Genomic DNA, 288,358 nt, shown 5'->3' on the forward strand with positions numbered 1-288,358 from the left:
AAAAACAAAAACAAAAACAAAAAAAACAAAAACAAAACAAAAACTTTCTAGGCTGTAAATTATCGTGCGAGTGATAGTTGGGAGGAACAGTATAGTATACAGTTGCAGCTTTTCTCCCTGATAATCCGTGAAAACCAATGGCGCTATGCGGAGGGCAACGCAGCTCCCTTCCCAGTTGAGACAGCGCCTCCAACGTGATATAAGCCACTTCCGGGGACTTTCAGTCATTTCGCTGGAACACTGAATATTGCGTGGGAAGCCAGTCGGTTGTGTGTGTTTCGTGCTGTTTAGCCGGAGTATTGCGGTTTGTAGGTTCTTCGAATCACAGAAGTAAAAGACGAAATCATGTAGAAGTAGCTACAGGTCAGGAAAACGTAGATTTGATAGGAAGCAACATAGACAGGTAGGTAGAATGGCTTGAATTTACCAGAACTGAACTTAGCCACCCATTTTCGATTGACAAATGCGGAGAAACCGAGTTTTAGGGCATTTTTCTGATTTTTACGTAAACTGTCACGCCCAAATATTGACTTGTAAGATCGATATCACCAATATTGATAGTAGACTTGCACTATTTACACAGGTCATTGCCAACGTCTCCCGAAAATCAAATTTTTGTTTTGACATTTGTGTACACACGCACACCTGGTTGTACAGTTGCCATCCGGTCAATCAAAGTTGGGTGTACGGTACGTGTGAATGTTTTGTGTCTGTCTGCGGTACGGCCAGCCTAAACGCTCCGCTCTGACGTTCATCCATAGCTTGTCTCATTCATAAAAAGGTAAATGCGTAATTACGGCCGCGGTGACTGGCGGTGAATGAGTAAAACCGCTGCGTCGGTTCATTACGTTCGGCATGAGTTTATATTGACGTGCGTACGTATATGTCCACATTCGCGGAACGAAAACAATAAGCCTGAAGTCCTGGGGCCGGGCCAAAACACGAACATTATTCTTATGCTAATATGAAATGAACGGAAAAGGGATTAGTGGATTGTGACACCGTTGTTGACGCGGCTTGGTCTTATCAAAACAAGCAGATAGGAAAGTTCGACTTGGATAGGCAAATATTTAAAAAAGAGTTTCATATTTTTTACCATGTTAAACAGTTGTGTGTGTGTTTAGATTACGTGTAATCTAATATTACATGCATGAATGTTACACACAGCTGAATCCATCTCGATGGAAATCTATAAATGGTGTGTAGATTACCTTGACCAAACAATAATTTATTCAGCAAAAAAATCAGCAACTTTTCACATAATCAGTGTTCTAATTTGCCATGATAATATATGTTCATTGCATAATCTATCTCGATAAATTTTGACCGTACTCCTTCGTATGATACAGGTTCATGCAAGTTCATTTTTTCTGCTGTGGCCAATTGTAGATACTTTTATTTGTACTGCATGTGTCTGATCACTGTTGTGTGCACGGATAAATAATAGCTTACCATGGCACAGAAGAAGATTTGTATTGAAAGATAATAGTTCCCCACAAAAAGTTCTGGTGTAGAGCTATACTTTGAAGGTCGTATAAATAATTACTTAAGTACAGCTGGGACCATGGTGATTGATTATGTAAAATTTCGCTGACAGGGACAAATTCAATTGGCATAAATTGTATATATGTAATTGTGTTGCTTTGCCAATATTTAATCGTGGTGATTTTCTGGTAGTTTGAACAGTTCAACACCATTCATTATCAGCACAACGAATAATTATGTTGATACTGTATTATTTAAATGATGTGTTCACTATAATAATACCAAAATAGAACTGTTCTGTGACGGACAGCCCAGAATTGTTCATTTTTATGAAGAAAGGCCCAAAGATTCCATCTTTCATGGATTGAATCGCAGTCATGGCAACAAAGAATTGAACGACTTTTTTAAATGATCCATGAGATGACACATAGATGAGATCTCATGTAGAATTCCATCAGCTGCAAAGATGAGACTTGAGATTTGCAACTTTCACCTGGTGATGTCAGATACTGCTGCATCAGTGTCAACAGATATTATTGTATGAGAATGATATTTATCAGATTTGAAACAAAATACAGTCTCCTTCAAATCAAATTAAATTGTGTTGTCTTCATGTACGCATCATTTACTTTGAGAGGATTGTTTTCAAACAGCCAAATAGCTGGGCCTTTGATTGACCTTGAATATTTTCAATCACAGCTTTTGATTTTCCTGATAGTTATCATGTCTTATGTCTGTTGAATGAAACAGCTGCTCTGTCTACTTCTGTTATGGAAGCAGACATCTTGGCAACACGTTGCTATGGTACTTCCTCCTTAGTAAAGCGGCGTTCAAATCAATGCCTTACTATACATGAACACTGTATTTGACTGACATGTATCAGGCATATGTACCGGCCATCAAAGACCTAATACATACCATGGTAAGCACAGGACACGTATGATGCATAGGAGTGGTATGTGGTTTTCAAATTAGTATTTAAAATTTATCTTGAACTCATTTTTGTTTGAGTTTTTTGCATATATCTACTTGTCCATATCAATGATAATTAGCTGCAATTCATTTTATGTTTTTTTGTTCAATCTGTAATTTCATATGAAGATGACAATATTCACTGAATAATTCTGCTGTTGTACCCCCTGTAATTGCAAATTTATTGTTACATTTGCATTTTAATAGACATTATGCATACATACTTTGAACCACTAAAAGGAATATTGGGTCCTTAAACTCTTTTCAGTCACTGTTACATGCAAATACCCTGCTCTAATGAACACAGTCAAGTGTTTTGAAAAAGATTTTTGTCATGTTAAATTGACCTTTCTTTTGAAGAGGGTGAATTTCCAAAGCCTTGATTCAGATTACATAACAGCCTTGACTGTTCAGCCACCATACAATTTGTAAATGTCTTGGGGCAAGTTTTTGCATTTGTATGAGGAAGCATGCAGTTCCAGTCTACAATGTCTTGATAAAGGAAACAATTTATTTGCAGACAGGGACTGGCTGATGAGATCTTTTAGCAGAGCAAATATCCCCAGGTGAGAGTTGTAAATCATTTGCTTTATGTGAGGAACAGTTTTCAAATTCTGTTAAAAGGGCAAACTATACCTGAAATCGCCATGATTTGTAAATTTATGGTAGTGAGTTTTGGCATGCATGCAGAGGCTTGTGAAAAGAATGACCAAAGTAAAGTCTACAAGTTTGTCTTATTCTTCTGGGTTTATCATCGACTGTAGTAAAATTAATTCAATTGTCTATGCTAGTGGAGTTTTCAAGTCAAGTGAATTCGTCATCATTGATTAATAACGTCAGACTGACAAGGGATGGCTATGTAATTTCACTCTTGACTACATAAAAAGAACAATTTCCAAATATGATCACTCATGCCAATATTACTGGATAGATTTTTGTTCAATTGCAAAATGGGACACTGAAGGCCAAAATAAAAAATATGTTTATTTTTGTTGTCACATGATTCAGCAAAATAGGATACAGTAGGTTGATTTAAAACTATTTTTAGGTTTTCTCATTATTTTGCTATCTGTCTACCAATGAACACTGACAAAATTTATTTATCTACAAGTTATTTTAGAATTTATAGAAAATGTTAAAAAAATTGGTATTGGAGAATACAGTAGGTCAGATCAGTTTACCTGAAGTAAAAAATTTTCTTTGGCAGGCAATTGGAATTGATCAATGAGTAGTAAGTTTTCTTATGGCACACATATATTATAAGCATAGTCATAATGTCAGTCTTGCACAGGCGGCCATATTAATTGCTGATTATAGTGAAAGGTATGATTGCTTTGATAAGACAATGTAAATATTTTATAATAGGTATGCATCATTGAATTTGAGTAATTTACTGAAACAGGAGAGAAAATATGCTTGTCTGTCTGGGACAATCAAATTTTGGGCTAAGCAGGTGAAATTTTACAGTCTGTCACATGCCCATTGGATATGTGGAAGTTACTGTAGTGTACCGGTACATTTATGATTTGCTGAGATCAGAGCTGCGGTAATGCCTGAGTACCAGGAATAGAGTACCAGGATGTGAGACATTACATGTACTGTGTCAGGGTAGTTGCTACTTTGGTTGGGCAAGCACATGACATGTACATGTATAAGAGAGTTACCTGTTGGTGTATCTGATTACAACGTTTCATGAATTTCCAACGCTGAATCTGTCCCTCATCAAAACACATTGATGAGAACATTCAGAGAGGCAATCATATTTTAGAAATGCATTTTTTGCCAAACTTTCAGTTCAAGACACCTACATTTATGTAATGGAATTTTGATATTTCAAAAGTAAACATCCATGCTGAGTCTGACTATTAATTTTCGCTGAATAGATGATCTCCAAGCATCTTGAACTTATGGTTGATAATTTTGAATTGCAAGTAATTCATTGCATATTTGTCTCCCTGTTTAAGGTAGAATGCGCCTCGGGGACAGAAATTGGGGCTTTCAAATTTTATCAATTCTCTTCTGATTTACCACTTGTGGGGCTCATTTAAAACTCTTGATGAAAGAAAAGTTTTCACTATCTTAGTTTCTTGAAAATCGAAAATTTTATTTTTGCCCCTTAGAGTTAACACAGGGATGCGGTGGCCATTTTGAATTTCAAATACAGTATCGGGAAATCTTAAGTACCTAGTCTCTTTAGTAAAAATTTGTGCACAGTGACTCCTGATTTTATTCTTGTTTTGGTGAGAGAATGGTTGAAAGTTTCATTGAGGAAAGTTTGAGCAAAAGTTTAAATCTTTACTTCTGAGGCACATACTGCCTTAAAATTCCGAGACAAGAAATTGACCTTTTTAAGCTAACAATTCTCTAGTGGTTTTTAAGCTCAGAACCCCTGTAAATTATATATTTTCTGAAAGCCTAGATATAGGAACATTTTGGTTACCATAATGTCACCATTGTTTACATAACTATCATGTGACAGGTAATTTGCATAACCTTTCAAAAATCGGTTTTCCCTCTTTTTTTTCAATGCTTTGAGATATGTGGCTGAAATTTGTGTGAGTGCAAGCTGTCCCAAGGATCTCTCAGAATTTTTTTTAAACCTTCTCAAACAAATTTTATGCCAGAAAAACTTCAAGAGCGGTGAATTTAACCCCAGTTGATTTCTTTAAAATTGTGCTCCAAAAAAACTGAGCAAGATATAAAAAATCTGAGACTCGCTTTGAAGGAGCGTTGTGACAGCTTGTACTCCAGCAAGTTAGAGTCAAATATTTGTAAGTATTGAGACAAAACATAGGTAAAACCGATTTTTGAAAGGTTATGCAAATTACCTGTCACGTGATAGTTATGTAAACAATGGTGACACTGTGGTTACCAAAATGTTCCCATATATCTATGCTTTCAGAAAATGTATCATTTACGAGGGTTCTGAGCTTATTAATCACCAGAGAATTGTTAGATTAAAAAGGTCAATTTCTTGTCTGGAACCTTAACTGATCTCTGTAATATTTATAGTAATAATACTATTTCCTCAGTCTCCATGTATTCTCTTCTATCAATTGATCAAGAGTGTGATATATTGGGAGGGGGTGATTTCAATGCAGGAGGTGAAATTCAAGTGTTTGTGTAACATGTAATACTGTAGTATGTGTATACCAGTACATGCAGCACTGTGGGTATGGCAGGTATAGTAGTAATGAAATGTAAAACTAGTAATCTAGGTAATGTGTTGCAGAAGAACACACCTACATATGTACTGATATATTTATATTGATTTTCTTTACTCAACAACCCAAATATGACATTTGGGGCACCTAGCCATGAATGAATATAAGTATATATATGTTTGTATGATACTTTTTATTTATTGAAATATGGTTGAATTTTGAATGAAGACAAGTTTTGATAAGGGCTCTTCTGATAACTTAAGTCTCCCCTAAGATTACCCAGAGCGGACCGTCTGTGACAAGCATGATCAATACTTAATTTACGAAGTTTGCTTATCTTTCAACTTTTACGAGATTGTGTCACAAAGTCTTAGTGAACTACAGTGCAGATCGAATATTACTGTAAGTTAGGGGACGATGTAATGTGTGTTAATATTCTGAAATCAATATTGTGCAGTAACTGTTAGTCTAAGATGACATTTGTAGAGAGAGAGAGAGACAGAGTGGTGAAGTACAGGGCTGAAATGAGAACACTTCGAATCTTTATTTAACATGAGTTGGATATTGCATTTGACTTGTCTTTTCAAGGTGATGAAGCTGAATTCTCAGAAACAGAATTTACCAGTATTGAGGTTTTTGTACATTTCTGAAGTCAAAGAAGACGTAGATGATTAGTTTGTGCTTGATGGTTCTGACTGCCCCAGAATGAGCTAATATCAATAGAATATTGCTTTTTATTCTTACGCAAAAAACTGTAATTATGCTAACATTTTGCTTTTCTAAGGACAGACTTCTGAACAATCCTTTCCATCAGCAGAAATACTGGCTCCGGCTTTAGTTTTAATATTGTGCCAGGATATTTGAAGATACTTTACTTAAAGAGAGTCTGTACGTCTGCATTCCATGTAAAGAAGAGAAATTACTTATAGCTCTTCATTTTTTCGTTGTGAATAAAACTGTTAGTCTGAGCTTTACGTGTATCAACTAGAAATATTATTGAACAGCAAGGAATGCATTATTGAAAACTGATCTGATTACATCCCTATGTCTATTGTGTAGAGTCAGCTTTGCCTCTCTAAACACTGGGTTATACCACACTTACATGTTGCAAAGGCTGATTTACGGTGCTTTCTTATAGTATGCATAGCAATCAGCTGTCATTGACGTAATGACTCTTGTTCAAAAATATTAGCAGTCTTGAGAATAAATTTTCCAATGAATGCAGAAATTGGAAGTTTTTGTCAAACTTTGAAAAGAAAAAAGGAAGTAGATAATGATATAATGTTTTATATGTACCGTGTGTTATTAAAAGGATAAAATGTAAATAATGTCATGGTAATGGTGCTAAACTGGGGGAACTGTTAACAGGATGGCAGTGAAAGCTCAGTGTCAATGTGAGCAGAAGTATTGTAGAAGTTACAGGTGTTTGAAATATAGCGTTGTTGAATCAACCCAATGTGTAGTACAGGTACACTGTACTCCCCTGGGAATTACGTTATAATATTGCCAATACATTTGAGGTATGAGTTGTACGTACAACAGCATGTTACAATTTTGTATTAAATTCTCTGCTTTTCAAGTTGTAGCAATGACAAGTAACAAGTCAGTTTTCTGGATGTTCTGTAGTCATTTCACTTTACATCCTGTCTGATGTCAAATGAACAACTATTTACAGTATCTATGTTAATAAAATCCTAAACCATGGCAACAATACGGGTTGACATTGTGATGACATCAGACGCTCTGTCACAAAAGTTGTTTCAGATCCTGTGCACTGGCTGAACACCTCAGACGTAATTACATTCCCATAACACAGTGTAGCACAATCCCATATATAGCTGTTTTACCATCTTTATGCTTACACCTGCATAATATTTAACATGGAATATCCTGATTTGATATGAGGAACGGCTATCCATGTATGCTTTTGAAATTCAACCAAGACTGCAATAAAAACGCACCTGTTTGCTGTCTTTTTCACAACTGAAAAAAGTCGGCTGAAAAACATAAGATTGATGGAATATGAAAATGGAAAATGAAAGCAGAGTCTTTCTAGCTAACTTTTGAATGAAATGATGGAGTAGAAGTTGTGAATATTACCTTCTTTTACTGTGGATTGTCAGGGGTATTTTAACCCTTCCAATAATTTGCATATTTAAGTCTACACAAAATGTACAGGTGTAATTTGGGATAGTTCACCTATAGATCTGAGTGTCTCATCAGCAGTAGTCTTTAGCAGTAGCTCATACAAAATTGAAACATTTTAATTTCAATGTCATTTGAGCATTTCATTTCCAATAATCTGCATTAAAAATTAAATGTTTGATTGTATTAAATTGAAATGCTTAGTTGGAATTTTAAAAATTACAGTGTTCATAAAAATTCAATTATTTTTTTTTAGTTTACATGTATTTTGTGTGCACAAAATGTGTTCACATTTTATAATAACTGTGTGATACCTCTATATACTGTACACGAACCCTACATATTATCTATAAGACATGTACTGTAAACAAGTTACCGTATAAATATCTGTAGACAATTACCCAACATCTGCTAATCAATTTGCCACAAAGCATTTTATAAATATCCAACTTGTTTATGGGTATGATTGATATATTTTGAGCCCATACCGTATCATAGCAGCATAACTTCAAGCTCTTTACTTTAAATTCTCAGTTGAAAGAGAGTGTCCAGACTGACAAATTATATGTGTAAGATTTACGAGTATGCTGAGTTCACCCGGCATTCTGGATCATTCCAATGTCAACTAACTACCTAGTATTGCTGTGAAATTGAGAGTCAATCTTTCCCCAAGCCAGTCATATTAATCTCAATAAGAATTCAACAGTCACTTGTGCTGAATCATCAAATTTCAAGTTTAGAGCAAAGAACCCTTTCACCACCATGGTTTGTCCCAAATCCATTGTTTTCTATGGTAAAGTTGGACCTGTATACAGGGAACTGGGGGTGAAAGGGTAAATCAAAGATCACTTGTCCTGCACTTTGAACTAGATTTCAAAATTTGAGTATGATGTTGTTTTTTTTTTAAAGTATCAGTATATTAATTCCCACACTGTGACGTTACGGTGTTTTATTAATAAGAAAGCACAATGTAGCAGTATTGTGGCTATTGTCTTAAAATCTGATAATATTGTTTCATGATCATTTCATCTGTAAAATGTCCATTCATTTCAGTGTTTACTGTGTTACAGAATACCGTATATGTAGTTTATTGCTCTTTAACGTTCGAACTTGACTCACCGTGACTCACTGAAACTTGAATTGAGTATTTGCCTTCTAATCAATACCGGTAAATTTATATGTCTACATTGTGCCAGAAGAATACATCATAATATAAAGGACAAGTTAACCCTTTGAGTGCTGTAATTTTTCCCACCAAAATTTTAGTGCAACATTTTACCAATTTTGTGAATTTTTCCAAAATTGTTGTGATAATTTTGTAGTGAATGGGCATTACATTTCATGGGCTACAGTTTTTTATCAAAATTTTGGCAAATATCTGAAAAAATTGACTAGGGTATATTTTATAAAGGTGACAAAAATTGACTTTGGCGCTCAATGGGTTAAACAGAATCATCACCAAGAATTCTGTATATGTAATTAATAGCAGACGAGTTTTTCAGTGTCAGGTGAAAATCTTTTAATCTGATGAGAGTAAAGGACTGGTATTGTACATAATTTAAGATGCATGAACATTACAACCTAGGAGGAATATCTTAATGTATTTAGTCTTGTTTCAAAATCATGTGTATTTAAGAGGAACCTTGACAAAATCAGTGAACATGAAAATAGTCTAAGAAAACATCCCCATGAGAAAACTGTAAAATAATATTATGCATCCTTCAAACCATCCATTTTAGTCTTGGGTTTCTTATTTTACTGGTCACAATTTTACTTTGATATTTTAGATGAGTACAGTCTAAATTGCCAATCAGATAATTTCTTTACACCTCAGATACATGTATACTGGGTGTATTGTGTTTACTATCAGTAAAGTGACAGTAGTTATAATGCTTCACAATGAATATTTTCATTAGTATCAATAATTCATTGGTTGCCAGTTTCAGTACAGCCACCATTTTAAAATTTTAGATATGAACAAGGGGTGTCGTGATACGTTGTGTATAGCAACAGACCCATTGTATGGGTCCTGTAAATGAGCTGCAAACAAGACAACCCCCCTCCCTTTAAATGCAAAAAATTAGTCTGGTCAACACAACATACACGTATTTACTACAAAGTGTAAGATTATTCACTAATGAATTCTAGTTTGGAGTAAAATTCAGTTGTCAACAATAACACACAACATTACTGAGATACCAAGATCTGTATTGACTAGTCAAATACACATGTCATTTCAACGTGATTTGTGATTAGAACTAGAAATTGTATTTTATTATGAACACAAAAATAACTGATAAATAATTCCAAAGTTGTAGCTCATGGTGCTTATAATTAACTGTTCCTGTAAACATTTTGTTGCAGTATTGCCAACTACAACAACAGATATCTTGAAAGTCAAGAATTTGGCAAAATATAATTTTACAGCAGTACAACATAGGTTTAAAGTACTAATGCTACATGTTTAAATAGGAAAGTTCAAGCTGTGGAGAAAGACGGTGATTTTTTTGGAATTACATGGTGCATTATTAAAACCAATCTCAACATAAATGTTAATGAAGTGATCAAACACAATATTCCCTGTGTAATAATATGGTATACCGGTACCTGTACGGTATGTGTGTGTGTGGTAATGTTTATCTGGCGGAACAAATGTTCACAATTTTGTGTAAAAGTCATATGTGATGTGTACGTCATTTGTCACCATACACATGTGCATTACAGATATACTGTCTTAATTCAATTAAGTTACCTGTACACAACAGAAGATACATGTATGATGTGTAAGATTTCAGCCGCAAAAAAAAAATGATGCTGAACAAATTATAAGTCAAGCAAGCAGTGTATAAATGCACAAACAGGAAACTGTGGCCTGTCGATGAAACCCCTGAAGACATGAAAAGGTGATGCCATTTGTCAGAAAATGAGTCATTTTGAAGTGATCTCTCTTGAGACAAGAAAGAACTGAATATTGAAATATTGATTAGCATGGTATGAAATTTTTGAATCTCAAAGTCCGCTCTTGTGTATTAGTCATCTGTTTACAAATTGAAGGACTAAAATTTGCTTAGTCATCAAAATGTATCACCGTTCTCCCATCAGATTTGTTAAAGGACACTTTATGTGAAGTAGATTGAGATAAGTATTAATATGCGCATATTTCATTAAACTTGCAGTGGCTTGACCAATCAGAATGTTTCCTTTTTATATCTGATTAAGCACTTGGGAACCAATCAAATTGATTGTCTTGAGCAGCAACAAGATATATTCTTGTAATTAGGTCAATGGTTGTTTATATTCCTGATGTGAAATTTGTTCACTTTCCAAATATCAGGAATATTTGTAATTCTTGGACCTCATATACCGGTAGTTTATGTGAAAGTTATACAGTAATGCCTGAGTATACAGTTGGAACAGTTGGATGGTGTTTGTGCCAACAATTGTAACTGTTAAATCATTTCATGGATGAATAAATGAAAATTGTACATGCATTTGTTTAAAAGCATGGATGTTCAAACACCAAAGCCTGTAGAATGGAGTGTTGATGCATGTACATCTGTGGATTTAAATTGGAAACTGCTATTTTTATAAATTGTTACGCTTCACTGCTGTTTCCCAAACATGGTCATGCATGGTGTACAAAAGAAGAGTTGTGACACGATATCCCCAAAGAGATAAATATTGTGTTGTATTCAAAAGTAATCATGAATAAATTTCTGAATAGCTGAATCAAGCCATTTCAAGATGGATTGTGGCTTTCAGCTTTTCTGAAATTTTTGTGTCGTATCCTTAGCTGTGGTTGTGTCAGTGAAATGAGGGATTAAGTGTATTTTATAATAACATCACACATTTTTGTCAAAATATGCCGGTAGTATATGATGTATACAGGATCATGCTGTTCAATGTGTTGTGAAATATATTATTGCCTGGTGCACACATACATGCAAACCTAGTGTTAGATTTTCTCGTCAACAATAACAAAATACTAGTAGTTATTTCAGTGTGTCAGTTGTACCAATGCGTCATTCTGATTGGATGAGAGCTCATTCCGACCATGGTGAACAACTGTTATACCAGTGCTAAAACAGGCCCCTGAACTAGCATAGCAGAGTAGTGTGGAGACATAGATCATTTTGACAGCAAGAAATATCTGCGTTAAATTGCAAGAGCAGTGTAAACATTTAGAATGTTGCTCTTAGAACTGCTGTTTGAGAGCAGTAGCCGTGCCCTTTGCCAAATCAGTGCTGTCACTTTTTGTTCTCAGCGTCACTTTCACTGCCACAGTCAAGTACATATGCTCAATATCCTTCTCATCAACAATGCTCAGTCCTGGGCCCGTAATTTCCATTTAATGACAATCACCACATCAGATTCTGCTTTCTCAATTTTTTACCAAGGAAACAGCTTTTAATGCCATAAACACAAATGTTGATATAATATGATAGCAATAGCCCCCTTCGCAGGTGAGTAAGCGCTTGTTTTGGGTGCAATTCACTCCATATAGCACCTGTCTAATGGCGCACACTGTATGCTGCACATTATACCCAAATCTCAAGTATACCTATCTGTTACAAGGGTTATTGCTGAATTATATAACTTTCAGCAATCCATATTGACAGCATTATGTTGACAAATTTGGAAACTGTCCTTTTTGTGTGCTGCATGGAAAAAAACAAGAAACCAAGACAAAAGTTGACTCAGAAAACAATTTTTAAGCAAAAGAAATACTGAAAGTTGCGGTCACTGTCCCTAAGAGAGATCATAGTAGCTATAAAGCATTGATGTGCCTGCAGGGCTGAAAACGATTGTTATAGCTAATTACCAAATGTAACTAGGACACACAATAACATGAGTAATTTCACAGCATATAGTCACCATGACATGGTGTTGGTGACAAATCAAGATAGTGACACTGTTGTCTGTATATGCACATGATATATTTATCTGTCAAAACATTTGCTGAACATGCAGAGGTCAGTAAAGGATGCATTTTAATGCTCATGAGAAGCAATTCAGTGATTTTCATTGATACTTTCAAAAGTTGATGAAGATAAAATACGTGTATACATCCATTGTCCATTTCTGCAGAAGCTATACAGCATAGGAAAATAAAAATAGCAAAATTAATTACAAAAGTCAGAGGAATTCGGTCCCAGACATCAATCAGTATAAAACAATTTGCCAATAAACCTAAGCTGTGAAATGTCACTACATAAAATGTGGAGTGACTTAGTGATGTATAACTTTACACTTCATACATGATTCAGAGGCAATACTGATATCTCATTCATGATAACAGTCACAGCCATGAATAATTTCTCAGTCCTAGCATGGGAAAGAACTCACTCTAACAATTTGCTGACTTCTGCTGGAAAAGTCATCGGGAATGATGGAACGGGAAAACATCCATGAGAGGAAACCTTCCGGCAAATTGCATGTAAAATGTATGCACTCTGAAATACAAATGGTGTACGTAGAGTAACAAACAAGCATTCACCGTTCTCAGTTGCTGAAAACCAAGTCATTGACTTTGTCTATATATTTTATTTTCTTATTGTAAGAATCCATTCCAGCAATCATATATATACTTGAGGAGCTGTTTTCATAATCAAAAAATTGCAGTTTATAGATGTTCAGGTTTCTTTATAAATTTTCAAAATATTATGATGAGTAGAATTCAGACAAATAAAATTGTTTTGTGTTTAATACACCCTCTTTGGATAGGTGGTGTAGTGATCAGCGGTATGTCGTACTCAATGTGTGGCATTGAGGGTGAAGGTTATTCAACCATACATATACTGGTATTATAGATGAAGGCGTTTCTTATCTGTTCACCAGACCATATAATTTGCTATCCTTAAAAAACCCGCATTGGATACAATTTTCAGACTGGCCTTAAAACCCGCATTGGATACAATTTTCAGACTGGCCTTAAAACCTGCATTGGATACAATTTTCAGACTGTCCTTAAAACCAGCATTGCATACAGTTTTCAGACTGGCCTTATAATCTGCATTGCATACAATATTCAGACTGGCCTAGGTGTTCCCCATCAAAAGGTCATTTGAACAGATCACTTACAGTCAGATAACTAGTCAGCTGTTCTTTAAATAGAGCTTTATTTTTCCCATAATTCTTTATACAGTGCTACAAATAGTTGGTGCATATTTAAATTTCAGCAGTGATGATTGTAGTTTGGTGAAGATGATGTTTTGTAATCACTTTGACAAGTTTCAATCTTGAAGTTTTGCAAAAATAATTGTTGAAAATATAATGGAAAATTTACAATTGTGCCACTAGGGATTCATTCATTTAGTTTAATTAAAGTCAGTAATTTACCGGTGTAAAAGGATTATTTTTGTATGTTGTATCAAAATGCTAAATTATTTTAAAAATAATATGTGTAGTGAACACCTCCTGAAATTTTGATAATTTGAAAACACTTTAATATGCTGATGATAAATATGATAACGACAACCAACTAGCTGCGAAATAATTCCTGACGAATATACAAATTATCAGATTGTAATTCATAAAGAATAAAATTCATGATAAATACTGATACAGAACATGTCCTAAATTACAGAGATTGAAATTTCACAGTTTTCTCGATTTTGACATTAGAATATTCTACTGTTGCTGCTTTTACATGTTGTAAATTTCTTTACTGTTTATCCAATTCAATAAGGTCATTTTTCCTGTCAAAATTCATAAAGTAATGTGTTTTCAGCTCTTGTGTTCATTTACAGGAGCTGCTGTCCATATTTCTCTGTATGTGTGTGTGTGTGTGTGTGTCTGTCTGTAAACAATTTTTCAACAACTGCTGACCATATTCAACCACAATTCATGAATAAATTCCCTGCAGGACTTTGATGGGCAAGGCACACAACATTAATTTACATATTTATTGATTATTTAGTTTTGTAGAAATGACAAAGGCCGTCCTATTCTCTGTAAGTTTTCAAATTTTTGTATGTTGCTAATACCCTACTCAGATGTGTATACCAAATGGTAAAATATGTACATGTATATGGAAATGTTTTGGACTTGTTTTAAGCATTGGTCTGATAGTTTTTAGCTTGGTGTGTTGGTGTCTAGGGATGACCCCACCCAATTAAAATGATAATAAAATTTACACATGGGATATTTTAGGCCAGTCCAGGACCTGTCATTTTTTGTCAAAATGTCATTTTCTCTAAAACTGATTGTGAGAAACATAGGAGCATATTCAGTTCACATCAATTTGTCAGTTAAGTTCTGGTCCAGATGTAATTTTCACACCATGGTCACTTTAGTCTGTCCGATTTTACTGAGCACCTGCTTTTGAAAAAAAACTGCTTTACAGGTTACAAGGACACCCTTACACGTGTCTCACTGTCTGCCATAAATGAATGTATTTACCTGTTCCATCAAATGTATTTGCTGCGTATACAAGGTCTTGGACAAAGCCAACTCTATCATGTACACGACTTAGGTATATCAGTGTACATGTAGATATATTAAATATATCACTGAGGATCTGTATGTAAATGAATTTAGCCTTGTCATTCAAGTTCCATTGTTGATTAGTTGCCTTTACTTTTTATTACATATTGATTGAATCTTGAATATCAAGATACAAGATGTAACTCCAGAGGATTTGTGGAAAAAATGATATCTTAATATTGGAATTAAGTTGTTTGTACCATACATAAATTTGTACCAGAACTTATACTATACACACTGTTGTTAATGTGGCTAGTCACTTCATTTGTTCATTTCTGTAGCTGAGTAAAAAAAAATTCTTCTGTGCAGTCTCTTATTCAGAGAGGTAAATTCTCTTAAAATGAGTCTCTTTCAAGTTAGATGATTTTTATGTTTCAGCCAACACTGTGTTTTTCTTTGATTTGCAGATAGCAATTATCATTTATGATATGAAATACAGAGATGTTCTTGTTAGAGGGATTTGTAAAAGATTCTTTATCAGCCATAAAACCTTAAAATATTTCTTTTATCTGATGTATCCTTTGTCGCTTGTCAACAGCTGAAAAAAAATCTATGTAGAATATCTTACCACCCCCTGATATTTGCTGTATTTCTATTTCCTAGCTACATGACTGATTGGAATATTCTATATGACATTTAGGAGTGTAACAGCCTTGAGGAATTTCAGATAATAAATCGGAATACCAGTCAATCACCGTCTAAGTATAATTTATACATTCAGTGCATTAGAAGTTTTACGATTATACTTTTATGATGGTCAGTCAAACTTGCCCAGTAGTCCCATAAGACTGCCCAAAAATACTTGCGGCTGTGTGCATTAGGGCAAATTAAGTGTCTTGATACAAATGGGATTGTTAAATTAAATTACAATAAATGAAATCACAGTACCAGCATGGGTAGTCTATCTTTCGTTTGTGTGTCAGTGGCCTTTCTCTGAGTTGGCTAGACAGTTACAGATCATGTCTGAAGAATATTGGACCCAACCTTCAATGTGGAAACAGTCAGGTTTTCTTAGGGGGTCTCCCTAGCCTTATGAAGCAACCTGACCCCCTATTATTATGGTGATTTGTAATATTGATCTGTGTTGGTCCAGTACTATTCAGTGGCCTTTCTCTGAGTTGGCTAGACAGTTACAGGTCATGTCTGAAGAATACCGTACTGGACCCAACCTTCAATGTGGAAACAGTCAGGTTTTCTTAGGGGGTCTCCCTAGCCTTATGAAGCAACCTGACCCCCTATTATTATGGTGATTTGTAATATTGATCTGTGTTGGTCCAGTACTATTCAGTATTGCCAGTTTAATGTACTGTATGTAGAGGTTAGGATATTATAATTATAATAATTGAATGATCAATATTTATAGATCTATATTCTTATTAGTTTTATAAAGTTGAACGGCTACATATATTAGTCTGCTATAATTCCATATGTTTGAATAAAATTTGAATATTATCTCATTCTGAATAATTATACAGTTGGTAAATAAATAAAAATGACAGATTAAATCACAAATTTTTTAACATCGTTGGTCCTGACAATTCCTGCTGTTTTGTACCATTACGGGAAGGCTCCATTAACTTAGGAATACCCTACTTCCCTAGAGGATCAATTTCACAGACCTGCCTTTCCTACAATGGCACTACAATGGCACCAGCTGGATTAGATAAACATAACAATGGAACATTCACACCTTTGGGGATTAAAAGTCTTCTGTTTGTCACCCGAGTTGGTCAGGCAAGGACTCGGGTTTCAGGTACCATGCAAGTTAATGCAGTCTTCCCCTAATGTTTTTGCGTGAAGTTGACGTGAGATGATTTTTCTACATTTTGTTGAAGAAGTTGTTACTTATGATTTATATATGTACCGGTATATCACGTCACGGACATATTATGCATTTTATTTAGGATAGTAAAAATGGTACATACATCCATCACTTATGTTCTTGCTGTCATTTTAAGCAGCCTTGCCCTTGGCTTATCAGTGCAAGTCATGACAGCACACAGCAGAAACATAACCACAGTTCCTCAACCATTTAATTGTGTTCCTAAATCTTGGTAAACACAGCATGTATATGAATGATTACCTGATATCAAAGCGCTACAGGTCAATTGTGGATTGAAAATGAAACAACACCCAGTGAATTAGTGTTCACAGTTCAGTAATCTGATTTTCATTGAGTGTTGATGCCATATGCATTGGTTTTAAAGTCACCTTGAAAATCAGTAATAAGTTTATTGGTCCATCAAACGTAGGAACTCTGTGCCAGGAAATATTAGCGTCAATAGTTGTGTATACTTACCAGACAAGATGTTTCACATTTAAACCTGAGTTTTCTGATAATTGGCCCAGGGCGTTTATTCAAAAATGGGTAAATTGTCAGGGGCATACCTGGAACTTAATAAACGCCCAGAGCATTAATTTGGTAGAGTAACCAACACCATAAAGTACTCACAAAAGCTTGTATTTGAGTTGCAGCTCATACAGTGACAAATAAAGAGTAAGATGTTGCAGAACACCTTTTCATGATGGTTCTTTTTATTTTTTGATCTTTTCCTCAGCAAATTCTGACAAATCCATCTGTGCCTCAGAAGGAAACAATGTTACACTTTCTGTTATTTATGAATGACATAGAAAACACACAGACATACACATACATGATACAATACAAAAAGACGTCTACATATAAAGTGCCACAATGTATCAATGTCTATCCCGGGATCATTCCATTTGCAGTTATTTTCAGTACAATAGGGGTGTCTGATGTAAATGGCTGCAGTCGGGAAGCCAGAAACCTCAATGTTTTTATTTTGTTTGCCACATATTACAGTCATTTTATGATAGCTTGTTCGTAAATGAGGCAAATTGAGATGTCACTGGTAAAGATCAAGCAAAACTAAAATCAAAAAGCTCCCATCCCCAAATAATATATGTGGATTGGCCTATTATCAGAAAACTCTAAGGCAAAGACAATAGCTTCAACTCAAAAAGCAGGCTGTGTATGTAAATGTATACGTATGGAGATGAGAGCTGTCACAGTGCATGGAGGAATTGAGTCAAACTGTAGATCAGTGGATCACATAAAGTCTTCTAGAATGAAGACTTCATACTAAGAAATGTTTCCTTGACTGAATGAAAATTATCAAGTTTATATTCTTAAAGTTGCAATGACTATATGTATGTATCGTTGTTGAAGATATGTAATTATATTTTTAATGAAGATGCAGATAATGTTCTAGCAATATCAACAAAATTATCAAAGAAAGATGGAGAACTTGAAAATTAACCTTAATTTTGACATTGTCATCAATGTTAAAATATCAATATGATGAAATCCCAATCTTACGAGCACAAGTTAATACTGCAAATGAAAGAATCTTAAAATAAGGCATTCTCCTACATGTAAGAAAACCTTTCAATTCTCATAAATTTTGTTATCTTGCAACTGATATGGCCATGCCTCTACCCTTTGCGTTACACTTTGGGATCAGAAAACTGAATTAATTAAACCATGATCTTGTACGTTTAGTTTAAAAAAATCAAATGCCTACAAAAAACATGAATGTTCATGTACTTCCATTTTAGTTTGACATAAGATATACAATTTGTTTCTTTTTTTGTTCACTTTCCAAAAATATTTCATCATTCTACAGCAAAGAATAGAAGAATTTGAAGGAAGGTCAGTTTTTATCAAACTATCCCTGAGGCACGTTCAACCTTAAAATGATAATGGAATTGTGACTTTTTTCCCTCTTGACCTGAAGATGTTATCATTTCCCTCGAGCCTTAAACTGTATCAGCCATGAACAGCCATGGTGTAAGTGAATTCAAACCAACCTGTCATTGCAAACATTATGCATTTTGAAATGATTGATTGCAAGTTTCTTTTCAGATTCAGATTGCGAGGGTCTAAGGTTCCTCAATTGCAGCTCTGTATGTATCAAGAGTGTGATTATTCTCTTCGTGAATATGATTTTTCACTTCTTGGTTTCACTGCACAAGCAGTGCTATTTCCATTGACAGGGAGTTCAACATATCCTGACATTACGGCATCTAGATGGTAAGAACTAACAGCTCATGCCAGTTAGAATTTTCATCAAGAATTTTTCAATTTTGCATATACCCTGTAGCTACATGTGTTACAAAACTGATTAGAAACCATGTCAGTTGTAATCTGAACTGGTGAAAATTAATCCAAAACATAAAATAAACACTTTTTTATTGAAATTTGGTGACCTTTATCTTCGCCTGACAGAAAGATGTTTGCAAATTTTCCATCATACACATATGCAAATACAGGCTCATTGATTTGAGTTTAAATTAATATTTTGTCCAAAACCAATGTCCTAGGAATTTTTATATTGAACATTACCATACATGCATTTTAAAAAAGATTAGTGTTGTTATTTACAATTGCTCATAATGTTTCTGTATGAGCAATAATTGTGGATGTAGAAATAATTTTTTCCATATTGTCTTTTTTAACATGTGGAAAATTTATTTTGTATTGCATAGCATTAATATGCAGAATGAAAATCATTTGAATTTTAAATTCTGTAAAGTTGAAGTAATTCTCTTAACTCTAATTCAAAAATTTGCATGGTGATCCTTGATTTCTATTGGTGGCAGTCACAGTGAATATTATACATTGTGTAATGTTCAAGTTTCTCTGACATGGTCCGTCAGTACTAGTTTTGGTTTTAGCACTTTCATTTCGAAGGTTCAATATCATGTTCAGTAATTCACCATGCATTTAGTGACATTACAGTAGTTTTCATGGTGTTCCCAAGGGCCAGTAATGCTAACTTTGGTGATTTTTTCACTATTTTTTTAATGTCAACCATAATTTCTTGTTCTACTCCCCAAAGCATGCTGATAGACACAGTATTCAGCTTGTCAACTCAGCCTGTACATGTGTAAACTGCATTGTTATTGTTGACAAGTGAATTCTGGTCCAGACTAGAATTCAAATGTAAACAATAATAGTGCATTTGACACATGTAGACGCTTTGTTTACTAGCTAAATACTGGGTGTTTCAACATTCCTTAGAGAGTAGAATAAGACATTGCTATTGACATACAAAATAAAAATAATGAAAAAAAATCATCGAAAGTTAGCATTACTGGCCCTTTAATTAGGGCATTTCATTGTATGTAATTACTCTGATAAGTCATGTACTGTGGGCTGTGTTGCAATCAATATCTTGCCGATTGCTGTATGTGTAATTGTTATTAATGGACAGCGGTAATGCATTTCTGATGGGTTACAGTAAATATTCATGTAATCTTAAAGCTTTATATTCAGCTTGCAGTATTATAATGTACTTGCCAATTGACCCTGTGAGACACTTAGATTCTGTCAGTCTGTGTAAGTTTTCTCCAAAGCAAGGATGTGTCCTGTACACATCTTCTATTCCTGTTTAAACAACATCAACTTCAAACTTTACAAAGAGTTTTCTTAGTCCTGCAAGCCAACAAGTACTTACAGTAATGCGATCCCCTAAATGATTTCTTTATTGGTCATGTTCATTGAATCTGAGACCAGGTGTACCCATAGGGCAAGTGTTCCAATGGCCTCCATTATCAGCAACATTGCTGGTTATAATAGATACACTGGGTATCAGGGCATTACTCAGGGTTACCTCACTCTATTAAACAAAATTGAAATTAAATCCATCTGGACTCTTAGAAATTGGCTGCAGGCTGCACAGCTTTAATACATCCAATAAATGATGATATGGTGTGTTCTTGCCGTAGCCACAACATCCACCATACGTGTTGCTGAGGCACAGTACATAGCACATCTCACAGGCAGGCACATCTCACAGGCAGGCATTTATGCACAGAGTACTGTAACTTACAAAGCAGAGCAAGATTGCAGACAATAGATTGTCATGTTTGTCTTTGTGAATTGTAGCATATTCATAATTATTTGTGAATTTATTAAATAGATGAAAATTGTTTTTTTTAATAAATGCACAATGACAATATTGAGGGTATTTTAGTACTTAACATTGATTTTATTACACTGTGGGTATAATTGGTTTCATTTTACACGTCTGAAGCAAACTGATCATTCATCATAAATATTGGCAATCCTCTTTATCATCACAATTAATATATGATCATACATGTAATGCTACACATTGACCTTTGACCCCGATGTTAACAAGAGTACATGTAGCTAAAACTGCAACAGAAAATGTATAATTTAGCACAGTGCGGGTAGCAAGTGAAATTTCTACACGTAGTGGACATACTGGTAAGAAAGAAAACAGTAATATCAGGAATGAGAGCTTTGGATCTCCAGCACCATTACTGAACACACTCAGATGGTACAAACAAAAAGAAACTGAGCCTCATCCCCATCCCTAAAAGGAAATCCCTACAGATGATTTGAATTACATAGTACATCCATGGCCTTGCTTACTTCTCCATTATTTAGATATGTGAGTTCTTTGAATCCCCTGACCTTGTTTAGAAGCTTCTACAAGCAAGTAAGTAGAATTCTGTACATGTATCTCAGCCACCACAAGCTGCTACAATCTGATATTCCATTGTCCACTAATGAAAATTTGTAGAATAATTTATAATCATGCAATTTCTACATAAAATAGATGAATTAATAACTATTTACTGATTTGGTCGCTTTCACACGGCGCTCTTTCAGTTTTTGTCTTTATGAATAAAATTTGCCTGAGTACATGTACATCAAATATATAAAAAACAAGCTTCTTAAGTTTATGGCACACTGTAATGTCTTCAGATATTACTTGTATTCTTTTATACACCAATATGAAGGAATATATTTATAGTATATGTGTAATCTAAATCACTGGTCAGTCTTCATTTGTATGTACATATCCAAAATTCTATAATTTCAAGTCTATCGGGAAGAGACCTTCCGGGCAGGATGGCTAACATCTTGATGGTTGATGCTCTTATTGTGGATTTAAACAGAGTTAATCATATACTAATGGATGCTTGAATGCTAGGTTGCAGTCATCCCATTCAATTCATTCAACCTCTGGAAAGGATTGCGTGACCTTTTTAAGTTACACCCACGCTTTGATTCGTCCGACCATTGTGCTCACAGTAACATCTTAAACCTTTGAACATCAGTTTTCTTTTTCTCAACTCTCAAGAGAAGCACTCATCAACAACAAGATAACAGAGTGGTAATTTGAGTTGCATTCATGAAGACTAAACAGCCAGACACTCTACCCCGGTAGTCTCAAAAACTACTAGGTGACGAGTAAATTTCATGGTCCATAGTTACCATCGCAAAGTGGCATCAACTTTTAAAGTTAAACTCATGGACAATTGACCGCAACAATTGATCTGAGCTGAATAAGGCTAAACAAGCTGTCATGTGGAATCTTTTATCATTTGTCAAAGCTTCAGAAAATAAGAAATGTACAGGCTGATTAACTTCATTAGGCCAAGCTGAATGTCCTCCAAAAATACTACGATATACAAAACGAGTAATTTATTTGCAAGTTGTAATGTTAATATCAAGTTATTAAACTTACATATAGCGTACAAAAGGTATAAACATGGACGAAACTTTCATTTTAGCAGCCCTCTATACGGTTTTTTTATATTGACACTTGAATACTGAGCAAGGTCCCTCACCTTGGTCTGTGTCTCAAGTTATAAATTTTGCCCATTGCCAATGTATTTGCAGAAAAGTTTGAAGATGAGTCACAGAATATTGTGGTGTAATTTGTATATTACTGCTTTTTAAAGGGACTAGAACATTTTCCTGTTAGAGTGTTTCTTGGAACACAGGATCAATATCTGTCTTTGATCACCAGTTTTAACTTACACTTGAACTCTTAGTCATCAAACTGCCACATAGCTTTTCATTCTGTATTCAAATTATCCCAGAAAGTATATGACATGAGTGCCACACATAATAATTTTAAGACACATTGATTTGAGTATTTCTGCTAAACTGAAAAAATACCACTATTAGCTCTGTTGTATCAACGCTGAAGGATGTATGTGTGTGAATCAAATACATGTATGTTTGTATTTTTACCATTTGTCAAGCTGCTTGTCTTCGATAAAATGGAAAATTTGGACATTTTGTCAACAAATCGGGGTCTTCCTTAATCTGATGGCATTCTGAACCATTGCTTTGGGTTCTTCTGAAGTTAGTAGTAATATCCCGTATTAGCGTATGTGATCCATAAGGACATTATACATGCATGGTGTCAGTGGTATTATCACCTTCCAAAGACACAGAAATATCCGTGGCAGGTGCGATACTGGAAATAGTATGATTTCCTGCGGAAGTATAAGAAGTGAAGAAATCAAAGATTGCACAGAATACACAGAACAAGTGAAGTCAATGTTTGAAATTCTTGAAACCTGCCTGACTATATTGTTAATATACAAGAAGGTGCAGACAGATGGTGATCAAATAGCAGTACAGGAGATAGTGACAATATTTCAAGCTATTGACTTGTTTATTAAGGCGTTGACTTTCACTTCAGAATGTTGGTTGGCCGACATCATACATGTAAGTTTTACTGTTTTAGAAAAAGTTTTGCTTAAAATTATTTTTCATTTGAAGATTTCTTAAATCTTGAATCATGTTAAGAGGCAGACATTTTTGATAAATCTAGCGCTAGGATTTGTGTATTCAATTACTACATGCTACATACTTGAACCCAAGTTGTTGATAATTTTTAACTAATCCGTACATGATTTTATTTTTTCTATTTTAATTACATAATGCGCAGCCATTTAAAGTCCAACGATTAATGTAGGATGGTGAGTTTTAGAGTCAAGACTGATGGTTGTGCCTTTTTCTCCTCATTGCTTTATTGGGTACATGTAGTTACAATGTAGTGATGGGTAACTTACCCTGTAAATGGGCATTTAGAAATAAGATGACTTAGTAAATGAAAACAAAGAAATAAGATTCAAAACATTTAATAAAAATAAGATTTACCAAATACCAGTACGTATATTATGGATCTTGTACCAGTATGGATCTGAGAATATTGAACTATAAGTTAACAATCAATTGAAATGAACAAAAATATGAAAGGTTAGTACAGTTACACCATGATTGTGATACATGTAAAGCTACCTCATTTTCAAACAGCTGCCACATATTAGGACACAGCTGTGATAAAGAAAGATGCAGTACATCACACATGCACTGGTATTCATAATGCTGAATTGTCATTAACCCTTTGAGCGCCAAAGTCAATTTTTGTTGCCTTTATAAAATTTACCCCAATCAATTTTTTTCAGATTTTTTGCCAAAATCTTGATGAAAATGAAGCTAATGAAATTTGATGCCAACTTGGTCAAAAATTATCAAAAAAATTTCAGAAAAATTCATGTTAATTAGTAGAACGTTGCACTGAAATTTTGATGGGAAAATTACAGTACTCAAAGGGTTAAAGAAATTTGACATGAAGTTTGATTGTCCACAGAATACTGTTACATGTAGCTGATACATGAAACTATTGCTACGCTAGCATGAAGGGGATTTGTGTGAGTGTATTTTTTTCTGTAATAACATGATCTATCAGAATATCGAAGAACTTTGTACGATGCAATGGTGACATCAGCACTTATGTCATGACAGTTACATTGGTAAAAGTAAAGCGAATAGTTTTGTGAACGAATCAACTCGGGAAATTGATCTTTGAATACAAATGTTCAAAACATGCCTTTCACATTCAGGGTTGCTTTGATGTTGTACGTAGGTCAAATCCATTAAACAGAATGGAAACCCATATGCACATTTATTGAGTTAAACCGTAAGTATGGTTTACATCAGAAATCAGAATCGCTTGATCAGCAATCCTCTACATGTACCAATTCTATCTTTGCAGTGCGTTTTCCAGCACAGAAGCCGCATTGCTTGCTAAGCCGGTGCATCAGTAAACAGTAATGCGTCTCAGACACTTTGGAACCGGTTGTGTTACAGAGCATGTATCCAAATATTAGGGCTTCCGAGAATGGTTGCACGGTGGCATTGTGATGCTGATTTCTTGGCGGAAAGCATCAATCAACTGTCATATGCTAATCTTCATTAAGATATTAATCACTCACCGTTTCTGGTGTGATTTATTATTTCCCTTCTTAGCGTGTTCTGGGTGAACAAGGCTTAGTACCAGAATCTTTTGGCGGACTTACCAGTCTACTGTAGTTGCCAGCTAGACTTTTAATCCACTGTGGGGCCAGTTGTTTTTTTGTTTGACATTCAGCCAGATCAGGGCAAGAAAGTTCTCTATCCAACCTGCCACAACTTTTAATCCCCATGTCCCGTTTCAATTGGTAGCATTCAGAGTCAAGATCAAAATTTGACAGGTATCACACTGTATTTATGTTACTCATGTTTCTGTACTTTATCATTGATGCAGTGCCTCAACCTATATTGTGCCTCCAAATATTGCTACTCAAGTACACTGTACGGTATGTTAGGGCAGTATCACGGAAGCCAACCGTATTTATAAGTTAAAAGGGTGGTATTCATTTACTGGGTAAAGTATAAAGAGGCAAGTTTCATATTATGTAAGATTGCATCTGAATATAAAAACAATGAAATTTTACACCTATTTACATTTATTTGCAATATCCAACCTTAGTGAATCTAATAAGTTGTTGTTGTTGTTGTTGTTGTTGTTGTTGTTGTTGTTGTTTATTGCATCAACAAACTGAATCACTGAACTCAGCACACAGTCAGTACATGAACACCCGACCCATGGTATTGGCAGGAACTTGAGTGTTCTTAACTTTGGCATCCACATTGTACTTTACCCTTCCACAAACCTAAGGCCAAGGTCCCAAGTGTATTGGTATCATGGAATTCAATAGAGCTGTACTAAGAAACTGTGATGGGAAGGTCATATGTCAACTGTGAAATCAGTATATTTGAACGTCATGGTGAAAAGTCAACTTAGTATGTGGGCAGCTTATTTATTAAATGGTCACTTAGGGAGCTGCTCTGGTTATTTGCTAATTGTGAATATGAATATTCTGATATGTGCAGGAATCTATGAAGTAATAGACAGAATCATAAAGGTATATCTTGTATGCTTTTTCTATGTCATCCTGACAAGACAATCAATCTGGTTCCTTTCTGCTGCTGGCTGTGCTTTGCTTGAAATATGTCAAGGATCCAGAATACTGCAGCCATATTTGTTGAGATACACTATACATGTATATGGCAGACATATTTGTCAAGATTCTTGTTCTCTGATGTTACAAGTCTATTGTGTATTAATCAAAATGGCTGCCCTTGAGACAATAATATGCTGAAATCAACTACAGGGGCATGTTTTGTTTGTGGAGAGTGTAAAAAGTAAACAATGTCCACAGTGAAGTAGGCAAAGACAGAAAACAAGAGTTATCAGCTTGTGATATGGAAATAGGGAGGAATAACTATCACAGAAGGATTTCACTGCACATGTATATTGTATAAGAAACTATTCACCAATCAGGTTGCTTGATAAAACTGGCCAATCACAGCCATGGAGAGAAAGAAGGGCACATGCCAGATCCTTTCCAGGAGCAAAGCATAGCCAATAGCAGAAATGAGTCAAGAAACTAGACTCGACACACTCTGCTTATAAGTTATAATGGCCTATATATATTAATATGCATGTCCTCTCCTCTCTATGACTCAAGAGGGTGCTCTGTTATGTTGAATTGTGACCAGTTATCAAGATGATACAAGCCCCAATTTCTGGTTACACACAGATCATGCCAGATAGAGCTGAAATCTCACTGTTCTCATACACGTATAAGAGAAAGAGAGATTAAATTTTTATGGTTATTATCACTCGAAATTTTAAATTATTTACAAGAACTCTGCCCCTAGAGTCTCATATTCTGCAGTGTACCTGTAATAGAAGAAACCTCTGTGGGGTTTGTTCTTAACTTGTATGATTCACACCTGAGCAGTATTTTTCACAAGTTATAGGGTTTGTAGTTCTAAGTAGCAGCATCTCTGTTTTGGAATTGTAGAGATGTATGTTGAGGGTTTCAGGGTTCTGCATGAGGGGATTTTGAAGGGTGGCCCACCTCTCTGTTTTAGAGCAAGCTGTTCATATGTTGATAGCCATACAAAAGAATATATTTTTACAAAAAAAAGAATATGCAAATCATGCATTGTTATGTAAATTGATCATCCCTCTGCCTTTCCAAGCTATGGAGAATACTGTCATACAGCATGACGATGTGACTTGGGATCTCATTCTCGTCCACTTCACATTCCACCTAATGCAGTTCTTTAATCAGAGCATCATAAACATTCACCATTGAAAATAAGTAATAATTATTAGACTTGAACATTGAAATAATGTTCATCAATATGCTTTACATAATTACCTGGTAATATGTACCAGCTAATATGAGGTTATTACGAACATACCACAAAGGATGCACAAGGACATTGGTACAGCGTATTGCCTGATGCGAAGTGGAGGGTAATGTGCGGCACCAAAGTTTGAATGCATCCTTTGTGGTATTTTCGTGATAACCTTATTATTATTAATTATATTATTATTATTAATTATTATCTTGCATTTGTGACTGGGGCATCAAATTATTTAACATTTTCGTGCAATGTCAACAATTTTTCCTCTGATTTATAGCGCATTGTGGAACACTATCTTTGATGTACTTCTGGGTAGACTCTGTACTACACATACAAGGCATGAGATATCTGATACTCGTCCAGTGGGTCCCACGAAACTATTTATCAGTGAATGAACAGATGCAGCCGCGGGGGGTGGGGGGGGGGGGGGGGTATCAGGAAACAGTAAATGGTGCAAAACAGGTGTTCAGTACTGCTTTTTCAGTTCATGCAAAATTCTACCAGTATTGTTCTCAATGGTAGATGTATAATAATACATAATACTTGTATGTCACACTCTAACCATGAAATCTTCTTGTCAAAAGTGTGGAGACTTGTACCTCTATAGATGCCTAGGACACTCTGATTTAGGTAACGTGTAATCCATTTCATGTCAAGTAAGAGACAAAGTGACAAATTGCGGTTCTTTAATCAGCAAGCAACAATTAACATTGTATCAGTAATATTTAAGATGCTTGCCTCTCTTTGTGTGTAATGAGGGAAAAAAGTGAATTGATTCCAAAATGTGAATTGTTCATATTCATACTGAATCTATGAACAAGCATGAATAGATTCCAAAATGTCTACACATAGGCCATCATAAGAAGTCGAAGACTTTCAGAATATAATTTTTTCTGAAATTTTCTAAAAGTGAAAAGCAATCAGTCAAGACTTTCAGAATTTCTTTTCAAGATGTCATGATAAATGTTGAAATATAAGTGGCCAGTAGACCTCAGCAAGTGTTATCACTTATTTCTGTACTCTCCTTTGATGCAACAGCACTGGGTATACGTCATGATACATCATGACTGTCATACTGTCTGTGTAGAGCACCAATACATGTACTTCACAACACTGATCCTGTTAAACTGTGTTCATTGAAAGTCAACTCTACCATGTAGCAGCTGTTCCCTTCATGTCAATTCGGAAATTTCATTGCGATTTCAAACCAGCTGTGCAGATGGTACAGTTTCTTTTATACAGAAACCTCTTTGTACTTACAATTGCAGTATGACCTATTCACTGTAGGTTTCCTTTAAAGGTTTGCTAAATACTCAACGTGGACTCTTTCATCAGCGGTAGGGAAACTTCCATGAAAATGCCATTTTGTTAAATTTACATCTCTATAGATGGTGTGTAAAATAAATCTGAAGAACCGTGTCAACATCCAGGTTTTGAGTAAAATACATACATTTCATGAAGTTGTTCATGCAAGACACAATTTATATTCCAAAATCTAATGTGAATTGTTGTTTAAAACCTGTACAAGCCCCTTCATTTGTGTTTTTCCATGCACAACTAACCTGAACAAGTTCCGGAAAAGTGTCTGCAACTATATGCAAATTTCAAACATTCAAATAACATGTAAAATTTTTCATGCAATAGTGTGGTCTTTCAAGGTTGTTTGTGATAAGTCCATTTCTTTGTGAGGTCAATGTGAATTTCTACAACAGGTGTGTAAATGATACACATGTAACTAATGACACTGTACCTTTTAAAATGCCACAGGTCAGTACTGGAGATGTGACTGTTACAATTGTTAATGTGTGTGGAATATAGCAGCATTTAACACAAGTGGTGAATTGATTGACTTGCCTTGTTGCACTTTGCAGCTCAAGAGGGACGGATTGATCCATCTCTTACGTACTTACTTCGTAGAACATACACTTTTCATCTGTTGCTACTTCATTGTATTGGCTCAGATGATTGAGATAAGCCCTATTCATTCACTGGCGATTATCTGTACAAAGCTTTACATTCTAAGAAATCTAGACCAAAGTAAACATTTGATTAGGGGAACAAGATCCTTCTTTGGAAGAGGAGGTGATGCATTATTGAGTAGTTGTACAGTCTGAAATGTAGCATTAGGCTGGGTGCATGATATCACTTACAGCAATTTGAACTTTTATGTTTGATACTTTGATTTCCAGTGCTTCAAATATTTGCAGAACTAAAACATGGAAATGCCTGACCTTTCATAACCTTTGAATTGTAAGCTACCCAACCTGAATAGAAAATTCACGGACTTGCAGTGCAAACATTACATTTCTGCAAATGATAATCCATTGAGTGGACATTTGACATGGAAGGTAAAGTGTCTGGTTCATTTTCAATTGGAAAAAGTATAACTACAGTGAAAATGTTAAATGTTCAAATTCTAAAAGTGCAATGAGCTTAGCATTTGAGTGGACAGGACTATATGTGTAATTTGCATGTCAGTATGATGTGAAATCATATACATTCTCCTTTGTACTTGTGTCGCAGATCCTATGCATGTAAAAAAGAAATCTTCTATATTACTAATTACAGAATGTCTTTTAGCTTGGCTGCCAGTGACTATGAGGGACCACATAGTGCCACAGGGCTTTTCATATAGGTGACTGACTGGCAGTGTCTGCTGTGTATTGTCCTGCATCCTTCATTGGTCAACATTTTGATTTCTGTGTAACTTCTCAAAAACCCTGTCCAATTACACATATAAGTTTTACTAGACCGTTTAATTTAGCATAAAAGTTTGCTAGATTGAATTTTCAAGATTTTCCCTGCAAAAATATTTTCTCTTGAACTATTCATGCAATAGCTTTAACTTGTAATTATTAGAATTATTTCTTTGCTTTGATTAAAACATTTCCTTCTCAGAAAGTGATCTCCGATAGATGTTAAACTGTAGATGCACATCGCTTACCTTTTTCAGTTTTTAACAAATGATTAGGAAATTTACAATGTTATTCTTTGGGCCAATTTTCATGATTTTTTGACAAAACATCTTGTCCCCTGGAACTGCCATTTCAATTGCCGTCAATTACGGTACATTAATTCCATGTGGTAACCATGTCTTTGATTTGAACAAATATTAGATAATTTACGTTAGGTCAATTTTCAGGATAGTTCTTTTCATTCTTGGTCAAAATGTCTGTTTCTATAGTAAACAAAAATATCACCCTGCATATAACAAGAATATACTACTGTCAATTGCAATAGATGAAGAAACAGTGGTGTGTTTTCTCATACAGCAGATATTTTACTAGCCCAAGTATATTGTGACATTTTCAGATGGCCAATCTGTTCTGAGCATCATCTGCCCATGCCAAACTTCACCATAATAAGCTGGATTAAGATTTGATATTGAGTGGACTTATTTCAAAACTTCTGGAAATTACAAGGCTATTTTGAACTGCTTAGTATAATGTAATATCAGTGACCAGTACTGCACAGCAGTGGACACATAAATTGCTCCATGAAGATCTACATTATCTGCACTCTCTGTCGGGCAGAATAAAAGTGAAATTTATAGGCATCGTTTACGTTTACGATTGGGAAACCGATGTGTATGATGTTAGCAGAGGTCGTTGACATTTTTCATCGCTGCATTTTGGAAAGAATACTGTCTTCATAAAATGTAGAATGCCTTTCTGTGTAGGATTTTTTCAAAAGAGTTAGGGAGTATCATACTGTACTTTTTACCTGTGGCTTTGGGTGGGTTTTCTCTTATGGAAAGAGTTGGTATGATTTGTCAGAAAGCATTTCTGGTAAGAATGGTGTTAGAAAGGCTTACAAGTCTTGTATTGGAGGTCCTTTCTGGGCTGCAGCTAACTCAAGTACCCTGTATCTTTCCACTCTTTTTCAGGCTCAGTAATTTGCTTTGCTCGCCATGAATGGATATTCAGCGAATGGATTTGAGGGAGGGGGCATGGGGGATGGGCACGGAAACGGAACCAATGGAAGTATAGCCGTAGAAGCACCCATCAACGGTAACTACGTACTGAACACCAGTACCAACACTACCCTGGAAAAACCGGACTACAACAACCTGAGGAAAGAACGACATGATAGGACAAGGGCAGTCATGCAGGTACTGTATCTTATACACATGTATCTTTGATGTCTTAAGGACATACCCTTGATGTTGTCGTACTTATCACATTGTTGCTTTGACTGAGTTAGTGTCTCCAATATCTACTGCTACTGACTATCGGTAATGAAAAACTAATGTGCTGTTGCCATAGGAACAGTCTGTTATTACTTTACATGTGTAAATTATGTCACAGTGAACAGTAAGCAGTGTCTGGTAACTTTCACGATTTACCAAAGTCAGTTTATTATCTGTAATTACCAAAGAAGACATGATATATTTCTTTCATAATGCCCTTATCAATGTTTGTCTGAGTTCAAGTCCACCTTTAAATTCACTCATGATTATAAGTAATAACATACAGCCACAGAGTCTACAAATTGCAGTGTTTCTTTTATGTTTCCCTTGTTGGTGATAAATAGATCATAAAATACTGCTGTATATCTCGTATTACACATAAATGTCTGATAAAGATTCCAGGAAAGTTGTCACTGATATCTACTGCATATTGCCGTTAAAGTATATGAAGATATATGTGTTCAAAGTTTGATGGCAGAAGCTTGTAGCAGTACAAACGTGAATTGAACTTTGAATAGCAAAATTTCCAAATATATACTGGTGACATATTTTACCTAGAATGCATAGAATCCAAATACGTACCGGTCCAAGTGACATTTTTACCCAGAGTGCACAGAGGAGATTAAATCCTGCTAATGCTAGCTGTTCATGAAGAATGTAGATCTATACTTTTGTTAGTAGATGGAACACACGTACCAGCACTCAATGTGATCAAAAGCGAGTGCATGTAAATTGATCACAGACTTCAGAGACCAAAGGTGTTGATAAAATTTACTGCACCTTAATTCTTACAAATGTCTTGTGAATACATAGAAAGACCTGCAGGCATCGCAGTCTTAGAAAGGTGAAGATACACAGTGTGAGCAAAATGTCAGTTTATGTTTATCTTATATCCTTGAGTCAATATAATAGAGGAATAGGATCTTTATAAGTAAATCCTTGTTGGCAAGATTCAGATGAATGGAAGTTTGAAAGAAATGTTACTGAACTTTTCTTACTGAGCAATAATATTTTCAGATAGTGTATATATTTTCTGGACATTAATAATATTCTTCCTACTTAATTATGTGATGAAATTATGTTAATGTCTGACAAAGGCATCTGTTTTACAAAACTGAAAGCCTGGGTTAAGAGAATAATCATATATGCACTGATGTGTAATCCTGACTTAATGGCCATACACATTCATATGGTTAAGATATCACAAAATTAGACAACTGATAAACAAAGCATAAGACAGACAAAGGCATAAAGATAGATACACTGGCAGGGATATCTTGCTGTACTGTCATCAAGTGATGTCAGATGTTTTGAAAGAAGTGAGCACATACAGTTTCTTCATTGTGGCATATTCAGTGCTAGGGTCCATGGTTCTTTCCCCGGTGCCATGATGCAGTGTGTGCCTTGGTATAACATGTGTATGTTACACATAGAAATTTTTAGCCGGAGGGTGCACGCAGGGTATGTTACTCATAGAACTCTGTGGCAGATTTCACCCTGACCTATATTTTCGTCGCTGATAGATAGTATATACCGTACACAGGGCATTATTTGGCATTGCAAATTTGTGTCATTCTTGTGTAACAGTCCATTGTACAACACAAAATCAGTATGTCTTTGTTGTTTTGGGTGTGTATACAGCGTTTAATGTAGCCATAGCAATGCATTGTGGGATAACCAGAAAAATGTCTATTCAGTGGATACCCCAAGTGAAGAGGTTGATGTAGTCAGAGAAATTGATGGGGGTAAAGTTAAATGTTTGAAAGGGTCGGTTCATTTGTCAGTCTGGACATGAAGCAGGAGAAGAACATTGCTCTATGTAAATGTAGTTTGTTTTACATTATTTGCTCAGGTGGAGAATTCATGGCAAAATTGTTCATGATTCGTAGTAAGTGATGTGTTTCTACATTTTCCAAGCGCTCTGTAGCAGAAAAAAAATTGACTGAAATGTAAATTATACTTGAGTTCCGTATAAAGTTGCCTTTGTGATCATATGAATTCTGAAAGTGAAACCATTAGGAAATTAAAAAGAAGAAAAAACGTTGTGTTTCTTGATGTTGTTGTTCACGTTCTCAAAAGTATGCAATGGTGACCTGAATTTGAGGATAGTGACTGTTCTGTTACAGTTATAATGTATGGTGTCTGCAATAAGAAAATCCAGTGTTCCCCGGAGAGTACGGCAATTTACAAGTCTAAGCTCCTGAGCTTTTTTATTGTAGAATCATGCCCTGTGTTCTGATGGAACACCTAGTTGTTCATTGTCTCCAAGTGTTAATGCAACACATCAGTCCAGGCTTGTTATTCATTCCATGCTCTTTGCAGACTTTAATGACAATATTCAAATTCAAGCTATGCCCTGACCTAGTTTACAAAGTACTTTCTCTCCACTAGCCTTAACTCCCTTATGTAGGCATTTTTTATGAAAAATGCACACATAGTATGCTTCAGTGCACATGTTTATGATTGAAATATGGACGGTCCAGGCAGCTTTCCAATGTGCTATGTGATGTGTGCCTTATCTTGTGTATCTGACTGGCTTATGATTAATGGGCCCTGAGTGAAACAGCTGATGAGAATATCATACTGTCCTCTGTCTATGGAAATTGTCAAAACTTTCTCCAAATAATTGGTTGATTTCTCTACTGCGTCAAAGTACATTTATACAAAAGATATATATGGTAATATACATGTAATGTGCATGTCAATAGAAAAGGTCAAAAGAACATAGTTGAACCTACACTGAAAGTGCTGGTCAGATTCTGATATGATACAGATACCTTCATGCAACTATCAGACCATACAATTAGATGTACATTGCAGAATGTGTTTGAAAAGAAATTAAATAAAGAAAATTGATATTGCATAATGGATATCAGAAAATGTCAGTGTCTGTCATATCAAACACATGTCGACTGTACACTTCTCAACACTGAACACAACATTGTCATCTGCTAAATGTCAGGTTATTGCTGCCTTCAAAAATTCCTGTTCTGTGTATTTTTTTATAGTGTGTATACATCTCTAGTCTTAAGCTCCAAAAAGGCACTGCTACATCATTTGTGTAAGAGATTTGAGGATGAAATGGACCCTTAATTATTTGGCACGGAAATTAGAGGATTGGACAAAATTTTGTATTTATTGATTGACATTCTGTTATCAGCAGAAAGGGTTGGCCATTGCTGTTAGCAATAATAACAGCGGAAAGTATTAACCACTTCTGGAAACATTTTCAAACTTGTACATGTAAATTCATTGAGAAGTGGTGAAAAGCCAGGAAGGAAGTGTGCCTACTCCACACTGTTGCACTTTATCCTAATTGGGTGTTCAGACAGGAGGCAGAAAGTGTCCTGCCAATCAAATGATGACACATGCCTTTCATACACAAAACCCGTTTAATGTGTTTTTGTACATTGCCAGACACAACTTGTCTGGGTTCTCCACTTTGGAACAAATCGCTTGAGATACTTGAGAGATCCAGTGGACAGAAAAAAATTGAATGTTTTAAGATTCTGGCATTCTTAGAATCCATTTTAAGTATTGTTCACACCTGCACGGCATTTAAAATATTGATGTAACCATGGTGATAGCCCATTGTTACCGCGTACGGAGATATTACTGAAGGCCTGTCAGTCAACTATTCTGTGCCTTTGGCATTTTGATTCCGTGCAATTCTGGCCGCTTTCATTTCCCTTATCAAATAATAAGCATTGATTATCCAGGCAGATTTTTTATGCACTCACAGTCTCAGGTTCAGATTTGATTCAGGGTAGTTTTTCAAAGAATCATCTTCCCAAAGGATCCTAAGTTGTTATTGAACCTGCATGTAATTGCCTGTATACAGGCACAACTATCAGTGAGGTAAACAGACTGAATTCAGGACAATGTCCAAAAAAGTTTAGATTATCAACTTCCGTCATCCCAGAAAATAATTATGTAAACAGTGTAGAAAGAACTTGTCTATGTACATGTATGTTGCAGCTGTTGGTATTGCCTATCCTACCCAGTATATATAAATACACTTCAACAAAATAGAGAGACTATTCAATATAGACATTTGTGTTTGTATGTGTATTTATTTACCTATTTAGAGTTTTCTGTGGCTTTCAGCCCAAAATCCAAATTTCTGATACTGCACTTGTTTGCACGCAGAGAAAGCCGTTAAAAAAATTCTGTTTGTTCACAAAGTCCCCAACTTCCCCCCCCCCAAAAAAAAAAACCAAAAAAAAACCAAAACAACAACAACAAACAAAACAGAATGCTGTGACGGACTTACGACTGTAGATGAAACTTTAGAATACAATAAATCAAGGAAAAGAATGTTTGACAAGATTTTAATTTGGTGAAAACATACAGTCCAAATTTAGACGCATGATTTTCTACCTTATTGAATGATGAATAAGGTATCTAAATACTATAGCGCTGATCACAATTGTAGGTAAACTAAATATAGCAACGAACGCATAAAATTTGCTACTGCCGACAGAAATTCAGACAAATTTTGTCTTTTCACACCTGGCTTCACTACCGCTTGTGTTTGTATCCTTTGCCATATAATTCTTATAGTTTGATTCAAAACATCAGTGGTGTCATTGTATCAGTATAACCCTTATCCTGCCATGTTCATATTTCACCAACATCTCACAGTGGTTAAAATTTGTGTGTTAACATGTGGTTACAATTTGTGTAGCAAAACCTATCCAATATGGTGCATTTTAGCATAACATTGAACATTTGAAGGCCCCTGAAAACATATAAACATGATTTTTGCAGACTAAAGCTGTATCAGTTTTAAGAACTCCTGTATTGATTCCAAATCCTCATCATAACTTTCTATAGAAATAATTATTTTTGTATATTAATGATGGGACTCTTGCATCATGATGAATCAGCACCATTACTACCTGGAGATTGCAGTCTCGTGATGAAAACTTGTACAACTTCAAATAAAGTGTATGCACTTGAAGGGGCCATATTTAACCTAATTCCATACCCACATGGCACAATAGTGTGCCAATGTCGTGATGGATGAAAGCAATAACAAAATCCATGTGCTCTCTGGATACCTAATTGACGGAAAGATCACCAAGGAAATTAATGTTTTAAAGCATGGAATAATTGCGTGAGTGAGCTGTGACAATATTGTGTTACAGCGTTGTGCATCACTGAACTAAGTAGCTCATATATCTGAATTTGTAGCGCTTGGCAAATCTTGTGTACCGTACCCTCCAGGGTGATCCCATTCTCATTGACATGTGGTATCAAAACACTGCAGTCTTGCTGAAGGTTACACACCTCAAAATTACTTTGGAAGTCTGTAAAATAGCAATATTTTTTACAAGTTCATTTTGTATTCCATCTCATAAATGTTGTTTCAAAATGATTTTTTGTAAACACATACATGTACGTGCATATAAAGTCATGGTTGTTTAACGCTATCAAGCTTGGCAATATGACTGTCCTATCTGCTGAGTCAGCAAAAAGTGGTGTTTGAGCCAAAACCTGTCTACTTGGCATTGCATGTCATAGCAGGTTTAGTCAATAGAAATCGTGTTTACAGTATTTACACTTTCAGGCACCTTCAAATGTTCAAGTCTTTGTTAAAATGCAACGTGTGCAACAATTTTATGCCTCACTGGTTGTAACTGACCTGATGGTGAAATTGAACTTGGCAGGATAAATGATAAATGAAAACTAAGCATTGGAAAATGTGACTTTTTCAGAAAGTGTGCATTCTGTTTTGATTGTTGGTAAGGTAGATGTTCTTTGCTTCTTAGCCTTTTCCTTTACTTGTTTCCATAACAACAAGTGTGATAAAATCTAAATGCCCTGTAATGCAGCCACAAAGTACATGCAATAGAGTGAGTTGTATATTTTACTATTTGTGGTAATACCTGGCTGTAAACACCTGCTACATGTATTGAGAATTCTAATGGTCTTACATCATATCTGTGAAGTTCAGTTTACTGCTAGACGCAATCACACTGTACTGTACTAGGCAGACAGAGTGTATACATTACCAGTATTTGCCAATGAAGTGCAGGCATAATATCTGGCAAACAGCTGCAGTGCTTTCTTATAGAGCTTTCCCTGTAGTGGTTTAGGCAGCAAAGACTTATTTGAGGATGCAAATGTTTCCATGTCATCAGTCCCCTTCCATTCAGGAAGTCTTGAAAGTCAGATGTCAATCAAGCTTAATATCCGTTCATAAGCTACAATTTTAAAATTGCATAGTTGAAATTAGAATATTTGTTTCCATTGTTGTTATTTTATTTTGTAAATCAATTTTCTCAATTTATTGAGATAAAAGAGCCCATTTTCTCATTAAATACTAGTATGCAGTGGGTATATTGTTGTCTTGTAAAGGTGTAAAGTTTCATGAGAGATTGCAAAATTTAAATATTGTAAGCTGTTAGCTTTTATTTTTCATGCCAGACAGTGTCATTTCCCCATCTGCCAAGTCAGTAAAAAGTGGTATTGAGTCAAAACCATACATATTTTCACCCACTGAACTTGGTATGTTATAGCAGCTTTAGTCCGTAAAAATCATGTTTACAGTATCTCTGTCTTCAGAGACCTTCAAATCTTCAAGTCTTTGTTAAAATGTGTCATAGGACATGTTTTGCTTTACTAGTTTAACCAAGTTGACTTGATGGTGAAATATGAACTTGGCAAGAACTGAAATATATCAAGTTTGAACCAGGTACAAAGAGGTAAATATACTTTGCTCAGTAAGATTTCTCATTTGTAAAACTGAATTGTTACTGTGAGGTGCCCTATCAAGGTGTCATATTTGATTTGAACAAAACTTGCATTGTACACTTGGTTCATTTCTACACAGCACTTTGGTTTCCCAAAACCAAAAGAAAATTCATCTTCAACAATTTTAAAACTGTTATTTCAATGTGAAGTGTCCTGTTGAAAAACAGCACATGACTGAAGAGAATTTCCACGCATCTTTGATAACGATATGGGTCAAAATATAAATTTGATTTGCTGATAGTACGGAATACTGGATATGTGAAGCATCTTAAATCTGTAGGATTCAACCCAGCCAGTGAAGGTCACCTGACTGTCATAATATTATCACTTTCATTGGATGTAATATCCAGTATATTGGCATTGGCATGAAAAATTTACAAGTTCTGTGAAGATCAAACCAAGCATGATGTTTCCGAGAGCTGTAACATTCTAGTTTCCATCATCCATGCAACAAACACATTTTCCTGATGTCATCAGTTTTAAATTTCCTGCAGTGTTTAGCCTGAAAGTTATTCCATCACATCGCATAGAAAGTTAATTTCGTAGGAGGGATGAGATACAATGTATGTGCAAAATTGAAGCCATCGAAAAGGAACGGTTACTGTAATGCTGTGTTATGTTGTTGTAACCTTTCGACTGGAGTCTTGACGTTACACATGGAAGACATGACTATGAGATGAGATACAATGTATGTGCAAAATTGACTGTGTTTCTATGTTATAGTTTTCATCAAAGCCATCAAAAAGGAACAGTTATTGTAATGCTGTGTTATGTTGTTGTAACCTTTCGACTGGAGTCTTGACGTTACACATGCAAGACATGACTATCAGGAACAGTAGAAAATAAGATTCATTTAGAAAGGAAAGTGGGATTAGCATAGGGACTCAGTTTATCCATTATTAGATCATAGTCATCTAACTCATCACATATTAGAAGCAAAGATTAAATTAATTCTCCACACATAGGACTCCATCCAATAATTCTGTGAATCTTTTCTTCCCAGTCAATGCACCAGGGTACTAGCTTTAATTATAAAAAGTATTTGCCTAGTTCTATGAAAGGACAAATTTAGACTGAAATTTGTAAAAAGTAATCAATTCTCCTGGAATTTTTCTCTCTGACTGTCGTAGATACTGTAAATCAGAAAATAAAGTAGATTAAAGGCTTATTTGGTCACTCCTTTGTTGATTTAATTGACCTATTAAGTGAAAAGTAGACTGGATTAAGTGTACCGTACATTTGATAGGGCAAATGTTTTAAAAATGGCGTGTTATTTCTTCTGAAAAAGTTCTTTCTTATGATTTTAGGATTAAACGATTGATTCCATATGCCGTACAAATTACTGGTAATAAATCTTGCCTTGGCCATACGGTTTTATCATTTTCTCCGTGTTTGGTCATAGTAACTAACAATTCAGTATTCAGAACATCTTTTTTCGCCTTCGTGATCATGAGCCAGCTAATCCCAGAAGCAGTTGCTGTGGCGCCATGCTATTCCCATGGCCCTAGCCTGCTTTGCTGCGTCGAAAAGCTAATAATTATTTGCAAACGCCATGTTGATGGAGCAGAAAGTCAAATTTCAGAGTTATGAGCATCATTTCCAGCAATCGACTGTATTAAATTACGTTCAATCTCAAATTTAACCAAACGATACTTATTTAATTAGACCATCTTCTTATATAATCGCATTGCTGATTTCGCTGCTTTAGCATGTCTGAAAGCAAAAAAACAGATGTAAGCCTTTTAGTGAGTCAAGCTGGTAGGTGTTATCAATGTGTACCATGGAAGTTAACCAAGAGCCTTCAGCATTAGATGAAAAAGCAGGGATACTATCCTGATACAGAATGTATCATCAACTCTATATGAAGGGTTTGTTCTACAATTTAAGTATGTCTAAGAGCAATATGCAGTTGATCTCATCTGAAGAACACAGATTTACTATGAATGATTCAAAGCAAGGGGTTTATCCTTCCAATTTATTTGTGCCGAGTGTATCCAGTAGACACACTGGCTTACACAGCAATGTTTTCCTTTTCTCTTTGCTATTCAGTTCATGTACAGAAACTTTCCTACAAAGTTTTTATCAGTTGAAAGTCATTTTCAGATGAATAAATAATATGCAAATTGGATGAGGCATGACAAATATATTCTATCACTGAAAGTAGATGAAGAATTGTCATTTACAGTATCTGATAAAAAGTCATCTTCTCGTAAGATGTCATGTTATTATGGTAATTATTAGTCCCCACGGAAATTGTAAGTTTGTACAAAAAACAACGGCTCTTGATGTTAACATTTCTTACTGTAATTTTTTCAAGATGTGGAAAGGACTGACAAGATTTTTCAATCATAATTATCAAACAATTTTCTAAAACTGGAGAAGATTTAAGAAGTCTGAGAACTTCAGAAAATAAATTGGAATCTAAGTCCATTTGTCTATGTGAATTTCAACTTTGACCTGAGAAAAATAATGAAATGACACGTAGATGTTAGCAGGTAATGCATCACAGTGATAAGTGACTCAATAAATTACATTTATGAATGATCCATCATCCTGTATGAACTGATATCCTTTTCTTTTTTGTGTTATCTCACTTTGTGATAATATTGTCATATATGGGAAATATGATAACTTACACAATATGTAGCCTAGTTGCATTGACTGAAAGGAAATATGGACCAGTATTTACTGATTGATAAGCATTAATATTACAGTGAAAAACTAATATAACTTTAATGTATTTCTAGTAATATTATCACTTTAGTAAGCATTTTTTGTCAAATTTTACCTCTTAGGAAACATTCAAAACGTGTACATATTATAAAGAAAAATGATCTACTGATATTTAGTAAATATTGAATTGGTAATCTATCAATAAATGACCACATTTTTGGCATTTATTATGATAATCATAATAACTATCATAATTGTTTGATGTATATTATTCCAGAATGACTGTAAAATATTTTATATTATACCGTAATATAAATGAAATACCGGTAATACATGGCAATACATTGAAAAATCTGTTGTTATTCCAATAATTCCATACTTTTAAAGAAATTTTCTAGCAAAAAATGTCCAACTTTACTGTACTTTCCTTGAAGGAGAGCCATACTTTCAGTGAACTGTAAGGGAATTGTCAATGGATTTACAACTGAAAAGAAAACTGGCTTGCATTCAGTATGGATTAGATTGGCACCCATTGAGAAAATCAATTAATGTGTCTGTGTATTAAATCATTATACCGGTACTATTTGTCTCTGTAATAAATTAAATAGGGTACCGGTATATGTGAGATAAAATATTATCTTCAGAGTGTTGACAAACTATATTTTGGTAATCACTTCTCCTGAGAGATGGTTTTCATTTGTATAAAGTGACATCTGGTCTTAGGGCAAAAAGATGCAAGATGTTAAATATATTAATCATCTCCATATCAATGTTATGTCAAGCAAATGTAATTTAATACTTTGAAATATCCTGACTGCTCTAGATTATCAGTTTATAGATAGTAAGAAGATTACTTCCAGAATTACTTCTGAAGTGCTCCTTGAAAAAATTACTTTGTCTTTTAAAGTTTTCATCTTTCAATCAGTTTATAGCAGAATGGAATACCGTAGTCAGCTCTGCGTAGATTTATTTACATTGTTTGTCAGCTAGATTTTAGTTGTACCGGTAGCTGGTAACAGTTAAACAACACAAGGTAATTTTACATTGCTCACCCTAAATGCCGCATGAAAATTATGAAAATTATCTGCTGCATAACTAAGCAGCCTCCGTCCGAATTCTTATATCATACAGTTTTGATCACAATTATGCACCAATCTATGTAACCACAGAGTTGTACTTTATATATAATAAGATAATTATACCTACATATAAGTCAATGACTCAGTAACCATCCAATTTTAAAGTAAGTACATGTAAGATTTTACTCTGTTATATGGAGACACTCAGGGTTATCATAACATGTTCTGTATACTACCTCTATGTATTCATTTCCATGGTAACATTGAAAATTTTCCATAGACAACTTCTTATCTTCTCATGAACTGTAATAGGAATTTTGGAATTAGTGTATTATAGGGTCATATAAACATACAGCATCCTTTTTGAACAATTCATTTAAATTGAATTTTCTTGATTTTTGGCAGGCATTTTGTCTGTCCAAATTTCCAAACCTTTGTTCAGTATATCCCAAAATTAAAGTCTCATATAAATTAACCTGTTCACCCTCCTGCCAAGTAAACAGGTCCACACTCACCGTTGATAACAATGGTTTGGGCCAAACCATGGTGGTGAAAGGGTTACATGTGCAGTGTTCCATAAAGTTAAAGTTGTTGAATCAATGAAGGTAATGATACTGTAGAACTTAACTTCTGTGTACCAACAATTCATTGACTCTGTAGCTGTAACTTCTGATGGTATTATTTTTATTCTATTTGTTCCAAAAGCAAGTAGATTTCCTTCTTCTATTCCCTGTATATTGTTGAAGAGCAGAGTATTACTCTATGAGGCTTGTAAAAGAAGCATTGTGTACACAATATGCGATATAATTATTGACAAGTGAATTCCTGTCTGGACTAGAATGTAGTTGTTAACAATAAAACTGGACATAATTCACACAGAGACGGTGTTGACAACTTGAATACAGGGTATTTCAACTTGGTTTGAGAGCAGAACAAGAAATTTTTTATTAGCAGAAGAAAAAAAGTTGGAATAACGTAAAAAGTTCAAGCCAATGATGCTTTGATTAAAGATGTCAGATTCATAGTTTCAACATTCAATGCCCTTGAGAGTGGAGGTCTAAATTCTACTTGTTTGTAAGCAAGCTATAAATTTCTCACAATGGTCATTCTTCATTTGAACAGAGAATGTTATTAGTACCGTTAGATTAATGTTCAAACTCTACATATACTGTACATTTACAAATTACACACGTACGGTATACAATTTAAATTGCTGTTGTTATACAGAAAATTCATCATGGACAACCCGCTCACCTTTGTATGCTGGTCATCCCTGTGTTTAATCAACATAATGGAATGTTCCTCGTGGCGTGTTTGCACTCTGACCTTTGCCTGCGTGTTTGGTAATTGAGTTTAGTCAATGATGAATAATCTATCTAGTCTGTGGCATCATCTATTGATTTGAGGTCTGTTACACCTGCCAAGTTCAACAATGAGCAGTTTGATGGATGGCCTCTTGACACAACAATCTGTCTATTATGTACCATAGTTCTAACAGTATTCAAATTGAAAGTTATAGTGTTTATGCACACAATGGCACAAATTATGTTTGATGGAATGACATTTCTGTTTCATGATCATGAACTTTCCTTCTCAGACCAAATGCGATATTGCACAAACAATAATCGTTATGGTAGTCTAGAGATATATTACATATCACAGATTGAAATTCCTCTTCAAAATCACATCAAAAATCCAACATTAATATGCAAAATATCAGTAAAAAGAAGTGAAAGTAATTATTATATTATTTGTTTCAAAGTGGTTTTGTATAAAGACAGCAAATATTCTTTCTGGATACAAAATATGCATAAATTTGTTATCATGTTTTTTATATCCCCCTCTTTAAACGCCTTGTACCATACAGAAGGCATAATTCAATCATAGCAAAGAAGCCTTGAATGGTTTGCTGAATATGTACATTTAGAAAATCAAATAATGCTGAATGTCAAAACCAATCTCTTCTAAACATATCCATAGAACTATTCCCTTTTATCTGTCTCCTCTTTCTTTACATTTTTGAGCTATGTTTTATCTGTTCAAAACTGCAGACATTGCTTTTGTGTCACTTTCATGGACCATCAGAAATCAGTGTGACAGATTTACTAGAATTCTAATCTGGCTAAGGTTGTATTCACAAGGACACACACTGGAAGGAGCTTTAATATGTCATGGATAATTTCATTCGGCTCACTGTGTTCAGGAAAGTTGTCGTGTCTGATTGAAAGTTCTTTCCAGATTGAGAAAGTGATGCTGACATCCAGATTAATGAATGAAAGGAATGGTGTCAGATCCATAGGTACATGATTTGTGTATATTTTTCATATTTACCCTTTAATCATAAAAGTTTTGATGAGTCCCGATTATTTAAATTATATAGTTTGATCTTTATACTTGCTATTAGGGGTGAAAGGTTGGAAAAAGGCAACATGAAAATTCGACACTCTTCATGTATACTCATTTATGTATGTAGCATATAGCACATACTGGCCATGATAATTCAGGATTACAGGTAACAGATGTTACAAAGCCAATATGACCAGACACTCAAGGCTAAGGTATTTCATCTCGGTACAGTGATTTCATTAATAGCATCTCTTTGCCAACGTTTAACTTAAATCGCATACGTCCTTCACAAGGCTATATATCTTATAGGATAGGGTTTACACGGTATTTCATCCATGCCATCAAACGTAACTTAGTGCAGATGAAATCTGTGTGCTGTTGTAACTGTAATGAATCGTGCCTGTTTTCATCTACAATTATTCTTGTATTACACTGAACTGCTCTGTTTTCATGACAAGCAGTTTCCAAATTTTGGAAATTTCAGATACTAAAATACTGATTAAATGTCATATGTATCTATGTATGTTTATCAAGGAAAGCGAAGTCACATATTAAGGTAGTTCAGTCACCTTTATGTACCGGTACACTAGCCAATCATTGATTTTCACATGGAGCCATGTGAAAAAGTGCGCCACCACAGTCGTATATTGCAAGTCAAGATCTATTTGTAGATATTGCTCACATACCTCCTTTGCATTTAAAACTCAGAATTGCAACGTTGGGATGACTGATTTTGTAATTTTCTTTCATGAGTATTTTCTTTATTATTTGATACACAAATGGATAATTTGATTCGACTTACTGTACCAGTACGTGAAAAGTCTTGTATGTGATTAAAAATATGTTGAACGCTACCTTGTTTTAAATATATTATATCTTTTGTTTTCATTTTAATATGTTGATATGATGCAACAAAATTTCAACAAAATTGACATTGATGATGTGTAGTGTGAAGCTATTAATGTTTTAATATCGTGAGAATGAAACTTTTTTTATGTTGGAATTTTTCTTCTTAGGTTTGTTGAAATTAAATCTTGTGTATTACCAGTATTTATCAAAATAGTGTGTATTTTGGGATTAAATTGTTTTTGTTAATGTGGATAAAAAATTACTTATAATGTTTGTGATTCATTTTAAATTTGTACCACAGATATAATGACAATCCCACAAGAATCCTTGTAAACATAATAAGAAACTCTTGTATATTTTTTAATAAGAAACTCTCGTATATTTTCAAAAAGACTGCATGTTAACCTAAACGTTATTTTCAGTTTTGCTATATGTTTGTACAGCAGCTCTATGATCCAAAATTTGTTGATGTATGAGAAAATATTTTCTAGTATTGCTACTTAGACTTTTAAAATCTATGTCAAAGTACTTAACATAGTGAAATATTCACATGGCAGATGTAGAATTGATTCTCTGGAATTTCAAACAGTCACTAGAGGCAATACCTGTTAATTGTACGGAATGCTTAAATTGAAAATTTATATTCAAGAACTTTTTGCAAAACGGTGTGCCTTACTGACCCCATATCCCAATTTTAGCATTAGCAGAAGGCCTTTATGATAGAGTGGCAGGGAAAGTTCATGAGGACGTGCAGTGCGAGTCGTATATTCACCCTCAGTATTTAATTGAAAAAGGATTAGTCATTTTAAGACTGCAGGGCTTTTATAAGTTTTATGTTCGGAGGCAAACACGGGAACAGTAAATCACAGAATTAACGGTTGATATGCTGATGACATTTCAAAGGTAGCTGTAGAATTGAATATAAAAACACCCTGTATCATTTTATTATGGCATGAAATTTTATCAGCCTCTTGTTTGCTCGTAGCCAGGATTTTGTTAATGAAGTCAGATACATATGGAATTTAAGTGGGAAAGAAATTATGCTTTTAATGATATGATATGCGTTATGGGAATTAGTTTTTTGCAGCTGGTGGATACTAAAATTGAGTATAAAAATACATAACCTTTTAACTGTTATGATCAGTCTGTTGAATTCTTAAATATGAATGAGAGAAGCGTTTGCTCTGGCATATTTGATTTGCTTTTGATATAAAATTCTTTCATACCTATGAACCTCAAGTTGTCAAGTCATACCTTATAATGAATGATGTTTATCATGCCTGCTCTGTTCTGATGCTTTCATAGTGTGGGTTTAATGTCTATTGGTAAACTTTTCAGGTTTTACGTTTTGTGATACAATGATCATTGTGTTATTGGCCTACAGTATCAGTCATCAAGGTAGTCACAAAAAAGTGTTATCACTTTTTTCTTTGTAATGGCCATTTTACAATGTTTATTTTATAGTTTTGCTGACTCAGAAATGTAACAAGTTCTGCTAAATATTGAAAAGTTTTGTTTTAGCATACATGTACCATACGTTTACCATACATGTACCATACGTTTACCATATTTATATCAGACATTTTAAGGTATCGGTAGTATGCGTCTTGAAAGTGGAAGACTTAAATTTTGCTCAAATTTTCCTGTGTGACACTATCAACCATTCTCTTACCAAATCAAGAATAAAAATCAGGGCTCACTGTACAAAGTTTTATGCTAGAGAAACAAATTACCAAACATTTACTGATATTTGAAATTCAAAATGGCCGCCATCTCTGTGACAATTCTCGTGGGAAAATGAAATTTTCGATTTTCAAAAACAGAAAGTGAACATTTTTAGCTCCCATAGCCATATGTATATATGGCAATGGAAGCTATTCTTATAGGCTAGGGAAATGTCTGTATGTATGTATGTCTGTATGTCTGTATGTCTGTACGTCTGTATGTCTGTATGTCTGTATGTCTGTATGTCTGTATGTCTGTCCGTCAACATCAAAAACTCCAAAACCGCTGTACATTTCATCTTGATATTTGGTGTGTACATGGATGATGGGCTGTAGATGAGATTTTGTTCAAATGAAGTTGTCATTGCCAAAAATATGCAAATTAAGTGAAAAAATGTTAAAACAGTCAAAATTGAAAAAACTCAATAACCACTGAGCAGATTACATGAAAAATTAGCATGTAAGTACTTTGGGCTGACATGAAATGATTGTGCACATCTTGGGTCAGTATCTTGGACTTGCTATTTTTCATGAATTTTTTTGTAATTTTCTCCCATTTTTGGTCAAAAAATCTCCTGCTCTGAAACCACAAGTCCGATTGATTTGAAACTTGGTATGGAAGTGCATAGGAGTGACCTTTGCCCAAATTTGGGCAAATCGTGGTGAAATTTGCATATTTTTAGTTTACACGTCCATAGACTCCCATGTATAAGGCAGATCTCCATAGACTCCCATGTGTAAGGCCACAAAAAATAAAAATTTAGTTTCTCATCGTATTCATATTGCAAAAAGGATGCAGTGACACAATTTTAGTCCCCACAGATGAAGTCCAGTGAGCTTATAGATTGGGTCATGTCCGTCTGTTCGTCCATCCGTAAGTCCATCCGTTCACGCATATATCTCGGATATTTTGACAAAATGTCATGTGACCTTGATGACCTTTGATCTCAAATATACATATTTGTCCATAACTCAGTAACCACAAGTGCTACAGCCTTCATGTATGGTATGATGGGACACCTTATGACGCAACATATTGTACCTCATTAATTATGTGCATATCTAATTTTGAGCGAGCCAATAGAGCTAGAGGTCTGATTTTTGGTATATAGGGATAACTTAGCAAAACAATTTTTTGACAAAATGTCACGTGACCTCGGTGACCTTTGACCTCAAATATACATATTTGTCCATAACTCAGTAACCACAAGTGCTACAGCCTTCATGTATGGTATGATGGGACACCTTATGACGCCACATATTGTACCTCATTAATTATGCACATATCTAATTTTGAGCGAGCCAATAGAGCTAGAGGTCTGATTTTTGGTATATAGGGATAACTTAGCAATACAATTTTTTTGACAAAGTGTCACGTGACCTCGGTGACCTTTGACCTCAAATATACATATTTGTCCATAACTCAGTAACCACAAGTGCTACAGCCTTCATGTATTGTATGATGGGACACCTTATGACGCCACATATTGTACCTCATTAATTATGCGCATATCTAATTTTGAGCGAGCCAATAGAGCTAGAGGTCTGATTTTTGGTATATAGGGATAACTTAGCAAAACAATTTTTTTGACAAAATGTCACGTGACCTCGGTGACCTTTGACCTCAAATATACATATTTTCATAACTCAGTAACCACAAGTGCTACACCCTTCATGTTTGGTATGATTGGACACCTTATGACGCAACATACTGTACCTTAATAATTATGCGCATATCTCATTCTGAGCGAGCCAATAGAGCTGGATGCTGATTTTTGGTATATAGGGATAACTATAGGAGAGAAATTATTGACCAAATGTCATGCGACCTCGATGACCTTTTACCTAAAATATATGTTTATGTCAATAAATAAGTAACCACAAGTGCTATGTCCTTTGTATTTAGTAGGATGGGAGACCTTATGACAACACACGCTTTACCTCATTAATTATGTACACATCTAATTCTGGGCAAGCGAATAGAGCTAAGAGTAGATCTGATTTTTTGGCATATAGGGATTAATTAGCAATATAATTTTTTTTTTCAAAATGTCATGTGACCTCGATGACCTTTGACCTTGATTATACATATATATGCATATTTCAGTAACCACAAGTTCTATACCCTCCAATTTTGATAGGATATTAGACCTTAAGATGTCACATCTTGTACCTCATTTATAATGCGCATATGTATTTCTTGGCTGGCCAATACTGCTAGAGGTCTGATCTTTTTTCCCGATTTAGAACCATAACTTAGACATGCCTCATGTGTTTCAAATTGTGCCCATAGATCTCAACATATACACTCCAGTGATACTTCTTAATGACCATATTTTCCTGCCCCATCAAGACTAATACTCCTATTACAAGTGGGGACTATGTCATTGTAAATGACTTGTTGAGTTAATGGTTGTATCACAGTATTCGATATATCTCATTCTGTATTTTTTCCATTTTATATTCTGAATAATTACATTAAACATATTTCACTGTCTCCAGTACATTTCATTTAAGTATTTTCACTTCATGCACTTTATCCCTTTCACACATGTTCAAATATCTGACCAGAGAACAAACACTAAATAGTCCAGGATGGGAGCTACAGTGTCATTGACGCTATTTTTCCTACCCCAATAGCTTTAAAATGAGCTGCCACAAGTGGTAGATCAGAAAAGAATTGTAGAAATTTGAGAACAAATATCTGTCCTTGAGGCACATTTTAAATACAGTGAGCACCAGGATCCATGCTATGCTACTGATTTATTGAACCTGAGTTGTATCCTTTATGCATTTATATGAGAGTTATGGCTGTCTTCAAATATCATGACCTGCACAGGAGAAAATTCTTTGACTTTCTAAAGCCGAGATTCAGCTTTTCCAATAATTATCACAAGCTTACAAGATAATAGATCACATTTTAAGGTTACCATAGTGATATGAATAATCTTTCAGTTTATTAGGTCACTTTCTAACAAATATGATATGATTTATATCTTTTCAAGTTTTTTCACCTCTCTGTTATTCAACCTTCATACATACATGTATACATCTGTTCCAATGTAAACTACAGGGAGAACCCAAAACAGTGCCCTGGTGACCAAAAATCCAGTATTATCACTTTGGTTGATAACCAGATTGATTATGTAGTGATTTGATCGTTTGCTAAAACAACAATTACCTATCATTTGCCATGTGTGCTTCGATGGCCATGTATCGTTTATTGCCTTCACAATTTGCTCTTAACAACTTGACTGTTTTCAATTTATTGATTACTATAAGTGTGTTCAATAATTAATCATTAACTTATTGACTTATTCTTTTGTTCATTTGCTTTATTGATCGTCTTTTTGTGTGATTGTGATTGAATTTAAGTGATTATGTTTTAAAATATGTGGTTATGAATTTTAGTTTTGTCCGTTTTTACATTTACCCAATGTAATGTGATAACTGGTGAATTCCTTTAGAATGCTGGAAGGATACTGCCCATTAAAACACAATAACAAACATACATGTTCCACTCAGACACTATTGAAAAACATTTGAACAGGCTATTATAGCCATGTACCGTATGTACATGAACACATATGTTTGCCCTTCCATGGTTCCAGACAGCTAGCTTTCTATTTAGGGCCAGTCTGCATCGTGTCCAGCTGACCGTAACGGTCTCCAGATGAAATTAAAGAGAGAAAATACGGCAATTACTGGTACATTGACTTCAAGGGTTGCTCATACTGTATCGAATTCGATGCTATACAAAGTGTGGTTCTACGTTGTATGCATGTTCCATATTTGGCAGAATTGATTAAACTACATAACAGTTGCTATTTTCACGTTTGGTTCACTTTTTAATACGACTGTTAAAGACAGGAGAAATGTCAGATTTCATTCATATTAATGTTTTTTATACATAAAATCCTAAAGCTGTCACATGTACATTTTTTAGCACATCATCAGAAATTGATTCCCGACAAAGGTCTCTTGAGTAGAGGAGAATTAAGAAATGTTGACATTAAAAATGATTCATTCAATCTTGAATAAAACTCTGTTTCGTTCTCACAATGAATTTTCACAAAGAAGGCAACTTGTGATATCAACAAAATTATCTACCTCGAAACACGGGTAATACAAAAAATGATACATGTATATTGTATTATAGTCTTAATTATCAAATCATTTTCACAATCCTGATGTTTAGTATCTTTCTATGTTTCTTGAATGGAATTATGACATATGCAGAGGAATATCAGGGGATATCCAGACTAGTGCAACTGTATACATGTATGCTGATCTCAGAATTCATAAACATACTCATGGCTTTGTTTCACTTTTATCCATATATTCCACACCTGGTGCTTTTCACAGAATATCGCACATACAAGTAAAACTCCTTCTCTGACTTGGGTCATGTTCAGAACCACCACACAAAAATTCCTCCACTGATTTTGTTCACACATGGTACAAGTACATTGTATGCTGTGCAATAACAAGAATATGCATGTTTACTTTTATGATCCAATATGGCTGTCTTGTGGGCATTTTGTCAGGAGTGTTTTCATGTCAGTCACTATACTACACATACACGTACTGGTACAAGGTGCATGTGCTGTACAAGTATGCAGTTACTGTACCCCATGTAACATAATGTATGGAGAACAGAATTCGCTCAAACTGTCACTGTATGTACATGTACGAGGACAATTTGCTATGTTGTACCGGTTTATACACACTTCAGTTTGTTTCCTGATATGATAGTACCGGTATATGCTTGCCTGGTGGCTATTTTGTTAGAAATCCTTTTTTGGATTCGTTTTTTTTTGGCCATCGCCTGTTTTTGCCCTCCCTGACATTTGAGCCTTTTTTTTTGAATTTTTAACTTATACTTGTACTGGTACATGTAGCTGCACTCTTGTCTGGTACTGTTGCAAAAAAATGCAATGAGAGTTGTTCATGCTCATCTGATATGGTTTTTATTGCATGATTTATGAAGAAGCTCATCGCTTCTGATTTCAAATTGTCCAGTTCTATTAGATGTGTTATACTGCCCTCTCTGGTGGGAATTACAACTGCATGATTAAATGATAAAAGAGAATTGTGGGCTTGCTGAGTGTCGGTGAACCGTTCAGTTTTATGCATACCCTCAGGGGCAACGTCCTGGTTTCTGTCGGCTTGCTAATTCTACCATCGTTCTTTCTGTGAGAATATAGAGCTCTCTCATTACTAGTTGAGTTGTGCTTCCACACAGAGGAGGTGCAGGAATTATCTGTCATTTTTTCCGGGGATGTCATCGAGGTACGCATGTAACATGTTTACTAAATCCTTGGGAAAGTCTATGATGGCTGCAGCAGCAGCTGTCCTGGTGAGTTTGGATTCTTCCTTCTTTCAGTCAATTAATTTACAAACCAACCAATCAATCAGGCTAACAATCAGTCATATCAAAAAGCAGGAAAAAACTGCCTGCTTTTATCCAGTTAATCTGATGTGCTTGGAAACAACACCACAGCTGATGGAAGAAAACACAGGAAATGTAACATTTGATGATCACAATTCTGAGCTGAAGTGTGTGTAAAGACCCTCAGAGAATTCAATAACTGTAGCATCGTATCTTCTTAGAATTCTGATCAGGTCCCTGCTTGTTGGCCAGTTAATACAAAATGTAACAGTCTCAAATATGCAGAGATCACAGTGAACTAATGCACTATTGGAAAATTGAAGCACAGAATTCATTGAGACACTGGGAATCAATTTCTTGTAATTTCTCAAACCCAGTACATCACATTTTAAACAAAAATCAATTTATCATAGTGTACCCTTCCTACGTTATATTTTGCACGAAAAGAAATTTTGCTCTCTCTTTTGCTAGAGTTTAACCATATCTGTCAAAACATGCATATGGATAGACGTCATGCTCTGTTATGAATGTGCAAGCTCCTCTCTGAATCATTAATCCAATTTGTCTGGGAACGATTGCTAACAGACATTCATTATACCGTATTGGAGCACTCTCCATTCAGAAATATAATATCGATAGTAGATCACCCAAGGCGCCATTCATGTTGTGTCGTCTGCACTGCGCTTTGTTGGATTTTCCATTCATAATATTGAGATTCCACACATGAGCTTCACTGTACCGTACTTCTAACAGATTCTCCATACAAAACTCATCAGTGCTTTGTTCTGCTCTCTCATATTGCCATGTTTTTGATCAATGTAACAGTATCTTTCATATGTTAGTGAAGACATCTTTGTATTACACTGGGATTGAAATGAGAACCTTGGTTTATAAAAATTCCATACTCCAATTCTTTATTCTGACTGTCATTCTAAAATTGAAGCAAAGGCATACATACTGTGCACAGCGTTATATTGTCACTGGAAAGTCTTCCATTAATGAAAGCTTATTTTTTCATGGCTTCTGTCCATGTGATTACCACTTGAGGCAAAATCTAGCACACATAAGTATATCGTACCAAAATTAGACTACAGTGTCCGAAATCCTAAATATTAAATTGTATAAACTTTTTCGATATGCTGTAATACTGAAAAGTGATTGAGGGTCTAACTGTGTTACACCATGTATTTTACATAAAACACAGCTATCAGATTCTCAAATGAACATTGTACTTCGTTCCATCTACTGTAAGAGGATACCTTGAAGAATTCATCATTTTGAAATTAGTTGTCTCATGAAACTTTTATGTAGAATACGTTATGGAAATCTGTATTTTATAAATTGGTTCTTCAGGTACAACACACATGTATTTGCCAGCAAGTCTGTTCAAATTAATCCTCAGGCCATCATTTACCCAGTGCCTGTGTGTCTGCCATAAAGAGGGTACCAGACCTCATGAAACAGTCAGTGACCCCCTATTAGCAAGCACACATCTTGCTGTGATGCTAAGTAGAGTATGTGTAGGCTTGTTGTACCGGTATCACTTCAAGATGTATACTGTAAACCTACTGTACAAAATACCCAGTATTCCATGGAAGACTTTGCTATTGGGCAGTTATTGTTGTCTATGTTGTTATTTGCTACTAAAATTGCATAGCAAATTATTTGTTGTCATGGTTTCCATCTTATTGATGCTGTTGCTAATTTGTCTTTCTTAGCTGGTAATACCAGGCAGGTATTCAGTACTGGGGCAAATGTTATCCCTCCTTCTATGTTTATCCAAGGGATGCAAGGTATGCCAGTTTTCTGCTCATACATCAAACTTTCAAGTCGGGAAAATTATGACCTGTTACGACCTTTTGAGAACTGTTCAATTGAAAAGTGGTACGACAAGAACTGGCACTGACATTATCAAAATTACTACAATTTAGTGTTCTTCAATTTTATTAGCAAATAACAAAATAGACTACAAAACTACTGTTGTGTTTCTTCTATCAAATGAAATACATCTCACAATCTTTGGAAACAACCCCTTCGAAAATAAAATGAAATTCTTTTCATTACAATAGTCAGGACAAATGAACAGAAAGACATCTTAGATTACCCTCGAATAATGTATCAGTGATGAAGATAGTCATTGGCTACATGTGGTACCTAGTACCTCACCTCCTTGTGAATTCACCTCATCTTCTCAAAGCTTTCAGGAAGATTTACAAGCAGGGTAATTGATACATAAATTTTGTTTTAAGTCAACCTTTAGATAATCAATGGAAAATTACAGCCATTAGAAGGTACAGTCAATTGAGATCAGACTGATATGCTCCGATGTGTCCTACTTTTTGACATTTTTTATGTCAATATGTCACAAGGTTTTTGTAGAGGCTGATTAAAACTATTCGCCATCAAGCCCAAGTGCAGTGTTTGATTAATAACAGACTTCCAGCTAACGGAATTTGTAGAATTTCATATCCAGGTATAGGATACTAATGACGGTATGGTGTTCAAATTTGATAACAAGCTTAATATATTTAAAAGTACAAGTATTGGGTGTATTGAGGTACAGACAGGACATAAATTTCAGGTTCTCATTTTTACAGGAAAGGGAAATTGTTTACAAGTACTCTGACATATCAGCAGAAGTAATATCATGTGAACGTTTGTCTTATCCTTATTATTATGATAACAAAGATGATGAAACATCACTCCTTGCAGTGTGTGAGACTAATTCAATAGACTTTTCAATCGGGTTAGAACTCACAATGTACGGCACCCAGTCACCTAGCGAAGAGATCACAGTCAAAACCACTCAGCCAAATCCCCATCCTTAAAAAGAGTGGTTCAATAACCGAGCTAAGTTACAATTTTTCTCATACTCCCTATCACACATCACACACAAACTTTATCAGAGCAATAAATTATATGTCTACATCTTAATAACACAATTATGAAATAGTTTCAGAGAAAAATGTTAATGCAATTGTTTAATGTTAATATGATGGCTAACTAGATTTCAATCAAACTACACTGGTAAGTGTTACATGGGAGAAAGCATATGTGAAAAATTGTGAAAATCCATAAAAGACAACAAATCATTTATATGCAAAAACCAAAACATAAAAATGCAGAAACATTTTAAGTGTTTATCATAGAGGATGTGTTCACATACTCAGCACAGGTACATAATTTTAAAACCGTGACTTTTTAAAATTGGACAGGGAATTTAAAAATGTAAAACAACAGTCACATCTCCAGTTACTGTGAGATATCAAGGACATTGAGAATACAAGATGCAGTACTCCCACATCAAGTTAATATTAGCAACTAAGAAATGTAAAACAACAGTCACATCTCCAGTTACTGTGAGATTTCAAGGACATTGAGAATACAAGATGCAGTACTCCCACATTAAGTTAATATTAGCAACTAAGAAATGTAAAACAACAGTCACATCTCCAGTGACTGTGAGATTTCAAGGACATTGAGAATACAAGATGCAGTACTCCCACATCAAGTTAATATTAGCAACTAAGAAATGTAAAACAACAGTCACATCTCCAGTTACTGTGAGATTTCAAGGACATTGAGAATACAAGATGCAGTACTCCCACATTAAGTTAATATTAGCAACTAAGAAATGTAAAACAAGTCACATCTCCAGTTACTGTGAGATTTCAAGGACATTGAGAATACAAGATGCAGTACTCCCACATTAAGTTAATATTAGCAACTAAGAAATGTAAAACAACAGTCATATCTCCAGTTACTGTGAGATTTCAAGGACATTGAGAATACAAGATGCAGTACTCCCACATTAAGTTAATATTAGCAACTAAGAAATGTAAAACAACAGTCACATCTCCAGTTACTGTGAGATATCAAGGACATTGAGAATACAAGATGCAGTACTCCCACATCAAGTTAATATTAGCGTAGTGTTCTTGATGTGTTTTGTATTGATGTTTCTCCATAATTGTCACTAAGTGGGTGGCTTAATTTACTGCATGGTTAGTTCCAACGGTGTCCGTCATCAGATGAGAGCTTGTCATTTGCAAGTTTCAAAAGGTGTTATTTACATCTTGCTGGTGTGTCACATGTTGTGAGGTGTCAGAGAATAAAGCTATCAGTTGTTTGTGACAAGCGCATTACAGCTGAAAATGGAAATATTTTGATTTACAAATTAATGTTTTTGAATTTCTCACCTATTCGGCAAATTTCGTTTATTTGGAAAAACACAAAAGTGTTTGTGTTCTTTATGGTCTTACAGTACAAAACACATCTGCCAGTAAAAATATGTGGTTAATTTGTGCAAAAATCTTACATCCCAGTAGGAACGGATTTGTCTGAGACATGTTTCAGATCTAATTAAACTCTGCGAACTCAACGTATGTGTAGGGTTGTCAGTGAGATAGTTTCCTTGTATTCGGACACCTGAACAAGAAATATGAATGACTATAGTACACGTACATCAGATAATGAGTCCTTTGGAGATATAGGTTCAGTTCACCTTTGAAAATTAGCATTAGTTAGTGGTGTATCTCACTTCTCACTGATGCTCACATGAGAATGATATAGTACCATGTACCTGTCATTCCAAATCAAACTTTGAAATATCCTGAAGAGCCATGCATCAGTGGAATATGCAAATTAGTATGGTATGTGAGGGAAAATTAATGTGTCATTTGAACTTATAGATATCTGAGACTAACAATGTGTGTCAAGTTCAGGGCAGTATTGAGATGTTTGATGGTATGTACACTTTAGCAATTATGTAAAATATATGCTGACATTGAGTAAACTACAGTATATGTCAGTGTATGTAAATGAAGTGAGTGTGGAATGTAATTCCCATGAGCTTGTGATCATAATGATAGTGTGGTAGAATATAAATTGTTTATGGTGAGATATCTGATACCTGATGATATATTTGATTGTGAATATATAAATTCATAGGTTCTAGTCGTCTCCGTGTCAAGAATAGCAATTCCCAATCATAAATGGATCATCAGTGTGGCACAGCGTACATATAACCTTGGACAAAAGTGCAAATCATCTTTGGAAGCCTAGTGATTTTCAACTCACATGATAAATAATGGGCTACCTAGCCCAAAGCTGATGGATAAAAAAATATGTATGAGCAGTGGAGGGGCTGTTCACAAATACATCCAGTTAAGTTGACATATTATATTGTGTTTTAAACCCTGGAACTTTCAATAGTCATTTTGAAAATTTTAACAAAATTTTGTATTCTGTACCTCGTCTGTCAATTTTATGAATTTTCGAATAGCATGGTCTTGATGAAGATTTTCTTTTTTTGGATCTGTGTGTTTGCTGCGCTTGTTTTCCATTTTGACTACAGCCAAAGAAAATGCTATCACTTGACCTTTGATTTCCATACCGTCAGTAGAGATCATGACATGAGGTTGCATTGTCAATTTGTTATCCTGGCTAGACCTGCCTTATTTTATGCAGTCGTCAAGAACAAAATCCATTTGTAGTGATTTGATATTGCAGTTTTTATATTTAGTCATACTACATGTAGTTACTGAAAAAGGAAGGGGAAGAAAGAATATTTTAATTTCACATAATCTTGAATTTGAAGTTTATGGCTGTGAAACAAGATTCATAAATACACGTAGAAGCATTGTTTTCATTCCAAGTGTTGTCCACAGTTTTGTCATACCTTGGTGTTGTAGATTATTTTGTTGTGTGTGAACTTAAGTACATCAGATGCCAATATGCAGAGACCTTCTGTGTATAATATATCATGGAATACAAATATGGAATTCATAATAAATTATATTTTACGCATTTGTAAGAATCCTTTGGTCTACCGTACTTGTACGGTATGTCGAATAATTTTTCAGAATTTTATGTCCATGTTGTGGTTTTACAATGTTGATGAATCTTCAGTTCTGAATATAAGAGATAACCAGGGGAAGTATTTTCTATTTGAATCAAGGGATTTGGGAAAAGAATTTGCCTTGTGTGCTTTCCATTGAAGCATCGCATATGGGTCATGGAAAGTGCACTAAATCTTTTAATGCTTTGAATACCGAGTGTGAGTAAAGCTCAATAAACAAATGATTCATAAGATTGAGTCATGCAGTAGTAGTTCAGGGATATGATTAAATCTGAGTCAGTGCGTTGCCAAGCATTAGTAGAAAATTGGAAACATTCGTCTCTCAGCTTAAGTCGAAAGAATGACCACTGCCCTCAATGGTAAGACTGAGAAATGTTTCTGCCACAGACGTCCTTGCTTGCTGCCCTCAAACAGGAACTACTCAGAATCTTTCAGTCCATTTACTTGTAACAGTGAGAAATAGTGCGCATCTCCCAGCTGTCAAAAATAGATTGTCAAATCAATCAATCCAAAAAATATGGCACAGAAAATTTTCACCGTATGGTGGTTGTAATTCTGGCTTTGCCAAGCCCCAAGACAATTGGAAAACTCTTGCGTCAGTATGTGCATATGTTTGGATAACATACACCTCGGACTGTTTCAAATCTCCATCTGAAAATGAATCGGAATTGTTTTCACCAGGTTTTTACCCTACAGGTAAATTTTTTATCCTGTGTAAATGAATGATCTATGGAAAAATGCAGTGTAGAACAGGATCGATTGCCTGTACACCGATCAATTTCATGGTGTGTTATTCTTGGATTATTCATTTCAGACTTTGCGGCGCCAGATCTCATTAAGTATGCTGAAACAGACAGGCTTTACAATCAGATAAATGTTTTATACCACCCATGAACCCTAGTTCAGTAACCACTGGGTGATTTTACAATCCATAAGGGGATGCCAATGACTTCCTTAGTGCAAAGCTTTGTGTGTTCCGCTGATGTTTCCAATAATTATGTATCATCAAGAGGTTTCAGAAATGTGAAAAATACTTTTCAGCTTGCCTTGTCTGGTGTAAAAAGAGATAAAATAGTGATGATTTTTATTCGGTCAATGAATATAAAGTAGATCATAAGAGCGATAGCATCTTTCTTCCAAAATAAAATTCTCCTGTGCAAAATCAATCAAGAAAGAAAAGAACCATTAACCGTGTGATTTGTTTGATAAGGAAGTCCCTGGTGTATGAAAAGACTGGAACTTCAGTGAGCCATTGCGCTGAAAATAAAAACATAAAAATGCTGTTTTTCTCTGCTTGCAGTGATATTTTACATAGTCCTAGGGGGTCAAGTTGCAATCCTATGGCACGTTGGGTGCAAGTCAACTGTTACTGGAGGAAAGAAATATAGTTGTATACTTTAAATGAAAACTGTGTCAATAATCTGCGTTTGAAGTTGATGTTTTGACAGCCTATAAAAACATAAAAGAAGGATTCTGATCTTCTCAATGTATTTCCCTGTTTAAGTTGAAAAAATGTTTATTGTCCCTATGAGTTTTGAGTACTCAGCTAAAAATGTAAGTTTTAGAAATAGTTAATAACTGCACTAGGCAACTGAGTTGGTGGTTATTACTTACTCCCCTCTGTCAACCACGTTTTGATGTTATATCGATATCATAGGTTTCAATGTGATCATGTGAAGCAGTCTTTAAGTTGAAGATTACATCAGATACAAGCTTCGAACTGCACATGGTCTATACATCCAATCAGAAATATTATGCAGTATTAGCTTTGAGCGTAAATGTGAAATCTGAAATGGTATTATGCAATCTTCATTCATTCCTCTCAAATTGTTCTGGAAAATTATGGTAGTCATACATACTTAATGGGATTCCTCTAGGCATCGCTCATTATCCCTGTTGAGGCATACTATGAAGGCTGGTTTACAATGGCAGAAACTGTGAAGCGCCATCTAGAGTTGAGGCTGACTTTTGCAGATCGATTCACAGTGGCAGAAAACTCACCAGTGTACCGTATTTGTAATGTATTCTCATGATCATCATTAAAAGCAACTCATCAGTACGAAACCATTGCTCTCTGTGCTTTTAATAAAACTATAATGATAAGGTTTGAATATCAAGTTTTTAATTTTCACCTTGACTGTAAATAAGGCTCAAGATTTTTTTTTGAAAATATTACTTTGTTGTTTAATACACGTATTAATATTTTTTATCACATTTTCACCCAGATTATAAACTTAATATAAATGTATAATCCATTGATATGCATTTATGAATTTTCTGTGATTACAATAACATTTTAAACCATGAAAGTTGTAAGTATAGCCTTTCTTTCTAATTCAGGGTGGGCTTGCATTCTGTGAAAGTGCCTTCTGTATGTTCAATATTCAGTGTTATTTGTTTTTCAGGTGCATATTTTTGTGAATGATACGTATATAGGGCATCTGTGCAGCATTGTGATAATTTCATTTTGTACTGTAGAGTGTCATTGTCATGTGTATCTTAGTTTAATCTCAGAATACTTGCAAATTTACAAATGTAGTCTAACAAATATCATTGAGAAATCATGGTAAAGCATTAACATACTGTAAGTCAAAGTTGGATGTCTGAGATGGAAGTTACCGGTAGATCGTATATCCCAATATTATACAAGCATAATATATATTAATGTGATGTTGATGAGATTCACATATCACATTTTATACTAGTATTGAAAGTGAGTATGTACATTACAAACATGGAATTTCAGTTTTAAGTTATATTCTCTGTCATAACATTTGGACTGTTTATTTGTTGAAGATTGGATCTTGATGAATCAATCCATTTTATCTCGCCATACAAAGAGATGTTTTATCAATGATGTAGCTGGAGAGATGCCAAATGTACAGATGTCTAAACCATCAATGCTAAATTAACAGTGCTCCTCCTTTGAAGTGCAATACAGAATGCCTGTCATTACTGAAAAACGGATTCTATGAGACTGTATCAGATAAAGCTTCTGTTTACAAGTTCAAGTTCAAATGGATGTTGATACTGATTTTCAAAGAATTGCAACTCTAAACTCAAGGAAATCCATTATTGTCCACACACTTTATGGTGTATCTAATTTCCATTTGGTAATAGCTCACTCAAGGTCACATTGAAAGGTTCTACCTTTTTATGTGTACTGCTTGTCAATTTGATTGCCTGTAGCTGGCTACAGAAATCACTTGTCATTTGCAGTCAGTTCAAGTTTGTTTTCAAGGTCTTCTTGTACTGTTGTACTGAATACAACGTGTATAAGTTATGGTCTCAATTTTTATTATTCTAAAGCAGTTTAAACTGGGACAACCCAAAAATTCTTTGTCTGAAGGTTTGAAATCTGAGAGAGTCTACCTTTATGCGATATCAGGGCTCAAAATTAGCGGTAGTCCCGCGTCCACAGACTACCAACTTTTCTCTGGGGCTACCAAAATCCATGAAAGGGTGGCCCATACGGACTACCAAAGCCTGAGACGTCAAATTCAGACAGTACTCGGCATGCCATGCCACGTTTGTCACTTTTGGACGAGCTATTAAAATGCAGTCAAACCCAGCTGGACACAGAAAGGCCAGACTATCAGTTTGTTATGCAAATTACTATTAAAGACGACCAGTTGTGCGGTGGAACTTTTCAAAATGACAGGCAAAGGAAATGATGGCCAATGAAAAAGCATTTTTGTTACATTTTGATCATAATGTATCAATCACTATTACACAGAAATTATGCCTCCTCCCAACAGAAAGCCCCATGGTCTATTTTTAGCCCTGCCACAGTATTTCTCAGTGCTGAGATGGTCATGTCATTGTCATGACAACTGTCAAAATTTGCATACAACTCTGAGAGCAAAACGGACTGTCAATAGGTCACCAAACTTGAGTATCACTATCGTCCATTATACCTGATTCCTTGGGTATTAAAGGTGTGCAATATTCACATCAAATCACTACAAAATTTACTTTATGGGCAGAATCTAGAAAATAGCCTTTTCTTGTCTGAGTAATGAAAAAAGATATCCCTGAACTAAAAAATATGCATGGGTTACCAGCCCATTGTCATTGGGCGACCAGAAAATGGTAGCCTAAGTGGACTACCAGGGAAAAAAGTTAATTTCTAGCCCTGGATATTGTTTGTAATTTTAATGTGTACAATATGTTAGTGATCAGGCATTCATAACGTGTGTAGGTTTTAATCGAAAAATATTCCAAGATATTACAAGTATGGAATAAGGAACATTGGGCACACCTAAATTCTTGCCATCCTCAAATGACAAAACAGTACATGCAGAGACATTTGTCCTCTGCAGTCCCATACATTTGCTCAGATCAAAAGTACCGTAATCAATATAATTTTATTTCACAATTGATATTGAAAAACAGACCATCTTTAACATTATATTATTATCAAAAGATTGTTCAGAACATGAAAAATTTTGCAATACAGGGAAAAGTATGTTTCAGCAATGAGAATGTTGATTTAATATGATATTGCCGTTTCCCTTCAGCTGTATTTGCAAAAATATGGAAATCAGTTATCCCTGTGACTGAATAGCAGTGCAGTTCTAGGAGGTTTATGCATACATGGTGAGCCTCGTCCATACTTGTTATTGAAATCATTCCTTGAAGGAGAAAATCCAGATAACAAATGTATTCAGTCAGGGCTTGTCCACACTATCATCAATTGCACCATCAGCAGAGTACCGTGCATTAATAATGTTCACTCCAGGCAAGAAATAAATTGACGTCAATATAATAAATCCCATAGCATTCTGAAAGGTAATTCAGGTAATCTGCCTGTTGACTGCATAATGTGAGTCTGATGAGTAATGCTACAGGTTTTGAAAGTGGGTCACATTCTTACCTGTAATTAACATATCAATTTTCAATCAAAATTGCAGACCACAAAGAGTTCTATTCAGAGGGACGTTCTTGTTTCATTCAACAAAACACATCTAGGTTCACTTTCGGAAAGGATGCAACATTAACCATGATATGTATTTGCTGGACAAACTTGGAATTTGTCCCCTTATTATAGTAAAAGATATCAGCATCAGAGAGTTTCATGGCAATAGTATTGTTGATGGCTACTGATTGGCAGATATGACACACAAGGAATGCATCACATACTGGTACACATGCACATATCATGTTTAATAAATGATGAATAGAGATTGAATGATCTAGTCAGCTCACCGTGCAACTACAAATATTTTTGAAGATTCCATATTATCAGTAGACTTTGAGCTTAGCCTACACCCTAAAACTGGATTTTAGCTGCTCTACCAGAAATATAACCAGTTTAACGAAGGAAATTGTTGAAGGAAATCTACCAAGTAATTTGTACATTTTAAAACTTCTTAACCCCCTCCCCCCAAAAAAAAATTCCAAGAAAAATATTGTCTCACAATGAAGCATAAGTCAAACAATATGCCTATCACCCCTTCTTTCTATAAATGGAATCTTCTCAATAGCAATAACATAGTATTGTACAATTTGTCCAATGATGTAACAAAAAAATGTCTGCTAGTCCTGCCCAGACAGGTATGCTTGGATGCCATCTGATTGCTTTCTATATCTGAGTGCAGATATAGTACTTACAATCAATAATTCATCAGATTGGCTTAATTAGATTGCTACGTCATCACTGGACAAGCCAATAGAATTGAAGAGGACAATAGGGAACTCCAAAAATTTCACCCATATGCTTTCAATTTAATCAGCTATGAATTTCAGTTGTTCAATATCATAGAATAATATGAATGTTGATGACTGCATTTCTGATTAATAAAATTGGATAGTTTCTTCCCATTTATTGGTAAACTTGGGGACTTCTAATTTTATTGGCATTTGCAAGTTTAAGAGCTGTCAGCAGGACTGAGCCCCTTAAGATCTTGTTCTATCTGCTCCCTCTCACGTATACATACATCTCTCTCACCTTGATTTGCGAGTCCATCAGGGCTGCATGGGAAAATCCTTTATCCTGAATACACTTTGCAGCAGTTAGGCTGAGAGGGAAATTTCTACCACATAGTAACTATTGTTACCCAGTTATGCCAGAAAACCGCAACCACACCTTGTCTGCCGAAGACATCATGAATGTGAATTTTTTCTTGTATTTCCAGGCTCTGGACCCCACTTTGACCCAAGCAGTCCTGCCGTCTCAGGTAAGCAATTGTTTCTTCATCCTGAGAAAAACTGTTTGCTTTCTGTGGAATTATATGCGCTTTAATTGCCTATCATTGACACCTAGATCATGTTTTTCTATCTCTCTGTGTTCATCTTTGAATTATGAAAATTGTTACTGCAGAGTAAATTGCTATTAGGAACATTGCAGATGGGATGCAAATTCATTGAAACTTTGTTTCCATCAGAAACGAGCTCATTTAGACGATTAAAGCCAGGATTAACAAATTTTTTGAAACAGTTGACCAGGATTCTAAAATCTAGGGGTGTCATTGTGAAGGATTATACTGTCTACTGTTAATTATGATCCTGGAACGAGCTTTGCAAAAATGTCATGGTTAGCTAAATAGTAAAAGACAAATTATTGATACATACCGGTATAACTGAACTTTGCAATCAATGGTAAAACTTGACTTGTTTGAAGGGAACTGCAGGGGAAAGGGATTCAACGTTTAAGTTCTGTTGAAGTTCCAATATCTGTTCCTGAAGAGATATACATATTCATGCCAAAGAAAAGAGACTAGGAATATGAGAGATGTTTGTAGACTAGATTTTTTATTAATCTGTTGGTCTCACATTTGAGATTCTTAACGACTTTGGTTCTGAACTTTGGTTGCCAAATGTGTAGCTTATGCTTATGTTTTTTGTTATTTAGATAGGGCTTTTGTTTTGGCCAAAAATTTTAAGTCTGATAGGATGAGGAATTTTGCATAAATCATCCAAATGCACTTATAAAGTCTCGCTTGGTACACTATGCATCTGATACTAATCAATATTGGGATGCTAATATCTACCCACACAACTTCTCACTTATGAATATTGACGCAAAGAATCTGGCAATGATATTTGCAATTATAACATGGTATTATGATAGGAACATCCAATTCTTTTTTCTCTGATGATTTTCATTGTTTTTTCCGGCTGTAAAATATACTTATGGTCAAGATTTGTCATAAATATGTGCAAAATACTCCAAAGAATTTTGTAATAACTAATTCTGAGTTTTTATGAAGAACAAAAATAATACTTCAATTGTTAAGCATGTTGCTGTTTAGACTAACTTAGCTGCCATTGTGAAATACGATTTTTATTCAGAGATTACAGTTTGGTAGACTTGAGTCATCAGCTGTTCTCAATTTTCTTAGCTCAGAGATTGTATACCAAGATGTACTGATGTCCTTGTACTGTAATGGAAGCAGGCTTCTCAATTTCCAGGCTACAGATCTTCCATCTGGTTTGTAAAAATATTACCTGTCATACTTTGGGGAATGGATTTTGACACAAAATCCATAAATCTATGCTATGTTGTATTCATGACACATCCAGCTGTACAACAACCCCAATCTACAAAACATTTCAAATATTCTACCATAACTCACAGACCACGACCTGTTCAGTTTGCTTTTTGCATGATTTGACGACACTGAAACCAAACACATTTTTAATAAAAAAGGAAAAATTCTTTTTGACACAAATAACCAGGAAACTTTTGATAAGGATAATTTAATAAAAATTCTCAGAAAGCTTGATTCAGTATTTTGTGATTGTTACTATCGGTACTTTAGCATGATTTTGACCTTTTGTATTTTCACACTGACAAATCACAGTGCCTTTAGCATAGTTATTAATTTGGATCCTTCTCGGATTACCTCTCTCTTTAGAAGGATAAGTTCACACACCCTAAGGCTTCCAAAGATCTGTATTCATCCTGTATTCAAGCCACTGTCAATCAGCCATTTGTGTGAAAGCTAATGTTCATTGATATCATAGTGCAGTGGTACATGTAAAAAGCTGCATTTCATCCAAGCCATCTCAATGGTTGGATGCCCCATTATCTCATGCAATTTACTCAGCTTCTCTTTGTGGTTGCCTAGCAAAGTCTCAAGACATTTTAAGTGTACAAAATGCTTCTATGAGTCGCATACAAGTAATCTGTGGCTTTGAGGAATTTGTGATACTTCTTGACAGCCTGTGTTGTGAAGGCAGACTTACCCTCTCATTGAATGAAAATTACATACGTCTCTCTGGACATCTGCTTCTTTGACAAGACCATTTAGCGTGCTTTCATGTGTAGATATTCGCGTGTTGATATATTATTGTTGCATAGACCAATACATGACTGTAACTTTGGTCATCAGTAAAAGTGTAAACAGAAAATGTCAGTGCCTGAAGAGGATTCGTCACCCAGTTGATGCTGCTAGCATCAATTGGTATTTCAAGTTGTATTTTCAAATTGTGTGCATACCGGTATGTGAGACTATTTAGGTTTTCAACTAATATATGCACAGTGTCCATGAAGTATTCAAAGTGTGTATGAAATGGTGAAATGTTCAAAAACTGTAAAATTTAACTCTTAAAAGTTTGCATATTATAAAATAGCCAGATGGATATGTATTTGCAATGCAGAGTTTGGCAATACAAGTAATAAATGAAATAGAAAATGCCAAATGAAATTTTCATTTTACACTTCATGTACCATAAATTGATGAATTTGCTATTATGAGATTTAATCACAGGTTCTCATATGTGCAGTGTCAGTAAACTGTGCAAAATTATGGCATTGATATGCAAGACCATGAAAGACTTTCCATCTAAGATGCATTTAATCATTTTCTTGAAATTAGTGTGTGTTCATATCACAGTAATTGTTATAATCCAATGTGACCACCAGTTTCATTTCCATGTACCGGGTATACTATTCCTCATTGAAAAGCGTATACAGGAAGTCTTTGTTTTCAGAATTGGCTCGGTATTGGGAATAACGCCACATGTTATTATAAATAACATTTTTCTTTTGAGATTAAAATTATTAAATTTGTATGGAATAATTGATAGTGATTACCTAGCTTGATGAAATCATATTTTCAATTGATCCTTGATTATAGATCATGTTTCAAGCACACAATATTCCCTTTTACCAGTTACCTAACCATGGTATGTAATCAAGGTATTTATTGCATTTCTGTCGCAGATTTTGATAGACTACCTCTTCATTTTTTCCTGTGATTAAATCTCAAGTCTCTGTCTAGATTACTTGCTCCCATTTTAGTGATACGTTAAAGGTGTCAGTCTGCTTATTAACAGAACAACTGACTGTGACGTAGTTTGATTTAGGAGAGTTCGGTATTTGGTGTTACAAGTCAAACGATTTTCAAATGCATGCATTTACAGCAAGGGAAGCTTTTTTCTAGTACCTGTACATGTGTAGTGTATATTTGTAATTTGCCTTTGTCATTACTGACTTTCCAACAAAAACAAAAGCATCATAATAGCAAAGTCCAGAATATTGATATATATACTTTTTGTATTACTGTTACATAATAAACATAATGGATAATGATGGGTTTGAAATTCTTCTTTCCAATTCAGTTTTCATAGTAATTGCATATACCTTTAATTGAAATTCACACAGTTTACTTTGGCATGATAGTCATGTACGGTATGTTTCATTGAGACTGCCAATGCTGGTTGCCCATACACTGATAAATTTCAATTGATATTAAAGTCCCATTTTGTGCATGTGAACATTATCATATCCGTCCAATTTTGTTTCATTTTTTCATGCATTACAAGATGTATTACTAGATTAGTCCAGTCGGGAGAGGGGTTTAAAACAAAGTAAAAATATATAATTTTTCAAGTAGTTACTAATTTGATGAAATTGATTTATAGCAATGCAGTATACTGAAACACATACAGGTGTACTTTAAAACAGACTGACAGTTGGTAATGCTTTGGTAAATGTAATGCCGTCCTTGCTGCAGACCAACAGCTCAGCAGTGTCGCTATTATGCAAATGCTTTTTTGGCAAGAATAAATGTGTACTGAGGCTTATCTTGTGATTGACGGCACTGAAAATCTCTAGTATTTGTATCCATTTGAACATCAGAATGGAGTCGGTTTATCGTGAGGAACAAGGCAAAAAAAGCCATTGCCAATTCACGTACATGTACATGTACAATATGATTATATAAAAGTAACAGATAGGAATTTTACATGAAAAAGAAACAACGATATTCCAGTGACATCAAATTTTACTGTCCCTGACCGTAAGTGACCTTCTATCTCATTTGGACTGGATGTAGTGTGCCAGTAGGAAAGAGTGATAATGAGAAAACATGGTGATAGTCCTTCATGTTTTATAAGAATTACAATTTGGAAATCAAAGCCAAGGATCTATTACAGTCGCAGATGGATTCGCTCTCTGTGGTATCATGGTTTCTGCAATCATCTCTATAATCTGATGAGCTAATTTTCACTTTCTGCAAAATGCATGTTGTGTACATGTTCTCTCATGAGCACCTATATGTATTAACTAAAACAGTTACGTATGGCCTGATTCACATGGAAAATTCTGACTTTGTTTTATCCAATCTTGCACTATCAAGTTAATTTAATGAGACATATCATTATGGTTTTCATGAAAGGAAACAATTGCTTGCCTCTCAGCAAGTTGAATTGCAAATTTTTTTCAGTCATGTGAAAATTACACTCTAATAGCAGTGTACTTTGATAGATAAAACTATCAATGGGAAAAACTATGCAGAGTAATTTTACCTATTTGATCGTCACTTCAAGTTTTGTTGACCACTACCGGTATATGGTGAGTCAATGATATAAAAGTTATCATATCATACCAGTATATTGATGGCGCAAATACTGGTACAGCAACCTGATTGGTCGAGACGTGGAAAAAACTGTGGTATGTTCACGATCTACCATGGCTGGTACACGCGTTAGCTCTCAGCTAGAGCAAAAATCCTTTTTTTAATGTTCCATGCCAGAATTTCAATATACTGTTATGATGTAATAGCAATAAATCACACCCAGCGATTGTATACCATTTAGGTTTGACCAGCACTCGCTGTCACTCTTGCATACCGGTATATGTCGTGAACAGGTAAAAAATTTCCTGGTATATCGTCACTGGATGTGCTTTATTGCTAAGTCTACAGCATATCTTAATACGGCAATTGCGGTACATAGAAGGTTGGTCATTTTTTACCTTTCATGCCATCAATTTTTGAAAACCTGCGTAACAATAAATCAATGTTTGAAATATGTATGGTTATAAGGATTACCATGGATGTATTTGATTGTTGTTATGCAAGTCATGAAATATGGATATTATCAAACTTTGTGTTAGAATTCCAAATAGCAGTTTTTTTGCGATGGTAATTTACTGGGAACACATCTGACTAAGAGCTTTTAATACTCAAAAATTGATGATTTCCTGTGTTTTTGTATGCAATTATGATATACATCATAAATTTAAGTTAAACATTTATTGTGAAACATAGGCCAAAGCTAAAATCAAATCCCTATAATAAATTTTCAATGACACCATTGAAACGATAAGTACCGGTATGTTATCATACGCCTACCATACATGTAAGGTAGATGTATTTTGTGTACTGATAACAGAGCATGCAAAATGATGCATAGAACAGAATACCTTACTGTCCTGATGAAGCTCTCCTGAGATAGCAATCTGCTATTGTTTGTTCTTGAAAATTTTAGGATGCCATGTTTTTTCTAATCTCCATCTTTGAGACACACTTTTGGAGAAAATCAAAATGGAAAAAAAAATCTATGAATTTCAACATATACGAGAACATTGCTATCATATCTGTACAGGTAATTTTCACAAGATGAGTGTATTTTAAAGATGATATGAAGATAAAAATCTCCCCTTTCTGTACCTAAATGATGAACAAAAAGACCCTTAATTCCCAGAAAACAAAACTTGCACAGTCATTACCCACAAACAGTACCAGTACTAAACATGCTATTTAAGGTAGTATGCACCTCGAAAGTGAAAGACTTCAACTTTTGCTTAAACTTTCCTGATTGAAACTTTCAACCATTCTGTTACCAAATCAACAATAAAAATCAAAGGTTACTGTGCAAAGTTTGGAACTAACGACACAAAGTACCCGACATTTTGTGATATTGAAAACTCAAAATGGCCGCTATTCCTGGGTTAACTCCATGGGGGAAATTAAATTTTGGATTTTCGAAAAGCTAAGACAGTGAAAGTTTTTCTTTCTCCAAGAGGTTTAAAATGAGCCCACGCAAGTGGTAGATCAGAACAGAATTGTAGAAATTTGAGTTTGACTATCTGTCCCCAGAAGTGCATTCTACCTAAGTAAATATATTGGCAAGAATTGACATTTTGAAAAAGATAAAAGTACAGTAGGTTCTTCAGAATTGAAATTTTGTGGTTTGATGTTTAAAACCATTCAACTCAAGTGTGTGTGAGGTGATGGAGTAAGACAGGTATGACTTTAAAATGAAATCCAATGTGATTCATTGTTTTGTGTCAGTCTTGGGAATGGCCAATTTTCATAATCCTTGCATGGCCCTATGTCCTGGAACTTTTGAAGTTTTTAGAATTCAAAGAAGAGCATTATGCGTTTAGAAAAATATTTTATTCACTTTAACAGAAGTGACAATGACAAGTCAGCTCAGCAAGCAATAAATATGGTTGGCTATTACAAGGAGGTTCAGTGAACATGGCAGTTTCTTACCAATGAAATACCAGGATTCAAGGTTGTTCAGGGGTCATGAAAATGACCAATTTCATACATGCCGTAATCAGTGTAATGAAGTGAGGACTGCATTGCCAGAATTGCTAGAATTAATTGCCATTTTATACTGACGGAAAATGTACAGTGCAGACTTTCCAGTTTTGCACATGCTGTCTGGTCATGAGTCTCCATCAATCTAGTCAACATTTGATGTTTTTCCTATCTCAATTTACACATAGGAAATTAGTCCATGACACCAGAACTATTCTGGTACATGAGTACATGTGTCATTGGTACCGTCAATTGTCAAGTCTCTGCTTAAACCTGTGTTTTGGTTTGGCATTTCATGAGACACTGCCAGCTGTAGGCATAGATACTGATACCACAGCTTGTAAGTTTGAGAAAAATGATTACTGTAGAAAATCATTGTTGAAAGGACAAATGCTGTTACTTTAGAATCATCTTCGCTGCACTAGAAATATAATATTGTCATTACTAACGTTCATATGCACAATAAAAAATACCAACAATTAAGGTAATGGTAGTTGTTGAGATATCATATTTTTTGAAGTTGAAGCGTATCGATGAAGATAACGTTTGCATAGTCCATTGTTCACACAGCATATGTGTGTACTCAGTGATGAGTACATAGCTGACAGGTAATATAAGGTTTCAAATGATGCATTTTTGTAAATGTCAAACATGTCGGCTTCTATCAAGTTCACAAAGATCACTATCTCTCAGATGCTAATGTACAACATTTCAAGGCAAATAACCTTTACACCTGTACGTCCTACATCAGCTTGAATGGTACATTGCATGTATCCCTCCATTTCTGTATAGTCAAATTCATTTTATCTGCACGATCTGTACTGCCAAAAATAATTTTTGCTAGCTTTCTGAAATATTCCTAGAAACTCTTGGCATGGTTTTTAACGTGAATAATCGACCAGAAATTTCAGACTTGCTTGTATGTGTACATGTGCATGTCTAGCTTGCAAGGAAACTAAGGCTACTTGAAGCGACAGTGGTCAATATCAGATTCTCACATTTGTGGTCGTTGACTTTGGCAGTTTATTTAATTTTAGTCCTTTGTTTTCCTTTGAAAGTTGTGCACAGTTAGTCAGTTGGCTCACAGTTAGTCAGTTTGTGCACAGTTAGTCAGTTGTGCACAGTTAGTCAGTTTGTGCACAGTTAGTCAGTTTGTGCACAGTTAGTCAGTTTGTGCACAGTTAGTCAGTTTGTGCACAGTTAGTCAGTTTGTTCACAGTTAGTCAGTTTGTGCACAGTTAGTCAGTTTGTGCACAGTTAGTCAGTTTGTGCACAGTTAGTCAGTTTGTGCACAGTTAGTCAGTTTGTGCACAGTTAGTCAGTTTGTGCACAGTTAGTCAGTTTGTGCACAGTTAGTCAGTTTGTGCACAGTTAGTCAGTTTGTGCACAGTTAGTCAGTTTGTGCACAGTTGTCAGTTTGTGCACAGTTAGTCAGTTTGTGCACAGTTAGTCAGTTTGTGCACAGTTAGTCAGTTTGTGCACAGTTAGTCAGTTTGTGCACAGTTAGTCAGTTTGTGCACAGTTAGTCAATTTCTGCACAGTTAGACAGTTAGTCCATTTGTGCACAGTAGTCAGTTTGTGCACAGTTAGTCAGTTTGTGCACAGTTAGTCAATTTATGCACAGTTAGACAGTTAGTCAATTTGTGCACAGTTAGTCAGTTTGTGCACAGTTAGTCAGTTTGTGCACAGTTAGTCAATTTGTGCACAGTTAGTCAGTTTGTGCACAGTTAGTCAGTTTGTGCACAGTTAGTCAATTTGTGCACAGTTAGTCAGTTTGTGCACAGTTAGTCAGTTTGTGCACAGTTAGTCAGTTTGTGCACAGTTAGTCAGTTTGTGCACAGTTGTCAGTTTGTGCACAGTTAGTCAGTTTGTGCACAGTTAGTCAATTTGTGCACAGTTAGTCAGTTGGCTCGGAGATAGGGCTTATAAAAACCTGCCCTTTTAAAAAGATGAAAATCTTCACAACTGGAATCTTTAATATCAAAATCAATGAATAAGATAGCGGTGTTTCAGCCAGGAATTTTTAATCAGACACTGTATCCCACTACCGTTTATGTTTGGGGACATTTTGCACGTTTTAAGGACAACATGCATCAGTTGTCAAGCAAATTTTTTTGTAACAAATTAGTTCACTGAACAAAATTCAAGCTACCGGGACCGCGTCGCTATGCTTGAATTTCAGGCAATTGTAGCAGTATACTGTATCTGCCGCAAATCAGAGCTCAGACGGACTACAGTCAAGCAAATTATGATATCAAGTGCAGTGTATTAATTACTTTTGATCATAGCTCCGAAAGTACGTAAACATAAGCCTCAAATTAATCATGCATGTGAAACAAAGGTCATCGTCAGTAACAGATATTACTTGCAGTCTACACCCAACATATTCAGCTCATGAGTGCACCTAAGGTGACCTGCAGTACTCAAGAATATAGAAATAACGGGCGACGTGCTGACCATTAATGTTTTTTTGGTGGGCAAGGGCGAGAGGAAAGCCAAAAATTAACGGGCGAGGCTTGCCGAGCCCGTTAATTTGGCTTTCCTCGAGCCCGCGCCCACAAATAAACGTTAATGGTCAGAGCGGAGTCTGTTATTTCCATTATATTATCAGCGAACCCGAGAAAACCGTCAAAATTTCTGAAAATTTCAGGAGTGAACGACAACTGGGCCCCAGAAACTGAGCAATACGCGACGCACTGTCACGCGCGCTGTAAAAAATTGGCAAATCCTGAGATGTTTTCAGAAAAAAAGTATCTCAACTTGACCTACAAGTGCTCCATTTTATTTTGTGATTGATTATGATTTACGTTTGAGGTGTAAAGTTACGATACTTTGAGTTGTTAATCTTATTATTCATATTCACGGGCATGCTAACAAACCATTACTGTGTATTTGTGGTCAGTCACGTGGTTCAGCTCGACCAATCAAAATGCGACGGGCAGGGCATGGTAATATAATGCGGCATAACGGGTCTGTTTTGGGACATTGTTGTAAGGGCGCGTTCTGGCTACAACACTGAGATAGTAAATGTCAATTTGCTGTGTGCACAAACTTCTTGAGTTGCTGTTCATGAAATACTTATACCTTCCAGTCAGAGGTATTTTAACAGAATTTCAAAGAAAGATTTCACTCCCCTGGCTATGCTGGTGATTGCCTCATGCCACCTTTTTTCTTTATTATCCTTTTCGACAAATTCACGGTGAAGACATCCTTTCACCAGTTTTGCAATGTTAGTGCCCTGGCTGTGAACTCAGATGAAGTTACTGTAGAACACTTGTCAAGGATTGAGCACTTATTGGCAAATTGCTTTCCATTGCCTGCATTTGAAACTCCCAAGAGTCAACACCTTTTGTGAATTGCTCTGAAAGTTGCTTCATTGAAACTTTATTTGCTTAGTTCTTTTTGTTTGTCAAATGGTTGACTGGTGGCCAAATGAGAGGCTTTGATTTTCCAATTGAAAAGAGATATCACTCAAAAATCAAAGTGTTTTCATTCGGGCTCTGATCTATTTAAGCAGTTCACAGTGTTCAAACTTAAAGGTACAGAAAAAACAAGTTAGTGTGCCTGCGTCTGAATGGTTCAAACAGAACTACTGACAATCATCATTTTGTACCAAATTGCTATGCCAGGTTTTTTTTAGTTGTTATATTTTGTAAACTGAAATGCAGTTAGTGGATATTACATGTAAGGGTCTATGGTTATACCAGTATTCCTATCCATAATCATATCAGAAATCAGTATCACATTGTCACTTGAAAGACATGTGTTTGAACAGCATAAGTTGGAATATATAAAAAAAAATTCACCAGGCATAGTTTGGTGTGTGTTTGATTAATTCTCTTTCTCCCAAGTGGTATTTATTGCCATGGTTTGTCTATGGAGCATGGTAGAAAGAGGATTAATTGAACCTTCACTTAGTTCAACCTATTCAATGGGTGTGTTCTATTTACCCTGGTTCAGAAATTGTTATCATGCATTGAAAATGCATAATCATATGATGTTTTACATGGCATGAGTTAAGATTAGTGGAAACAAAACCTAGTATATGAATTGAAAAGGTCTTTCTGAGATATGTAGCATAAATGTATGTACTCTATCCCTAAGTATTGCCCAATGGAATCCCCAGGTTATTGATGATTAAGGTGAATTTCAGTCTCTGTCCACCAATCCCCACTGTAATACTATAATCAGATCATCATTTGTATATTTGTATGTATCTGTATCTGCTATATCACACACGCCAGAGAGGAGAAGTGTGTCCATGTGCTGAAATTATTCAGTACGTATTTGTGCCTGAAGTTGCTATGTAGTGACAGTGACCCTGTATGAGAAAAGTATGAGGTGGAAAATGTATCAAACAGAAAATTAGGATGTGAATAGATGTAACAATGAAGCAATTCTGCCATCATACCTTGGAACTGGAAAGTGTATGAAAAGGAAATTAGGATGTGAAATATTCCTTTTATTCTGAACCTCTGGAAAGCTTTGAGAAAAACGTTAGCACCACAAGTGATGCATATTTAATGATAGTGCAAAGCCTCACTTAAGGAACCTTCAGGGTATTCCCAACAAATTTGAGGTAAATAATACCTTCACATCGTCTTCCTATCTAAACAATAACATAGCAGCATCAAAAGTGGTGAATTTCAAAAACATCTCTCTTTCCTGTTCCCTTTGAAATATTTAATTCTCTGCCAGTATACGTATGCTGCCAGCTTTTACAATGACTTCATGGTACTGCGGTACTGTGTAGGTTGATCCAATTTTTATTTTATCTTATTTCAAATCAACTTATTCCAGTATATTCAACAGAGAATTAAAAGATAGCAGGGCTTGACAAGGAACTTCAGATTACCTCAAAAACCCAATTTATGATACCCCTTCTGGGCAGGACTGTTACCATCTACCCCTATATGTTTTTTCTGGGAAAACTAAATTTCATTATATTCATAACCTTCTTCATTTAAAGTACTTGTGGAAGATAGTATTCAGATGTTTATGTTCATGAAGGTCGACAGTGGATTTTTAGTCCCCACGGACACCGTCCGGGGGGGACTTATAGGTTTGGTCGTGTCCGTGCGTGTGTGCGTGCGTCCGTGCGTGCGTGCGTGCGTGCGTGCGTCCGTCCGTCCGTTCACGCAGATATCTCAGAGATGCAAGAAGCGATTTCATTCAAACTTGGTACAAGGATTACTTCAAATGTCATACAGATGCACGTCGATTTGTTTTGTGATACGATCCAATATGGCCGCCAGGCGGCCATTTTATTACGATTTTTTCATGTACAGAGCCATAACTCAGACATGTTTCAACCAATTTTATTCAAAGTTGGTACAAGGACATTGACCAATGTCATAGATATGCACGTCAATTTGTTTTGTGATACGATCCAATATGGCCGCCAGGCGGCCATTTTATTACAATTTTTTCATGTACAGAGCCATAACTCAGACATGTTTCAACCAATTTTATTCAAAGTTGGTACAAGGACATTGACCAATGTCATAGATATGCACGTCAATTTGTTTTGTGATAGGATCCAATATGGTCGCCAGGCGGCCATTTTATTACGATTTTGTCATGTACAGAGCCATAACTCAGACATGTTTTAACCAATTTTATTCAAAGTTGGTACAAGGACATTGACCAATGTCATAGATATGCACGTCAATTTGTTTTGTGATAGGATCCAATATGGCCGCCAGGCGGCCATTTTATTACGATTTTTTCATGTACAGAGCCACAACTCAGACATGTTTCAACCAATTTTATTCAAAGTTGGTACAAGGACATTGACCTATGTCATACATATGTACGTCGATTTTTTATGTGATGCGATCCAATATGGTCGCTAGGCAGCCATTTTATTACAATGTTTTCATGTACAGAGCCATAACTCAGACATATTTCCACCAGTATCATTCAAAGTTGACATTGACCTATTTCATACATATGCTCGTCAATTTGTCTCACATCATGTAGCAGTAACATGTCAATTATTGAAGTTTCGTAAGTAGGCTGATATGTCAAGAAATATGTACTGCATCAAATTCATGAAACTTTATACAGATGTTAACCTATGTTAAGCTCACATTGCTTTAACATTGAAAAAGACATTTATCAGTGTCATTTTAATTAATTTGTAATTGCATAAGTAATGAACTTTCCTAATTAGGGTGATATAGCCACAAATTAATACAACGTCAAATACAGATGTTGATCTCATAGTGTTGTAAATACTGCATCAAACTTTATGAAATATGGTACCAGTGATAATCTGTTAAGTGTTAGAATTGTATGCAAAAATGTTTTGCAACATCCTGTTGATTAATTTCTAGTTGACTCATTTTATGAACTTTAGGATGGTGGCCTACATTGGTTTTATGTTTTCATCACCATGGAACTCATTCTTGGCCATTGAGCACCATCTGTATCAAAGTATTTTTATGACAGACCTAATTAATGAAGAGGACTCTATCCTCTCTGAGGACATGTAATCAAAGTACCCATTATTAACAAGTGGGGACTGTGTCATCAACGATGACTTGTTTTATTTATATTGTAACTAGATATAAAGCTGAATTAGTTATTGTGTGGTGTGTCAGTGTGTGTAAGAGAGAGACAGAGACACAGAGACAGAGGGAGAGAGACAGACTGACAGACAATCTCAGTCCTGGGTTATACCGGTATGGGGTAAACTCTGAACAAAGCTATTTTTGACTGACTCAGTGATCTCTGAGGTTCATGACAAACAGCTTGAAAACAGCATTCACAGTCATGATTTCAGTAATTTGTTTTACTCAACATATATGACCTGCAAACAAAATTTGTTACTCTATTCCGGTATTGTTGATAAAAAATATAGATGGCTTAGAGTGCACCTAGGTTGACCATTTAGATAATACCAGAACCTTTATGTAGAAATTTTATTTCTTTTTCAATTTGAATGCCAGGATGATGATAACATTGAAATTTAATAGGATATTATACATGTTATAATATAAGCAGTTTCAATGAACAAAGACACACTGTTCATATGGTGTCGGTATTGCTATTCCAAGGGTTACTGACATAAGTGAGAAAAGATGGCACTTAAGGTAGTATGCGCCTCGAAAGTAAAATACTTAAATTTTTGCTCAAACTTTCTTTAATTAAGGAATCTTTCAACTATTCTCTTTCAAAATCAAGAATAAAAAGCAGGGGTCACCGTGCAAATTTAGGTACCAGAGAAACAAGTAACACAAGATTAACCGATATTTAAAATTCAAGATGGCTGCCATTCCTGTGTTAACTCTATGGAGAAAAATAAAATTTTCAAATTTCAAAAAAACTAAGCCAGAGAAAAGGTTTCTTACACTAAGAGCTTTAAAATGAACCCCAACAAGTGGTACATCAGAAAAGAATTGTGAAAGTTTGAGAGTCAGAATATCTGCCTCCGTGGAGTGTTCTACCTTAAAAGGTCTTTTGCTTCAGTATTTGGAAATGGTGCCCCCTTGCCTCCTTCTTGCCTATCACCAAATGAAAGCTCTGCAGTCTTCCAGTATTATTGCTTTATAACCAAGGCCATCAAATGCAATTAAATAAATAAATGTTAAATATGAATTTTAAAATGCTGATCAGATATTTGACATTAAGGTTGTGAAGACAAGAAGCCATTAGTCTTTTCATAATGATCATGTCAAACAAAATATCTCTATGATAGAATGTAGACAAGCTTTATGAGGCTATTTACTGAGAGAAAATTGCTTTCAGGCAGTGGTTTTTCCACCCACTGAACTGGCAATATTTATCTGTTATGTTTGAAGAGTAATAGCATCCTTAAAGGCTGCTGTTAAAGGAGCTCTCCAATCTACAACAGTTTGATCTGTGTTTGATTCCTGGAATTATATAGCCAGAAGATAGCATATTGAAGTTCATAGGGGAGTTACTCTGTTTCTAATTGCAGAAGCTTAAATTAAGAGCATCACAGGTACACACCTGATGAGATAATGAAAGTAAATTGCATGAATTCTTGCTGTGAAAAATTGCAATCAATGATGCGGTTAATGAAGGTTATCATGTTTTTCATGGAATTGTGATCCAAACTGATTTGAGAAAAATGTCTTCTTCTTCATCATTCAGTGTCTGGCAGTGAGAGGCGTGATCTTAATCCGTTGTTTCTATGGTTACACGGTGTTGTCAAGTCAATGTTCATCATACCGGTACACGAATGAATAGATTCAATGTTTTAATTAAATCACAGAAGTACGGTACACAAGTAAAGCAAGGACATGTCCGTGACATCTACAGTTGTATATCTTCACCTTTTCACAGGATTACATGTATGATTACACTCTAGATAAACCACTTGATTGCAGAAAATATTTATCTGGTTAAAGAATCACAAAATCCAAACCCATCTGCTTGTAAGAGATTCTGATGATATTAATGCTGAGATAGCCCTCTGCATATTCACTGGTGTGTTCAGTACTGTCTGTGTCTATACCCGTAATTGATTTTTTTTTATCAAATTTGTTTCCTTCCATATCTCTTAATCTAATCTTGCCAGTCCAGATTCATAATTGAAGTCCTGCTCTGGTTACAGCTTGACATGTTTGGGCTTGCACAAATTTTATAGAAGTGAAAAAATTGATTTCACGGCCAAATGTCAACTGGAAAAAGAAAGTTTCATTTCAGTTACAATTTCCAAAGATTCACTTTCTCATCATAGTCTACGTTTCAAGTCCAGCATTGTGAGTGACACATCACTCTGACTTCACAGAATCAATAATAGAGATATTCAATTTGTCTCTTTGTAATATTGCCAGTTGCTCAAAAATTCTCTGTTATATTTAACCAATCTTCAAATCAAATCACAAGAGAAGTTTGCATGTAGAGCGTTTGCTGAAATTTTTCCCGGAGTACAGTCTGAAATCTTATCCTTCTTCTGTTGCTGTCACATAAGATTTAGTCATTGTATCTGTGCAGCAGACTAAAACCAGACATGCCATGTTTTAATGTGACACTAAAAGTCTGACATTTAGAGGAATCCAGCGGGACCTATTGAAATTTGTAACTAGCTGGTAACTTTGCACCTTGATTGGACAGTTTCGTCTTTGAAAGCCTTGAGTAACCATATTCTTAGGGAAAGAGACATAGATGTACCTGTATTCATCAGTTTCTAAACAGAGCAAGGGAACCCCATTAAGCCTTTCAGAGGAGACAGATAAAGTACTTCACAGTCATTGGAATTGAAATAGTGTCAATGGCAGGTTTCATGTTCAAGTTGTGAAAGAGTTGACTAAGACCAGCAATCTGAAAACGTCAAAACTTCAAAACTTTCAAATTCTGAATATGGTGAACTTCAACATTAAGAGTAGCAGACAATATTTCATCACTTTCAACATGAGTGTAGAGAATGTGAAAATAGTAAAATGTATGTTGCTAAGTTGAAAATGCATCTTCACATCATGATAATATAGACACAGTTCTATTTATTCCAGAAAAAAATGTCGTTTGACATCTGATATTGATTGAAAGTCATAAACAGTTGTTTACCTGTGTGCTTAGAGACATTTCATGTTGCATAAACAAATTGTCAATGAATAAAATTGTAAACAAACAAAATAATAAAACAAATCATTCACATTGTTCATATCTTTTCAAACTACCATACACTGGGATAACCATCCGGTATGAATAATGTTATTTAGGCAATCAAAAATATATGTTTCTGTTCAGTATGGACAACAGACACTGTTTTATTAAATACGGAAAAAAATCATATGCTACCGGTATATCTTTCTGAGTGATTCTGATTGACAATCATGTACATTTGTTTACCCCTGTACTTGGTGCCATTGTTAGTAATTATTAGGTTTAATTATGAGGTCAAGAGTTTTTGGCAAATGTAATTCTGCAAAGTTACGATAATTGCACCGTGTGGACCTTTGTATTCAATGTTATCTTTACTGCTGAATATGCATTAACATTATTTTATGTAAGTGGAAGTACAAATACTTGTAGTGACTTTTGTGCTCTTCATTCACAATTTCATGTTTCTGGACAGGTACTGGTGTAATGTCAAGTTTATTCACATTGTAGGTGTAGCCAGACTAAAGTTGTGAACTTCTCTAGTATAGCCATTCAAGTAACAAAGATGTGCAGTCTTAACAATAATTGTGAATATTTATTATGATGCAGAAGTGACCCTATCTGTTGTTTACCAATGTGACAGTGTTGTACCATACAGTAAAGTGTCCATTTTATTCTCACCTCGTACCATATAGCTTATTACATTTCATAATTACGGAGGTCTGTATGTCTGATAAGCATGTAATACTGTGATTCAAGTGTTGTGAGACCAGTGCCTTTGTTATCAACTGTCCAGTGTTTCTGAAAAGTTAGTATAAAACAGTTCTGTAGATGAATGATAATAATAATAATAATTTATTTATAAAGCGTCAATATCCACAACAAAGTGATCAAGGACGCTGTGAGAAAATTTACATATCACAAAAAGCAATTAAAACAGTAATAAAAAAAAACTACAATAAAACCATCTAAAACCAAAGTCTAAAAAGCAAATTTAAAAAGGAAAGTTTTAACATTAGTTTTAAAAATTGACAGACTAGGAGAACGCCGAATATCTAATGGAAGACTGTTCCAGAGTGTGGAGCTGCCACACTAAACGAACGATCTCCATACTTCTTTGTGCACGATCGAACCGGACGAAGTCTGAACTGGTCAGCTGACCTCAAGTTACGACATGGAACATAGAGTGATATCATATTTGAAAGATAACTGGGAGCAAGCCGTGAATACACTTAAAAGTCAGGACTAACATCTTAAATACAATGCGCTGTGTCACCGGTAACCAATGCAACTGGTACAGAACAGGGGTGATATGAAGAGAGATTTTTGAACGAGTTACAATTCTTGCAGCCATGTTTTGAACACGTTGAATCTGAATGATTAATTATTCGGAAGTCCATACAACAGAGAGTTACAGAAATCAATACGAGATGTGATAAAAGCATGGACAAGTTGTTCTGTGGCAGACCTTGATAAATATTTACGAATACGAGCAATGCGTCGGTAGATGAAAGGTTGCCTTACGGCAGATCTCTGAAACATGAGGTCTCAGTGTGAGATGAGAATCAAGGATGACACCTAGGCTTTTGGCCTGATAACAAACAGGAATTTTAGCATCTCCAACACAAATTTCTGTGATATTTCTATCAGATGGACAATCCGAGGAGAAAATTACAAATTCTGTTTTATATCATCGTTTAAAGTGAGAAAATTTGTAGACATCCAGAGTCTGACATCTGAAATGCAATTTTCAAGATGTATGATAAAATACACTTTCTGTCATTGAGCAGTACACAAATTACCATAAACTGGTGGTATTAGTCACTATGGAGCCAAAGTCTTTGTTAAGAGACTTGTGAAGGGCTGACTAGCTTGGAGCAACACAGTCAGTATGTAAGTCAGAATTACACTTTGCAGTTGAAGATTTGATGAAAATATTCATAATGGTTTTTAAGCAAAGTGTGATTGATGATTCTGATGTTTCAATATATCTACACTGTAGGGCATCATTTATTGCAGTCTTCACATGAAGGATACCAATATTGGCTGGAAAAAAATTATAATTTCCTATATAGGGATCCTCTCATATTTGCTAGGGGAAATACCCATTATAATTCATTAAAATCATTGTAACAAAATCACATAAAATTTTTTGTGGTGATAATGAATTTGTTGTTAAAAAACTGTCTGTGTACTTCAAATAGTTCAATCATTAAGCAAATACCAATAAACTACAAGAAATTGTATGAAACCAGAATGCAACTAATTCTATGGCATCCCCCATTATTGTACAAGGTTTACTCATGTGTACGGGTACAGAATAATCCATGCACTCAGATTTTCTAAGAGAAAGGAAACTATGCCTTGGTTAAAATGTTTGATATCTTTTGTACATTTTAAATGGTACACAGCATGAAATTGCTTGACCTTGGTAAATTGTAGAGATTTTAAATTGTACAATCAAATACAGTTGTATGGTTAGTCTGTTAGACATCTGTAAGTGGTAAATTTATTGTAAGGCTCTGCTGGTTTTTTTGTGGGGAAATTACTGATTTCTATGAGCGTCTTTTCAATCGGTGCTGATATAATTTACTCACTTGCAATGACATGTTGCAAAGATTCAATTGTTTTTCTATGCATGGTTGCTATAGAAATCCTTCAGAAGTGATCAGCTGTTCTCTGTAATTGGCACAATTTGAAAACACTGCAAACAGAAATGAATCGTTTACATGCAATTTAAGCAAGCGTAACAACATGTTCAACTCTTTATTCCGTACTACTCGAGCGTTGTCATACCGTATATTTTTCACCAAAAGTTGGGTAACAATTTCTGAATGTTTACAATAATGTATTTGATTGATTGATACATATTTTTGTTAATGCAGTTTACAATATGATTTGCTGATACTTATCAAGAATAATCGCCCATTTCTCCCATTTTTCCATCAGGTAATTTACCTCACAATAGAGTGTAAAGATATTCTGCACATGCAATGCTACTTCAGTTCCAGATTTTCACCTGATGAATTTCAAAAAGGTGCATCAGTTGTCTTGATCTGACTCACTTAGAATAGCTTACCAATTCATCCATTTCATCTAGAGTTGCTGCGTGTCTCTCAAAATATACACAGATGATTGTCAATTTGCTTTTGCATCCTGGTCAATCTCCTCAGTCAGACCTTTCAGGAAAATGCTTTCAACCATGAAATTAGTGAGCAATTGAACGGTGTCTTATCCCTCATTTATATCAGATGTGACAAGGGAGATTTTTCATGCAGTTGTACCCAAGAATATTTTGTATGCACTTTTTAGGAAACTCTTTCTCTTCCACATTGTACATTTCCATATTATCTCAGTTGGATTGATGGATCAAGCCATGTATGGAAAATATTGGGCACAAGAGTTAAAACGGTCTAACACTTCCAACTTTCTACGGTAAACACCCATATCCATTTGGGCAAATACCAAAGTTGTACAATGCTACTGGATTTCAGTTGTAATTGTTTTTAAAGAGAATTCCATTTGTATTCCAAAAGTGATTTAGAGGAACATGTTTATGTTTTCAAAATGACAGAATGAGCAATAAATTGATGGGAATTTTTTATGTTTTCAAATTTTTCATGTATCTTCTACAACATTACTTGGAGGGTGTTATTGTAAATGTACGGTATGTCAGAAATGTTAGTGTAATGTCACTGGCTTTGCAGTTCCCAAAAGTGGGTAAAATATGTAAATTGTACAGTAACTATGCTTCCACTGCTTGAAAATGACTATGAATATTAAAAGCATGATCTTACAGTACTTGGAGGAATGTCAATTGGGTTTCATTGTCTGGAATTCAGGGGTTCTTGCTTAGAGCACATGAGGCACATTGGTATACAACTTTACATTTACTGTATTTATGGAAATGAGCTGAGTTACACATACATATCGGTACCATTAGGTCAGCACTTGATTTCATTACAGTGAGGCAAACAAGATTTGAAAGCATTTACATCAAGAATTTATTAGATATACCTGGAAGTGGCACTGCCATTGGACAACTATTTCAAAGACAGATCATGTACATGCAGCCAAAGGATATACCGTACATGTAATATAATTCATCGGAATCGCAAATCTGTTTCAGACAGACAGAAGAAAGAATAAAACCCAGCATTTTGTCAATATGTGTAGCTTTAATGGGACCATGAATGACCTTGTGACGGCTAATCTTCAACATTGATGTACAATAAAATTCTGCTGAGAATTACCCGATAGTAGAGTTTTCATAAGTAAGATTTGGTTACCTTGGCAACAGTTCTTCTCTTGTTATCAAATGACGTCAACTGTGAATTAGCGAATACAAGACAGAGGGTTGAGAAGAGTTATTGCTTTGCAATTTTTCTACACAGTTTTGGTACAGTAACCAGAGGATGGAAAAATTACAGCTTTCCTCTATGGCATTTCAGCAACTTCTGTGAAATACATCATTACTTTTCAAATTTTGTTGTATAGCTTTTCTCTGCTTAAGGCATCCTCTTGTCAGTTGCTGCATTTTATGTATTTGCTTTACAATCCTAATGGACCAAAGGTTACAGAGAAACAGTTTCTACTGTAGTTGATTGATTGTAAATGAATTTTTAGATTCAGGTTTGTTGAAAAAATGGTTTTCTAGAGTTAAATACCAACATAATATCTTATCTCTGACTATACAGCCTTGGGGAAATAATTTCTGTGCTTCTTGTAGTGATGTTGGTACATTTTTACACCATAAACTGAATTTACCGGTATGTTCTGTTGGCAATGTTTCCCTTACATGCAGAAGCCATACATCTGCACACAACCGACTCTCATACGTGAAATATCAAGCATTCTCCACGACTTATCAGAAGACTTGCAACTGTACTGATGTTTTCAGTGTTTGCCATGTACCCTACTCTACACAGAGGCACTGAATACAATGTTGTGTGCAACTTATTTTTGGTAATTGCAATACAAATCAGACAAGCAGACCAATAACATATGAAGAGTACTGTATCAGTTGAATGTTTTATACAAGAAAGTCATCTGCTGTAATGTTACGTCATGTTGCCTTGAAATCATTTGTATAGCACTTTTTATTCGCTGTACCTGATGTTCAAATGGTGGGATGCCATTCACTTGTAAGTTGCGTGCTTGAAATCTTATTGCAGTCAAGGCATTTCTGTATGGTCTCTACAGTCATAATCCTAGCCATCAGAACAAGCAAGAAGCAGTGCCAACATTGTCCTGTCCGGGTAAACTACAGTTGTCATTAACAATAGAGAGTATCTGTGCACAGTATGGCCACACTTCATGGGTCATACATGCACACATTTACTGGTACTGGTGTAAAGTATAAACTGTAAATTTATGAAATATTTACTGGGTTTAGATTTGGCTAATTTTAATAGTTGATTAAATCTGTTAATTAAATGTTTGTGAATATGCAAATTTACAAGAGCTGCTATTGTGTCTCTGTCATATTAATTAATTGAAAGCTCGCTATATCTTGATTTTTGTCAAAAATGAAAATGCCACACAGTACTCAGAAAGGGCCAGTAATGTTCCCCTTTGATGATTTGTCCATTATTTTGTACATCAATTGCAACTTCTTATTCTACTCCCCAAAGAATGTTGAAACACCCACTATTTAGCTTGTCAACTTAGTTTCTATATATATGTGTGTAAAGTGCATTGTTATTGTTTACATTTGAATTCTAGTCTGGACTAGAAGTAACTTTTCAACAATAAAAATGTAGTTTACATATTTACGGGCTGTGTTGAAAGGCTGATATCAACATATTTTGGGAGTAACGTGAGGAGTTACGGTTGACATTCAAAATAAAAATGGCGAAAAATTTATCAAATGTTAGCATTCCTGGCCCTTTAAGTGTACAGAAATTTGTAATGGGACAGTGTGTGTAGAGATAAGTCATGTGAATCTGGATGCCCTTAATTTACAAGTCAGAGCAACTGTATAAGCATCAAAATTTTGCGAATAAGTTTTTAGTATTCTGTGGTAAAGTACAACCTTTTTTCCTTTGCCATGTGGTGTAAATATTGTTGTAAATGGTCCAATTTGAGTAACACTCTGTGACATAGATGTGAAAGGGTACTATTGTTGTAAATGGTCCAATTTGAGTAACACTCTGTGACATAGATGTGAAAGGGTACAAGTGATGCATCAATTCTACAGTGGAAGTAAGGCATGATTGTCAGCATCTTTGCTCTGTAAATCAAACACTATTTATCTGTTGGTTCATTTCTGTTGATAACTAATATTCTTGCCCCTATGAGCTATGTGACACACTGTATGAAGGGGTTGCCTGTGGATCAAGAAATCTCTCCATCCAAGAAATTGATCTAACTTGATAAATGGCTTTTTGTAGAAATGTGGTTAGGTATGAGAAATTAGTTTTTCAGTGTACAGGGAGAAAAGGGAGGGACAGATTCAGAGTTGGCTGTCTAGAGAAATGCTGATGTATGGATGTGTATGATTAAATTCATAAATTCATGCCGTGGAGAGCATTATAAGTAGGACTTTTCAAATATTATCAAATTATGGTTCCCTTGAATGAAGATAATTGTATTTTGTCATAAATAATCTTTTTTTGTGCAAGGTACATGCAATATTGTCAGCTTGGTTGATTCTAGAACATGAATAGCAGTTAAATGCTAATTCAATCTTTTCATGTATTAACATTTCTAGATGAAAACAAATTTTTGACTGACTGACTGTCCGGAATGAAATTAGTGCAGTCAATTTTCAGGCCAGAAAATGTAATTGGCTTAATAGATGTCTTTTAATATGAAAAAAATAAAATGGAATAACAGCAGCTTTAAAATTCTGTAGAGTATCCTGTAAATAACAATACAAATCCGTCGTTTTCTATACTGAAAAGTAATGGCTACTAAATGTTGGACTGGTCCAGAAAAGTAATCGTTTTATGAAAGCTGAAAAACTACGTCGGCAGAAATGATGTTTACAATATACAATACGGTATAGTATGGAATTGGTGTGCTGTGAGTCTTTCACCATCATTGTTTTGCATATACTGGTATTATGTATCAGTAATCATTATCAACGGTGAGACTGGACTGATATACACTGAGATCCATTAAAAGTTTAATATGATTAATCTCCAGTATGTTAGGTTTTTGGTTTAGATTAGTCCTCAGTCATCGGTTGTACTTGTCTAAATATGTGCCTGGTCTATCCAGTATCATAATTTCATTTTAAATAATATTGAAAAAAAATGCAAAGCGAGCAATTTTTCCTGTTGCTCTCCCTTTGGTTTCAAAAGACTGAAGATATCATGTCCAAATTCAAGTGTAGGAATGTATTAATATTAAACTTTATTATTCATCTTTTGAAGTCAGATTTTTCATTGAGTATCATGTAATGGTGTGATACATAATAATATACTGGCATGTGATCAGTACCAGCATTCCTTGTATTTCTATGAATATTTGGATATTTCATCTCTTGATAATTTGATAATGTCTTCATCAGAATAAATTGTAGCATCTGTGTATACTATCTGGTACTGTACCGGTATGTGAATAAACAATGATAGTGTACCATATACATTCTATTGCTTGTTGAAAGAGCTGGCAAGTTTCATGCTTCTTCCATAGTTATTCTGATTTATCACTCTACATACATGCATTTACAAAGCTGAGTCAATGCCACAATAATGTTTTTCAGTTTTCCCTTCTGTTTTAGTATGGTACATAATCCCAAAGCTGCAGAAGTGTGGAGCTCGTTAACGAGGAACTCTCCCTATAAAAGCTGGATTATTGTAAATTCTATGCAAATGTACGAAAGCCACAGTACTGATTAGACGTGCCGTGTTTGGCCCCAGAATCCCATACTTTTGCTGTTTCAGGCGTTCATTGTCAGAAAATCTTGCATATGATGTCTGTGAATATATAGCAACTAAACTTGAGTAAAAAATAAGCTGAAAATATGTTCCGTTTTTTGTCGGAGAATGCATATGTTTCAAAATGTGTTCCCTGTACAACCATTTGATCCCTCTTTGCATATGTCACGAAAGTGCCCATCATGATTATTCAAATTTATCACCGGTCAAAGCGTTGTTATGAGAATTCAAAACTCCTGCCCAGTGTATGCAAATGGCTGCGTCATTAGTAATCCCCTATTGTGCGTCCACAGTCCTGTAACTTCCCGTTTAAGATTCTACCTGTATAGGCTACATGTACCCAGTGTTTTTGCTAAGGTTGGGGAGCATTTGTAAATGATTCGGGAACCCCGGTAACATTTCTGCTGTCCCCTAGTCTGATTGCATTGATATACCAAGGGGAACTCCGGTAAAATGACTAGGGAACTCCAGTAACATTTACCGGGTTACCAGCCTTAACAAAACACTGTGTACCGATACACTACGTACCCATGGGTAGGTTAGCATCACAGTGCTGTGTATTTTCTTGACATGTATTGTATCAAGGGATACACAACAGTGACAGATTGATTGCATTTTTACCAAGGCTCTATTCTGCAAGATTGTACTGTGCTACTAAACAGTCATTCATGTATCCTATTTCCTAATTCTTGTACTACCATTTTACTGAATGTAACTGTGTTCTTTCTTTGCATAAGCTGTAAAGACAACCACAATTCCTTGCAGCAACTTTCAAAATGACATTCAGTCAAATTTGATCATGAGGCATCGGTGTATTTTTAATGTTAGCTCCAAGATAATACTGTAATCCACAGTATGGACAGGACTTTGGTCATTATCTGGACAGGAGAGAAAATAGACTAGATAAGCAAAGGTGAATGCTAACAGTACAGAGGGAGGTGAGCAAATACATGTACACCTCAGTTTGGAAGAGTATTGCCTCAAACTATGGCTACACTGTACAAAATTTCATCCAATTTAGCGGTAGGATAAAGTTTACGACAGGTTCAGAATATCTGTCATGTGTTCCACACTCAGTAATCTCTTTGAACAACTTTGACCTTTTGAACCGCTGCTGTGTTCACTCCATTACCTCAAGCAGAAAACCTTTGCACCAAGAGATGGAAACTCATTTCAGCGAGTAAATTGTGGGATATTGATGGGCACGCTTAGTGCTAGTCTACTGAAAGGCTGAAGATTTCCAGGGAGAATACCTGTAAATTTAAGTGGACATACCGTAGTCTTGATAAATCTGAGCCAGTTACATGCAATAGATTTAATCATAGTTTCTTTACAACTTTAGATAGATTGTTTGATTACGTCACATTTATACCAGTATTGTACGATAATTTGTTGTCGTTCCAGTACTTCAAATAATATAGATACTGTGTAAAATGATTCGTCTTTGATGTGTCTGCACAAAGATATAAAAGTAATTGAAGATAATTTCTCACTCTTGAGTGAAACTTGCTGTAGTTATGTTTATGGTCTTTCTTGTATTTCTTCATGACCTGTTTAGAGTCATAAAACATGAAATATGCTTGATATTCAAAGTGAAAATTATTTAGATTTGGTAACAGTTTAGCTTTGTCATCTGATCTGAGAGAACAATTGCCTTTGATTGAAGCGTTATCGCAAGGATTTGACAGCTTGTGAATAAACAGTCCCTAAGCGATATGTCATCATAATGTGATGCTGCTTATTGCAGATAGTCATTTTAATAGGTTTTAGATTTTTACAGCATAGTGAGTGCTATGACACCATGAGAAATGGTGTTGTCTATAAACCAAGCCCTTATAAATAATAGTCTAACCCATGGAAGGCAATAGGTCACCTTTGAAAGACTCTAAAAGCTGTTTCTCACCTAAAGAGAGCTGAAAATCTGCTCCAGGTACAATCAGCAAAGCATTTTCCAAGTCCAAATTCTCACAGCTGGTAATAGTGATAGCTTTCATATCGTAGAATATTGAATTTCTGACAATGTACCCAGTGTTGTCTACTTGGACTGTGTGATGCACACTCAACCAACCCATCAAACACCGAGAGCATTCATTTCAATGTCATTTGCATAAGCAAAAGATTCAAGAAAATGTCTTAGAAATGGGTTCTGTTCATATTTATTTGTTGTGTGCATTACATTGATTCACCAATGTGAAGCAGGAGTTTGCAATTAAATGCTTTGTGCGACCAGAAAGCGGTACACATCTTTTATTGGCATTTCCATTCTTACTCTCGATGTCGGACATGGATTATTTGCTCTGCCCTCTGAGTTGCAATGGCTTAGAAATTAATGGAATATTTCCATTATCGGCCAACATAAAGAAAATTTCTCATGCATTACAAGAACCAGAAATAGCCAAACACACAGCAATCACTTTAATATAAATTTGATTTCTATGCCATCAACAATGGAAGAAAATTGTATTTCAGACAAGAAAAGTCACCTAAAGTTAAAAATCAGTTAATATTTTTCTTGCCTTATTTAAATGTCATGTGTCATTCTGACAATACATGATTTCCGTTAACCTAAACTTGAAATGTTAAGTTTGCTTTGACATTTATTTGAATACATACAGCTAAGAAGTTAATATATAATTATAATGTGCATTTATTTGTATAATGATCATAGTAAAGATATTATTTTTGTGAAATTTTTTTGTTATTATTATAGTCTATACTTAACAACAAATACAATACTAAATACAAAACACTCTATGAAATGCAGTGTTTATGAAGAAATAAAATTGAAATACATGACATGTCCTGCCTGGCCCAAGGTATCTTAAAATTTAATTGGAATCTAGATGCTATATATTTCAGATGTTGACATATGAACACTTCGTTGACTGTGATGTTATTGGTCAGTTATGATGTCATAGATCTCATTATATGAGAAAATATCTACAACCATGCTGCTTATAATGTAATGGATCATTTTTGAAAATCCAAACTTTACACATTTTCCCCAAGCAACTTGTCAGGCATAAATGCTTTGTGTCAAACCTCTGTCATGTGACCAAAATGCCAAATGCCTCCACGAAGATTTTTAAGTGAAGGGAAATATGCGTTTGATGGTGAACTTTAGTCATCTTATGCAAAGATGTGCAATACATCACAAATATTTAGCTTGACATTGGCAGTGTAACTGTGGATATACTTCGCAATGTATTTACCAAACAAATGGTGATGCATGAAGTTTATTTAGGCATGCAGGTCGGTTTCTCTGTTCTTCATATACGGTATATATATTGCCATAAAAATGACAAAATTGCTCTATTTACATTACATTGTGAATTCAAATCATGCACTTCAGGCTATTTGAAGTGGCAATTTGAACTTTAAATTGCTATTAGAATTTTTTCAATTTATGTCAAAATTTGATCGAGTGCAGTTTATGGTGTTGTATACATGGGACAAAATCTTACTATGATCTGTAGTTCTGATGTCAGATTTTCAAGACATTGCAGTAAGTTTGTCAACAGCTTCTGTAAATACATTCACTGAAGTAATTTACCTGCACCTGGGTCCCCTTTTGCAAGGCCGTACAGACTGTACCATTCACAAACAGGGGAGGAAGCTGTTAAAAAAATATATGAAAAATGGGTGCTTTATAGATTTAGAAAAGTGGACATGAAGAGGTTATTTTAATGAAGTTCACATGTAATATCATAAATCATAACAGTTTTACTGTCATATGTTTATTTGCTGGGAAACAAAACAGGTCTGTTGTCGAGGAATGAGAATGCCAATATATAATTCCTGTACATTACAAATCTTCCATGAGGCCCCTTACTTGTCAAGGAATTTTTCCCAACCGTGAGCAGAATTCTCTGGAGAGAAATGATGGTTTTTTTACATTAAAAATTCTAACTCTTTAAACAGTGCCACTGTGTATTCCCTGACAGTTACTACCTGCTCTGGTCTTCTTGGTTTCAGCTTTGCTGATCATTTCATGTATGAAATGAAATTTACCGGTTTTATCATTGTTACAGCTCCGACCTTGAATGTGTGTCAGAGATTAACACCATCAAATTGTATATTGATGGTCTGTCAGCCCATATAATTTTAATTTGTCATGCAGGCTCTCTCAAAGTAATGTTATGTTTCTCATTTTTTATTTTCAATTTTATCTTGCCGGTGAGATATTATGTTTTAATTACCTTTAATTGCTACATAATTTTCATTCAAGAAAATTCTAAATTTATAAAATCTTGGTTGATAACAGTGAAGGTGGGAAGAAGAAGTATTGCCTGGGTTTTTGTATGTTCAGTTAAAATGAAACCTGTGTACATGTGATATTTAGTAAAATATAGTAAAATATAAGCTGTATTACCGAGGTATTAGGTCTGTTTGTTTATACATCGACCAGTGCCATGTCATCACTTTTCGCGGTGAATGATGTACAGTTACCATGGCAACACTGATGATGGGAGAAGATATGAAATTCATATTATGTTTAGATTTATGTCAGTGAGAGTACCGCATTCCTTTGCCTTGATTACATGCGTGAGATATGCCAACATTGGTGGGCGATTGGGTATAGGGATATTGGTGAAGTGTGTAGTTCCATATTGGACACTATATGTCAGTGTAAACATAGCTGATTGCTGTCTTCCTTTGAGAAGGAACTGACTTCACAAGCTGTAGTGAAACAAACAAAGTCATTATTTGACACTTATTCACAGCTTTATTTTTGGAAGTTAATTATAAAATTCTATGCTGAGGACACATGTTGAAAGAAAAAGGTCTTTTGGAAGCTAATGTAGCTTATTTGAAAGTAATTTACTGGGTAATTTGTTGTATGTGGACAGGAAGCTGAAACACTCTACGCATCATGTGAATGAAAAATTAACCAGTATTTCGGCATCTGTGGGGACGTTTGCCAGATGGAACAGCCAAGTCTCTCTTTCACCTGGCTTGTTACATATGCAGCCATAGCTCATATTGCATTGAAAGTTGCGGGGGGCTCACGGTTAGCCTGGCGCCAGAGATATTAACATTTGATAAGTAGAGTGGAAGCGGACAAGCAAAGTCAGAGCCTCCAGCTGGTCATAGCATGTAGCAGTCTCCCTGACTTTACGTACTATCACATCGTCACTGCACACCAAAACTTCCAAGATGGTACTTGGTTACGACGAGGATATCTTGCACATTCGCGCAGACTGCTTTGTGTCAAGACAGTTGGATCTCTATCTGGTACATGTGAATTTCATTTTTCTCCCTTGTCTATCATTTAATCAGTTTATTTAAACAACTTCACTCATTATCTTGAGCTGCTCCTTTTTTCAGCTGGTATGTATCTGAAATCTACAGAGACCAAATATTTTCTGAAACTGGGAATATCATGATCAAACTTGAAATTTTTTAATTTTGTAATGCTCTGCAAGTTGATTAACATAACCTTGTTTGATTAAGTAATTAAATAGGTTCCGACAACGCTGCTGAATAATGTTAAAAAGCTGAAATAATGAGATAATTTAGGCCTACCTACCATAATACGCAGCGTGATATCCACTGTATAGGTATACCAGCAATGAAAATGTTTTATTTTGTGTGTGAAATGTTTTATGCTGACTTTGCAAATTTAATCTGACAATACTTCACCGGTAAACGCAACAAAAACTATTCCCTTTTCACTTCATACTTGTCTCTTACTTGTTTCAGTATTTATGTCACACCCTGTGTTAAAGTTTAGAAGTGTGTACGAGCTGTGTTAATTTTTAAGTCTATTTGTTGAAGATCCAATGTAATATATATAAGGGCCATAGATATGAAAATTTATGTTACACAAAGTTTTCATATTTGTGGCATCAATTTTTACTTGGTCAGTTTTCATCAATATCATTATCAAAGTTATGTGTGTGTCCATAACCTGTGAGATTAGGATGTTTCCTCTAGAGATTTGGTTTGATAAGATAAAATGCCAGCATATAGTATATTTCAGAAAGCTGAACCTTTTTCATTTATTGATATGCCAAGTTTCAAGTCCAGACATTTGAAGTATGTTTAGCCAGTGTCTAACCAATGATAGAGGGACATCAAATAGTACAGAGTATTGTGGACTATTGTTAATTATCTGGTATCAGTTTTTGTTGAATATTAATAGTTAGGGATAATGTCCTAATGAGGGGCTAACATAAAAAAAATCTGTCTGAAAGACTGTTGCCATGGTAATGAATATACTAATTGAGTTTTCTTTCCCATGATACTAAAAAAAAGTAAGATATGATTGGCTGAAAGGTAGATTTAAATACTTTGTCTTCCTTCATGTTCATAGCTTAGAAGGTGAATAAGAGAACAGTTGCTACTGGATTGGTTTATTGAATTGGTTCAAGCAGTAAATCAACACATTATACCGCTGGAAAATGACATGGTTGTCTACAGTTGAAATATTACCAGTGCTTCCTGCAATTAGTGCAACTAAAGCTAATGATGATTAGATATTGGGAATTGATTTCAGCAGTGAGAGAGAATGCCTCTTAATGGATGTCTGAAAAGGAAACTGCTGACTCTTCCTGATCTTCTCTTAGCAGCCATGTATTTTCAATTTTCCAAATGTAATGGTGCGTGTTCAATTATTGTCATCATGAAAAGCCATTTTTCTGTGTAATTTTTTTTTAGTATTCTGTATTTTCAACCAATTCTGATGTTTATTTGAAAAATTCAGATGTACCAGTATAATATGATAAAACAGGGTGGAAAAATTCCTAATCTATCTGCTGTCTATGAAATCACAATTTGTTTTTTAATACTGTAACCCTTTCTATCTGTTTTCTAGCATAGATATTATTTTTGGCTCTAAGCAAGAACAAAACATCACATACCGGTATAGCAGAGAAGAAAAGATTTTTATACAGTAAAAATGTAACTATACCAAATTCTGAATAGGTACAATCGTGCACTAAGTGATAAAATGCTCAAAAAATGCTCCTCAAATACTATTAGTGAAATTGATTTTCACAAGTTGTAACTTCTAGCTTCCAGTAAAAAATTCTACTCAAACTATTTTCTTTAGATCTTTTTTTAAATTCAGAACTCCTTAATCAAGATGTGAATGGAAAATCCAAAACGTTACTTCCTTGGTTTTGCAATTGTGTTTATTTTAATTTCCTCTTGAATCTATCTAGGGAGATGATTTGAAAGAAGCCACTATTGAATTCCGTGTGCATTCAAGTTTTCCCCAATCCCAATGGAAGGCTTGTACTGACGATATTTTTAATAACCAACATTGTACAGTAATCCCGGAGCTTTCCTGTCAGATGTGCGGAGTGATTTTGTTAACTTACAATTAGGGAGGGTCTGGAGAGGTGAGCACCATTCACCATAGACAGTCACCGCTCCCATTTAAAATGCAACTTCAGCAAAATTAAGTGTGTCAATAGATTGGCAAGATTATTATCGTCAGTAGCTTGTCTGAATACAAATCAAGCTTCTACAGAAACTCAATCAAGACTAGCTGTGCTGGAAATCAGGTTTTGTTTATGTTAATAACACCATATTGTCCCAAACATGGAAATAATTCAAAACACGAAGCATTTGTAACTATGGAATTGCCATCGTTTTAATGTGTTTTTCTTTAATTTTCACTGATAAAGGACTGCAGCACTTAGACTGTAAAAATTTAAATTTGATGGGCTCAGAATTTGTGCCGTCCAAATTGTACCACAAGTGAATTCATCGGTGAATAATTTATTTCCAAAGAGTTGAAGTGGTAAAGGTATTGAGCTTTCTACCTAATTGGACTTCTTTCAGATTGACTTCACGCACTCAAGGTAATCAACAGCTACCCGTAGTCTGTTGTTACTTAATGCAATCCTACAAAATTGAATTTTCAAAATATAGACTTGTACTTATCTAGAGGTTGCAAACAACACAAATATTGCATCAGCCATAAGAAGCACAAGCAAGCCTTGTTATAATTTCCATTACTATTACCACAAATGTGTGGAAAATTGTACGGAAAAGTGAAATTAAAAACCCCACGACCGAGGCACAGTTGAGGCAATACTTACCAGTATATCAGCAGGTTTAGTGGCATTATGCAAGCAGTGATTACACTTACATCCATCTTATCACAATAATACCGGTAAATCCTCACTTTCATCTGTGATAGAAGCACTGTATTTCTATTGGCTTATTTGGTAGCATTGGATAATACTCAATTCAAAGTGGAAAACAGAACTCACTTGCTAATCAAGATCTCAGTGCTGCATACATGTAACCTGGTACTTGTATGTTGGTACTTTGACACAGTTTCCTTAAGCCTTTAAATTTCCATATCATAATGGCAAATGCATTTTTGCTCCCATAGCCATATGTATATATGGCAATGGAAGCTATTCTTATAGGCTAGGGAAATGTCTGTATGTATGTATGTCTGTATGTCTGTATGTCTGTATGTCTGTATGTCTGTCCGTCAACATCAAAAACTCCAAAACCGCTGTACATTTCATCTTGATATTGGGTGTGTACATGGATGATGGGCTGTAGATGAGATTTTGTTCAAATGAAGTTGTCATTGCCAAAAATATGCAAATTAAGTGAAAAAATGTAAAAACAGTCAAAATTGAAAAAAACTCAATAACCACTGAGCAGATTACATGAAAAATTAGCATGTAAGTAGTTTGGGCTGACATGAAATGATTGTGCACATCTTGGGTCAGTATCTTGGACTTGCTATTTTTCATGAATTTTTTTGTAATTTTCTCCCATTTTTGGTCAAAAAATCTCCTGCTCTGAAACCACAAGTCCGATTGATTTGAAACTTGGTATGGAAGTGCATAGGAGTGACCTTTCCCAAATTTGGGCAAATCGTGGTGAAATTTGCTTATTTTTAGTTTACACGTCCATAGACTCCCATGTATAAGGCAGATCTCCATAGACTCCCATGTATAAGGCCACGAAAAATAAAAATTTAGTTTCTCATCGTATTCATATTGCAAAAAGGATGCAGTGACACAATTTTTAGTCCCCACGAATGAAGTCCAGTGAGCTTATAGATTGGGTCATGTCCGTCTGTTCGTCCATCCGTGAGTCCATCTGTTCACGCATATATCTAAGATATTTTGACAAAATGTCATGTGACCTTGATGACCTTTGATCTCAAATATACATATTTGTCCATAACTCAGTAACCACAAGTGCTACCACCCTTCATATATGGTATGATGGGACAGCTTATGACGCCACATATTGTACCTCATTAATTATGCGCATATCTAATTTTGAGCGAGCCAATAGAGCTAGAGGTCTGATTTTTGGTATATAGGGATAACTTAGCAAAACAATTTTTTTGACAAAATGTCACGTGACCTCGGTGACCTTTGACCTCAAATATACATATTTGTCCATAACTCAGTAACCACAAGTGCTACAGCCTTCATGTATGGTATGATGGGACACCTTATGACGCCACATATTGTACCTCATTAATTATGCGCATATCTAAGTTTGAGCGAGCCAATAGAGCTAGAGGTCTGATTTTTGTATATAGGGATAACTTAGCAAAACAATTTTTTTGACAAAATGTCACGTGACCTTGGTGACCTTTGACCTCAAATATACATATTTGTCCATAACTCAGTAACCACAAGTGCTACAGCCTTCATGTATGGTATGATGGGACACCTTATGACGCCACATATTGTACCTCATTAATTATGCGCATATCTAAGTTTGAGCAAGCCAATAGAGCTAGAGGTCTGATTTTGGTATATAGGGATAACTTAGCAATACAATTTTTTTGACAAAATGTCACGTGACCTCGGTGACCTTTGACCTCAAATATACATATTTGTCCATAACTCAGTAACCACAAGTGCTACACCTTCATGTAGGGTATGATGGGACAGCTTATGACGCCACATATTGTACCTCATTAATTATGCACATATCTAATTTTGAGCGAGCCAATAGAGCTAGAGGTCTGATTTTTGGTATATAGGGATAACTTAGCAAAACAATTTTTTTGACAAAATGTCACGTGACCTCGGTGACCTTTGACCTCAAATATACATATTTTTCCATAACTCGGTAACCACAAGTGCTACACCCTTCATGTATGGTATGATTGGACACCTTATGAGGCCACATACTGTACCTCAATAATTATGCGCATATCTAATTCTGAGCGAGCCAATAGAGCTTGATGTCTGATTTTTGGTATATAGAGGACTATAGGAGAGAAATTTTTTGACCAAATGTCATGTGACCTCGATGACCTTTTACCTTAAATATATGTTTATGTCAATAAATAAGTAACCACAAGTGCTATGTCCTTTGTATTTAGTGGGATGGGAGACCTTATGACAACACACGCTTTACCTCATTAATTATGTACACATCTAATTTTGGGCAAGCGAATAGAGCTAGAGATCGGATTTTTTGGCATATAGGGATTAATTAGCAATATAATTTTTTTTTTCAAAATGTCATGTGACCTCGATGACCTTTGACCTTGATTATACATATATATGCATATTTCAGTAACCACAAGTTCTATACCCTCCAATTTTAATAGGATATTAGACCTTAAGATGTCACATCTTGTACCTCATTTATAATGCGCATATGTATTTCTTGGCTGGCCAATACTGCTAGAGGTCTGATCTTTTTTCCCGATTTAGAACCATAACTTAGACATGCCTCATGTGTTTCAAATTGGGAACAACGACATAGACCTATGTGCCCATAGATCTCAACATATACACTCCAGTGATACTTCTTAATGACCACATTTTCCTGCCCCATCAAGACTAATACTCCTATTACAAGTGGGGACTATGTCATTGTAAATGACTTGTTGAGTTAATGGTTGTATCACAGTATTCGATATATCTAATTCTGTATTTTTTCCATGTTATATTCTGAATAATTACATTAACATATTTCACTGTCTCCAGTACATTTCATTTAAGTATTTTCACTTCATGCACTTTATCCCTTTCACACATGTTCAATATCTGACCAGAGAACAAACACTAAATTGTCCAGGATGGGAGCTACAGTGTCATTGACGCTATTTTGAATACTTTGACACAATTTCATTAAAGCCCACACCCTATTACCACATGCAGTGTTATAATACTGATACATGTAACTCACATATTAAAGTTAGTGTGTGGGTGCGAATCAGCGCTTTCCATGTACCTGGAAAATATTAACAAATTTGTGTTACAATTTTTAGTCAATTGTGTCGTACTTGTATACAAAATCTTGAAATTTAAACATGGGCAGCCTGAAATACATTACTTAATTTAAGGCTTTCTATTGGCACGCACATGAACCATAAATGTATGATATTATTTTTGGGAAAGATGACTCACGAGATTGATATGAAAGTTTTGATAGGAACCGTCTATCATCTGCACCTTACAGGCAGCATTTATGAAAAAGAAAAGACTGTAACCCATACCCAATCTGCTAAAAATGCTTTGTCTTTTTTTCTCCAACGTTAGAAGAAGATTTTCTAAGGCTTTTTTCAATCACTATCTACCTTAATCAGTATGCTATGTGGTATTTGATTGTCGTCCCTTTATCTCTCCAGCCTTGAAGAGAATTGAATGCAGTAACTCGGTAGTAAACACTATAGTACGGTAATTGTACACTGTATGGACATGATAACATGCATTACAGTTTCAACCAAATGGTAAATTAAAAAACTTTGAATTTTATACCAGAAGTTACGGCCAAAACGTGCTTTTGCATATCTTTGGCACGCAACCATTTTAAAATGGACATTCAGCGAAATTGAACATCTTCTTTGCATCATCAAACCTTTCAAAGTTTACATTCAGCAATATGGACAGTCACTTTGTATGGTACAGATAATGAATATTGGAGGCTTTGTGGACGTGTTTCTGCAGTTCCAAATTTATCTCAGTCCAAATACAAACTAGCATTGTAGTGAAAACATCAGCATGAACATGCATTATAAATCATATAAATAATTGACGACTTTCTAAAAAATATCCCTTCTTTATACCATTTGTAGTTTGAGTTCCTCCAAAACTCTGTCCAATTATAATCACAGGCAAATATAGTGTCTTTTTTCTACAAAGTTATCATCTTTGCTGATAAAAACCTGAAAATTTTATTCCTTAAATAATCTATGAAATAACACCCACTATGTGTGTCAACATCTGTCAGTAATTTTTCAACGTTTTGAGTTTCACCCAAGCAATATAATTCATCAAGATTTGGAAAAAAATACAGTGCTGTCGGTAGTTTTTGAATTTTGTTTGCCCAAAAGACTAAATGTGCAAAAGTGTTATAATGCCAGAATTAAGTTTGTTGTATTTTGGTCTCGGTGCTGTCATATTTTACAGGAAACATCTTAAGAGAGTTGATTGAATTAATGTGGTGGTATTTGTTTTTCTATCGTGAGAGGACTGTTGACATGTTAACATTCCTAAAAATCAAGCATTGAAGATCCAGTGGTCAGGATGTGATTGTTTGATCATGTAATGTTTTAATATGCAGGGCAGGGATTTTCCAGCATCACCAGGAAATTTGTGACTTCCTTTATTCTGCGTGCAAGTACTTTTCACAATCCGATGGTAATTTCAATATGAAAAGAGGGAGAGTCCAGGTTAAATGCCAGACTCGTTAAAAGCATTGCTTTAATTCTTTTCCAGGAATTCAGACAGTCACGTTCCTTTAACAGCTGAGTTGTTAAATTTTCATACATCACCGGCAGTCACAGGTATTTAATACAGCCATAACAAAACAGTACATGTCCATGCAGAGCACAAAATGAATTGCATACTGATTCCTTTTCTTATACTCGATGCAAAACGACATGAGCTTTTTTCTCTGTGACGAAGACTTTATCAGCAAAGTTAAGGTTCAGCACCAGGTCACCCTTTACCGACTTTCCAAGATTATTTACTTTTGAATCCATTGTACCAGTTCACGGAAACTTGCTCTACCTTAATTATGCTAAGTCTGTCTCCAGCAACATAACTGTACTGAACCCTGTATGAAAACCTTTTTCATTATTTTACATATGGTTTAGTTGAGAATTTTTCTTCAGGAATTAGTCCATTGAAAATAACAATTTAAGGTAGTATGTGCCTCAAAAGTGAGACTTAAACTTTTCTCCAAAAACTTTCCATAGGGAATCTTTATAAGGAATCTTTTAACCATTCTCTTTCTAAATCAAAATAAAAGTTGGGGGTCACCGTGCAAATTTTGGAACTAGAGAAACAAATAACCCAAAATTTACTGATATCTAAAATTCAAAATGGTTGCCTTCCCTGTGTTAACTCTATGGAGAAAAATAAAGTTTTCAAATTTCGAAAAACTAAGCCGGTGAAAAGTTTTCTTATACCAAGAACTTTAAAATAATTTAACCCCCACCAGTGGTATATCAGAAAAGCATTGTAAAAGTTTGAGGGTCCAAATATCTGTCCCCGAGGTGCATTCTACCTTAATATGACAAAAACAGAGAGGCGCTGTAAATTAGCTATCCATACACGCACAAAAGATTTACATAAGTGGCTCAGAGTTTCTTTCATTAGAATTCTCAAAATGATTTTATCGTGGAAAAATAAACAGTGTACCTGAGTGGCTCATGTTTACTATATTTAGCCCTCTCTGTGTCATCATTTATGGATCAATGCTATCGATTTGAATATTAAGGTTGGTCCTCTGATAATGGTAACCTTTGTAAAAAGGGATAATGATACATTAGACAGTAATGGATCATTTCTGGAGAAAACATATCAAATCTAATAGATGATTGCTGTCTGAAAGCAGGTATTATCTCCAGACATTGCAGTGATTGATGCCAGATTAGGGAAAGACATAGAACAAAAGAAAGTGTTTTTTATGGCAGGTATTAAAATATAATGGCTGTACAGTATAGTTTGCAATACCTGAACATATCATATTTTATCATTTCATATGCAAGAGGTGTGTGTACACATGTGGCACTGCTCATTTCATCAACTACAGTACGATGCAACACTAGTTAGGCTTATACCAGCTTACTCTGGAAGGCTTACATGCACAATACCTGCTGTGTGTAGAATTTTCAGAAAATGATGACTGACTCAAACAATACAGCAAGTGCAGTAGCATTGGAGGAACAGCACACACTGGCATCAGGTTTCTGTTGACAAATCGTGAACGTGTTCTTCGTTGAGGTGGGAATTGGAGTTGTGTTCTAAACACGTCATCTTTTACTGTAAATGAGAACTGGCCCCATGGAAAGGTGATTGCAAATGTGACATCATAGTTTGTTCAATCTGTTGTGTTTCTACCCTCTGTACCCTCCCTACAATGCAGGCAGATACAGGTACGGTATGCTGTACCCTCCCTACAATGCAGGCAGATACCGGTACGGTATGCTCTACCCTCCCTACAATGCAGGCAGATACCGGTACGGTATGCTCTACCCTCCCTACAATGCAGGCAGATACCGGTACGGTATGCTCTACCCTCCCTACAATGCAGGCAGATACCGGTACGGTATGCTCTACCCTCCCTACAATGCAGGCAGATACCGGTACGGTATGCTCTACCCTCCCTACAATGCAGACAGATACCGGTACGGTATGCTGTACCCTCCCTACAATGCAGGCAGATACCGGTACGGTATGCTCTACCCTAGCTACAATGCAGGCAGATACCGGTACGGTATGCTCTACCCTCCCTACAATGCAGACAGATATGTTCATTATCCAGTCATCCTTCACAATACCGCCACTCTTGGCAAAACAATGATGACAACAATGGAAGACTGTAAGAACATGTTGACATTTAAGTTTCCTGTTACAATAGACACTTTTACACAAACATATGTTCATTGCTTATCATGCTTTGGTGATGCAAGATTCAAGAAAATTATCAAGTCTTAGAACAACTATTAGAACAACCACCACTGTTAAAACATTATTTGTCCAATGTGTTTAATCCAAAAATTGCATGGTCTGAGCCGATGAGATTAAATTGTGAGACCAGTCAAGGTGATTGTCAATAAAAATATACATCACTTTTAGTGGCTTTTATAAAAATTTCAATTGTAAAGATAATCAGGGGCACATTTAATATGCATGAAAGCAAGATGAGGTTTCTGTTCAGGGTTTATGGTATAATCTGTATGAATGCAAACACTTTTAGATTTATTAAAGCTTTCACTGTGTGGTACTGGTAGGATATGTGAATTCAACAGCAATTTCCAGCGGTAGTCAAAGCAGCTTTTTAATATTCTGCGCATGACATTCCATTGCCAATTCCCATGATGTACACAGTCCAATTGCTACAGATAATACCGGTAGCCATGGGATTGTCTGCTGAAATCTTGTAGTGTAAGGATATCTCTCGACAAGCTGTCATTCCAAAGGGCTCAATACCGGTATACCCAAAGTACACCATACTACTGGTATATATTAAACATACCGGTATACTGAGATATTTTCATCAAACCATAGAAATGACAAATTCAAAGTTTTTGGTCCTACAGTTATTTTTGTATGTGTTGAAAATTTTTCAAAAGTTATGATACATACGGTACTATTGTGTACAGGCTTTACAATTTGTCAAATACCAATTGTAGAATAGAATAAAATAAAAATATATTGTTATAGCCTATGTCATTCAACCCTCAGTGGTAAAAAATACATATTGTTGATTTCTGCATGGTATCCTTCAATACAAAACAGCCAAACATCCAATATGAGCCAATTTAGACATGTGTGGTACACAAACAAACCATCAGTAATCAGATGATGATCAAATTCTAAGCCAGTAAGTTTATCATTGCCCAGGTGTTACATATTTCACATAATGATCAAGTTGTAATGAAGAGAGCTTGCCATTGACAGGTGTAACAATAGCTCTCTATGAGTTGCTTAAGACTCTCTTAAGACCACTAAGATAATAATCACAATATTGTGTTGTATGTAATTGTTTGTAATGTGTACTGGTGCAGTGTTGCTATGCTAGCCAGAACTTGGGCTAGATGAGGTGGTCATGCTCTGATAAAATGTCCATACCTTTTGGTACGTGCATCTTGGTTATTTAACCATCTGTAATAGATAAGTAGTTTTGTATTCAGAGTTTTGTAAGGTGATTTGGTACTACAGGTCATGAATTCAAACGAGTATACATATTTCTCAATTCTGATTGGACCATACATGTATCAATTTATCATTCTCCAGGTGGACAACTTGAGTAAGGAAGAGAAGGCAGCCATATGCATACAGTGCCACTTCAGAGGGTACCTGGGCAGGAAGAAATATCTGGAACTACTCTATGAACAGTTTAATCAAGTAAGTAATAAGTTTGAATACAAGCTGTGAACTCTATCAATGGAGTTGAATTCTGCCTGTGAACTCCATCTGTGGAAGTTGAATTGCTGCCTGATTCAGGTGTGAATAGCTACTTATCTAATGTCAGCATCTCTCCCAGTGTGTGGCTTGTCGTGTAACTCAATTCCTTTGATGTGTTCCCATGTATTCCATGGAGGGAGAGAAGTCTTAGTTCATAGCAATGAAAATCAAATATTGGAGTCTCTAAGGTTTGAACAGCACAGAATATGTAGCACACAGGTACAGATTTCAAAGTCCCAATTAAACCAGAGTCCTTCAAACCATGGACTGTCAAAGGCTCCCCACATCAATAATGCATATCCTATTCGATATCAATACATCTAATATGAAGCAGCATTCTGCATTTTTTGTAAAGAGAAGGGAATTTGGATAAATGGCTTGGGAATAAGTCTTACATTCCTCTGGTCCAGTCGTGCAATTGCTTACAGACCAAGGGGAGTTCAGTTCAAATATATCTTGCCTTACTGGCGTCAACTGGAAACGCTGTAAAGCATGTTGCAGAATGAGAACTTTTGTATTCCAGATGTCTGCTGGCATATACGGTACTGAAATAACACTCATACGTTGAAATGAAATTTGTCTCATAGTGATTGATAACAGACTCGACTTGATGTAGAGATTTGCATTTTATTAGCAAAGAGTAAACAAAATGTACCTGTGCATAATTAATGCTTATTTTAGCTGTCCACTAGCCAAAACATATGGAACCCATTTCATTCTGATAATTAACAAGCTATGACGTATGAAATATGAAAAATCAATGATATTGAGAATGCATTATCCAGCAAATCAGGGAGTATCTAGCAAGGTCATCTCAACTTTCATCAGAGCCATCTACTGTGACCAAGCTGACATATCTTGGTTGTTAAAGCAACACATAACCGACAGGACGTAAAGCTTTCACAGCTGTCTAGAAATATGATTATTTTAAAGCACTTCACATTTTTATTCACATGACACTGTACTTTTCCACTGTTTTCCTTCCGAACACTTCATTTTTCATTTTTTCTTACAAGAGTTGAACTTTGCAAAAAATGTCAGACTCTGAATTGATTTAATGCATACACACATAGATATAGCATAGATGAACTTTGACAAACTCCAATATATGCAGGATTGAATTAATGTAAACAATGCCGGGTATGACAAGCAGTAATTGTAAAGCCATGCATGTATAGATATGCATTCACAACGCAAACTCTTCCTTATGTATTAGCCATATTTATCACAATCTGCAACATGCAAATTAATGAGAAAGTGATAATGCATGGAGTCACATTCTGCAGGTTCCACTTTAATATGTCAAGTGAAGTAGAAGTGATGGGTACAGTATCAGAGTTTGTCACAGAAGTTGTCTGAATCATAAAATTACGGCGCTTATGCCGCAAGTGAGATTTTGACCACAGTATATCATATTAACATGCGGCGTTTTGAACTGTGCTCGTAAAAATGATAGGTTTTGCAGAATTTGGATGATGTATGCATCTATGTGTCTGCATGTGATGTACGGTAAATAGGCTGTTGCCATGGTGACAGGATGATGATTTATGTGGAGTGTATCTAGAAAGTGTTGGTGAGATCGAGATAAGATGAGTTTTACCTAGCTGATATGCTTTCCTAATGCTAGGGCAGATGATATTTCCTAACAAATATCTATCAGTGATAAACATATTGTATAACATAGTAAAATTATTGTATCAGTACACATACATTAACCTCAGGACAGAGAAGAAGAGAACAAAAGATTTTTCCCATGGAACAACACTGTTAATTTTTTCCAAGTGTACCTGTAAATTCTTTTCCTAAAAAATATGTCACAAAATCAGAATATTATATTTCAGAATGGCAATCTCTCTTTTTCTTTCAGTACAAATTGAGTGAATTTCTTGAAAGCAATATTTAGTCGTGTTTTTTCTATCTCACTGTGCTGACTTGCAGTAACTAGGAATATCATTACCGTGGAAATATTCTAGTTTTTGAAATAATACACAATTATTTCAGTTGCTTGTTTGTTGTCTCCATAATTATCATAGACACTGTTTCGGATCTAAACGTTCAGATACCAGGTATCAGTAGGTCATATGATGGGGAACAATTACAAATGCGCTTTTAAGTAAACCATATTAAGTGATTGAACTTGAAGCAAACCTTTAAACACAATTTGTTCCATAGCTTGTTTATCTATAAAGAAAATCTTTTGAAGCATTTCTTTTTTCTCCCTGCCGTAAGCAGCTATGGTAGCATGATAGTTACTGAAATCATCGTGGTTTGCAAATCATGAAACAACAGTTTAATGCCAAAGACTCTTGTAACTCTTGTCAGTATCAGAAAACATAGACAAAGTCAGTAGATGTTCATCGTAAGGGTGGTGGTTAATGAAAATAAGTTCATAACAAACAAAACTCCTTGTGTTTAGTTGAGAGGGGGTTTAGTTTCTTTTATCATTGTGTACAAATTCACACAAGCTCCACTGTATTGGTATGGGTATGCCATTGAAAGTACATGTATGTGTATGGATGATACTCATTCACCTTTCAGATTTTGTTTTTGAAATGCTTGTTCTTCAAAACCTTTCAGCAGTTATAATCTCCAAAGTATTCAGCAATTCATCCTGTTTCAGAAAATTTCACCTCTATTTTCTCGCACAAATTTTGGTTAAATGCACAGTTTAATTTGCCATACCAGTATCTTATTTCCTACAGTCTCTGAAATAAGCAGTGCCGATACACATTCTTGTTTTTATTTCTCACTTTTGAAATCTTTATCCTACAGTCATCTTCCATCTTGCCTCCTTTCTGTCTTGTGGTGAACAGAATTCTTGTTCTTTAACATCATCATTTCTTGTATTATTAAAACACTGTGTAAGTTGTAGATGGTTGCTTCAGTCCTGAGACTTCATACATTGAAATGATTCTGCATCTGTTTTACACTTTTACCAACATCCTATTTTTGGCACTTTTACCGACATCCTTTTTGTTAGATTGATACAGCAATCCAGAGTACGAGCAATTTGAATGTAAAACCATGTGACCTCACTGACACTTAAGCTGATAGCAATGTAAATTTTCAGCTGGACTGTTTCAGCAAAAGCAGATTAAGATTAATAGTGAAACTGAAAAGAAGTTACCAGCATCAGATTGATAGTGAGTCTGAAAAGAAGTTGTGTTCTGACTTCATAACCTGATATTTGCCTAAAACTTAAGTATATAGTTATTCGTTGGGCATGTAAGATTATGTATATACCAGGTATGTTTTTTTCTATGTTGTTTTAATGATGACTTTTGTGTTTATAATATTCTGATAGACCAGCACTCTGTAGTGTGTTAAAAAATCAAAAATATTCAGTTCTATATATTCAGATTTTTAACAAGATTTCCATATTGTTTCCCTGGTTGTTTCTTAAATAGTATCCTAGTCTAACAACCATTGAACTACATTTTTTTTCTGTTAGTGTCATAAAACTTTCAAGAAAACTACTACCAAAAACCTTATTTCTGAAAATTTTTTGTCCAATGAAGTACTGCATATTGTATTCATCTGAGAAAATCTTCATTTTGTATAGAAAATAATTTTTGATTTGTAAGCTGTTTTCTTTGAGTCAGGATAAGTAATTCTTGTTTTGCTAATTGAATTTGCACATTTGTTGGCCGTGTTGGCCCATCAGCTGTACTAATTATGAATCCAGAATCAGCTGAACTAGAATGTGATGGAAAAGTAATGTCTTTATGTGCAGTAATCCAGCATCAGTGCCATGTACTACAGTCAGCAAAACTTCTGTTGTCCTAATTATGAGACTAAGCACATCACATCTTATGATCATTCAATAAGGACGTCCCTTTATACATTCTCTCTTGAATTATAGGAAAATACAAGGATTGGAATAATAACAGATAATTTCAGCTGTATTTGGCGTAATAAATTGAAAATAAACAGCAATGGAAATGTTCAAATATGGGGTATACTAAATTTCCCAAAAAATCCAAAGCAATTCATACTTCTTCGTCACGCTGTTTATTCACATTTGCAAATTCCATTTGAAGTGATATAAATATCCTAACCCAGCATCTATTGGATTTACCTGTCCTTAACTACTGGTGCAAAAAATGTTATTTCTTATTAAAGGGTTGAAATGATTAGCAGATATGCTTATTCAGCAAATTTAATGACTGCGTAACTCATCAATTTTATCATTCTCTCAACGTCATCCTTCCTATAAATAACATCACTTTTACGCATCCCATTGCCTGAGAAATCTACTTTCTGCTACGAAAATTGACAATTACCAGTATTTTTCCCAGAGGTTTATTGATTTTCCAACGTCCTGTCTTTCATCCATGTTTGGTCAGGTCATGGGGCTTTCATGCCCATAACGTGATTAAGGCCTTTTCCACATCTCAGAGAGTTTGAATAGAAGATACTATAGAAGCAAAGAGATTTGACAAACAAGCTGTCAATTAGATTAGTCACAACATCAGTAAGTAAATCCATTGGTTGAATCTGATAAAACTTGGATTCCAAGAACGAAATCTACGTTGCAGTAACTGCTGGGTCATTGTTTGTCTCATAGCTGTCAATCACCCGTCCATACGCACAATTTGACGTAGCTGAGTACAGTTTGACGTAGCTAAGCTTTTGAAGGGGTGATAGATCTCCTAGACGTCTTTCTTAATCTACCTTCCAGGTTTTTTTGCCACGATTCAGTTCATTGTAAACGGTGCTTCATTTCTGACAAGTTTGTTTCTTGAAGAGTTTAATAACAATTAGGCAAAAAGTCACACGCTTAATTTGTATACTTCAGTTACCAATACGGTGTGACATCACATATCAAACTTATCACCATATTTGGTAACAAAGATTCACTTGACCTTGTCTTTAAAGCAGCCATGAATCAACTTTAATGGCTATGCCATACAATATGATAATACTGGTATATCAGTAATTTTTAGCTCAATGCTTGCAGTGCAGTGGTCTACATAATTTTTATGCTCCATTCTGATAATACAAACTATTTGAAAGCCACCATGTTGGTCTGATTATTTTCACAATGAAGCTGCGCTTCATATAAACTCCTGTAGCCTAACTTAAAATTATTTTTCCTTTTTTGTAAAAATATCCAATCTTTATGTAGCTTTGGAATTTTTCCTTCTGATGTGTTGTTACCTGAAACTGCACTGATATCATCATTTGCTGTGAATACGGAACAGTTGTGACACCAATTTTATTCTCTAGGAAAATGTTTAACCCTGTCTGATTGAATTTCCGATTTTTGATATGATCAAAATTTGATTTTTAGCTATGGTTAGCATGTCCTGTTAACACTGTCTGTTAATTTCTGCCCATACAGGCTTATGTAATAAATACTTGTAAAATTAGTATTTATATTGAGTTAAACCTTGATAGGAATATTTGTGTGAAGATGACAATTGCTGCTGCTGGTAATATGATGACATCAGTGCTAATATTTCATTTTGATGCCTATAAAATGCAAGACTGCATTGCCATGCATTGGCAATGGGACCAGAAATAACCAAAGTTTTCAGTTAAAACTTTTGTTTTTTCTGTACAAAAAATCTACTTTTTCAGCAGCCAATAATCTCTTAAAAGTAGAATGTGCATCAGGGACAGATATGTCAGCATACCACCTGTGAGGGCTCATTTTTGCTCACGTGTTCACACACGTGAGCATATGTCGCAGCGATGTCTGTCTGTCTGTCTGTCTGTCTGTCTGTGTGTCTGTCTGTCTTGTTGGTCCATTTTCTCAAAAACGGCTGAACGTATTTCAGTCAAATTTGGTAGACATCTTCAGAATTCAAATGGCTAGAACTGAAAGGTTTTGGTGGGCGTGGCTTGCATATTAATGAAGTTATCACAGTTTTAATTTTTCTGATACATGGTAGTCTATGGCAAGCCGGTATCTGTGGTTTGAGGGCGCTATCCCCACGTTACACTCTGGCTAGACGATGCTGAAATTAGACTCGGTTTCGGATTCGGTTTCGGATTCGGTTTCGGATTCTAGAGACTGAAAGAAATTTTATATTTTCAGCCAATTGTTACACTGTGGAATACTGGATTTTCCTTACTTTCCCTGGACCCTTTTTTCAGCTAAAATAATATCTAATCACACTAAACAAAGTGAAAATCAGTATATAGGGATAACTTAGCAATACAAATTTTTTGACAAAATGTCATGTGATCTCGATGACCTTTGACCTTAAATATGAGTATATGTCCATAACTCAGTAACCACAAGTGCTACACCCTTCATATTTGGTATGATGGGAGACCTTATGACATCACATCCTGTACCTTATTAATTATGTGCATATCTAATTATGAGCCTGCAAATAGAGCTAGAGGTCTGATTTTTGGTATAAAGGTATAACTTAGCAATACAATTTTTTTGACAAAATGTCATGTGACCCCAATGACCTTTGACCTCAAATATACATATATGGCCATAACTAAGTAACCCCAAGTGCTACACCCTTCATATTTGGTATGATGGGAGACCTTATGACACCACATCCTGTACCTCATTAATTATGCGCATATCTAATTCTGAGCCAGCCAATAGAGCTAGAGGTCTGATTTTTGGTATATAGGGATAATTTAGCAATACAATTTTTTTGACAAAATGTCACGTGACCTCGGTGACCTTTGACCTCAAATATACATATTTGTCCATAACTCAGTAACCACAAGTACTACAGCCTTCATGTATGGTATGATGGGACAGCTTATGACGCCACATATTGCACCTCATTAATTATGCGCATATCTAATTTTGAGCGCGCCAATAGAGCTAGAGGTCTGATTTTTGGTATATAGGGATAACTTAGCAATACAATTTTTTTGACAAAATGTCACGTGACCTCGGTGACCTTTGACCTCAAATATACATATTTCTCCATAACTCAGTAACCACAAGTGCTACAGCCTTCATGTATGGTATGATGGGACAGCTTATGACGCCACATATTGCACCTCATTAATTATGCACACATCTAATTTTGAGCGAGCCAATAGAGCTAGAGGTCTGATTTTTGGTATATAGGGATAACTTAGCAATACAATTTTTTTGACAAAATGTCACGTGACCTCGGTGACCTTTGACCTCAAATATACATATTTGTCCATAACTCAGTAACCACAAGTGCTACAGCCTTCATGTATGGTATGATGAAACACCTTATGACGCCACATATTGTACCTCATTAATTATGCGCATATCAAATTTTGAGCGAGCCAATAGAGCTAGAGGTCTGATTTTTGGTATATAGGGATAACTTAGCAATACAATTTTTTGACAAAATGTCACGTGACCTCGGTGACCTTTGACCTCCAATATACATATTTTTCCATAACTCGGTAACCACAAGTGCTACACCCTTCATGTTTGGTATGATGGGACACGTTATGACGCCACATACTGTACCTCAATAATTATGCGCATATCTCATTCTGAGCGAGCCAATAGAGCTGGATGTCTGATTTTTTGTATATAGGGATAACTATAGGAGAGAAATTTTTTGACCAAATGTCATGTGACCTCGATGACCTTTTACTTAAATATATGTTTATGTCAATAAATAAGTAACCACAAGTGCTATGTCCTTTGTATTTAGTAGGATGGGAGACCTTATGACAGCACACGCTTTACCTCATTAATTATGTACACATCTAATTCTGGGCAAGCGAATAGAGCTAGAGATCTGATTTTTTGGCATATAGGGATTAATTAGGAATATAATTTTTTTTTTGAAAATGTCATGTGACCTTGATGACCTTTGACCTTGATTATACATATATATGCATATTTCAGTAACCACAAGTTCTATACCCTCCAATTTTGATAGGATATTAGACCTTAAGATGTCACATCTTGTACCTCATTTATAATGCGCATATGTATTTCTTGGCTGGCCAATACTGCTAGAGGTCTGATCTTTTTTCCCGATTTAGAACCGTAACTTAGACATGCCTCATGTGTTTCAAATTGGAACAACGACATAGACCTATGTGCCCATAGATCTCAACATATACACTCCAATGATACTTCTAATGACCACATTTCCCTGCCCCATCAAGACTAGTACTCCTATTACAAGTGGGGACTATGTCATTGTAAATGACTTGTTGAGTTAATGGTTGTATCACAGTATTCGATATATCTAATTCTGTATTTTTTTCCATTTTATATTCTGAATAATTACATTAAACATATTTCACTGTCTCCAGTACATTTCATTTAAGTATTTTCACTTCATGCACTTTATCCCTTTCACACATGTTCAAATATCTGACCAGAGAACAAACACTAATAGTCCAGGATGGGAGCTACAGTGTCATTGACGCTATTTTTACTTCAGCCAATTCCTAATTTGCATATTAAATGAATTTTCATACTTAGGGATATTCATCTGAATTGACTTGATCAAAATTGATGTAACTTGCTATGTACATTTCAGACACTGTAATACAATATTATTGAAAGTCATTAATCTTTTCTCTTCAGCGAATTCCTAATTTGCATGTTTAATGAACTTTCCTAATTAGAGATATATATCTGAATTGACTTGACCAAAGTTGACAAAACTTGCTACATATATTGCAGATACCATGATACAACATTATTGACAATATTAAGCATTTTTACTTAAGTCAATTCCTAATTTACATATTTAATGAACTTTGCTTATTAGGGATATATACGGGATTTACTTGATCAAAGTTGGCAAAACATGACAACATTGATGATTATACCTGGTTAAAACAATATCGAAAGTCATTTCACATTTTCATGTCAGCTAATTTACAATTTGCATATCTAATGAGCTTTCACAGCTCGGCATATATGGCTTGAAGGACTTGGCCAACGGTAATTACACTTGCTATATAAATGACAGCAGTCAAAGAACTTTAATATTTTTATTTCAGCTAATTACATATTTGTATACTTCATGACCTTTGAGAATTAATCAGCGGTGATTATTGTTCATTATGTTGATCATAATACTTTCAATGAAGTTGCAAACATGTGGCAAAGGTTCAAATTACACATAACTGTATGAAACACGTGAGCATTTCAGTTCATATCTGGTGAATTATATGGAGTAAATAAAGTTTTCACTGGCTTAGTTTTAGTGAAAATCAGGAATTTCATTTTTCCCCATAGAGATAACACAGGGATAGCGGCCATTTTGAATTTCAAATATCGGTAAATATCGGATTATTTGTTTCTCTGGTATCAAAATTTGCACGGTGACCCCCCGATTTTTATTCTTGATTTTGAAAGAGAGTGGTTGAAAGTTTGCTTAGAAAAGTTTGAGCAAAAGTTCGCGTCTTTCATTTTTGAGGTGTGTTTTTCTTTAACCCTTTCACCACCATGGTTTGTCCCAAATCCATTGTTTTCTATGGTAAATTTGGACCTGTATACAGGGAACTGGGGGTGAAAGGGTCAGTGGAGTGAAAAAAAACTGCAATTACTGTAAGATGATTGAAAGTAAAACATCATACTGAAAGAAACAAGTTATTCACGGTGTTTTAGTTTACATCAACCGTCAATTGATACAGACACACTGGAGCCATGGTTTTCAAATCTCTTCATTTCACAGTGTTTTACATCATTGACTTCAGACCACTTTTTTGAAATAGCTCATCGGACTTTTCCACTTTTCAAGGAGATTGGAATTTATTGGTGTGGAACAATGATCCAGTGATGTAGAAATTCCCTGGTTTGGTTTCACTGTCTCTAATTTGGTAAATGAAGCTTTAGTCTCTTGACGTGTTAGTCATCAAATCAAGACTCCCATGGATTTCTCTAGCAGCAAGAAAGCATATGGTCTTGACAGAAAATTATTCAATGCAGGAAAAAGTACAATATTATACTCTGAATTTTGATCTAAACAAATTTCAAGCATTCTTTAGTGGTGTAAAGTTTCGACCAATGCTCATACAAAATTGTATGTTGATTCATACAATGAATGCTGGAGAAACCTCCACACAATATCTCTGAGGTGTTCTATAGTTATTTAAGCAGAAGTATGAAAGCACTTAGCCATGACAATTGGAGTAAAGCAGATCAGAAAAAATTGACAACTTTGGTATGGCAAAGCTAAGCTTGTGCTAAATATTCCTGTTGGAAAAACATACGTTCATAAAGGTCACACTACCCAATGTCTGGGAGGTATTCCAACATCATTCAATAGGAAAAAAATATTTTCAACCAGAATGGAATTTGTCATTTTCAGTCAGGTACACTGTACTGTTCATGTGGTGCAGAGGTCATATAAACCTCTTAAGACTGTTGAATGATTGGAAAATGCTATGGCAACTGATAAAATGGGCAAATATCATGGGATCATATTTATATAATAGCCAAAATGACAACCGTATCAGATTTACAGAATTTATGAGTAAATGTTGAGGAATATTGACATACTGTCTTCAGCTATGTAAATAATGCTAAGGAGTAAGTTTTGAAGTACAGCTTGCAGATGGGTTTTGCATCAGCGCCCTCTTGTGTCAGGTTCTGAAAACCTTTTTGTTTAACATTGGCTGTGGTAGCATTCAAATTACATGAATATGCTTATTAGCTTGGGCCCCTGTATGGGTTTTCAGAGGTAATTTATTTTCTTCCTTATTCTTTGTGTTTCATTGAATGATAATAGATAAATAGTGATATATATATATATATATATATATATATATATATATATATATATATATATATATATATATATATATATATATATATATAATATATATAATATATATATATTTATATATATATACACACACACACACACACACTATATAGATATAGATATGTGTCTGTGTCTCTGTGTGTCTCTGTGTTTCTGTACATTAACAGATGTAGTCTCAGTGTGCCATCCTAAAACAAAATAATAAAATCTTGTCAATGGGCTTATTTTTTTGACAAATTGTTTTCCACGCGAATTATATATAGCCATGCAATGGTCAATGACATGAGAGAGAGAGAGAGAGAGAGAGAGAGAGATATTTAATCCTAAATAGTTTTTCTTGTGATTTGATTGGGAAGAAGGCCATCTAATTCTATCATTTATTGTTCTTAACATTTTAGCCATAAAACACAATTGAAAATACTGACACAATGAGTCAGATATCTATTTTCAATTTAAGCCAGCCATTAAAGCACTGAAGTTAGCCTATTGTAGTGAGTTCATGCAGTCATGATTCAAATTAGTAATTAAAGTTTCTGTGTAACACAAGATTGATAACATTGTTCCTATCGTGTAACTTAAAGGGATACAGTCGTCAGAACTGCGCTCTAAAGTCGTATGGAACCCACAGGACTAATGTTAACACTGTATCCAAGATACGATAGTGATTGATGAAAGTTAAAACATGTCTGTCATAATCTACATCGTATAATTTAAATGTTGTAGCTATGAGATGAGATGTATCTAGATATCATGCACAAAATACTTTGCTTATAAACAAGAAACTCACACAGGTGCAGTTCCGACGACTGTTTCCCTTTAAAAAATAAACCAATGCTGGACCAATTTCAAATTGTAATGTCGATTCCCAATCATCTTTGGAGTTTGGTTCATACTGTTATAATCAGTTTGGATTAAATCCAAACTAATTACAACAGTAAAAGCAATAGAGAAAATTAATTCATTACGTTTTTTCAGTTTAAACATTGAAATGGATTTGGGTTTGTCAAATCATACTATACAGGTAATACTAGTATTATGCTAAAGTTAAGTGAAATTTATCTGGAGCACCCATTACTTTGAGGATATATACGTTAGATAGGAAAGGAATTGACTTAGTAATAGATGGAAAAAAATCAAAATCTCACTTATTTATGTATGTGCATGTGTGTGAGCGTATTATATATCATGAAACTGACTGGCACAACAAAAATTATTGTAGATCTTTATCAAATTTTAAAAAGTTCCCTTCAGTTTTGTTTCCATCGTAAGTACAAATGACAAAGAATTGAATTTTACACACAGGTTTTGTTTGTCATGATATGATTGTGTAATTTTCAACTTTCTCAGTTTCCAACAGCTTGTAATCACTGAGAGTGGGAAGTGATTTTCTGTAACTAAACTTTAGAGGGCAGTATTGCCAGGTTCATTGGAAATTGAGCTGGAGGTAAATACATGTTTTCAAATGGATTTATCCTCAAATGAACTCTACAGAGTGCCATATAGCAATGATAATAAACAATTTCTGAGTGTTTCTAAATAAACTGCAGATGACTGATTGTTAATAATTTCTTACAGTTTTTAAGTTTCGTGCACATTTTCCAAAGGTACATATTGTCACCTCAAGTGACATTTTTCACTCTATACATGTGACCTGTGTATACGAAATTTCAAATTTCACAGATTTGTCCACGCCACCAAGATATACACCTGTATCAATCTACAAGCACACTGAATATGAAAAGTAATCTATAACTAGATCGTTATAACTGTTGTTAAAATGTTTGTGATGGAACGAATACAGTTATTTTTCTGTAGGATTCTATGTTGAATGAATTCTTTGAGGCATTTAGACCATACAAAGTTTCTGTTCATTCACAAAGCAATGAAAAGTCATATCAAACCTAGTAGCTAACTAGCCTGTATTTAATTATTAGATTTCTCATTAATCATAGTTGATTGTGACAAAATGTAAATAATCAAAGTTTAATTAATTAACAAAATAAAAAAATTATCGATGGTTTGCATGAAAGGGAATTGCTAGGCATTCATTAAATTACGATGCATGACTAATCTACGTGCGGAATTTTAATGGTTTTGCTGTGGTAAAGGAAAGAAAATGGAAAGGAATGCAATGTCTTTGAGTTGCAAGATACTAATGATTTAAACATCTGGTGTGTAAGGAAGACAGTGCTATCCAGACATTTCCTAATCAGTGCCTGTTGTCCAGACATTTCCTAATCAGTGCCTGTTGTCAAACGCATGGATTAAAACGCACAAAAATGTTGGTTCAATATGCAAAAAATATGAGTCATTACAATCAATCAGTAGTCGACTTGGCAACATGCCAAGAACAGCCAGACCTAAAAGATACTCAACAGGCTGCCATATTGGAAAAATGTGATGCTCTTAGGGATGCTCAAGTAAGTGAGTGTCTCAAGGAGGCTTCCATAGGCTGTTTCTCTTCTGACGCTATGACTTCTAAGTGATGTGGGACAACATTGAATTGTCGTCGGCATTGATGAATCGTAATCTTGTTGCCAAGGCGAAAGACAGGTCAGTTTCGGAAACAATTGCCATGGTGAATTATTTGGCCTGGTTGTTATGTGTCTTTGATTTGAAAATTTGTGTCTTAAATATCTACATATTATATGGGGCCCTAGAGTTCATCCGACCTTTAATGGAATTGGTAGTGCAAAGATATTTGTATTATTTACACTTTTTAGTCAGTTTTTACTCTGTTTTCAATTGTTTATTTCATAGTTGTTCGGGCATTTTTTACTTTGCTGGATACTTCAACAAGAGTAGAAAGTTGTTTGGAGAGTACGTCATGTTTCGTGTACAGAGCGTCTGCTTTCAAAGAATGTGAGATGTTGTCAGTGAGTGTGTGAATGCAATCCTGATGACCTACACTCATGCTCCATATTTGATTGCATGCTTTCGTCTGTAGCATGACAATTCTCAAAGTGCTGCGCAAGTTTTCCTGTCAGGTCACAGTATGATGTGTACCATTAATGCTGTTTTCCAAAACACTGTAAGAATTTCACACCATTTTAACCTTCACATCAAATGCCTTAATGAACAAGCTTCTCCTTAAAACATTCCCCAGAGAGACCTAAAATTTTCTGTGTAAACTATTTGAATTAATAGATATGTATTTTTGATACTGAAGGATATTTTCTACCAATCTACTCAATGTCTTGATTGTCGTCATCCATGTAGTTTTGCAATGTTTTTTTGACCTAGCTCGCTTCTTAGACTTATAATATTGAAGGTGTGGCCAAGTTAAAACATAAATTCAACTGATTCAACGAAAAAATCTGTCTTTACTCTTGTCATTAATTTTTTTTCACAGAAACAATACTTGTCAGTGTCCTTGAGAGCAATTAGAATTTTAAACCATAATTGTGATCAAAGACTTTTGAAAAATAAAGGAAATGAAATCTCGGTGAAAAAATGTCATTCTTTCTATGCATTATGCAGAAAGGAAATGTATTGTTACCATGACGACCAGTTGTGAAAGGCATAATTTTTTTAGTGACCCATTTCTTGTCACGTTATAGGACACATACTGTACATGTTATCATGAAAGTGAAATACATGTATGTAATAAAGGGAAATTTATACCAGTATATTGCTGAGAATTGTATCATTTAAAATTTATGAAAACCTCTATAATTTGGTTTGTGAAGAAGTGATATTTTGTTGATTATATATAAATCATGCAGATCCATGTCTCAGATCATATGCAAAACAGTAACAAAAACAAGCAGGTATAAGAATCTAGAAATGTTTTTCTTTTCTGATGGGGCAAGTACTGGTAATTTACTCCTTATCAGTCGGACATTTAATTTTTGTATTGCATGGTACAAAGGATTGATTGAAATGTTTATGAAAATGTTTTGTGTACCCATAAAACAACTGAATCATACACATGATGTGTGACAGAGTACTGTATAAAATATTTCACAGAAAATCCATTAGTTATCTTACATAAAATATATAGAATGCTGATTACAATTACTGTATACTGAAATTCAATGAAAAATCATGATTTTTGAAGTTTTTAACATGCATCAAAATTCATGACATTGGTACACTACAATTGTTTTATTTAATGTAAGTATTTATCAAAATCTGGTAAAACGATAAACAATGCAACTGGAAATACCAAACGAATTGCAGACGTTTCTTTGACAACTTTGGAAATTCCAAAAATTGTCAAAAAATATCTACCGTACACTTCAAAGATTGACATAAATTTAGTCATGTTTGAATTTCATTCTTTGTGAAATGGATCAGTCTAACCTGAATGAATTGTATTATCTTTCATGTGTAGGATCAGTGAGGTGTAAGATATAGTCAGTATTCTATGTGTTAGGTCACCCAGTCGGGTCACCTTATGAGACGTTCCATTTCCTGTAGAAGAATTTGCATAATGATGTATACTGGCACTTAGTGCAAAATGTATAATAAATAATAAGATGATGCAGTCATAGATTTTGTGAGAACCAAAACAACTTTTTTTGAGCCAGAATCTTGTTATTTAGCCAATGTCTTATCAGCTGAACATTATCAGCTAACTATTTTTTTTTTATTTTTAACAGTTTTTTGCATTGACATACTTCCTGTATTATAGCAGCTACTGTTTCAGTCTGAATATCAATTTCTCTTCTTTTTTTTTTGAGATGTGCTGCCTATTTTTCAGTCTTAACATAATATCAGATTGCGTTTCAATCATCAAATACTGTTTGGAATGTGTACATGCATATTGAGAATGGTTTTGTCAACTGCCTGAAATTCAAACGGGATTGATCATGCATATGTGAAGAATTTAACACAATCGTCACTTCAAAATTTATTGCGCTCCATAGCATATTCATCAAAGGTCTTCAAACCCTTGTTTCTGTTTTTCCCGTCGAAGAACAATGCAAAATTCTACGTCTTGTTTGTTTCTGAAAGTCAAGGTTTTCATGTCTGATTGGTTTGCTTCTTATGGTTACAAGGTCAGTCATCTTGCAGATCTTCATTTCACTAATCTAACTGGAGAGGGATTGCCTAGGGCAACAGAAAATTTTACTACAACAAACATCAGAAGTGCAGGCAAGCTCTCATTACCACAAGCAGTGCTTTCCTGTTCATGAAAGCGGTTACTACGGTAATGTGTGATATTTCTCAGAAAAAATTCTTCAGTTACCCTTTATGTCAGAGAATTCCTGTTTGTTTCCCAAATTTTCAGAAGAAAATAGCGACAGAAGGGAAATAACAGAAAATACAATGCGTAGTAATTTTGGCGGGAAAATGAACATAAAATGTCTGCACCAAATTCTTTATGACTCAAACATCTTAACCTCAGGTCAGTTGTGAATCACTCAGGTAATGGCTAATGTTATGTAAATTAATGGAACAATAGTACATCCTTTCTGAAACGTAAACATATCATCGTAAATTGTAGTCTTCAATAGTAGCTTTTGAAATAAGACTGGCATTGATTTTTGTAAATGAATCATTCTTTCAGAGAATTGTTTGTAATACAGTGTCATCTGCACAGGAAGTGTAGCGCAGGTAACACTGAGAAAAGGAAGTGATAAAATTCAAATAATTCTTTCATTTTATGAACAGATTGGAGAAACCTGTCCAAAAAATGTATTTTCCTCGTTCAGAGAATACTTGGCAAGTTGCCAGGAGTGATATGTAATTGTAATGCAGGGTTATCAGTCAAAGAGATAATTCACAGTGCACTCATTAAATACAATCACTTGAAAGTCTATACATGAACTCTACATTTTCACATCAGTTCCCCCATTACAGAGTTCTCATAAAGTCCCTCCAAATTTTCTCCTCAAATTTTATTAATTTCAAAGCTTTTTTAAGCAACATAAATGTGTACTTATTGAAATTCAAAGATTTTATTTAAAATGTAGAAAAAATTTGAAATTTTGGTGAAAATGATACTGAATAATCAATCTTTAACCCAAAAATATAAATGAAAATTTGACAGAAGGAAGCCTGTTTCTTTAAACAAAATATATGAACTAGAAAACTTCAAATGAACATGCAATGGTTGTGTTTACTTTCTTACAGTTGTTGTGGTATGATAATAATTGTAAATTTATCATAATCATTTGACAGCCATATTCCTGTTGGTGCTTTCACAAACCCTAGTCTATCATTTGAAATTAGTGCTTAATTTATATATTTTCTTTCCTTATTTCTTTATTTTGATCTTTTGTTGACCTAGTACCAGTTACTCAATGCATGTACCTCATAATGTACATACATATATCTACTGTAATATCTATGGTGTTCTTCACACAAACACATTACCTGGGAGATGTTTTTTATACATCATCTGTCTGATGCATGTTGTACACCTACAGGCCTTTGCTCCTTATATCTGATAAAGTTCACGCACAATATAAAATCCATTTCCCTTATTTCCCAAATGATTTTTATTTTCAGACCTTTCTGACAGAGTGCTTTATCTCATCAAAGATGCATGTTAAATGCAAATCTTGCCAAGTATGTTGCTCAATCCTCTCAGAGGCCGTTCAAAGTAGTCTCATTTTAGAACCCGTGTTATTTTTATTGCGATATTTTATAGAAAAATTTTCTTTCATAAAACTCATACTTCATTGAACATCAGTGTGAAAATGAAATATTACCACATCTTAGTCCTTATCTTTTATTAGGAATTTTCATGTTTACATCAAAGACATATTTATTTTTTAAAAATCTTTGATTTTGCCATATTTATTATCACCAATACAATGCCACTATTGAAATATACGATAAATTTTGGAAAATGACACCATTTCTGTCAATGTTGGCAGCTTTTTATCTTGTAGCACATTAATTTGAACCTTCTTCAGTTCAAGTACTCGCATGATCACACAGTAATGCATCACACACATGCCGTGATCAATTATTTTGAAGTAACAAAAGTAGTTCTAGGAATCTACATTGTACAAATCTCCTAGCAACATGAACATAAGCTGTGAAAAGACATGATGCATACTTAGACTCTGAAATCGTAGCATGGTACAATACACCATAGCTACATGTATGCTCATTACAACTCATTTTAACTTCATTTTCTCCATCAAGTCACAATGTTACCAGGGAAAATATTACCACAGGATCAGGCTGAAGTAACTAAATTCTTTGTTTTACATTCTGTATGAATAAGTTTTTGTAAGTTTTTCAGGAAATGAAACAGTGAATTTGAATAGGTTTTTCCCATAGAGCTTATCTGCCTACAAATCTTTTTTTTGGAATTTTTTTTTAAAAGTACCTAAAAATGTGCATGTTTGCATAATGTCACATTAAAATGTAAGTTATGAAGGTAAAAAAGTTTCTCCTTTGGTTCATGAATGGGCATTTATATTACATGGAAACCTTCAAGAAACTTGCATGTGCAGGATTTTCTTTGTGTTTTTTGGACCACTTTACCTTTTAAAATTTTGCGTGGATGCAAAACAAAGACTGTATGTGAATACCGATATTTCCACAGGGAACTTAGTAATCTTGTTGTTGTTGTTGTTGTTGTTGTTGTTGTTGTTGATGGTGGTGATGATGATAATGATGATGATGACGATAATAAAAAATATTAAAAACAATGTCTCATTCCTCGCTGTGTTTGTCGATGTTGTAGATAATTGTTAAAAGAAAACTGTAATCGTGACCAAAAAACGACGTAGGTCGCCCAACGTCACTCCTGTCCTACTATAGAACGGTTGTATAGTAGGACAGGAGTGACGTTGGGCGACCTACGTCGTTTTTTGGTCACGATTACGGTTTTCTTTTACAATTATCTACAACATCGACAAACAACAGCGAGGAATGAGACATTGTTTTTTAATATTTTTTATTATCGTCATCATCATCATCATCATCATCACCACCATCAACAACAACAACAACAACAACAACAACAACAACAACAAGATTACTAAGTTCCCTGTGATATTTCTACTGAGATGAAGGGTGACAATAATCCAGGCTGTGACTTGTCTATTCAATTTATGTCAGAGATGTATAATGAGTTCCATGAGAGGGACCATCTCCCGTTTGTACAAATTATACAAATATGGTATCAGTCAGCATATAGTGAATACGGACACAAACACGGCCCTGAGGTATATCTGGTCCGTAGTCATTTATCCCTTGTACGTAAGAATAACAATGCAAAAATGATTTTGGTCCAGTGTCTTGGAAATTGCTTTCTCTGCTACTGCAGAGTCCATAACAACCCTCTCATGCAGCCCATCACAGCAAACACACTGGCATTTTCTCACAGTCCAAGTATAACGTTCTGTGACACTGTCTACAAATGCAAGAAAAAATCTCCCGATTGTAATGTTGTTGTCAAAGTTTTCTTTTGTGAGATCACGACAAGAATGCATGGGACTATTATTCCTTTCTGAATTTACTGACCAAAGCTACATGTACGGTACCTCACAAGAATTATTCAAGTCAAGTCTCACCACTAGAACTAGTGTAATTTTCAGATCAGAGCCAAAAAAAGACGCATCATATCGCATCATAGAGATAATAAACACAGGCGAGTTGCTGATGAATTGCCAGTTGCCATGTCTGATAGATTCAGAACTCTCTATCAAGTCTGTTGACTTGAAGTTCTATCATAATCATAGTCCTTGTTGTTACACCATCATAGTCTCTATTTTTTTTTGTAAGTTGTCAAATTGCAGAATTTAACGTGTTCAGAGCAAACATATCGTATCGTATTTGGAAAAAAATGTTTGAAAAGAAATTGCTGTATTATGCATATCTTGTAACAAATGTTGTATTATTTATCTGCTGTAATTTCACCCTTTGACATTTAAAATGTACATGGATGGCTTTCAGGCAGTTATAAAGATTAAACTATATTTTTAAATCAAAAAATAGTATAACTTCAAGCTCTTTGCTGTGATATTTGCATTTTTTAATATCATATCTGTGAAGACTTGAACCCAGAGAATGACATTAATTTGCCTTTCATATTTCAATTATTGACTTTCAAGTGTAAGATTTACGCTTTGCCTTCAGGAATGTTTGTCTGTCTCATCAACATTGTGTCTCGCTGACTCCCAGCACCTGTCAATAATCTGTTCGTTAGTCTGTTATATGTTTACTATGTGTCATGAGGTAGATTTGACTAAGGAATGTTCTAAAAAATGCAGCCAATCTCTGCGGTATAGTTGTAAAAAGTCTAACCAGACATGATATGAAACCTTTGGTAACCCTTACACTGCAAGCATTTCTGTGTTTATAAATAGCATACAATCTAGCCATCTGCACCATTTCAGACCCAGCAAAAGCCATGTGCTTTGATACGTCAGGAAAATGCTTGACTAGATTCTGGACTAATTTATATGATGCAAGATTTGGTTCCCTTTCTGACATTCTTAGTGTTCAAACATTAGTATGAAAGCAACTGGACATTCATCATACAATTACTAAGTAGTTATGCTACTTTATTCACTTGATCATATTAACCCTTTCACCCCCAGTTCCCTGTATACAGGTCCAACTTTACCATAGAAAACAATGGATTTGGGACAAACCATGATGGTGAAAGGGTTAAAGGGCCAGTAGATGTAGCATTTTAATACTTTTTCACTATTTTGTATTTGATATCAACTACAGTTTCTTGTTCTACACCCCAAAGCATGTTGAGATACACAGTATTCAGCTTGTCAACTCAGCCTGTACATACGTAGACTGCATTGTTATTGTTGACAAGTGAATTCTGGTCCGGACTAGAATTTGAAGAACAGTTTAAACAATAACATTGTATTTTACATATGCACTGTGTTGGTCAACTAAACTGTGTTTTAACATGGTTTGGGGTGTACAACAAGAACTTAAAATTTACATACAAAACAAACACAGTGAAACAAATCGTCAAACGTTACAGTTACCAGCCCTGGTAGGTAGAAGATTGAGAAATTCTTCTTTGTGCACAGAACTCTTTTACAAATATTTAAACCACCATCAATAAAATTATGGGGGATCAGTGATGTACCAGTCGTGAGCCAGGCAAAGTCTAATATCAAATTTTATTTTCGTCTTAATATTACAATCATTGGGTGACCACAAAGTAGCCATCATCTCTCTAGAGATGATGGCTACTGTATCTATCTTAGAGCTGACCTTAAGACAGTGAAAAGAAACTGAAAATAAAAAGAAAATGAAAAGAAAGTGAAATAAAACACTTCAAAATACAGCCAAGGTGATCTATTGTAGAAGTTCTGACATCAAACATACTTGATCTATTTTTAGGAGGAAGAGATGCGTATGCAAAGAACATTAAAGCAGGTGGAAGAAGGAGAATTATTGGTTGAAAAGTAAGTTTTGTCTTTTGTTATTCTTTATTGTTTTAAAGTTTAGTTTAATCTCACAAATGTACATGTAACAAAGTAGTTACATTTATACAAACTCTCAGAAAAAAACAAGTATTTTTAAACACTGTCCCTGCCATATAAAGGTGCCATACTGACCCATTTCCTAAATGGTTCCTGCTGAAGGTGCCAACTCAGCAATGTTTGGTTAACTACTCCCCCCTAGGCAAAATAGTCCAGCCTTGAAACAATAGATGGCATAGATTTTAGAAGGCTAAGTGAGGTTGATGTTGTATTTGACATTGGGCTTCCACAGAACTGGCGTTCAACAATATTTGGCATGATGTGATTTTCAAGAGTTGAACATTAACCGGCTAGATTGATATTAACTTGTCCATACACTGTGAGTAATCAAAGTCTAATAAGAGCATCTCTGATGAGGACATTGATACTGCTACAGGCAAGTCCAGTAGGTAGGTAGTCATTTTTGTCTCAGATTTCAAAGGTCTGTTGTCTCATGGACTGCTCAGTTGGGCTTGAATCTAGCCATTCTCAGCCCTCAGACAGTTTACTAAAGCAAATAACTATTGAATGTGCTAACTGACAATGAGCCGCTTTTTTTGTATGGCAATTGAAGTTGGTCACTGGGACACTGTTGAACAGGTTTCATACACAGTATAAGGTTGTTGGCTGTGACGTGTGACCTTTGAACTCATCAAACTCTGATGTCATGTTCTAATTTTGTCCCAAGGAAACCCTCCACTTAATGTTCTCCATAGTAACTTATCATTCATGATACTTACAAGCAGACCGGAAGATCTAGACTTGACAGTGAAATTTCTGACTAATTGGTAACTAAAAATTTCCAACTCAAAACGTATTGCCTTTTATAGTGCATGGCAGGAGCCCTTATGTACTTGTTTATCTCAGAGACTAAAGGATATTTACATTGTATGCAAATTACATGCAAATGAAGCAAGGCCTTAGAGTGGATCAAGACAGCATTTGTGCAAAAAGTCAGGATTTACTTCAAATAAGTCTTTACCATGGTACAGGCAAGAAACCGTTTCAAGAACAGGGTTAAAAGTTAGTTCAGACACATACTTGTACAAAGATGGCATTGTTTTGATGTTATGTTCATCGTTATTGTATTCCATGTAATGATATGTATATCATGTTATTGTATTGCATACTTTTGTTGCAAAGATACCTTAGAGTCTGAAGGTAACTCCTATAGTCCACAATGATTTGCAAATTTGTTGTATGGCTTCAATGTTGTGCCTTCTTTGGGTAGTATAGTCAATCAAATTTGTACAAAGGGTATTATGTTATCTAAGTGGCTAACAGCAGTGGACTTAATCTGTTTATGGTATTAATGACAATAGTGAGAAAACAAACTGTAAGCGTGAGAATGTCAGGGAAGAAGACAAACCGACATGTTAAAAAATTCAGTGTGAATGCTCTTTCCAAGCTGTTTATTATGAAATTCAGAGATCACCTGTCAATAAAAATAGCTTTGTTCAGGGTTGTTCTGTACCATATGACACAGGACAGCTACCGGTATTGTATTGAGATATTTATATGACTTAAAGAGGCATGTTTCTAAGGAGATTATAAGGAAAACAAATTGTTTCAACTGATATAAAGTTCAATGGAAAACAAAGGGTTGCAAAGTTTGAATTAGATAGAAATATCCCTCTGTAACAAATCAGAGATTCATTTCTTTTATCAAAACTGCATTAATTAAAGTTACTCGGAAGCAGTGCTATCCCAATGTCAATGTTAACTGTGCACAGCAGCCAAGTATAAACTACATGACACATTCCATGTCTGGCTTCTGTATGTGTTTTTGATTGGAATTTGCCAATTTTTTGGCTTCTGCAGACATTTGCCACCCTATCACTGCAAACCTGAAAGGAATCTTGCTATCACAGTGGTGCATGTCGTTAAAATTCATGGGATGTACAGACTGTCTGGCAATATTTAGAACAGGGCTTCCGTTATGTGAATATCCGAGCTATGTTGTAATCACTAGCTGAATTCTCTCACATACATATCTGTAGTATAGAATTGCTGGTTGTAATAGCTGAGAAGCAAGGGTCATGGAAGGACCAAGGGTCATCAGCGGCGAAAAAGTAACCGGGCATTCTTCTCTTTGTGATACTGCTAATTCAGCATGAAGCAGACCTTGTGAATAGATGTTAAAAAGTCAGTTTGTGGTTTCCACATCAGTGGTCACGTTTCAACTCAAGCTATGTATGCCACGTTTCTCAAACATTGCTGACATTTTCACCAGTTGTTCTGTTTTGTCAAACCTTACTATTGATCATAAAAGACATACTGTCACTTAAAAAAGTGTGTTAATTTGATCTATGTGTGATAGAACTGGGCCAGGGGTCAGTGTTTTTGTCTTTTCAAAATTTTCATCTCAAAGATGTCACCATAGCAACAGCTACCCAGCAGCTTGTCTTCAAAAAATTTACGTCAACTGCAGTGGGCATAAATTATCAATGTCATGAAAAATGTACAGATGTGCCATTGAGCAAATCCCAGATAATCTGTGTAAAGATGTCAGAGATTTGTGCAAATGACTCACAAAACCTATGATGCAATGCACTGCCACTCTGCTCACAAATGCCAGAGACTTACAAATAAATAGCCATGTCATCAGAAATTGGTTTTGACAAAGGTCAACTGTCTATAACATACTTATCAATGCATTCAAGTGTTTATTCCTGTTTTTTTTATTTGTTCATTGCGGGGCAAATGTAACCTCATAGATGTATTTTCAATGTGTCAATGATACAGGCTGGCACTCTTTGGTATTTTTGTTGCCTTGCCAACTTAATATTCTACCAGCTTACAAGTGACATCATTTCAAGACACTGTGTGAAAGAATTCTTTACAAAAAAAAAAAATGTAAAGAAATTCACCGAAGGCAGATGAAATAGTTTGGAAACTATTTTAATTCTCAAAAGTATTAACTCCATGCTGAATAAAAAACATTCTTGTAATATTGAGTTTTATTTTAAAACCATGATATATTAAATTATTGATGTATGAAAAAAGTTACATTCAATGTCATTTTGCATATTTAGCAAGCCAAATCATCACCAGCATTTGGGAAAATAAAAATTGACTTCAAGCTTTTAGCATCAAAACTCAAGAGACTCTGTCTCACATCTGGAAAGTACGAAGAAATAAAAAATGTGTCTAGACAGCTTTATAGCGTCACTGTCGCACTCTGAGGCACAATTGACCATGCAGTTGTGTGATGTGTTTGTCAATCAGCTAGTTACAAGAAATAACAGCAAACTACCTGACTCTGTATATCGTGCCATGGATTAAAGATTGGCAATGTAATTGATCACGTATGTCCAAGCATAAGTGAATACTTTATGATTTCAAAATCGACTTCTCTTGAATGTAAATTGTAATATTTAGGAGAATTAGCAATTTCAAATCTCAGTGAACAGGTGAATTCAGAATTTGCTTATTTCAGAATTAAAGATATTTCAGGAAGTTTACTGTGCAGATTACTATTTTCTGTCATTTGTCAGATCTTTCTGACTTTGAGAAAAAAACTGTTGTATGGCATTGATATCAAGTAGAGTTTGTGTTACTTCACCATCCATGATAATAACATGAGACCACGATGGCAGTGAAAACTGATAAACAAAGAATCTACGCTTCACTTTACTATTTTAACCTAACCTCTTCTTTTCTTTTTTCAGTCACAAGTTAGAAGTTGAATTTGATGATAACACTAGCATTAGAAGGAATAGATCTAGATATTATATCACAAAAGTCATCACGTAAGTATCCTTCCGTCTACTCTCTATGTCTTGTCTTCAATGACTTTCCCTGTACAACTGAGAATGTCCCCTCTGGTCCTCTCTGGCTGTTTTTCACCAGCTCATCAGATGCCTTTTCAAAGTTCTTTACCTTTATATCCAGGTTGTACAGAACACAATTTTTGTGTCCAATATTTGATGCAAGTCCCCTCCCTTCTGTGCAAGTAAATCAAAAACTCTAAAAGGCAACAAGCAAACTAACAAAAGGGAAGAGAACTGGTAGTTCTTTTGTGATTACGTTGAATTTTGTTGAAAGTCTCATTTGACCCAATGAATATGAGAAATATTATAAATGAATATGAAAAGATATGAGAAACTTGCCAATTACATGTGTTCCTGTAATTTGTCCATTTCAAAATAAACATCCATATTCAGAATATTAAGGTAGTAGATGCCTGAAAGTATAATCACTTAAACTTTTGCTCAAACATTTCGTAAGGAAAATTTAAACCATTCTCTTGCAAAATCAAGAATAAATATCAGGGCTCACAGAGCACATTTTGACATAAAAAATACAAATAACATTTAACAACATTTGAAATTCAAGATGGCTGCCATCCCTGTGTTAACTCTGTGGGGAAAAATTAAATTTTCAATTTTCATAAAACTGAGCTAATGAAAACTTTAATGACTCCAAGAACTTCAAAATGAGCCCCCACTGGTTGTAGACCAAAAAAGTATGGTAAAAATTTGAGAGTCTGTCTTGAGGTGTATTCTGCCTTAATGGTCGTTAAACAGATGAACTTTCAAATCAACTGGAACTAGTGGAAGATACTTTGATGCACAATTTTATACAAAATTGTACATATACTCAACTAAAATCTCTTTAATGATTGTGAACTGTAATTATACCCTGTGAGCAAAAGGTTTTAAAGATAGCATGAACAAGACTACCTTCTGAAAAAGAGTTTTTGATGTTCAAAATGTGTTGTATACATGATTCACCATATTTTAATTGTCACATGATCACCAGCATGTTCTCTTAGACACTAGACTTCTGAGCTCTTTCAGTGAATCTATGAATTCCTTGAAGTTATATATTGGTTTGTACCAAATCATGCTACTTAAAAATGTTTTCATGTTAAAGACAACCTTTCACACATCAGTGATTCATCCATCACATTGGATTGAAAACACACTGATGTTATGTTATATCCTCAGCTACTTATTATTTCCCATCAAAGTTGGAAATATAAGATTGAAATCAAGTCTGTCCACAGGCTCCCCATTTGTAGCAGTCTTACTAGACTGAGATTGAATATGGCTGTCAGCTATGTATTGATGTAACCAGTCTATCATTGTATTAAGATGATGTTCATGTTGTGGTGTGCTTTAACCAAAATGAGTGACTTTAATTCATTCTCCAACACTGTAGAACAATGTCTTGCTTGTCCTGTATAACAATATGTCTTGCAAGCAGTACAACCAGACAGGCACTGGAAAAGCCAACCACAGCACCAGGTATCTACGACCCCTTATAAACAGGAAGTGAGACTGAATCTGAGACTCTCAAATTGAAGAAGATACTAAATGCGACCTCATTTGCGATTATATCTGAGACTCTCATTCATTACAGTAAACAATAAATGCGACTTGATCTGAGACTGTACCTGAGACTCTCAATTACCTTTCACTGACAAGTGCGACTGGCGCTGAGACTAGAACAAGTAGCAATCGAGACACCAGACCACGGTTTGTGGAAGGACCGTGCACAGGTCCTTGAAAAAAATGATCACGGAGTACGGCGTGTCGACATCGACGTATGCCTTACCTCAGCTTCTTTCCCCTTCATTTCTCATCTTACTGTATATTATGGAAAATAAAGGTCAATAAAACAAATACTCTTTATCAATCATGTATATTCGAACTACGCGGTTGCATGACGCACCGTATAGACACGGTCCCTGGAGGACCGTACGGAAAGGTAAGTCAGTTCTTACAATCGATTTAGCTGGTGTATTTATATAACACATTGAGAATATTGATAAAATATGGCGAATAAAACCGATAAATGGGTACTAAGACATAAAACTAGCGAAAATAGAGAAAGACTGGACTAACGTCAGATACGCACACGCCGTATCGGCTATTGTTGATGCCATACTGTTTATCGAACCTTCAACGTCACGCCCAGTCATGACGTACTTTTACCTTTGACCTTCATGAAGTTTCACATTCATTTGAAATTTCGCATTACTTTTTGACTTCATGATGTCCAGCTTGCTTTGTATTCGAAACATATTGAAACACTTGCTCATTTTGCTGTTGATTTCCATAATAGTTCGAAGAATTCATACATGGACGAATTTGCAAATTTCGTGTCGCGTCGAACAGCTGCAGTCGCGTCGACAGCTATCGAGCACGAACGATGAAACAAACAAAATTTCATTTCTGTGAGAAACTCCACGATGACGTTTCGGAGATCAAATGGGAAATACCATATTCTCTTTGCTCCGATTGATCCACAGTTACGAGTGGAGTGATACGTACCGGCCGCCGCGTACTATGCATATATGCATAGTACGCGGCGGCCGGTACGTATCACTCCACTCGTAACTGTGGATTGATCCGCCAATTTGAGTAGATTTCACCTCATCAGATGTTCGGAAATCTATCGTCAGTTCACGGAGCTTTTTTCGTCTTTCATTTTACTTTAACAAAAAATATTTCGAGTTGTATAAAGAGTACCAAGCAGCGTGTTCATTTTTAGCCGGATGCCGGCCAAATTGACCGGCTACTTTCGTATTTTGGCCGGCTACTTTTCAGCACTGTTTCGCTCTCTGGCCGGAAATTCTGGTTTTGATACAATAATTAGATTTTTTTGGTGGTCTTGCAAGCCGCAGATAATATTTCAGAAGTGCCGATGTGGCTATATGTAGTCTAGCAATTTACGCGGTGAACTTGTTGCTATCACTGTGGTACCGCGATCAGCGAACGTGTTGTACTGTACACCGTGACTACTGGGAATCGCTCTCGAGGTGAACCTCGCTCGCCCGATCACAGCCCGAATTATTCCGACGTTCACATCGGGTATAGCCGAAAATTGGACTAACATACAATTACGTTATGCCCGCGAATAGCCGACCATTTCCGAATGAAGCCGACTTTTGTTTCGCTCAAACGCGGAAGAGAAAGTCGACGCTTGAGAGCTTTGGTTTTCTGCGTAAGAGTAGGGCCTAGCCTGATGGGTTTGGTAGGTTTTTGATCAAATATAAAGCGACCACAAGTTACTGAGTCTCATTTTTCATACTTTCGAAACGCCACGTCAATCTATCCATGGTCGATCACGATGTCAACTCAATCGATCGACATCGCGTTTTGTGGAGGGGCCGTGGTTGTGTGCATCGCGGAAGAGAAAGTCGACGCTTGAAAACTTTGATTTTCTGACTTTGTCTGTTGGTTTGGGAGGTTTAGATCAAATCTTAATAAACAAAATTTTCGTACTTTTGAAACGCTACGTCGATCACAGTGTCAAATTTCAGGTCGACCGATATCGCGTTGTGTGTACTGTGTTACAATTGACTACCGGTGCTTTGTACACACACGGTGCATGTAGTACAGGCTGGCGTTCAGTGTCGTTAGTTTGAGGTTTTATCAAACATGAACACTGAAATTTAGCTCTCTTTTTCAATTATATTCAACATCAGCAAAAAAATCAATAATCAGCTCGCGGATTCGTTTTATTATGAAATTAGTACAGTGAATTAAAATCACTGAAAATTGTGTTACTATAATTCATTGAATTGAATAAACTCTTTGATTTTACTGTATCTTCAATCAAGTTTATTTAAATCAGTAAAACACTTTGTACAGCCAGACTGGTCAGGATTCTAGCGGATCGTTATCTGGGTTGTGAAAACCCTAGGCCCCATTCTATGGTGTATTTCAAAATGTTTGTTCAAGTCATGAGCTAAACATAATTCTACACAACAGTCTGGTGAAATTTTGCTATTATCCTTGTTAACTGAATGCAGTTGACAGGCCCGAGTGATATCAAATTAATTTTTCTGACTTTTTAAAACTTTATCCCTTGAAAACATGTAATTGGCAATGATAATGATTATTCTGTATGCTGAAATGGTCTTTAATACTGTACAAGAATGCAAAAACTTACTCCAAAATGTCTTCAAAATTTAAAAATTTCTTGCCGTCCCTGAAACCCTCCCCCTGTGTGTATGTTGAAATAGCCTTTTATACACTGTATAAGAATGCATGAAATTGCTCAGAAATGTCTTCAAATTTAAAAATAATCCTTAACACTCTCATGCTGAAATGGTCTTTCATACAGTACAATAATGCATGAAATTACCCAAAATGTCTTCAAATTTTAAAAATTTCTTGCACACAGGGAGGGGACCCCTCCCTTACACCCTCCCCCTGTGTGTATGTGGAATAGCCTTTTATACACTGTATAAGAATGCATGAAATTGCTCAGAAATGTCTTCAAATTTAAAAATAATCCTTAACACTCTCATGCTGAAATGGTCTTTCATACAGTACAATAATGCATGAAATTACCCCAAAATGTCTTCAAATTTTAAAATTTCTTGCACACAGGGAGGGGACCCCTCCCTTACACCCTCCCCCTGTGTGTATGTTGGAATAGCCTTTTATACACTGTATAAGAATGCATGAAATTGCTCAGAACTGTCTCCCCCCCCCCCCCCCCCCGCCCGCCCAGGGAACCTGGTTGCACACAGAAGCTAACCGCCTACTTTTCTGAATTTTCCGCCTACTTCAAAATTTTTGAGAACCCTGACCAAGGAAATCACATTGAGTGCGTTTTGTCATCAGCTGTCAGCTAGTCGTTTTCCAAAAGTGGCTTTTTGGAGTACATGAGCTTAAATACTAGTACTCTTTCGGAGGGCATGAAAAGGATAGGTGTGTATAACTCTTGAACTATTCCAATAACCGTTGTTAGTGCGAGAATGACGTGTATCAGCTTAAGCCAATCACTGATTGAGCGCATATTTTTCATATGGAAGGCCCGGGAGGCTCAAAGAAAATGTACGTCATCCATTAACCTCAGTCAAAATTAGCACTTTCTCACTTGTCAATGGACCCACAAAGCGAGATCGCCTGAACTGGGAAGTGATATGTAAATGAGTATGACTCGATGACGTTCCCGTCGGCAAACGTTCCATCTAATTAATAACAAAAGTTTAGTATTTTCTGTAAATCGATAAGCCTTTCGAACACGATTGATTCGGATATCTGAACCTCAACAGTAGCTACGCAGCTCGAAAGTTATCGTCCGACAGGACAGGAACATTGGTCAAAGCCGGATTTCGCATGGTAGCTATGGAAACAAGCTGTTCATTCTCAGAAAGCATGCAATGTACTTCGTACTGCTGATACTGTCATGGTCCGTGGGCTGTAGCCGTCCCTACACACCGTCAATTGCCTAACAATCACAGGATTCAATCACGTGTGTCATCAAATTTTGATACATGAATTCTACCAATCATCAACCCCTTAACACATTAAAAAAAACAATGGTTGCGGCTACGGGTTCAAGGACATTCACGACGAGGCACCATCATTGTCGCAGAATTGTTTTGACTAGTTTTATATGGGCGATCTGCGTACTGTCGCTCATCAAACCGACAAATGTTCGCTTAGATAAAAATATGATGTACGAAAAGTTTTTTTATTCAACTAACTGAGTCATCGCCTTTGTTACTGCCTAAACATCCCCGGGTATTTTTTCGGAGAGGCTGCAACATGGATATCCTCTAATGCATAGAGTACGGCTGTTCATCCAATGTATTTATTCACTGTTTCGCAAAACATCTCGTCAGATATGTGCTTTGGCGATCGGACCAAGTTTTTGTACGTTGGTTAGAAATAAATGACAATATAGATTTGGATATCATCTGTAGAATGAGGACATAGTATTGAAGATGAAATTACTTTCATCGATCGACAAAGAAGAGAAAGAATGAGTCAGTGAATATCGAATCATAGACGGGAGAATCGAGACAGTCCACTGTCTATAGTTTAATCAATTGTGAACAAAAATATTTCGATTAATTGACTAATAATGCAAACAGAAAGGAAATTCATTCAACTTGAAAAAGTCACCGCTTTTCCTTGACATCGGATTCCATGGCAATGGAGCAACACACGATGTTGTTTAGGTCCTCAAAACTCTTTTAAAACGGCAAGACGATAATAATAATACTTTTCACGACAGCAAAATCTAAAAGAACTTGAATCTGAACTTTTCATGACAGTTCTGTGAAGAACGATTAGAAATGGCGGCGTTTCTAGGTACAGCGTCTACGCAAGAACGCGCTATGGCTTGAGTGACATACCAGCGGGCACAGGCGCTCGAACTGGGTAGTCTGCTAAATAGATCGATTTTCGGCTCGATCTATCGATCCCGTAGTCGACATGCCCGCACTGCAACCTAAATTAGTGTTTAGGTTGCAGTCGTGGGCATATCGACTACGGGATCGATAGATTGAGTCGAGAATCGATCTATTTAGCAGACTACCAAGCTACAGAGCGCCTGTGCTTGCGGTTCTGCACTGCGGTCGTTCCATCTAATTACAATGCTGTGCCGTATCTAACATGTTTACATCGCAAACGTTTACCGATTCACACCTGTATCGCGTCCTTTTTTGATTGACATCTTACAGACCTTTGTAATTATCCAGCAATCCCGCACCCACTCGTCTTTGATGGAAAGTAACTCAAATAATCACCGCAATTCCGACACGTCTGAGACAATTGCAAATCAAGAAAACGATCAAAACTTGTGAAACGCAGTCACTACCCTACGTAACTAATGCCTTCATGTTTGTGTTTTGCCGAACACTCAGTCCCTGGCAAAACTGATCTTTGGATGCGCCAAAAGGTGTTAACTTGCATGTTGTTTTAGGAAAGTATGTATATTATAAAATAAAAATGAATAGATGAGTATTTTCTATAAAAGCTCGGTTACATTTTAGCTTCGATCAGATCCCACCCGTCCGTTCGTTCAGACTGTTGTGAAACGATATTCGTCATGTCTTTTGAGCTGAACAAGGGTGAACTTTTGAGCTGGCAGGTTCTCCAGCGTGTGCCGATGCCACGCGAACGACGGACCTTCCACATTACGTCGGAAGTGAGTCAGTCACATGTCAGTAGCAAGAACAGTCGCACTTGCTGTCTGTACGTTAAATGAGAGTCTCAGACACGGTCTCAAATTCACTCGCAAATATACATCCCCGAGCGAAATGCGAGTCTCAATTACAGTCGCAAACTTGATCGCACTTTGACTCTTCTATGAACTGAGAGTCTCAGAATCACTCGTATTTCTTATTTATTTGGGGTCGTACATACCTCACAGCACAGGAAATGGTCTATATAGCTCAACCCAATTGATTTCAATGGTATTGTTGAACATGTACAACAAAAGATCAGATGAAAAATTCAAAGTAGAGCACCAACCATTTCTAGTTATATACAATAGGAACCCCATTGTGCCTTGTGATGATAATGATGGCATTTTTTGTGGCTTTGTTTTCTCAGGCTTTGATATCCAGACTAATATAGACAGTCAGAAATCATTTTACTTAAGCGACAGTGAAAGTTCAAATGGCCACGGGACATACTTTACCAAGATTGCGCACATGGCTCCCATGAGATGGTGCTTGGTTTTTCTAAATGCATATCAGACATAAAAGTGAAAAAAAAATCAACCAATCAGAAAATGTTGTCACATGCAAATTGGAAGTCAGTGCATCTCATTAATTTTTGTTTGTGTTTTTTTTATCCACCATCTTTCAATTTCAGAATTCAGAGGGCTTGGCGGGCCTACCTTCTGAACAAAGCCAATAGAGATAATCTGTTGTCATGTGAGGAGGCTGACCAAGAGGACGACGACGAAGACGAGAGTCCCCTGGAGACGGACGAAAGTTCACAGTCAGAAATGAGTGATACAGAGAGCACAGCCCAGGAGTCAAACACAGTCTCTGCTAGCAACTCTTCTGATATGCTCAGCGTCAAAAGCCGAGAGGGTAAGCAATATTTGGAAAGAAAAATTTAGACAGAAATTTAGTTTGTGTTGATTTGTTGGTATTCGTATGACTTTTCTGTTGCAGTAAATGGGGCAGGGAAAGAAAAGATGTTTCTTAACCCTTCACCCCCAGTTCCCTGTATACAGGTCCAACTTTACCATAGAAAACGATGGATTTGGGACAAACCATGGTGGTGAAAGGGTAAGGTTCAACGTACGTTCTGTTACTCTGTTACCATCATTATGATGGCTAACTGTGGCAACTAGTCAGAAGGTATTGATGATTTCTGTTAGAGAAACCGTCAGCAGGGTAAGAGAAACAGTTTGTACAAACAATTCAAGACAAAAATGTTTTACCTTCCCTCCATCCTCTCTTTCATTTTCAATACAGCAAAAAATTGTCTAGTTCCAATATCATCAATATATGAGTGGAATGCATCCAAGTTTTGAGTCGTATCCCAACCCACTGCCTAGACATGCTTCAGGGATTCAGAAAAGACTCGGTACAAGATGATGTCATTGCATGTACAATGTACAGAAAATTAGTATTAATGATGCACAAAACATGTAGTTTCCATCTCTTAGAGATTAACCTTTTCAAGACCATTTGCCGGCAGGGATATTAAATCCAACCACAAACCCAAGTAATCTATAAGATTGTAATGTCGGGGACAGGGTTGTATACGTGTATACTGTCTGTGACATTTCCTTCTTTAAAGTACCGGTAAGTGAAGCCCACTCATGCTGTGATATTTTGCATTGGACGTTGTTTACCTGCGTCATCCCAGGAAAACCTAAACTGCTTACCATTTTGTCCAGACATTACCATATCGATCAGAATTTTTTGTGTTTCTGCAGACTTGTATTCATGTCAGAAAGAGGTCATGACCGTTTCAGTTACGGATCAAATCTGAAAAGTCACATCCTGAGTGCAATAGAAAAGCACCACACTGCACACTGTGGTAGGTCATAGTTCTAAAGTTTGAGACAGGTTAAATGTTTGATAAGCGACAGAAAAAATAACAAAAAGCTTATTTCAATATTTGATTAGTGTTTGAGGTGCTCTAGATTAATAATTCCAAAAACCATAACTTGATCTGGATTTTTTAAAAGTATGTATGATTTTATTTTGATTAAGCATTCATTGACATCCAAAAGTAATTAGATGAACTGTAGAAAATCAAAGAATTTCAATATTTAACTATGATTTGCCTTTAGAGTATAGCGTGTATCTTGATTTGTCATGAAAGACTTTTATGAAGTCCGAGAACCTGATATTTTCATGAATTTTATCCATTTTATGTTTTCAACCCCGTTTCCTTGTGTACAGGTCCATGTTAGCCATTAAAAACAATGGAATTGGGATAAACCAATAGTGATCATAGGATGGAATTTAAAGGGACAATAAGCTGTATGTTTAGATAATATTTTCATCATTTTTAGTCGTAGAAAACAAAGACATTATCTTATTCTTCACATCAAGGCCTGGAAGAATAATCAAATTGATTATTGGAATCACCTCTTCTACTGTTGCCCAATTTGGAAAAAAAATTTGAAATTGTGCCAAGGATACACTTCCTCATATCAATTATTTAGTGCTTTTAGGGCATTTTTCTTGTGCATATTTTAATAGTTTTGGTTTTTTTCCCGGGAACATATGGAAACTCTCAGAATTTGTTGTGTCAACACTACCTACATACGTAATGCTGCTATGAGGGTGGACAGTTCAATCTAGACTCCAAGTCATCATTAGCAATGTAACTACTGGAAGATTTTGCAGGTTTTTCAAGTAATAAACTCATTTGCCATCTGATTAGCTTTGCAAAAGATATTCTTAGGAACAATTTTTTTTCTTTCTGGACTAAAGTCTGTCAAAACACCAAGCATTGGCTTTGACAGTACGGTACATACGATACACTGTTATAAATATTATGTAATACTATTGTTGATGAATGACTCCTACCCTAGACTTGAATTTAGTTGTCAATCATGACACTTCAAACATTTGGCACATACAGATTTTGCTGACAAGATGAAGTCTGGCTGTTCTAAGATGATTTGGGGAATAGATCAAGAAAGTTTATTCTGCAAATGGAAAAAAATTATGAGACATCAGAGTTTTACAGCTTTACAGAGCTTTAAGTTCATAATGTGAAGTTGCCGAAAGATATATGATAAAGGAAAACCAGGATATCTAAACCTTTAGAAAGTCCTGAAATTTTACACATTTTCTCACACTGTCCTTGATAAATGTGTGATAATCCTGGAAATTCAAGGAAAAACCATTCCACTCATTTGCCTTCCACACTCTCTTTGGGAATGCCCTAAAATGCTCGTGGCAAAGTGCTGAAAACTCCCGAACTTTCCTTGCATTTTCAGTGACTTTGAAATTACAGACATGGACTGCACATGCCTTGGAAGTCGTGTCTTTTCAATATCTACCACAGGATGTCACATTAATGTAGGCTTTGACAAGTCTATTATTATTACCAGGAAGCCTGTCACATGCACCATGCATGTATAGTTAATCAGTTTCATATCACTTCTTTCCTTTTTGCTGTGTACATTTCCTTATTTCCTATTAGAAACCGGCCACAAGACCATTTCAAATCATAGCAGCCTATCCTCAGTGCAACTAGTTTTGTTGGTTAACTGTTACACCTACATGTAAATTCTACTAACAGATTTTGTTATCAGCTATCTCAACACCAGTGGAAGGTGTTACCAGTCCATTGCACAATGTTGTACATGTTTTCACTGGCTGTAGGCATATATTGTCCTGTATGGGCTCTGTTTTATATCTTCTTTCAACCGATGCGTTTCTCTTTCAGTTACCATTTGTGTCATTGTATCTGTCACTACTATATACATGTATCACTACTATATACCCGGTACATGTATTACTACTATATACATGTATCACTACTATATACATGTATCACTACTATATACATGTATCACTACTATATACATGTATCACTACTATATACATGTATCACTACTATATACATGTATCACTACTATATACATGTATCTGTCACTACTATATACATGTATCACTACTATATATATGTATCATACATTGATTCTGTTTTCTTGTCACTTTGTGTTTCTGCCATATCATCTCTCTAGTCATTGCTGATGTAATGTTATCCTTTCATGAAGCTACCAGTATATCCATCTACCCTTTGTTTCTATTGGCTTGTCTTTGTCAGTGTCAGTATGGGGACATTATGCCTACCCCACTATCTCTGTCAATGTCTGTCACTCAGTATGGGGATATTATGCCTACCCCACTATCTCTGTCAATGTCTATTAGTCAGTATGAGGACATTACACCTACCCCACCATTTGTGTCTCTGCCACACCTTTGTGTCTGACTATTTGTATAATTTCTTTCTCACACACTTTGTTGCCACTGCTTACAGATCACATAACATCACAGACTATACCATAGTATGTGAATATTGGGAAATATTTACACGTCCACATTTATGTAGCATCTCATTCTCTTTATCCCAATTTGTCTCTTAAGCTTGGCTTTGTCAAAGTCTGTTGTCTTATCTGTCTTCATGTTTATACCATAAACCAGCCGTTCTAATGGATCTTAGGTAAGATTTTGTAAGATTCTCTTTTTTTCAATTTTTCAGATTTACAAACAAACTGTTATTCACCTTTTATTGCAGATGAATCAGAAGGAGCTAATAGCAGGGAGGAGTATGTTCAGGCTTTGAGTACAATGCATGACTTAGAGAGCAGTGTTGAACTTGACGATGCGGAATTTGCTCGTCTGCAGCAGGCAATTGAAGACAAAAAGAACAAAAATATTAATAATTTGAGTCTGGCTGAAGAGTTTGCGAACATAGATGTCGTGAATCCAGAAGTAGCTGCCAGCACAGAGATCCAAAGTGAATATGAATCAGACGGGAGGTTTGATGGAGCAAGCGCTTCGCAGGACAAGATGTCGGGAAGGCAGAGTCGGATGGACAGGTACGACAGTGCCACGGAATCGGAGGAACGGAGCGAAGTTGAGGAGAATGAAAACATTGTTGAGAAGGAGGAGACAGAAAGCTTAGAGAAAGGAAACACTGAAAGCGATGAATTGAGAGATCATGAGAATAATACAATGGATGACAGTGACAGGACTGAGAAATCTGGAAACTCTGAACAAATCAGGACAGAATGTAGCGAGGAGAAAAGTTCTGATTTGTCACACAAACAAACAGAAGAGAAGTCGCCAACTACTCCCCCTGAAGGGACATTTGATGTTTATAACTTGGAGGAAACGACCCTGCCGGTCATGGACTGGGCTTCTTTGGAGGCACATCTTGCAAATATTTCCAAAGAGGAGCAGAGTGCAAGAGAGGTAGGAAGTTATGTGTACTCAACACTTCATGTCTTTTTGCTTTGAAAGTTAAATATGAGTAATTGCATGGAAAGGATGTAGGATTGAAAACCATTAGCTTTGTGTAAGTGGTAGTATTATGGTAGTCAATTTGCTTGTTTGCAGTTTGTGTGATGGTTGTAGATGTCTCTGATCATGGTTTGCTTGATGGTTGTAGATGTCTCTGATCATGATTTGTTTGATGGTTGTAGATGTCTCTGATCATGGTTTGTTTGATGGTTGTAGATGTCTCTGATCATGGTTTGTTTGATGGTTGTAGATGTCTCTGATCATGGTTTGTTTGATGGTTGTAGATGTCTCTGATCATGGTTTGTTTGATGGTTGTAGATGTCTCTGATCATGGTTTGTTTGATGGTTGTAGATGTCTCTGATCATGGTTTGTTTGATGGTTGTAGATGTCTCTGATCATGGTTTGTTAGATGGTTGTAGATGTCTGATCATGGTGTGTTTGATGGTTGTAGATGTCTGATCATGGTTTGTTTGATGGTTGTAGATGTCTGATCATGGTTTGTTTGATGGTTGTAGATGTCTGATCATGGTTTGTTTGATGGTTGTAGATGTCTGATCATGGTTTGTTTGATGGTTGTAGATGTCTCTGATCATGGTTTGTTTGATGGTTGTAGATGTCTCTGATTTTGGTTTGTTAGATGGTTTTAGATGTCTGATCATGGTTTGTTTGATGGTTGTAGATGTCTCTGATCATGGTTTGTTTGATGGTTGTAGATGTCTCTGATCATGGTTTGTTTGATGGTTGTAGATGTCTCTGATCATGGTTTGTTTGATGGTTGTAGATGTCTCTGATCATGGTTTGTTTGATGGTTTTAGATGTCTCTGATCATGGTTTGTTTGATGGTTGTAGATGTCTGATCATGGTTTGTTTGATGGTTGTAGATGTCTGATCATGGTTTGTTTGATGGTTGTAGATGTCTGATCATGGTTTGTTTGATGGTTTTAGATGTCTCTGATCATGGTGTGTTTGATGGTTGTAGATGTCTGATCATGGTTTGTTTGATGGTTGTAGATGTCTCTGATCATGGTTTGTTTGATGGTTGTAGATGTCTGATCATGGTTTGTTTGATGGTTGTAGATGTCTGATCATGGTTTGTTTGATGGTTGTAGATGTCTGATCATGGTTTGTTTAATGGTTGTAGATGTCTGATCATGGTTTGTTAGATGGTTTTAGATGTCTGATCATGGTTTGTTTGATGGTTGTAGATGTCTCTGATCATGGTTTGTTTGATGGTTGTAGATGTCTCTGATCATGGTTTGTTTGATGGTTGTAGATGTCTCTGATCATGGTTTGTTTGATGGTTTTAGATGTCTGATCATGGTTTGTTTGATGGTTGTAGATGTCTCTGATCATGGTTTGTTTGATGGTTGTAGATGTCTCTGATCATGGTTTGTTTGATGGTTGTAGATGTCTGATCATGGTTTGTTTGATGGTTGTAGATGTGTCTGATCATGGTTTGTTAGATGGTTGTAGATGTCTCTGATCATGGTTTGTGTGATGGTTGTAGATGTCTCTGATCATGGTTTGTTTGATGGTTGTAGATGTCTCTGATCATGGTTTGTTAGATGGTTGTAGATGTCTCAGATCATGGTTTGTTTGATGGTTGTAGATGTTTCAGATCATTTTGACTGCACATCCTGAGTCTCCTTCAGAATGGCAACTTGTTGCGTGTTACATCCATCAACTTGTATTCCACAATGTCAGAAGAATTCACTGGCTGAGATTATACGATTTGCTGGGTGTTCATTGTATTACATGGATTGCAGCATATCAGTGCCACAAGTCCTTGATTTCAAAAGAAAACTGAATTCATAAAATGCAAATATTCTTGGGAGTTCAAATAACAGTCAAGAAAGAATGCTCATAACTCTGATGTAAATTTTACAGACATTTTTAATGTCAAACAGGATAGAAGTGCATGATGGGATATCAAAGAAAAAACGATTACCACCCACACATGATTGTGTATTTTATTAATAATGATTTTATATGATAGTAAAATCACTGTTTTGGGATTCATTTCATATAGTTCAATTTTCATTAAAATTTGAGCAGGAATTAATTATGCTACATATAAAAATCAACCTTAGTTGTTCAAGTATGTTTGTTCAAATAAATAATTTGAGCTCACATGATTGGAAAATGAAAAGATTTAATTATAAAAAATTATGGTGAAGAATAAATTTACTGCTCAAGTTTGAAAATGATTCTAATGAGCTGTTAAGATTTTTAGGTAAGAAAATCTGTCTCTTTTTGTAATATTAGAAGAAAATCACAGCCAACAAATATTTAAAAAGGTTTAAGGGCTTTTTATGAAAATCATTTGTCATTTGAATACAAAGCTGCCGTAAAAGTTTACAATGTTAATGTAAGACTTTTCTACAGCTTCATATAAAACACCCACGTTTTTCTTTTAATAGACATGATTAATGGGCCATTTTGGATCAGCATGTCGTGCAGATTGAATTAGCAGTTAGACTTACAAAGGATCAGTAACTTCAACTTTTTTAGTTTTCAGTCTTTTGTAACACGCCCTACAGTCTCCAGTATTACAAAATACACCAGGATACAATTTGTAGCTTTGTTCTCTCTGCAACATTAGCATAGCACCGGTAACAATAGACAATCAGTAATATATTTAGTGACTGCTATTACACATATTTTTCAGTTGAACAAGAATACTGAAAACAAAGATGATCAAAGCCTCAGCTCCTTTCAATTGAGAGATAGATAACCTTGTATATAAATGTACTTTTATTGAAAACTTTCAAATTTTTCAAGGAGTGAATATTACGATAAATATTGTATTGACAAGGAGTGAATATTATGATATTGAAATTGTTGGTAATAACTACTAGGAGTGAAACTTTTATTAATTCATTCCAAATCCATGAATTGGTTCAATTCGATGAATTTCTAAAAAATAAAATCATTTGTAATAGTTTCTCTTGTGTCTATCCTATTTCATACAAACCTGTTTGGAATTTGGCAGCCAAGGCCATGTTTTCCTAACGATTGAACGCTTTACCTTTGAGTCTATGTAGATTCACAGGAGAAATTTCCCTGTATATCGTTCACTCTACTCATCGCAGGCATCCCACTCACGCGTTTCACATGAAAACAGAATACAAATCATTGTGTTCACCTCACTCAAACATTTACAAATTACAGACTTGAACCAAGTCTATGCCATAAATAGTGGAGAGGAAAATCTTTTACTGCATTGTCCATGAGTCAGCCCATGTTTTTCTTATAAATTAGAACTTTGAGTTGTAGGTATGGGCCACATTGAAAAACTTCCAACATCACTGTTATCAAAAGCTGATAAACCTAGTTAATACAAAGAGAAATTCTATGTGAAAATAGAGTCTACGAGACTTTGTTGATTAAATGACAGTTTACAATAATACACACTTTAGTCAAGATTGAAATAGCTCAAGTGATGTCTGACTAACCGAGGGTGCTAATTTTGGCCCTAGGATACTGCTAATAAAATGTTATTTACAACCCCAAATACCAGATTTAATTTTTGTTATACCAGAATTTCAGCTTTTAGCAGGCGTACAACTTAGATGAAAATGGGTGTAAACGTATTAGTCAGGATGTAAGTTTGAAAGGCTGTTGTGAGATTTCTGATTGTCAGTAATAAATATTGTTTCTATCACACAGTCACAAAGAAGCAACAGGGAAGAAATTCTGCGAAAGCTTGCCATGGCTGGTGAGGATGACGAGATAGAGGGCGATATTTATGGCAAGGGAAAGGACAAACTGTCAACCAGACTGCAAGGGGGAATGAACCTACAGATCTGCTTTGTCAATGACTCTCTCAGTGATAGTGAAGTGAATGAGGAAGACGGAGATAGTCCTAGATCACCTGTCACTTACAACAAAGAAAATGATGCAGTGACTCCAAAGGTAATGAAGAATTGTGGGAATTTTATCTGGCTGACCTTTGAACCTGTTGACCTTTACTGTAGCAAAGGAGCTCCATCACTGTTGCCCACACTGCAGAGCAAATATATTGGAATTGATTATCTCATGGAAATGGGTTTCGATCTGTCTCTGTCTATTTTTAGTTCTTACAAGTGTGCTTCCCTGTACAACATAGTGAATGAATTGTTGATAGCAGGCAGACAATTTCATTTGGGAACCAAATTATCCCAAGAGATGTTTGAAATCTTGCAAAATACACACATAAATAAAAAATTCATCATTACTTAATGAGAAAAAGTTACTTATCAATTCTGAGGGTCTCTTATCTGACTGACTCAAACATGTTTTAACATCATAAAGTTGAAACTTCAAATCAAATGTTTTCTAAAATCAGTTAAGGAGGTACATTCTGACTTCAACAGCCCTTTGTTCGATCAATGTCTTGTATCAATCATAAATTTGTACAACAATCAAATCAAGAATGATTTTGCAGTTTTAATTCCAACAGTCAAGTTCATGAAATTCAAGTTTTTCCCCGTAATATGACTTCTTCTTCAAATTCTTAGAAATAATTGATCTCACTGTAGTCCATCTTTGCAGCAAACTAACAGACTTTGTCATCTGAGTGTCTTCATGTCTTCTTTCACACAGTCACCGAGCAAAGAGACAAAAGTTGAAATCAAGGAACCTGAAGAAGAGGAGGACTTTGCCGTCAAACAAGCAAGACTTCAGGAAGAGGCCAGACTGGCGCTGGCCCAGGCTAGACCCATGGCCAGGATGCAAATTGAAGTAGAAAAGCAACAGAGAAAGAAATCACCAGTGGCTGAATTGGTTAGTCAGTGGAATATTTAAATTCCAATTAGCCAATCAGGTTTACAGATAATTTGAATCAGCCAACCATGTCACAGATCATCTTATTAAAGCCAATCATTCGACAGAATTATGTTTAATGAGTACCAGTTTATTAGTCCCCACGGATACTGTGAAACATCTCAGTGTACAACAGCCAATCATGGTCAAGTACAGGAATCACGTGACCATTAACCAGATGTGCTGTAATCAGGTCATAGCCATATTTTAGGAAATAATCACTATCCATACATAGTAACCCTTTTGCATTTACCATTGCTTTCGATAAGTGATCAATTTAATCATAATTTCTCATTATTTTGTAGGCTGGTGCAGCTGGTCTGACAGAAATCACAGAGGGACTAAGTGGCAAACGAATGCTACGTAAACAAACTCTGGTAACCATGACAGTCAGCCAAATCAAGACTATTGTCAATGACCTACGATCACAAATTGAAAGTAAGTCATCAGTACAACAGCTTTTCGCTGTCACTTTCTTCCCTAACTTTTTTTTTAGAAAAATGAAAGGAGAGGTGATGAAGCATGATTTCCTCCAACTTTTCCCCCACCTTCACCCCCTTTCACCCTCCAACTTTTCCCCCACCTTCACCCCTTCAAGTACCAAAAGATTTTGCACTGGTGCCATTATGTATATTTGACTTGACACCCTAGCTTAATGGCAAATGATAAAAAAAATGACATCTAATGTGTCAGTCTGTCATTAGTTTGTCTCTCAACAGTGTTTTACTCTTAACAGGTAAATACTTGACATTAGATCTTAGTTTATGTCAGGTGTTCAAAAGAAATTGCACCAGCAATTTTTTTCATTTCTTGTGAAAATGTGACTTAACCCTTTGAGCGCCAAAGTCAATTTTTGTTGCCCTTGTAACAGTCAATTTTTTGTCAGATTTTTGCCAAAATTTTGATGAAAAACTGTAGCCAATGAAATATGTCCATTTGGTCCAAAATTATGAAATATGATGTCCATTTGGTTCAAAATTATCAAAAATTTCAGAAAGATTCATAAAAATTGGTAAAATGTTGTACTAAAATTTTAATGGGAAAAATTATAGCACTCAAAAGGGTTATTATCTGATTTCTTTATTATGTGACCCCCCATACCACTGTACAGAGTAATTGAACAGTGACATAGTCAAATTTGCATATGAGCAAGTACATTCACTTTTCAAATAGCAACTCAAAATCCCATGAACTGAGCAGAACAAAAGACACAACATTTGAGTTTTTCTTCAAACCATGTTTATCTCCATCCAACAGATCTCAATGAAGAACTCATGCAGCAGTTGATTGTCCGTGACGAGTTACAGATGGAACAAGACAGTAAACTGGTCGATATTGAAGACCTTTCAAGGTGGATCAATATGAGTACGTGGGATTGTTTCAAATAGAAATCAAGCAAGACATGTGCCAGTGCAAGTCAACTGTTAAGATAATCAGTGTCATTTTGACCGGAAAAAATGGAACAGTATCGTGTCGTTTTGTTCAATGGAGAGCCCCTTTGATTTTGATCTTACCAAAATTTTCACTACCCACTGACAAGTAACACAGCACAGTTTGTAATGAGTTTGCTTCCAATACTCACATATTGACACATCTATCACACATGCAAGATTTTCTAACACACTAACTCTTGAAATGTGTTGATTTTTGTTTTCTTTTACTCAAACCTTATTATGAGTTCAAAAAAAATCATTTCTGATAATGAATGCTGTGTTTCTCTATCAACTTCATCACCATAACACTTTCATAGCACATGAGTGACAGAAAAAAAAAGACAAAATACTGCTCAACTCTAGATTGCAGTGTTGCAACTTCATCACTTTCAAGCTTCACGTAGCAAATTTTTTTTTGAAATTTAACAATATGTAGAGAAAGACATTGCGTAATTTGAATTTTTTTTTTATCTTAAAGATGCCTGTTCTCAGACTGGACTCTTTTGTGTCATACACATATGTACTCTTATTTAAATGCATTCACATTGTAGTCTTTTCCATGCTGAAGTAGAGATTCCATCGTCATTTGCATCTCAAAATTATTAAAATACAGTCTGCTGTTTGCATTTTTTGCCTATTTTTTTTTTCATTTCAATTCTTCCCAAATCATGACATTCATGTCCTTTTTTTTAATCGTACAGTTTTTCTCATATTTGTGATTCATGCAACTGCCTTTGTTATTGTATTAAGTTCCTATAGACTAGATGATCAATTGCCGCTATGCTAAGAGCACTCCTTAATCCAATGTAAAAGCTCAAAGGTCAAAGATCAAAGTTCATCAAAAAGTCATTGTCGTCATCATTTCACTGCAAATGGCACTTGATTTTGGTTTCTATATGATCCAGTCATACATGTGCTGAAGTTTTTTGCATGGCTGTTTAATATAATTTTTTCCCAATTTTGAAGAATACCTACAGCCAAGTGAGACACTGACCATCACGGACCTGCCAAAAACCGACTCTGAACAACCAGTTTGATATTCTCTGTAGTATTGTGTTGTTTAGATCGTCACGTAAGCATGCAGTCTCTTGTTTACCCCAGTTTGTGTGTCCATCCTAATGAACCCACTCCCACCTTTTTGGTCATAGGTAATGGTACATTCCACTGTTAACAGTAACCAATCACAATTTGGGTCAAAGGTCAGAGGTGCTAAAACTGGAGTTGTGTATGTATGTATGAGTGTGTGCATGTACAATTTTTAACATGATTTACTTACTGTGCATTCTGTGGTTCATCATGACAATTGGATCACAGGATGCATAGATTACTCACGCATAGTTTACATGTTACATTTTACAATGGATTATAAAAAAGTGTTGAGTTTACAAGTAAGCACACAGTCTTACCAGAAACAATACCATCAAAAATAATCTGTACCAACCTAATGTAGTATTTCAGACACAACAGGAAAATGATGTTTTCCTTCCCCTGTATTTTGCAAATTTCAGTGATGATATCAATAGGAATAAACTTTGTTCATCTGTTTTGATAATGTCAAGATTTTTAATCAAGATCAAGTCAGTTAAAAATGCAAGCAGAAATATTGTATGTCGTTCTTGCTTTGCTTGAAATTAACCATTTTACTGTTTTTGTGAAAATGACAAAACTTTTCTCATAATCAGATCTAAAGAAACTTTTAACAAAATTTTGGTGCATAGTTGACATTTATCAGTACTTTATCAAAAATATATGACAAAACTTCTTTTGGACCCTTCATCTAATAATTGAAGTGAACTTTGGGAGGGGCTGGGAGGGGGGGGGGCAACAGAGATAAGCCAGTGACACAAAAGTGAAAAGTTTGTCTGTTACATTTGTGAGACTAGTGTGCATAGTTTTGAGCTCTGAAATACATTTTGTATTTTGATATTGAAGCAACTGCCAGTCATGCTGTTACTCTGCATTGTTGAATTTACATATCTTACTTTCATAATATTTATTGGTTTGTGTTGTTGTATTTACAATTGCAGCCATATCAGATATGTGTTCCAAATTTTAATTGGGATTTATAAAACAGATACAAAACTATGATTGGTGTAAACCATTGTATTTTTAGAAGTTCAAGCGAAGTAACTTCATTTTGTGTTCGGACCCTGCATTTATTCTCAAGATTCTACAATCAATGCTTTCATGTCAGAAGATGACAGAAGATGACTATCTTATTTCCATTTGTTTTATTTTACCATCTGGCAGTTCCATTTCATCAAAATGGAAAAAAATTGTCTGATACCATCTACCATCATTGATATCAAGTTTCAAACCATCATTAGAATTATCATTTTATCTACCGTTTTCATCAAAATTTTCAAAATTCATTTTTGCAAATATTCTAAACCTAAATAATGTACCATCAGTTCTGGCACTTGATAAAGAGTGAAATTACCCACTTTGTTTTTGGATGAAATTGATCAATTGAGACCCTTTCACAAACATGTTCTGAAACTGTCCTATTGTTTCCAATGATACAGTTGGACCATGACACTCTAAAATGGGTGTGAAAGGATGAAAAATATGTCTATACAAATTAAGAATGTGAATCTTCCAGCATCTCATATCCTCAGCTCTGGTTTCATTTATAGTATCGATTGTTGGATGCACTATCAAAAATAAAATTAAAACCACACAGCAGTCAAAACAACATTCCTTCATTTGTATGTCTTTCATATTCCAATCTTCATTTCGTATCTTTGAGTGTGTATGTATGATGGCGTGGTGATGTGTCTAGGGATTCATTGAGTTTTGAGTGTTTTGAATGTTATCTTAACTCTTCCTGTCTTCTCTGCGTTGATTTTTGTAGACATGCAAATGACCAGAGAGAAAGAACGCAACCAACCCAAACAGCAGCGGCTGGAAAACCGAAATAAACGTCAATATGATACACTTCTCTCTTTGCTCAGTAACACTCTGCCTGTCAGTCGTAAGTGCATGTGTGGAGTCAGTCGTAGTTCTTCAATGTCAAGTCGTTCCATATCAAGCCCAGAGAGCCAGAAATCCATCAACAGTCCACAGGAAAGTATCCGATCACTAACCAGTCCAACCGACAGTAGCAGCACAAGTCACATTTCAAGTCCCGAACTGACATGGGTCCGTCAAGCCATTGTCAAGTATTGGTACACTTAATCCATGCATATCTTCCCCCTTCTCTTACCACCTTCCCCCAAAGTCAGTGTAGTTTAGTCCATAGAACAATGAAAGGACAGGTCCACTGTGTATTTTTAGGAGTGTGATGCCAGATACAGAATGACCTGACTGAAGTAGAAATCAAATTTGGTTCTTCACTTTATTTGTTATATCAAATATCAAACTCTGATGAGAAGAAAAAAATACTTTTTAAGATACAGCTTTAGTTAGATGAAACTCCAATAAGAAATTAAGAGCAATGTTTTCTTGCCCCGTTTGCCCAAAAATGAAGCCTTAATATGGCCTAGTGGTGTGGCAACACAGTGTCATTGCCATGGTGATGACACCAAAATATAAACAATAATTTTATATTGAGATATTTAAAATATTTTAACACGAGCTGGTTTATTTTCTTCAACTGTGCAGACTTAGATCGGTGTCTGCTGTTGTAAGCCAGTGATATTTTTATCACTGAAGAGGAAATTTTAAGCATTTACGCTTCTTTTTTGGTTTTCTTTTCATGATCTATGAAGTATCGGAGTACTGTGAGTGATGTTGCTTGCCAATGACAGTCAGAGCAATTTGAGGGAAAGTATTTACGTACATACAGGATTAATCTTCATAGCTTTGGAATGTCGTGTACTAATAATTTAGGGAAGGGGGCTGACTTTTATGATATTAGTACTGTATGATCCCGAAGTTGCAACTTTTATAACAGTGGGGAAAAAAAGTTAGCCATAGTTAGTATACAGGCTAACAGAAAACCTATGTTTCAATAGTTATAATCATGATGGAAGTAAGTCCTTTGAAACTGCATGGTTTCCTGTAAAAACTGATATATTTGCATATCTGTTGGCATCTTAATCTACAGTTTGGCTAAATTCTTCGCTTTCAAACTAGTGAACACATATCGTCACTTTTCAGTAGCAAGTTGAGAAAGTAGCTTTTTCATCTGATTGATTTTCAGTTGTTCACAAAGACAAACAGAAAATATTTTAGTTCTGTGAAGTTATCAGTTATTTTTGAGATTTCCAAATATAGGTGCTAGAGGGCAGTAGACAGGTCAAGAAAATATAAAGACCAATGTGGAATGCAGATCAACTGGTGTTGTCCTCAGTACATGATGTTCAAGACAAGAGTCGGGTAGATGAATGAATATATTTTTAACCAAGTCTTTGAAATAGCCGTATAAACTTCACTATCTGGGGTGCCTGTTTATGAAGTGACCTGAAGCATTAAGCAAATTGAAGGCCAATCTCTGTAACCCTTTTTGCAGACCTGTACTATTTTCCAGAAACTCATAAACTCATGTATCCACAGACCTGTGAAATTCTGATCTGCTAAAAGCATGGGTTTAGGAAAATTGTAATTACAGAATGTAACAGCATAACTTGTGGCAATCTGTAAAATGCAATCGCAACGTTCAGTTTCATTGTCAAGTTTGTCAGCCAATACTCACATCACAGAGTATCTATGGAAGCTTTGCCTACCCCTTTGATCTGCCCTTGAACCTGTTCAGCAGAGAAGTCATGTATGGAAAAAATGAAACCGTTGTAACTTAGATTGTGTAATTGAATAACCTTTTTTGTACACCCAGATTGTAAATCTCAGCACCCATAGTGTTTGTGTAATGATCAACATGTTCCAACTCTGTTCTCCAGCTGTAATACCTGCCGCTCTCTGTCAGTGTCAAGCTACCTAGAGAGTGAGAAACTCATCCCAGCTTGTTGCCAAGTCTCTGAGTTCTTGCAGTCACTAACTTGAAATTATAATCAACACCTAGGCACCCTCTAAGTCTGTATGCATGTGTGTACAAAAGTTGAGATTTGATTGACAACACAGTGAAGATGACAAGATTAAGTTTCTGCTGACCAATACTTTAAACCATAGATAACCAGTAAACCATAGATAACCAATAAGCCATAGATAACCAATAAGCCATAGATAACCAGTTTTGTCCAAGCAGCTAATTTTGTAATGTTATATTTTGTGTTTGAAACAACTTAAGCCATAGATAACCAGTAAGCCATAGATAACCAGTAAACCATAGTTTACCCGAGCAGCTAATTCTGTAATGCTATATTTTGTGTTTGAAACAACTTAAACCATAGATAACCAGTAAGCCATAGATCCAGTTTTACCCAAGCAGCTAATTCTGTAATGCTATATTTTGTGTATGAAACAACTTATTCTTTGTGAATTCAGCTGTTGTTAAAATAACCTCAAAAAGATTTCCTTGGTCACAGTACGGGTTTTGCTCTTTTTCATTGCAATGTTGTAAGATGTCATCTCGTTCTGAAGGGTTTCCTGCATCATTAATTCAGGTCTGAAAGTTGAATGTGGGAAAAAGTAAAATATACTCAGTAGTGTGGCCATATACAGTGATGGTTATCTTTTCAGTGTTGAAAAGCAATTATGACCTGTATTGAGTTAGTTGTCTTGACTCTTCAGATAGAATTTCTTGAAGGCTTTTGATCCAAGTCTCTTGATTATGGTTCAGATTATTGTTGTCCTTACCATCAGTTTAAGACTGGAGACACCACAGTGTAGACTGAAAGATCCGTCGCTTGAGGGCGCTCCCCATGCTCCCCCCTCTTAAAGGGGGAGCATAGACAGCGCCCTCGAGTGGGGGATCTTTCAGTCTAACCACAGTGTAGCCGTCTTGTTCCCAAGGCAAAGCAGTCAAGTATTTAATCTCAGATTTAATTGACATAATCCTGATACTGTTTAATCTGTTTTAAGCAAACTTTGAATTAATCCATGTCTTATTGCACTTTTATCCCTCTTTATGCTTACCAATCATAAAAATAAAGGTGTGAAGTTAGTGTATGGTCAGTCTTTTCAAAGTTATCAGCCATTCTACAACAACAGATCTCACCATATTTCACCATGTATCCACGGAAAATCTGTAACTTTAATGAGTTTGCCAACTCATATATGACAACACCATTTCTAGACACTGTGTATGTTACAAAAATCAGGTCAGTCATTGGTTGTGTAACAGATTACGTCAGTTAAATCAAGCGATGTTATTTCAGGTAATTTGGTTTCTATGCATAGACACTAGGTAGGGCTTATGTCATCAAATCTTATCATGATAATTCAGTCAAGATTATCTCCATTATACATTCAAGTTGTTTTTGTTCCGTTCGTTGCGCTTGTGTTCTTAGACTGAAAGATCCGTCGCTTTAGGGCGCCCTCTACCCTCCCCCTCTTACATAAGGGGGGAGTGTAGAGGGCCCTCAAGCGATGGATCTTTCAGTCTATGGTATTTTATGCTGCATCAATAGTAAGGGTGCTTCCGACCTGGAAATTATATTGTTGCTTTCATTTCATCTCATTTATCTCCAAGTTCATCTGAAGGTACACCGAGTCAACCACCATTTCATTATGTTTTAAGATCTCAGACAACATCACAAACCTTAGATTGAAAGATCCATTGCCTGAGGGCGCTGTCTATGCTCTCCTGTCTTAGGTGGCGTAGAGAGGTGCCCTTGAATGACGGATCTTTCAGTCTGATGGATTTAAGAGTGACATACATGTATCATGTATTGTGTTCAAAGACAAGTCGATGTGTCCCGGTAACCATGCATTCACATGAGTGGCCCAATGATAGGCTGATTACATGTAATGGTCAATAGCTGGTCAACTTTGGCCATTTGAAAGCAGTGTTTATACTTTGATCATTGAGTGACCGAGTTGTATCTTTCTGGTCTTTCATCATGTGATTATCTTGCTCTTGTTAGTTTGTGAGACAGTTATGAATTCTTGTACAATGTACAATACCATTGCTTTATCAATGATAAGCATATATATGTTAAACAAGAGATGGGTATTTTCTGGCTAGAAGTTTTGAAACTATTCAAAATTTCATCTGTGATTTCCATCTTGGTCCTATCAGTTATTTTGTTTTCAATGACACCCGCAACAGACTATGAGCAAACCTAAACATGAGTGGATTCTCACTGCTTTTGTGTTCAAATTTTCAAACATTTTTGGTGTGAAAGTCCACTATCATAATTTTTTGCACGATCTCTATACAGAAATTGCCTCATGAAACGTTGAATTCTTCTTTTTCTTTGCCAGCGAGGGCTAAGGTTTACTGTTTATCATATTTATCACTAGAGGGCGCTGTAGACCTCTCTCCCCCATATGGTGTATTTTATTTTTGTCTTCCAGAGTACACTATTGAGTTCTAATTTAAACAATAGTTTCAAAATGTGATGTATAATGAACTTATGCTTTAACAAGGAATAACTATGTAAATATCAAATAATTTGAAGTCGTTTCTGTAGATTACGTCGAAGGTACATAAACATTCGGTTTTTTGTAAGATGTTTTATTTTTGTAAAATTAACACTGTACTTGACATTGAAGAGACAGTAATGTAGTTAGAAATGTTGTCATGTAAAAGTTTTGGGCAAGGATGATAGCTGCTATTTTTGTGTTTGTTTCTTTAATTTTCTTGACAAGTAATTTAGTATATCAGCCTCTGTAGATTATTTATGAAAGCAAGACACGAGTGAGGTCTTTTACGAAACTTACATTTTTGTATACGAATGGTCACTTTTCAACTTGGTTACAAATCATGTCATGTGATAAAATTACTAATAATAAAGAATGATGTCATCATTATAGCACAGCATAGAAGGATAGAAGTAGCAACTTTTGGTGGCTTTCTTAGGAACCTTTAAGTCTTCATGTCAAGTGCAAATATACTCTATATATGTTGAATTAGCCACTGTGAATGAACTCTTCATATGCATTCAGTACTTGGTGAGATGATGTAAACACATGAAATGCTAATCATTCCTCTGTTGATAAAACAATTCACAGTGAAATCAAATACAGAGAGTGAATTGATGATTAATGTGAAAGATTCCTGTCCAAGGATGCTCTGTGAACCACAAGCTGACCATGCAGGTCAGAGGTCACAGAGTGACCATTGGTCACTCTGTAACCTTTGACCTGCTGGGTCAGCTTGGGGTTCATAGAGATGACCATACAGGACTGCATTTATATCAATTTAGTTACATTTCCCTCCACATCAAGGGTTATATTTGATAACTGGACTGCCATATTTGGAATAACAACTGAGATCAGTCTCAACGATAAAGCGTCTACATGTAGGTAAGCTTTAACAGTGGATTGCTGAATTTCCAGGTTTTTACAAAGTTCAATAACAGTTTGCATATTTAGGAATTGTTTAAAAAAGCAGCTGTTTTCTGATTTGAATTGTACATACTTGCAAAACATCATTATCAGTGATGATACAAAGACAAGAACACTGTACTGAGGATGGCATAATTGGTCCCATCTTTTCTGTCCCTCATAAGTGGTAGAACCCCCATCAATGTTTAACCCTTTCACCACCATAGTTTAGCCCAAATCCATTGTTATCATTGGTGATTGTGGACCTGTTTACAAGGAATTGGGGTGGACAGGTTAATGGTGTGGTTGGATTCATTTACAGGAAAAAGAGTGTCAATGAGTTTCAAACCAGAGACACTATGATTTGACATAATCGCTCATTGGAAAGCTATGTCACTGATTTGTATTCGTTTGTTTCAAGCGCTAAGTCTGTAAACATATCTCAAACCAATTCACCAAACTTCGATGCAGATTGTGTCAAATATAGGATAGCTTTCTAGTCCCATAGTAACTAAGGACATAAAATGCAGAGAACCAACTGTACCATTTAGAGCAGTAGGATTTTCTGTAAATGGTGTAAGATTATTGGCTGAATGACAATCATAGATGACTGTGTTCACAGTGCTAGTTGTACATGTACAAATGCCCTCCATTCGGGAAGAAAATCTTATCAGACATGGTTTAAAATTGCCAGGCTGCCACGATCTGCTCAATCTTGTTTGACCTTTGACACATTAAAATACATCATCATGAGTCTCCCTCAGAGTGTTGCTCTCACTTATCAATCGTACACAATCAGTGATAACTTCAAATTTTTCTCAAAATTTTTGTAATGGATGTGTCTGTCCACCTGAACAAAGAGTGTGTTTTTCTTGTCCGTTAACTGTGTCGCCATTGATATCATGCATGTTACAAATCACTGGTATCCCCTTTCAACCCCCGTGCTTCCTTTCAGACAGGTACCACACTTTGTAGATATCCATGGTAACAGCACTAATGTTCATTGTATACAGGGAAGACTTCAAAAGAATCACAAATGAGACATTTAAAGATGTACTGTTGGGAAAGTAGGAAATTTTACACACTGTTATTTGTGTCGCATTGCAATTTTGCAATTTTCCTAAGTTTTCTGTAGTTTAATTTGAATGGGAAAAACAAGTTTGCGTTTTCAGTTTTTCACATTGCTGTGTATATAATTGCCAATGTGAAATAAAAACCCACTGTAGTAAGTATGTCCAATGCCTGTCCGTCTCTTTTTTGTCAGGGATTGGTGGTGGTGGTGGTGTGTGTGTGTGTGTGTTAGAGAGTACAGCTCCCAGCTGTGGTTTTCAGAGGCATGTCACTATGATGTCAGAGGGTGTACGTACAAAATCTATGGTATTCCTTACAGCAGCTGACATGCCTACACACAAAATGACTTGCATAGAAGCCAAGTAAATACCACAGCTGGGCCAGTCTACATGAAGGCATGCGTGTCTGTTGCTTGATGCCATGGATGAGGTGTCTTGGCACGTGTACACATTTATGCGGCACCCAAGTAGGTTGTACCTGTAATTTTCCTTTCAATGTGTCATGTGGCAATCCACAATGTTTTATTACAAAAAACAACTGGTCTTTTCAAAGTGTTGCACATTATACTTCAGTTGTCAGTTTGAGTGGATAATTATTTGAAGGCCTGCTAATATCTGAATGTTCATATTGTTCAGTTATGTGAATAGCGAGTCTGTTTATGTGAATTCATAGAAGAAATGTCTACAGGCTAGGTTGACCTGTAAACAGTTATGATTTGGTCAGTTCCCGTGTATGAGTTGGCTGGTGTTCATTAGAAATAATTCTATAAAATGTCAGTGTACTTGACCACCAGATGATATGTGGACATCAATACATGACTGTCATATTTTGCATGTCAATAGCAAGTTCTTGTTCAACTCCCGAAAGCTTGTTGAAATACCTACTATTCTAGCTTGTCAACACAGACTCTATACCTGTAAAATGCACTGGTATTGTTTACATTTTAATTCTAGTCCAGACTAGAATTCACTTGTCAACAATAACAATGCTGTGGAGTAGAACAAGAAACTGCAGTTGATTTGAAAACAAAAAGTTGTGAAAAAATTATCACAGGGTCAGCTACTCGCCCAGTGAGGTTGGCTTACCGAAAAGCTGACATTGAAACGCCCTCAACCAATCTATAACCTACAAATTTTCTGAGTTGACATTACAAAGAAAGTGGTGGAGTATTATGCCACATTTGTGATAGTGATGAGATAATGAGAAAAAATTCTGCTCCTGCTAGATACCTCGGACACAAAATGCAAATTGTATTTTGTCGCAAATCCAAACTTTAATGCATCTTCACTTGTACAAACGAAACGTACAAAAATACAGTGTGGTGGCGCCCTTTCCCAGGAAAGTCAAGTCACCATCTTGCAGATGACTTACAAATACATGAATATTGTAATAAAATGATAATTTCCAAGAATTAATTCTTCTCGTTGCATAGTTTTTAAAAGAATTAAACTTCTGAAAACTGTATAACTTCTGAAAACTGTATCATAAAATTATGATCAAACATTTATGTTTGCGGAATGACGATGGATTCCAGTGAAACTTAAAGGGAGGGGGTAGCCGGAACTGCGCGTGTGCGACTTTTTTGTTTATAACAATGTATTTCGTGCATGATAACTAAATGCATAACGTCAACATACCTTCACCATTAATACGACATTCATTGTTAACAAACATGTTTAACTTCCATCAATCGCAAACGTACCCTAGATACAGTGTTTACATCGGTCGTAGGGGTCCCTGACAACCTCTGAGTAGAGTTCCGACTATCCCCTCCCTTTAAAGTCGGCCCATTGAGCTATATAATTTGTAAATAGCCGCTCTTTGTTTCTCAAATAAATTTCTAATCACAGTCCCTTGATGGCAGAGGGACTGTGCTAAAATTTAAAAAATGAATGAGAACCTTAAAGGGACGTCAAGTCAACGTTTTTAAATAGCTTAATTGCAAAGCCCATCTTAAGTTTTAAAATATTAATCTCGTGTGAGCCCATAGTACTATTCGGAATGAACATGTAGTTCTCTTGCCCTGATATCCTCATCGTCACCAGGGATGTTGAGTAAGCAACTTGGAGTTTGTCGAGATCTAAATAACAAAGTAACCATATTCTTCGATAAAAGTCGACCCTAGGCTGAGTCAAACCAAAACAATTTTTGACTCAGATGTGACTGCTTACTATAATTTGAAACTTTCTTTGAGTTTCGCAAGTATGTGACTAATAATCTGGCAAGTTTCAGCAGGAAGATGAAATATATGTAACATATGGCGATTTCGTCGTTTTTCTGGACTTAAGATTCCTTTTCATGTACATCGGTCCGCCAATGATAAACTGGTATACATATATTTTCCTTGAATTTGCACAGCCCCAAGTTTTTGTACATTTTTATAAAATGTGCTTTATGCCTCAACGATGTATGTAGCAACAACACTTTGTCGAAATATTCGACAGCCCGTACAGAGAGTCACGAGTGAAGCTATTACTTCAAGTGTAATCATAAAACTGTTCACAATCAGTAAAACGTCTAGGTGATAGTTGGTCGCGTTTGCCAGTTCTCTATGGCAACCGTTACCATAAATGACAGTCGCGTTCACAGTGTGTGTACAGTCGACGAAAGGATCAGATAAATCGCAGAGACAGGAAGACGGGAGCCTTTGATTGTTAGAAAATCTTGTCCAATCGGTAAAATTGTTCGTTCCGCAGCATTTCTTTTCGATTTGCAAGTTGTCCCAACATTCGACGACGCGCTCCCCTTGAGTACCGTACGCCTCCATCGATGCCAACATGTCACTGTAAAGAGCGCCGCCTACGTCGAGTTGTGAAATCCTCACGGCGGAAGTTATGATAGCGGCAAATTGAAACAAGATGACGGTGCAGAGGATCATGGCAAAGGCTCGAATATCCCTGGTGCGAGAGCTTTGCAAGGTCAGTGTGTCCATGCACGACAATGCAAGAACAAACGCGCCAGACGTTATGGTCAGGACACACGGCCAGTACACACTAACGTAGGAAACGCTATTGCAATCCCTATTCTGTATGATGAACACAGTTCCCGTTGACACAAGAATCAGACCCGAAGTCAGGAACAGTAGAATTTGCACCAAAAGTACCCATCTCAGGTTGTGCTTTTTCTCGTCCACTGATTTTTGTTTCAGGTTGACCTGGCTACCGAACTCGTTTTCGTATTCCGACTGATTCTTTAGGTCTTGGTCCGACATGTTTGTCACCTGGCTGACCATATAGTGCCAAGCTTCAGCCTTATTCGTGGAATTCCTTGACACGATCACTTCCTCAAGTCAAGGTAAGGATCAGCAGATCATCACTGAAAATACAAAAGAAACACAGCTGAGAACGCGCAGCTTTTGTCATAGAGTCCGAAGATAGATGGCCATCCCAAGTTTTTGAAAGACAAGTAAAACAGAAAAGTGAAAATATTTCTGAGGAATGACAAGCAACAATAATTCGGGATGTTGTGAAGAACATGTTAAACTTTCTCTCGATGTTTCTCAACGATTATGTCTTGACTTTTCCCTTATAATTATTTTGTCATACTTGACTAAGTTTGTGTAATTATGATCGTTTTACTTATTTTGTTGTCGTTGTTATTATCGTTGTTTTTGTGGACTTCGCTGTTGTCATGGTTATTGTTCTGATGGGGATTCTGCATCTGATTCAAGAAGTTTTGCAAGAAGGTACACCTTGTATTGATTCTAAATGACGACACAGTCATATTATTGTTATGCACAATAAAGATTATTCATCGACATTTTCTTCAGATGGTTTCGGAAGTTACTCATAGACCCTACACACAGTCCAGGGACTGTGTTTAGGGCAGTAATAGGAAATAGTTCTTTCTTGCTGCAAAGGGAATGCTGTGATTGAAATCGTAAAAACTACACGTCACAAAGCGCACTGATCAGGGGCCGCAGCAGGAATAATAAGTGCAAAGTAGATATAATTTGGTCACGTTTCTGTCGGATCAATACATGTACAATACATGGGTGATCATCACTATACTTTTGACGTCATTTTGACCTTATCTATTTATAAGTCGCAGTGTTCTGATGTATGACGACAATAAAGCAATTACTATAAAACTAAATACTACACGCAGAGATTATTGGAGTGGATTATCAGAGAAAGTTGTCTATGGTAAAGTTTACAACCGAAATTTGTCCTAGCTGAGTTTGACTTGGCTTGATTTTGTTAGTAGGTGTTTCTGCCATTGGTGGAACAGAGCAACTGATCTCGCAGTGAAAGGCTATAGTTTGTCCATTCCGTGCAATAGAGAGTTAAATGATCAGTTGAGAGAGAGAGAGAGAGAGAGAGAGAGAGAGAGAGAGAGAGATTGAGAGAGAGAGAGAGAGAGAGAGAGAGAGAGAGAGAGAGAGAGAGAGAGAGAGAGAGAGAGAGGGTACCAACAAGAAAAGAAAAACAGTAGGATATATCCAGATGTAAGCTTACAGGAGAACATATAAGCCTGCTAGTATGTTTTGGGCTGGTGAAATCAACTATGCCTCAAACTTTAAAAGTTGTAACAATGACGAATGGGATGTACAATTATCGCAAAAGAAACTCTCCGCTGTAAAAAGTTGGTTCGATAAAAACATTGCACACTGCGCATGCAAGCTTACTCGCGAACTTTAACGGTCATATTTGAGCATGTGCGATATGTTCGTCCGACGTAAAAAATGGATGGTGCAGCGTTAACAGTATAGATTTAATTTTTACAAAAGTTTAAATTAGATTAAATTTTCACTGTGCAATTAAGTTCCTGAAGTGTTGGATCCGGACAACTACAGCAAACACTGTAGTTTGATTTAGAGTGGAAACAAGTTACTTTGTCCAGGGCAGAGAACTGTGCGCAGGGTTGTTAAAAACGACATCACGGTTGCAAGAGCTTGATTGTTCAACATTTTCTCCGAAAGTAGAGTATGAAAAAGGTCGATTTCGTTTAGGCCAAGAGTGACACTATCTCTGACTGATAGTCATTGGGTAAAATAAATAATTGTAAACAGAGAAACTGGCACATGCGCAATGGAAAACCAAGCAATCTCGACCCCTTTCTTCTCTGCGGTTCAATATATCATGACCCGACGAACAATTACACCCTAAACAAATTTCATCTGACAGACACTCACTGACCTCGTTGACACTGGAATCCTATAATTGACAGCAAACGCTCTGTGCGGGACTCAAAACGTCGAAAGGTGACGACGCTTGTCACAGATACATTCAAACTTGCATGCTGAATTCAGTTGTCGGACTGACAGGTATATTGACCTTCGCAATTTATACAAGTCAATACTTAACATTAAAACCTTTCCGATCGATAAAAAGAGAGCATGCCGCAGCATAAACTTTAAACCTACAAAAAAGGTGGTGATTTTATTAGCGGTGAAAACACTGACGTACACAACGAAGTCAGACTCGTTGATATGCGTCGACATCGCGACATCGAGATCCAATGCAGACAGCAGACATGAAACTTGCACACCACTTCTCTTTAAGCCTCGAAAGGTGACATTAGCCCGTAAAGGAAATAAGCACCAACGTTATTTGGCGGACTGTCATTAAATTCAAATATATGGACGGTTGCTTAAATGACGGAGACGAAGCATTGCCTGGGAAATAGTCGTCATAATCTCTAAGTAAAGTGACTTTACAATATCCATGAAATACCTGCTAATACTGGCAAAGCTCAAAGTTTATTCAACTTCAGGATTGCTCATGTTGGTGACGTACAACAGTTGACAAGTGCGCATCTCCGTTCGATTCTAGTTCAGATATTGTTTTTCATATCAAAGAAATGTGAAATGAAACGCGTATTCCCTTTTGGATAATTGGATCTTTATATTTTTCAAATTTCTCAAAAGTGTTAGATGCCATATAGCTGAATGTTGCGATATTACAAATTACTCATAAAACAAGCAGGCCTGAGTATGTAACTTAAAAAGAAAAGCAAATGAGATTACATGTGCAGATTAAACCTTACATTACTTCGCAATCAAATTATCCTAAATTAGTCGTGGTGACTGCCGACTTAGTATTTGGTTGTGACCTGCCTTGACCTTGGTTGAGTTTATAGTAGAATTAAATATGATGGAGTGTTGAAGGACATGCCTGACGTCATCACTGTTTCCTCTATTCCATTCTGATATTCTCAGGGGATGAAGAGGGCTAGGCCGCGGATCAAGACATAATTATGTTAATCATGTGGGCGAAAGGTGGGAGGAGGGTGTCATGACATATAAGACAATACGAAAAGGTGTTGTCGGTTTTAAAATTGTGAAAAATCTCATCGAACATGGATTATACATGTTATTTAAACCGCATAGTCTTAAAAATTCCGTGTAATCCCATCTGGACACGATTTGATTAGTTGATTTTTGCATCACATATCGGTCGTCTCCAGAATTCTAAAATCAGGTTGTACGGCAGGCGGCGCCTTTTACATTTTTCGCCGTGTTTCCAACCTCCACTATTACACAAGGCTTGAGCGGACATTATCGCGGTCACTGAGGAAGCGTAATTCGAGCGCAATTAACATTTTCTGTGTTTCATTTTCAAACGGCTGCGTTGCCTTCATACCAAAATAGCAACACAGCAACCTTTCATTTTACGTAAATTGCTTGTTTCTATGGCGACGAGGCTCACATTGTATAAATTACCACCCGGCTGTCTTAGGAGAGGTGTATGACTTACGCCAAAAGACGAGATGCTAAAACTGAGACGAAGACAAGTCTAAAATGTAAAGAGAGTGTATGTCATATGCATAATATACATACACGTGTGTGTGCTTTTAGTTTATACATATGGAGAGAGAGAGAGAGAGAGAGAGAGAGAGAGAGAGAGAGAGAGATGCATATTTTTAATTAATGTATACGATGACATATGCCTGCTCTGTTGAATAGACAGACGGAAAAGCACATATTCAGAAACAACGCTTCCAACACAGTCAGTAGATAGAGCGATAGAAAGATAGGTAGATAGATGGGTAGATAGGTAGATAGATAGATAGATAGATAGATAGATAGATAGACAGACATATTAGAGATGGGTATGTAGGTATAGATGTCTGCTATTTTAAAAAGAATGAATGGCTTGGGTATGGTTCGAAAAATAATTACAGTAAACATAGTAGCCTAGTAGAAGTAGTAGATACACATCCAAAGAAACTGAGTTTACAAAACGAATGATTATCATGAATTTACATTTCATCGAAATGCTGAAACTGTATGCTTAACTATTAATAATAACTTAACCTTATGGCGAAAGCGTGTCTGTCCAGAACAGTGAGAAAGGTGCGGCTGCGAGTATACCTGTGTAATTGCTTTGTTCGTATATTTACATGTATGTCAGTGATAAGGCACCCAGTTTATTGTACTGTACATAACAACAAAAGACGACGTTCTGTATTAATTGAACCATGCTATCATAAATTATGCTCCTATCGTTCCCTCTTAACGCCTCAATGTTTGCTTCTTAATGTTGTCACGAATAAAACAGACGCCCGTTACCGATGGTTACGTTCTGTATCGGTCAACCAACGCCAAAACCTTTCAATCTGTCATTACATTCAGCTTCATAGCTTAATTTCACTGACACAAAACAAGGTACAGTAGGGCCTGTTTTTATAAAACCGGAGCTCTCTGGTCATTGCGCCCGGTGTTGTAAATGGCTCAATTATATCTAGCTGCTTAAAGCCAGTCTTATATCTGCACGACTTCTAGATCCCGTAACAGAATTTTGATTAACGGAGGTATAACCGAGATTTCGAGGTTGTTTTTATAGCAAAATTTCACAGTCACCATTAAATTTGAAACATCAAATTTGCTAGTTCCATAACCGTTTTCACTGAGGCCTGAAAAATGACATCAACGCCAACAGCCTATATGCCGTGCTGGATTCAGGCCAATCATTGTGCAGTCGTGGATTACACTCCCTAACGCAGAGTGTGCTGGTCTCCATTACGTTGTTGTCGAGTGCAGTGCTCATTTCAAATCTTACCTGAACTAGTGTATTAGTGTTTATCCGCCGATCAAGGTTTGATTCTTAATCCGTCTTTCTTGGCGAGAATTCGTCTTAGACTTCCAGTCGCTGAAGTCAATACAACATATAACTCGGTGTGAAACTCGGAGAACGGTAGCTTATTTTGATATAATAGCTTTAAGCACAATATGATGTGGCCTTGTATGAAAACATCGGGGTCACCCATAATTTAACTATAAAAGGGTATTTTGACAGTCGTCGCATAGCAACAAGCAAACAAACGGCAACTCGAACGTGACGAAAGCAGTAGAACGATTCGAAACTGCGCGACATCAAATTCCGTACTTGTTTTTCTGCTTTATCGACGTTCCTTTATTTATAACCTTTTTGTCAAATGTTGAGAATATTACGAGATGGACAAGTCGTTGTATTATCTGTCATGATAAAATCACCGAACTCTATGGGTGATTCGAGTTTGTGTGTTATGGCAATGACACTGCTTATACTCAGCGTCAAATGAGGTCATTTTATGCAAGTAACAAGAGTGGAACCAATTTGGGATAATTGGATCTGTATATTTTTCAAATTTATCAAAAGTGTTGGGCACCCTTTAGCTGAATATTGCAATATTAAAAATTACTCATAAAAACAAGTGCATTGCTTAAAGAAAAGCAGATGAGCTTACATTTGCAGATTAAACCGACATTAGTTCACTCTCCAATTATCCCAAATTAGTTCCAATAGTGTAAATTGCTAATTTTTAATTCGCAATTATTCGAAATGTTCACATTCGGAGAAAATAACCTTATTTCAGGCTTATTGATCGACCATGTATTGCTCGTATTTATGAAGTGCTTATATGTAAAAGTCTATCAGTAATGTTCGCATTGTTAACAAAGCCTTCATAATAGCGTTTGGTGTCGAGAGATTATTGAGCATTCCCAATACTTGTGTTAATAATAATTTATGGTGTTTGAATGTAAACAAAGCACTTAATTTACGCTAGAAATGTTACTTGAGGTTGAGGAGGAGTAGAAATTCCCTAATTGTTGCAGCTTTTTGTCCGAATATGATCTTTAACAGTGTCTCGTAGAAAAAAAATTTGGAATATTTTTATAAGCCATTTTTCTGTGTTTTTTGTCCTTGCATTTTTTTTGTTTTATCCCCTGTTTCCTTGTTTTTGTTATTTGAGCTGGTTCTCAATGTAAAATTATTATTAATATTGTTGTATCATTATTATGTTCGACGCGAATAAAATTGTGACAGCGATGGTTGAGAAACGCTTCTCTGGTTTGATGTTAACATGTTAGCCATGGCACTGACCGAAATGAGCGACAAAACTGGTGAATACCAAAACGCTTATGAGCTGTCGTTTACTTTCCCGTTAGAGCTTTACATCAAGGCAGCGTTGGGTAATGGAACAATCGCCCAACGAGACAAAATTGACTTTATTGAGTGAAAATAATACACCATCTTTCATTCAAAAGTGTATTATTTCTTTATTGTTCACAAATCGATGAAGTGTCCATACTTGTGTGCGAGCGTATATTTCCGTACACACATAGATTATAACTCCACACCACACTACGTAAATTACATATTTTTATGATTGCTCATGTGCTTCGATGTCGAAATAATTTAATCGACAGCAAATTTGATTTGAAGAATGACTTGATTGAAGATCGATATTTGAAATAAGATGCGGCCCTAGACGCAATTAGCAATTGTATTTTCTGTTCATGTCGCTGACTGAGTCAGAAAAGACGCCAATCAAAGTTGGGCTACAGCAACTATTCACCTTCGCTTGTAACGATTTAAGGTAGAATGCGCCTCGGGGACAGATATTCAGACTCTAAAACTTTTAATTTAAAATATTTTTTCGGCCTAGGTACGGCTTGTGAGGTTCATTTTGAAGCTTATGGAGTAAAGACTTAGTTTTTTGAAAATTGGAAGTTTATTTTCCCATAGAGTTAACCCACTGGATGGGCGGCCATTTTGAATTTGAAATATCGGTAAATATAGGGCAATTTGGTCCGTGGCTAATGACGGCCAATTTAAAATTCTAATATTTCCTGAAATCGACGAATTCGGTTTTTGGCGTAATTTTAATTTTTGGAGTTAGTTTTCATTCAGATATTGCGTTTTTGTGCTCATCATTTTGAATTTACTATGATTTTCGAATTTAGTTCTGCAGTATTGATCTCGAATGTCAAAATTCGTTTTTGGAAATTCAGAAACCAGAATCGAGAAAACAGAAACGAACACTCTTAAATTTTTATTTGGATGCTAGGGAGTCTCTCAACAAAATGTCACATGAGCATCTACAGTGTAGCGAATATTACGTAAAGGAAAACGTTACAAATGTTACTATACTGGGTCTGTCTGCTAAGTTGTCATGGCGACAAACTTCCTGACCGGTCTCTTTCATGTCCTAATTTCAGACAACTTCCCTTGCCCTTGTGACCTCCTCCTCTAACGTTTAAACTTGCTATAGCAAAGGAAAGGTTTGCAGTCGACTACGTCGCTGTTGATTATGGAGCTAGGAAAGGTAGTCGACGCTAATTACATCCGCGCTTTGGTTAAATAAGGGACTTCTCACGCCGAGATTAGCAGTCTATTGGCATAATTTGCACACATTCTGAATGTTGTGTGTCAATTTTCATCAGGAAAAATGTCACTTTCAGTGTTTTCCGATCAGGAAATAAACAGAAGCCCGTATGTAAGCTGACAGTCACCCAGAAGTCCTAAAACTATGCATTTACTTTAATATATGTTTTTGTCCTAAAGAATACTAGCTTGATGGCACTACTGTATGAAAAGTTCAGAGGTCACAAACCTTGAACCTACAATATTGTTAAAGTTTGACAGTTTTCACCTTTCTTTAACCACTCACACATTTGTACACCATATTTATGCTCAACAATAAGTGTTCCTTTCATAATGTGTGTCATGGCTCAACGATTTTATGACCTTCGATTCTGACAGTTTCTTCATATCCTTAAAAATTATGCTTATGTTTCACATCTCTTCTTAAGCCAGATGAGGTCATAGTTTGGGTCACTGAGGTCACACAAAGGTTAAATGTAAAAGGTCATGACTTTATGATATCACTTGTCATGTTTAAATTTTGGGTCTCCTTTTGATCAAGTTAGATTCAATTATTAAGATGTTTTATTCTAAGATTGCCGAAAAATGCCACTCAATGATCTTGTAAACTCAATTCAGTTTGACCCTAAGCATGTGTTAATATTGTTATATTATTGTAATTTTCTTTATCAAAAGCACCACCACACAGCCAAACTTATAATGTATTGATATAATTAATTTATTCCAATTTGTAAAGACTTGTAAATATTTTGTACATAGTTAAAAAAGTTTGTTTCCTGTAAAATAGAATTATGTCATATTAATTCTTGCAGATGTATAAAGCATAATAAAACTAATAAACAAAATGTTGATATATTTTTTCTTGGCTTCAGATATCTTTCATTTGTGAGATTGGTTTCTTTCTGAATGTAGCTGAGAAATGGTAGGACAAGGAGGCTTTCGCATGCTAGAGTGGGGCCTGTTTTATGTGCAAAGATTGGTCGCTTGAGGGCGCACTGCTCAGAGTGCGTCCGTCCTGAAGTGACCTAACTACAAGCCTCAGAGTGCTGAAGTTTTAGCCGAATTATTATATGAGCAATGTCTCTGACATTGGTTATTCTGCACAACATCAAATGTCTTCTCCAAATATCCCATGAATTTAAAGTTTATTAAAGGGCCAGATAAGCTAATTTTTGCTAATTTTTTTCACCATTTTTGTTTTTAATGTCACCCATAACTCTTTGTTCTCAGCTGTGTAAACTACATTGTTATTGTTGGAAAGTGACATCTAGTCCAGACTAGAATTCAAATATAAACAATAACAATGCATTTTAGACGTATAGACGCTAAGTTAACAAGCTAAATAATGGGTTTTTCAACATTCTTTTGGGACTGGGAAAAGTATATATAGTTGACTGTCATGCTGCGTGCTTTGCTGAGCAATGTTTGTTTAACTCAAGCTTCAGATTCGAAAGGTTCATGTTAGCTCCCAATGTGTTGTTCAATGGTCGGTTGAAACTTTGTGGAGATAAGTTAGTTCGCTGTTATGCGGAGTACTTGGTTATCCATAGTGGGCAAGGAAAGTTATACAAGAGTTTGGATTTACCGACATGCGGAAATTCCTGTTGAACTTCAGATTAACCTGTGAAAGATACGTGATAAAAACCGTTTCATGTTTTTACGGATGTGAAAAGTGAGGTAAGGAGTTACTGCCAGAAAATAAAGATAAACTTGTTTTGCAGATTTAGCTTATATCCAAGCTTTTTTCCGACATACAGCGACGAAGAAAGTAAATTTTTGGATGAAGAGCCTCCACAGGTAGGTAAACTTCAATGCAGTAAAAAAGGTAAGGGTTTTATATTACTGTTGTAGAAGACATTTAGCTACGAAACAATCAGGCATCTATTTAAATTATTCGGACTGTCATGCAGAGTGCTCTGGTTACTCACGTGGATAGTCCGTTAAAAAAGAAGTACCTGATTTTGAATTTCTAACCTGAGCAGTGCTTGCTTAACTTTAGCTTCAGACTCGAAAGGCTGGTGAAAAATCTGTTTTAGCTCCCAGGGTGTTGTTCAATGTCGATGTAAATTTTGCAGAGATAAGTTAGATCACTGTCATGCGGAATACTAGGGTTATCTTAAGTCGGCATGATAAAGTTATACCCGAGTTCTAGTTTTCCGACATGAAGAAATTCTTGTTATAAGATTGACACGCGAAAGACACGTGATAAAAAGCCGCTTTATGCTCCTACGGATGTGTAAAGTGAGGTGAGGAGTCAGTGTCAGAAACTGTTGTCCCTCTAAAGAATATCTATTTCTGCTGATCCTAAACCTTTTAAAGCATTTTGTGAAAGCGGAAGTAAAGAAAATTGTGAAAGCTTGCGAAATCAGGCGAAAATCAAAGTAGAAATCGGCTAGAATCTCAGCGGGATTTCCAGCGTGACATTCCTCACAGCACGCTATAAACCAGCAAACCCCCTTGCCTTCCTTTTCGAAATCACGCCCACGGGTCGGTAGACTCCAAAGAAAGATCAATGTCATTTCCATACTGGAGGCATATATCACCGGAATATGCTTTAAGATTTGACATGAAGAATGCGAATGTCTTAATCTTTACGTAAGTATATTTTATTCCGTCACAGCTCTTGAAGTGATATACAAGACAAATAATACTCTCAATGTTGGGAAACAATGTTTGTGGAATTAAACGGACATCGAAATGACAAACTCTATATTGGTTATGTACTGTCTCAATGATGTTTTCTTGATTACGAGGTTATGTAAGGTTTTTTAACTTCATCGGATACTGGGTTAATAATGAAAGTGGTCGTCGCTCTGCGCGTGCGTGCGCGATTTTTGTTGTTGATAAACATAAATGTTTGTAAACTTAAGTCTTTTCAACTTCAATCGGAGTGAGATGGGAGCGGTCCCTCACTTTGTTAACGCCTTTGTAAGACTCAACATCATGCAATAGTAAAATATTAAGATCCGAAACGAACTTCAGTGGTGTATTTCTATCTATAAACTCGTGTAAGGCTACGAACATTTTGAGACACTCTGCACATTATGTCGCTGAGTTTACTGCATGCAGTTACAGTGAACAAACGGGTTTTGATCGCGCGCGGTCACGCTGGTTGTACACAATGCTATGTATAGCACGGTAAAAATACACTACTCACTAAAATGATCAACATTGTGTATGTATATATATATATATATATATATATATATATATATATATATATATATATATATATATATATATATATATATCTGTGCTAACAATTGAAATAGTGCGTTAAAAATTGAACTGAATGCATGGCTATTTTGAAATATGTTGTAATTGGCTTGACGTTTTTCACTGGCTTATATCCAGTTTTCCGATTGGCTGATGTACTTATATTCTGATGAGATTCAAGCCTTGTTTTGAGTTGTACCATTTTGTTGAAGGTATATCAGTAAAGGAAAGTTGTATTTAATCAGTCGGGAGATGCTTAATTTTGTTAGTGATAAACATTAGTTTGTAGGTGGAGATAGAGGCACGTACAAATACTGTAAGCATTGATAATCTAGGGTTGAATTTAAAATGTCATTTAAAAAAGGCCTAACACAGTGAGGACTTTGACACCTGTACCAGAATTTGGAATGGGCATGAGCAAATATGGCGTCCAGTGATTGCACTTGAGCAGCGATACTAACTACTTATTCTTACTGCCTCATGCAATTAATTTTCTAAGTATCTTTCTTCGTGATTCATATTTGAAAGACATTCTGTGTGTGTGTCTCTAGATTAGTTGAGCAAATATTAATGTGATTGAGGGTGGGAGAAAGTTTTACTGGCAAGATCGATTACTACGGCCATGGAAGTATTATACTTCCATGCTACAGCTGTATACAGCTGTACTGCGTGAGGGGCGCCCTCAAGGAACCATCAGATTTTGAAATGGAAAGTTTTACTTGTTGGTGTACAAGTCTAATTAGTACGCATAACACCAAAATAAAAATATCAAAAACTATAGAAGCTGATAAAAAGGATCTTCAGACTGATTAAATAACGGTAGTCAGAAGGTTTGACAAACTTTACAAATATAAATAAGGGAGCCTTCAGTAATTACAGGGGGTGGGCCGGAGGAATGGGGGGGGGGGTCACTTTTTAGAAAACAATTCAAGGGGAGGATCACTTTTTATGAACCTATCTTTGGGGGAGGGTCACTTTTGACAGAAGCTGATTTTATGGCCAAAACTTTGATTTTCCATGTGATATTTCCTGAATAGCAAATCACCAACAGAATACATGCACATTATAGACCGCTCAAAAAAAATCAGTTTCATCATAGACCACAATGCATAGTGAATCGACATTTCAGTTAAATTCCAAAATCAAATTTGTTACACAACCATAGACTTGTAACCACTCTAGTCTAATCAAGAAAATTAATATCAATAATCAAGCATACATATATGCACAGATTAATCTAATTTTGTACTAACAAAAAAATCATTCATAGTTTCATCATAGACCGCAATGCATAGTGAATCGACATTTCAGTTGACTTGTAATCACTCTAGTCTAATCAAGAAAATTAATATCAATAATCAAGTGTACACAAATGTAAAATTTTACCTATTTTTGTATTGGAAAAAACTATTCATAAGTTCATCATAGACACCATGAATAGTGGTGTGCGCGAAATTCCCCCGGCCAAACTCTCCCTGTAATTACTGAAAGCTCCCTAAGTTATTGAAGTTAAGTTACTTTTTTCAATATTTCAACAGATATATATATATATATATATATATATATATATATATATATATATATGTAGACCAGCAACAAGCACAATGCCTAACACAAAAATTACACTCAAGACCTAGCTCTGCATGGCAGGGCTGTGTGTTACCGGCGTTATACGGCCTGTAACCTCCACAAATGTAATAATCTCCACAAATGTAATATCAACCACAATTGTAATAAAATCAACCATAAATGTAATAAAATAGTCAACCATTAATGTAACAACAAGCAACCACAAATGTAATAAACAAATTAACCATAAATGTAATAAAACTCAACCATAAATGTAATAAACTTGAACTTGCATATGTGATCATTTGTTTATCGATGCCCCGAGTAAATAATAACTTTAATAAGACTAGTGTAATGTTATTGCATACTTTCCTGAAACTAGGTTTCCTTTCCGAAACACAGAATAGAATACTTTGAGAACGCTATCAGAAAACGGCGAGGTACTGATCAAACCGTTAGATAATGGAAGTGGAGCAGCAGTTCTAGACACTGATAATTACATAATAAGGAAGCGTCAAAATAACTCGTCAACCAGTGATACCACACAAAGTTTATGACAGATGACTCAGAACAAATAACAGAGAAATATAAAACCTTATAACTGAAACTTACGACACAAAACATGTTGACGAGAACATATAATTTCAATCTAGTAAAAACAATGCGAACACTACCTTGAACACAGTAGAACAAAATTAGACATCATGGCATCCCCAGTGAAGGAACAAACTTCAAGTGGGACAACATAGGAGTACAGACAATCTATCGATTATTCCACACAATGTATCCACTGAAGACGATTGAGGCGATTGATTAAGAAAGTACGGCAACTTTCGAAAAAACGGTGTTTGAGGATCGTAGTGTTATACAATCTTCCCCACTCTGGAGTAGAGACTGCACTGACGTTCAGATTACAGCTGTGTCTAGCCATGGCCAATCAGTTCTGTACACAAAACAGGGAAACGTAAAATACACTTTCAAATATGCAAAACACACTAAACGCAAACAATTAAGAAATGAATAATGTGTGGAGTTGCTTTTCTTATTATATAGATCAATATTTAAGGGCTAATTCCTCAATTGCAACGACAAAATAGATTTATTACATTTATGGTTGATAAGTATTACATTTAATTTATGGGTGTTTTTTTATTACATTTATGGTTACCATTTATTACATTTGTGGTTGGTGTTTTTATTACATTTATGGGTGCATTTTATTACAATTATGGGTGATATTACATTTATGGGTGCATTTTATTACAATTATGGTTGATCTTACATTTGTGGAGATTATTACATTTGTGGAGGTTACACGTTTTGTGGTGGCCTGTGGCCTGTGCCTGTGGTGCGGCCTCCCACCACAGGCCGTATAACGCCGGTAACACACAGCTCTGCCAAGCAGAGCTAGGTCATGGCAGAGATCCAACGGCTAGGCTACCGGTGCTACGCAAACTTCGTTGGTGTACATCTTGATTGCCGGGTAGGTCTGAATCCTCTTTCAAATGAGATAACCCCCACATAACAAGAAGACCTAGGAAAGGTCCTTCGCTTGACTTGATACCTGTACTCGGAATTCTGGTTTGCACCCCTAACTGGGTAAACTTCGTATTGGAATTGGATTCTCCACAGCCGGGTGTAGCGCGCCATATATCCGGTTCTCTTGACACGGACGTTCATGCAGACCATGGAACAAATGTTTCTTGCTATAGCGGACATTGCTCTGCGAGCTGTAGATTTCTGTAGCTTGCGTTTTTGTCAATTGTACTCCTGTTGGGCCTCTTGAAATCAAAGTTCTCGTCCTTGCTAGCGATGTCGTAGACCAGAGCCCAGTCATTGTTAGTCTGTTGGCATATACACTCGCACGGATAAGTGTTTAGCTCCATGGCTCGAGCGAGCCCCATTCAACTGATTCAAGAAAATCATGATCAATATTCAGCAGATATTTAACTTCGATTAATTGACCTTTTATTGCGTGTTAGATTTAGTAAGTTGGTATGCTTGTGACAAATCAGCCGCCATATCAGCGGCAATATCGCAAGCGTAATTTAAGCAACCCATCACCTCATGTGGCATTCTCGGATATGTTGTCAACAAGGGGGGATCCCGGGGACCTTGCGCAGCGCGACGACCACTGCGCTTTAAATTTGCATGCCCTGCCGCTTTGTGAATCTTTTAGTTAATGAATATCAATGTCGTCTTAACACTTGATACACGGGGTGTATCTTTTCTCTGAAAAAAGAGCGGAGACATTACTTTTAACGTAAAAGCATTCTCTAACTTTGAGATATTTTTTCACCCTGCATCAACTATTGTGCTGCCTTGTTAGTTTGCCGCACCCGTGTGTCCTGTGATGCGAAGTAGCAAGATGGTCCGGCATTGATGCGATGACTAATGTGCAATAAGTGCATGTGACGTGAAGAATATTTTTGTAACAATGATTTCATCTTGACGTTGGGATTTGTAGATCCCATTAATTTAAGGAGGGGTCTAGAATTATATAAAAGAGAGATAATTATGAATTTGGAAACACTCATCGATAGCTGCCAAACGTGAACGCTTTTTTCAAGTACCTCTTCTTATCTGTTACTATCTAAACGTACTGTTTTAGTAACCGTATTCTTCAACTTTTGTATTTAAGTCAGGCATGATGTCAACAGGTAGGAAGATGCATGCAAATATTGGTGAAAGTTACACAGTTTTCAAATGTATAGATTCAGTCCGTCCCTCACGGTTTGTTCAGTGTTTATCTAACGGTGGATTGTATGTTATTTGCAGCTTTAGCCTGTCTTCTTATTTCAAGTGTGGTTACGCTTTCTTCAGCCGTACCTGTGACGTCACCCTTATATAATTGCTCTGAGTATGGTGTACTCAAGGAACGTACAAAGCACTTACGAAACGAACTGGAGATACTAACGCAAAATGTAAGTTTTTTTAATTTTTAGATCCTAAACCGGACAAAAAGTGTATAAACACGAAATATCCAAGTAAACTGCAAGAAAGACGTTGTGCAGATTACAGTATTAGTTCGGTCTGTGAAAGTCAACCGAACCAACATGAGCATGCAAGACTGATTGTGACGTACTCTGACTTGGCAGTATGTCGAATGATGTTCTCCCTGTATTGTTCTTCTTTAAAATCTCACGATCAGACATTTTAGGTAAAAATGCTATTCTCGCCCACATGCAGGCATACATTATTTTTATTTATTTATTTATTTATTTATTTATTTAGTTATTTATTTATTTATTTATTTATTTATTTATTTATTTATTTATTTATTTATGTAAATCAGGCTCAAGGCCCATAGACGTTACATAAAAAAGAAAAAAAATGGTAGTAGAAAGTACAATTGTTCACATTCAAAAACCGACAAAAATACTAGCTAGTATAAAATATTTCTCCAATGCCTGCACTGATATGAATCTATATATGTACAATTATAAATATTCTTGACGTAAAAATTTGTTCATTGTTGTATTCTACTGATAAAATTATGAACACACTTACGCACAGAGAACGTAACAAACATAGTACTAGCACTACATCGCCTAGAGAGATTAAAAAGCCGTCTAAAACACTTGTTATATGCAACACGAATTTTGCTGTATGAACTTAATTAAAATTTGACCAAAGATGACAACAATATAAATTTGAACAGAAAGACTTGAATAACTTTACTTTAACTTGACTAGAGCAATATGCAAATTTTCTGAAAAGAAAGTTGCCACGGATATCAAGTAAACGAACTTGTCTGCTTATGTCATCGTCATCCATAAAACTACTTAGAATAAAAACACCAAGATACTTGTATGAATTTACAAAAGTGAGATTCAACTGATTATACAAAATATCGTGTTTACTAGCATAGATCTCACAGACATAGATTAGTTTCTGCAAGCCTTTGCTTGAGGGACTAAAAATGATTAAATCATCAGCATAGCAAATATGATTTAAAATTCTACCACCAAATAAACAACCAATTACACAAGTCGACAAACGAGAGCTCAGTTCATCAATATATACATTAAACAAAAGTGGCGAGAGAATGCCTACTTGCCGAACACCGTTTAAAACATTAAAAACAGGGGATACAACGGATCCCCATTTTAATACAAATTTGCTGATATCTTTACCAAAAGGCAATTAGCCGTACAATGATAAGTGGAATTCCTCTTAAAATATAATAAGTTTCTTAAAAAGTGTCCAATGGTTTACACGATCCAAAGCTTTAGAAGCATCCATGAAACACAAAAACATAGGACTCTTATGAGACTTATAAAACTGGATTACTTCCTTCAGAAGATAAATACACTGGTCTGTGGAATTTTTAGCTTTAAAGCCAAACTGATTATCTTGCTGTATAATATTTAAGCAATAAAGCACACCCAGCGATGGTATACCATGAGATTTTGACCAGTTCACGACATATATGCACGAGCGATAGCGAGTGCAGACATGAAGTGAACTTGTCAAAATCGCGTGGTATACCGTCGCTGGGCATGATTTATTGCTATCATATCATAAAAGAATATTGCAATTCTGGGGTGGAACGTCAAAAAAACCCCTGATTTTTGCTCACGCTGCATGAGAGATCGCGTGTATGCCAGCCATGGTATATCGCCAATGTACACGGTTCTTTTCTTGTCTACACCACAGAGTAATATCAGACAGAGTGGCAACAGCTATTGTTTAAGGCGTGAAGCGGTTACGTAAGCAATCCATGTTTGCCTCGCCTAACGAAGCTCTTGGCTCTCTTTTCCGAAGAGTGCCGACCATGCACCCTTCGGTAATTTTCGGATTTTCACCAATTGTTCAGCGAAAGTATGTTCGACAAAGCTTGTGTTGTTGTTGTCGTGTGGTGCTGATCGGAATTGATGTGCTGGCGAAAACGGAAGTGTTTTGAGCTTCAGGAAAGTGGGTTTTACCGTTTTAAAAATTCCTCTCATATTTTTATGAATATATAATGAGTGTGTTTGAAACAAATTTGAAAGTCTTTTATCGATACTGTCTGGTTTACTCAATGGTTTACGGTCAGTCATACCGTCTTTTACACGTGCGCCAAGAAAGGACATGTTTATGAAACTGCTGGCGTGTTATGTTTTGATTGGCGTGAGGCAGTGTTTCTGGCCTGAGAGCTCACAAAGTAACTATGGTTGCTACGCGACTGGCAGTACGATGCCATCTCGTCGTATGTTTCGCATAATCTCGTGTAATTATCAACCACAAACCAAGCCTCCAAAAAGTTTAACACCTTTTAAGCTCATTTTAATATGAAAAGCCAATAGTCTACAGAGACGACCATGGAACAAAAGGCATGCAAGTGTTGCCACTCTGTCTGATATTACTCTGTGTCTCGACCAATCAATATACTGATGCAAAGCAAAATCATGCAAAAGCATTTAATATTTTTTAATGAAGGCATTGATCAATTGATCTATTCCTAATTGACGTGAGAGACAACAAGCACCGTCCGATGAATTGGCAATGGTCGATATGAGTCTATCGGAAAATCGTACTTCCGTAAGGATCGTTCGATCTCGTTTATATAGGATATAGTCAGTTACCTTTGGCCATTTAAGCGTCCAAGTGCTCAACAATAAGCTCAGTGCACTTGATGTTGGTTTCATACATTCAATTTCAGTTGTCATACTTAATCGTCATTCATATTCACTCGCAATTCGATATACGCTGAGCAGCCCTACTATATAAAGGAGGACATCTTGAAACAAACTTGCGGTCATTCACCCATATGGCCAAGTTGAAAATTATTATCATTCGCAAAAACAGGCGCAATTCATTCAATAAATCAGCATGTGTGGTTACCTATTCCACGCTAAAATTTATTCCATCTATGCTTTTTGCATTGTCTTGGGTCTTGTTTCCGAACTTTGCGGTACGGACATGTATAGCGGCGAATGCGTTTCCTAACCTCCTCTTTTACCATGTCCGATGCATATGGGCAATGACAAGCGAGTTGTGTCCTCACTCTACCTTGTCACGAAGTATGGCGTGAAAATAACGACATGACCATTAACCAACTTAGCTTTCGTTTCTATTCCAGAGAACTGGAAACTCGATTATATCAATATCCCGGTTACCATTTCCCTTTGAAGCACGTCGGATTTGTACGGTAAGAACCATTTCCAATACTCATAAGACATTCCGAGGTTTTCAAACCACTCAGAGACACAATACTTTGTAATAAGGGAGTATTCGTTTTTTTCCAGGAGGGGGTGGATAGAAATCAGGGGTTTGACTTTTACAAAAGCGTTTTAGGGGGATCAAATTTTACAATTAATGATTGGGGTCAAATTTTACGAAGCTTGTATGGAGTTGTGGCAAAAAAATTAGAATTGACCAAAAAGTATACAAAACAGAATACAAACATGGCTTTATTCTGTCTGAACAGGGATAACAAGCAGAAAAGAGCACTTTTGTTCACAAAATAAAATTTTGAAGTTGACCAAGAGAAATAAGTGTCACGATATAACTTTTATGACACTTGGCGTTATATGGAATGTTTGCAAATATTCTTCATCTTTGTATTTACATTTAAACGACCAGGACAAACAAATATAAATAAGAACACCAATGGGACAAGTGCTTGTTAATCAGTTATTCTGAAGAGTCACTTTGACTGACTGTTAAATTAACAGAACTAAACTGCATCTTTTGCACTACTTTGTTTTGCTCTTGTTTACTCGAAATAATATTTACCATACTTTATTCCGTCAGCTCTGTTGCTGATTGAGTTTACACATTTCATTCTTGTACTTGCATCATTTCTTCAGTAACTAAACTGTTCCGTTCACCAGGCTATAGTTTTTTTCTAACTGATTTTCAGGTATTATCAGATGATGATTCTGAGATCGAATATTTGCGCAATCAAAGTAAAAACTTGAACGAATATCTTGTCGTGTTAAATGAAATTGGCAGTCCGGCCGCTACACGTATCGCCGAAGAGTTGAATAAGACGATAACCAGAGTACATTATTTTATAGCGCAGGTAAGATACTACTATATACCGGGTCTCGTGTTGATTTAGTTGATGTTTTGAAAAGTTATCAATTATGTAAATATTTGATTGGCGACCCTAGGAGGGGTATCAGTGTGAGGTTTAACATTTCTATGCTCGTTTGTTTTTGATACTTCCCAACCTTCGCTGCCTTTTTAGAGACAGGTGTTAGTTAGATTGGTAGAGGTCAAGGGTCACATACTCGGTTCAGCTTGTCATTGTGATTCTAATAGACTTGGTTCAAGTCGGTGAATTTAAAAAAATAAAATCATTTATAATAGTTTCTCTTGTGTCTCTCCTATTTCGTACAAACCTATCCGGAATTTGGCAGCTCATGCCAGGTTTTCCCAGCGATTGAATGCGTCACGTTTGAGTCTGCGCAGTAGTGAGTTAGTTTCTGCCGGATTCCGGGTGAAACTCCGCTGTATAGCGTTCACTCCACTCATCGCGTTCACCCTACTCATCGCGTCCACTCACGCGCGCGTTTCACATGAAAGCAGAATACAAATCATTGCGTTCACTCCACTCAAACATTCACAAATCACAGACTTGAACCAAGTCTATGATTCTAACAGCGTTGGCATGAACATACATAAGACATTTTCTCAGATTCGTTATTTACGTGATGGTAATTTCTAGTCACAGTTTGTGAGTCACCTTAACCCTCTGAGCGCCAACGTTTATTTTTGTCACCTTTATAAATTATACCACTGTCAATTTTTTTTCTGATTTTTGCCAAAATTTTTGTGAAAACTGTAGCCGGCGAAAAAGAGATATCCATTTGGTCCAAAATTATGAAAAACCTTACAAAAAAGTTCACAAAAATTGGTAAAATATTGCATTAAAATTTTGGTTGGAAAATTTACAGCAGTCAAAGGGTTAACACGGGTTTCTGATCGATGTAAGGATGTTCTTCACTTAACCAATAAACTTATTCTTCGTAAATTATATCGCAGGCATTAAATGGAACTCTATTTGACGATCAAGACTCGTCTGGCAGCCAAGAAATTGACGATAGTTTAGAAGTGGGTGTGTTTTGCCAACTGAAGAATTACGTCATCAATTTTTATTACCACTGTGAAAGCTGTTTTCGACAACTCTGCCATAAGGAGGAAACAAGTAACGTGATTTAGAACTACGTCGTGAGATAACGTACGGTGGATGTCTCTCAATATACCACAACTGACCACACAATTGCTCAGTATAATCATCACTGCCATCATCTTTATACCGGTGTGCTTCATTTTATACATTACGGGACGTTTAGTTAGATCATTGAGAGGGCATGGTTACGACTTGGTTGAGCAAATGTGAGCTATCAAACTTTTCACCGTCCATCAATGTGAATACTTTCTGGCAAAGTAGCTAGGCCAAGCTCTTGCTCACAATTTGGCTTATCAAGAATAACAATCAGTGGGTCATCGTGCAAATTTTGGGGATTGAAGAAACAAGTAACCTAAACTTACAAATTTGAAATTAAAAATAACCGATATATCCATTGTCAACTCAATCGGTACACAGTATGTTTTCAGTTTTCACAAAAAAATACGACTGCATGCGACATTTTTTTCGTTGCAAAGTAAGTTTCAAAATGAGCTCACTCAAGCGTTAGAATTGTGACGTACTGTAAAATATGGTTTTTCCGAACAGCTGTCCTGGGGGTCCACACAACTCGATTCGAATTTCATCACACGATCTTTCAGTTCTGAACTGACACACGCTGCCCAAGTCTACGATGGCGCTTCCGGTATCCTGTAAACCTCTTTCTTCGAAATGTTATCACGAGACTTCCTCCATGTCTCATGCACAAAGACTCCAGTACTGCAATTAACGTCACTTCGATTCGCATGTCTTAACAAACGACTTATGTTTGGCAATGCCCTTTTTTAATCTTCTAGCAGATTGTGCACAGAAGCAGAACGTAAATTATCACTGAAATGAATTCTACATTTCTCAGTCATACGGTAAACCATAGAATTTGAAACAGTAATAACTGGACAGTTTGTTTTCTGTGTATGGATGTTTTTAGACCTAAGATGACAAGTGATGGGAAAGTGATGTGATTCGATACGAGGGAGGACTTCAAGATGGTTAACATAACTGAAAAGGTCTGATGACATAATTACATAATCTATAACACTGCCACCAGTCGTCGATACATGGGTAATATTACCTTCAATATCATTGGCTGTGCGCCCGTTAACAATGTGGATACCAAAATTGCGACAGATGTTAAGGAGAGCTTTTCCACCTCGTTTACCAATCACAGAGTAATATCAGACAGAGTGGCAACAGCTATGTTTAAGGCGTGAAGCGGTTTCGTAAGCAATCCATGTTTGCCTCGCCTCACGAAGCTCTTGGCTCTCTTTTCCGAAGAGTGCCGACCATGCACCCTTCGGTAATTTTCGGATTTTCACCAATTGTTAAGCGAAAGTATGTTCGACAAAGCTTGTGTTGTTGTTGTCGTGTGGTGCTGATCGGAATTGATGTGCTGGCGAAACGGGAGTGTTTTGAGCTTCAGGAAAGTGGGTTTTACCGTTTTAAAAATTCCTCCAATATTTTTATGAATATATAATGAGTGTGTTTGAACCAAATTTGAAAGTTTTTTATCGATACTGTCTGGTTTTACTCAATGGTTTACGGTCAGTCATACCGTCTTTTACACGTGCGCCAAGAAAGGACATGTTTATGAAACTGCTGCGTGTTAGTTTTGATGGCGTGAGGCAGTGTTTCTTGCCTGAGAGCTCACAAAGTAACTATGGTTGCTACGCGACTGGCAGTACGATGCCATCTCGTCGTATGTTTCGCATAATCTCGTGTAATTATCAACCACAAACCAAGCCTCCAAAAAGTTTAACACCTTTTAAGCTCATTTTAATATGAAAAGCCAATAGTCTACCGAGACGACCATGGAACAAAAGGCATGCAAGTGTTGCCACTCTGTTTATGTTACTCTGTGTTACCAATGTATCTTTCGAATTTCTAGGTGCATGAAAATCTGACGAATTATACATATCAGTATCAATGGGTAGAAAAGACAGCGAATCGTCAAAATGAAATCATCGTCTGTACCCGTTCGGGCATTGAAGTCGCCCCCAAGTATAAAAAGGCTACCAGGAAAATTACTTCTCATGACAATGAGTTGATTTTCCAGAGTGTCAATGGTATCAAGAATGGACTCTGGTCATTTACGTAAATAGCAGCAACCAAAAATTACATCGCTATCAATTAGAAATAAACTCTTATGTAGCTTGATAAATATACAATTATCTATATCAGCATTAACTCTGCTCACTTTATCAGCAATATTTTTCTTAATATAAAGAGCAGATCCATCACTCCGTCTACCTTTGACAAAACGTTTTTTGGCAGGTGATGAGAATACAACATGGTTTTTCAGAATATCGTGATTGTCTCTCTCAGTACAAAATGTTTCTTGTAAGCCTACAATTTCGCACTTTGAACACAAAGAAATAAAGTCACTGTTTAATACCTAGTTTTTGCTTCAAACCTCGAATATTCCAAGTTAATATTGATAAGCTAGAGTTCACAGGGCCTCTGCCACACCCCTACCGTACTGGTTCTTTAATGTCAACGATCTGACCCGTTTCTTCATTAACTTTGTAAGTTTTCCTCTGTCCGTTATTATCGACGTATGTCAACTTGTCATAGCGTACTTGTATCTTCAAAGATGGATTATCATCAAGCAGTGACTTATGAAAAGACAGTAGCTTAGACCGAATTGCGCGTATTCGCTTAGAAAAGTCTTCCCCGATACTTATATCCGTACCTTTCAGCTTGCTAGCGGCCGAGAAAACTCTGGACTTGTTCTTGAAGCGTGTAAACATGGCGATGATTGGTTTTGATCCACGGATTTCTGGTGCGTTGGAAATTCGATGAACTCTCTCAAAATCAATGTCTTCAGTGATGCCAAGGTTATTTGATAGAATGGATTTTACCTTTCCCTCCGACGTGTTCCAGGTCTCGTTTGGTTCTTCTTGACTAACACCATAGAATACCAGGTTGTTTCGTCCGCTTCTATTTTCTAGGTCGTCATTTGCACGTCGTAGAACACAGTTGTCTCTCCTTGGTTGGTCTAACGTCGAGGTAAGCCCACTAATAGCTTCATGTTTTGATTCTATGTCGGCAAGTTTCGTTGAATTATTTTGTAAGTTGTCACGTAGTTCTGCAATGTCATCCTCCATGCCGTCCATTCGATTGTGTAACAGTTAAACTTTTGGTGAACAAATCCTCTTTCGGCGATTATTTTATCACGTTAACGTTTTTCATGAATCCCAACAATATCATCCTTTGTAGCCACATCAGGTTTGGATTTTGGAGGCCCAGGATTGCGCTCTATTATTATTATTATTATTATTATTATTATTATTATTATTATTATTATTATTAGACTTTATTTAAAGAGGGTAATCTGAGTTACAAACAAATTGTAATTTACATCAGAGCCCTCTGTGAGCTCGAAAAAAGTACATGCGTATGAATAGCAAATACAATGTACATGTACATACAGCAAGTGTTCAAAACAGGATGGGTAACATCTTCATTGCAACAAAAAGAAAATAAATTAATCTAAATTTGAACCCTCATTTGTAAGAGGGTGTAAGGCCATTCAATGATTTGAATGTCAATAACGCGGTGAAATAGACAATACGTAGGTCAATCGGCAACCAGTGCAAAGTTAAAAAGATAGTTCGTGAGGGAACACTCATGTCAACCCCTAAAATTACTCTTCCAGCCCTCTTCTGGAGTTTGTAAATACGGTGAAGATTTGACTTCGAAGTATTGCCCCAAACAGTGCAACAATAATCAATCAAAGAAAGGAACAGTGCATTGTACACAACCAAAAGAGTACTCGTAGTGGCAAATGGACGTAGCTTGCGAAGGATACCAATTCTGATAGAAAGTTTCTTACACAGGTTATCAACGTGAACATCCCAACTCAAAATTGAATCATTGAACGGCTAAGAGGATGTGAGAAGAGACATTAGAGATAATTGTTTCTTGTATTGTGACACAAATAGAGGCCTCAGTGTTAGTAACATGTCTAATTTTAGGGCAAGAAGCAATAACCATACTTTTAGTTTTCTCCGTGTTGACAACCATAGCATTATTAGAAACCCACGATGAGATTGGGACAACATTATCGTTCATACGAGAAGTAATTTCATCGACGCTATTACCTGAAACACACAAAGTCTGGTCGTCAGCGAACATATCTAACTCACCAGTGTTAAGGCAAAGGGGAAGGTCGTTGATGAAAATCAAAAAAAGCAGAGGGCCGAGAATAGACCCTTGAGGGACGCCACTAACAATTGGCAAGACCTCAGACTCACATCCAAGATACTGAACAAGCATGAGTTCTGTCTGTCAGGTAAGAGCGAAACCAACGGAGAGATGATCCAGAAACACCATAAATAGCAAAGTTTATCTATAAGAATATCATGGTCAACCAGATCAAAGGCCTTACGTAGATCCAAAAATAATAAACCATTGAAGAGACCAGAATCAATGTTCGAAAATAGATGATCCGTCAGTTTAATCAGAGCAGTGTGACATGAGTGATGTTCTCTGAAGCCAGATTGGGACTCAACAATCAAATGATTCATATGCAAATAGTTAAAAAGGCTAATATACACATGCTTTTTCGGGATTTTAGAGAGGAAGGGCAAAATGGAAATTGGCCTATAGTTGTTTACATCACTTTTCGAACCACCCTTGTGAATGGGAACAACACGGGCACATTTATAACAAGGAGGAAAGACCCCATTTGTTATTGACATATGAAAAATACTAGTAACACAATCAGCAATACACGGCGCACCAATCTTCAGAAACTTCGAGGACAGCTCATCAATACCAGGAGACTTCTTTTCATCGAGCAAAGAAAGATGCTTTTTCACAAAGTCAACTGTGACAGGAGGAATTTGGAAACTTGGTGAAGAGTTACCATGGCACGAGTTAACCCAAGCTTTGGTTATACTGAAATCACGAGTGTTGTCAAAATGCTGACGAAACTTATCAATGATGCTAGTTAAATGAATATTGAAAGCCTTGGCGATATCCCCGTGGTTTTTCAGCCTCTTACCTTTATGGTAGAAAGTTGAGCTGAGCGACTGACTGTTACCACGGCTCTATGTCACCTGCAACCACCAGAAGCCATACAAGACACAGCTTGATGGACAGTGACATGTGGCAGTTCATCAGCGGTACAGTGAGAGTAGCCATCTTGAATGACAAAACAAATTTAAAACACAATATCTGAATGAAAACTAACCCCAAAAATTGAAATTACACCTTAAATCGAATTCGCCGATTTCAGGAAATATTAGAATATTATTTGACCGTCATTAGCCACGGACCCTTTAGCCAGGCCGATACTTTGGATTCAAACATTTTTTCAGTAGAGTGGCGCCCAGTCGCTTGGCTTTTCTCGGCGGCAGTTACAGGCTGTGGGCTACAGCGTTCACCCCACGCTATACTCAATAGCCTACCACTAACGCATAAGTCTACTGAAGTTTATTTCTTCAATTGGTTCTGTTTTGATATAAACTTACACCGACAGACTCGAAGCAAGTCTAATGCTTTCAGAACAAATGTAAGAAAGTGTGTCTCCTTTATGGAACAAACATAAAAATATCATCAAAACTTACAGTTTTGACTCAAAGTCTGAGAGTAAATTATGACACGGTATTGCGTGAGGGCGCTCTTTCTTCCTATCTGTGAAGACAAAAGCAGTACTGGTGCTCATGGAAGGATAAAATTTACAAAAATCGTCACTCAGCCTCGTCAGGGATTGTGCCATAAAAATCAAATTGGCACATAAATCAAATAATATTGCTTACAATGTCGAATTAGAAAACGACTGCTATTGATTTCAACGTTGTCATTGGCAAACTCGGAGAGGAAAAACAGATCGATTAGAACAAGTTTTTGATGATTGCACGAAGTTAACATTTTCGAGCTTGTTTAGAAGTAGCTGAGTAAAAGTTACACACGATGGTTAACTGTGATTTTTCGTCCAAACATGGCATATAGTCTGCTAAATCGATCGATTTTCGGCTCGATCTATCGATCCCGTGCTCGATCTGCCCACCACTGCAACCTCAAAGGAGCAGTTTATAGAAAATCGATCGATTTGACAGACTATCCAGCTAACGAACGCCTGTGTAAACAGGTGATATATTCTGGTTTTTATCACCATGCAGTCATCCAGAATTGTAGACGTGGTGTATTCAATAAATAAGCCAGTCTTAAATTATGTAAATCTTTACTCGAGATATCAAATACAAGCCGATGATGTTAGCATCGCAGAAACAGGACGAAATTGCACATATATTTGTCCAACGTTATCTTTGGAAAAAATCTTACTCTGACGTCGGTAGGAGTAGGAACGTTATGGCTAATACGTGTATAAGAACAATCCCAGAGCCATAAATTTCATTATCAGTGTGTTAGTCATATTTACACCGAATAAAAATTATCTTTCGACACCGAGTGGAGATATCGCAGAAACGTCCAAATGACATAAACCTAATAATGCTATAAAATTATAGACGGCACGTGTTTCACCTTCAGGGTGAACTGACTTCACATTTTCTCAGCTTACTACCCTGTCGTTTCGTTTCCTTTCAAGTTATGAATGATGAACATTTCTTGTTACTTTGGTAGCTTCAGCTAGGGGCAACGAATCAGAATTCTTGTTTAAACATTTGTAGCACACTGCGAACAGCCAAAGCGGCTTGTTATAACAAAATGTGACCTCCTTTTCAGAGTTGTGAACTACCGGTATTAGACTGGTCAAAAGACCAAAGCATCAACTTTATTAATTCCCAGAGATTCATATATATGTATGTATACACCAAGGGTTTATACCTTCGTTTAACAAGTCCAAACTGCCATGGTATTGAAGACGGAGAAATCCACCTTGTATCAGATACCTGAAGATTTAAGTTGAATCGTGATGTCGTGACACGGCCGAAAAAGACATCTTTCCGTGTGTCACATCATCTAGCTTTAACATCTTACCATCACGTCTATGTTCTGAGAGACTACTATTTGGGGAAAAACGAGAAGGGTTAGATAATACCATCAATTCTTTCCGCCGCACTAGCATTCAACCTTGAGGTGACAGCATGGCATTGTCTCGTTTTCGTCCGTCGGGCAATACCGCCATCGACGTCAGAGCAAGGTCAAATGACGAAGGCCGCCACATTCGACAATGTACTACTAAAGTCGATCCTCGGATGCGTGTATAACGTTATTCTCCTTCCGTATTGCGTAGCCTTCCCGTAAATGGTAATTACTGGCAAACTTCATTGTAGTGCTGGACGTATTGTAAAAACAATAAGCACTGTTTGTAACGCCTAAAAATTTGGTTTTCGTGGGTTACACTAAAACATGAGCAGTGATTTCTTTTAGAATAAAGCTTGGCATTAATTGATCGTTTTCAACCGATACCTTTGTTTACGATTAACACTTCTTTCATTGGAAATTTGAAAAGTCTCGCACGCATGCAAAAATAAAGTCATGGGCCCGTGCTATCATTTAGGGTGTATACCGTGAGAACTGGGGACTGGCAAAATGTGTGATAAAACTTTTAGTGCTTTATTGATTTGATATTTAAATCCTGTCCCAGTTCACATCGCTATTACTAACAACGAGATCGTACATCGTCAAGACACATCCAAGCTCCTCCTGGCATTCTTATTTCTCTACCGCACTACTTTCAGCGAGGATGTGGATATTTCTTGCTTCTTTATCGTTGTTTACGCTGGTTGCTGGTCAAGGTAATGAGAAAATAATAATTTTCGTGACTCTTGTATTACACCACAGAAAATTATATCGGTTCTTCAGGGCCTGTAAAGTTGCTGTAACTTGGTATACCGGATGAAGGTGTCATATCAAATGGCTTTAACTTTTTGTCAGTAAAAAATCACTCCTTTTTCACGTATATTATCTATCCTGTATCGCTGACGCAACTATGGAAAAAAACACAACAGTAACTGTTGTCAATTTACTTTCCACCTTTAATATGTGTCAGCCGGGAACGTTGTATTTTGAACAAGTCGCGTCCCACCACAAGGAAACGTGAAAATTTCACGATATCTTTGAAAAAACCGGGGAAAGCCAATGTGAAAGAGGATAGCTGGGGCCAGCAATGATATGAGGAAACACACCCTTTTCATCTATCTTTCTTCTACTTGAAGAATTCATTCAGAAGGAACGTAAGGGCTTCTTTCATTCCATTGTGTTCATAAATGCTATGTTATCGTTCACACAAAATGAGGAATCTAGCCCGGAATAAACCTCAGAGCTCAACAATCACATTGGAAAATACACAAATACGTGTACAGGCTGTGTTTATAAGCCCAACCTTTCCATGACGAGCAAACGCCCCTAGCATCGTAAATTTCTGGAGGACTATGATGGAAATTACAATTAATACGATCGGAACTAATTTGGGATAATTGGATGGTAAAGTAATGTCTGTTTAATCCGCAAATGTAAGCTCATCTGCTTTTCTTCTTAGGTTCCACTCCTGTTTTTAGTCCCCACGGACACCGTCCGGGGGGACTTATAGGTTTGGTCATGTCCGTGCGTGCGTGCGTGCGTGCGTGCGTCCGTCTGTGCGTCCGTCCGTCCGTTCACGCAGATATCTCAGATACGCCTCGAGCGATTTCATTCAAACTTGGTACATAGATTACTTCATATGTCATACATATGCACGTCGATTTGTTTTTTGATACGATCCAATATGGCCGCCAGGCGGCCATTTTATTACGATTTTTTCATGTACAGAGCTATTACTCAGGCATATCTAAACCGATTTTATTCAAATTTGGTACAAGGACATTGACCTATGTCATACATATGCACGTCGATTTGTTTTGTGATACGATCCAATATGGCCGCCAGGCGGCCATTTTATTACGATTTTTTCATGTACAGAGCCATAACTCAGGCATATCTCAACTGATTTTATTCAAAGTTGGTACAAGGACATTGACCTATGTCATACATTATACGTCCATTTGTTTTTGATACAATCCAATATGGCCGCCAGGCGGCCATTTTATTACGTTTTTCATGTACAGAGCCATAACTCAGGCATATCTCAACTGATTTTATTCAAAGTTGGTACAAGGACATTGACCTATGTAATACATATGCACGGTAATCTGTTTTGTGATACGATCCAATATGGCCGCCAGGCGGCCATTTTGTTATGATTTTTTCATGTACAGAGCCATAACTCAGACATGTTTCAACCGATTTTATTCAAAGTTGGTACAAGGACATTGACCAATGTCATAGACATGCATGTCAATTTGGTTTGTGATACGATCCAATATGGCTGCCGTGTGGCCATTTTGTTATGATTTTTTCATGTACAGAGCCATAACTCGGGCATATCTCAACCGATTTTATTCAAAGTTGGTACAAGGACATTAACCTATGTCATACATATGTAAGTCAATTTGTTTCATGATATGATCCAATATGGCTGCATGGCAGCCATATTGTTACAATTTTTTCATGTCTTTAGCCAAAACTAGGGCACGTCTCAACCGATTTTATTCACCGATTTTATTCAAACTTAGTAAAGGACATCAGACTAATTCATGAAGAGGACTCTATCCTCTCTGAGGACTTGTAATCAAAGTACCCATTAACAAGTGGGGACTGTGTCATCTACGATGACTTGTTATGAGTAATTTGTAATATTTCAACATTCAGCTGTAGGACGCCTAACACCTTTGAGAAATTTGAAAATTATGAAGATCCAATTGTCCCATATTAGTTGCATTCGTGTTAACTTTAAATTGTAATCAGATTACCTTTTTGATAAAATAAAACTAATAATGGTAAACTATACATTAGTACTTCACACGAAGTTGGCAAATGTAAAAACTGCTGTACATAAAAGCTTAGAGCTCTACTAATCCTAGTAGTTGCAAGTTCTGTCCTCAAAACAGTCATTTTTGTCCAGGTCTCAAAGTCATGCAGCTGCAGTCGCCCACTTACTTTTTTCAGGGTATCAGGAAGACCCTTGCATGAGCTATGACCATCAAGTTCACGGCCAGCGAGGAATATGTGCTCACGAAAATTGCTGTCCGTACAACAACTACATCTCTGGGCTTTGTCCAACACAGCCTAGCTACATCCGTTGTTGTTTCAGCACGCCTACCTGCTGTAAGTACCTATCTTCCTATTTTCCATATATGTACACTTAAAAGTCACATTGAGAAATGCCAATCTCGATGAAATTAGATGTTGAGATAGCGTACGCTTCCATGACCAAGGAACAGCTGGAAACGGACAGCAAATTAAAGAACAAGCAAAGGTAAAAATGTCGCCATCCCCAGATTAATCAGATTGAACAAACATTTGATGTTTATACTATTGCTGTCTTGCATGCGAGACTATCTTGTACTGTGCTTCGGGTTTTGCCTCTCAGTCACTGACCACCCCATCTACATGTATGATTAAATAGTTTATACTTCGATAAGTTCGGCTATCGGCTCACCAATTTTCTAAACCGGGTCGGGCACGAACTCTCAAGGGATGGACTATAAAATTTTGTGAGGGGTTGTCAGAAAGAGAACGTGCAATGCTTATGCGTTTTGACGTATATATTTTACAACGCTTACAGGCAAGCCTTGCCACCTCGATGCCTGGTATGCATGTTTTTTACACACACTAAACGTTTTCATATCATTAACAGGAAGGAACCTAATGACTGGTCTGGTCGTAAAGACATTAATTTGCACCCCAGACTGGTGATAGTAATCTGTCTCAAGGCTTACACATCAGATATATTTCGGTGTCGGTTTTCTGTTGTTTATCCTGTACAAACAATCCAGTCATTAGGTTCCTTCCTGTTAATGTTATGAAAACGTTTAGTGTGTGTAAAAAAACATGCATACCAGGCATCGAAGTGGCAAGGCTTGCCTGTACGCGTTGTAGTTAACAGGTAGTACAGTCTAACTCAACCATAGACAGCGATGGAGTTGGAATGAAAAGATAGTGATAAATTGGTTTAAGGTAGTAGACTTTGAAACCAGATACAACCAAAACAGTCTGACAAAACACCAGCAGTTGTAATTTATATCTTTTTGTCGGGTTAACGGAGTAGAACACAATGAAAAAATACCAAAAGTTGCCACCAATTATCCCATTTCAAGAAAATCGTATTTCATAACAACCGAACAAAAATCACTGAAAACAATTTATTGTTTGTTTCTCTTCAGTGATGCATATTTATTTGAACATTGTCATGAAAATGTTGGGTTGATTCGTTGAAAGGAATTCTATTGCCGCGTCTAGTGTTGCTTTGCTAGGACAATCAGAGGAGAGTAATTTATATCTTGCCTAAAATTTATGTAACTGAAAAATAAGTACGCCTGCACAACTTATCATCATTGACGGTAACGATCAGAAAAGTTGGATGGAGTTTGGCTTGGGGGACGAAAACCTTAAGATACGAATTAAGGTCGCATTCACAAAACCCTGGGAGAAGACGAAAGAATAAGACTAGAAAATTTTCTCGGATTTCATTTTAAAGTACCCCTCCTCCGAACGTCCAAAAATTTCAAGTCCCCCTACTAACTGATCATGATAAGTCTCTCAAAAATTATATCTCAGTCTGCAGAGGCGGTGACAGGCTGCATATTTCACAGGTGTTTGTAAATACATCGTTAAAGGGTTTTCATTGGAATCTTATACGGACTCCACAGTAATGACATCCTTTATGGCTCTCTGGGTTAACAGTGGTTGATGCGAATAGCTGTGTTCATTTATCGTATAAACTCTTGGATAAATGCATGTTCACCAGTATACTGGCCTCAGTTGCTTTGCTTTTCTCGCCAACAGTTAATGACTGGGTGTGGGCCAACACATTCTCTCTACGATCTACGCAGCAGCCTACCACTAACCCAACAGCCTGCTGAAGTTTATCCCTTCATTTTATTCTGTTTTAATATTTATATGCCCACTGACTTGGAACAAGTCTAGCCCTCCCCCCCATCCCCGGAAAAACACCATATAAAGTACCACTATATTTAATCTGTTTCATTACTTATTTTTTCCAGTGTTGCTTTACACTAAATCGTACCATATCAAAGTTTATTACATGTACTCAACATGAATATATTTCCTACATCCGTTACCAAACTACAATAGTAGAGACTTTTTGTTTACGTTTTTGTTTTTTAAAAGGCCTAAACTTTGCCTGTCTTTCACTTTCCACAGTGGATCAAAGTCAGAAAGCTGTATGGATCAGTGTGTACAGAGATAACACTACTCCTCAGGAAACCGCAACAGCATTTGCTGAATTAGCTTCAATTGGCGTTACTCGTGTTTACGTCAGCGTGTGGCACAACGGGCTTGTTTACTTCAACTCACCCACCATGACGAACCTGATAGGAAGCGCCGGATTTGCCAGGGATTCACTGCAGTGGGCGGTTGACGAGGCTAAGAAGAACGGAATGGAAATTTACGCATGGTATGAATACGGTCTGATGGCCTCTTGGGGTGGGCCTGATGCCAATGCGTTTTCTCGGTACGCGCGTGATAACGGCTGGGTGCGTGGCGAAGCTCGCGGGTGGACCTGGTTGATAGCCAGCCACACAGACGTATTGTACTTCATGTCTGACATCATAAATGACGCAATCAACAACTACCCTGGACTGGACGGCGTACAGCTCGACGATCACTTCGCTCAGCCAAGCGAATTCGGTTATCTTCGGGGCACCATGACAACTGCCGCTGAGCACGTACTGAAAAACGTTCCTCAAGGAATGGTATCTCTCTCGCCAAGCCCGATGGACTGGTCTCGCGACAACAACAATGTGGACTGGGAGCAATGGTACAAGGACGACATCGGTTTTTTTGAGTACGTGCCCCAGCTTTACTACACTACTTACAGCGCTTTCAGCAGTGAATTGACTAAGACAATAAACCGTCTCGGCAAAGATTGGCTGCTCTCCGGCATCAGAGTCAACGGCAGCGGCGCACCGACCGCCTGGAGTGAAGTCGTACAGATGCTAGATCGATGTCATGCAGAAGGCATCGCTTACAGCATCTGGTACTCTGAGGGCGTCCTCGATACTTACCCAAGCCAATTTAAAAACTATTGGTGAGCTAAAGACAACTGTTGCCCAACAGTAATGACCAAATGTGAATGAAAATAAAATAAATAGTTGTTTCTCGCAATCATTTGTCCTTGTCATCTGTCAAAGATGTTTTGTGCTTCTGCTTATATGGTACCTCCATTGATTAAACACTACGGTACCCTATACCTGAAAACCACAGTCGCTCGAGAGCTATTCAGCTCTGGGACTATTCGCCCCATAGACGAGTATACAGAAGCGAGGGTATTTCTCGCTTCTGTATACTCGTCTATGGGGCGAATAGTCCCAGAGCTGAATAGCTCTCGAGCGACTGTGCTGAAAACCAAGTAAAGGGTACCTCCATTGTATGAACACTACGGTACCTAGCTCTGCATGGCAGGGCTGTGTGTTACCGGCGTTACACGGCCTCCCACCAGGCCGTGTAACGCCGGTAACACACAGCCCTGCCATGCAGAGCTATACGGTACCCTATGCCTGAAAAGCACGTATAGGGTACCTTCATTGTATAAACACTATACGGTACCCTATACCTGAAAACCAAGTATAGGGTACCTCCACTGTATGAACACTACGGTACCCTATGCCTGGAAACCACGTATAGGGTATCTTCATTGTATAAACACTACGGTGCCCTATACCTGAAAACCAAGTATAGGGTACCTCCATTGTATGAACACTACGGTATATACCCTATACCTGAAAACCACGTATGGGGTACCTTCATTGTATAAGGGAACGAGCACAATTAACGGCAGGGGAGGGGAGCTGGAAGAGAAAATATATGGTGCATATATTTTTTACAGCCCCCCCTAACACCAGCAAAAATTTTAGTGCCCCCCATCACCGGCAACAAAATTTTTGTGGCCCCCTCAACAAAAAAGAAAGATTACATAGGTACAAAGTTGTACACATATATATAATCCTTATAACTTTTAATATATGCTTTAGTGAAAACAACATTCTTGCATTCTTGAAATAAATAATAAACAAACAAATAAATATATAAATAATAAACAAACAAAATAACATGTGTTCAAGCTTTCCTACTTGTAACACCTACAGCTACTTTTCAGTATTGTGTTGTGTTGATGTTCAATTATTATGCTGTGTGTTGTGTGTTTAGTTTGAATACCCTGAAAACAAAAGACATTTGGAGGACATTTTTGACAGATTCCTGCACAACCCTAAGGATAAGTGTTTTTATGAGCAAAATTGCATGTAACTTTCCCCCTTCAGTTTAATATAGTTTTAAATTAACTATTTACTCAAAAGTCATCCGAACAAATGGTCACACAGGGGTCATGTACATATTACCCATGGTATATAGAATGAATGCATTGTCTTTTAATTTCCAAAGTATGCGACAGCAAAGAGTAAGAATTTTAGGACAATTTTGTCACTGAGAAGACTGAACTGAACTGCATAATCATTTTTGAGTCTGTTTGCTGGTATGCATGTTTAGCATTTCATATACCGGTATGTCTATGCTTTACTTCAACTGAGTATCTGTATGTTTTCAGATGTTGGGGAAAAATGTATAACATGACCATTGTGATTTCAATGCACTTTCCACAACCCAGTGTCTGCCTTTCTATGACTACCCAAGATATTCAATGTTACTCCACTGAAATGACAGTCTGCCATTGGAATAGTCCTTCATGGGCTAACTATAAAAGACCCATTAATGCCATTTTTTCTCCTTTTTTCAGTATTTTTTTCCTGTGTGTCCACTACGTATTCTAGTTCTTCCTATAGCATGATGAAATAACCAGTTTCAACCTAGCCTCTGTATCATTACCAACCATTATTATTGTTGACAAATGAAGTCAATTTTCAATAATAATATTGCTCATTTTACACATAACAACTGCATTGTGAGGTTTAAGACTTGGTATTTCATCATGCTACAAGAAGTTTAACAAGGAACTCCAGCTTCAACAAGGAACAAAAATGCTGAAAAATAATCTCTGTCTGTCATGGTGTAAAAAATTTTGGTGGCCCACCCCTTACCTTCCCTGGAATTTTCATGGCCCACCCAAAGAACACTCATTTTTTTTCGTGGCCCCCCATTTTCTCTTCCGCCCCTCCCCCTGCCGTTAATTGTGCTCGGTCCCTAAACACTACGGTACCGTATACCTGAAAACCACGTATAGGATACCTCCATGGTTTACAGTAAACACTACTGTACTCTACACCCGGATTACATGTATTGGCACAGGGTACCCAGACATCTGGTTGTTGTTGTTTGTATTGTTGTTTATGCTTATTAGTCATGTTTTTGTTGACCAATAAAATTCAACGAACATAACTGTTGTGTTGTTGTTGGTTCAAACGTAATGTGGATGTCTCAAGGAACGCTACAAGGACACTATCATTATTTGAACCGATGCAACTCTCTGCCAACTCTGTTGCTGTTTATATTGTTGTTTATGTTTAGTAGTCTGTTGTTGTTGTTGTTGTTGTTGTTGTTGTTGTTGACCAATAAAATTCAACGAACATAACTGTTGTGTTGCTATTGCTTCAAACGTAATGTAGATGTCATTAGAAACGCTACAAGGACGCTATCAGTCCCTACCAACGTACACTCTCTTCATATAATTTTATATGAAGTGAGTGTACGTTTCGCAAAGAGGTAAAACAATGATAGTGTCCTAGTAGCGTTTCTTATGACATCTACATTACGCTTGAACCAACAGTAACACAACAGTTATGTTCGTAGAATTTTATTGGTAAACAACATGACTAATAAGAACAAACAACAATACAAACACAACTAGATGTCTGGGTACCCTGTTGTATAGGGTACCTCCGTAGGTTAACAGTAGGTCTATAACTGAAAACCATGTACAGGGTACCTCTATTGTTTTAATACTGCGGGAATTTATACCTGAAAACAGGAATACATATATGGTCTCTATTGTTTAAACATTGCGGTACCTGAAAACAGGAATACATATATAGGGTACCTCCATCAATTTAGCACTACAGTTTATAACTAAAAACCACGTAGATTTTTTTTTTAAGGTAGCGACTCAGGTTCATTGACACGTATTTTCAATCCGCGGTTTCACATAGAAGAAGTGGTCACACACCCGATATGTGATACTTTTTTATCTGCTCGGTACTCTATACTTAAAAACCACGTATTGGGTACCTCCATTTTTTTTGAAAGAGATAGTCCGTAAGGAAAGTAGTACCCGACAATAAGTTTTCCAACATGCAGCCATGTTTATTGAACATACGATTAAGGTACAAAATATACGTGATAAAAATACTTTTTTTAACTGCTGGGGATATGTAAATTTAGGTGAGGACTGAGGAGATCGATTCAGAAAATGCTGTCCCCTCAAGGAATCAGAGTCCAATACTTGGCCGTGTGAAGGCGTTTTCGGACAAACCGGCCAAAAAATAAGGTCTGCCGTTGCGTTCAAGGTTGGCAAAATGGGCCGCACTTTGCTGTTTTTTCCTTGATATTCAAATAAATAAACTCGCTTTGAAGTTCAAACTGTAATTGAATCATGAATTGACCTTTCCTCAACATACAGACACCCAGCAGGTTAATAATTAAAGATCCATTAGCTGTAAATTTCGTCATTTTTCAAATTTTGTTTGTTCTGTGTATCATCTGAAGTTTCTGGTTTGAATCCCTGAACGATGAAGAAATTCATAATATTTAGCTCATAAATATACCTTATATGAGTATAATCTGCATTGTTATTGTTTAAATTTTGTATTCAGGTCCGGACTAGAATACATTTATCAACAATAACAATAACAATGGTCATTTCATGTATACAGGCTGCGTTGGCAAGCAGGACACCGGGCATTGGTCATGATGATCGGATTATAGGAAAATTCTGTAGTTGATACATTGAAATAGAATCGTGAAAAATTAGTCAAAAGTTACAGCTAATGTCCCTTTAAGCATGGAGGTAGTAGAGTCTCTACTACCCCCATGCTTTAAGTAAAAGCCTCCACGGGTAGGTAAACTTCAATGTAGGCCGGGCCTCAATAAAAGACTGAAACATTTGCTGAAGCTTTCCTCAAGGAACATTTTAAACACACTCTGTCAAAATCAAGAATAAAAATTTGGGTCACCGTGCAAATGTGTGTGGTAGAGAAAACCATGTATAGTCTACCTATATCGGTTGAAACCTACGGGACTCTGTACCAGAAAACCACGTATAGCAGGTATTGGGCTGATAAGGTACCTCCATTGTTTAAACAATATACGGGTACTCTCCACACACCTCCATCGGTTAAACACTACATGCAGTCCATGACTGAAAAGTACGTATAGAGTACCTTTATTGTTTACATGTAAATACTGCGGTAATCTCTATACATGAAAACCATGTATGGTACCTCCATTGTTTAAATACTACAGTCTAGTGACTGAAAACCAAATATAGGGTTCCTCGATTTTTTAAACACCACGGTACTCTCAACCTGGATTAGATGTATAGGGTACATCCTTCGGTTAAACACTACGATCTATAACTGAAGACAACGTATAGGGAACCTCTATTGTTTAAACCCTACGGTACTCTATGCCTGAAAACCACGTATAGGGTACCTCCATTGTTTACATGTAAACTCTACGGAACTCTCAACCTGGAATACATAAACAGCTTTGTATACGGCACCTCCATCGGTAAAATAATGTGTTCCTGAAAAGGACCTGAAAGACGTATATGGTACCTCTTTTCTTCAAACACTACGGTTCCCTCCACCTCGAAAACATGTATACGGAACCTCCGTAGGTTAAATACTACGATTTTTACTTGAAAAGCAGGTATAGGGTGCTTCCATTATTAGGCTGCGTTCACAAATAACGAGGGGGGGGGGGCTGGAGGAATCTCGATTGAAATCTTATTTTTTTTCAAATTCCCCCCTAAGTACCATAAAAAATTTTCAAATGCCCCCCACTATATGGTCAAAAATTTTCAAGTCCCCCCTAGCTATCACAGGCCCGCATATTTGTAAAGGATGTGAGCGCAGAAAAAATAAATATGTATTGCGCCGTTCTGCTCACAGGTGTTCAACACTACCTGTATTAGCACTTTGTATAGTCATATTCAAAAGGTAATTCTTTAAATGCATCAATTAATTCTTTATATATTTATTGGTCTAAAAGCCAACTTGAGTTAATCCAACCCTGGCCAGGTCAATTGCTCCTGCTGAAGAGCACACAAAATGACAATCATTAGAGAGTAGGCAAATTGTGAATTCTGGCTAATTGCCATATTGCACAGTGACCTACCAAAAATTTGTTTCAAAACTACAAGACATGTATGAATTATATGCTACTCAAAATTGACAATACTGGAAGGTTAAAATATTCCGTCAAATAAATGTTTTAATCTCTGAAATGTTGGGTGTAATAATTGCAAATTTGGTTGAAAATATAAATAGTTCCATTTGGTCACATATTTTTCCTTTTAGTCTTTACTGTTCAAAGTTTTACTTCTGTATCATTTAATTCAAGCATGGTGACCCCATCTTTTTTGAATTCTTTAATATTTTATTATTCTCATGTGCAAAAACTCAAAAATTTCTACGTGTTCTTTCATTTGTTGCTCTCTGGCCTGATCTTGTGTACAAGTGTGTTTCACTGTCATGAGCGTCATTTGACCCAAACTCTTCTTCAACTACCATGTACATCAGAGTCAAAGCTATCTCTGTCACTGCTCAGGTAAGCAGTGACAGTGACACTACAGTAGCAGAGCATTAATGATAGTGACACTACCCATAAGCAGTAGCTGTATTAACTTTGATAATTTTGGCAATATTTTTGTTCAGTTTTACAACTGCGCTCTTGTTCTACTCCCTACAGCATGTTGAATTGTCTAGTATTCAGCTTGCTATCACAGCCTATGTATGCGTACCATGCATTTGTATCACTGACAACTGACTGTCAGTCTGGACTCCAATTAAATTATCACCAAATACATATATTTATATATACAGGCTTTGTCGACAAACTAAATATCGTGTGTTTGAGCGTGCTGTAGGGAGATAGCAAGAAACTGTAGTTGTTATATATTGCATAGAAATATTGCAGAAATCATTAACAGTTGCAGCTTCTGCCCTGTTACTAGGCTCAAGTTTGTTTTTTTAACGACAAATCACACGTTTAAATTTTTTCGAGATAAAAGTCATGAAATGTGACAAAATAGTTCTAGATTTTGTTAAATTATTACTAACATTACAACATTTTGCTGACATAAAAATGGCATTAATTTTTCATTGCAATACCTAAAAAAACTTGGAATTGGAAAAAGTAAAACACAAAAGGGACCTAAAAATTTTCAAGTCCCCCCTACAGGTAGAGCAAAATTTTCAATTCCCCCCCCCTTCTACTACCCCCTAACCGTTTTTTTGTGAACGCAGTCTTATTATACTATAATATACTACAGTAATTCATACCTGAAAACCACGTATGGTACCTCTAATCGTTTAAACACTACGGTACACTCCACATGGATTACGTGTCTGGGGTGCCTCAATGTAACGGAAAACCACGTATATATATGGTACCTGCATTGTTGAAATACTACGGTTAAATTTATATACCTGAAACCACGTAAACTTATATGGTGCCGCCGATGTTTTGGTTCCTTATGGAGATAGTCCGTAAGGAAAGTAGTACCTGACTTTAATTTTTCCTACATGCAGCCGTGCTTGTTGAACTTAAGATTACGATGTGAAACATACGTGATAAAAACACTTTTTTAAACTGCTAGAGATGTGTAAATTCAGGTGAGGAGATCTATTCAGAAAATGCTGTCCCCCCAAGGAAGCAGAGTAGAGTACTCGGCCGTGTGAGGGCGTTTTATTAGGGCACCCGACCTAAAAAAGAAGGTCCGCCGTTGCGGTCAAAGTTGGCAAAATCGGCCGCATTTTGTTGTTTTTTCCTTGATATTCAAATAAATAAACTGGCTTTGAAGTTCAAACTGTAATTCAAGCATGTAAGTGACCTTTCCTCGACATACAGCCGCCCAGCAGGTCAATTATTGGATAAAAGCCTCCAGCCGGAGGAGGTAGTAAAACGTTAAATAGGCCTATACCTCAATAAAAGACTTAAACTTTTGCTCAAATTTTCCTCAAGGAATAGTTCAACCATTCTCTTTCAAAATCGACAATAAATATTAGTTGTCGCCGTGCAAAGTTGGGTACTAGAGAAACAAATTACCCAAGATTTACCGATACTTTAAATTTAAACTGGTCGATAACTCTGTGTTAACTCTTGGAGAAAAATACTTTTTTTTGATTTCCGAAACACAAAGACGATGAAAATTTTCATGTATCAAGAGATTGACAATGAACTCCCACAAGTGGTAGATCAGAAAATAATTGGAAAGGGTTGAGAATCCGAATATCTGTCCCCGAGGCGCGTTCTACCTTAATCAAAAAAAAATCTAAGAGTGTTACATGATTTAAAGCACACATTTATTTAGTTGCGAAACTGTCGGGCATCGAATCAACATTTTCCCGTAATTAATGGGAACTATAAACATAAAAGCATAGTCCACGTTGAACTCGATCACTACAGTCAACTTTTCAGGTCAAGAATTCGTGTCACTTATTTGGACAACATCATCGAGAGCACAGGTTATCGTAACGTTGCTTGGATAGTCGTTCGAGGCGGGCGGCCGCAGGTCGCCGTTACTTGGAAAAAAGAGAAAGGTCAGACATCGATTTCAGACAAGCAGCCAGAAAGAAACAAAAGAAACAAGGTAAGGGTAAGTGTGGCGGAATCCCCAGGAAGTGAATATTGCCAAATTTTGCCACATGTAACGTTTCTAGGCCGGCCATACTGGAGCAATAAACATTTGAAGGTATTTGTGATAGTCGAGGATCATTTATTTGACGCCAGATTGTTTCTTTTGTTTCTTTCTGGCTGCTTGTCTGAAATCGATGTCTGACCTTTCTCTTTTTCCAAGTAAACGGCGACCTGCGGCCGCCCGCCTCGAACGACTATCCAAGCAACGTTACGATAACCTGTGATCCAGAGGCAAGGAAACTAAAAGGCAGTATGCACCTCAATGATGATCAAACATTCCTCAAGGAATATTTCAACTCATTCTCTTTCAAAATCAAGATCTATACAAATTTGGGTAGCCGTGCAAATTTTGGTACTAGAAAAACACATTAACCAAGATTTACTTAGTTGCGAAACCGTCGGGCATCGACTCAACATTTCCCCACATTAATAAGGAACAATTTTTTAAGTTTCGAAGATTTGCCGAATTTTCCCATATTTTCTCTTTGAATTCAAATTAATAAACTTGCTTTGAATGTCAAGCTTTAATTTTATTTTCAAACCAAAGTTGGTTCTTGTAAATGTGCTAAAATAAACTGAAGGACACGTATAGAAGTATCAGGGCTTGCTGATTTGGACCATGCCCAGTTAAATAGTAAACGGATGCCGCAGTGATAAAAATGGCGCCCCCACGGAAATGTACAAAATATGCAGTATTTCCTGCACATACACATCCTGATCATAAAAGAAACAAGCATGATGCCATTTACTTGAATGCACAACACATGCTGGCCAACATTTTGTTGTTGTAATCTTTATTTTCTCTGTCACATGATTATTTTTTAAAATTGCGGGGAATTTAAAACGATTTTAAAAAAATGTTTGAATTTACATGCCACTTTCGACAGCGTTATACACTTTTTCAGTCAGATTGGTCTTATTCAGATAAAACTCTTGGAAAACAGAATATCTTGAGATAAGTTTTATTATACATTCGCAGCTATAGAGACTTTAAATTTGGTTGCTACTTACTTTTGAAGACAGTATTTCATTTTCATCAGCCTTTCCAGGGAGGTGTTAACCTTGCATGTAAAGTTAATAATGGTTTTGTGCCGGAATACATATATTATCAACAAGCATTATAATCGTTATTAGCAGGATCATCGTGAAACTCAGTGTAAATCGTTGGCAGAATGATCGTGCCATGTATTCAAAAAATACCGTAATTATACCGTGTCGCTCAAATTTGATCAGAATTGGTATACCAGTATGGGTACCAAAGATCAACAATAAATGTTGTTTCTATCTGTTCAGTGCAGGAAAATTCTACGTTGATGTTATGACAATGATTTCTGCTCAGTACAACCAGAAAAACAACAAGAAATTTTTAAACCAGAGAAACAAGAATGACAAAAGTAATTAAGGTCTGAAACTTTAGGTACTGGAGGTCAACTTTAGCAACATGCATAGCAGAAAGGCAGCTAGCCCCTCTTAGTTTGAGCATAGACGGTCTTCCCCCTCTACTGTCTATGGTTTGAGCAGGTCTGTTAATATGTAACAGTTCATAAACAATGACAGAAATGACTCAAAGTCAGTGGAGTTTGCCTGTTTCAAGTCACAGGCATGCCATCACTCCTGCACATTTGCAGGATTTCCCTTTTTCTTACTTCATCTGCACATTTTTGACACTGATGTGTTCATTTGAACAAATTCACATCTCAACCCCTGCATCTACCTGTACACCAAATACTGAGATGGTAGCTTTGGCGGTATGGGAGCCTTTGTGTGTGACGGACATACATCCACACATACATACCCACATACATACAGACATACAGACGCCACCGACTCATCATATAAGCTCTTTTTGGTATTTATATACAAAACCAAATATGAGCTAAAAAACACATGACAATAACGATCATCTTGCCACTTCCCCACATGATGGTGCTGACTTACCAAAGACACAAAAATCAAATACCTCTGAAGGTTTTTGGATGGAGTGGATTTTGAAGTAAATATCAGCGGTGTTACCTTTTCCTCGTGCATCTATCTTCCATTATCTATCCATGTATATATACACATATATGATACATGTATATGTATGCCCCCTCTTCACATGGAGTGAAACCAAATTATCATCAAACGTCTACAGAGGGCGCTTTGTTGGCTGGGCTACACTTCCATCAGGCCAGGCCCAGGCCTGTTTTTGGACAACATCATTTATTAATCAAGATAAATAAATGCCCTCTCTCTCTGGTTTTTGTGGCTCTCATTTCAGTGAAACATATCGAGTTTACAAAATGCAAGGGATGTTTCCTTGAACGAGATTGATAAAAAACACAGAGAAGAGTATATTGCCTTCCTTCTTTTGTAACATAATTATCCTGGTAATGTGGGGTGGAGCTTCTACTGTGTTATCTCAATCATTGTCACTCTTTGGCAGAGCATGCTTGTCAACAATACTACAAGGTGACAGGTGATATTTTGGGTTTTGCTCTGTCGATGTACTTCCTGTCTAAGTCTTACTTTGGCTTCTGTAGAAGCATAAATTATTCCCTGGGATTTAATTTTGCTATTTTCGTTGAAACAAAATTCGCTAAATACAAAGCAAAAACGTGAAATAACAATAGAATCTATTGTTTTATCAGAACAAACAGTAAATGTAAATCCTTGTGTAACGTCTCAAACATCAAAATAGTGAAATTAAATCCCCGTGAAAATTAAATAATTTACAGCATTAAGATTTGGACAATGCAAAGTCTGTACAAGAAAATCTGAATATTTAGGTGAAGTATGGGATCTCAAACAGACATTGTCAGGGAAAAGTTCCATTTGCCTAAGAATACATGAATGATACCAGTAATTCGCTGGCTTCTCACACGACTTTCAAAATCCAAACATGGTTCTTGGGCTTTCCATCGAGAATGGACATTGCTTTCAGATTTCAGAGTTTTCATAACTGTCAACAATACTCATCTATCCCACAATTACAGTAATGCCTTGGGACAGATATTTTGGAATCTAACATTCATACAATCCTTTTTTCTGGTCTATCATTTGTGTAGGCTCATTTTGAAGTCTTTGAGTAAACAAAAATTTTCACGTCTTTATTTTTGTGCAACTTGTCAAATTTAGAGTTGAAACAAAGGTTGGTGGATATTTTTAATTTCACTTATGGGTAAATTTCAGGTCATTTGTTTCTCTGGTACCAAAATCTATATGGTGACCCATGACCTTTATTCTTGATTTGAATGAGAATGTTAGAAAGTTTGAAGGAATGTTTAAGTCTTTCATTTTCGATGTGCATACAACCTTACGCAAGAAAACAGAAGAGCATGATTCATCATATGTTTTTGGAACATACAAGTACAAGACAGACACAATTGGGTGGACTGCAAAAAATGTGACTATATTTACACTCCAAGACTGAAATTCCGTTGTAATACTGTACATATAACACATGTCATGTTCGGTACTTTTTATTTACTTGTTTTCTCTCTCATTATCTCTTTTTAGAAACAACTGTAAAATCCTAAAGCAGTCTTTCATAGTTTTCTTCCTTCTGAAACGAGAGACATTATCCAACTTACAAGAAAATTTGTTTAAAAGATAGGTTTCCTATAAAATGGAAACAATGTTTTAAATTTCAATGTACTGTTCACTATACATCTATTACCCTCCAATGAAATCTGCTCTCCCTAGAGGATTATAATCTTGCTATACCATTATTCTGTATCACCTGCCTAAGGATTGGAGCCCTACCATTTGGGAAAAAGGGGGATGAACCATGCTACGAAGATGAAGTAAACTGTTATGGAATGGACTTCTGTTCTGCCTCTTTGAAAGTGTTCTGAAGGCCTACAAATCACATCAGGGTAACGTTATGCAGCAAAAATGAAAATAACAGGAAAATACAAAGAATGTAACTTCTGTAGGTGTCACAACATCCCGTGTTTGAAAACGTAACAAGAGCCTTGAACCACACAGGAAAAATTCAAACAAATTAAGGTCTTCGTTTTTTTCATTATTTTTATGACTACGTGTATATAATCTACTAAATTGTGCATTTCAAATATCTGGGTTGATTAATAACGTTGTTAGGTCATATGCAGACACTAAAAGGAGCCATATTGGATTCAGCTTGAATGGTGTATCATGGGATAAGGTCAAAGGTAATCAAGATTGCTGACAGCTTTACAATAACAACACTGTCAACTTATTTGAACACATGATGAAGAAATCATGAAAAACTGTTGCGTAAAATTGTGAACTTGGAAAAACTATTGGGTAATAAAGAAGAACACAGCAATCTGAGCTAACTCCCTTAATGGAAAACTAGTGCTATTCACATTTGCCATATACAACTATACCGAAGAAATATGATGTAGAGATTTTGTATGATATACAAAAACTTTGAACAATTTCTATAATTAAAATACGTGTGCTACACTTCTGTTCATCTGTACAATTTTCTGCTTACTTTCCTCTTCAATCATATTAATGCAAGCATTGACTTAAAAAAGTTGGAATTCTTTTTTGTCTTAAAAACCTTCCAGCAAAAACTTCCTGTAGCATGCATGATTTATGAAGAGCAGTAAACAATGCAATTTCTCTTTTGTAGGCTTTTGAGGTTTCAATAGAACTGCTCTCAGTCTTTCAGTGTTGTCTGGTAACAGTCTGAGATGAAACCAACTCTCTGGTTGGTTCTTTAAGTTCTGTGTCTTCTGTAACACTGGCTGGTATTGGTTCCATCTGTTTGCATTGATTATCCAAAGCCACTCTAAAGTTATACAATTACTCCAAATCACTTTTTTTAAAATGTGTTGCTTCCAAATAGAATACAATTTGTCACTCTCCCTTGTCATAATATCTGGGTTATACAAGTCTTTCCATACAAAAAATGGCAGGATTCCTCATAAACTGGTTGCCACAATAAGTCTCCCTAGTAATTCTTGGACGTTCACAAACTGTTCCAAAAATATGCAACATTTTAGGGTCATTGTGGGGGTCAAAGGTTATAGTTCAGTCTCCATTGCCGAAAGAGTCATCAGAGTCCATGTAATCGGAAGACGGTGTGTCTGTTGCTCCGCGTGAAGGCCCCAAATCCGAAAATGATCCTAGACTGGACGCTCTTGAAGCCTGAGAATTTCCAGCAGTAACCATGGCAACTTCCTGATCAATATTCACTTGCTGCGAAAGAGGTGTTGCCAGTGGTGATGATGGTCCCTGACTGCCGACCATGCTAGAGTCTTGGAAAGACAGGTCTTGCGAGGATGTGGCCGTTGCCGACCTGCTGCTGGTTGAGGCTGTAATGGCTTCTGTTGCTGTTGAGGGTAAACCTGTTTTGATACCGCTAGGACCTGCCACTATGGTTGAGCTAGATGATGTCCTCTTGGCAAGTTCTAAAAACAACAGTCGAAGAACAACATGTTCAAATCAAGTAAATTACACTCATATTAAGTGAAAATGGCAAACTTTCAGTTAAAAAGGTGACATCCTTCAGAAAGCAAAGTCTGAAGAGACTTTTTCCATTAAAATTTATGCACGTAAAACCTACACTTCAGCAAACTACTTCTGTTTTGTAGGTCTACAAATTCAAGCACTGCATGGCTTTCAATCTGAATGTAAAGAAACAGACATCCATGCCTTTGATCGTTGATTACAAAATGAAAAGGGCGAGGTTGGCTTCAAGCCAGTCTTGCAACAAAACAGTTCATGAAACATACTGTCGATATCATGGTATACTGTTGATATCATAGTATATGTTGATATGGTATACTGTTGATATCATAGTATATGTTGATATCATGGTATATGTTGACATCATGGTATTCTGTTGATATCATGGTATACTGTTGATATCATAGTATACTATTGATGTCATGGTATACTCTTGATATCATGGTATATGTTGATATCATAGTATATGTTGATATCATGGTATATGTTGATATGGTATACTGTTGATATCATGGTATACTGTTGATATCATGGTATACTGTTGATATCATGGTATACTGTTGATATCATGGTATACTGTTGATATGGTATACTGTTGATATCATGCTATACTGTTGATATCATGGTATACTGTTGATATCATGGTATACTGTCAATTAATATACATCACAGACGGCATTGGATTTGTACGTCTGCTTTTCATTATTTACGGTCTTCATTTTGATTCCCCTCTTCTCAACAAACATATCATAACCTACTGATTTTGTTTGTTGCTGAATACATTACATATAAACACTGGAAAGATATTCAAATTTGAAAAAAATGTTTGACTTTTTCAGATCTCTTCATGTTTCGCATACTACCTTCAGCAGTTTTTAAAATTTTACATAGCCCACCTTTATGTTGTCAGATCTCTAATTTAGTTTGCAAAGCTGGAAAAAATTGTTATCTTTGACCCAGGCCGAGTGTATTTTCACTGGTAACCTAGGAAGCACTGTGACCTTTGACCTTACCTAGTACGTATGGTTCGAGGGCCTTGGGCACCATAGTTCTGGCAGTTTTCAAATTTTCTTCACTGCATTTACCAGCTTCCAATCCGTATGCCATACCCATTCTCTTTAGCACCTCTATGTCATCATGGATCTCAAATGTGTTATCAAAATTGAACAAATATTCAAATCTGTGGATCAACAAACACGAGACAAAATTTGATGTCAACAATTGGACTTTCCTTTTATAACGACAGGACTTTGGTATAGCCCTATTGCTTTGTATCACAAACTTAGACAATAAAAGGTAAGAAAAGAAATGACTTTACTACAACCATGAAGGTTTCAACATCTAAGATAATTTCTCACCTTAATGTGGAAATTATGTTCATGTGATCAACTTTTGAATTTACTAATTTAGATACTACCTATGAGTCCATAATACTTGGTGTTGCTGTAAAGTCTGGTGACGCATGGTTTTATTGATGGCAGTTTATGCTGTGTGAAATAATGAACATATATATATTATGCACAATCTTTTGTAAAAATTACGCCAAGTCAACTGTATTGAACATGGGGATTGAGAACAGATGTCTTGAGGATGTGGTCTTCAAAACATCAATGACATGCTTGAGCACAAGTGTTTGAATTCAGTCACAGGTATGTTTCAATGGGCTACAGCTCTACATGTAGATGCTATATCCCAAACATGAAGGTCCATGGCATATGCTTATACTGGTAGATTCCTTAATTAATACCCGCAATGGTTCTCAAGTTTTTGCAGCAGACAGACATACATGCGAACAAACAGACGTCAAGCAATTTACTCATCAAATAAGATTCAGTTATCATGAACCCATGACGATGTGGAATCCACTAACGGAGATCTGGGCTAATCCTGAATGGATCTGGTCAGTTGACCAACCGACAACTGAGCAAATCCTGTATGAATCTGGTCAGTTGGCCAACCGAGAACTGAGCAAACCCTGCATGAATCTGGTCAGTTGGCCAACCGAGAACTGAGCAAACCCTGGATGAATCTGGTCAGTTGGCAAACCGAGAACTGAGCAAACCCTGTATGAATCTGGTCAGTTGGCAAACTGAGAACTGAGCAAACCCTGGATGAATCTGGTCAGTTGACCAACCGACAACTGAGCAAATCCTGTATGAATCTGGTCAGTTGGCCAACCGAGAACTGAGCAAATCCTGTATGAATCTGGTCAGTTGGCCACCTTTGATCACTCAACTTAAGACCAGCATTGAAGTGGATGACTTAATGAGAAACCAGAGGATGAGAATTCTACTTACTTGTCATTTGAAATGCTGCAATCAATGACTGTCTTCTTGCTGGTATTCACAATAATAAATGGTAGGTGTATGGCTGAATTGGTTGTAGGGGGCCCTGTACTTGTCTGTTCCATTCTCTTGTTCCTTTGTACAAGATTCTTAAACGCAATTTGCTGTTTTCAGAAAGGAAAGCAGTACACAATTGGAAAAGTGGTTAATATTTCATAAAATTCAAATACAACATGAAGAAAAATTTGTTGACACTACTGACCCACAATAGTTGTCATGAAAGACAGAGCTTGATTAGCAATTTCTAGGTTTTATCTGAAGCAACAAATTAATCCATTACAGTATTATTATTTATATATTTATTCACTGATTTATTTACTTTCATTTTGTTTAAAAGGGGACAACAGAAAATTTTGGATGGACGGAGACACTGAGATAATAAAGTTGATTTTCTTTTTAAAATCAACATCATATTAAAGGGAGAGTGTCATTGGAACTCTGCTCAAAGGTTGCCAGGGACCCATTCGACCGATGAGAACACTGTATCTAGGGTATGTTCGCCATCAATGAGAATTAAACATGTTTGTTTACAATGAATATCGTAAAATTTAAAAGTTGCAGCTATGATGTGATGCATCTAGATATCATGAATGAAATACATTGTTTGTAAACAAGAAAGTCACACACGTGCAGTTCCAACGGTACTCTCCCTTTAAAGCTGTAGACTTTCATAGCATAGCCTTGTTTAAAGTTTTATGACTGTGAGATTTCATAAATTCACTACGTTAAGAATTGTTGACATTGTTGAGAATACATCAGTGATACGTATTATTCATTCATCAATTTGTATTTGAAGACCTTGAAGTTTGAGATTGCACATCTCCTTTAAGTACACTTTTTTAACAGACTAGACCCAGCTGTCTTTTTGAACTTGGTACAAGCAAAATCAACATTTCAGTTTTCAAGTTTGCACCGGTAAAATGACAACAATAATTGTTGATAGTGACACTGAGTTACAACTTTGGTCATGTACTAACAGGTTGCCGTAGTTTATGAAATCTGTAAATATTATTCAAACTATAACATTATAAAGGCATGTGTTATGAATTTACTGCAGCTTTCCTCGTGAAACTTTTGCCATCACTTTTGGTATTGGCTGTAGAAAATAGTTGGCCGCCACTACAGCTTATCTGAGGAGTTGGCAAATTCTGTACTTGCCTTAGGTACGGTAACAGGGGCATGGCGCCCTTTAATGCCATTTGGTGAAAATGTTATGTGACATTTGCCTTTCAAATTAGAGTAAAAACAACCTAACAAATTTTGACAGGAAAAATCAGCCAACACCACACAAGCCTTCTTGTTAAAGATTCTTAACATAGAATGCATCTTGGGGACAGATTTTTGGACTCTCACACTTTTACAATATTCCTTTGGCCTGCCACTTGCAGGGGCTAATTTTGAAGCTTAAAGAGTAAGTAAAGTTTTCACTGGCTTAGTTTTGTGAAAATTGGGAATTTCATTTTTCCCCATGATGATGACAAATGGATGGCAGCCATTTTGAATTTCAAATATCGGTAAATGTTGGGTTATCTGTTACATGAATGGTGGCCATTTTGAATTGCAGATTTTGGTAAATGTTGGTATTTGTTACATGGATGGTGGCCATTTTGAATTTCAAATATTGGCAAATGTTGGTATTTGTTACATGGATGGTGGCCATTTTGAATTTCAGATATTGGTAAATGTTGGGTTATCTGTTACATGGATGGCGGCCATTTTGAATTTCAAATACCGGTAAATGTTGGGTCATCTGTTTCTCTAGTACCAAAATCTACATGCAGACCCCTGATTTAGATTTTTGATTTTGAGAGAAAATGGTCGAAAGTCTGTAAGAAGTTTAAACAAGAGTTTAAGTCTGTCACTTTAAAGGCGAGCATTACCTTCAGGAGAACACGAATACTGGGCAAAATGTACCTGTAAAATGAGCTCCTGCAACTGCTGTGTCTTTTGTCGTATCCTATCCTCTTTTGCTTTCTTTTCTAATTCTAAATTTGCACATTCCTGAGCTGAATTTGTCGGCAAACCAATCCACCTAATCTCCTTCTTCTCTTTGGAAATGATATTCATCGCCATTAGAACATTGAGGGCGTCGTACACCCGTCTTCGGATGTTCTTCTGGTCATAGGCCTGCTGCAAAATAAATGTAATCAACATGTTATTGATCACTGCAGTACAGATAATTGGGAACACTGTCAACTATTACAATCATATTTGCCCTCATTGTACTTATGTGACACATTTTTTTGGAAGTATATGCCTAGTCAGATACAGCTGCCTTTCTACAACATCCATCCCATAATGAGCAAAACCTGATGGAAGACAGCTGTAACCAAACTAGAAGTGGAACCATAGTCAATACTGCCATAAATCTGTTTGTCGAAAAAAAAGAGACCTGAACCAGTAGTACAGACAAATCCAATGCTGCAATGTTTGCTCTGATTCAGATGACAATCCATCACGCAGGCATCTTTCATCATCAATCTCTGCATACTCTATCCTGATAAATCACTTTAAAAAATACATCAAATTGAAAAGGACAGAGAAAATTTTTATCAGATGTGCATGGCGGGTACTTGACCAAGACAGAGCTGATAAGCTTCACCGGGAGCAGTATTAAGTATTACTTGTGAAATCATCAGGGCATGTGCCCTCCAATCCAACCAACGGGCATTTGAATTGTAAACAGGGGGCTTATGTTGGTCTGGGACAAAGAGCTACTCTACTTGTTGTAATCAAATCCCCGTGTGCAACCGAAATCGATTTGAAATCCCTTTATTTGACGACGGTCCCACCTGATGGATGCAATAGACAGGTAGCGGCTTGGATTACAAGGGTGATGAAAGGTTACCATAGCCGTAGAATGATCAAGTACCGCTGAGTTAATAATGACGGTCGGTTAACTCTCAGTCAGAAATCCCAGTGTATCAGGGAGGACACCCCCTGGTTTCTGATTACAAGTACAGGGTATACGCACAGCATTGTTGAATGGTACTTGAAACCATCCATTCAACACATCTATCTCCTTGAAACTGTAGCTCACATCTTGCACTCATAAAATGACACAACAAAATATTTCAACTGCAAGATACCTTGCGGGGCAGTGTTCTCCAAAGGAATTTCATGTTAATGAATTTCTATTGTTTAACGAAAATTAAAGAGTAGTGGCCGCTATGCTTTAATTGCTCAGTGGTGAAGGGCATTGTGTTTTCAATTTTCAACTGACATGACCCTTCAGAAGCTCTGCTGGCGTTTTTGGAAAACTACTTTTTCTGGGGGGGGGGAGGGGGAGGGGGTGTCACGTAATGACTGGGTTTCAATGAAGTGCAAAACCAATGATAATATTTGGATACTAGATTCTGCCAAAGTTTGGAATACTGATTAATACACTTCTAATACTTCTACAATCACTTTACACAAATTGTTTATTCCTTTCACAGTGTTTTGGCAAAGGTTTGTTAATTAGAGTAAATGGTTTCCAATCTTAGGTAACATATCTATTTATCTATCCATGTGATTGCATCGGTCTAACAAGGGGCACAAGGGTTCTCCACATGAGGATTTTTAGGAATGGGCCACCCCTGTTTTTTTGAAGTAATCTATCCATATGTTAATAACCATGCAAAAGAATATATTCCCCCAACAAAGAATATGCAAATTGTACATTGTTATGCAAATTGGCAACCCCTCTGTTTACCCAAGCTGTGGAGAACACCAGGTACCCTGATAAAATAACTGGGGAATCCAGAAAAATCTACTGAGATAATGTCCTTTAAGCTGCAAGTTTTCAGTCTCTAGTTCTCACATCAGTGGTTGTTGACATTGTCAGTTTTTACGTGAATTTATGTCCTTTGCTCTCTGTTGAAAGTTGTGTTCACTTAGTCTATTTTCTAAGAGAGAAAGCTGATACAAAACTCTACCCCTTTCACAGAAATGCTGCTTCACCATCAAAGTTTGATACATAACTATGAAATGGGACAGAAACTGTTTGTATAAAAGGTGACCTTCTTGTGAAAATGATGTTGAAACACTAAAATTGACCACTTGATGCTCACCGCAAAGTCACTGATCACTGAATATCTGACTGTTCTTGTATACAGGTGATGTCAGAATATAATTTTCACATTGATGACATTTAAAAAATCCTTAGTGTGGATTTTAACTGCACTAATTTGACACCAAAACAACAGAGTCTAATTGCATGTAAATTACACAGGAGGTTTAATTAAGGCTAGTTTAAAGTCCATAAGAGAAAATAGCAAAATTGAATCCAATTGAATAATTAAAACCCTTGAATGTTATAATTTTTCCCACCCAAATTGAGTGCAACATTTTACCAATTTTAATGAATTTTTCTGTATTTGTCTCATTAATTTTGGAGCAAATAGACATCACATTTCAATGGCTCCAGATTTTTATCAAATTTTGACTAATTCTGAAAAAAATTGACTGAGGTATATTTTGTGAAGGCGACAAAAATTAACTTTGGCACTCAATGGGTAAAGAATACAGGTATTCTGACTATGGAGCCAGGTCAAATGTCTGTATTCCACGCATACAGTTGACCATTGTCCTGTGTCAGATTTGCTTTAGTAACATTGGTGTATATATTTTGAAAATGATGTATTGACTGATAAATTGCTCAAACTGCAGTAATTTTCCATGAACCAATTAATCTAATGGTTAGACTGGCCTCATTTTGTATCAACGTGGGTGGTGATGAAGTTTGCAAATCCTCACAGAGGTATTGTTTGCAGTTATATCGGCACTAGTGACATCATCACCATAATGTGAAATGAATTTAAAATGAATTTCCACCAGTGTGAATGCCAGTACATCTAACACTATAATGGATACTCAACTGATTATTTTTCTTCCATAAAGTTACAGATCTTATCATATACCTCGAGCCACGTTCCTGTGCAACGCTATGGGAAAAGACGCCCTCACATTTGTGTAATAATTTGCCGTATCATGGCCAGGCACACTTTGCCCAAATATTCAGAACAAGCTTTATTCTGGTTACTGTGCGCATTGCTATCAGCAAATGTAACCATTCGTAAACAAAGCCAGTGTGAGATTCGTATGTTTCCTCGTTCTGATCGTACTGTACGGGCAAAAGTGAAGTTAGCGAAATAAAGTGATATTTCTCAGGGTTTCCAATTAAAATCTGGTATTAACTAAGCACGCTATCAATGATGTCTTTGTTTTTGAAAAATTTGAAAATGAATTGAAGATAAATCAGCACGTGTGAAGTGTGATCATGTGAAAGATAAGCTAGGCCTTGCCGTCACCCGCCGACCAGTTTCAAGTACACAGTCATTTTTCAAGTTTCATATAGAATGTCCGTCACTTAAACTCTTCATCCAATATTCTCTGTGAACAGGTTTATAATCACCAGGTCCATAATCACAAGACAATAATGAGTTTGAGTCGAACCATGGTTGTGAAGCGTTCTGAAGGATTCGTTACACATTTATAATTCCATCCAGAATATAAAATGGTTACAGTATGATTTATAAATAATATGAAGCACTGTAGATGAACTGCTGTGAAGCAGAGACACACTGTGTATCCTCTCCCACAAATATGACACACTGTGTATCCTCTCCCACAAATATGACACAATACCAACTGACCTATTCACTTTGATTCTTGAACAATTTTGTAATGATAGCAGGGAAAGGGATGACCCGCGAACATTTCAAGAAATTCCTAATTGTTGCAGAAAGACTCATAAATCAGAAAAAAGTGAAGGGGACATCCTGCCATGAAACTTGAAGTGGAGTTACTGCCAGCCTAAGGATATCTGCAATGATCAAATCAACCTCTTTGATAACTCATATATTGGGTAACGTAAGGTTCCTGCAAGGGGCTCAAACAATATGCATGCTTTACTGCTGGCATCAGCCGCATGCGCTGGCAGGTGTCATCACTTGTGTCAAGGGTCAACCCCCTGGCACAAAGTACGCTGTAGCACTGACTAGTCACACTAAGCAAGCTGCTGCATGCGTAGCCAGCAAAGGATATCAACACCTGTGGTAAAGAAGAGTCACAGAAAACAATAACCCATCTACTATAAACAGTTAAATGTTACTATATTGTGATCACACAGCTGCTCATGCTGATGGGTTCAGCCCTACTGTGATATTATGGCTTACCTGGTCTGTTGGAGTCATTATCCTTGTAGGGTCACTGAACTCTGCCACAAGTTCATCAGCCACTTCGTTGTATGAAGTCACACCTTTCTTCTGCACCTTTTCACAGACTTTCATAGAAAAGTGCCGGAGACCCTTCCCTCCTTTCTCTCCCTTTTTCTTCTTTGCACTGGAACCAAGCAAACAATTTTACACAGGTAAGACTCTGAGAACACAAACTTTTCAGTCACAAAAGACGTATTCTAAACTTGTACTCCTTACTTTCGTAATTATCAAAACAGCCATCATTGTCATCCTTGTCATCATCACTGAGGTCACCATTGTCATTGTTGTTGTCTTCATCATTATCATCGTTGTCATTTTCATCATCATCATCATCATCATCATCATCATCATCATCATACCAATGTCACAGTCATTTTACCTTCATCATAATTTCTTATCCATATTAGGACACTGGTATGACAAGTTTTAATTGCTTCCAGGGGTTAAATAATAGTCCATTGACTTATCTGACTCAAAATAAATGTTGTGCTAGAATTACAACTTAATCCAAGGTAAGCCTAACTCATATGCTCAGTTTTCACTTTTAACGAGGTGTTTTTCCAATAATAGTAAAATTCTCTGAATTATCAGTTCTTAGAACGTTGCTGTCACTCTCTCGTTATAGGAATACCAAACACACACACCATCCCAGCTGATTTATTTGTGTGGACAGTTTGTCAGACCAAACATGAAGATGAAGCAAAGAGACAAAAAATTTGGAAAATCTAAGCCATGAACCAAGCATAGCGACAGGTATACCATGAGATTTGACCAGTTTACGACATATATGTGAGAGCTACTGCTCCCATATACATGTAGTAAAACGGTTAAAACCAAGCGGTATACCTGTTGCTGCGGCAGTTTCTTGCGATTATAACCATTTTTACAGGATATTGACATTTTGGCGTGAAATGTTTGAAAAGTGAGTTTTCTCTGACTAGAAGTTCAAATAAGGGTTACATAATATTATTTGGGTTAAAAATATGAATAATTGTGTTTGACAGACATTCTGCAAAGCTCACATGTGTTTCTGAGCACTTGCACTGGTGACTGTAAGATTTGATGCTGCAGACAATATCATGAATAACCAAATTATTGTAGAAATTGTGAAAAATGGATGCAATTTTAATGTAATTATTGTATCTTACTTTATTATGGCAAATCTGTAATTCCCTTTTAAATAACTTTCTCCTTATTTTTATCGGTCAAGATATTTACACTGTAGAAAATTAATTCATGCTCATGGCCTTTTGGACGTAGTCCAGATATTGTATACAGCAATATAGGACCCTATTTAGTATACTGCACTGTTATTTTTGCATCTTGGCAGCTGTAAGACAGCTGTTTTTGCCATCACTATACCAGTGTCATGGAATTTCCAATGGCAGTGCATGAAGCACCACACATGAAAATACAGTCCAAAACTACCAACTTTGCTCTGTACCTGTTGTTCAAGTTTCCCTGACCTTGGTCTTGAGAGTGACTTACCTGTCTGAAAAGTCTGATTCAACAAACTCATGAGGTCGTTTCCTGCCAGTTGACCAGCTGGGTGACTCTGCCATGGATAAATGTAAAGCATGGTGGGGGGTCCTGGGGCTTGAAATGATGGGTGTTACCTGTGCTCTCTGTGGTGTTCCTAGTATCTGATGGCAACAACAAAGACACAAGCAATTACATGCAATTACAAACTTTTCATAAGCTTCTGACTCTCAATAAAGGTTAGTCAGTAAAGTAAGATAGCGGAATAACAGAACTGTAGACATATAGCATATGAATACATTTATTATTTTTTTCTTTTGCTCATTAACCCTTTGAGCTCAAAACTCAATTTTTATCGCCTTTATAAAATATACCCATCAATTTTTTTCAGATTTTCTGCCAAAATTTTATAAAAAACTGTAGCAAATGAAATGTGATGTCCATTTGGTCCAAAATTATCAAAATAATTACAGAAAAATTTGTGAAAATTGGTGCAATGTTGCACTAAAATTTTGGTGGGAAAAATTACAGCACTCAAAGGGTTAATTTTCTTTTTCTGATTCATTTCTGATTTATTTCATCTGATTTGCAAATTTAAACATAATACCAGAAATCAGTTTAGCTGATTCATGCAGATGGATTTATCGCAAAACACAAGAAGTCCAGATTCCTAGAAGACAGGATTTTTCTTACCATTGGAGAGAGGGCTGTGTTTGGATTGTTGGTTGATTGTAAAGCTTTTGGCATGATATGCTGTTCAGTCTTCAATGGTGATGATTTGGGAGACACCATGATTCCAGTCACTGTTGGTACCGTAACGGTAACTGTGGACAAATTTGCAAAACAAAACTGATTAACCCGTTCACACCAAGTTCCTTGCATACATGTCCAGCCTTACCTTTTAAAGGCCAGAGACTCGATCCCCGGGATCAAGTTTGTTCTAGTCTGTAAGAGGATTATGAAGAGCCATAGCCGTTTGTTTTCTACTGAAGTGTATCTAGTAAGTAAATTTCCTTGCAAGACAATCTGTCGCCAACACAGGCCTTTAAAGCAATGGAGCTGGACCATACCATCAGTGGTTAGAGAATTATTAAACTGACACTCTAATGATGTTGAAATTCCTGGTAGCAGTTCACTGTTCCTACAGTTTGAAGATACACTGAAAGGTAACTTTTCATGATTTTAAAGCATTTTTGTTCTGTCTGTGAAACACAGCTTGCTGGACATTCTACTCCCCAAATCATGTTAGACAGTTTAGTGTTCAAGTTTATCAACATATGCTGTATGTGTGTAGTATCCTATGTTATTAAAACACCTGCATCTGGAACCTATGAAGTTTTATCGTACAGAAAGTTTTGGTATCAGAGGATATGGAATCCAGTGATTTTAGGTGTTATTGGATGCCATTTGACCTTTGACCTCACAACACCTCTATGTCAACTTGGGGGCAAAACAAGAACATTTTTTCACGCAGTGAATAATGGTCAGTCCAAAACCTGTGAATTTATGTGAAATTATGCTGCTGAACTACAATTTCTATCATGTGCACTGTGCTGCAGTGGTTGAACTTTCGTTCTGTGCGCTTCGCGGACATGCTGAACGTGTTCCCAGTATGCTTGTGGTCATGCGTCACAGTGTGCGACGGGCATCCTTAAAATGCTATACTTTCAACTTTTTCTGGTAAAATTGGATTGAAAAGGTGTATAACCATTAGGTTGTTCATAAAATACCTGGATTTATGTCCTTGTACATTGTACGATGTATTCAGACGTAAATTCCACAGTTTTGTGAATAACCTTATATTATTGTTGACCCCTGATTGACCCCTGAATTTCAGTCCTAAATAGTATTCACTTGTAAACTATTAGACCACATATTGTGCACGCGCATTGTATCTGTACAGCCAATACTTGGAATATCTATATATTATATATACGTGTAAGAAAAATGTTTCATAGAACAAAAATCATGAAATGATTATCAAAGGAAACAGCATTTGCCCCTCTATAAGGTGTTCTGATGCAGCGGATTTATTCCAGGGACAAATTTTGTTTAAAATTTATCGTCCTCTATGAACATAACTTTTGTCAATTTTGCTTTGCATGAGAAGTAGGCTGTAATGTTCAGCATATTGGAATATGTTGAGACATTGACCGATGAACCAATCCCCTTCAACACTTCCTAGAGGTAGGACAGATGAAGAAGGCAATGACACCAGTAATATCTATGAGAAGTACACAGCAGTGAACCACTGCCTTCTTTTACCAAGCTCCACACATTAATATTTGCAGATATATTTGCTGCTCATTACAAATGACGCATGGATATTGAGTCCAAGGTTGATTCAGAGTCCTTAATTTTCTCTTGACGTAGAATCCTCCTGACATGAATGACTCAGGCAAGGTTACAAAAAGGTTTTCTTTTACTCTTCCTGGATAAACCGATGCCATCAAATGTTGAGATAGCCGGAATGTTACACCACTTCCTGATCTTCTCACCAAATCTTCATGAAACACTAACAAATAGGTCCTCGGGGTCAGGCCTTGAAACGTAACATTGGTCATCATGGTATGATCTTTTCAATAACATTATTTATGATAACTTGTACATGCTGTTTTTTTTTGGGGGGAGAGCAAGGGTCCACGGGAGTCATATAGTTTTTCAAAAGGCAAGAATAGCACCAATTTGCAAGTCTACAATCTACATGTACTCTTACCTACGTAGCAAAAATAAATAAATAAATAAATAAATAAATGTGGGATGATTTCCTCTCTCAAAGAATAAAAACAATCAGAGTTCTTAATTCTGTTATTAAGGGCAAAGAGCACTTCTAAGCATTCACATCCAGCAAGGATCATCTACGTATAGCTAAATATCAAGGCTGGTATTTTTACTGTATGATTGCATTATCTTGTATCATCTACTGTTTTGTGTCATCTACTATTTTGTTTCATCTACTATTTTGATTCATCTACTATTTTGTATCATCTACTGTTTTACATCAACTACCGTTTTCGTATTACAGTTGGACTTCTGAGAAAATACAAGGCTTGGTTTTCTCTGTAAAATCTCCTCGAGGATAACATTAGCCTAAGGTGTATTTAGTGGAGGAAAGAAATACCCACACATCTGCAATATGCTAAGTGGAGGAAAGAAACAAACATGTGAACTTCTGGTACAGAAAAACACGCTGTCAATTCTATTTCCCTTACAATAGAAATGTAAAATGAGTGGTATCATTGGGAAAAACAGAACAGAATGAGTAGCAATGACAGCAAGGGTTCAAGTTGATGACTTCCAAAGTAATGCGCCTAAACAAATCAATAATGCAGACCTTTATAAGACCAAAATATAGTAACGTGTCACTTGCAGTGGTCTGTTTTTTTTGCATTCATGAACTGATGACATGGCTTGCTGACAAGTCAATTCAAAAACTGTGAGAAAATTAATTAAAATTGATAGATAAAACAATTTTGACGTGCTGATTTGATAACATCAGAGTGTTGGAATAAGGATACTAGTAATCCCTCCAATCTATTGTTTGGAAGTGTATTACAGTGTAGCTATCAAAAGTTTGAGACTCCAGCTTGCAATAAATATTAGTCAAAGTACTTTTGAAAAGGTCAAAGGGCGGAAAAATGCACTGCATAGTAGCCTAAACTGAATCATAGATATTATACTGATACGGGCGTTCACTTTTGAGTAGGAGTTATTCTCTCCGACAAGGGTAGGGTCAGTAGGTGTAATCCAAATACTACATTCAGGCTGCCTACAGCTCTCCTGAAAGTTCCTTGTAAAAGTGATTTGATCTTTATTCTCCATTTCACATGTCTGGCAAAGGTGAAAAGTCTCTATTTTTATAATTCAAAGCAAACATTCGCATTATATACATGTATGACACAAAGATGTTATTTTTGATACTCTATTTCAGAGTGCTGCCATGAATTGAAAAACAAAGAAGCCCCTGGACTTCCGCTGACAGATAAACAAATACCTTTGCAAATCAGAAAACTGTGAAATCTTGGATTTGAAAAATATCTCTGGGGTATTTTCAAAAGCTCCTTTCATACACACTTACAATAATCTCATGTATATGTACTTTTTTGGAAAGGTGATCTCATACCGCTAACCAGGCAAACTGCAGAATGTCCTTTTTCGATTGGAACACAGAATGGTTTCCATGGCAGCACTTATCAATTACCTATGGCTTACCATATTTCGACCGATCAAAATCACTCTTTGATTGACTGGACAAGATCATTATCAAAATCAGTTTTTTACTCCCCACTGATTTAAATCAAATCTCCAAATCTGTTTCACAAATTTCCTTATGTGGTAAATAAAAAAAATTGAAGATCACTGACGATATCGTCACTAAAACTGATAACATGTAGTTGCTGTCCATTAATTTATGGAGTCTCAAAACGAAACGACAGACGAACATCCCATTTTTGTGATACAGCCAACAGTAATATTTGCACAACGATGAGGAAAATAAGAAAACTGCGCATTTCATAGAACTGCAAGAATCAGGCAAATTACGATGGATGAGAAATCTTAGCACATTTGAGACAAGTTGATTTGAATCAAAATTTAAAGCGTTTGCTTTGCATACGTTGGCTTAATGCAACAGGATTGTATTCATTTTGTCAATACAAGATGGCAACATATTTCTACACACTGATTTTCCAACATCCACCATCATGCCATGTGATAGTTGACACCCAATCATTACCAATGACCCAAACATAAGTAACACGATAGAAATTATCAAATGTTTATTTCTTATACGACTAGTAAAAGACATACACACATACTACTCAAAATTTAAGTGGAGTTGGCAATGAATGTGTAATAATAAATGTGTTGGCAATGAATGTGTAATAACCCTGGACTTTGTGACAAAAAGAAATAATTTGAGGGTAGCATAACAATCTAGCTGGATGATTTTTTTGCTGTGCATGCCATAATTTCTTCACCATTTACACTTGTTCTCGTTTAGGCAAACAGTTTTATGATTATGTTAATAATTCATACCAAACAAGACATTTTTTGAAATCTAAAAAAAAACAAGAAGTTGCCATGATGAGTAGTTTCAAATTATTGACATCGCCATGTTAATTTGGTCACATATTCAAGAAATTTTCCTATTTTTCCTATGTAATCATCTGGAAACAAACTTCTCATTGGAATATGATTTTTGCTTATTACACCAAAATTGAACTCTAACCCTGTTTTTTTCCAAGTTGATGTTATTAAGATACAAAGGTCGACTAAAGGCAAGTTAAAGACTCATCTGGGATGGTTGGCAAAGCAGAGATTGTGCAATTTTCCAATGTCAGAAGAGAGCTTCAGAACATGGAAAGATGCTCTGCATGACCCTTTGACCTCAGCACACCAGAACAGCATGACCTTGCATGACCTTTTGACCCCAGAACATCAGGACAGCATGACCCTATCTTTGATGACAAGCATTCCAGGAGGAGGTAAGGCAGCAACCCTTCACCCCTATGTTTTTTGAAAAAAGTCAAACCTGGAGAAAAAGTACTGCATTTGATGATAGTATTATGTTTGATCAATTTTGTTCATCTTCTGAAAAAACGATTTTTCTTCGAACAAATGACAAGCTGGCAGGTCAGACTTATTCTAAAATGCTGTTTTTTGATTTTGCTTGGTAGAAACCATTTAAAGTCTGTTTGAAGTTGATACTGCATCCACACAAGTAACTTTCAAAAACAGTATAATGCTATTTTGGGATACAAATTTGGTTTGTTACATGAACTATTTGTCCCATCCACAGATATATTACTGTGACAAAAGGATTCAAAGTGTAACTTATAGATACTTGTTATTGCAACTGTACAAAAAGCACACATATGGGAAGTACATGTCCCTTGTATACTGGTTTCCACTGCATTCAAGTCAACAACAGCTCTATACTTTTGGCTTGTTAACATCCATGTTGATTAGTCCACAGGCCATTTATTGAACAGAGCCAGAACACAATAATATCAAGTTCCAACATATTGTCAATATTGAATTTACAATAAAGACACCAATTTTCATCCCCAACACTTGTGCAATGTTTTTTCATTTCATCATTGATAATTTTTCCTCATCAACATTTGGTTAATGTCTATTTGAATCAATTTTTTCTATCTATGACAAGTTGCATTTTATTCGTTCTACCACTGTTCCACAAACCTGTTTACCCATAATTCCCTGTACAGAAGTCCACACGGACTAAGACATTGAGTTTGGGCAAAACCATTGTGGTGAAAGGGTAGGAGAACTTTTACAGGGAAAACTGTTTTTCACTTCTAACACAATTCCACAGACAAGTAAACATCAGAAACTATATGAAAAATTTCATTCAAAATTTCGACAGGAAAGTGAAAGGCCGACAGGAAATGGACATGACTCTGAAAATATCTCCAAAGTAATGGTATCACTTGCACAAACATTTCAATGGCATTTACAAACCTCAATTTCAGTAATTTTTGAGGTGTGTTCCATGATTTTAGTTCAGTTTGTAAATTACAAGAATGAATTTCTTGTCCTCCTCTTACAATCGTGTCGATATGCCTCGTCTTCAATTCAGCAATACAGTTTGTATGTGACAGTGTGATGTCCGATGTCTAAGGTGATGACTGAATTTTACTCTGGACAAGAATTCACTTGTCTACTCAATTGGTTTTTGTACGCAATGTGTTGTGTACAGTGTGTGATATTTCCCACAATTCTCTGTGACTTGCACACAATGACATCATTGCACAAAAACAAATGTAATTCCAACGTTAATTTATTGGTGCACTATTATTGAGTTCCAAAAAGTTGGAACTATTGCTGGCAAGCAGTATATTCAATTGTTTGAAAAGTCTCTGTGGTTGCTACAAATTTTGTGATCAGCAACTGAGTAGTCATGAGACACTGTTTACATGTAACGTGCAGATTTCTCCTGTAGTGCCATAATAAACAAATCGATGTTCTTTGCTCGGTCCATACAGGTGCCACTAGGATTCCTTATTTGAAACGAAACATTTCAGATGATCTGCAAGACTATCAGACTGAGTACAGACCTATTTAAAAATTTCAATCTTCTCCTAGCCCAAATGCATATTTTCCAAGATATTAAAATATTGTATTCAGAAAGATACCATTGCAACAGTTATTGACTGATTTGAAAATCACACCATTGTATTTCAGGGCTCAAAATTAACTTTTCCCTGGTAGTCCACTTGGGCTACCATTTTCTGAAGTTGGTAGCCCAGTGACAATGGCTGGTAGGCCATGTATATTTTAGTTTAGGGATTTTTTTTCATTAACCAGACAAGAAAAAGCTAGTTTTCAAGATTCTGCCAATGAAGTGAATTTGTTAGTCATTTGATGTGAATAGTTGCACACCTTAAATATGCGAAGGAAGCTGGTATAATTGACGACAGTGACAGTCAGAAAGTTGGTGACCTATCATTGTATTGACAACCCATTTCATTCTCAAAGTTGCATGTCAAGTTTGATAGTCGTCATGGTAATGACCACCACCTCAGCAGGGCTAAAACAGATCCATGGGCTTTCTGTAGTAGGCAGGAGTTTGTGATTGATACATTTTGATCAAAATGCAATGAAAATATGTTTTCATTGGCCATCATTTTCTGTGCCTGTCATCCAAGTTCATCAGTTGAGATATTGAAACTTTGTTGCAAAGTTCCATCGCATGGTCATCTTTGTAATTTGAATAACAAAGTCATAGTCTGGCCTTTCTGTGTTCAGCTGGGTTTTACTGCATTTAGATCATCCCAAAGAGATGGTCCGGACATGGCTTGCCGAGTACTTACTTTATTTCATGTCCCAGGCTTTGGTAGGCCATGTGGGCTACCATTTCATGGACTTTGCTAGCCCCAAGGAAAAGTTGGTACTCTGTGGATGCGGGACTACCGCTAATTTCAAGCCCTGTATTTGTGTACTGAAGAGATTTATCATGCTTCAAAGTATGGTTTCTGTGTGACCAATCAAACTGAATCATGGGATACTTCACTTGTGATACAATGTAGTTGCTTTACAGAACCAAAAGTATGAGAACCTTATCACAAGTTACAGTATTGACCTTTTATTAGTAATAAGTTCATTTTAAACATAGATGGTAATAATATTCCAGCGCATGCTGTGATGACTTCAACTACCAGTCAGACTAGAGCACAGGCTTGGCAGCTATGATCTGTTTGAAGTTTAGTTCCTGGAAGGACAGACTTTGTAGAAATTGTTTTTCTCTCAAAGTCTTGAAAACTTATAACAATAGTCAGATAATGTAAGTCTGCTGTATTAAGGTATCCTTTTCAAGGATAACCTAATCTCCATAACAACCATTTTTTTTCAACAACTTACACTCCACAGTGAATTTTAGAGACTCCACCAAAGGTTTTCATGGAAAGAGTCCTAGAAGTGGTGACTGTTATTCTGTCTGCCCCGACGCTATATAACAGGATATGTCAGACAAATTTCATATTCAACTGACGACATGGTAATAAACCTCCAGCCATTGGTCAGAGCATTTATTACATTAGAGTCTGCCAACATGTTGCTGGTACAGTCCCTCTCAATGAAAATATCATACATATTTAATGTAAACAATATAAACTTACTGCTCAAAAATGCACATGTAATATCATTTCTCAAAGTGAAATTAAGAATTATCATCACAATTCAACCATGATGACAGATGGGGACTTTTGCATTGCCATTAGCCGTAGAAAGGTTAAAGGGCAAAAGTCAAAGTCTTACCTCTTGGGTTAGTCTGTTCTTTGTTGTAGTCTGTTAGTGTGCCATTTGTGTCTATCAAACCAACCTGAAACAAGCAAACATATACACAAACAAATGAATAAATAAATAAATAATCAATAAATGAATAAAATACATAATAAACATCGGATATAAAATGCAAAATTCACGGGTCAAAATTTAACCCTGTTCCTGCCAATCAGTTGCAATTTCATTGATTATCATGGCAACCATAAGCTGGCATTCAATGACCATTATCCTGCAAAATTCAGGAATTTCTATACATGATAATCTTCAAAGTCTGGTGACACATACAATATTTAGTTGGAGTTTTAGGGGTCTCAAACTGCTTGACTATGTGCTAGTGTGATACTTGTACATGCTTAATACGTGGAAATGAGCATTGGCTCAATACTATCTATTACTGACTTGGTGGAAATGAGCATTGGCTCAATACTATCTATTACTGACTTGGCAGGATAAAGTATTCGAGATGACAGGCCCTGTAAGAAAGGGATTTAATACTCTGAGGTACGAAAATATTCACTATATCAGTCTGTATGGAGAAATCTGATCTACTGTAATATTTCAGTCTAATCTTTAACAGATGGTAACCATGAAACACCATGATAAAGGAAGGAGAAAGAGACTTAAGAATATAAACGATGACCAAATCCAAGATGGCTGACCACAACAGGTACATGTAAATGCAGATCACATCTTTCAGAAGTGCAGAAAAAAATGGGATTTTTAAAAATGGAATTTCATTATGAACAGAATGCTTGTGAGCATATTTGACAGCAGTTTTGTTTCTTTGGAAGCAGTAAAATCACAAACGTCTTTGAAAGTGCTAACACGTGACTTGTATAGTGTGAAAAGATTATACATGGAAGACTGTACATGGATTTGCATCACCTCATTGACCTCTTCAAAATCTATGCTCTTTTGGCTTTGCAAGGCCAACATTACCACAGGCTATGAAATTCCACAAGTCCAATCCCCAACATGATTTCTATTCAAAAAAATTGTCTTGCTACCCTGGCAACTAAGCCCTGCTATTGAAGATACCAACTTTAATGACATGTTGTCAGTGGTAAATTTTCACTCAACATCCTTTTGGATATTTTACTTTGATGCAGACCAATGTACACATTCAACAGTTATGGCAAAGATATAAAACTATATTCTGGATAATCAGGGGGTGGGGTTGTTGCGATTTACTGTGACTAGGCATGTAGTGTAGTTCATGCATGTGGGCCTTTCGTCCTGCTATGAAAATAAACAGCAATTCCTTAACCCTTCACGGACGGACGGACAGCTACGGCTACCCTGGACAAAGCCATGCAAGATTTACATGTCCTGTTGTTTCCAAAGTCAAACCTCTTGTTCTTTCCTTGGTTACGCCCCAGACTTCCCCCTAGATACAGCAGAAAACATGTTTCTCAACAGAGAGGCACACATGTCTCGACATGCTGAAGCCCATTTAATTTCAAACCTTTCTTCTCCTTTTTCGCATAAACATGGGATTTTTTGTACCCAAGTAAATGGCTGGTGTTCAGTCTTATTCATGTACTGGGTTTCTATACGGGTGCTGTTGTAAGACTCCGAGGTTCCCATCAAATAATATCAGCCATGAATACAAATTGAGACTTGCCAAAATATATGAAAGAGTAAAAGCATCATTGAGAATTTGTAATACTACGCCAGAATGGGGTAATGTGAGTTTCCCTGACAACGATGCATCGATGGACTCTGTGTATCAGTTAAATTGCAAATTAAGCTTTGAGAATTACAGTGAGACCGATCAGCATTTCTGCATATGGTCCTTCTAAGGTAAAACCTATCAAATCAGTAATTATCATTTTGTTAGACATAAATTTATGGGTTCAAAACCAGTTTCCTAAGTGTTTTAGTTCGGGCTATTACTCAATGTATCTGGGCTCCATGAGCATTCCAGTAGACTTTGCCTTGACACACCAATTCACAATAACCATTCTGTGAAAATCAATGAACTCATTTCACTGTACTTCCATTCAATCATGTCTCAAACCTTTAACATGTAACACTGCAACAACATATAAGTTTCTTAAAAACAGAGGCTTTAACATTTTTAAACCATGAGACAAATCCAAAACAAACAATAAATAATTTTTTGTAATAAACTTTCTCAGACAAACATGCACCACGCAGACAAATATCAACATACATCATCACACACGTGACATGCAACCATAATTATGAACTAAAGTGCCACTCTAATCAGTCATTAATGAATGTAGCAGGTAGATTAATTTCAGTGTGAAAATGTATTCATCAAGTATGCATGTCTAGTCACAACAATAACTCATTTATCACATAGGAACACAGCCCTTCATTTTTCGATAGTCTGAAATAACTTATGTGAAAAAAATGATATTGTGTGAAAGACAGAAAACACATGAACAAAGGCATAAATACCATCCTTGTGGCTTGTTGATTCATTTGGCAGCCAGCTGATTTCCAGAAGCGAGATGCCAATGTTCCTGAGGGGTACAGGCTGCCCAGAAGAACATGTGTGCTCAATATGGCTGCCTGCAATGCTGCGCTCAGACACTTCAGGCTTTTTTTTCACGGGGATTATATCCTTATTGGAATGTATTTTACACAAGAGTTTTTCATGAAGTGCTGTGCACTAGGGATATCACATACATAAATTGGTAATAACTCACAAGTACCACAACAAAATGTGATTTTCTGGTTTTAGTCAAACAGTAAATAATTTTGGTATGGTTTGATGAGAAAGCTAACTATCGTTAAAATAGGTGAAACGAGACACCACATGGCGACGATGTTATTTGTGTTGATGATATCATTTCAGTGTTTTATTATTGAGAGTCATACAGTAAAATAATACCTATTTTCCTAATATATTATCACAATGAAACATATTTTTGAGATGGAAAATGTGTAAAAAATTCACATTAAAAGAAAGAAAAAAATGCTACATGAAAAAACACACAAAGTCAACTGAACATGATTGAAGTCTTTTGCTTTCACTTTATCCACAGGTATGACAATGAAATCAAGGTGAAATACAGTGTAGATCTCATACCTGTTATATGTAAACATATACAATACAAAGGCATTAAAACACAATTGGATAGCCTTCAACGGACAATTTGATTTGACATTTGACAAGGTGAAAGTTCCAATCTCTCTAATGACATCCTAATAATCCTTGCCCCGAAAAGAAATTGATGTCCATAATTCATGAAGTATGGGGGCGGCCTTTTTGCAAGTAAGACACCATTTGTTCTAATTAAAAGACATACTTTAGAAGTACTGGACATGGGAAAGTTGGTTTAGCATTCTTTCCACAGGAACACACTGCAGAATGTTGTCCAGTTCTGTGACAGAGGTCAACACAAAACAAGGTCACCGTATCATAGATCAAATGATTCTGTTGAAAGAATGGAAGTTTACATGGAAACCACATTCCAATACCTTTTTTAAATTCAGGATAACTTTTCATTTTTCCGGGAGCTTATTTGCAGTGTTTTTGTGATTCAACTTGGTATATTTTTACAAATTTATTGAATACCGTATTTCTATTTATCAATCAAGTGAAACCAAAAGTTGAGGAATTAAAACAGCTAAAGAACAACTGTAATAGTGTTACCAATGAGAGTAAATTTTATTTATTTATTTTTCTCTTGAGTGGAATGTCAGCGGCCATTGTTGAGTCAAGTCTTTTCTGCCACCAGTTTTTATTATTACATTTGATCAAGATAACCATGCCTGTTCGCCTGAATAGCCATCTCCATGACAACAAAATTAGCAGTCCTTACCCAGTGTTTTTCTTGTGGGTGTTACCTACCCAGGTATATTTTGCTAGGGTTGCTCAGTCATACTGGAAGGGGGGGGGGAGTTCCTCACCACATATGAATACAATCACTTCAGGGAACATTAGAAACATTTCCATCCTCCCAAACACTAGTCATAAACAAAAGTCATATTACAATAATAACAATAATGATTTATGTTTAAATGGTAATATTGAGAACTTTGCTCTGAAAAATCTTGCAAAAATGTTGGCAATTTCAGTCATAAAAGGTTCAACCTTTGACGACTGAAATTTCCCACATTTGGTGGACTCAAGTTGAGTCCACCTGGATATTTGATTGGGTCTGTGTGAACTGTCATTTCAAAAGCTCTGTGAGACCTGTTAAATACATACATCACTGATCCCTGAACAATTGCTGCACTGCCAGGTATGGCTTGCAGACCACTGTATGCATGTGTATATAGTCCAAGCTACCACCAAACTATGAACAGATTTGCTTTCCTCAGACACGTTTCTACTCTGCCACCGGTTGCTTCAAATCTAATTAGCTACACATACATACAATCGCAAATTACCACATGAAAACCTAATTAGCGGTTGAAATACTCTCCACAATCACAAATTGACAAAAATTCAATTGAGCAAACAGCGGTAATGAATTAGTTCTGAGAAAAGATTAATTTAAATGATGTAATTAAAAAAAAATAAAGAGACAGGTGACCTTGGATGCAAGGACTCCAAATGCCCATTTTTTCTCAATTGATAGCTTACATAATTGTAATTACATCAATAATTAATCTCTCCACATGACTGGCGTGCTATACAGTCATAATGAAACTCAATTTAAAAAAAAGATGAAGTGAGATTGACTGTTGAAGCAATTATTCTGTGAAAGCAACTGGGGGGGGGGGGGGGGGAATTTTTTTGGTTTTCTTGCAAGCCAATCAGGTTTTTCACTTTGAGTTCATCCATGGTAGATTTTGGTCAGTTGTTTGGTTAAAGTAGGGTGGCAGACTGGTTGACAATGATTCAAATCACTAGTATTGTATCTCAGTTTTTGACAGAAACGGTTAAAACTGCTTTAATCACATTTTCGACATCATTCACGTTAGCACTCATGTTTGTTCAATCGATGTGGAAGCCATCATGATACTGGGAGAGGCTGCTTTGGACCAACAAGACTAGAACCTGTCCAAAGTCTGATGTTGGCCGGTGCTTAAAAATTGAACTGTGACAGACTCAACACCAATACAATTCAGGACTGTGTTGTCCGGCGGATTAACTTGCATATGGGGCAAACAATGTGAAGAATTTGGTGAAATAATGGTAGTATTTGACTGAGAAACATGAATAAAACTTAAACTTACCACCACCATGAACAAACTTCACTAAAAAAACCCTGCCTGCACAGCAATAAAACGAGACATTTCCAAATGGAAGCCCCAAAAATGCAAATATTTACCAGCACAGTGCATTTTATAATTCAACAGTTCATTCACAACGACTGCCAGCATTTTACTTGTGCTAGAATCAATAACAAACCAACCTGAGCTCAAACATTCTTTCATTCATTGCACAGCCTCCACCAAAGTAGCTATCAATAACTATTATAGGACCTGATGAAATCAATACAAGCTTTTTTCTTCTTCTTTCTACTGGTCAAAGAATTGAGGCTTGTGTGTTTTAATTTGATTTCAAAGATAGGTCATCTCTTAGTAAGTTGCATTTGAAGTATACAGTAAATTCCTTGTACGTCTCTGACTTTTTAGCAATGACCCATGTTAACAAAAACACTGATAATAATTCCAAACACTTCACTGCATCCTTGCAAACAACCAGGCAAACCTGCCTCTGCGCTTGGCCTTGAAAACTTTGCTTTTGTAACTTGTTTATTTCTGTCATCTTAACAAACCTGCACCTGCACTTGACCAAGAAAACTTTGCTTTTGTGAACTGAGCATCTTTGTCAAACCAGATATGAACTGAAAATGCTCACGTGTTTCATAATATTGCATTTATGTGCAAGTTTGAACCTTTGCTACATGCTTTGCTACATTTAAAGTGTTATGATCAACACAATGAATTTCACCACAGATCAATTCTAAAGGTCATTAAGTATTCAAATATGTAATTAGCTGAAATAAAAATAATTAATTTCTTTGAGTACTGTCATTGTATCACAATATAGCATGTGTAATTACCTTTGGTCAAGTCCTTCAAGCTCTATATGCCAAACCGTGAAAGCTTGTTAGCTATTTATGCAAATTATGAATTAGCTGACATGAAAATGCAAAATGACTTTCAATACTGTTATAACCTGGTATAATGATCAATGTACACAGCATGTTTCGCCAAATTTTATCAAGTAAATGCCAGTATATATCCCTAATTTGGAAGGTTCATTAAATATGCATATTGGGAATTGGCTGAAAAAAATGTCAAATGACTTTCAATAATCTTGTATCATAGTATCTTTAATGTACATAGCAAGTTTTGCCAACTTTGGTCAAGTCAAAACAGATAAATATCGCTAATAAATGCGGGATATCGGACCGCAGGCGGGCGAAGATTGCATTATAAGCGCGCCAACCCAAACTCACTGCATGGACATCACATTTACGAAATCGAAGTCCAAAGTCAACTACGTCATTGTTAGAATAAGAGAGGTTTTCCATCACACGGGAGCATACCACCACAAATTTTGCACAGATGGCGTTGCACTGGCATTGAAAAAGGGTGCATGGGAGCATGGGAACGCGGGCAGTTTCCCTCGCTATGGGTAGGAAATGCATTGAGCAAGACACACTTCCGGGTTCGCAAAAAAAACGAGGATCCCATTTACGGGGCGCTCAAATATAACTATTTGCTGTGATACATAGCAGAGGCGTATATGTTTGTGATGCTGAGAATAACATCAGTAAATAAATGACGGGTTTTAAAAGTTGACGTTTTTTGCGATGAAACAGACTTCTGAAGGTAGCTCGCTTGGGGAACACGTCATCCCGGCCGCTGTCCGCTTTGACACACTGGTTTTGGTCGGCCCCAGGTACCCAAGTCACTTCGACCCCGTCACACTTTTGCCTACATATCCACGGAGACGATTCAACATGTTCCACAACAAAGCCAAGACAAAAATTGAAAATATCAATAAAATGGCTTCACAAAGGCTGAAATACACGATACTCGATGAAGTATGAAGTTTATGAAATGAAATCAAAATTGACAACACAAGTGTTTGTCTCGGGTAATACCACTTGAAGTTGAACTATTCTTGACCGCGGAGAGTGGTAGACGTCACTTTCACCTCACGCACGCGAGTGAGGTGAAATGGGATTTGACTTCACAGGACAATGAACAATGCAGAAATTATGTGACAAAGTACAGAACTTAGTGTTTATCATTGACATGATGTTGAAACTTTGAATACTGCTGTAAATGTTGAAAAATCCACACTTCAATATTTTGTTCTCTCGGCAGTGTGACGCAAAAATGACGTAAAAATCCGCCAGTTCCCGGATGTCCGCGGTCAAGAATTCTACAGACTGTTTTTTCCATACAGTGCAGTATTTGTCAGTGACAAATTAATCTTTGCAATACATTTTTTTGCGATGAGCTGGAAATTTGATTAATATCGAGTTAATGTACATAAATATTCCGTTATTTACTGGGACACGTTTATTTTCTCGATCCGCTATCTGCGGACTACGTGCTGAAGTACATTGACTGTTCATGTCAACGATCGTTTCTCCCTCTGCAGAGTTTCTGTATCCCGTTCAACAACGCTGTACCTCGATCACACGATAGTGACGCTATGTAGCTGTGCAGTATTGAAACTTATCATAAAATGGCCACCTCGTCTAACAGTAACACGTATTGTCGGGATTATCGTACGGAAAAAAGACTGCAAAAGTAAGACTTATGAATCTTCATCAGAATTGAACACATCATGATTGTACACGAGTATCAACCGTGAATGCACGTTGAGCTCGGCAGTTACACAAGCATGGTACGCTACATGCATAGCCCTACGAGTATGGCGACAGTGTCCGGCTTTGGCTACGCCGGGGGCTACGCCGCCTACCGGAGGTGGGAGGCGGCGTAGCCAAAGCCGGACACTCTCGCCATACTCGTAGGGCTAGCTACATGCACTGCCGCGATGCCGATCGTATGCATTCCAAGGCCTATCCCGGAATTTGTTTCACAAACAACCTCAAAGGAGAGCAAACATACTTCTATGGACAATGACGAATACGTTTCTTGGCGAAGCAAAATCAAAACAGTGCAGAAGTACATGAAGTAGGTCATGGCCTTGGACTCTGTGCACGAACCTGATTGGACACTTCAATACCTTTGACCCAAAGTTATTATTCATCAGCACTTCCATGCCATGAGGCTAGGTAGAGAACGTATTAGCCCTGCGTACGATGCTGTGTGTTCCGCTGCAGCTAATAGCCCCGCTCACCACAGCCCTGCAAAGACCCGTACGTAGAATTGGTGACTTCAAATCCATTTTTGACTTGACGTAAAAAGCCAAATTACTGCCGAAATTCAGCGTTCTTGGGCCCAAGTCGTATCCCTGCCTACCTCAGCTACTCGATCGCTTCCAAAATGCCAGTCTTTTATTCTTTTTTCGTAAATAACCGTCGATGTCGGCAACTCTCTCGCTAGCCCTGCGTACGTACGCAGTGTACGCTGTGTGTTAGGAACGCACACAGGGAATGCACAGCGTACACTGCGTACGTACGCAGGGCTAGCGAGAGAGTTGCCGACATCGACGGTTATTTACGAAAAAAGAATAAAAGACTGGCATTTTTGGAAGCGATCGAGTAGCTGAGGTAGGCAGGGATACGACTTGGGCCCAAGAACGCTGAATTTCGGCAGTAATTTGGCTTTTTACGTCAAGTCAAAAAATGGATTTGAAGTCACCAACTCTACGTACGGGTCTTTGCAGGGCTGTGGTGAGCGGGGCTATTAGCTGTAGCGGAACACACAGCATCGTACGCAGGGCTAAGAACGTATGTACTCATTTCTGGCGATCGAGCAGCGAGGGAAACAATCAATTACCAAGGATAAAGCTAATTTGCTAAACGATATTTTATCTTGAATAGTGAGTTGAATGAGTAATAAAATATCATATTTTAATGTTCAATACGAGGTTGAAACACGGAGGGACCGTGGTTGAAACCAGTGCTATCCAGCTGTAGCCAACCTGGACAAGCACATTTCACAGCGCCCTCAAACAGTCGATTGTTTTCACTTGTCATACGCGGCGTAACAGAAAAATTAAAACTTTCATAACTTCATTAATATCCAAGCCACGCCCACCAAAACCTTTTCAGTTCTAGCCATTTGAATTCTGAAGATGTCTACCAAATTTGACTGAAATACGTTCAGCCGTTTTGAGAAAATGGACCAACAGACAGACAGACAGACAGACAGACAGACAGACAGACAGACAGACAGACAGACAGACATCGCTGCGACATATGCTCACGTGTTCACACCGTGAGCAAATAAACTGATGAAACAAAACTGCATTTATTTCTGTTACCTACCTACAATCTGGTGAAAGGCAGTTTTTCTCACTGGCTACAGCCAAACTCATCTAAAATTATGCTCATATAATACCAACTGGTATACCACTTCCAAACAATCATACTTTACAGCTTGCTTAACTTGTGTGATCATTACAGCAACATGCTTCAAATTTCAGTAGACTACTTTTACATGTAAGGGCACTAGCCGCTGTAACAACACACCTTGACATCAAATGCAACTAGACAGAAGCATAACTGGTCAAACACACGACAAATGACACTTACAAAATGGACTTAAAAATGGAAATGTTTGAAAAATACAATGTACCAATATGAAGTACACCAATGCTGCAAGCAAACAATAAGTAGACTGAACTTAAAAGAAGACTGCAATTTGTCGGCCATCTGATGATGAAATCTCCATTCACCTTTGAACTGAATACGTTGTTATACAGCTTCACAAAAGACTATCCAGGAGCTACAGGGCCAGTAGTTGTAACATTTGATGATTTTTTGAGATATCTAGCATGTAGCTTGTCAACTCAGCCTGTACATGCAAAGACTGCATTGTTATTGTTGACAAGTGAATTATGGTCCGGATGAGTTGTACACAATAATGGTGCATATATACTTGTATAGATGCTGTGTTGACAAGCTCAATAGTTGGTATTCCAACAAGCTCTGGCAAGTTTAACAAGAAACTGTGGTTGATATTTAAGACAAAAATTATGGAAAAATCAAATTTTGAAGCTAATACAACACACATGGAACTGATGACAGGACATCACAGAATTTCTGCCATTTTCATCCAGTCAAGGAACATTGGTCCTGGTTGTTACAGTAAGATATGTCAATTTAAAATCCAAAAGCAGCCTAGATTAAAATATTATCAGGAACTTTGATCTCGTCTTGTTTTTTTATCATGGTTTCCATCAATGCCAGTCTTTGTGTTTGCACAGCAGCAGGAAAATTCAGCGTTGAACAACAATGAAAGTCACAATCTGATAAAATCACGTCCTAACCAATTTTGTCTGCCAGCACCAACAGTATCCATAGGAGACCATTTTATTACACCTGTAAACTGCTTCATTTCTCTTTTCTGGTCACTTAAACTCAAATTACAGGCTGCTTGCTGTTAACAACTAACACTCTTTCATCAATGGTTCAATTCAAAGGTTCAGCTACCCCACTGAAAAATACTACGGTCAAATCACAATAAGAAAGGAGTTAGGGATGGCTGTTCCTAGGAGACTGCCAGCAGGGTTCTAGACCTTGAGGGGCCATCACTTCACACTGATCTTGACATTGCTTCATTTGCCTGAGTAACTTACTGAAAGGAATTGTATGTACATGATGAAAATAAATAATATGATGAATACAAAGATATCCCATAAAACAGGGTCATCCTGAACATTTGACGGCAAAATTGATTTTTCAATTTTACCGCTACAATCCCCTTTCTCCCTCCCATTACAGCTGACAAATTTACGTCGATCCTGCCCAGTTCATATGTCACTGTATTTTCAACATTGGAGGACAGAAGCTTGCATAATTAACACATTTTTGAATGGTTCACCTTCTTAAATTGTGTTTCCAATGACCAGCTAAAAATGAGTCAGACTGTAGAGTTAATGAACATAAAGACAGATATCAATCTTTTTGCTTTATCATCTTTTCAATTTTACACATGAAAAAGTTGATCTAATTTCTTTGTGGTGATGGGGAAGTGAGGAACCAGCCAATCAGACAGCTTTCATTTGTAATTATTGGTAGACACTAATTGTAATTTCCTTAGATTCCTTTTCTTTACTTTGAAAATTAGCAAAATTGATTGAATACAAATATCTCAAGCAGTAGTCACCCAATCATTCTTTATAGAGTGTTTTCAGGTGGCTGTAAAATCCTGTCCTGATCTCAGGAACAAATGATGTCAAAAATGTGAGAAATAGAATACAATTAAATTTATGATGTGTGCCCTTTACATGGAAAGTGTAAATTGTATTCGGCTGTGTTTTGTTACATATTCAGATCACACAAAATTTACAATGCAGAGTATTAAATAGTTTGGATATGGCAACAAAGAGGCCCAACCGATTGCTATGAACTCCATTTTATGTACCTCATCAGGAATAGCAAAGAGGCAGCTGAGGTCACCACATCCTCTGAAGAGCAAATTACCAACAACCACAAGGGAGCTGTTGACCTCTGACCTTTTCATTTTCTAGGCCTGACCACAACATGGAGTGTTCATGCTGTATCAACATGACCAGACAAAGGGTTCACACCGAGAGATTTCTCCACTTCCAATTTCAACCCCTTACATCCCTGTTTAGATGCACTTGAATCATTCCTCCTTAATAGATTATTGAACATGAGCAATAAGGTCAAAAGGCTTTCACTAACTTTCATAATTTGTGCACAGTTCACAGACCATTTTGAATAGAATGTCACCTGTCTATTAAGGACACCTCCATACTAAGACACTTTCTCACTGCATCTTTACCTTGAAAACCATACATTATTTTCATTTAAAGTATGGATTCCTAAAAATCATCAATTTTTGACATTCCCCCCAACACTTAAAGAGTGTGCACTTTCCATTGAGCAGTAATAGTGAAACATTGTCTACGTCTGTTATTTGCCTTTATGAAGAAGTAGAAACCAAAATTTGCATATTTCCTGAAGAGAAGGTAGCCTATACACGGTTGACTGTCACTCTAATTGAACCTTGAAATTTAGCTGAATGCAATGTTAACTTTGCTTTGAACAATGAAAATTACTATTGCTTGACAGTTCAGCTGTCTGCAAGTATATTAACAGTCACTTAAAACACAGCCCTATTTTTCACCTTAGTCAATCAAAATGGCATTTTCAAGTTTAGTTGACAAATAACTGGAGTAATTTTGGCCCAATATTCATATGTACAGCTGCTTGTACACATGCTATCCTTTATTCTACTGCATGTCTTTTGAATTGTTGTTTGACCTTGTGACCTTTGTGGTTTGAACTTTGAACTTTGTCTTCCGGAGCCTTGTGTTCGAACATGTGGCCTCTGGTGAAGTGTTTATTTTGCAATTTCCTTCTGTTGAACGGATGACATGCGGGCTCTTTCTTAAGAACAGTTTTGTATCAAACACTTACATTCCAATGTGGATGCTCTATTCCCTATTTCTTTGGAATTTGAGAACTTTGGATAAATGGTAATATCGTGATGTTATAAAAGTCACCATGTTTGCTTTAGAGTGTCACCTCTGCCATTTGGGTTTTTTTTATAGGATGATGTTGGCCTTGTGGAGACTAATAGCAGAGTGAAATCTTGAGTTAATTTTAAATTTGCATTCATGATTTGTATGCCAGTATAACAGCTAAGCATTGCCTTATTGCAAGTCTATTTTTTGACCAGGTTAAGAAGGAAAAATGTGATTTTTTTATGTCGGGGCTGTTCGAAACCTTTTTGAATAGACAACAGACTGTGGTTGACAGGTAGCTAAGCGATAAGAGTAATTCATAGATATTCGCTAGCAAGAAAATGTTTCCAAAGGTTTGCTGTAAAATAGTCGGTTGAAAGTTGTGAATAGCAGATCAATTTGGCAAGTGTCTGACATAAAACGAACAACCAGAACTCGCATGTCGTGTTTTCAAATTTGCCATGAACACCAATACTCTGTGGTAACATGGGTAAGCAAAGTTACAACATTATATTTTATCCCATGCCTGATGGCCCCAGTCTGTTCCAAGTGCCACGCCCCTTAAACCACTGATGGTAGAAAAGCATGTGGGAAACCATTAAAGTTCTCTTCAGTATTTATATACAAATTTTATCTGCCATCCTCCATTTGTACTGCGGAGATTTTGCCAGCTATTTGTACACATGCACTAACCCTTTTATTCGTAAATACCAGTCATTTCTTCAGGTCAACTGACTGAAACATGCCTAGTCATCACAGTTTTTGTACAGATATCACATACCGTACTTGTAAATGCTTATTTTTAAAACATAATTCCTAATATAAAATGATATATAGCTACAGTTGGGAAATGTGCAGTCAGAGTTTCGGCAAGTCTGGGAAATGGGTAAATCTATGGTTTGACCAAAATTTGGAAACAATGCCAAACATCCCAGCGATTACAAAGAACAATAATAATTACAGGAAAATTCATGCATTCTATGCAAATTTATGCAAATAACACAGTCATCAACACCTGGGGGTCAGAGATGTCATATTTTGATTGACTTCATTCTCAGAATAGCTTTTTCTTTCTGACCAGCTTGATTGACAAAGGCTGATCTCACTGACCTGGAGAAGTGGGTCAATGTGTACTGGTTTATTTTCCAATATCTCTGACTGCTCAAGTTACCATCAATTAAAAAGGCCACCCATCTTTCTCATAAATGTCAACCTTCCTGATTCATGACTTTTCTTTTAAGCATTATGTACATGGAAAGAGTAAATGACCAACATGCTAACATACAACTGCAGTATTTAGCAGCAAAAGCCTAACATTCTGCATTGTCATGAGAAAAAAAATGGGTGTCCAAAACCATATCCAGGAGTCAAATTTGAGAAAGGAACATACACTACACTAGTCACCGACGTTAATAAAGTTTTGTTGACTCTGGCTATACTGTCCAAATGTTGCGACACTATATCTTCTACAATACAAAAGGCCACTTCTGGGTATTTACAGACGCTGAATACATATTTCAACTTTCAATACATGCTATATGCAATTCTTTCACTGGTAGTGATATCAAAAAGATATTTTGATAAGCTATTCAAACACTGTAGTGGCTATGATATTGATTTATTTTCCATTCTCAGGGTCCAGAGGGAGAGATCAGCAGAAATGCTGACTACTAGAAGGTTGAAGAGTGGTTGTTGTACGGACAGACTGAATGGACTAATATTGTTGGAAACTGGCCATCTCAGAGAGTCAAACGCCAAAAGCTTAAAACTAAGTAGCTGTATTACATGTATGTGCATATCAGCCCTTAACTGCACACACAAACATCATTATGGTTCCACTCTATGGGATAATTGGTATCGACAGGGTGTGGATGAAGCTACACTGTATGAAAGCTAGTTTGGGAGCTGATGTGCCTGTAGGAACATCAAAGATTACTTGTAACAAAATCCTTTTCCCCTTTTTTCCAGCATTATTCCATCAAGAAAAGATGATTCTCTGCAAAAAATTTGATGTTTGCCGGAGGAAGAGTTTTTTGCTCCTATAGTTGGTAAAGTAATCAGGCAATGACGTCAGAGTGACATCAGCGTTTTCTGTTTGGCAAGAAGCAATAATTACGGCCATCACTGAAGGATCGGGAATGGTAACATGACCATAATTTTTTCAAAAATTTGATACAAATAGTTGATTACTTTGTAATCAGGCATCTGCTGCCATAAATCACTGTTCTAATTGGTAGATGATACTGACACAGCGAACTTTTTCTTCTACTGTGTGTGTCATGTTCCCAATATCGCTATTCAGCCATTGGATCAAACAGGTTTAGTGTATTACATTCCTTTTATAATTTGTGAGAACTTTTGCACATAACTCTTCTGTTGTTCAGGGGTTGTTCACCCTGTTCCAACTGTAATGCTGAAACCTGTTATCGTGGTGTCGACACCCTTACAGATGAGGACACATACATCTAACAGGGACAGCATTTTTCAGCATGCATCACTGACACACTGAAAGCAATATGTGATGAATTATGTGAGTATACAAACACAAACAAACATACTCAAACGGGCTGACTTTCAGCAGCCGATCTTTTTGACTTGGTGAATGACATTTTTCCATCAGATTACCAACTCATTGGGTTAACAGTGACCATATGGCAGTACATTGTCACAATTTGCTGTCAAGCCATACATGCTGACCGTTTGGTAGTCTAGACTGCTGAGGTTGCTGTCTTTCAGCAGAAAAAGATCATAATTCATGTAGGTATTACAAATACTGGAGTAACATACAGAGATCTATGCAGGTTCAAACTATACCAATGGACATCCAGTTTGACTGACGTTACTGTTTGTCCAGCTGTCATGTGATATTGCTGGATAATTAGTCTGTTCCAAAATGACAGCATACCCTGATAACGTAGGCAGTCAAATATACCCTGATAATGTCGCAAAATTGTAATCAGTGCTCCCTTTATGTAATTTATGCATATAACAAAAGGCCTTGGATGTCAATTACCAAGTCAGACTGACAAATAAAACTCCACAAAATGATCTCATGATTTGCGAGATTAAAATTGAAAGAGGAACAAAATATGGTAATTCTCTTTCACCATCATGGATACGGGAGAGATTTTGGACAAAGACCTCAAAACCAAGAATCATCTGTTCATCCCACATGTTATGATTACATGAGACCTTTGCAATATTACCAACAAGATAGATAAACCAGTATGCTTCATTTATTCTTTTCATCCGGCGAGTCAGAAATTGTTTTTGACCGCTACACTTCACATCGTTCTGGACAACAACCACATATAACATTTCATAGCATTTCATTTCCCTTCTCCACCTGACTTTTTTGTTTTCAAAAACTTATATCGGACAAGCAAAACATCTGATAACTTATTTGAAATGCGTTACGCGGCAACCTTGCTTTGATCCTTTATATGCCAAAGATCACACGGAAGGTACGCTTGAAAAATGTTGTCACAGAAACCTTTATTTGAACTCACTAACCTACATGTATACCTACATACTGTTCAGCTAAGCAAAACCTCTACAGTTATAGTGCCACACACTACCAAGACATATGCTTCAATATTTACAATTTCCAATTAGCTTGCCAGATCTCATTTTTCATAAAACAGACGGTGAAATGCCCTTTCATAAACCGAGTTATGCCGGGCAACATCTTGTAGTAAACTTCGACCCATTTAACTTTTCACCCCTAGTTTTCCCGCCAAAATGCTTGTGATGAATATGTCAAATTTTCTGTTACTCTCAAAAATTTGAAAGAGAGCATTAGAAGGCAGGAGGCACAAATTGACCACATTTTTCAGGCTGAACACAAAATTAAACAACTTTTTTTGTGTCTTGCACAAAATTTCCTTCAATTACCTATAGTCTGACTCAAAATATCATTTGAACTACATTCGTCTTCACAGAGGACACAGTTTTGCGAGTGAAACATCAAAGTTACATTTTGTATTTTAAAACAATTTCCTATATTTATTTAAGCCAAAATCTAATATAGCTCAGTGTGACAGTTTCCGGACAGGGTGGTGAATTTCGCCCAAAGTCGTTTCGTAAATGACCAGCAATACGAAATCTTATTACCATACCTTTCAAAACTTTATTGTGGTTATCCTCAAACTCAGTTGACACGACGGGAGTGGTATATCGGGGTCAAATTTGCCAAAGTTTTGACCCCATGTCGATGGCGTAGTAATCGGACTGCAATCCCAGAAATCGGACGTCGTGTTCGGAATGTGATTAGGAGCTAAGTATTGATAATTTGAAACTTCAAACCACCGATTTTTAATTTCGATGTGTTTAGAAAACTGTATATAAGAATATGTCATGATAATTAGTTATGTTTAATCCATGGACGACTCAACTTTACTGACTATATTTCGACGTGTATAGCGCTTAGATATCGGACACGGGCTGTCTCTGTGTGTGTTGCTTTCGGCACCTTGTATCGTACGGTGTGGCTACCTTCGCTAAGTTTGTTCAGTGAGTATTACTTATAATTGTTTCCATTGCATATTTTGTTTGTATTAGAATCACACAGGCATTATTTAATAAAAATAGTGAGTATATTTCATCGTATGGAATTATTTACCTGTCAAGTTTTTACGCGATAAGTCACTTACTACGTTTACACATGCTAAATATTGTCTGTCCGAAAACTTGTACACTTCTTACGTTCATTAAATGTACTTTTTTCTCGAAACAACTGCGCAGTTTTCGTTAAAACAACATGCAATCGTAGCGAACAATGGAAAGAATATTTTCAAAATCATTATTCTCCCCCACATTCAAAATTCAATGCTAAATAAGGACTTTAGTCAAAATTTCAGTTACTTTGACCTGACGGCAGTATGTTGACAGTATCACTGACGCGGTATCAGACGACAATTTGTGACCGCCGCTCGTAGCGAACTCAATAGCTTCTACCAAAAAAACTATCGAAAACGGGACAACAGTGTCACCTGACTTAATATGAGGTCACATGACCTGTAAAACGCTATCGATACGGAGCGAAGTGAGTGTAACTAACAGCATGTCACTAAATGTCCGAAAACTGAGGTCGTCCGAAAACTGTCACACTGAGTGTATAGCTTTTAAAGAGCTTTCCTATGGTCAACTTGGTTGGGAATTTCAATCATGACAATGTACAATGGTGCTATCTACTCCTACACAATCTAAATTTCTCAGACCACGGTGCTTTGTGTGATTTACAGGTCTCTGCTGACGATGTCTGGAACTTTAATAACACTAGTAACGTCAGAGGTAGAAATGCTTTCACTTTGACACAATGGGCACCTGAAAAATCCCAGTATCAGGAACCTGACTCAACACCCACACACATTCCTCACGCTAAGTTGACCTAGTCGAATGGGGACATAAATAAACATTTACAGTGATGCTACAAGGTTTGACCACAACAATGCTGACCTACAAATATAAAGTTCACAAAATACTAAAGGTGAAGAAAAACAAGAAGAAAATATTCAGTTTTTCACACCTTAACATTTCCCAGAAAAAATATTAACCATCCTCTTTTGTAATCTAGACTAAAGTCAGGGGTCGCCATGCAGTTTGATATCATAAAAACAAATTACCTAAAGTTTATCAGTACTTCGTATTCAATAGGGCCTTTATCCCCATGTGAACTCTGAGGAGAAAAATAATAAATCTTTGATTTTCACAAAAACAATGCTAGGAAACTCACAGAGTTAAGCAAGTTCTATTACAATGATAATACTCAAATTTACTAAAAAGCACCTGACACTACTTTGTAGTTCACAGTGTTATTAATAAATGCAATCCCTACACTGTATATGGTACCAACTTAGAATCAGTCTGTCCGCGGGGACAGATATTCAGACTCTCAAAATTTTACAATTCTTTTCTGACATACCACTTGTGGGGGTTCATTTTAAAGCTCTTGGTATAAGAAAACTTTTCACAAGCTTAGAAAATTTTACTTTTCTTCATAGAGTTAAACACAGGGATGGCGGCCATTTTGAATTTCAAATATCAGTAAATCTTGTGTAATTTGTTTCTCTAGTTCCAAAATTTGCACGGTGACCGCCAATTTTTATTCTTGATTTTGAAAGTGAATGGTTGAAAGATTCCTCAAGGAAAGTTTGAGCAAAAGTCTACGTCTTTCACTTTCGAGGTGCATACAACCTTGAAATGGAGGTTTCAGTAATTGGTACTGCAAAGACATATTATACTGTAACTGTAAGGCATTTGTAAAAGCAGAGCTTAATTTAATAATTTGTAAACATGATGTTATACCAGTACTTTTTATCCCATAGACCCAAGAAAAGAAGGTCTATGGTTATCCTTATCTTTGTAACTTTACCACTAAGAGGCAATATTTGGAGCAACTTTTATACGTTGGGAAACAAAACATGTATCATACAATACATATGGGTGATATCTATGAACCAGCATGTCAAATAAAAGTTTGATATTTCATGCCAATGTCCTCAAACATTTTCCATTGGTGGAAATTGGTATCCTTCAGTTTTCTCATACATGCATATTATAACAATTCATTACCTTATTTGCCTGTTCTATATTGGAAGTTGATGACGGAGGAGGAATCTAAGAATTTTGTGGCAAGGAAACTCTAGAACAGTCCTGTTCCTGCAGTTTCAAGATGAATTATTTGTTGATATCAGGATGCAAACTTTATTGCTGAAACAGTAAACAGCCCTGTCTGAGCTGCCGACATTCAACAGACAGGTGCCAACCTACATACTTTGCAATAAACACAGTACATAGACATTTGAGTCCATTTGCTGCAAGATATTGTAGTGCTGAAGGGTACAATTACAGGGGTCCAGTATTTTCACGGTTGATTGGAATTCTCTGCACAAAGTCATAAACATACATGCAGAACTACGCCATACAAAATATCTGTATTCTCAGATTTGTGTGTTCATGTTCCATGCAGAGCTGAACACTTGAAAAGCTAACAGTGAACAAATAATCTACATAGCACTCTGAATAACACTGAAGAATACTTATATTCCAATGGAGTCTGTTCCGTTTTCGTATGTTTACATTTTTTTTTCACTTGTTAGGGATTTCTGGCAAACATCCGACCACAAGACAAACCAACTAACTAAACCACTGGATTAGACCAACTGTCTAATAGTATGTGGCTGTAATAACCACTCTGAACTTGCAAATATTTAAAATGTCAAATGACAGGTAAGAGATAAATGCAAAGTGGTTCACAACTGGTAAACGTTGACTGACGATGTACCATATAAACAAAAAGTGACAGGATGATAGGACTTTTTATTGTATACATGAGGCACATAAAAACCTTATAAAACTGTAGGACAAATTAGAGTGCATTATTAACCCTGTGAGCGCTGTAATTTTTCCTGCCAAAATTTTAGTGCAACATTTTACCAATTTCACGAATTTTTCTACAATTTTTTTTTTCATAACTTTGGACCAAATGGACATCACAATTCATTTTTATAAAAATTCTAGCGAAAATTACATAAAATTTGCCTGGGGTATATTTATACAGGTGACAAAACTGACTTTCGTGCTCAAAGTGTTAATGAAAGAATTTGTTGCACAGAGTTACCTACGTCACACATCATATCATCTCACCTACATGTAGATGTCACATGACTTCTATGGAATCTGTGTGGGCATGTCGCACACCAACAAGTTTTCAAATTTAATGATGTCCCTAAATAAACTTGTAGAAAACCTGCATCTGGTATTTTTTTTGAAGAGTGTTTCTGAATTCCACTTTCCAGAATGAATTGGTGTCTTTCTTCTGCAAACTTCAATAGTGATTCAAGACCTATTTACTGGTGAGTTAGACTTGGTTCAAGTCTGTGATTTGTGAATGTTTGAGTGGAGTGAACGCAATGATTTGTATTCTGCTTTCATGTGAAACGCGCGCGTGAGTGGACGCGATGAGTAGGGTGAACGCAATGAGTAGGGTGAACGCGATGAGTGGAGTGAACGCTATACAGCGGAGTTTCACCCGGAATCACAGACTTGGCTTTCTTGCACTATCTGCGTTGCTATAAATTATTCATGAGATGACGTTTTCTTTACTCATATATTATTCATAAGATGACATCACTAAATTTTACACATTGGGAGGAGTTACCAATTGACCCAAACGAGACGTGCATAAAACTCACATGGCGTTGTTGACAAAATGTCGAGTGCGATCACTCCCACAAAAGTCAGCACGACCTCTGTTGTATCACCGAAAACGCGTGAAAATATCTGTATTGTTTGTTGGGTCCATGTCGCAAAATGCGAAAATCGTCGCCGGTTATTGAAGGATGGAAAAAGACACCGTCCCTACAGTTGTAGCCTGTTCTCTTACGTGCCCAAGCGATGGAAATCAAAACAATGTGGGGGACTTCGTATGTCAGTGATTTTCCGCTGCCGGTTGGTGCGCAGACAAACACATCTTTTCCCTCAAGTAACTCTCAACAAGCTTTCTTTGGTAATCTCGCATGATTAGCGATGGTCGACCGATCAGTTGTAAAACGCGGTTGATGTACGAACTTGATGCCATTATTCGCCCATATATAAAACGTACTCGATACTAGCTTTGCACGGAGATGACAACAGACTTTTTAATGCATGCAGAGGTTTATTAGCATGCGTTCTTCTTATTGGCCAGAATAACGGCGGGGGCTGTCAATCATTTTGTATTTGCTTACGTCACTGTGTACACAGTCCGTCTCACCGCCTGTACTTTGCAAGAAGTCCAAGTCGGTGAATCCGGCAGAAACTAACTCACTACTGCGCAGACTCAAACGTAACGCATTCAATTGCTGGAAAACCTGGCGTGAGCTGCCAAATTCCGGATAGGTTTGTATGAAATAGGAGAGACACGAGAGAAAACTATTATAAATGATTTTATTTTTTTTTTAAATTCACCGACTTGAACCAAGTCTACTGGTGAGTGTGAATACTTTGAGCTGCAAAATTAACACATGTGTCAACATAGGGCAATCAACACTCACTCTTTCAATGCTAGCATTTAAACGCCATCATGGCAAAATCTGTTACTTTTTAGTTAGTTCTAGTAGTACCAGTCCCCTAATGCTGCCATATTTCTTTCACAAATCAATGAATTATGACGTAAAATGTCACCTCTATTATTGCATATGACCTTCTTATTATCCCTACTTGGAAAACATACGTGCCTTGTATGACGCCACTTTGCAGAGCTCATCTGTCATGCACAGTTCATGATTTGTTTGTTTTACATTTTAATTTTCGATTTCCGCATTAGCTGTTCATTTGCACATTGCCAATATATTAATACAGCAAAGATTGAGGCATTGTGGGACGGCTGGCCACCTTCATGGAGACAATTTACACTGTTCCAATGTCGATGAAAGGCTTTGGCACTGTAATCTTTTTAAATAATACTGTTTATCAAGGATAAACAACTTTTTCAATCTGTATTTTATCCAACCATTATGTATTGCCTATTTTCCTGATAAGAAAACCCTATTGAGTATTGCAGTGCTGTATGTTGCATTATGACCTTTGACCCCACAACTTGAAAGCGTCTGGCAATGCCTGCAGTGACCCTATCACTGTGCAATGTGAAATGCTTGACACCAACATCTATAATGCTATGGTATAGAAATGGTGGTTTTTATAATGTTGGTTTGTCTGGGCGACATGGGCAGCAGTAGAGGTGCAAAAAATGAAAGAAAATAGATACACTGTATTGGTACTAGGCCATCCTTCTGTAGTTACTCTGAGATACAAACAAATCTAAGTGGTGAATAAACTAATATATTATCACAACAACAGATAACGAAAATTGAAAAACTGCTGAAGTTAAAGTAAATGCTGTATTGTAAACTATCTCTGAATACAGACATCTGAATGGAGCTGTGTTCAGAGACACTTTTAACTCAATGGACACACAATACAAACAGTTAGCCAGTCAGCCCATTTCATTTTTTTGGTTCAGTAATTTACAATAGTATTTGTTTTAGTTATGGTGAAAGGTTAATCGTTTCTTGAATTCTATATTATAAGAGTCAGCTTCATGGTTAATGATGTTATAACGCAGTTTTTTGGAGCACCATGCTGTAGAGTCAACTATTATTTTCTTCCTTCTAACCTTACCTGCAAGATTGCTAATAAACAATTTTTACTCAGAAATGCTTTGTGGAAAGTACTTGCATATCCTGCCATAACTGCTCTGACAGTTCAAGTTGAAATCCCCATGATAGTCAGTTTATACTAAATACAGCAGAGTGTGAACGACATCGGCCACAGCTGACCAAAATTCTGACAGATTCTGTCTGTTATGCACCAGCGCAGCAGACTACTATCAGTATCTCCGGTATTGATTTGAAAGACTACTACAGACTGTGGTCAGCACTCTTGAAAAGTGATTTGTATAGTTTCTATGACGATATTGGTATTATCAAAAGTTTCATTTTTCTTATCCTCCAACACATTACTTCAAAAGACTTGTAAAATGTTTGGGTTCACTATTTTGTTCTGCAAACTAATGACAGAATGACAACACTCCTTGGAATCACATTATAGTTGGTCCGAGGTGACAAGACTTTCGTGATTTCCAAATCCAACACTGCACCTCTTGCAGGTCACTCTCTCACTATACTTGTCTATATCCTTACACAAAGACAATGCCCTAATATATCTGGATGAGGACTTCTTTGTGACAGAAATACAGTATCTGACTTATGGCACTATCTTTGTCAATTTTGTTATATTTTTGACTTAGTCAGTTATTGTTGCCAACCTTGGATCGTGGTAGAGCAGTAAAGTACATGATATATCTTTTTGACTCATCTGAAGGGAGACTACAAAAAGGAAATTATGACATAATTTTTGATTTCTATCAGAAATCATGCCATTGAAAACCTTGACAATAGTTCGGCAAGGCTGTAGTTGACATCCACCTCCCATTCATAGACAATTTGGAAGTGATTGTTGGTTTTATCAAACCGTCTTCACACACCACAATCACTTACTTTGCCCACTTTATGCAAGACATTTTCCATCAACATTACCTTACCATTAAAACATCCTTTTCAAGGATCCCCCTTCCAGTAATCATTGGAAAATAGTTCATACAACTGGATACATCAGTAATGATATTTCCATGGAAACATTTCACATCACCATCTCTGGTATTGTTTTGAAAGACAGACTCAAATGAGCTGATGTGTTTCCTGATTGATTACTTACTTCTTTTGCAATACTTTCTAAACCATTGTCTTTGTAATATTTGATGAAATCTTCCTGCAAGTCTTTGCCGTTTGTACTTGATTTGGACGGAGTACCTGGATTGCTCTTCATAGGGCTACCTTGTCCTGCAGGGTCAAAGTGGTAAGAAAAAGCGGTCAAAGGTTGAAAGGATATAATTATTATGCAAATACATCATGAATATGTAAATGATCATGGCAAGTTACATACTCACTGAAAAAGAAATGGTATGCATTTAGCAATCAACCATCCTGTGGCAAATGTGAGTGGGAAAAGGCAGTGTTCTCGAAAGCTTCTACAGAGGGCCACAAATTTGCATGACAATGCATAATTTGCATATTCTTATGTAGTGAAAACTCATTCTTTTGTATGGTTATTAATGAATATGTTGTTCCTAAAAAGCAGAGGGGTGGTCAAACCCTCAAAATCCCCACTTTGGGAAAGGGTGAGAAAAATACCAAGAGGTCACACTGAAAAGAGATCACATGACCAAGGTCAGGAGAATCTGCAAAAAGTAACCAAAAGGTGACAAAAACATGCCGATTATTCAGGTGAAATAATACAGGGAATGGTATGTGTCTTATGTGTACAAGCATTACACTGTATGCACTGGTGGATAAAAAGAATGCAATGGTCATTTGGAGAACATCTTTATTGAATACTGTAAGATTACGGTGAGCAGGTTGTTTGAGAAAATGTCATGAACTTTCACTTTCACAGCTACATGAACAAAGGTAGCAAGATTTACAACTATTGCATTGCATTAAAGTCACACATACTGACATTTACTGTCAAATATGGGGCCCTGAAGGAAAGGTGACATGCCTGGCATGACAAGGGTTAAAAGGCAAGGATTGTCACAACCATTTAAAAGCTTGTACATGTAGACCCCCTGCTGCCACAATTTATAAAGTACTGTTTACAGCACAATGAATAGATATGTTCATTTCAGTTTCCCACACCAACAGCAATCAACTTCTGCTCATGTGCAGCGGCTGGGACAGTTTTATCTGATTGGATATTTTAATTGATCACATCAACTACAGACGTTTAGAGTCTAAGGCTGTTGTGTAGCTCATGGTTCTCCAGAAGGGGATTTTAGGGGTGGACCACCCCTCCGCCTGTGGAGAAGTCTATATTGATATGTTAATAACTGTAAAAAAAAAAGAATACATTTTCAAAACAAAAGAAATTGCAAATTGTTATGTAAATAAGTCACCTCTCTGGCGTTTTTATTGGCTGTTTTGGAATTATTCAATAATGACTATGATATTCGGCCAATCAATAAGCTGCAGTCTTCAGAGATGTTGCAGTCTTCAGAGATGTTGCAAATAAAGCCCATCAATGTAAGAGACCGTCTTAGATTGTTGTAAAAGTTCAATAAACAAAACTCCTTCCTTTAGATCAAAACCCCTTCCCGCTCAATGAAAGTTCAAAATGTGAAATGTTGAGGTCCATCTGAGAGTACAATGTAGCATTTTGATATAACTTCTGCAGAATATGTATCCCCTGACCACATTACATCATTAAGTACTTGATCAAATTTAAGTACTAATCATATCATGACACAAACGAGGTGGAAACAGTTACAGCAGAATTGTTGGTACAAGTGTGCAGTTTTTGTGTACTTTTACACACAATGTAAAGACAACTTGTGATCACAAAATAAAAGTGCAAAAGTGAAGCTCACTAATTGAATGGAGGTCAAACCCCCCTCCCCATGTAGACGAACAAATTTCGCTTTTTGAACTTATGCGACAATCTGAGACGGTCCCTACGAGAGTGGGTGTGTCCTCATATTGATAGCAGTAAATGTCTTTCATTTTCTTAAGTGTTGCCAAACTTGTATAATTCACATCTTAAACCTGCTAGCATGACAATATTGGTAATGACAATGGTTTCTAAAGGGAATGTGTTTTGTTGAAATATTGCTTGTATTGGAGGCATCACTGGACATCTTGTTCAGCAGACTTGGCAGTGAACATCTGTTGACTTGCCAGTTGGTCTTTGTTGTGTTTATCTGTCAGCAATGACGTGAACTTGCTACTACGCATCTTGCTATTCCAGATTCCATCAATGTCTTGTTGATATTGATCAGAATGACAATATCATGGAGTGAGAGAGTATTTTTTCACTAATAATGTGACTACTTTGACATCTTGAGGCATTACGATGAAAACATGAGTGCCTTATGCAAGGATTCATAGGGACTGGTTGAAAGAGACTACCAACCATTCCAACTCATCACAGTGAGAAAAGGACTGGGTTCAAGATTTGCATTCAGGCAGTAATGTACAGCACACAAGCAACAGAACATAGGATGTGATTGGTGAAGCTTTGAACCAACTGTACAAAACCTATTGTCATTGGTTGGGACCCTCACGTACATATCCATGGCACACTGAATCTGTTCACATGTGCAAATCCCATGGTACACTCGATGTGATTGGTCTCTGCTCTCATGCATACAACCAATGGAACATTGGTTGTGATTGGTCTCTTTTTCTCAAGCATGTGGAAATGTGGGAAACAATAGAATGTTTCATGTGTTGTCATTGAGGTCACAGAGTGTCTGCAATTATCAAAGTCAAAACCCTTCACATTTTACTAATATTGATCTCTACAAAATCAACAGACAATCTCATATATGACAATGGGTATGCAAAACACCGAAATTATCAACCACACTGGTAAACCACTGACCTACATGTTTGCCATATGCAGCATTTTCACTTATAATTTGAAAAGTTCACATATTATAATTCACAGCATGAAAAAATTCTAAAAATTTGCACTGGCCAAATTCACAAATGATGGACTCAGTAAATGATGAACTTCTTTATTCTGACAGTCACAGCCAGATATTTAAAGCAATGGGACACAAAAAGCCAATTCACGTTATATTTCTGTTCCAGAATTTGTTGACCACAGGAATATATGAATGTGTACAGTACAATAACATACTGTCTGCTTGATATGAAGTAGGTACAGAAAGATTACAGTTTAATAAGGTCACTTCTTCATGAATTGCCTCGGGATATGACCTAACTGGAGTTAAGTAAACAAAAACAATCATACAATTTTTGGTCAAATATGAGTAAGCTTCAATAGAAAAGGATACAGTGCAAGGAAACCTATTGAGCTCTGGAAACAAGTGCTTTAGCATTGTCTAAAGCAGACAAGTGAATGTTTAACAAATCATGGTATGATGAAAAAAACATTTTTATTCAATCCATCATCCAACAGGCATTGCCCAATTACAGGATGAGGTACCCATTACCCACTGCACAATGGAGCAATGAGGAGTAAAGTGCCTTGATCAAAGGCACAACACCATGCTAGAGTCTAGTCTCGAACTCACCATTCTCCAACAGTGAGTACATTACTCTGGACTTAGCAGGTCTTGAACTCACCATCCTCTGATAGTGTGCTAGTGAGATCTGTACATTAACCATTGCCCCGTGGTGCCTCCCACTTGAAAGACAGACTACCAAAGTACAGCGCATAAGAATATGAGATTCATGCTACAATATATAGTAAAATTAAACATTATCTCAAGGGGTATATCAAATTTTGGATTTATTTACGGCTTAAGGGATCCTAACACAAGCATCGATTTCTGCCATACTTGGGATGGGGCAGAGTATCCTTGAAGTATGCAAAAGACCGCAGTATACTCACAGGATTTGCCCACTTCTGGATAACACTTCAAACAGAAAGCAATAACATCACAGGCCTGATTCTCATGGGTTCATGTATTACTTTCAGCAAAAAAGGTGATATGGATCAAAGATAGAATGACCTACATCTCATCTGTCAATGACTGCCAATACAACTTGGTAATTCTGCACACATAAAATTTCACTTCTTGGTTATACTACAAGTATGCATGGGAATATCTTACTTAGTGGAACACAACTCTCATAGTCAAAGGTCCTACCCTATCCTCACAGCTCTTTTAGTTGCAGGCCAACTTAAAAATGTTGTAGAATATTGGTCTGAAGGCTGAGTGGATGGCAGGAAAAGCTATGCCACGCACAAATGAATAATTGTATGATGACCGGACAACTTTACAACACTACCACATTATAAACTCTTGTAATAGATGTTGGAACTTCAGTCCAAAAATGGACATTAAAATTTCCAAGACCAATGCAAGTTAATATATCATATAACTCCATCATTTAAGTTGACATCATACAAGTCCTTATTTGACCTAAGGTACAATGTATAAATCATTTGGCACCATAAAATTTCCAAGAGACTGTAACTCTCTGAGTTTTGATTAGAACAAAGTGTACTGTTTGAAAGTAAACAGGTTCACCAAAACCAGCAATAAAAGTGTTAAATTCTGTATATGCAACACTCGGTATTGATAACAGTACCTACTCTGTACCAATCCTGTGCCTGGTAACACCAGCATTCTGGCCCAGAGCACCACCTGCTCAGAATTCAATAGGGAATCGTGCTGCATCACCAATACACGGTACCAGCCTTTCTGCCCAGTCTCAAGGTAAGAAGGGCTCAGTGTGATATACTTGATCAGTACCCGGATTAAAACAGAAACTGTGCCAGTGTTGCCTAAAGGTGGGTTACAGACTGTATGATTCGCATCGTGTGTCTAGTGAGTTCCATGGAAGTGGTGTAGGCATGTACATGTATCCTATTGTCCTGGGGCAACACTACATATGAACAGCATGGCAGCAAACAGCCCTCTCAGCTTCCTGCTTTGACAGTCACTTGCACTAACCGTACTCACATGATATCCATGCACCGACTGAAAATAGCCTCTCTCAAATCCTCAAAACATGATCAATTCATATTCACTTCAAAAACTTCACTTTGAACACTTTCTTGAACAGACTAGATGCAAATTCTTTTAGAACAGCCTAAAATTTCCCTTGAATTTGGAAAAAGGACCAAAAATGTGAACGGTATAAACCACAAGAGTACCTGGTAGTCTCCAATGTTGACACATGTACATAGTACATAGAGGAGGGTGTTTTGCCTTCCAATAACACATCAATGTTGGTGCTACATACATAAACTGTATAAATTAAATTATATCTGATGAATAATCTTGCATGACTTTCTATGGTCAAATTTCAACATTGCGTAGATCTTGAGAAAACTAATCAAAAAGTGAAGGAGAACATCTCAGAGAATGATTGTCAGCACCAACATGTCCAACAATACACAAGGCATCTGCTAAGCCTTGTTACACAAGATGTGAATTGTGAGAACATACTTGAGAATTGACAAAATCAACTAAATTGTTTCTGAATGGGTGAGTACCGATTGCACAGTACCACATCTTGTGTACCCGGCCCGCATCACATTTATTACCCTTTTCCTGCCAAGTTCATATTTCACCATCAGGTCAAGTTCCTTACATTACAACTAGTGAAGCACAATATGTCCCATTTGGTGCATTTTAACCTAAAATTTAACATTTGAAGGCACCTGAAATCACAAATACTGTAAACATGATTTTTTTATAGATTAAAGTTGTTGGCATAGACCAAGCCAAATTGGTGGCAATACGTACGGTTTTGGCTCGATACTGCTTTTCACGGAGTTGGCTGATGGGGAAGTGATACTGTCTGGCAGAGAAATGGTTAAGTGATTTCTTTCATTTTTGCAAGGTTGTTGCAGGTTTCATACACAAAACAACATTGACATTTTTCCACTTTTATGTCCTCCACACCCACTTCAGTAAACGGGATGGTAACTTCATTCAAGAAGCCGAGGAACTTAAGTCTAACACTTAATGCCAAAGTGTTTTTACCAAAAGTTGACAATTCCTGTCAAGTCAGATTACTCAAGACTTCTGACCATATATGCAAACAGCAGTCAAGGCTAGCTTTCTCTGACTGAAGTATTATTATTTCGTCAGAGATTTAACAAAGAACCTACAAGGTGTGCAAGGTTCTATATCAGCCTATATACAGCTTTACCTACAAGCATCCAAACACCTTGTTTTATCAGCGACGGAATCCAGCGACTCACAGAGTCTGACATTGTCAATTACAGCCTTGGAGCTTGCTTAGTAATTAGCAATGTTAGGTAATTGTTGAAGTCTTACTGACAATGAGTAAACAAACAATTAATCAACCACTGCAAACTAAAACACAAAGCAAAACAAAATATACAGCAGCCATGGACATCTGACAGTAATTTTGTGACTGCTGGTGCTCCTGTCCCATACCTGACCCTGGAGTGACTGACTGTGCACAGGATTAAAGTGATATGCAAGCTACACTATACAGGTGGAGAACCAAGTCAAGATTTTTAACAATTTACAATTTATTTTACAATAATCTATCCAACTGCTTCTAATGCTAGCAATTAACTGACTCTCTGGCCATTTTGCCATACGGTTTCCTCTTAACATCCTACAGTGACTGTAAAAATTGATCTTAAAGTCTAGCATTGATGAACTTTCAAATGGCTGAGGAGCCAACCCCTGCAGAAAACACTTGATCTCACTCTATAGTGTTACTGTATAACTTTGAATTCAGCCTGCACACACACACACAGCAGGTCTGAACTTGCCTGGTAATTCAAGACTTTACCTCAGGGGCTTTGGTGATAAGCATGGATTTCTGTTTGAATAGCTCATTTGAAGGGACTTGCTCTTTGAAGTGGTATGTTTCTCTTAATCAGCTGGTGTTTAGATCCTTTTACAGTGTAAATTAAAGTCAGTAGGAATGAATGTGACTGGGTCCAAAGGCAGGAAAACAGAAGTTATAATCTCTCAGGATATTCTTCATTGCAGTGTTGTACATATATGTGTTTGTTGACATCAATGCTACATACTGGCTTACATAAGCGTAACATATCAGTTAAATTCATACAGATGGCAAAATAAACATTGCTGGTAGTGCACAAATATGTGGTTCATGAAAACTGATACTGCGATCCTAGGTGTAAAGAATCTGCATTTGTTGTCATGGTGATGTCACCAGGCTTTCTAAGCACTTAGAAATATTTTCCATCTGCAGGTTCTTACATGAAGTATTTGCAATTTATTCACTTCAGACTGAAGACATTGATCTCTATTTGAACTGGGACAATGTCACTAGCCGAAAAATGCCATACAAATGGACAAATAGCTTGATTGCCATGGCAATGCTTTTATGGCAGTTACCTGAAAGCTTAAAAAAGACCATGACAATGCCACACAATATGGGCACGGAATTCCTCTCTTTCTCAAAACTTTCACTTCATTTACACACTGACCTACTTTCTACCAGACAAGCAAAATTAATTCTGTTTGATACAGACATAGAATTCAACATGTGATATTCAGGATTGATTTATTTCAACTGTGCAACTCCTAACATGATCAGATTATGGAAATAGTACCGCAATTGGAATTGCCTTTTGAAAATTCATTAAATACTGTGGTCAGCATAAGTCTGTTTAACCTCATCAGATTTTTAAAAATTTCTCATCAAAACTTCCTTCAATATGATTGTTAATAATTTTGGTTGAACACCACACTTTTTGGTGACAGGTGACAATAGAAGTGCAATATATTGACATCAAAATAGATCCAGTAATCAGTATCATTCAAGGTAAATAAATAATTTACCAGGTCAACCACTGCTTAGTGGTGGCACCAGGTGTGCAGAAACTGAACCAACAAGTATACTACATGTACACAGCATACCTAGCCATTAAAAACTGATATAAGTCACTCTATCTTAAAAGGGACTTAATAGTTTTTAATAGTCAAAACAGTGTACCAGAACTCAGAAAACCAAAACGCAGAGAACTTGCAACCAGAATTATCTACAGCAGTGGTAACAACCAAACGTAACTGTCTAACCATATATATGCAGATTTCAGACTGTAACATAGGTGTGAAGTACATTGTGTGTCCTTCTAGTGTCCTTCTACTGTGACAAGTACATGAACTACTCCAAATTGATTTCACAACAAAGGAAACAGTATCCAGGCTGGCAGCTTTGCATTACTGCTCACTGCCAAGAATTTTGAATTTGTTTGAAACACCAGAACCAGCAATCCACTGGAATCAAAATCAACAAAAATCAAAAACAAAAAAAATTAATATTTCAAAGAACTGTAATCAAAACAATGTTTTTGTGTGCCAAAAAGCAATCAAAAACAAATCAAATCACCCAACCTCAAATGGTAGGAACTCTAGTACAGTTGAACAGTATTTATATGGTAGTTTTGTCCATACGATACATGTGAATAATCAGGCATTATACTACCAGAGATCCTCCTCTGGATCAGCTCTAATTACTTTGACGAGGGCAAATCCATTCCACACCAAAATTACCCAACAGCAGAGGTGAAAGGTGACTTAGGAACAACTCTTTAGGCAAATATCCCACCAACAATTTACAGGTTTTGTTAAATTAACGAGGACCTTACAAAAACTGATAGGACAAAATTTATGGCCTACATCAAGTACAGCTGGCATGGCTGAACTTAAACAAAACCACATGTACCATATACACTCGAACTCACTATGGCAAGATACATCAATTTACATTTTGTTACACTGCTAAAATTTAGTTCAAGCACAGTTTACAACTTTGAAAGAAAATCATCAAAAAAAAACCACTGCTGTGTGTGTGAGCATTGGACTGTAAATGCAAAGTACAATTTATACTTTTTGAATAATATCCAAATTATGCTCATCTATTATGTATTTTGGTCAATGGTAACACTCCCCTTAGCTAACAGCAGCTGCACTTGGGTAGAAATTCTTTATCAATTTGAAATTATCCACTTTGGCAGAAACTTTTGAGAATTACATTTTTATGGTAATTTGTCAAACAGTACAAAGTTAGTTGCCCCTTAGCGTTTATAATAAATGAGATGTGCAGGTATCAAAAATTTGTGTTAAGAAACCGACTTACTAAAAGCAGTATTCACACTTCAAATGAACTTCCTGTGGGCAGGTCTACTGATAATGTTGCCATGGCAACCGCAGACCATTCACGATAATAGAGGTTAGAGGGTGTGTGAAAATTTACAATCATACATCTCCTATATTGGAAGAAAAGTGGTCAAGAGTGGAGTACTTTCCCAACAGAAATACTTTTTAACTTCAGATTTCACTTCTGCTATGGGTTTCTTGTAAAAGCAACTTTTTGAAAAAATTGCCAATCCGCCGGGTGAAAATTGGGTCAAATTGCCAATCTATGATTGTTTCCAGGAAAGTAAAGTTACATATTGACTTCGCTAACTCTGAATAACCGATGTTAGCTGACATTTAAATACCTTGCGACTATGGTGTAGCTCCCAACAAAGGCCTGGATAGGGTCAGGTAAAATGACACCAAACAAAGAAAGTGAGAAGGCAACTGGTCGAAAAGTAAAATAGACGACATGCAATGTTTTTTTCCTATCGATTGATACAGCACTGCGTCATAATTTCGTAAATGTTGTCAACTTTGGCTAAATAATAAGCTGATCTGTTTGCCCTTCTTCGTTCTGCTAAGAAGGTCCAACAGTTCCTCGTCTGTGGCTTGCTTGTGTGTAGGAATTTTACAGCTGCGGTGCTTTGTCCGTCTTTGTACACGCTCCGCATATCTTTACATGCGTGGTACCGTACCGGTAAGCTATCCAAACATCGCACTAAGTTCCAACGCTCTTCCGTCGTAAGGAATGAAAATATATTACCAAAATTTAAGAAAAGGATTTGTATTTTCATTTACCACAAACGCTGCCAGTCGTGTTTACTCGAACTTTTGAAGGACTCCACATATAAACATTGCGGAACGAGGTCCCTCAAAGTTTCGACCCCATTCATAAATGATGCATTATTTGGTGTATCGGGAAAAGGGTTTTAATTTGTAACTGGCTACATGCGTAATGAGGCGATCGTTGTGTCGATAAATTCTCTGGACAAATGTATATTCTTTGAGACACGTCACCTTCTTAAGTTTGCAAATGCATGCGGCACCAAGGAAAGGTCCGATCACTATCCGACTGCACGTGGTTCGATACAACCGAAACGAAATCCGATTGGTCACCCCTATATAGATAGACTATACAGCCACCACACACTAACAAGTTACGATCTCCGACTTTTCCTTACCATCGTCCCAGAGGCTAGCAAGAGTAGCCATGGAGTTTGCCATGATCCGCCACTCTAAGATGCCGAGGTTTGCCCCCAGTCAAAGCGTCTTGATGCTACTTGTATTTCCCGCGATCTGTTGTCACTCCAGAGTACGTTGCAACTTTCAAACAACAACTTCCCTGCGCATAGGACACGGAGAGCTGGGCCAGCTAGCAATGGCGTTCCATTCATAAGCGGTACCCGACTTCAAGAAGCTCGATCTCCCTTTGATTTGCTCGTAATACGCCTATTTTCCACGATAAAGTAAAATCAAAGCTTTAGTCTCGCCAATTAGCTCATTTCTACAGATAAACACTAGCAATAAACAAAGATACCGACGTTTAAAATCCACCGAACTTCCACTATTCCTCTGTTTTCATGTAAAAACGAGCTTGGCGGTGGCTATGAGGGTTAACCGTTGATTGGTCGAGTCCAAGTCACATGGGTACGAAAACCTCGCGCATGCGTTTCGAAGTGGAATGTCCGTCTTTGTTTCTGTTATTTACTTGTTTACTTATGGACGTAAGTAAACAATTTTGTGATATCACACAATAAAAGGATCTTACCACGAGTGTTTCCTGTAACCCTAAACCGTTATTCGTTCCTCTTGAAAAACTAAGCATACTGTAAGTACCTTTACGAGAAGGTATCGCAGCAGGAAGGCTGGTTGTTGAGGGTCATTGATTTGACCTCAACATAATTTGGATAATAAATAATTTTTATTTGCAGCGATTATGCAATCTTTTGCCTGTGTGAACGACCCAATACATTTGGTCAGCTATTTTATATACCTGATCATTTTAGTCATACTCACATTGATACGCTAAAAAATACATACAAATATATTTATTTACATATTTATTTTTGAACTGATCGACCTTTTCTGTGAAGTTTTTTCGCTGTCAGAAGAACTCAACCATGAAGCAGTCAGTACCAGCAGCATTAGCAGATAGTGCTTTTTTAAGGATCAACAACTACTTGACCACAAAACTCTAGGCACACGATATTGGGAAATTTAGAAAGTGTATTCAAAATAGTATGCAAAATATTAAATTGTTTAGGGGTTTAAGAGTTCAAAAAATGCTCTACCACTTGTTTTACAATGTATTTCAATATGAGAAGAGTTTATCAGACAAAGGGATGTCTGGTATATGATTATTGGTCTAGAAAATTCCAAAGGTTCTTGTTGGTGATTAGGGTTAGTATAATTAAATTGGTTCTTGAAAGAATTGACTGTTCAAATTTTCAAAATGGGCAAAAGTAACTGTCATTATGCAAGTGTTTTAATTTTGGACTTGACTTTTTAGAGGTGATTTGCAACTCTCAGTCACCCAATCATATGTAGACTGTTTTTATTGTTTACTTTGGATAAAGCTTAATCAATATATAAATACATGAATAAGTAAATAAATAAATAAATAAATAAACGTAATTGATAAGAAAATTGCCTGAAATCTACCATCTGCATCGACATAGATGTAGAAAACATCTTGAGCCACAATAGTCCAATACTGGATGATCAGATACATTATCAGTAATATGCTATCGGGATGATGTCAAAAATTCACTGGTATTGACAAAGCTGTAATAACACTGACTGTACTTATCTTGAACTTGATTTGATCAGATTATCAGTATGGCATACTACAACTTGGTTAGTATGAACACAAAGATAAAATATTCATGAAATGAAAAAGTTTGTTACTTTCTCAATAATTATGATTTTCATTCAACAAGAATTTAAATGCAAGATTTTTTTGAACTGTATACATCTTCAGAATTCTATTCTATTTTTTCTAAACTACCATAGGAGCCTGACGAAAGTAGGGACTTGTTCCTAAAGAATGATGATAAAATCAATTGAGGAGCAGCAAACAGTGAACTCTTGGAGAATTTGTAAAACTTTTGAAAGTTTGTACAATTTTCATGAAAAGTTTATAAATTCATGCGAAATTCTTGTTTTAATTCATGAATTGGAAATGGATCAAAAGACAACATCGCAAAGACAAAGTTTGTCAAAATTATCCAGGAATAATAGTTGAAGTGGGATTGGAGTAAGGAGAGCCAAGGCAGTTTAAAACCATGACACAAACCTGAATTTATTCCAACATTGTTATGTGATTTGATACAGAATCTGAAAACATACATAGAGTTTATCATTTTAAAGTCTAACATTTAGAAAAGTACAGAATACAGACAAAAATCACAAAAATAGACATCTATTATTAAATCTTAGTCAGACGTAATGATCTGAAAAATTCTTAAAAAGTACATGATTGATATGTACCATTGCTTTCTAAGATACACTACAGAACAAGTAACATCTGCCATGGAAGAAACAATAGCCACAATATTTATTTATCCTAGTTTATTCCCTTGTGCACCTCTGGGACAGATGTCCAGACACTTGAGCAGCTTACATTTCATAGCTGATGTATAGTTTATGTGGACACATTTTGGAATTAGAACAGAGAATTAAAATTTCACCATCTTGTTTTTGTGAAAATTAAAAATTTTTCCAAAATTGTAAATGCTGAGAAAATGCCTTGGCCATTTTGAACTACTGGTAAGTTAACAATGCTTCTGCAATTTCATGTGAACCCCTGATTTTTGTTCTTTATTTTTAAAGAGAATTATCAAAATATTTTTCAAGCAAAGCGTCAGCAAAAAAATAAAACTTTAACTCCAATGAGTCTATTTTGAATCAATCGGTTGGGCTGTTAGAAAAGGAAGCATAGGAATAATTGATGTTAACAGCCTGCAGTCCATGGTAGAGATTACTTTCTGATGTTATGTTAATGTTTGTACTCTCTCCTCTTGTATTCCTGTATCCCCATAGCTGTTCAAAATCCTGAAATCATATTACTTTTGATAGTTTTTAACATTATTAATAACAGGGTAATCTGAGGTATTGTAATTATATCACTTTTGCTAAAGAATCTGCTGAGAGTACGACTCTGGTTGACTGACGAAGAAGATTCCTCAACAATTTAGTATGTGTCAGTGGTGAATATTATTGGTAAAATAAACTTCTTTCATTTGAAAAGATGGCTAGAAACTTGCTGAGTGAACCAAAACAATTCTCTGTTGTTTAAACCGAAAAAAAAAGACAGTGGACACAGTTATTAGCTTTTTACGTCCATGAGATATCTATCACACCTGACTTTCAGAACTTTTGAAGTATTTCAAGTTGACAGAATGTGACTTGTTTGGACTCAGTTTGAAGCTGAATTGTTGAGTGATCAAAGTTTTTAACGCTCTTTTTCGGTGAAAATTGTTAAATTTTCCAAATAGCATTGGGATAGTTAAGTGGACATTTTGAGTTTTAAATATCTGTAAAGTTTAAGTTATTTGACTTTCTCATACTAGAGTTTGCACGGTGAACTATGACTTTTTTCATGTTTTGAAAACAAACATGTTTAAATTTTCTTGAAGAAAGTTGGGGACAATGATTTGAGCGTGAGCTGTCTCTGATATATACATTGTTAGTCATTTTCTATAAGTCTTCATAAGCTCTGCATGCTTATATGGATAATGGTTTAGGAGTTTTTGACATTGTATTTGAAGTACAAAAAAATTACATCATTGATCTATTGCTGTAATTTAAGCAAATAGGAGAACAAATTTCAAAGCAGACTTCTGATGGCAAATGATTTGGTATATTTCAGTTGGTCCACCTAGAAAAATAAATTCTGATGTGTAACAAAAAAGCACACTAAAAGACAATGATTGTATACATCTAAGGCCCCCCCAAAAAAAGAAATGTTTCTGGTCAGGTCTTTCTTTAAAAAATGGGGCGGCGACGCGCATTTTATTTTATTTTTATTTTTATTTTTTTCCTTCAAGGGAGGGGGAGGGTCAGTTTTATAGTTTTATCAATATAGTCACATACGGTATATACTGTTCATGCAGTCACTGATCATGCCCCCCAAAGAATTTTCTCTTTCTCTTCAGCCATTTTGGTTTGGCGTCAGCCACGGCCGCCGGCCACAAACAGAAAAAAAAAGGGTGACGCGCTGTTGTTCAAGTGACGCGCGCACTGACCAGAAACATTTCTTTTTCTTTTTTGTCCTAAGACAACATTTTTTTGCACATAGTTTTGACTTTGAACAAAATGATAATTTTGTAAAAGTTGTTTTGGCGACGTTTAGCATTTTTAATGGTCATTGGTGATACAATACATACAGATATTGAACAGCGTTTAAGAGGCAATGCATGTCTTACCAATGGTTCAGAGATTCAATTATAAATCAGGAAACTTCAAGTACATTGTACAGGGTCTTTAGTAATCTCGGTGACTGACCAGAATTTTTCTATTTTTCTTATCAGTGGTTACGGGTCACTGATGAACCACAAGATCTTTTCAGAATGAGGTCAGCAGTTGATTTGCGTTCCAAGATTTGAAATTTTTTTTCCTGAGTTACAAACACAGTACTTTTCTTTAAAATTTTAGTCATTTAATTAATTTTTTTTTTGGGGGGGGGGAATCCAGTAAGGCTGCAAAACGTTTTTAATTTTGTACACCCCAACGATCTAATAGACAGTCCCTACTCATAACTCCACAGTTTGAAGATTTTTCATATCTAGATGGCGCCAAAAATTCTTAATGTAATTCATCTGCTTTGAATTTGACTGCAGATCTTTGTGAACGTTGGTTCGGAAATGACTGAGTGAAAACAAATTCATTTTTGAGACTTAATCAGTCATTGACTGTGATTGTCATCAAGTTTCTATAATCATCTTCAAATCCATGATACAAGACAATCTCTTGACTCTATCAAGTCTTGGTTTTCGTCTTATCAAAAGTGATGGAGATATTAGGGTGCTTAAAAAAATGAAAGTCATCTTGATGTTGTCTTTGTAAAATGTTGAGGAAATATTTTCATCACATGAAATTCAGTTTTGTCTGGTCTTGGATGTATTTACCAGACATCATGGTTCATGAGCAGAGAAAATGTTTTTATCTAATTTAATGACAACTTCATTTGTCACTTTGTTTATCCTAAACTGCATTTTCTTTGCCAAAACAAACAACGTTTCCACTTTTTCTGTTTTTCTTTTTCCATTCAAAATAACCTTTTTGAGACATTTATTTGTCTTGGTGAATGTCTTAAGGATATGTATATACATCCACCATTATCCATTTCAAAGTTAAAACTATTGTTCACATCTTGCATCAACCTTTGACACTATTCTACAGTTAGTTTCAATCTTACATTAGTTTTCATTGGACAATATTTTACAGTGTCAGGACAACATGAAGACCAGTATAGTTATTGACCAAACTGACAAAAAACTACTGAGGTTTTGTTCACAAATTGTAGAAAGAGGAATAGTCACTTCATCATCTTTGCCAAACTTTTCTGTCCAATTTACACAAGTACAGAAAAAGCTCAAATTATCCGCAATAACATTGCATTATGAGTTACGATCACAACAAGAGGGGGGAGTACAAACTGTGATAGAAATCCGTGTACTGTTACTATTCCTGAGTTGAGTTTCAGAATGTACAAATCTTGTAATACTAAAGGATTCTAATGATGACTATGGTTCTCATTACATATCTTTTACACATACATGAATCGCCATGGAAACAGAGACACATTTTCTGACGTCACTGATACCTGAGTACAAGTTTATCACAACATATTATATTAAAACAGTTGAAAATTACACAATTTTTCTTCGAAGAATTCCATTTTGTTTGTAAACTTTAAGATAATGGAAGCTAAGATTACAGCTACTACGCGTGGTTTGGTAAATAATACAATTACATTATATTTAGAACAGATATGTGGTATAGTTTGTTGCAGCATTTATGCAAGGCAAGTTGATACACATTTTGAAAGACAAAGCTCTAAATATGCAGAAAATTCAATGGCTAGAATACTAATTTGAGAATTTTTTTTCACAGCATACACAAAACCAATCTTGATTCAGGTCATGGAGTGTCATTTCCAGCAACTTCTGATTCTATTTTACAAGAAACTCTGCATTAGTTGAGCACAATAATGCAGTGTTGGAAATCACCATTGCAATCAGACACTTGCTCATATTGTTTTACAGCAGCATGTGCACTATAAAAACCAATAAATTAGTCAAAAACTCTGAGTTTTGTGTAACATAAATGATAATGTTGGAGAAGTTGATGGAAATGACTAATCGATCCTAAACAAATTCACCAACTTGAATCAAGTCTTCTATGGGTCAAAACATAAATTCAACACACGCTTCATGACCTGATGCATAACTTGTTGTGAGTTTCCGTCTTGTAGCATTTTATCCTTTCCAGTCATACTTGTCACTCCAAGTAAAGATTTGATACTGTCACCATGGTAATTTGTGAATTGTGGAAGTCAATCAAGCTGTAATATGAGTTAGTTAACATTGTAGGTTGAGAAACAAAAACAACCAAGATGTTCCTACACAATGCAAGTTGACACTCTATGCATGAAGTCAAATGTCTTGTGATTCAGATGCATCATTTGCTTAAAATTTGAGCAAAAAAATGGGATCTTTTCAATGAATTTTGTACTCTCACTCTGAGCAACTTGCTTTCCTGATGGGACAATTACAAAGCGGCAAATATCAAACCGGTCAAATCTTCTTCAATAACTGCTTATTATGAGTAAGTGTAGTGAGAACATGCATTGCATCAAAAAACCCATTTAATTACCTGTGTAATACCCTCATCTTGGTCATTAAAGTAGATCGTAATTCAGATTAGTGATAAACATCGTTTGATAAAATGCTACGAAGGACAGTATAAATTTATGGCAGTGCATTGTGTGAAGTTTAAAGGCCTACTCATGATGAGAGAAATGCTAAATACTTTGGACTCTCTTAAAATAAAGCAGAACTTTCTACTATGCATTTGAGTTTAATTTCCTCAATCAGGCTGATAAGTAAAGATGAACAACAAATACTGCTACAGTGATAGTGACTTCTCTGAATATTTGTCTGTGCTAAAACTTCTTTACCCATGATTCTGTTTGGTTTGGTCATTCTTTCAACTGACAGAAATTTTCCTTCCGGTATTATGGGCAAATATAACATTTGTATTTATTTATGTATCTGATCTCTTCTTTACAAGTTTCCATTGTTCTATAGACTTACAAATGAGGATGAAAAATCATTTAGATGAAGGTAAGTTAGAGTACAGCATTGAGAGTGCTTCACACGTCCTCTCTGATGTATTTCCCCAGATAAGCATCAATTGCTTTCTTGTGTTATCCGCGGCAGTAATGTGAAATGTACATTTTATATATTTTATTTTAATTGCCAAATAAATTCAATCAATCAATCAATCAACAATAACATAATACATAATAAAGTCGTGGGTTTGATTTATACTCATACAGATTGATAGAAATATCAAGGGCACCCTTTATATTTAGGATTTAAGACTGATGTATTGTTTAGTTTGTATGTCAAAAGCATTTTACTTTCAGATTAACAAACAAAATTTCAAGGAAAAAGCACTAATGGCTTTAAGAATGAACATTTGCATATTTCCAATGACCTTCTTGATAATTTGTTAACTGATAGAGACCCTTTGATTCCGTTTTCAACATTTTCTCACAAAGTTCATGCCAACCAAATCAGAAATTAGCTCATTCTATTTTTTCCTATGTATACAAGGGTAAGAACATTACTAACCTGCAAAATTTACCAACATTTTATATAGATATTGTTTTGTCAAAAGAGAGGATCAACTTTCATAACCCTTTGACCTTTGCACTTTCACCCTATTCCCAAGTATGCAGGTCCAGCTACTCTATTCAACATGATAGCATGTACCAACAAAATGATGTTATAGAATTAAGTAATGGTATTGGATGCAGTAAGGGGAGAACCATTTGAATTATAGGGGGAGGGAGGGAGCTGGTTTGGCAGCAATTTTTTTTCATCACCATGACAACAAATTTTTATTGTCAGTCCTGCATGAAATTATTTGTTCGCTGTGCAGCAAAGCTCATCTGCCATATCTTCTTTTCTGGAGCAATTACAAGGTCAAATAATTTTTTTCCTTTTTCACCTGCAGACAATTTTTCCCTCCAAAAACACAATGGTTCTCACCTTATTTAAAGATACAGTCAAAATATGAAGGTGCCATATTACAGAAATAGGGCAAAGATTTAGAATTTGAATTAATAAATCAGCTATGTTTTTTGATTCTCAAATATCAAGTCCATTGACTGCAAAAATGGAAATTTCTGTTCACTCACCATCTGATATGAACCACTATCAGATCTACCGCACCAACTAACTTCAACATTTGTCTTTTGCGCAGAATTAACAAATAATCTTTTCTCGGTCAAATGACATCTATGTCTACAAAAAAATTGCTGGAATAAGGAAAAGACTGAAGAAGCAACTGGTCACTGTGAACATGAACCTCTTCAACGCTTACAGGACCAGTGAAGCAATGGTTATGCTGAAGTATTTCTAATTATCTGTTTTGTGTTAATTGGCGTTAAAAAGATAACAGAACAAATTTCATCAGGTAACTCTCTGTACAACCTATTGATCTAAGATACGATACTGATTATATCGTTATTGAAACCAATCAACATATGCTGTAATTAGAGAATAAATATTTTCACTTGAAGTGAACCCTTGACAGTAGAGGGTTCACTCTTGAACAAGAGAAACTGTGAGGGCTTGGTTTGTAATACACCTGATCCAAACTCTCTCATCCGTTAATTCATGGTCAAGTGGTGTGCATAATTTTGACAATGGTACATGCAAAGAGCAAGTTACCAGTCAATAATTTCTGAAACTGTTAACGGGTTAACAGTTCACACAACTGTTCACTTGTGAAGTTTGAAAGAGCTGTTTACGCATGTACACATTCTAGAATGAGTAATGAAGATTGAAGTGTTGTCTGAGACCAAGACATCAAGACATAGCCGACAACCAAGGAACTTCTTGAATTTTGGCAAGGAAATTGGATGAGATGTGTTACAAAATGCAAATTTAATTGACGGCCAACATCCAGTTAATAAATTTATTTTTCCTCGGGTCTGAGTGTTGCCCAAAAGAGTCTGTTTCCCTCGGCCATTTTGGGGTGACTCACAGGCCTTTGACCAACAAACGCATGCAGTCACCCTCAAGACCTGTCAACATGTGTATAATATTCATTACAGTAGCGTTGGCCACTGTGAAACAAATCAGACTGTCAATGCACAAGACTAGCAATAGATGGAAAGGCTTCAACCCCTTCATTAAGAGTACATTTTGGTATAGCCCCATCATTTACCATTGAGCAACTGGACCTGTACACATTGAAATAGGCATGAAAGCGCTCATAAGTTTGAAAATAGGTACAATGTCTCTGCACACATCTTTTTCGACAACTTGTAAATAAGCTAGTACTGACATATGTGGTGGATGGATGGCAAGACACCCAAGAAAAATAATATTGCTGTATTATTTTTCTGATACAATATACATTTTCTTGGAAACTTTCTGTGGGAGTCTATGTAGTAAAAGAATTGTGAAATTACTGAGGCTAGATTTAGGGAATGGGTACAAAGGGTAGTACAGGGGTGGCACTGGGTCTTAAGTTGTACATGTTGTAGGGAAGCAGGCTGAGGGAAGGGACAGAATGGAATGTTTCACTTTGAGGTTAGGGTTCAAGTGTGAAAGGTTAAACCTTATTATAATATTGTAGCTTTGTCAATACCAATGACGTACCAATAGCAATGACGTTATCCCCCACCCTCCCCCCACAAATTCACTGGCATTTCTAAAGCTACAAAATAACAGTAATTATGTACCCCATCCCGGCCCATATGGACTTAAGCAAACTTTTCACTCCATAATGTAATCTGCTTCGCCTCGCACATTATTTCATGCAAAGTTTGCTTTCATCCATTATGGGCCGGTAGGGAATACATTATTAATATTAATGAAACCATTTGATGAGTTCAAAGTGACAAAATGACTCACAACTCTGCATAATACCGGAAAAGTCTGCTAACTGAAAGGCTTCATTAATAAACATATTCTGCAGTAAATCACTGAGTATTTGTTTCTTGTCTTCACAAAAAACATTGTCACATTTTCAGTTAGCACCACAAACATTACAAACTGAAAGAAACTACCTGTTCACAATGGCAACTTCAAATCTTTCAAATTTCAGAAGAAATGCAAAATTTTGTCTGCAGGTCATGAAATCAAAATTTTCAATTTGGAAAAACTTTGAATATACTTTTGAATAACTGAATTCAACAAAAACAATTATTTAACCTTTTAATTAAAAAACAAAAAACCTCCGCAATAATTAAAGTAGTTCACTCGAAAACGGATAAAGAATGTATACAACATCTGACTGAAGATGCCATTGGTATAGCTAGCTCTGTGGTCAGCTGCAGATAGACTTCATAGAATCTTCATCACTTTTGCCCCTATACTCTCCCTGACACATGAAGCAAAAATATTCCAGAAGCAAAATGAATAGATAATTGACGCAAAGAAAGGAAACCTATGAAGTGCAAAAGAAACAAGACTCAGAAATTTGAGATGAAAAAAAAAAAAAATAAAGAAAACAAAAACAAAATGACAAACAAAAAAAATTCAAATCAGAAGTGAGCATTTATTTCAAATAAGAAACATTATCCAACCATGAGCCTAAATGATTTCATACATCATCAATTACTTCTATGAATTATATGACCAACAGTTCATAAAGTGATCACCTTTTAGTCAACAGAATCTGAATCTGAATTTGAATCTGAATGCGGTTTGTGCAAGGACCATATGATTTTGTCATGTGACATGAAATGCATTGACCAGGATACCTGTGATATTGCTTCTTTGTAAAACCAAGGTGATCTTTGAATTTTATTATTTCCGGCCACTTTAACATACATTATATTCTATACTTGGTTTGAATTGCTGACAATGTAAACTTTGGCAGTCTGATTATCTTTGTCTAAATCAGTTAAAAGAAATTGATGCGGTAAAGATAGCATAAACTAATTCTTGATGTTAAGGCAGTCTGAAATCAAATATGACTGCTTGATATTATCATTGCATACAAATATTGTCCCGGGTAGCAAAAACTGTCACAAGCAATGAACCCATTTCATCATTTCATTTTAACATAATAATTTTTCAACACTTCTGTCAGTTTGTAACTGTTTATGGCAAGAGCACACAAATCTTAATTTACAGTAATTCTGTACACCACCCTGAGCTGGTCAAAAGGACTGCTTCTCATCAATTGAGTCATATGGTCTTACTTATTATTTCAGTCGATGATACCATCAAATTTGTATCATCATCAGCTGTGATTTTTTTCAGTTTCAGAAGTTCAGGAAGTGAAAGACATGTTAAAAATAAGTAACTATCTAGGAACTTAAATTCAGCCAGTGAAATGGGTTTATGCAAAATTTCATGTCCATGTGTTCAGATTGTGGATATTTATTTTACTGATTGCAGTGTTAGTCAACAAACCTATGCGCTAATTCAAGAATAATGAAAAGCTCAATCAAAGCACCTAAACATGTGAGAGAATCCGTTTTGTCCCAAGATGCACTGGCTGCAAGGCTTACTCTTGTGTTAAATCAACTGTATTTTATATAAATTGGTTCGAAACAAAATATTGACATTCCTACTTAATTGTGATTTCAAATTTCAATGGAAGGGACTAAAACAAAAAATATTACTTAAAGCAAATACTGATTAGTCACCTTATATATCAACATTTCACTGTAAGCTGAATCCTTTGAAGGCCATCCTAACATGAAATATAAAAATCTGTGTGCTGTATTTCATGCAAAGCCATTCAAAAAATTTGGCTGTTGTTACTTGCTTTTCAGCTCTGAACGTTGACCTTTGAACTTACAGTCTACTTTACAGGAAGTTTTATTCACACAATTTAAAACAAATACCATGAATGCAAAAAAATAAAACCGCACCATAAATAGTAAAAAGTAATAAAACAAGTCTATGCAAACTTATAAAAGAGAAAGCTGCTCATTGGAAGGTAAATTACAAATACATCTCTGAGTCAACTTACAGTCTACATTTTATTTTACTACATAGAATAATTCAACCTGCGTAGAGTAAATTACAACAATTTGCTCATCTGCTGAAGGGTCTACCACTGTCCACCTTCTAAGTCACACCCTTGTTCCTCCCTGCAATATAATGGGCTGTCCAACACACAATGCCACCATCACAACCACTGCACACTTCATGGGGTGGATAGGTTGGGGAGAGAGGGATCCTTTGCCATGTCTAGAAGGGCATGAAGTTAGCTGGGTATTTTGCTGGTAGTGAGTTTTCAAAGTGATGTACACAGTGATCCCAGCCTAGCTGTTGATACACCTGTGAAAGAAAATAGAATAACATTTAGAGTGACAAAACAGGGAAAATCCACCTTGGGGACAGATCTCGAACAACAATAAAGAAAAATAATTTCTGGTTCGCTGCTTGTGTGGATTCATTTTGAAGCCTGAGGAGTCAGTGAAATGTTGTCTTGTTGTGAAAATTAAAAATGTAATTTTTCTCAGTAGACTTATACAATTGGTATAGTTGCCATTTTGAATTTCAAATATCAGTAAATTTTGGTGATCAGATTTGTTTCTTATATTCCCAAAACATGTTTGCAATCATCGATTTTTATTCCTGATTATGGAAGAGAATGGTTCAGAGTTTCCTTCACTTTGAGCAAAAGTTTATCACTTTCTGTTTTGAGAGACGTGTTACCTTGTGCCTTGAAAGTGAAAGACTCAAACTTTTGCTCAAACTTTCCCAAATGAAACTTTCAACAATTTTCTTACTAAATCAACGATAAAAATCGGGGGTCACCATGCAAAGTTTGGAACTAACGAAACAAATTACCCATTATTTTGTTAAAGTTTCAATAGAGCCGTGTTGATCTTGACTAAATCTTGTGAATATTGTTGAGGGTAGCACACTGTAGATCAACTTTTTTAGTATGACATTAGCTTTCGGAGACAACAGTCTCCTTCATCAGATTATTTTGTGATATTTGAAATTCAAATTGGGTACCATTCCTGTGTGAACTCTATGGGGAATATTAAATTTTGGATTTTTGGAAAACTAAGACAATGAAAGTTTTTTCTCCAAAAGCTTTAAAATGAGCCCCCAAAAGTGATAGATCAGAAAAGAACAGCAGAATTTTGAGAGTCTGGCTATCTGTCCCCGAGAAGCATTCTACATTAAACTCTATTTCCAGTTAACAACATTTACCATACTTCAACATCAGTTCACTGGGACAGTAATGCAACATTACAGACACCAAGTATGGGCATTTGAAGTTGGTCATCTTCTTATCCTTTTAAAAGGGTAGCTGTTACTATTATCACCATCTGCAATGCTCAAGATCTGTACCCATCATCACAGATATTCATTATATCTTTCTGAACACAAAGCTAAAGCACTTATTAACTTTAGATTCTTTCATAAATAGAAATGCTAGCATAACATTGAAATCTAAAAATAGAAACTGAAAAAACATTTTATGCACTTGCATTCTTTCTTACAGATCCCTTAACTTGTGATTTGTACAGTTGTTATCTGAACATTGATATAATGAAAAGATCTGATTCATTATTCTTCCACTCATTGTTTCCATTTAAGCCTTTGTAAAAATTTTGCAAATAAATATGTCTTTTACACATTAGTGATGCGAGTTTCACACCATTTGAAATCAGCTTGTTGTCTATTTCCTGACAGGAGTAGATATTTCTACTTGTTGACAACTCCAGATGTCATACTTACTTCAATACACTTCCGTTCATACTCCTTGTTAGGTTTGTTATCTTCATTCAGTTTAATCAATCCCTTTAGAGCCCTACCAAAGTGTCTGTGAACCAGTGCATGTTTCACAGTAAATGCTAACACCTGAAATAAACATCAAGATGAGAGACAAAGTCAAGCAAATGAGTCTAGTTGATGATATGAGAATAGTAAACAGTGAATGTCTGGATATTTTCCCATCATAAACATACAGTGCAATTATTGATTGTGTATAATTAATTATGAGTCATTACTACAACATTTGCATGATATATTATTAAATTTGCATATTTATTATAATATTGGCATACTTATCATAACATTTACATATTTACCATCAGATTTTAACTGAATACTTAAATAATACTTATCAGTGCTCTTTGCATAAAATGAATACTGTTATATTAAGCTTCAAACATTAATATGACCAAAATAACTATGCCTTCATATTTTACCATTTGCTTCTAAGATGAGGATGAGTTGTGAGTCCTGTGGTATAGTGGAATGTTACATGAAAATAGACTAAAATACACTAAAAAAATCTCAAAATCTAGAAAATGTTAAATTTATTCACATTTGCTTTAATAAGCAATATTTATATTCACACATAAAAATTCAAAATTTTATTTTCGATGATTGCTATACCTGAGCCTAATACAAGGTTTTGTCAAACTGTAATCATATTATTTGGATAGAAATCTTAGAACACTGTACAATGACTTTATCAATTCCGATATCACAAGAAACTCTTCCAAATTACATTTCCTTCCATCCCACCTTTGTGTCAAGTGCATCGATCCATTTCAGCATCTCAGCAAAAGTGTCATCCATTTCCTTGGATACCATTTGTTCTGCTTCAGCAGTCAGCTCCGTGGTACCTTCTGTTCTAGCCATGAGTATCTGGTCAGCCAATGCAGCTCCCTTGATACGCAGCGCATCCAACATGGCTGCCTTTTGTTTATCCATTTCACTGTATTCAAAGACAGACGACATTTCTTATTGCAAGGTTGTCACTTATAGCACTCTGATTTTGCTGTTTCTACTTGGTTTTTTCCACTGAATGCATGTTACTTCAACACTTGTCCACGATCTTTCATTTGCATTTGTTTTTTGAGTGTAGGAATGATATCACTTGGCAAGGATCTATCTAAAAATATGCACTGCTAAGTTTGATATATCTTCCCTGTAAAGTTACAGGAGCATATTCTTGATGTCATACACATATTGTTCTGAGTGTGTTCCCATCTAAGTCACACCTTGCAAACCTTTCAATTTTAAATCAGTTTCTGACTTCCATTAAATAATTGTGGACATCTTTACACATTGCATTGATGACAGCTATAAAAGACTGAATTTTTCTGGTTTTCTGACATAACCAATGTTGTACTTTCTTGCTGATTAGCATAGATGTGTGAGGACAGACAAACAATGAAGTTGGCCCTTGACGTAGACTCAGGGACAGTGACAGAGGAAAGGGGCACAGAAGGGCAAGAAACGGGGAGAATGAGAGAGAAAGTGGGAGGAAGGAAAAGGGAAGTGGAGGGGGGAACGAGAAGAGGGAAAAAAGAGAGTGACAGATGATGCAATCTGGATTAAAGAAATAGATCTGATGATGAGATTGGGGTTGGAGAAGCAAATAGGAAACCGGAACTGAAGTTATGGCAGTAACAGGCAACAGTGTTTACAAATGGTTCTATCCAGAATAAAAACGATGCCTGGTGTTCTAGAGGCTCAAGACTCAGTACGTCCAGGAGATAACGTGATGGCTGTACAAACAAACCCACGTGTCCAAATGCATATTGGAAATACACATATTTCTATGCGCGTTTACATGGTGTTGTTTATACCATGGTACATTTGAATTCTTGGTCTAACCCATTGACTTGACACCTACACTTTGATAGTTGAAGCATCAGGTCTGGTATCCGTCTTCAAAGCCACATAGGTAGCTAGTTCCACTCTATCAATCAAAGACAGTACCTTATCAGCAGATGATACTACTTCATTCAACTGTTTGTTTCTCTCCTGTAAATTCAAAAAAACAATCACATTTTATAATGCCCATATTCACAGTATTTTCATCAGGGTGACACAATCAAAAATTAAATGCAATTTTTTAAACCTTTATGTCATGATTTGATTTTACATATATTGTTAATGGATGCTTGCCATTCTCCCAGAATATTTATTTTCTCACAAAAGCTTTCAACACCCACAGGCTGCTAATTCAAGTGATAAAGTCGCTATCTTTTCCAATGATTTTGGTTATTTTTGTTTCATGTGGGAATTTATTGATGCTGTTTTGCTCTAAGCATGCTGAAATATCAATAATCAGAGCTCTACTCACATCTCCCTCATGCACATAACCAGTAAATATATGCTGATGACATAATTTCTTGTAAGTTCAGTAAATTATATCATCCAAGCATTTATTGTTATATCTAGAAGCAGGAAGTAGAGATCTGACAACTGACAATTTAGCTGGACAACATAAAAAATTCAAAAATAACCAAAATGATTTAAACTGATGGCAACGTTTCCCCTTAAAGGAAGATGGATTCTGATTCTCGGAAGAAGATATAAACTGCTGGGACAGCATTTTTTCATGGCACCACAATCAATGTTTTGATTGTGGATGAATTCATATGTGAAAGCTTTCCAACATCAAATGTCATGATACTTCTAGATTCTTAGATTTGCTACTGTCGGCCCACCTGAAAAACTAAAGGTTTCTACTTATAAAAAGTTGCAGGGTACTGGCTTTTCCCAGTAATCATCACGGAAACAGTCAAATGTGTGAACTTTCTTCATATAACTAAACATTACCCAGTTAAAAGTGGCATTTTCAAATTATTCAGAGCAGATGCAAAATATACAAAATAATATCATACCAGTATATTGATGGCACAAATGCAGTGATCTGATTGGTCGAGACGCTAAAAGAACCGTGGTATATTGGCGATATACCACGGCTAGCATACACGCGGGCTCTCAGCTTGAGCAAACTTCCTTTTATGACATTCCACACCATAATTTCAATATACTGGTATGATATAATAGCAATAAATCACCCCAGCGACGGTATACCACTCAATTTTGACCAGTTCACTTCATATATGCACTTGCTATCGCTCGTGCATATATGTTGTGAACTGCTCAAAATCTCGTGGTACACCATCGCTGGGTGTGCTTTATTGCTTAAATATCAAACAACAATTTGTAGGTCTTCTGCAATACTTCTGATACAGAAATATGGTACTTCTGAAACTATAAATATTTTCAATTTAGTTTTCCTCCACATCAGTTTGCTGACTAACTACAAGGTTATTCTCTGTGACAATTTCAAAGCCATTGTTCTACTGGAAGAAATTTTGGATTTTTCCCCATGTTACCAGAATCACATGATATATTTCAATTAGCGTTCCATACCTTTGAGGTTTCCTTAGCATTGAGCCTTGCCAGATGAACCGGAAGATGATCAGGATACTTGTCACACAATTCATTGTACAGATCATCACCTTCCAACCTGCAAACAAAATTTATAATTTCACAAATTTGGTTTAGCTGATGGGTATAATATAGAATAAATACGATTGATTTGGCTTGAAAATCTCTCAACAGCTCCTCTCTGCTATCAGTGCAGAGGTCTGAAATTGCCGTTGGAAATAATATGGCTAAGCCAAAGTGTGGTGTCACAGAGGTTAAACTAAGGAGGTAAGTGTTGAGTTTGTGAATGCAAACTGACCCTTTTCTCACCAAAGAGTCACACTTCTGAAGAGCTTCCACAAAGGACTGAATTTTTTTCCACAAAAATATTAAAGCTAAGGCTAATGTTTTGTCTGGGCCATTTCTTTTGGTTTATGTGGCATTTTCAGTAAAAAATTTCAGCTTACAAGGATCTGCAAATCAAAGGATAGGTTATTGACTTCAGGAATTTGTACGTTACCAGCAATTTTTGCCAATGTATTAAGCACAAATAAGTAATTATCACAAACCTACTGACTCTTGTTACTTGCTTACAAACTTAATCTTGCTGTTTCCCTAACCAATTAAAAAGCTCACATGGGTGAAAACGTGGTCGTACTAAACTGGTTATACAATGGAAGGTGCCATTACATTGAAGGATCTTGGTATCTATGAATAATTTGCAACCATGGTGAACGACCGACTCGTAAAATATTTCAGTCACCAATTTAGCAAACCAGATGCTTTTCGCTGGGACATCTAATAGATTTACAACATTAATCAGACGTCCTTTATCCAAAGTCAATGATTTATCCTTCGTAAATTTACATACAGCTAGGTTTATACACTAGTTAATTAAAAACTGTGATGGGAAACTCTTACTACCTGCTGTGTGATTTACACACTAATTCACCTGTTGGCAGATTAATAATTTGATTCATTTAATTATAGCATGACAGGTTGCCATTAGTTGATATGAAATATGGTTTTGAAGGTGATACTTAAGACTTCAAATGTCATTTGTACCTAATGGGAAATTTTGAAACTTTTATTAAGTGGATATGTGAAAATTTTATTCGTGTTGAACAGCTGCATAGAGGCAAACTGCTCAGAGTATGGCACACACAAATGACAGCCACATTGTTTTAAAGGGAGGGTGTCATCAGAACTGTGCGTGTGCGATTTTCTTGTTTACAAACAATGTAATTCATGCATGATATCTAGATGCATCACGTCAACGTAGTTGCAACATATAAAGTTTATGATATTCATTGTTTACAAACATGTGTTAACTTTAATCAATCACCAACATACCCTACATACAGTGCTCACATCTGTCGTAGGGGGCCCTGGCAACCGTTGAGCAGAGTTCCGATGACACCTTCCCTTTAAAGGCAACACTTACAAATGACAGTTGTGAACTGCTCATGCTTTGCTCAGTGAATGTTTAAACTGTTTTACTACGGAGGAATAAACTTACGGTTTACTGAATAAAGTTTGGATTAGAGCGGCAAAAGACCTCAAATTTATCAACATTTGACATTCAAAATGCTCTGTGGCAAGTTGAGGCAGAGAATTCAAATTTTCAGTTTTTACAGAAACTGGTGAAAACAGTATTTTATCCACAGGTTGTAAAACAAGTTGATACAAGGGTTACACCAGAGTGTTTTGATTTCAATTTTAAGTGTAAAGACTCTCTCTTTAAGGTACATCTTGCTAAAAATGACTTAGCTACTTGTTATACACTTGTAAACATTTGATATTTTAGAGTTGGTACAAGAAATAAGTCAACAATGTTTGAAGTATAGTTTTGGTGAGTTGTCATGGCAGAAACTGTTTTTAAAAATGTGCTTTCAAACTTAAATTTTGAATCATAATCCTAAAAAAATTACATTATTAAATACCATACATAAATTCAACCAAAATTGTTTCAATAGATGGAGAAAAGTTTTGCAAAAAGACAATTTGTGAACTGGACATCACCTGAAATAACATTGCATAGAAAGCCATCGGTTCATCAAATCTAACACAGCTTTGTCCTAAACAGTGCATTGAGGCATTGTAAAGATTCATGATCCAAGATATGCTGAATTTTGCAGAGAAATCACTTACTTTGGAATCCAAGTGATTTTTAAATCTCTTAGAGCTTCATTAAATTCATCTTCCTTGTTCTTCTCCTTGTCTTTGTCACCCCCACTGCCTTTGTTTGAAGACTGCTTGTGAGGTCCCTGAGTCAAGGTGTACCTGAAGGGGTAGGTATCCTGCAAATGGAACAGCCATAGGCTATTATGGGTTAATTGTCCTTCAACAGGTGAATTCTCTATATTGGTGTTCACTGTTCTGAAACATCAAAGTGTATCAAAGATGGGTGCAGAAATGTAAAAACTGTGACTTTCTCAATTTTCACAATATTACAGAAGAGGGTACGATAAAATAATAAAAATTTACTGACAATAGAACTGGGACATTGTGAATTTTTACTCTAAGCCTGCTTCAAACAGACCCTAGGGTCTGTGTTCAAGGGCAGTAAAGTATTACAAACTAGATTTATTGTCATGCTGCGAAATTTTGAAGTGTGTATCAAATTGTTTTCCCTGTTTTTTAATGAAAAAGGAATATTCATTGATCCAATGTACAAAGTGAGATCAATCATGTATCATCGACAAAGACAGCAGAGACAAACGCTATTCTGTAGTCTCCAGAAATTCCTTAAATTTTAATATCTTTTTAAAATGGTTTGAATATTTGATGATTTCCACCATTACAATATGCTGAGCTAGATAAGAGAAGTTCAGATGTTCTCTGATGATACAAACAGCTGAAATATTAAAACATGTTTACACAAATTACAAACTTTGTGGGTAGTCAAACATTATTTGTGTGTGGTTTACAGTAGTTATAAATGTTTTTTGTACATCAAAGTTGCCAAGCAGTCAGTCCCTGACTAATTTTACCTGTAGGAATGAAGCATTGACTCAACATGATCAATGATGGAAGAAATATGTCACTACACTTTCATGTATATTGCACAATGGAATTTGGTTCCAAGAAAATTAATCAAACAGTACCAACATGTCTTTCCATATTATTACTGCAGTGATGCTGGACAAATTGCAGTAAGAAGGACATGAATATTCATGATGTGATAATTTCCTGGAAAACTTGCAAATCATCAAAGAGAGATCTTTGATTCCTTGCAAAACATCCTTGCTGTCTACCTACATGGTTGACCTTATAGCGATAGATTCACTAATTACAAATGAATTCTATGAAAGGTCATAGATTTAAATCTAACCCCTCTCACTTTATACCAGTCATTTCCAACATCATTTTGGAAAATCACGTTTTTGCTATGTTAGCTTTAAATGCATTGTAAACAAGAGCATTTTATTTTTTGTCATCGGACACAGACAATGGCGGACAACTTAAAGTGCCTGAACACATCAACAATTGCACAAAGCTAGGCAAACAGATGGTCAGACATTATCTCCCTCTTGAATACTATTTCACTTCTTTGGCCATGATAACTACGTTCCAGGAGTTAAAAACCAGAATTTTAAAATTTGGCATAAAATTTCAATGAGAAAGCTTCAAACCATTCTTTTCCATGATAGAAGATAAAAATTTAGGGTCACAGCCCAAAGTCTGGGATATTGAGAAACAAATGACCTAATATTTACAGATACTTGAAATTCAAAATGGCCACTATCCTACATTAGCTCCAGGGGAAAAATTACATTTTCTATTTTCGCAAAAGCAAGATATGAAAACTTCACATAATCAACAGGCTTAAAAATGAATCTAAATAAACAGAAGAATAGAAATAACAAATATTGTGAAATCTAGCATTCTGAATCTTTCCCAGTCATACATCTATCTTCTATTAACACCTGTCTGCAGGAATAATGGAAATAAAAAAAACGCTGATTCAGCAGTTTTACTGATCATCAACCAGATACACCATCTATGTAAGCACAATCTAAGTGCTGTGATCTTGGTCAATTATTATGGATTATTTTCATATCTTTCAGGTAGAACTAGAAAGCATAAGTAAACAGACTACATTCTTTCAATCTTCTCCATTTCAAGATCTGAAAATGAGATAACTTTCAGAAAGGAATAATTTATAGTGATGATCATTTCTGCTCACAGACATTTTTTAATTTATCATGTTTTATAATACATGTCTTTCAAATGTTCTGTGAGGGTTACAAAATAAATGAGACGAAATTGAACTCAAACATGTTCAGCAATGTTTACACAGAGTAAGAATGATGTCGGCCACAATATTTCTTCTTTGGCGATAGATAATGTCATAAGTTTTGCATCGATGTTGAAATTTGAAGAGATTTCATATAAATTTCGAGGGAGTAAAAATGTCACATACTAGCACACTATATTCTTATGAATGTCTGTGGAACAAAAGTAACTTTATCTTTCAAATGTATTGAATTTGGAATTTATATTTATGAAAATTTGAATGCCTATGAAAATTTAACCCCTTGAGTTTGAGCGCCAATGTCAATTTTTGTTGTTTTTATAAAATATACACAAGTAAGTTTTTTCAGATTTTTGCTAAAATTTTGATAGCCAATGAAATATGATGTCCATTTGGTCCAGAATTATCAAAAATTATGGAAAAATTCATAAAAATTGGTAAAATGTTGCACTAAAATTTTGGTGGGAAATATTACAGCATTCAAAGGGTTAATTATTCCGATTGCCAAATGGTCTATTCATAAGTTCAGATGTATAATATCAAGAAATTAAGTATTGTAGGAATTTTATGCCACAAACTTAAGTTAACAGGAATTAAGCCTGACGATTAAGTAATGTAAAGTCTTTCTGTTTTTTTTATATAGTTTGAGGTAAAGGCCAATCAAAAAAAATTGTGGGTTCCGGTAACCTGACCTACCCTATTTTAAACCCTCAACCCTAACTTTTTACGGCTCCGTCAACAGGGAAGTAACACCAACTGTAGTTTTCGCGATAATTTTGAGAAAATTCCTTTGAAAAAAGTAAAACCTCGTGAGAGTTGGAGTAACATGATGACATTGTTCAAGGAAAGTCTAGCCTGTGCCAGCCTGGTCTCAGTGACATGCAGTGCTATAAAGTCTTGATAAAGGAAAGAAAAAAGAAAAAAGCACACTATAATACACTAATATTTTACTTTCACTTTCTATTGTAATTCATACTACTGGGTCTTACTTGCAAAACTAAACATGAATGAGAATGTTATTGACTTGAAATGTTTGTCTGGTGCAACATTTCCGTACCATGGTATCCTGTCTTTATAAGATGGAAATTATATTTCAGATAGTAATGTTTTGTCGCTCTGTGATAACAATTTAAATCATTACATAAACGTATTAAAACTGTATTATCAGAGTTGACTCAGAAACATCCTGTAAATACCAAAGACTTATCGTATTTGACCAAAACAAAGATTAAATTGCATGTCCTTTTACCCTGCAGCTGAAAACACAGATAACATTTATTAAATCTTATTTGACTGCACTATAGAGTTGAAAAATATGCAGTTTTGAGAAATAAATCAGAGACTGGCAATCATCAACACTGTATATTGTCCAATTATTTTGAAAAGTTATAGTTATAGACCATGATGTTACAGGCAGTCCTTGATGACTTGACGACATGCTGGAAATGTTAGGGGATATATATAGTCACTGCTCTAATTCTTTTACAAGGGGATTATCCTTACAAAAATATCCTCGTGGAATCCTGTGGTTTTACAACTGGATGAAAAACTGTACCATGGAACTGCATGGGATTACAACAATTGTAGAAAACAATGTGACATGTTTTTTATGCTAAACACAAGCAACGGAATCCTGTGATGCCTGTGTGAAGTGTCAAGGGAATCTAGAGGGATTCTTATAAAATAGTTTTGTAAGGATTTTATGGAATATTTTTGTCCCATGGTATGGAATCCTCATTAACCCTTTTCCTGCCAAGTCCATATTTCACCATCAGGTCAAGATGGTTAAAATTAATGAAAGACAACGTATTCCATATGATGTATTTTAACATAATACTGTACATTTGAAGGCTGTTGAAAACATAATACTGTAAAGTTGATGTTTTTTGGACTAAAGATGCTATAACAGACCAAGCCATGTGGGTGAAAATACGTCATGTTTTGGCTCAATACCGCTTTTTACTGACTTGGCTGATGGGGAAGTGATACTGTCTGGCAGGAAAAGGGTTAAGGGAAGCTCATTTGCTTTTTGGTTCCATGGAAACCTGGTGATAATAAGGTATTAAGTTATTACAAATTTCAGAAACACTGGTGGAGTCCATGATTTATTAACATGCAACTCTAGTCATTCACACAACATTAAAATTAACATCACATGACTTGAAGATTAACAAGGCCAACTGCAGTATGTTACAATGCTGATGTACTGTGCTGCACAAGCCACGGTGATGGGTTTGTCATTAAAAAGCTTCAAACTAACCAAAAATAGAGAATTTCTTAGGAATATCATTGAAAAAGTGTAAAAATGAAAAAAACGTCATCTGGAAAAGCTATAACCAAACCCTACATTGTGTTTCCAGATTAATTTCAATCTGTGGTGCCATGTGGGATGGTATCACTTGACAGTGCCCAGATGCACGTCTGTTTTTAACGATATCTCTTTCAAATGTAATATAGATATTTTTTCTACGCCGTGTAGTTTTAAAATGATTTTATCCAGTCATTTTAATAGTTTTCTTTCTTGATTTGTATATTTTCTTTTTCATTTTAATGTAACGTGTTGCTTTTATGGTTGTCTTGTACGTTTGTCTTGTGATGTTGTGACTTTTTTGTTTTGCAGATCTGTTAGTGGGTTTGCCGTTGATCTGTGTATCAAATAAATAAATCTCATTAATCCTTTCAGTGGCAAAGTCACTTTTTGTTGCCTTTATAAAATATATAAACCCAGATAAATTTTTTTTTAGGTCCAAACATTTATTTTCAGATTTTTCCAAAACGTTTTCAGTAAAAACTGTAGCCTTTAAAAAGTTATTTCCATTTGGTCCAAAATTATCGAAACGAGTACAGAAAAATTTGCAACTATCGGTAAAATATAGCACTAAAATTTTGGTTGGAAAAATGACAGCAGTCAAAGGGTTAAGATCGTTTCCTGCAGGATAAGCTGCCTTTTAACATCTGCAATTTGAGATTGTATCAGATGGGCTTTGCAGAGCCATGATAATGAAAATTGAATTACATGCATAGTTTCAGATAGGATATGAACATTTTAGATACCGGTATGTAGTACCAATGGACCATAGACGAAAGAAGTATGTTATTATATACTGACTTGAAAGATCAAACTTTCCTCAAGCGAACTTTCCATCCGTTCTCTTTCAAAATCAAGAATATCAATGGGGGATCACTTTGCAAAGTTTGGTAAGGGAGAACAAACTATGCAATATTTATTGATATTTGAAAATCAAAATGGCCGCATCTCTGTGTTAACTCTGTGGAAAAAAACAAAATTTTCAATTTTCATCAAACTGTTTAGATGGTGAAAATATCTCTTACTCCAAAGAGCTTTAAAATGAGTCCCCACAAGTGCTGGATCAGAAGAGTACTAAAAAAATTTTGAGATTCCGAATATCTATCTCTGCTAGTTATAATCAGTCCAACAATAAAACATCAAGAGAGTCTGACAGTGTGAACAACTCCCAGTATGTAGGTGATATGTCTTTTAGGTGAACCTGACAAAGCCAGAATGCAAATGATTGCCAGGGGATGAAATGCCCATTTTTTCCCACTCATTTTCAGACCACAGTGAAACATACAACAGCAGACAAGGAATGACCTGCTTTGTTGTCTGTTGTTTGGGGCATAGGAAGTTTAATGTGTAAGAATCGTGACTACAATTAAATCTTCACATGATAGAAAAATAACAAAACTATGCAAAAACAATGTAGACTGTGTTTGAATCTGTCGTACACATTTTGATATCAATGATTGACATCTTTCATAATTTTTGAAGAAAACCTTGCAGAAATATGAATACACTTTTTTGAAATATGCTGGTTACAGTTTATTTGAACCTGCTTAATTTTATTAAAACATGTTGAAGATAATTTATGGTTATAACTTTTGCACTTTCCCTTTGAAATAACTGGATGAAACTTATTTACAACTAAAACAGGCCAAATTTGTTTACATCTTCTCATTTTCATTTGTTTGAATAAGAACAATTTTAATTGTTGTAATACACTCACAGCTCCTGGAAGTTTTTTTATCTTTGAGATTGTCTATTGAAAGCTACTCAAGGATTCACAGGGTTGCGGATAGTCTAGTATCCAACCCTTGCTTTGATTTGTCAGAAATGAAAGCTGGTATCCAGACCCGTGGATAACAGCATTGTTCAATCAGCTACAAATTGGAACAAAAATACCTGAAATCTGAACGGCATGAGAGGAAGAACTCATTTGTTGGATTGCAGTGTGTGTAAGAATAATGAATGTTATGCTTGGGTGACTATAGTTAGCGTTAGTCATTTGATGTTGGGTTCACAGCCCAGCTCTGTGAAGTACATATGCCTGTTTAACCAGGTCTGTCATAATATACATGCAAAGAAAGAGAGTTGACTTACATCACAAAAAAAACAACACAAAACACAAACAAACGGCAAGGACAAATGACATAAACTTGAAAAATAGAGAGACATCGTCAATGACACTGTAGCTCCCATCCTGGACTATTTAGTGTTTGTTCTCTGGTCAGATATTTGAACATGTGTGAAAGGGATAAAGTGCATGAAGTGAAAATACTTAAATGAAATGTACTGGAGACAGTGAAATATGTTTAATGTAATTATTCAGAATATAAAATGGAAAAAATACAGAATTAGATATATCGAATACTGTGATACAACCATTAACTCAACAAGTCATTTACAATGACATAGTCCCCACTTGTAATAGGAGTATTAGTCTTGATGGGGCAGGAAAATGTGGTCATTAAGAAGTATCACTGGAGTGTATATGTTGAGATCTATGGGCACATAGGTCTATGTCGTTGTTCCCAATTTGAAACACATGAGGCATGTCTACGTTATGGTTCTAAATCGGGAAAAAAGATCAGACCTCTAGCAGTATTGGCCAGCCAAGAAATACATATGTGCATTATAAATGAGGTACAAGATGTGACATCTTAAGGTCTAATATACTATCAAAATTGGAGGGTGTAGAACTTGTGGTTACTGAATATGCATATATATGTATAATCAAGGTCAAAGGTCATCGAGGTCACATGACATTTTGAAAAAAAAAATTATATTGCTAATTAATCCCTATATGCCAAAAAATCAGATCTCTAGCTCTATTCGCTTGCCCAGAATTAGATGTGTGCATAATTAATGAGGTAAAGCGTGTGTTGTCATAAGGTCTCCCATCCTACTAAATACAAAGGACATAGCACTTGTGGTTACTTATTTATTGACATAAACATATATTTTAGGTAAACGGTCATCGAGGTCACATGACATTTAGTCAAAAAATTCTCTCCTATAGTTATCCCTATATACGAAAAATCAGACATCCAGCTCTATTGGCTCGCTCAGAATGAGATATGCGCATAACTATTGAGGTACAATATGTGGCGTCATAAGGTGTCCAATCATACCAAACATGAAGGGTGTAGCACTTATGATTACCGAGTTATGGACAAATATGTATATTTGAGGTCAAAGGTCACCGAGGTCACGTGACATTTTGTCAAAAAAATTGTTTTGCTAAGTTATCCCTATATACCAAAAATCAGACCTCTAGCTCTATTGGCTCGCTCAAAATTAGATATGTGCATAATTAATGAGGTACAATATGTGGCGTCATAAGGTGTTCCATCATACCATACATGAAGGCTGTAGCACTTGTGGTTACTGAGTTATGGACAAATATGTATATTTGAGGTCAAAGGTCACCGAGGTCACGTGACATTTTGTCAAAAAAATTGTATTGCTAAGTTATCCCTATATACCAAAAATCAGACCTCTGCTCTATTGGCTCCCTCAAAATTAGATATGTGCATAATTAATGAGGTACAATATGTGGCGTCATAAGCTGTCCCATCATACCATATATGAAGGGTGGTAGCACTTGTGGTTACTGAGTTACGGACAAATATGTATATTTGAGATCAAAGGTCATCAAGGTCACATGACATTTTGTCAAATATCCGAGATATCTGCGTGAACGGATGGACTCACGGATGGACGAACAGACGGACATGACCCAATCTATAAGCTCACTGGACTTCATCCGTGGGGACTAAAAATTGTGTCACTGCATCCTTTTTGCAATATGAATACGATGAGAAACTAAATTTTTATTTTTCGTGGCCTTATACATGGGAGTCTATGGAGATCTGCCTTATACATGGGAGTCTATGGACGTGTAAACTAAAAAATATGCAAATTTCACCACGATTTGCCCAAATTTGGGAAAGGTCACTTCTATGCACTTCCATACCAAGTTTCAAATCAATCGGACTTGTGGTTTCAGAGCAGGAGATTTTTTGACCAAAAATGGGAGAAAATTACAAAAAAATTCATGAAAAA

The 288,358-nt window shown here is 36.2% G+C and overlaps 4 protein-coding genes across 10 annotated transcripts in view; 2 read left to right on the plus strand and 2 right to left on the minus strand.

The window, feature by feature from the left end:
• The first annotated feature begins 206 nt into the window (after window positions 1-206).
• On the plus strand, window positions 207-158,198 carry LOC139119454 (IQCJ-SCHIP1 readthrough transcript protein-like). Of its 5 annotated transcripts, XM_070683272.1 has the most exons (14): window positions 207-403; window positions 31,484-31,708; window positions 64,606-64,647; window positions 104,909-105,019; window positions 126,070-126,134; window positions 129,863-129,943; window positions 137,765-137,988; window positions 141,674-142,353; window positions 146,072-146,317; window positions 146,987-147,166; window positions 147,511-147,643; window positions 148,463-148,570; window positions 149,605-149,710; window positions 151,493-152,745. In XM_070683272.1, exons 2-13 carry the CDS (start codon window positions 31,508-31,510, stop codon window positions 149,673-149,675), a joined length of 2,142 nt encoding a protein of 713 aa, XP_070539373.1. In that variant the 5' UTR covers window positions 207-403; window positions 31,484-31,507; the 3' UTR covers window positions 149,676-149,710; window positions 151,493-152,745. The 5 variants fall into 5 exon arrangements, with proteins under 5 accessions (XP_070539373.1, XP_070539374.1, XP_070539371.1 ...); XM_070683273.1 differs by lacking the exon at window positions 149,605-149,710 and having other exon boundaries at window positions 148,463-148,556; window positions 151,493-158,198; XM_070683270.1 differs by lacking the exon at window positions 149,605-149,710.
• Window positions 158,199-189,105: 30,907 nt separating this feature from the next.
• Window positions 189,106-194,663, plus strand: LOC139119455 (uncharacterized). Its single transcript, XM_070683275.1, has 3 exons — window positions 189,106-189,239; window positions 191,488-191,646; window positions 193,705-194,663. Exons 1-3 carry the CDS (start codon window positions 189,188-189,190, stop codon window positions 194,592-194,594), a joined length of 1,101 nt encoding a protein of 366 aa, XP_070539376.1. The 5' UTR covers window positions 189,106-189,187; the 3' UTR covers window positions 194,595-194,663.
• Window positions 194,664-205,741: 11,078 nt separating this feature from the next.
• Window positions 205,742-260,973, minus strand: LOC139119456 (transcription factor Dp-1-like). Of its 2 annotated transcripts, XM_070683276.1 has the most exons (10): window positions 260,514-260,973; window positions 250,416-250,540; window positions 226,616-226,679; window positions 218,531-218,661; window positions 217,847-218,001; window positions 216,317-216,482; window positions 212,073-212,288; window positions 210,111-210,262; window positions 208,827-208,993; window positions 205,742-207,755 (listed from the first exon to the last, which is right to left on the minus strand). In XM_070683276.1, the coding sequence occupies exons 1-10, from the start codon at window positions 260,554-260,556 to the stop codon at window positions 207,376-207,378; spliced, it is 1,599 nt and encodes a 532-aa protein (XP_070539377.1). In that variant the 5' UTR covers window positions 260,557-260,973; the 3' UTR covers window positions 205,742-207,375. The 2 variants fall into 2 exon arrangements, with proteins under 2 accessions (XP_070539377.1, XP_070539378.1); XM_070683277.1 differs by lacking the exons at window positions 250,416-250,540; window positions 260,514-260,973 and adding an exon at window positions 229,070-229,149.
• A 10,141-nt stretch (window positions 260,974-271,114) lies between these two features.
• The window catches only part of LOC139119457 (tripeptidyl-peptidase 2-like), an 80,627-nt gene continuing 63,383 nt past the window's right edge, over window positions 271,115-288,358 (minus strand). For both annotated transcript variants that reach the window (XM_070683279.1, XM_070683278.1), the window contains 6 exons: window positions 279,888-280,036; window positions 277,740-277,836; window positions 276,205-276,335; window positions 275,088-275,280; window positions 274,293-274,415; window positions 271,115-272,873 (listed from right to left, as the gene is read on the minus strand). In XM_070683279.1, coding sequence (XP_070539380.1) covers window positions 272,784-272,873; window positions 274,293-274,415; window positions 275,088-275,280; window positions 276,205-276,335; window positions 277,740-277,836; window positions 279,888-280,036 — 783 coding nt within the window. In that variant the 3' untranslated portion in view covers window positions 271,115-272,783. The remainder of the gene's footprint in view (window positions 272,874-274,292; window positions 274,416-275,087; window positions 275,281-276,204; window positions 276,336-277,739; window positions 277,837-279,887; window positions 280,037-288,358) is intronic.

This window comes from Ptychodera flava, chromosome 19 (genome assembly GCF_041260155.1).
Source record: "Ptychodera flava strain L36383 chromosome 19, AS_Pfla_20210202, whole genome shotgun sequence".
Taxonomy (NCBI): Eukaryota; Metazoa; Hemichordata; class Enteropneusta; family Ptychoderidae; genus Ptychodera; species Ptychodera flava.

What these genes read in the sequence shown, in the direction of transcription:
- LOC139119454 (XM_070683270.1), top strand. Translation starts at nt 31,508, where the DNA reads ATGAATGGATATTCAGCGAATGGATTTGAGGGAGGGGGCATGGGGGAT. An exon ending in CAGCGTCAAAAGCCGAGAGG is followed by an intron (nt 137,989 to 141,673) that starts GTAAGCAATATT and finishes CTTTTATTGCAG; the next exon opens with ATGAATCAGAAGGAGCTAAT. An exon ending in TTCAAGGTGGATCAATATGA is followed by an intron (nt 148,571 to 151,492) that starts GTACGTGGGATT and finishes TGATTTTTGTAG; the next exon opens with ACATGCAAATGACCAGAGAG.
- LOC139119455 (XM_070683275.1), top strand. Translation starts at nt 189,188, where the DNA reads ATGTGGATATTTCTTGCTTCTTTATCGTTGTTTACGCTGGTTGCTGGT. An exon ending in TACGCTGGTTGCTGGTCAAG is followed by an intron (nt 189,240 to 191,487) that starts GTAATGAGAAAA and finishes TACTTTTTTCAG; the next exon opens with GGTATCAGGAAGACCCTTGC. An exon ending in TTTCAGCACGCCTACCTGCT is followed by an intron (nt 191,647 to 193,704) that starts GTAAGTACCTAT and finishes CACTTTCCACAG; the next exon opens with TGGATCAAAGTCAGAAAGCT.
- LOC139119456 (XM_070683276.1), bottom strand. Translation starts at nt 260,556, where the DNA reads ATGGCAAACTCCATGGCTACTCTTGCTAGCCTCTGGGACGATG. An exon ending in AGAACAGACTAACCCAAGAG is followed by an intron (nt 218,662 to 226,615) that starts GTAAGACTTTGA and finishes ATTTGTCCACAG; the next exon opens with TTACCGTTACGGTACCAACA. An exon ending in TAATGACTCCAACAGACCAG is followed by an intron (nt 212,289 to 216,316) that starts GTAAGCCATAAT and finishes TTTATTTTGCAG; the next exon opens with CAGGCCTATGACCAGAAGAA.